At 40.2% G+C, this 205,208-nt stretch overlaps 1 protein-coding gene and 1 pseudogene across 2 annotated transcripts; both read right to left on the reverse strand.

Moving 5' to 3' along the window:
* Positions 1-23,359: 23,359 nt before the first annotated feature.
* LOC133235330 (transformer-2 protein homolog beta-like) lies at positions 23,360-24,295 on the reverse strand (annotated as a pseudogene).
* Positions 24,296-64,866: 40,571 nt separating this feature from the next.
* Positions 64,867-175,983, reverse strand: UGGT1 (UDP-glucose glycoprotein glucosyltransferase 1). Of its 2 annotated transcripts, XM_061431816.1 has the most exons (41): positions 175,744-175,983; positions 170,980-171,115; positions 166,441-166,523; positions 163,599-163,729; positions 159,592-159,704; positions 157,798-157,972; positions 156,359-156,455; positions 155,428-155,506; positions 153,365-153,465; positions 152,592-152,691; positions 151,242-151,302; positions 146,977-147,068; positions 145,636-145,786; positions 142,852-142,971; positions 141,525-141,610; positions 136,991-137,126; positions 134,461-134,592; positions 123,228-123,392; positions 111,165-111,285; positions 107,576-107,674; positions 106,278-106,301; positions 105,690-105,784; positions 103,477-103,683; positions 102,663-102,794; positions 101,747-101,877; positions 98,298-98,393; positions 95,397-95,499; positions 95,076-95,155; positions 94,422-94,611; positions 86,010-86,168; positions 85,396-85,481; positions 83,549-83,633; positions 82,092-82,180; positions 81,532-81,636; positions 80,214-80,298; positions 79,016-79,198; positions 77,440-77,600; positions 76,025-76,139; positions 71,438-71,554; positions 70,848-71,016; positions 64,867-68,966 (listed from the first exon to the last, which is right to left on the reverse strand). In XM_061431816.1, exons 1-41 carry the CDS (start codon positions 175,799-175,801, stop codon positions 68,941-68,943), a joined length of 4,674 nt encoding a protein of 1,557 aa, XP_061287800.1. In that variant the 5' UTR covers positions 175,802-175,983; the 3' UTR covers positions 64,867-68,940. The 2 variants fall into 2 exon arrangements, with proteins under 2 accessions (XP_061287800.1, XP_061287807.1); XM_061431823.1 differs by lacking the exon at positions 106,278-106,301 and having other exon boundaries at positions 175,744-175,969.
* Between the last annotated feature and the right edge of the window lie 29,225 nt (positions 175,984-205,208).

A 205,208-nucleotide genomic window follows, 5' to 3' on the forward strand; every position in this document is an offset into this window, starting at 1 on the left:
TCCTCTTCACACCAGACACCCCAGCGGTAGATCCTCGGCCCCAACCTCGGGGCGAGCTCACAGACTCTCAGCACTCCAAGCGATGCTCCTGCTGGGGAGGCAGTCCTGATTGACCTGACCAGACCCTTTGCATGGGAATGAGAGGGCCCTCCTCCCAGCCCAGAGCCCAGGGCGTCCTTGGGAGCCATCACCAACCCTGAGAGACCCCTCCCAGAGCATGCACCCAGTCTCAGGGACCTCCAAGACCAGAGGCCTTGGGAAGATCACGGGGAGCCTTGGCCAGCACCCCTGACTGGCCAGGCCCCCTACACACAAGCTCCTGCCCTAGCAGGTGTGGCTCAGAGGGCCTGCCCTTGGCATGGGGGCTGGGTCTGGCTCCCCTCCGTGCTGCAGCCACAGACATAGCCTCTGGGAGTACAGCCTGTTGTCAGGTCAGGTTTAGATTCAAGTGGCGGCTGTCGGCCACTCTCTATGACAGGGAGGGTTGCTGAAAGGGCTCACCTGCTTCTGGAAGAGAAGACACCAGAGTGGGGCCACACCGAACCACAAGCCAGCCACTGGGGACTCCTGACCCTCCCCAGGACCAACTCAGTCTCACCCACTGCACTGCCCCTGCAAGGAGTGAAGCCTCGTGGCTGAGGGTCCGCTGCAGAAACATCCAAGGACGGTCCTCTTGCTTTCTTCCCCTCAAAGGACCAAGATGAGTTTCCAGTCCCCTGGCCACAGCATCATCCATCCACACCTCGTCAGGTCCACCTGGTCTCCTGGCCCCACCCCCGCTGGGTGCCCAACTTCCTGCACCTCCAGCCCAGCCCACCCAGCCCCTGGGCTTCTCTACTCAGGCTGCAGGTGGGACCCAGGTTCCTGATAGGCCCAGAGGAGGGGTCTGAATACACAGCATTGCCCAACTTGCTCCCAAACAGGCCCTTTTAAAAGAAATTGTTCATATACTCACTTTAAATTTCCATTCCCTTTGAAGTATGATTGAATTTTTAAAATATGTCCATTCAAGTTAACAGACTCTCCCAGTTAGAAACAGTGTGTAGGGATCCTCTCCTGCTTTCCCGCCCCTCTGGGAAGCGTGTAGGCCCAGGGGACTTTCCTATCCCCCAGTGATGGGTGGCAAGGTGCTCACGCATGCTTCCTGCCGTCCCCCCAACACCTTGTCAAGAAGGCCATCAGGCCCGGCCAGGACCGCCAGCTTCTGTCCTCACCAACCACTGTGAGGTGTCCAGAGCAGCCTAAACTCGGGGTGATCCCCTTAGCTTGGACAAGACACAGAGATTTCCCCCAAGTCTGGCCCTCCAGCCCCTCCCCCTGCCATAGGGACAGGGTTCTTAAACTCCCCCAGACAAGTATCCCCAGTCATAGGAGGCCAGCTCACTGCCCTGGCTATCCCACCAGGCCACCTCAGCTGACCCATCCAGCAAACACACAGCTCCAAGGCCCCAGACAGGTCACACAAGGTCCCCTTTTCTTCTACTCCCTCTCAGCCCAGCCACTCTGTCTCCAGTACCTGGCCCTGGCCAAGGCCATGGGCATGGGGCACTGAGACCCATTGGGCCTCCCCTTTATCTCTACCTAAGAGGACCTCCACCCCAGGCCCCCAGCAGCTTCTCCCTTTGAAGAGCCTGTCCTCACCTACCCACCCCCACCCCACCTTCCACCCCACCCCGCTCTTCAACCCGTCACAGGACCCTGAGATTTCTCTGTGAAAAGAAGAGACTGGAAAACACTTCTTTAGCAAACAAAAAGCCAAGCGTTCAAGGCACAGCCTCTCCAAGACTCGAGGGAGCCAGCCTGGAGCCTTCTGGCCGGGGCTCCGCGGGTTGCTTTGTTCTGTGTGACGTGTGCCCTTCCCCGGAAGCCACAGGCCCAGATTCAGGACTCAGAGGCTCCAGACAATATTGTGTGCTGAAGTGTCCAGCTTGGCACTTTCTCGATGCCATCTCCGGGGGGTGCCTCCAGGGGGCTCTGGCAGAGGGCTTCCCATGCAGCAGCAGCTGGCTTGCACAACTCACACATCGCTCTGTAAGAAGGACTTTAAGGCGCGGTGTGCCCTGGTGCTCCCTACACCTGCCACGGCCTGGACTTTGCCCTTTGTCAGCTGGCACTCCACACAGGAAGCGATCTCCACACCAAAAGATTTTCAGACTCGGTCATCAGAGCCTACTGGTTACCCCTTAATATTTGTGCTCCTCCCCTCCTTCCTCCATGGATCAGTGGGAGCACAACCAGCCAGGGTCAAGACTATACCTCCCAGCCCCTTACAACGACACGTGGCCATACCACATCATGCTGACTGACAGTATGCAAGAGGAGACGACCTGTGCAGTTTTAGGAAGTAATACTGGAGGAAGCAGTGGACCCTTGTTCCTTCCTCCTACAGATTGGCTATGATGAAGATGTGGTGGCTGGAGCTCAAGCAGCCATCTTAGCCCGTGAGGTAGAAGCCTGTGCTGAAGATGACAGAGCAACAGGACTGGTCTCTGATGGTTACGAAACTGCCCTACAAGCTCTGAGCTGTCCACTCCATGTAAGAGAGAATGGACCCGTACCCAACATGGGCAACTGCTGCCCACAACTTCCTTCACCCTCAGCTGAACCTAGTCCTATCTACCATGGGCCATATGGCATGACCCCTGAAGGTGATATTCCTGCAAAGGGAACCCAGCTGAAGGCACCAGCCAAGGGGCAACACAGCCCCTTCACTGGCTGCTGAGGGTGTGCTGCCCCAGGGCTGCCCTGGCTCCACCCATGTGGAGGTGGAGCCTTTTTCCCGTATATACTTTGGTACCTTCTGAATTTTGAAACATGTGAATGAATTACCTATTCAAAATATAGATGGCCGAAATATAAACAAAAGTGAAATGAAAGATAAACACAATTCAAAACTGTGATTTTCTCAGAGTTGACAGAGCAGAGAGCAGGTGGGACTCTGGCTGGAGGAATAAGGGAATTTCAAGTTAGTCTATAACATTTCATGTGTTACAGACAGAAAACAAGGCACATCAAAGAATAACTTGTCACTTCTGGATGGTGGGCACAGGACAGGGAGGTTGTCAAGTTATTCTCTGTATTCTCTGTGTGATTTATGTCTCTCAAAATGAAATCATCATCATGAAAAGCCTGCACTCAGGCAGGCACCAAGCTCAGGTAACTCAGGCTTCAGACTCCCAATGCAGGAAGGAGCCAGGGAGACAGGCAAGGCCGAGGACTCCCAGCTGAGATGCGGGGCTGAGGGATGTGGGCTTTGGAAACTTTGCTTCACATCATTTTGCTGGATGATTCACGGAGCCGTCGCGACAGTCCCTGGTGTGGGCCCAGCCTGCCCACACATCCATTTGTCCCTTTCACTGAAGCTCCAAGTGTTCCCACATTGGCCTGTCTTGACACTTGGAGTCAGGGGGCTCCTCGCTACTGACCCTCGTGAGGGGGCTTATCACCAGCCTATGGGGATTAAAAAAAAGTCCTGGCTCCCTGCTTGGCCTTCCTTTTCTCCTGCCTCCTGGCAGGGACCTTGAGTAAACTAGGATCCCCACTTGGCCTTGGCCAGTGGTGGCGGGGGCAGGGCCACAGGTTCTTCCGTGAGGATTGGCTGGAATGGGGTGGTTATCGCCTGAGGGTTTTCCCTTCTGCTAGGCTGCCCCTTTCCTGGCCTTTTGACTATGACAGCAGGTTTCCTTAGGACTTTGCTTCCTATGCCCACTGGTATTTCTGGGTTCCTGGCTGTTTCTGCTCTAACTCTGAGGCAAAAAGGAAATTCAGGAACTTACTACCATGTCACTCCTTGGGTTTCAAAGTCCTTAGCTGTTGTGTCTTCTTTTCTTTGCCATTTAGAGCCTCGATAGATAGATACACATGAGAGATAGATGGGCTTCCCCAGTGGCTCAGTGGTAAAGAGTCTGCCTGCAAAGCAGCAGCCACAGGAGATGCGGGTTCAGTCCCTGGGTTGGGAAGATCCCCTGGAGAAGGACAAGGCAACCAACTCCAGTATTCTTGCCTGGAGAATTCCATGGACAGAGGAGCCTGGCAGGCTACAGTCCATGGGGGTCACAAAAAGCAGCTTAGCATGCATGCATGATAGCTAGATATAATAGAAGGATATATAGATGATATATGTTATGTATAATATATATTATAGATAGATTTTCTATATAGATACATACATATGGTTTAGAATAGGGGAAAGCGTGTCTACTCCATACTCCCAGAGCAGAAGCTTTCTGTCTGGAAGACTGTTATAACCAAGCTGCCTTTGGGAGTGGTTATGGTCATTCTTAACCCTGGAGAAGGCAACAGCACCCTACTTCAGCACTCTTGCCTGGAAAATCCCACGGATGGAAGAGCCTGGTAGGCTGCAGTCCATGGGGTCACAAAGAGTCGGACACGACTGAGTGACTTCACTTTCACTTTTCATTTTCATGCATTGGAGAAGGAAATGGCAACCCACTCCAGTGTTCTTGCCTGGAGAATCCCAGGGATGGGGGAGCCTGGTGGGCTGCCATCTATGGGGTCGCACAGAGTCGGACACGACTGAAGCGACTTAGCAGCAGCAGCAGCAGCATTCTTAACCCAGAACTTCTGGCCAGTGTTCAGAGGGCCTCCACAAGAAGGGCCTCGGGCCCTGAGAAAGTGGGTATGAGGGCAGAGCAGTGACCACCCAGCACCCTTGCTGCCCTCACTTAGGTCGACGCCAGCAGCAACCTTGGCTCAGGCCCTCCTGAGCTGAGTGTTTTCACTTTCCCAAGCACAAGAGAGACCTGACTCCCTCCCAAGTCAGCTCTGCGGAACCCCTCCAGTTACCTCCTTCCCGCTGGTTTGGCTGCCCTTCCTGACTACGGGAGCTGCACACGCTGGGCCTCCCTGCAGAGACTCCAGCTCCCCCTTCAGGGCTGGGCAGGACCAAGGGACAGGAGAGGGCACTAAGCCAGGACATGGGCATGACAGGCTTGCCCCTCAGCTCCAGCTCAACTCACCCGCTCGTAGGTTGGTAAGAAAGGGGCTCCCCTGAGTGTTCCCCATTCTCCCACCCCCGGCCACTCCTTACACACTCCCCTTCCACGCCTACCCTTGCCCATGACTCTGGTTCTGAACCCACCAGCCTAGGAACCAGTGTGGACATTGGACCCCCAGACCCTCTGCCTGCCAGCTTTGGGGCAGAACGCTGCTCTCACTGGACTTCCCAGGTGGCACTAGTGGTAAAGAACCTGCCTGCCAAAGCAGGAGACATAAAGACCCAGGTTCAATACCTGGGTTGGGAAGATCCCCTGGAGCGGGGCATGGCAACCCACTCCAGTATTCTTGCCTGGAGAATACCATGGACATCGGAGCCTGGTGGGCTACAGTCCATAGGGTTGCAAAGAAGCAGACACGACTGAAGCTCTCACTGTGCCTGTCCTTCTGCTCTAAGATGAGGGCTCAGACTGGCGCTGAGACGCAGGTAGGCAGTGGCTGCCTGGAGCTCCCTGTGAGATGCTGTTTGCAGCTGGAGAACCAGTGGCTCTGGGACAGAGAGGATGGGCCCCGAGGTCCCAGCGGGCCCCGTACCCCATTCTCTGTCCAGGCCACATCCTAATCCACATACTGGACCTTCCTGGAAGCACCCCCTGACCATGCTGCTTGCACTGGAATCCTTGCTTTGGGCCTGCCTATTCATGCCCAGAGACCCTGCTTCCAGGGCCATCCCCCAAAGGCCTCTCTCCGCATTGCTTCTTCCTGGGTGGAACCACAAGGGGACTGGGAGGAGGGGGCCAGCCTGAGGGTGCAGTCTGCAAGGCAGCCAGAGGTCTGGCACTTCTGAGGGTGACCACTTCACACAGCTTCAGGGACTAGGACAGACATGCCTCCCATGCCTCCCATGTTACAGATGCCCCCTTCTTTATCCCAGCTTATTCGGGCCAGGGCAAAATAAAGGGTAGAGGGTGAGCAGTGGGGCAAAACAAGCCTAGTTACCTGCAACAGAAAAGTGACTCTGCCTTAGCCCAGACCCCCAGGGGAGGTACCTCGTGGAGGGCAAGCCACACGGGGGGGCTGTGCTAGGTGCCTTGCACGCCATGTGTGTGCACACGCGGTTTCTGCTATAGGCTGAGTGATTCATGCTACTTATGTTACATGCTGTACGCGGCATATGCTATACACACTAGACGCCCTCTGTTACATGTTAGACATGTACGCACGTGTGTTGTTGCGTGCTGTATGTGTTTGTTGTGTGTCATGTTAGGCATGTTATATACCGTGTGTACTGTGCAGCATGCTCTGTAATATGTCTCACATGCTGTATGTGCTATATACTATGCCATGTGTGCTATATATGTTACATGTTATGAAAAGTAAAAGTGTTAGTCGCTCAGCCATGTCTGACTTTTTTTGACCCCATGGACTGCAGCCCCCAGGCTCCTCTGTCCATGGAATTCTCCAGGCAAGAATACCGGATTAGGTTGCCGTCCCCTTCTCCAGAGGATCTTCCCAACCCAGAGACTGAACCCAGGACTCCTGCACTGCAGGCAGATTCTTTACCAGCTGAGCCACCAGGGAGCCCAACACATGACTGCTGTGTGTGTTTCCTGCTGCATGTTGTTCACTGTGTTACATCCTATATGTTACATGTTACACATTATACTCTGCTGCATGTTTTGTGTTGTGTGCTATACATATACACGCACTGAACTGCATACTATGCATGATTACAGTATGTGTTGCGTGTTACGTATATTTTTTAGTTTTTGTTGGAGTATAGCTGATCTATAACGCTCTGTTAGCTTCAGGTGTACAGCGAAGTGAATCAGTTGTACGTATACATATATCCATTCTCTTTCAGGTTCTTTTCCCAAGCAGGTCATTACATGATATTAAGTAGAGGTCCCTGTGCTCTACAGCCATCTGTTTTACATCATCTATTTGTACAGTACAGTAGGGCATGTTATGTGTTATGGTCGTCTATTTTACATACAGTAGGGCATGTTATGTGTTATGGTCGTCTATTTTACATACAGTAGGGCATGTTATGTGTTATGGTCGTCTATTTTCTGTACAGTAGGCATGTTTGTGTTATGGTCGTCTATTTTACATACAGTAGGGCATGTTATGTGTTATGGTCGTCTATTTTACATACAGTAGGGCATGTATGTGTTATGGTCGTCTATTTTCTGTACAGTAGGGCATGTTTGTGTTATGGTCGTCTATTTTCTGTACAGTAGGCATGTTATGTGTTATGGTCGTCTATTTTACATACAGTAGGGCATGTTATGTGTTATGGTCGTCTATTTTACATACAGTAGGGCATGTATGTGTTATGGTCGTCTATTTTACATACAGTAGGGAATGTTTGTGTTATGGTCATCTATTTTACATACAGTAGGGCATGTTATGTGTTATGGTCATCTATTTTCTGTACAGTAGGGCATGTTTGTGTTATGGTCGTCTATTTTCTGTACAGTAGGCATGTTATGTGTTATGGTCGTCTATTTTCTGTACAGTAGGCATGTTATGTGTTATGGTCATCTATTTTACATACAGTAGGGCATGTTATGTGTTATGGTCGTCTATTTTACATACAGTAGGGAATGTTTGTGTTATGGTCGTCTATTTTACATACAGTAGGGCATGTTATGTGTTATGGTCGTCTATTTTCTGTACAGTAGGCATGTTTGTTTTATGGTCATCTATTTTACATACAGTAGGGCGTGTATGTGTTATGGTCGTCTATTTTACATACAGTAGGGAATGTTTGTGTTATGGTTGTCTATTTTACATACAGTAGGGAATGTTATGTGTTATGGTCGTCTATTTTACATACAGTAGGGCATGTTATGTGTTATGGTTGTCTATTTTCTGTACAGTAGGGCATGTTATGTGTTATGGTCGTCTATTTTCTGTACAGTAGGGCATGTTATGTGTTATGGTCGTCTATTTTACATACAGTAGGCATGTTATGTGTTATGGTCATCTATTTTACATACCGTAGGGCATGTTTGTGTTATGGTCGTCTATTTTCTGTACAGTAGGCATGTTATGTGTTATGGTCATCTACTTTCTGTACAGTAGGGCATGTTTGTGTTATGGTCATCTATTTTCTGTACAGTAGGGCATGTTATGTGTTATGGTCGTCTATTTTCTGTACAGTAGGGCATGTTTGTGTTATGGTCGTCTATTTTCTGTACAGTAGGGCATGTTTGTGTTATGGTCGTCTACTTTCTGTACAGTAGGGCATGTTTGTGTTATGGTCGTCTATTTTCTGTACAGTAGGGCATGTTTGTGTTATGGTCGTCTACTTTCTGTACAGTAGGGCATGTTTGTGTTATGGTTGTCTATTTTCTGTACAGTAGGCATGTTATGTGTTATGGTCATCTATTTTCTGTACAGTAGGGCATGTTTGTGTTATGGTCGTCTATTTTCTGTACAGTAGGCATGTTTGTGTTATGGTCGTCTATTTTCTGTACAGTAGGCATGTTATGTGTTATGGTCGTCTATTTTCTGTACAGTAGGGCATGTTTGTGTTATGGTCGTCTGTTTTCTGTACAGTAGGGCATGTTTGTGTTATGGTCGTCTATTTTCTGTACAGTAGGCATGTTTGTGTTATGGTCGTCTGTTTTCTGTACAGTAGGCATGTTATGTGTTATGGTCATCTATTTTCTGTACAGTAGGCATGTTTGTGTTATGGTCGTCTGTTTTCTGTACAGTAGGCATGTTTGTGTTATGGTCGTCTGTTTTCTGTACAGTAGGGCATGTTTGTGTTATGGTCGTCTATTTTCTGTACAGTAGGCATGTTTGTGTTATGGTCGTCTATTTTCTGTACAGTAGGCATGTTATGTGTTATGGTCATCTATTTTCTGTACAGTAGGCATGTTTGTGTTATGGTCGTCTATTTTCTGTACAGTAGGGCATGTTTGTGTTATGGTCGTCTATTTTCTGTACAGTAGGCATGTTTGTGTTATGGTCGTCTATTTTCTGTACAGTAGGCATGTTTGTGTTATGGTCGTCTGTTTTCTGTACAGTAGGCATGTTTGTGTTATGGTCGTCTATTTTCTGTACAGTAGGGCATGTTTGTGTTATGGTCGTCTGTTTTCTGTACAGTAGGGCATGTTTGTGTTATGGTCGTCTATTTTCTGTACAGTAGGCATGTTTGTGTTATGGTCGTCTGTTTTCTGTACAGTAGGCATGTTATGTGTTATGGTCATCTATTTTCTGTACAGTAGGCATGTTTGTGTTATGGTCGTCTATTTTCTGTACAGTAGGGCATGTTTGTGTTATGGTCGTCTATTTTCTGTACAGTAGGCATGTTTGTGTTATGGTCGTCTATTTTCTGTACAGTAGGCATGTTTGTGTTATGGTCATCTGTTTTCTGTACAGTAGGGCATGTTTGTGTTACACATGTGCATGTGCGGCTATGCACGTTTTGCACTGTGTGTTATATGTGACCTGTGCTGTGTGTTATACACATTATACACCATGTGCTAATATGCAACTCCTCACGGACACTGGCAGTGTCCTCCAGTCTGCCTGGAGGAGGGGCCACAGGCTGCTGCCTTCCGTGCCCTCCCTGACGCTGAGATCCCTTTACTCCCTGCTCTGCCGGCCAAGGTGCGGTCACATGACAGCGAATCAGGCCCACAGGGCCGCCTGCTCCCGGCTGGGCCTGGGGAGAAGCCGGCCCACAGCAAGTCCCCGCCGCGCTTTTGTAGATCAGTGACAAACGAAAGTACATCATTTCTTTATCCATTCTCCTGTTTTAGGACACTGAGTTGTTTCTAAGCTTTAATTATTTATAAATGCACTTGCTGTTAAATTACTTACGTGAAAAATGTTTCTATTTCTCTTGGGTAATACCAAAGAGTGGTATTTCTGAGCCATATAAAAGTGCATTTTAACTTTATAACAAACTTCCAGTTTCTTTTTTTTAAAAAAGCTTTCAGTTTTTCAAAATGTTTGAACTAATTTCCCCCACACATTCCACATCCTGCCAACCTTTGTTGATGTCAATCGTTTCCATTTTCATCATTTTAGCAGCTGAATAGTGATATCTCATGTGGCTTTTAATTTTTATTACCCAGATAAGTAATGATGTGGAGTACCTTTTCATATGCTTGTGGGCAATCTTCTTTTGTAAAATGTCTCTTTTGCTCATTTTTAAAATTTGTGTTGTCTTTTTCTTCTTAATCTGTCAGAATTATTTATGTATTCTTCATAGGAATCCTTTGTCAGATGTATGAATTCTGGATATTTTCTCTAAGCCTTTGGCTTGACTGTTTACTCTTTTGCTGACAACAACATCTCAATTTTAATGAAGTCTAAATCATTAAATTTTTGTTGGTTTTGTGGTTAGTGTTTTTTTGGTCTTTTGGCCAAATAAATGTAAGCGTAAGTGTTATATATGACTTCCAGGAAGCCTTCTTTAAAAGGACAAACCCCTTCATCTTTCTTTCCTCTAAAAAGGTTGTATCTAGAACACAAATGTGATGGCTGGAGCCCCAGCTGCCATCTCAGACAATGAAGTGATTTTGAGAATAGGAGCCACAGAGAGATGAAGCCTGAGACATCATGAAAGCACCATACTGGCCCTAAAACTGTTTACTTCCAGACTTCTATATGAGACAGACAGTGAGTGTCCTGACTGTCTGCTATGAGTGCAAGCCTTGCAGCACCATAGATATGATTTTGTTGTTCAGTTGCTCAGTTGTGTACAACTCTTTGCAACCCCAGGTGCTGCAACATGCCAGGCTTCCCTGTCTTTCACCATCTCCTGGAGTTTGCTCAAACTTATGTCCATTGAGTCAATGATATCATCCAACTATCTCATCCTCTGTCACCCCCTTCTTCTCTTGCCCTCAATCTTTCCCAGCATCAGAGTCTTTTCCAAACAGTTGGCTTTTCACATCAGGTGGCCAAAGTACTGGAACTTAAACTTCAGCTTCAGCATCAGTTATTCCAGTGAATATTCAGGGCTGATTTCCTCTAGGATGGACTGGTTTGATCTCCTTGCTACCTGAGAAACTCTCAAGAGTCTTCTCCAGTGCCACAGTTCGAAAGCATCGATTGTTTGTCACTCAACCTTCTTTATGGTCCAACTCTTACAATACATGACTGCTGGAAAAGATAAGATAGGGGAAGATTCTTGAGACTGTTGAGCCCCTGGAGGAGGTCAGGCCAACTAAGCCCCAAGCTTAACAACATTACAAGTTGTACATAACAAAACAAACATCATTAACATGAAACCAGAGCTGCAATTTGTTCACAGATTGATGATGATATCAGTTTGAGTCCTGGTCCTAGGATTATAAGAGGAACCCTGAACCACAATTTTTGAAGTGTCTTCAAAAGAGACATGCTGAGAGCGGACGTGCCACCTAGGACCTTTCTCCAGTTGTACCAGGACACCAGACTTCCCAGCGCTATTGAAGTCTGGATGTTGGTCAAAAATTTGGTGATGTATCCTCTGCTGTTTCTACTTATCTTTTCTTTTAATGTTAGTATATTGGAAGTAAGTATATTAGTATATTGGAATTAAGTATATTAGTATATTGGAAGTAAGCTAAATAATTCTCTAGTAAATATTGGTATTATTTATTTGTACATAACAAGTGGCTTATTTTGTTAACAAATCCTTTGAGCATGAGATGAAAGTGAAAACTTTCTGCAAAATGCTCCTGTCAAATAACACCTCCCTCATGCCCAAATTGTTGTGAGAGCCAAATAAGACCATGGACTTCAAAGGGACTTGTCCATTGCATCCAGCCACGTTCCTGGCATCTCTGTGGCACAGCATGGAGGTTCTGTCCCACCTCAAGGCCACATGCACAGCCTTGTCCCTCGGAGCCTCACCCTTAGCCCAGATCAAGGCCGAGGCCCCCTCACCACCTGGAGCTTGTATGTTGAAACCGTAACGGCCACACTGACTGTATTTGGAAAAGGGTCTTTAAGGAGGTAACTAAGGTGAAATGAGGTCACACGTGGGGGGCCCTAACGCAATAGAACTGGTGTCCTTGTAAGAAAAGCAGACACACCAGGGCTGTGCACCCGCAGAGCAAAGGCCCACGCAGGAAACGTTGAGAAGACAGCCGTCTGCAAGTCACGGACAGAGGCCTCAGGACAAACCAAACCTGCACACACCTTGATTTTGGACTTTTAACCCCTAGAACTGTGAGAAAGAAGTTTCTACTGCTCAAGTCACAGTCTATAGCATTTTGCTACCAGCCCTCGCAGACTGAGGCAGTGCCTGTGCAGCCTGAGCTCTGAACTGTTAGGGTGGCCGGCATGGCAAGTGAGGTGTCCCCAGAGCACAACGTGGATCACACAGCTCAACTCTCACCCCAGTGGGGCTGCCCCTCCTGCTTGAAGGCCTGGCACCATGGGGTCCCTCGGCACAACCAACCCCAAATCAAGCCCCTCCCCCCAACAACATCTGCTCATCTTCCAGGCCCCTGGGTCCAATTTGGGGACCACCATTTCTTCTCTGGTTTTAAAAGGTAGATTTACCTAATAAATTTCACCCCAAAAGAAATTATAATCCCACTGTGGGAATAAACAAAGACCTTCCAATAAAGAACTGGCAAAGGTCATTTATTCAGAGGAATAAATGCTGTAGCAGGTGAATAAACACACCATGAGGTGCATTTTGGTAAAGACGCAAAGGCTGACAGGGTAAGAAAGGTTTATCGTGGAAAAGACAGCATGTTCAGATATACCCTGATTGGAGCATAGGTGTATGGGTGTTCATCTATTAATAACTATTTTTTAAACTTTGATACATGTTAGAAAAATTTTGGGAGAAGAAGTTGGGGAAAAGTGTTGGATCTGCAGTTTTATTTAAACATAACACTGACCAACAATTGCATAACATGAATCACTCCTTGAATCGAAAAACACACAACTTCATTTTTATTATGTGTTTACATATTCCTTTTCACAGAACAGTGCCCAAGGATCAGGAATCAGCCAGTTGTGGCCCATTCAAGCTGAACAGCCCTGCCACTGCACTTCAGCAGGCCAAGACGGTCAGTCCTTGCAGAAGGGGCCACCCTGATTCCTGGCTGTGTATTTCCATACATTCAACTGGCAGCACAGACAGCCTCCTGGGAGAACAGTGCTTGGCACTCAGGCGTCCTGGCCTTGGCACCCACCACTCCCACACACACCTGGTCTCCCTTTTCGGCAGAGCTGGCCTCCACTCATAAGTGAGGCATCCAATGTGACCTCAGCCACAGCTGCCATGTCATGCTCCAGAGCGGCCAACTCCACCTCGGCCCCCCAAGCTTCCTGGCCAGCAGCCCCAAGCTCAGGATGGCCGCACAGGCCAAGCACTAACGAGGCATCTTGGTTTGTCTTTCTTTCTAAGTAAGTGGATTAATTAATCAACAAAGCACATCCTTCCCTCCCCCATTGCCACCAATCTAGTTCCACTGGTCATGGCAAGAGCCACCTCCCTGGGCTTCTGGCTTTTTTCTGAATTCCCCCATGTGTCCTCCATACAGCAGTACACTGAGCCATGCCGAGTTATTTCTCTGCTCAAGATCCTCCAGTAAACTGTATTATTAATGTTTAAATACAATTCAGAACACAGTCACATACATTCATTCATGTGTGTGAATGAATCTATGGCTGATTTCCTGCTGCAAGGGTTCATCTGGGATCACCCTAAATGTTGTCATGAAGTCACTCAATTAGCCCCATGGAGAAGCACACTTGGAAAGACCAAGACCCCCAGCCAACAGCCAGCCCCACACTTCCAGCCATATGAGGGCACCATGTGCAATGGGGATCCTCCAGCCTGGGTAGCCTGCAGATGACTGTGGCCCCAGCTGTCTGCTGACATCAGGTGGAAACTACCCCGTTGAGCCTTCCCCAGATAACTGATGTACAGAGTCTGTGAGCATGAGATACAGTTGTTTTACACCACTTACATCAGGCCTGTTGATAGTCCCATCTGCCATTCTGCCATGATCATATGGTTAGCACACCTTGAATTACATAAAAAGTATGTGTGTGTGTGTGTATAAATATATATGTGTGTGTGTGTGTGTGTTTAAAACACTTTACAGAAATGCATAAGACAGGGTTTCTTTTAATTTAATCATTTTTCTTCTTTGCTTGACTCCACATATGGCCCTCTTGTCCCATCTCATCTCCCACCTGTCCTATATCATAATTTTATTCCATCTATTCTCCATATCCCCCCCTTATTTGTGTGTAATAATAATCAAGATGGTGACTGCAGGCATGAAATTAAAAGACGTTTACTCCTTGGAAGAAAAGTTATGACCAATCTAGATAGCATATTGAAAAGCAGAGACATTACTTTGCCAACAAAGGTTCGTCTAGTCAAGGCTATGGTTTTTCCAGTGGTCATGTATGGATGTGAGAGTTGGACTGTGAAGAAAGCTGAGCGCCGAAGAATTGATGCTTTTGAACTGTGGTGTTGGAGAAGACTCTTGAGAGTCCCTTGGACTGCAGGGAGATCCAACCAGTCCATTCTGAAGGAGATCAGCCCTGGGATTTCTTTGGAAGGAGTGATGCTAAAGCTGAAACTCCAGTACTTTGGCCACCTCATGCGAAGAGTTGACTCATTGGAAAAGAGTCTGATGCTGGGAGGAATTGGGGGCAGGAGGAGAAGGGGACGACAGAGGATGAGATGGCTGGATGGCATCACTGACTCGATGGACGTGAGTCTGAGTGAACTCTGGGAGTTGGTGATGGACAGGGAGGCCTGGTGTGCTGCGATTCATGGGGTCGCAAAGAGTAGGACACGACTGAGTGACTGAACTGAACTGAACTGAACTGAATAATCAAGCATACTTACACATTTTCATACATATAGACATCTGTATATCTGTACAGTTCAGTTAAGTTCAGTCGCTCAGTCGTGTCCTACTCTCTGGAACCCCATGGACTGCAACATGCCAGGCCTCCCTGTCCATCACCAACTCCCAGAGCTTACTCAGACTCACGTCCATCGAGTCGGTGATGCCATCCAACCGTCTCATCCTCTGTCGTCCCTTTCTCCTCCTGCCTTCAACCTTTCCCAGCATCAAGGTCTCTTCCAATGGTAGAGGATTTTGGTACATTTCTTTTACAAAGAGGGATCCGGTTTCACACTTTTCTGCATCTTGATTTTTCTCACTCACTGATATCTTGTAGAAATCTCTGTGAAATCTTCTGTTAGAGCATTCACTGGATCTTTTCCATGGCTGCTTCATATTTCACATGAGGAAAGCATATCTTCTCTGTGCATAGCTCTCACCTGCTGCACACCAACTATTATGATGGCCCAGAGTGGCTGCTGGGCTTGACGTATTTTACATTTTAACAGATCCAGCTCAACTGTTTTTCAGGAGGCCTGATATCCAGTAAGACCTGTGCTTTTTCTTGCTGTGGACACTGGCACCCAGTGTGCAGGGCTGTCACAACTACACAGGACCAGTCTGCTCCAGCTCCCCACATGCTCCACAGGTCTGCACAAAGCCTTCTGCAAAACCACATCCCATTGTTTCTTCAACTTTCTTCATGCATGCATGCTCAATTGCTCATTCATGTCCAACTCTCTATGACCCCATGGGCTGTAGCCCACAAGGCTCCACTGTCCATGGAATTTTCCAGGCAAGAATACTGGAGTGGGTTGCCATTTCCTACTCCAGGGGATCTTCCCCACCCAGGGATTGAATCCAAGTCTTTGGCATCACCTGCACTGGTGGGTAGAGTCTTTACCACTGCATCACCTGGGAAGCCCCTCAACTCTCCTCAGTTCAGTTCAGTTCAGTGCAGTCGCTCAGTCGTGTCCAACTCTGTGACCCCATGAATCGCAGCACGCCAGGCCTCCCTGTCCATCACCAACTCCCGGAGTTCACCCAGACTCACGTCCATCAAGTCAGTGATGCCATCCAGCCATCTCATCCTCTGTCGTCCCCTTCTCCTCCTGCCCCCAATTCCTCCCAGCATCAGACTCTTTTCCAATAAGTCAACTCTTCACATGAGGTGGCCAAAGGACTGGAGTTTCAGCTTTAGTATCATTCCTTCCAAAGAAATCCCGGGGCTGATCTCCTTCAGAATGGACTGGTTGGATCTCCCTGCAGTCCAAGGGACTCTCAAGAGTCTTCTCCAGCACCACAGTTCAAAAGCATCAATTCTTCGGCGCTCAGCTTTCTTCACAGTCCAACTCTCACATCCATACATGACCACTGGAAAAACCATAGCCTTGACTAGATGGACCTTTGTTGGCAAAGTAATGTCTCTGCTTTTGAATATGCTATCTAGGCTGGTCATAACTTTCCTTCCAAGGAGTAAGCATCTTTTAATTTCATGGCTGCAGTCACCATCTGCAGTGATTTTGGAGCCTCAGGCCCAGCTAAACTTCATCAGCAGATCAACACCACTAGGTGCAGATAAAAATCATACCCAAATTCCTCTGTACAGTTTTACTCTCAGAGAAGAAATGCTGCCTATCAATGGTCTAGGGGACAAGGGCAGCTTGGGCCTCTCCCTCTGCCGGCCCCTTTGATGTCTTGCTTGTCCAGAGGGAGCTGCCAAACCACACTTGTGGCCACCCCTTCTGAGGGCCAGTGTCAATTGTCAGAGGCAGAACCATCTAAACCAGACGTCTTTATACTCTCTCAGATCAGAGAGATCTTGGCTCTCAGAAATACCTAAGCAGTCCATTTATCAAGCAGGTCAAAACACTTAGCAAGTATGTATATACTAATAACTTAGCTGTCTGAAAGCTATATACATAAATTCTAAAGGGGACTATTGTTCTTTCATTTTTACATAACTTCCATTAGTTACTAACGGGGTATGTGGACTTGTTGGACGCTTCATAGGCTCTCAGTCCTCGCAGATTGTTCGCCGTCTGCCCCACGATGACTTCCACGTGGCACTGAAACGCATCTTCAGGATCAAAGGGCCGTGGGGTCACCTGCTGTGGCCACGACCTCGAGCCAGCAGAGGGCGCTGCGCGTCCCCAGAACTGAGCATGCGCGGCCCAGCTCCTCCTCCTGGGGGTTTCGGAGTCCACACCACTCATCCCTCCGCTAGTGCCCACAGAAATGAGGTAGGGTCTGGAAGCAGAGGCGGGTCCTGGGCTGGGACGTCGCCTACCCAGGCGGGAGTCTGGTTCAGCAGTCGTCGCCAGCATAGAGTACAGGCGCCGGGGCCTCTGCACCCGGGACCCCATCTGGGCGCGGCTTGTCCCCAGGCGCTTGCGTCCGGCGGGCACCAGCGCTGGGGCGGGAGCGGGACGCGCACTGGGTTCGGAAGGGTCTTGAGTGAGAGGAATACGACTGTCCTCGGCCACCGCCGAGAGCGGGCCGGAGGGACTTTGGGGACCGCGGGCAGCCCTATTCTGGGCCACGTGGCAACAAATCCAAGACCAGAGTCTCTGACAATGAGCCAGGCATGGTCCACCGTGCGGTCCCCACAAACCAGGACCGGCCCGGGTGTGTCCGCGGCCTCCATCCAGGGCTGGAGCCCGGGCCACGAACACAGCTAGGGACACAGAAGACGCTCTAAAGACGTTTAAAAGAACGGACTACACAGAATGCGTGAGGCCTTTGCTGGTGGCTCAGCCGGTAAAGAGTCTGCCTGCAGTGTGGGAGACCCGCGTTCAATCCTTGAACCTGGAAGATCCTTTGGAGAAGCAAATGGCAACCCACTCCTGTGTTCTTGCTTGGAAAATCCCATGGACAGAGGAGCCTGGCAGGCTACACTCTATGGGGCCGCGAAGAGTAAGGCAGGACTGAGCCAGTAACACACAGGATGAAGACAAAAAATATACAAGCAGTATTCACAGTATTTACTTTGGAAGTGAGAATATAAGCTGTTTTTCTGCACGTCTCTAAACTTTATAAATTACATAGGTATCACCAGAATAAACTTTTTAAAGCAATGGTTTTCTCACAAAGCTGGGCATTCCTCTCCATCTAGAAGGACTAAAGTCTGAAAAAGGGGATCCCAAACTCAGATGTTTTCAGGTGCCTGGTGAGCTGGGTAAACGAGAAGGCAGAACTGAGCACGAGGCAATAGGGCGGTGTGAGGACTGCAGAGAAGCAGCTGCTCTGCAGGAAGCGGCTTCTCCAGCTCAAGCTCACCTTTAATCTTCATGAAAACCCTGAGGGCAGGCCCGCTTAGAAGACAGGGAAAAGGGGAAACAGCCCAGCATGACAAAGCAAGAAGCAGAGCGCTCGTTGGAGGGGGTGGGCAGCGTAGAGGCATGGGCACCATCTGCCAGGCTGTGGTTGCACCTTCACACCCCACACCCGTGGCCCAGACTGGCACAGTGACCCTGGCCCATGAAGGAGTGACGGGGGCTGCTCCCTGGCCTCGTTTCACCCACACAACAAAACCAGTTGTCTGACCACTCAGAGGGAGGTTGTAAGAGGAGTGAGGGGGGCCATGGGTGGAAGCACTTGGAGAGTGTGCACATCTCCAAGTAGCAATATGAAAGACATACCAGTGCAACTTAAAAAGGGCATAGAGAGCAGGATCTCTACAGCCTTGGGTCAAATAAAGATTTCTTAAGACAAAAAAAAGAGCATAAACAAAAAGGAAAAGATTGATATTTAAAACTTGTCTACATTAAAATTAATAAATTCTGATCCTTAAAAGACACTGTAAAGAAAATGAAAAGAAAGCAACAAACCAGAAAAAAGAAAGATATTTGTGATACATATACTTGAAAAATGATTCAAACCCAGAATATACGTAATTTTTTTTAGTCTATGACGCAAGAGGAAAAAGACAACAGCTTAAAACCTAAAACTTCCTACTTCCTCAGAAAGGAACCAGGAGGGCCAGAATATATGTGAGAAATGTCCAACCTATGTTCAAGGAAACATAAAAACAATGATATACAAGTCCACATTCTCTAGATTAGCAAAAATTAAAATCTCTGTCAATATAGAGAAGACTTAGGAAAAAAAAGTTCACACAAAGCTAGTGGAACTGTAAAATGCAGCAATCGCTGTGACACGGCATCTAGTAAAGGTGGACATACAGCACTGTGCCTCCGTATGGCCCAGGATTCCACTCCTCACGTTGTTTTTTTGTTCAGTCGCTCAGTCATGTTGGACTCTGCAACCCCATGGACTGCAGCATGCCAGGCTTCCCTGTCCTTCACCAGATCCTGGAGTTTGCTCAGATTCATGTCCATTGAGTCAGTCCATCTCATCCTCTGCCGTCTCCTTCTGCCCCTGCCCTCAATCTTTCCCAGCATCAGAGTCTTTTCCAATGAGTCAGCTCTTCACATCAGGTGGCCAAAGTACTAGAGCTTCAGCTTCAGCATCCTTCCTTCAAATGAATGTTCAGAACTGATTTCCTTTACAATTGACTGGTTTGATCTCCTTGCTGTCCAAGAGACTTTCAAGAGTGTTCTCCAACACCACGGTTCAAAAGCATCAATTCTTCAGCACTCAGCCTTTTTTATTGTCCAGCTCTCACATCCATACGTGATTACTGGAAAAATCATAGCTTTGACTATATGGACCTTTGTTGGCAAAGTGATATTTCTGCTTTTAAATATATTGTCTAGGTTTGTCATTGCTTTTCTTCCAAGGAGCAAGCATCTTTTAATTTCATGGCTGCAATCACTGTCTGCAGTGATTTTGGAGCCCAAGAAATAAAGTCTGTCACTGTTTCCACTGTTTCCCCATCTATTTCCCATGAAGTGATGGGACCAGATGCCATGATCTTCATTTTCTGAATGTTGAGTTTTAAGCCAGCTTTTTCACTGTCCTCTTTCACCTTCATCAAGAGGCTCTTTAGTTCCTCTTCACTTTCTGCCATAAGTGTGGTGTCATCTGCATATCTGAGGTTATTGATACTTCTCCTGGCAATCTTGATTCCAACTTGTGCATCATCCAGCCCAGCGTTTCTCATGATGTACTCTGCATATAAGTTAAATAAACAGGGTGACAATGTACAGCCTTGATGTACTCCTTTTCCTATTTGGAACCAGTCTGTTGTTCCATGTCCAGTTCTAACTGTTGCTTCCTGACCTGCATACAGATTTCTCAAGAGGCAGGTCAGGTGGTCTGGTATTCCCATCTCTTTCAGAATTTTCCACAGTTTCTTGTGATCCACACAGTCAGTGGCTTTGACATAGTCAATAAAGCAGAAATAAAATGTTTCTCTGGAACTCTCTTGCTTTTTCAATGGTCCATCAGATGTTGGCTATTTGATCTCTGGTTCCTCTGCCTTTTCTAAAACCAGCTTGAACATCTGGAAGTTCATGGTTCACATATTGCTGAAGCCTGGCTTGGAGAATTTTGAGCATTACTTTACTAGCGTGTGAGATGAGTGCAATTGTGTGGTAGTTTGAGCATTCGTTGGCATTGCCTTTCTTTGAGATTGGAATGAAAACTGACCTTTTCCAGTCCTGTGGCCACTGCTGAGTTTTCCAAATTTGCTGGCATATTGAGTGCAGCACTTTCAACAGCATCATCTTTCAGGATTTGAAATAGCTCAACTGGAATTCCATCACCTCCACTAGCTTTGTCGTAGTGATGCTTCCTAAGGCCTACTTGACTTCACATTCCAGGATGTCTGGCTCTAGGTGAGTGATCACACTACCATGATTATCTGGGTCATGAAGATCTTTTTTTGTACAGTTCTTCTGTGTATTCTTGCTACCTCTTCTTAATATCTTCTGCTTCTGTTAGGTCCATACCATTTCTGTCCTTTATTGTGCCCATCTTTGCATGAAATGTTCTCTTGGTATCTCTAATTTTCTTGAAGAAATCTCTAGTCTTTCCCATTCTATTGTTTTCCTCTATTTCTTTGCACTGATCACTGAGGAAGGCTTTCTTATTTCTCTTTGCTATTCTTTGGAACTCTGTGTACCTGGACCCATGTAAAAGAATGTTTGTGGTAGCAATGTTAAAAAAAAAAAATAACTGTAACCAACCCAAATGGCCTTACTGAAGAGGAAGTGGATGGCCTATGTTCAATTTCATGTGGTCTGACCTAATATTTTGTTTTAAATTACATATGCAAGAGGGAAAACTGTTAAGAAAAGTAAGGGAATTGGGGGGCCTTCCCAGGTGGCGCTAGTGATAAAGAACCTGCCTGCAGGCAGGGGACTGAAGAGATAGATGTGCGTTCAGTCCCTGGGTCAGGAAGATCCCCTGCACGAGGGCATGGCAACCCACTCATCTTCTTGCCTGGAGAATCCCATAGACAGAGGAGCCTGGTGGACTACAGTCCATAGAGTTGCAAAGAGTTGGACATGACTGAAGCGATTTAGCACACACACACAAGGGAATAATTAATGCAAATTTTAGAAATATGATAATATCTAGTAGGGGGACAATATCAGAGTGAGGCATGTGGGATGGGGAGAGGAGAGGCGTTGCTTCTAAAGTACCTCGAATGGACTTCCCTGGTGGTCCAGTGGTTAAGAATCCTCCTACCAATGCTGAGGACACAGGTTAAATCCCTGGTCCGGGACAATCCCACACGCTGTGGAGCAACAAGGCCCGTGAGCCACAACTACTGAACCCGTGCACATAGAGCCCTTGCTTCAGGACAGGAGAAGCCACTGCAATGAGAAGCCCGTGCACCTCAGCAAAGAGTAGCCCCCGCTCAACACAAATAGAGAAAGCCCGCACAGCAATGCAGACCCACCATGGCCAGTAAATAAATCTTTAAAAAAGAAAAGAAAATACAGGAAGAAAGCTAAGTGACTGTGGTGGTTTTGTTGCTTTTTTCTCTTTTCTTCATTTGCGTTTATTTAAACACAGTTCTCAAAACATTTGAGTGAAATTGGGTCTCCTTTGGTAAGTAAAGGACCTGAAAATAACATTTTTTTTCCTTTTCTTTTCTTTCTTTTTTTTTTACAATTGTATTTATTTTTGGCTGTGTTGGGTCTTCGTGTGTGGGCTTTTCCCTAGTTCGGGTGAGCGTGGGCCATAACTAGTGGTGTGCAGGCTTCTCACTGCAGTGGCTTCTCTTGTTGTGGGGCACAGGCTCACGGGCTTCAGTGGTTGCAGTATGTGAGCTCGGCATTGTGTCTTCCAGGATCTAGAGCACAGGCTCGGCAGTTATGGCACACGGGCTCCACAGCATGTGGGATCTTCCCATAGCAGGGGTTACACCTGCATCTCCAGCACTGGAAGGCGGATTCTTTACCACTTAGCCACCAGGGAAGCCCAAAAATAACATTTTAAAAATCAACAGGCAAAGTCTTCAGATCATCCACAACACAGATGTAGTGTTCCCTTCTTTTTCTCAAACTCTGAAGTGCCCAGTTTTTCCATATAGTCTTAAAAGCTTCCCAGGGAACAGGACTTCCCTGGTGGTCAAGTGGTTAAGATTACACCCTTCCAATGCAGGGGGCCTGAGTTCAATTCCTGGTCAGGGAACTAGATCCTGCATGCCACAACTAAGCCCCAGCACAGCCAGATAAATAATTAAAAAAAAAAAAAAAAGGCTAGAAGAACAAGAGTATATTTGTGATGGAATGTATTGTCACTTGTTGATAATTGAAAGACCATTATCCCCTCGTAACAGCTTTAAGAAATAGCCTTTTTAAGGCATACATTGTGTAACTCTTATTCCCTGCTATATATAGTACACATGACATAAAGGCTGACAAATTCACATTTATATAAGTATTAAGCATTTGCTGTATTGAAAGTTTTTTAGTTCTAATACTAGCAGTATAGAGTTACAGCACATAATTTTTATCATTTAATTGCAGGTACAGGCTTCCTTGGTGGCTCAGCTGGTAAAGAATTGACCTGTAATGCAGGAGACCTGGGTTCAATCCCTGGGTTGGGAAGATCCCCTGGAGAAGGGGACGATTACCCACTCCAGTATTCTGGCCTGGAGAATTCCATGGACTGTATAGTCCATGGGGTCTCAAAGAGTTAGACACAACTGAGCAACTTTCACTTTCACGTATGTTAAGTATGGTATGTTTCATGGACTGCAGGAAAATGGCCATTTTTGTCTTGAATTTACTACTGACGATCTAATCTAAACAGTTCTGCTAAGCGCTGATATGTTAGAAAGAAAAGTGAAAGCCAAACTTTATTGTTGCTTTTTGCCATTTGGTAGCATTTTACATACCATCTTCGATCTTCAGAATATCCTGGATTCAGTAGAAAACCATTTAAATGAAGTTTTATGCAATAAAAACTTCTCAGCAGTCAAAATTCATACTGTAAAAAAATACATGCAAAACATACTTTTCTGAAAACACTTAACTTTGAACAAAGCAGCGAACTACACAAATGCAAAATGAAAACAGCATTTCAACTGCACCAAAAGTAGTCATCAAATTCATGTCGCTGTATGGCAAAAACCTCCACAATATTGTAATTAACCTCCAAGTAAAATAAAGACATTAATTTAAAAGAAAAAAAGTAGTCATCATAAAAGATGTAAAAGTCACCTAACTCCTCTAAGCACTATTCACTTTTTAAATGGAAGATGATAAAAAATATTGTCCACAAACAATATCCCAACTCTAGGGCAAGTTTTAGAAAGTCTTCAACCTCTTGCTTTAATAGTGACTAAGTGAGTAGGGTGGACATCTGGAACGTGGTCTGTGTCCTCCACGACTACAGTAGGGAGGAGGCGACCATCCTCTGCATATCCGATCCCTGTCTTGAGCAGCTCTCCGCCTCCTCCTCCACCTCCTCCTCTGGACGTTCTGCTATAATAGTCCCGATCATCAGAGCCTCCGTCCTACCCTCTGCCACAGTAATACCAACTGCTAGAGCTGCCTACGGGGAGGTCGCCCCATGTAAATTCCTGGTGTTGAGTATGTGGCCTTTTTGTTATAGAGAAATCAACTGTGATCCTGTGTCCACCGAGCTCCATTCCATTTGCATGCTTTGTTGCTTCCTTGGCATCATCTACTTTTTCAAAGTATACACAGGCAAATCCCTATTGAACGTCTAGACTGCTCGTCACATACAACAAACCCGTCAGGAATTAGGCCATGTTTAGAGAACACTTCTTTAGATCTCTTTCTGTAGTGTACAAGCACAATCCAGCACACCAAGACAACAGATGGGATCAGGACTTGCTGGATTCCCAACATGACCCCTGTGAGTAGACTGGGAGGATGACTGTGGCTATGCCGTCTTCCCTAGTCTCTGCCGTAAACCCGCTAGGGGAGTGTCTGTGGGAGCGGGTGTGAGATCGTGGCCTCGTACGACGCCTTTGAGTGTCTGGATCTAGCCCTGCTCGCCACGGTCATTTATGACCTCTACTGCTGTCACCGCTTGGTGTACTTCAGTGGAAGCTGCCAACCTCTCGCAACTTCCTTGCAGAGGCTCCGCCACAGCCTCGAATCACAAACCATGCACAGGTTCCCAAGGTGCTGAGAGCCCAAACGGCCTGCACAGCCTCTGCTTCGGCCACTGTGGTGGTCCACAGGTGTCCACAGATGAAGAGATGCTCACAGTCTCTGATATTCCTTCTTTCTAGATGGGGAACTTAATTCCACCCCAGCCTTCACCACGAATGTGAGAGTTGGACTTTGAATGTGGTTTCAGACTTAATAAATGGCAAATGGAATTCGGCAGAAGTGATGGGACATCACTTCCAAGATCATGCTGTTAAAACACTGCAGCTTCCATCTTGGTCTGGTACTGTCTCTCCCCCGGCCCCCACCCATTCCTCTCTCTCCCTCCCCTCCTCCTTCCAGACTCCCTCCCTCCCTCCCGCCCCCTCTCATTATTCACTCTGGGGGCAGTCAGCTGCCACCTTATGAGGAGAGGGCCATATGCTGAGGAACAGAAAGCCTGTCATCAATCCCTGGAGTGACCTCTGAAGCAGATACTCATTTCATCAGAGCCTTAAGATGACTGCTGCCCAACTATTAATAATGACTGTCAACTGACTGCAGCCTCAGGAGACACTGAGCCAGAACTACACAGTTAAGCTGCTCCCAAATTCCTGACTCATGTAAAATTAATAAATGTTTGTTTTTTTAAGCTACTAAGTTTGGGGATAATTTATCATGCAGCAATAGATAACTAATACAGTGATCTTCAGTTTGGCAAAAATGCCTTAAAAATGACCCAAAGAACATGAACTATAACGGAAAAAAATTCATAAATCAGATTTTCTAAAAAGCAGAAACTTCTGCTCTTTTAAAGATGCTACAACAGGATTCCAAACAAGATGATGCAGACATCATTTTTGCTGTTCCTTACTCTAAGTACAACTAAAACCCTGGACATAATACAATTAACAACCATAAGAGGACAGTCTTAGCTTAGGCTACTACAATAAAATACCACGGATGGGGTGGCTTAAACAACAGACATTTATTTGTCACAGTTCTGGAGGCTGGGAAGTCCAAGATCAAGGTACTGGCAGATTCAGTGTCTGGTGAGAGTTGGTGGGGAGAGAGACTGAGGGTGAGAGTGAGCTCTGGTATCTCCTCCTGATCTACTAAGGGCACTTCCCACCCCACCATCATGAGCTCCTCTAAACCTAATCACTTCCTCAAAGCCCCACCTTCAGATATTATCATGCTGTAGATTAGGATTTCAACATTTGAATTTGGGGATGACACAGACATTTACTCCAAAGCAAGGACTCTGAAAGATGGAAGGCAGACGGGCTACCAGATGGTGGCAGACAGCTCAGAACAGCCCAGAAATGGCACTTTCCTGCCTCACCAACATGTGGTCAATGTAGAATGAATAGAGAGAATTCCCCCCAGTAGCAGCAGGTGGGCCAGACTGAATTGCCTTGTAGCTGTGGCACCAGCAGAGACCAAGTGGCAATTTCTGACTTTAGTCCCCCACCCAATGGTAGCAGAAAGCCTCAGGGCAGTCCAGCAACAACGGAATGCCCGGGCACACTTTCTTCCCCCACTGCAGTCTGGATACCCACCTACACCCGGCAGCAGCTGAGGCCACAGAGCTCTCCTCCCATTTGGTTAGCATCAGTGGAAAATGAGTAGGAAGTTTGGACTTCCGACTCAGCAGTAGCAGGCAGTACCCCTCACCCTCCAAACTAGAGAACTGTGCGAGGAAGTTGGAGAGAAGAGAACCAGAGAAAGGGTTTCTTTAACCTTTATGGGATATTCTGGGCAGACAGTTCGTTTACCAAATGAGACACTGGCCAGAATGAATTCACCAAAAGGTTTGAGAGTGGGGCTTTCACAGCAACCTTTGAATAGCACACAAACAAAGCAAACCAGAATAGCACTGCAAGAACTCAGAAAGAAACTGACATTGAAATCTCAGTCACAAAAATAGGGCAGGACCAGCATGCATCCTAAACAGGAAGACTGCTTGAAAAGACTATTTAAACAGGATCCAGAGTCTTATAACGTAATATCCACAATGTCCAGGACACAGCAAATTAAAAAAGAAAAATCATTTGTCATACCAAGAACCAGGACCAGGGAAACCACAACTGGCCCAACAATGCCAGCACCGATATGGCTCAGATGTTGGAGTTATCCAGCAAGGATCTTGAGGCAGCCATCAAAAAAATGCTGCAGTGAGCAATTATGAATATTCTTGAAGCATATACAAATAGAAAATCTGAGTAAAGAAATAGAAGATACAAAAAGAACCAAATGAGAATTAAAGAATTTAAAAAATAAATAATCAAGATTAAAACTCACTGGATGGGCTCAGTAATAGATCGGAGGAGAGATATGAAAAAACATTGAAGACAGAGCAATAGAACTTACCCAGTCTGACCAACAAAGAGAAAATAGATGGGAAAAAGATACAAACAGACTTCAGAGACTTGTGGAACAGCAACAGATTTGTGTCACTGAAGTTCCCAGAAAGGGAGGAGAAAGTGTGAAACAGAAAAAAAATTTTTTTTGAAGAAATAATGGCTGAATACTTCTAAATTTGGTGAAAAGCATAAACCTATATTTATTCAAGATGTTGAACAAACCCTAAACAGGGTAAACTGAAAGAAATCCACCCCAAGACATAATCAAGTTTCTGAAAGCTGAAGACAAAGGAAAAAGCTCTGAAAGCACCTAGAAAGAAATAATGTGTCACATATAGAAAAACTATTCAAATGACACCAGATTTCTCATGTGACTCCAAGAGACCAAAAGTAAATGGCACAAGATTTTCAAGTGCTGAAAGAACAGAGCTGTCAATGCTAAACTATATCCAGTGGAAAAAAGCCCTTTAGAAATGGGGAGAAATGAAGTCTTTCTTAGGCAAAAAAACACTAAGAGACTTTGTTACCAGCAAGTCTGCTCCAGAAAACTGGCTAAAGACCTTCTCTACACTGAAAGGAGATAATAACAGAAGGAATCTGGAACAAGAGAGAGTGACAGGAAAGTGACATGAGAAGAAAAAAAGGGGGGTTAAGTATAATTTTATCATTCTCCTTATAAGTTTTAAAAGTGGTGTTTGATGGTTCATGTAAAAATTATAACATGATTCGATGTGATGCTCAATATACAGAGAGGGAATACTTTTTGTTTGTTTTGTGTTTTGTTTTTGTTTATTTATTTTAATTGGAGGCTAACTACTTTACAATATTGTAGTGGTTTTTGCCATACGACATGAATCGACCATGGGTGTACATGTGTTCCCCATCCTGAACCCCCCTCCCACCTCCCTCCCCACCCCATCTCTCAGGGTCATCCCAGTGCACCAGCCCTGAGCACCCTGTCTCATGCATCGAACCTGGACTGGTGATCTGTTTCACATATGATAATATGCATGTTTCAATGGTATTCTCTCAAATCATCCCACCCTTGCCTTCACCCACTGAGTCCAAAAGTCTGTTCTTTACATCTATATCTCTTTTGCTGTCTTGCATATAGGGTCATCATTACCATCTTTCTAAATTCCATATATATGTATTAGTATACTCTATTGGTGTTTTTCTTTCCAGCTTACTTCACTCAGTATAATAGGCTCCAGTTTCATCCACCTCATTAGAACTGATTCAAATGCATTCTTTTTAATAGCTGAGTAATATTCCATTGTCTATATATACCACAGCTTTCTTATCCATTCATCTGCTAATGGACATCTAGGTTGCTTCCATGTCCTGGCTATTATAAACTGTGCTGCGATGAACATTGGGGTACACGTGTCTCTTTCAATTCTCGTTTCCTTGGTGTGTATGCCCAGCAGTGGGATTGCTGGGTCATATGGCAGTTCTATTTCCAGTTTTTTAAGGACTCTCCACACTGTTCTCTATAGTGGCTGTACTAGTTTGCATTCCCACCAACAGTGTAAGAGGGTTCCCTTTTCTCTGAACCCTCTCCAGCATTTATTGTTCGTAGACTTTTTGATAGCAGCCATTCTGACTGGTGTGAGATGGTACTTCATTGTGATTTTGATGCATTTCAGAGAGGGAATACTTAAGACAATTATATTTCTAAAATGAAGAAGGTAAAAGAACCTAAGTGGAAGTAAATTTTCTACAGTTTTATTGCAGCAGTAAAAAAAAAATCAGTACCAGTGGCCTCTGGTAAGTTGTGTATACATATTGCTATACCTAAAGTAACCACCAAATAAAGTATACATGGAGACTTAAATCTATGATGAAATTATATTTTAGCTCCCTCTAAATGTTCAAATAACCCAGAGGAATGTATGAAAAAGGGAACAGAGGACCAAGAAACAGAGAAATATTGGAAATATTGAGATCCCTATATATCTTATTTGAATATGTACATAATAATCACCTCCTTCTAGCAAAGTCTCTTGACTATTAAAGTAAGCTATAAAATCATATTTATATAAACAAATCAAGATGAGATTCTAAAAAAATACCCAAGCAGTCCAGGGGAAGCAAGAAAAGAGAAACCCAGAAACAAACGTAAAACAAATAATGACATGGCAAATTAAAGCCCCAACGTTTTGATAATTATTTTAAATATCACTGATTGAAGTAGACCAGTTGAAATAGGTTGACACAGTGGATTATACAAAACACAGTTCATTCGTCTGTTTGACGTGTAGTTTATTTCCATGCGCGAATATTGTAAATCGTGCTGCAATGAACATTCAAAATTGGATCATTTGTAGAGATGTGGATGGACCTAGAGTCTGTCATACAGAGTGAAATAATTCATAAAGAGAAAAACAAATACTGTATATTAGTGTATAAATATGGAATCTAGAAAAACAGTACAAAAAGTATAAAAAATAGTAAAAAAAAAAAAAAAAGATGAATCTATTTCCAAGGTAGGAATAGAAACACAGATGTAGAGAACATACATGTGGATACCAGGGTGAGGAGTGTGGGATGAATTGACATATATATATTCTCACACGCTAGTAAAGTAATGCTTAAAATTCTCCAAGCCAGGCTTCAGCAATATGTGAACCATGAAATTCCAGATGTTCAAGCTGGTTTTAGAAAAGGCAGAGGAACCAGAGATCAAATTGCCAACATCCGCTGGATCATGGGAAAAGCAAGAGAGTTCCAGAAAAACATCTATGTCTGCTTTATTGACTATGCCAAAGCCTTTGACTGTGTGGATCACAAGAAACTGTGGAAAATTCTGAGAGATGGGAATACCAGACCACCTGACCTGCCTCTTGAGAAGCCTGTATGCAGGTCAGGAAGCAACAGTTAGAACTGGATATGGAACAACAGACTGGTTCCAAATAGGAAAAGGAGTATGTCAAGGCTGTATATTGTCACCCTGTTTATTTAACTTATATGCAGAGTACATCATAAGAAATGCTGGGCTGGAGGAAGCACAAGCTGGAATCAAGATTGCTGGGAGAAATATCAATAACCTCAGATATTCAAATGACACCACTCTTACGGCAGAAAGTGAAGAAGAACTAAAGAGCCTCTTGATGAAAGTGAAAGTGGAGAGTGAAAAAGTTGGCTTAAAGCTCAACATTCAGAAAACTAAGATCATGGCATCTGGTCCCAGCACTTCATGGCAAATAGTGGGGAAACAGTGAAAACAGTGTCAGACTTTATCTTTTTTGGATCCAAAATCACTGCAGATGGTGAAAATCACTGCAGCCATGAAATTAAAAGACGCTTACTCCTTGGAAGGAAAGTTATGACCAACCTAGATAGCATATTCAAAAGCAGAGACATTACTTTGCCAACAAAGGTTCGTCTAGTCAAGGCTATGGTTTTTCCAGTGGTCATGTATGGATGTGAGAATTGGACTGTGAAGAAAGCTGAGTGCCAAAGAATTGATGCTTTTGAACTGTGGTGTTGGAGAAGAGTCTTGAGAGTCCCTTGGACGGCAAGGAGATCCAACCAGTCCATTCTGAAGGAGATCAGCCCTGGGATTTCTTTGGAAGGAATGATGCTAAAGCTGAAACTCCAGTACTTTGGCCACCTCATGCAAAGAGTTGACTCATTGGAAAAGACTCTGATGCTGGGAGGGATTGGGGGCAGGGGGAGAAGGGGACGACAGAGGATGAGATGGCTGGATGGCTTCACTGACTCGATGGACATGAGTCTGAGTGAACTCCGTGAGTTTGTGATGGACAGGGAGGCCTGGTGTGCTGTGATTCATGGGGTTGCAAAGAGTCGGACATGACTGAGCGACTGAACTGAACTGATGGCTAAAACAGTGATAACAGGGAAATATATAGTATTAAATGCTTACATTAGGAAAGAGGAAAGGTTTATATCAATAATCTTAGTTCCTACCTAAAGAAACTAGGAAAAGAAGAGAAAAATAAACCCAAAGCAAGAGGAATAAGGAAAGAATAAAAACAGAAATTGATGAAATTGAAAATGGGGAGAAAAAAGAGAAAAATCAATGAAGCAAAAAGCAAGTCTTCAGAACAATAATAAAATGACAAATCTTGAGTTAAATTGATAAAACTAAAAAGATGCAAGTTACCAATATCAGGATTAGGGAGGGGATACTGTTACAGATCCTGTAGCCATTAAAAGGATAAAAAGGAAGTTATCTTATAAAAGGAAGTTTTATTATAAAACTTATATTATAAAAGGAAGTTTTAAAAAGGAAGTTATATAATAAAAGGAAGTTTTATTATAAAAACTCTACACACATAAGTCCAACAACGTAGATGAACTGCACCAATTCCTAGAGTGTCACAAACTACTTAAACATACCCAAAATGAAATGGATAACTTGAATAAATTCTATTACCTATTAAAGACATTGAATCTATAAATTAAAAGCTTCCCCCCCCCCAAAAAAAAGTCTTCATGCTTCTATAGATTCCCTGGAGAAGTTTATCAAAAATTTAAAGAACTAATTCTACACGTTCTCTTCTAGAAAAAAGAAGAAGGAGGAATACTTTCCAACTCATTTTATGAGGCCCTGAAACCAAAAGCAGACAAAAACCATACTAAAAAAAACTATAGACCAATATCACTCACAGATTTAGATCTAAAACTTTTCAACAAAGTATTATCAAAATGAACAATATCAATAGTATGTGAACCAAGAACTTGCAGATGTTCAACCTGGATTTAGAAAAGGCAGAGAAACCAGAGATCAAATTGCCATTTGCTGGATCATTGAAAAAGCAAGAGAGTTCCAGAAAAATATCTACTTCTGCTTTATTGACTACACCAAAGCCTTTGACTGTGTGGATCACAATAAACTGTGGAAAATTCTTAAACAGATGGGAATACCAGACCACCTTACCTGTCTCCTGAGAAACTTGTATGCAGGTCAAGAAGCAACAGTTAGAACTGGACATGGAACAAAAGACTGGTTTAAAATTAGGGAAGGAGTATGTCAAAATTGTATACTGTCATCCTGCTTATTTAACTTATATGCAGAGTACCTAATGCGAAATGCTGGGGTGGATGAAGCACAAGCTGGAATCAAGATTGTCAGGAAAAATATCAATAACCTCAGATCTGCAGATAACATCACCCTTATGGCAGAAAGCAGAGGAACTAAAGAGCCTCTTGATGGAGGTGAAAGAGGACAGTGAAAAAGCTGGCTTAAAACTCAACATTTAAAAAACTAAAATCATGGCATCAGGTCCCATAGCTTCATGGCAAACAGATGGGGAAACAATGGAAATATTGACAGACTTTATTTTCTTGGGCTCCAAAATCACTGCAGATGGTGACTGCAGCCATGAAATTAAAAGAGGCTTGCTCCTTGGAAGAAAAGCTATTACCAACCTAGACAGCATATTAAAAAGCAGAGACATTACTTTGCTGACAAAGGTCCATCTAGTCAAAACTATGGTTTTTCCAGTAGTCATGTATGGATGTGAGAGTTAGACCATGAAGAAGGCTGAGCACCAAAGAATTGATGCTTTTGAACTGTGGTGTTGGAGAAGACTCTTGAGAGTCCCTTGGACAGCAAGGAGATCAAACCAGTCAATCCTAAAGGAAATCAATCCTGAATATTCATTGCAAGGACTGTTGCTGAAGCTGAAGCTCCAATACTTTGGCCAGCTGATGCAAAGAAGTGACTCACGGAAGAACTGACCCTGATGTTGGGAAAGATTGAAGGCAGGAGAAAGAGACGACAGAGAATGAGTTGGTTGGATGGCATCACAGACTCGATGGACATGAGTTTGAGCAAGCTCCAGGAGTTGATGATGGACAGGGAAGCATGGCATGCTGCAGTCCGTGGGGTCAAAAAGAATTGGACAGGACTGAGCAACTGAACTGAACTGAACCAGTAGGATTTACTCCAGGGATGCCAGGTTGGTTTGATGTTTGAAAATCAATAAATATAATTGATCAATAGGCTAAAAAAGAAAGCTTACCTGATCATATTGATTGATGCAGCAAAAAGAATTTTAAATAATTCAACACCACTTCATGACAAGAAAAAACTCTCAGAAAACTAGAAATAAAGGGGAACATCCTCAACCTGATAAAAAGTATCTAGAAAAAAATCTTAAAGCTAACATCAGATTTAACAATAAGACATCTGCCTTCTTAAATCTTATGCAACATAAGTCTGGAAGTTCTAGCCAGAAAAATAAAGCAAGAAAGAAAATAAAAGGCATACATATTGAAAATGAAAAAATAAAAGGGTCCCAATTTGCAGACAACTTGTTTATCTACATATAAATCCTATGAAAAATAAAATTCCTACAGTAAATGAGTTTAGCAAGGTTACAGAATACCAGATAAACATTCATAAATCAATTGTATTTCCATATACTAGCAACAAACAAACAGGTGAAAACCGGAGTTAAAAACAGAAAACCATTTACAATTTCTTCAAAAAATTAAGTAGGTTATAAATGTAACAAAACTCACATAGGACTTATATGCTGAAGAACACAAAACTGATGACAGAAATCAGAGAGGCTTATAGCAAATAGACAGATATTTATGTTCATGAATTAGACGATTCACATGGTAAAGTTGTCAGTTCTCCCTGATATTTCTAACCAAACAGGATTAACCTAAATGCCAGAAAGATTTTATTTTGGTTGCTGTAAAGAAGATCATTTTAAAATTTACATGGAAAGTTAAAAGAACCAGAATAGCTAAAATCATTTGGAAAAAAAAAAACAGAGAGAGGAACCACCTACTTGATGCTGAAACTGCGCAGCTACAGTAATCCAGACTGAGTGGTGTTGGCAGAGGGGCAGACACAGCAATTCTCCCAAATGACTTTTGACAAAACTGCAAAAGCAATTCAACAGAGGAAGGATACATCTTTCAGCAAATGGTGCTGAACAATTGGACATCCATTGGCAAAAACATGAACATCGACCCAAATCTCACATCTTGTTGTTGTTCGGTCACTCAGTCATATCCGACTCTTTGCGACCCCGTGGTTTGCAGCACGCCAGGCCTCCCTGTCCATCACCAACTCCTGGAGATTCCTCAAACTCAAGTGCCTCGAGTCTGTGATGCCATCCATATCTTCGTCCTCTGTCGTCCCCTTCCCCTCCTGTCTTCAATCTTTCCCAACATCAGGGTCTTTTCTAATGGTCAGTCCTTCACATCAGGTGGCCAAAGTATTGGAGCTTCAGCTTCAGCAACAGTCCTTGCAATGAATATTCAGGATTGATTTCCTTTAGGATTGACTGGTTTGATCTCCTTGCTGTCCAAGGGACTCTCAAGAGTCTTCTCCAACACCACAGTTCAAAAGCATCAATTCTTTGGTGCTCAGCCTTCTTTATGGTCTAACTCTCACATCCATACATGACTGCTGGAAAAACCAGCTGGAGAAGGAAATGGCAACCCACTCCAGTTTTCTTGCCTGAGAAATCCCATAGACAGAGGACTCTGGCAGGTTACAGTCCATGCAGTCTCAAAACAGTTGGACATGACTTAGTGATTTAACAACAAAAAACAAAAAGTACACAAAAACTTGCATGGATGTCAAAGGAATTATGCTTACTAGAAAAGAGTCGATGTCAAAAGGTTATGTACATGTGATTCCACTTTCTATAGGACATTGTATAACATTTTGAAAATAAACTATAGAAATGAAGAACAGATTAATGGTTGCTGAAGAATGGGGCAGGATGAAAATGAGAGCCGGAAATAAGAACAAGGCTTAAAGATAAGACAAGGGCATTTTTTCATAATCTTGATTGTGGTTGTGGTTATATAATCCTGTAAATGATCTAGATTAAACTGCAGAGAACTACACACAAACACACACACACACACACACACCCCACATATATAATGCAGGAGGTGGAGGAAGGGTGAATAGGACTCTTGGTTTCTTTTTTGCAACTTCCTGTCAAGTCTACAGTTCTTTTTTAATTATAAGTTTTTAAATATATTTATTTATTTATGTGGCTGCATTAGGTCTTCATTGTGGCATGTGGGATCTAGTTCGCTGAACAGGGATTGAACCTGGGCTCCCTGCATTGGGAGCAAGGAATTTTAGCCACTGGAACATCAGGGAAGTCCCTAAAAGTTTTTTTTTTTTTTTTAAGCTAAAAACAATTACAAAAATAAAAAGTAAGCCACAAATGGGAATAAAATATTTGCAAAACATATTTGACAAAGGATTTGTGTCTGGAATCCATAAATAATTTTTAGAACTTAATACAAACAGCTCAATTAAAAAAAATGGACTAAATATTTGAACAGATACTTCACCAAAGAACATAAACAGATAGCAAGCAAGCACATGAAAAAACATTCAGCATCACTAGTATTAGAGAAATGAAGATTAAAACCTCAGTGAAACCATTACACACCCACCAGAATAGCTAAAATTATAAAAGGCTGACTTCACACCAGGTATTTGCAATGATACAGTGAAACTGGAAGTTTATACCCTGCTGGTGGAAATAAAACATGGAAAATCATTTTGGAACCAGTTTGACAGTATCTTAAAAAGTTAAACGTACACCTTCCACGTGATCCAGTCTTTCTAGTCCTACGTATGTACCCAAGAGGAACGAATGCCTATTTCACACAAAGGCTCATCTGTGAATGTTCAGAGCAGATTTCTTTTCCATAGCTGCTGCCACAATGCCTGGGCCGGGACATTACAGCCAGTGAGGGGCAGGGGGCAAATTTACACACCGGAATTCCTCCATGTTTGGAGCTCAGTTTAAGTCCCCTACTCTCAAGGGTATTTATACTCCCACTAAAGGACTGTGGGCAGGAAGCTGAGGGGGCTGGGGATGGATCTGGGGGAGGGTGCCTCAGGGTACTTAACCTTTCCCACATTCATGCAAGCCTTGGGCCAACAAAGATGTCAGTCCATCCACTAATCCTAGAGAAACTGCCAACTCTGTCCAACTCATAAGCAGCTCTCTCAGCTCCCACTGTAGGCAAGGGAGTGGAAGGTGACCAGCATCCTGCCTTACGTCTCATGCACTTCCCATCATCAGCCCCACCCTCCCAGGGTCACCAGGGCCAGCCCTCTAAAACATTATGTCCTTATTTCCTTTATCAAAGTAGTAAGCAATTTTTTTAAGTGCTGATATCCAGGACTGCTGACGATGCTCAAAAAACCATGCACACAAATACATACATAAATAACACACATACACTCACTCATATATTGCTGGTCTCACAGGCATTTTGCAACATATATTGTTTTTAAACCTTAAAAAATGTTCAAACTTTTTGACCATTTTAGGGATTTATCCTAGAGAAACAAATTTAGCTGTTTAAAAAAAGTTAGCACTCAGTGGAGTATTTATAATATGAAAAAAGTGGAAACAATTTCAACATGTTCAAAAAAATGCAGAAAAATTACTCCTAGCCTCAAATTTCATATTGAGCCAAATATTATCAAGTGTCAGGGCAAAATTAAAACATCTTCAGGCACATAGTCACTCAAAAATACCTCCCATGAAAAAGAATTTTCTTAGGAAGGATGTCTTTTGGCAGAACAGGGGAGGAATCCAAGAGAGAGGGAGCCCTGGTGTCCAGGACACGGGGCTCCAAGAGCAGAGCCAAAGAGGGGTCTCGTGGGACGGACTGGGGCAGCTCTGCTCTGGAGCCGCCTCAACCGGGCTGGAGGCCAGCCTCCAGGAGGCAGGGATGCGGGGCAAAACTCATATGTCCAGACAATGATAGAAAGGCACTCAACAGAGCTCCTGGACCACTTGGGGCAAAATTAATGCATAGAAAACTAAACAAATGAGAGTGAGAAAGTTATTGCTATTTAAAATAGGTTATTGCAACAATGGAAAAAGTTGTAATACATAGCTTGTTTCTGAAGTAAACTCTTGTTTTATCCAAATATCAATCATTAAGCTACGATGTTCATCTGCTAGGGATATAATAATAAAACACCACGAACAGTGCGGCTTAAACAATAGAAATGTATTTTCTCACAGTTCTGAAGGCTGGAAGTGCAAGATCAAAGTGCTGACATGGTCAGGTTCTGGTGAGACCCTCGTCCTGAGACCCAAAGCTGACTTCCTGAAGTGTCCCCACTCTTAGGACACCTGTAACACAGGATTAGAGCCCACTGTCATGACTCATATAACCTGAATTACCTCTTTAAGGCCCTATTTCTAACTACAGTCACATTGGGATTTCGCTGGCTATCCAGTGGTTAAGACTCTGCTCTTCCCATGCAATCCCTGGTTAGGGAACTAAAATCCCACATGCCACGGGGCATGGCCAAAAAAACAGAAAGAACAATAAATAGATAGAATAACATTGGGGATTAGAGTTTCACCATATGAATTGCGTGGGGGTTGGGGGGGACATAATTTGGTCCACTGCAGCTACTATACCCAGTGATGTGAGAGGGGGTGTGAGCAGGCACAGGGTACTTCTAGGGGGGCCAAATACTCAAGCACAACTATCAAGAAATGCAATATAGAAGGGTATTCTTGAGAAGTTTGGAGGGGAATACTGGAAGAAATAGCTTAAAGAATTAAAAAATATCAATATTTGCTTCTCTGGATGGGTCAGAATGAATCAGCAACTTGCTGGTTTTTCCATGTACACTTGTAAGCACTATGTGGTAGGTACTGTACTAGACTTGCCAAAAGCTACTCCCCAACTCATTGAGCCCCCTGAAAAAGCAGTTGAGGGAAGCTGGGAAAGTTGACCAAAGCTCAAGGACTAGGCTTGACTAATACCCAGTGACTGGCTCCAGAACAGGAAAAGCTTCCCCATTCTTCTGGGAAGGTCCTTCTTGACATGAAAGATGGGGTTACCACTGAGCGATGTCAGTTCCTCCGACCATGTGGGCAAAGAAACAGCACCCAGTGCCATCTTAATCCAAAGCTGACGCTGTGGCTGCCAAAGCAGAGAAACAGGAAGAATCTAGGATCTTTGAACACCTGAATCACTCAGCTGGAAGACTATCCTCACTCTTTCAACATGTAAACTAATACATTTTCTATGTACGCCAGCCCAAGGAGGATTTCCTCTTTCATGTTCCCTAAAGTATCCTAACAGATACAACGCCATTCATATATAAAATTGCTGAAAGTAAAACTGTATTTTAAACTGTAGTACATAGAATATGTTCATATTTTCTATGTATGTATATTTGAATATATATGCAAATATGTGAAAATGTTAACAGTAGTAATCTCTGGTAATAGAATTCTCTTCTTTCTGTAGCCATCAGGTTTTATTCAGTAACAAGTATTACTTCTGCAATTGGATAATTTTACATTCTTCCTTTGCTTTGCTGATTGTCAACCTTCCTTTAAGTTTTATTAAAAATGTGTTTCATGACTATTGAATCTATGACTTGCAATCCTAATTAATACATTAAATAACTGTTTCCTTAACCAACAAAAAATGTATTTCATATTATTTGATGAAGACACTGTAAATGTGGCTTTATTTACTCATAATAAATACTGCTGTCATTCAGTATGAAGCCAATATTACCCTTACAGCAAAACCAAGCAAAGACACTGCAAGAGAAAAAACTACAAGTCAATATCTCTTATGAATATAAATGGAAAAATCCCCAACAAAATACCTGCAAACTGAATTCATAAAAAATATAAAAAGATTCATATTCCATGATTATATGGGATTTATCTCAGGAATGCAAATATGGTTTCAAAAATCAATTAATGTAATACATTCATCCCACCATAGAGCCACCAAGCAGATGATCCACAAACTGCAGAACAATTATACCAAATAAATTCTTGCACTGTTAAGAAATTTCTAGGACCCACAACAGATTTCCCAACCTAAGGATCTGGTAAAGGGACTGAGAATCCCCAGGGAGTTTGACTTTGGAGGCCAGTAGGATTTGATTACAGAACTTACACAGGATGGGGAAACAGACTCTTGGAGGGCACAAACAAAACCTTGGTGCTCCAGGACCCAGGAGAAAGGATCAACCCCACAACTGACTGACCCAGACTTGTCTATGAATGTCCAGAAGTCTCCAGCAGAGGTATGGGCCAACAGTGGCCTGCTGCAGGGTCAGGGGCACTGAATAGAGAAGTGCATGCACAAGACCTTTTGAAGGAGGTCACCGTTATCTTCATTACCCCTACCATAGTTTGGTCTCAGGTGGAACAACAGAGAGGGAACACAGCCCTGCCCATCAACAGAAAATTGGATTAAAGATTTACTGAGCATGGCCCTGCCCATCAGAACAAGACCCAGTTTCCCCCTCAGTCAGTCTCTCCCATCATGAAGCTTCCATAAGCCTCTTATCCTTAACCCTTAGAGGGCAGACAGAATGAAAACCACAAACACAGAAAACTGACCAAACTGATCACATGGAACACAGCCTTGTCTGATTCAATGAAAATATTAGCCATGCCCTGTAGGGCCACCCAAGACAGACAGGTCAGGGTGGAGATTTCTGACAAAACGTGGTCCACTGGAGAAGGTAATGGCAAATCACTGCAGTATTCTTGCCTTGAGAACCCCATGAATGGTATGAAAAGCAAAAAGATATGATACTGAAAGATGAACTCTCCAGGTCAGTAGGTACAAAATATGCTACTGGAGAAGAGTGGAGAAATAACTCCAGAAAGAATGAAGAGCTGGAGTCAAAGAAAAAACAACACCTAGTTGTGGATGTGACTGGGGATGGAAGTAAAGTCCGATGCTATAAAGAACAATACTCTATAGGAACCTGTAATGTTAGGCCCATGAATCAAGGTAAATTGGAAGTAGTCAAACAAGAAATTAATTTCAACTTTTTAGGAATCAGTGAACTAAAATGGACTGGAATGGACGAATTTATTTCAGAAGACCATTATATCTACTACTGTGGGCAAGAATCCCTTAGAAGAAATGGAGTAGCCATCACAGTCAACAAAAGAGTCTGAAATGCAGTACTTGGATGCAATCTCAAAAACGACAGAATGATCTCTGTTCGTTTCCAAGGCAAACCATTCAATATCACAGTAATCCAAGTTTATACTCCAACCAGTAATGCTGAAGAAGCTGAAGTTGAACGGTTATATGAAGACCTACAAGACCTTTTAGAACTAACACCCAAAAAAGATGCCCTTTTCATTATAGAGGACTGGAATGCAAAAGTAGGAAGTCAAGAGATACCTGGAATAACAGGCAAATTTGGCCTTGGAGTATAAAATGAAGCAGGGCAAAGGTTAACAGCGTTTTGCCAAGAGAACGCACTGGTTATAGCAAATACCCTCTTGCAACAACACAAGAGAAGACTCTACACATGGACATCACCAGATGGTCAACACTGAAGTCAGATTGATTATATTTTTTGCAGCCAAAGATGGAGAAGCTCTATACAGTCAGCAAAAACAAGACTGGGAACTGACTGTAGCTCAGATTTGAACTCCTTATTGCAAAATTCAAACTTAAATTGAAGAAAACGGGGAAAACCACTAGACCATTCGGGTAGGACCTGAATCAAATCCCTTGCAATTATACACTGGAAGTGACAAATAGATTCAAGGGATTAGATCTGATAGAGTACTTGAAGAACTCTATGGACAGAGGTTCGTGACATTGTACAGGAGACAGGGATCAAGACCATCCCCAAGAAAAAGAAATGCAAAAAGATATAATGGTTGTCTGAGAAGGCCTTACAAATAACTGAGAAAAGAAGAAAAGCTAAAGGCAAAGGAGAAAAGGAAAGATATACCCATCTGAATACAGAGTTCCAAAGAATAGCAAGGAGAGATAAGAAAGGCTTCCTCAGTGATCAATGCAAAGAAATAGAGGAAAACTAAAGAATGAGAAAGACTAGAGATCTCTTCAAGAAAATTAGAGATACCAAGGGAAATTTTCATGCAAAGATGGGCACAATAAAGGACAGAATTGGTATGGACCTAACAGAAGCAGAAGAGATTAAGAAGAGGTGGCAAGAATACACAAAAGAACTACACAAAAAAAGATCTTCATGACCCAGATAACCACAATGGTGTGATCACTGACCTAGAGCCAGACATCCTGGAATGTGAAGTCAAGTGGGCGTTAGAAAGCATCACTATGAACAAAGCTAGTGGAGGTGATGGAATTCCAGTTGAGCTATTTCAAATCCTGAAAGATGATGCTGTGAAAGTGCTGCACTCAATATGCCAGCAAATTTGGAAAACTCAGCAGTGGCCATAGGACTGGAAAAGGTCAGTTTTCATTCCAATCCCAAAGAAAGGCAATAAAGAATGTTCAAACTACTGAACAATTGCACTCATCTCACATGCTAGCAAAGTAATGCTCAAAATTCTCCAAGCCAGGCTTCAACAGTATGTGAGCCATGAACTTCTAGATGTTCAAGCTGGATTTAGAAAAGGAAGAGGAACCAGAGATCAAACAGCCACCATCAGTTGGATCATAGAAAAAGCAAGAGAGTTCCAGAAAAACATCTACTTCTGCTTTATTGACTATGCCAAAGACTTTGACCATGTGGATCACAACAAACTGTGGAAAATCCTTCAAGAGAGCAGAATACCAGACTGTGTTACCTGCCTCCTGAGAAATCTGTATTCAGGTCAAGAATCAACAGTTAGAACTGGACATGGAACAACAGACTGGTTCCAAATAGGAAAAGGAGTATGTCACGGCTGTATATTGTCACCCTGCTTATTTAATTTATATACAGAGTATATCATGCAAAATGTCAAGCTGGATGAAGCACAAGCTGGAATTAAGATTGCTGGGAGAAATGTCAGTAACCTCAGATACGCAGATGACAGCACCTTTATGGCAGAAGGTAAAGAGGAACTGAAGAGCCTCTTGATGAAGGTGAAAGAGGAGAGTGAAAAAGCTGGCTTAAAATGCAACATTCAAAGAATGAAGATCATGACATCCGGTCACATCATTTCATGGCAAATTGATGGGGAAACAATGGAAACAGTGACAGCCTATTTTTTGGGGCTCCAACATCACTGCAGATTGTGACTGCAGCCAGAAATTAAAGACACTTGCTCCTTGGAAGGAAAGCTAGGACAAACCTAGCAGTATATTAAAGAGCAGAGACATTACTTGCCAACAAAGATCCGTCTAGTAAAAGCTATGGTTTTTCCAGTGGTCATGTATGGATGTGAAGAAAGCTGAGCGCCAAAGAATTGATGCTTTTGAACTGTGGTGTTGGAGAAAACTCTTTAGAGTCCCTTGGACTGCGAAGTGATCAAACCAGTCAATCCTAAAGGGAATCAATCCTGAACATTCATTGGAAGACAGGCTGAAGCTGAAACTCCAATACTTTGGCCACCTAATGTGAAGAAGTGACTCCTTGGAAAAGGCCCTGATGCTGGGAAAGATTGAAGGCAGGAGGAAAAAGGGACAATAGAGGATGAGATGGTTGAATGGCATCACCAACTCGATGGACATGAGTTAGAGCAAGCTCTGGGAGTTGGTGATGGACAGGGAAGCCTGGTGTGCTGCAGTCCATGGGGTCAAAGAGAGTCAGACACGACTGACTCTGACTGAACTGAACTGAATGCAATACTTCATATCAATAGAATAAAAAACAAAAATCATGTGATCATCTCAATAAACATAGAAAAAAATCTGACAAAATTCAACAAACTTCATGATAAAAACTTTTAACAATTGGGAAGGGAATTTCCTCAACTTGATAAAGTGTATCTCTGAAAAAACAGTACGTAATATCATAAAGAATGTTTTCCCTACCAACACCAGGAACATGACAAGGATACCAACTGCCACCAGTTCTATTCAGAGTTGTACTGGAAGTTCTGGTCTGTGAAATTAGGCAAGAAAAATGAATAAAGATATCCAAATTGGAAGACATAAAACTATACCTATTCACAGATGACATGCTCTTGTATATAGAAAATCCACTAAAAACAATTAAACTACTAAACAACTTCAGCAAAGTTGCAGGATACAAGCTCAGTATATAAAATCAATTGTATTTCTAGACATTTGTAATGAACAATCCAAAAATGAAAGAAAATCATTTCATTTATAAAAGTATCCAATAGAATAGAATACTCTCAGGAGTAAATTTAACAAAAGAAGTGAAAAATACACTCTTTAAACTATAAAACATAGTCAAAAGTAATTAAAGATCTAAACAAATGGAAAGACACTCATTGTTCATGGATTTGAAAAACTAATATTATTAAGATAGCAATATCCCACAAATGGGTCTAAAGACTCAACACTATCCTTATCAGAATTCCAACTGGGGTTATTTGTAAAAATTAAGAAGCTTATCCTAAAATCTGTATAGAATTTCATAGGACTCAGAATAGTCAAAACAATTTGAAAAAGTAGAACAAAATAGAAAGACTCACATGCTTATTTTCAAAATTCATGAAGCCATAGTAATCAAAATAGTGTGGTACTGCCATAAAGACAGACATGAAGACCAATTGGATGGCGTGGAGAGTCTAGAAATAAACCCTCCTGTGGTGCTGGGACAATTAGAAAGCCACAAGCAAATTAATGATTCCTAGCCCCACACAGTAGACAAAAATTAGCTCAAAATGGATAAAAGACCTAAATATACGAGCTAAAAGCTATAAAACTCCTAGAAGAAAGCATAGAAGCAAATCTTCAGGTTCTTGAATTTGGCAGTGGATTCCTGGATATGACAAGATGTGTAAGCAACAAAAGAAAAAATAGATAAATTCAGTATCATCAAAATTAAAACGTTTTGCTCCAAAAGGCACCATCACACGTGAAAGGACAGCCCACAGAATGGGAGAAAACAGTTACAAATCATGTATCTGATGAGAGCCTTGTGTCTAAAATATATAAATATCTCTTTCAACTCAATATAATTTTTAGAAGTCACAATTTTAAAAGTAGGCAAAGGTATCTTTTCCAAGAAAGATATTCAAATTGCCAATAAGTATATGAAAAGATACTCAACATTATTGTCATTAGGGAAATACAAACCAAAATCACAATGAGATACCACTTCACATCTAATAGGGTGGTTCTTTCTTAAAAGGAGGACAAGTGTTGGCGGAGATGTGCAAAACCTGTACCTTGCTAGTGGGAATGTAAAATGATGCAACTGCTGTGAAAAATAGTGTGGAAGTTTCTTAAAAATTAACTACAGAATGACAGTATAATCCAGCAATTCTGCTTCTAGATATTCAATGAAAAGAACTGAAGGCAGAGACTCAACCAGCTACTTGTACTCCAATGTTCATAGCATTATTCATAACAGCTGAAAGACAGAAAAAATGCAAAAGTCCATTGATGAATGGATAAATAAAAGGTTGTATGTATATATGAAATGAAATATTATCAGCTTTGAAAAGGAATTAAATTCTGATATGTGCTCTGCTGTGGACTAAGTGTGTCCCCACCCCCAAAGGCCTAACCCCTAGCATGATGGTAGTTGGAGATAGGGCTTTTGAGAGATAATTAGGTTTAGATGAGGTCATAAGGGTGAGAACCTCGTGATGAGATTAGGGCCCTTATAAGAAGAGAAAGACACAGGAGCTCTCTCTCTGTCATATGGGGACACAACAAGAAGGCGGCTGTCTGCCCAGCCAGGGAGCGAACCTGACCATTCAAGCACTCTGATTGCAGACTTTCAGCCCCAAGATTTGTGAAAAATAAACTTCTGTTGCTTAAGCCACCAGTCTGTGGTATTTGGTTATAGCACCTTGAGACAACTAAGTCATGCCATAGCATGGAAGAACATTGAGGCCAGTATGTTAAGTGAAATAAGTGGCACAAAAAAGGATGAGGATTGTGTGGTTCTGCTTGTATGAGCTACCTAAAAGAGTGAAGTTCGTGGAGACAGAAAGTAGAACAGAGGCTACCAGGCGCTGGGAGCTGGGGGGCGGGGAGGTTGTTTAACGGCTATAGTTCCGGTATGAGCTGATAAAAGAAGTTCTGGAGATGGATAGTGGTGCTATCTGCACAACACTGTGAATGTATTATCCCTGATTTACAATGTTGTGTACAGCAAAGTGACTGTCAGATGTATACAAAAATCTAATCTTTTTGCAGATTCTTTTCTCATATAGGTTATTACAGAATATTGAGTTCCCTGAGCTATATAGTAGATTGGTTATCTGATTTATATGTATGTATATGTTAATCCAAAATCCTAATTTATCCCTCCCCACCCTCTTTCCCCTTTGGTAACCATAAATTTGTTTCCTATGTCCGTGGATCTAGTTCTGTTTTGTATATAAGTGCACCTGTATCATTTTGTTGGAGAGTTTTTAATTGAGGTTTTGATTTGCATTTTCTCAAGATTTATTAGGATATTAGGCCATTTTCGGACTTCCCTGGTGGCTCAGACGGTAAAGCGCCTGTCTACAATGAGGGAGACCTGGGTTCAATTCCTGGGTCGGGAAGATCCCCTGGAGAAGGAAATGGCAACCCACTCCAGTACTATTGCCTGGAAAATCCCATGGACAGAGGAGCCTGGTAGGCTACAGTCCATGGGGTCACAAAGAGTCAGACACGACTGACCGACTTCACTCTCGGCTATTTTCACATGCTTACTGGTTATTTGTATATCTTCTTTGGAGAAATGTCTATTCAAGTCATTTCTTCACTTTTAATTAAGTGTGGTTTTTGTTTTTGATGTTTTTGTTGTAGGAGTCTATACATTCTGGATATTAATCTCATCAGATATATTATTCTTGTTCTGTGTCTTGTCTTTTTACTCTGTTGATAGTGTCCTTTGATACAGAAACTTTAAAATTTTTTGAAGTCCAACTTACTTTTTCTTTTGCTATTTGTGCTTTTAGTGTGCACAACTAAGCAACCATTGTTTACTTGGTAGGATGCGACCTCCTTATTTTGCATGTGGCTATATAGTTGTCTTGGAGAGGGCAATGGCACCCCACTCCAGCGCTCTTGCCTGGGGAATCCCATGGATGGAGGAGCCTGGTGGGCTGCAGTCCATGGGGTCGCTAGGAGTCAGACACGACTGAGCGACTTCACTTTCATGCATTGGAGAGGAAAATGGCAACCCACTCCAGTGTTCTTGCCTGGAGAGTCCCAGGGGCAGGAGAGCCTGGTGGGCTGCCATCTATGGGGTCGCACAGAGTCAGACACAACTGACGTGACTTAGCAGCATATAGTTGTCTCAGCACCATTTTTTCAAAGCAATGCCTTTACCTCCAACAAATTGTCTTGTGACTCTTATTGAAAACCAATTAACCATATACATGAGGGTTTATTTTTAGTCTATTCTATCAGTCTATATCTCTATCTTTATGCTAGTGCCACATTCTTGATTACTGAATCTCTGAGGTAAAATTTAAAATTGGGAAGAATCTAACTATATTCTTCTACATCAGGATTGCTTAGGGTCTTCAAATTCCTTTGAAATTCTAATTTTATGATGTGTTTTTCTAATTCTGCAGAAATTGCCAGTGGGATTTTGATAAGAATTGTGTTGAATTTATAGATGCATTTAAGAAGTACTATCATTTTAACCATAATAAGTCTTCCAACCCATGAATGCAGTAGGTCTTTCCATTTATTTAGGTATTCTTTAATTTCTTTCAGCAATGTTTTATAATTAATAGTTTTCAGTGTACACTCTTTCTCCTCCTTTGTTTATTCCTAAGAAACTTACTATTCCTGAAGCTGTGTAAATGAAATTGTTTCTTAATTTCCTTTTTGGATTGCTTATTTCTAGTGTTCAGTTCACTTGAGTTCAGTCGCTCAGTCGTGTCCGACTCTTTGTGACCCCATGAATCCCAGCACAGCAGGCCTCCCTGTCCATCACCAACTCCCAGAGTTCACTCAGACTCACGTCCATCGAGTGGGTGATGCCATCCAGCCATCTCATCCTCTGTCGTCCCCTTCTCCTCCTGCCCCCAATCCCTCCCAGCATCAGGGTCTTTTCCAATGAGTCAGCTCTTCGCATGAGGTGGCCAAAGGACTGGAGTTTCAGCCTCAGTATCAGTCCTTCAAATGAACACTCAGGACTGGTCTCCTTTAGGATGGACTGGTTGGATCTCCTTGCAGTCCAAGGGACTCGCAAGAGTCTTCTCCAGCATCACAGTTCAAAAGCATCAATTCTTTGGCGCTCAGCTTTCTTCACAGTCCAACTCTCACATCCATACACGACCACAGGAAAAACCATAGCCTTGACTAGACGGACCTTTGTTGGCAAAGTAATATCTCTGCTTTTTAATATGCTATCTGTGTTGGTCATAACTTTACTTCCAAAGAGTAAGCGTCTTTTAATTTCATGGCTGCAGTCACCATCTGCAGTGATTTGGGAGCCCCCCAAAATAAAGTCTGACACTGTTTCCACTGTTTCCCATCTATTTCCCATGAAGTGATGGGACCAGATGCCATGATCTTAGTTTTCTGGATGTTGAGTTTTAAGTCAATTTTTTCACTCTCCTCTTTCACTTTCATCAAGATGCTTTTTAGTTCCTCTTCACTTTCTGCCATAAGGGTGGTGTCATCTGCATATCGGAGGTTATTGATATTTCTCCCGGCAATCTTGATTCCAGCTTGTGCTTCTTCCAGCCCAGCGTTTCTCATGATGTACTCTGCATATAAGTTAAATAAGCAGGGTGACAATATACAGCCTTGACATACTCCTTTTCTTATTTGGAACCAGTCTGTTATTCCATGTTCAGTTCTAACTGTTGCTTCCTGACTTGCATATAGGTTTCTCAAGAGGCAGGTCAGGTGGTACAATTGAGTTTTTTATGTGTCAATTTTCTATCCTATAACATTGCTAAATTCAACATTTTTGTAGGTTCATTAGGGTTTTCTACATATCATGTCTTCTATGAACAGAGATAACTATCTTCTTTTCCTATTTGGAAAACTGTTATTCTTTTTCTTGGCCTAATTGCTCTGGCTAGAACTGCAGTACCATATTGAACAGAGACAAAAATAGGCAACCTTATCTTGCTCCTGATCTTAGGGAGAATGCTTTCAATTTTCCACTACCAAGCATGATATTAGCTCAATTGGATTTTTCATATATGGCCTTTATCATGTAGAGAACATTCCCTTCTATTTCTATCTTATTGAGTGGTTTTTTTTTTTTTTTCATGAAGTGTGCTAGATTTTATTTAAACATTTTTGCATTGATTGAGATGATCATGTGGTATTTTTCCTTCATTCTATTAATGCAATATATTACAAAGAAAAATTTTCATATATTGACCCAGATTGCTCTGTTGCTAAATTCCACTTGCTTGTGGTGTATACGCCTTTTAAAATACTGGAATTCCATTTGGTAGTATTTTGTTGAGGGTTTTACATCTGCATTCATTAAGGATATTGGCCCCTAGCTTTCTTGTAGTATCTTTGTCTGGCTTTGATGTCAGATAGCTAGCCTATGGAATGTGTCAGGAAGTGTTCCCTCCTCTTCATTTTTTGGAAAAATTTGAAAAGGATTGGTTTTAATTCATCTTCCATGTTTGGTAGAGTTCTCCTGTCAAACCATCTGGTCTTGGACCTTCCTTCTCTGGGAGGTTTTTGATTACTGGTCTAGTCTGATTTTCTATTCCTTCTTGAGTCAGTCAGCTTTGATAATTTGTGTGATTTAGGAATTTTCCCTTTCAGTCTAGGTTATCTAATTTGTTGGCATATGGTTGTTCATAGTATTCTCTTATAATCCACTTTATTTCTGTACAATCAGAAATAATGGCCCTACTTTCATTTCTGATTTTGATTGAGTCTCTCTCCCTTCTACTCCCCCTCATCAACCTAACAGTTTGTCAGTTTTGTTAATATTTTTGTTAAGCTAGTGAATATTTCATGTCAGTTAGTATACTTTTCAACTCCAGATTTTGTTTGGTTCCTTTTTATAAATCGTTTTAAAAATATTTTCATTTTGTTTATATCATTTTCTGATTCCTATTAGTTCTTACCCATGACTTCCTTTAGCTCTCTGAGCATGTTAAATCAGTCCATTCAATGTCTTTGTCTAATAATTATAATGTCTGGGATTTCTCAGGGATATTTCTGTCAAGTTCTCTTTTTCTTGAAACTGGGCCACACTTTCCTGTGTTCTTGTAAGTTTTATAACTTCTTTTTAAGAAATGGACATGTAATACCCAGAAGGTGTCACATTAGCTTTGGAAATCTGATTCTCCCACTGCTCAGGGATGATGTTTGTTTGTTGAGAGTGGCACCATCTTTTTGTGACCTTTCGAAAAGTCTCAGGTACCTGTGCTGGTTCCTCAAGCATCACTAGACCAGCCCAAATGCATAAATCCAAATATTTGAGGACAAAGTCACTACTGCCCACCCTGGCACCAGCCAGTTGCTCCAACTTGCCCACTGCCAAGATGATGCTGAGGAATTCGGAGTGGTAGCTGGCTTGTGCATGCCACCTATTTGCAAAAGATCAGAAGTCTCACCCTTCAGGAAGTGCTCCCCTGGTTGTTATAAGTGTCCAAACATGTTCCAGAATTCCAAAATAGTCCATCCCAATTGCTCTCTCCGGCTTAACTTTTGACTCAACACACTGCCCCGGGTTTCTTAGGCTGTCGCTTTCATGTAGTCACTCCCACTCTGTATTTCTAAGTAATGTCCTTATGTGCATACATATTCAGGATTGGTAATGTCTCCTTAATTAATTAACTTTTTGAAGGGGAGACTGTACCAAGTCTTAGTTGTGGCACATGGGATCTTTTTAGTTGATGCATGAGAAATCTTAGTTGTAGCATGTGGGATCTAGTTCCCTGACCAGGGATCAAACCCGGGCCCCTTGCATTGGGAGCATGGCATCTTAGCCACTGGACTAGCAGGGAAAACTAAAGTGAAAGTTGCTCAGCCCTGTCAAGCTCTTGTGATCCCATGGACTATACAGTCAGTGGAATTCTCTAGGCCAGAATACTGGAGTGGGTAGTCTTTCCCTTCTCCAGGGGGCCTTCCCAACCCAGGGATTGAACCCAGGTATCCCACATTGCAGACGGATTCTTTACCAGCTGAGCCACAAGGGAAGCCCAGCAGGGAAGTCCCAATTAATTGACTTTTGTCATCATAGAATGTCCTTTTTTTTCCCCCTCTGTAATTTCATTGTCTTGAAGTTCATTCTGTCTGAAATGAATATAGCCACACTAGTTTTCTTATCATTAGTGTTTGTGTGAGATAGTTCTTTACCTATTTCTATTTAATGTGCATCTCTATACATTGCTTTTAAAAATAAAATCTCAGCCTTCTATTTAGAGTGTTTAAGACCATTAACTATAAGTACAATATTGATTTTATTCAGCTTTGAGACTACTATTTAGCCATTCATTTACTATTTATCTCCTCTAATTTTTCCTTTTTTCCTCCTTTCCTGCCTCTTTTGGATTGACTGAATTTAACATGTTTGCTTTTTTTAAAGTGAAAATTAAAATTTTCCTTTCTCCTCTTTTTTGTTTGCATGTTTTGATTTTTGGTATAGCTATTTTTTCATATGGTTGCTTTGGGGAAAACAATATGCTTTCTAGGCTTATCAGTTTATCTTGTATTACTACTGATATCATACCAATTCATAATGTTGACTAAAAAAGATGCACAACTTTATCTGGGACAAAATGAAGACTGCAGCCCGGGAGGCAGCACCTCAAATAGTTCTGAGAGACTGCTCCAAAGAGGCAGTCAGGGAAGGTTAATATATAAGATTTTGTTGAAGCAGAAGTTCAGTGCAATCAAGTGCTTGCATTACAAGAGGTTTTCTGCCAGTCACAAGGAGCTGATGTCATCATGAGTGGATTTAGTGCTATTATAGGTATGAGGAGATGCAAGGATTGGGATCATAAAATCTGTTCCTGAAAATATCCAAACTAACTAAAGACCTGTCCCACCAGATTCCCTGGAGCACAGAGAGCCTCACTCCACCCTGAACTCCCTCAGGGGTATTAAAGGTGAACAGCTGAGCAGCACAGAGTCTCCACAGAGGCAGAAGACAAATGCCCTTGTCATTGGCAACCATTGGCAATGCTCTTGGCAAAGGCCAACTTGTAGGTGACAGTAATAATGTAAGAACATTATAACGCCCATTCTTTACACAATTGTCATTTTAGTTGTGTGTGTTATATACCAAAATATAGGTAACATTTTTGCTTTAAGCAGTCAATCGTCTCTTGAAAAAAATAATTTATTTACCCACATATTTACTATTTCCAGTGCTCTTCATTCCTTCCTGTAGAATTTCTATCTGGCATCATTCTCCTTTTAGACTGAACAGTTTTCACCATGTTAGTCCAGGCCTTGCAGTCCAGTTCTACAAAGCAGTGTATTCTCCCAACATTTAGTTATTCTGAAATGATTTTATTTCGTTTTCATTTTTGAAAAATATTCGCCCCATGTAATGTTAAGATAACTTTCCCCTCAATGCTTCAAAAATGCTGACCCAGGACTTACCCGTTAGTAAAGAGGCTTAGACTCCACACTCGCAATATAGGGGGCCCTGGTTCCATCCCTGGTCAGGGAACTAAGATCCCACATGCCACAACTAAGCCTGGATGCAGATAAATAAATAAATGATAGATTTTTTTTAAAATGTCCCACTGTTATGTTCTTTTTTCCTGGTGAAAAGTCAGCTATCATTCTTACTGTTGTTTCTGTGTATGCTATGTCTTGTTTCTTTTCCTGACTACTTTTTTTCTTTCTTTATTTTTTATTGAAGGATAATTGCTTTACAGAATTTTGTTGTTTTCTGTCAAACCTCAACATGAATCAACCATAGGTATACATACATCCCCTCCCTTGTGAACCTTCCTCCCATCTCCCTCCCCATGCCACCCCTTTAGGTTGGCACAGAGCCCCTGTTTGAGTTCCTGAGTCATACAGCACATTCCCGTTGGCTGTCTATTTTCCATATGGTAATGTAAGTTTCCATGTTACCCTTGCCATACATCTCACCCTCTCCTCCCCTCTCCCCATGTCCATAAGTCTATTCTCTATGTCTGTTTCTCCATTGTTGGTTGCCCTATAAATAAATTCTTCGGTACCATTTTTTCTAGATTCTGTATATAAGCGTTAGAATACGATATTTATCTTTCTTTCTGACTTACTTCACTCTGTATAATAGGTTCTAGGTTCATCTACCTCTTTAGAACTCACTCAAATGTGTTCCTTTTTATGGCTGAGTATTGTTCCATTGTGTATATGAACCACAACTTCTTTATCCATTCATCTGTCAGTGGACATCTAGGTTGCTTCCATGTTCTAGCTATTGTAAATAGTCTTTCAGTGAAAAATATTTTTCAGTGAAAAATACATGAGTCTCTTTCAATTTTGGTTTCCTCAGGGTATATGCCTAGAAGTGGCATTGCCAGGTCATATTTCTAGTTTTTTAAGGAATCTCCATACCATCTTCCATAGTGGCTGTATCAATTTATATTCCCACCAAGAATGCAAGACAGTTTCCTTTTCTCCACTCTCTCTCCAGCATTTATTGTTTGTAGACTTTTTGATGATGGCCATTCTGACTGGTATGAGGAGATATCTCATTGTAGTTTTGATTTGCATTTCTCTAATAATGAGCAATGTTGAGCATCTTTTCATGTGTTTGCTAGCCATCTGTATGTCTTCTTTGAAGAAAAGTCTGTTTAGATCTTTTTCCCACTTTTTGACTGGGTTGTTTGTTTTTCTGGTATTGAGTTGTATGAGCCGCTTGTATATTTTGGAAATTAATCCTTTGTCAGTTGTTTCATTTGCTATTATTTTCTCCCATTCTGAGGGTTGTCTTTTCACCTTGCTTATAGTTTCCTTTGCTGTGTAAAAGCTTTTAAGTTTAATCAGGTCCCACTTGTTTACTTTTGTTTTTATTTCCATTACTCTAGAAGGTGGGTCATACAGGATCTTGCTTTGATTTATCCATCGAATGTTCTGCTTATGTTTTCCTCTAAGAGTTTTATAGTTTCTGGCCTTATATTTGGGTCTTTAATCCATTTTGACTTTACCTTTGTGTATGGTGTTAGGAAGTGTTCTAATTTAATTCATTTACATGTACCTGTCCAGTTTTCCCAGCACCACTTATTGAAGAGGCTGTCTTTGCCCCATTATACAGTCTTGCCTCCTTTGTCAAAAATAAGGTACCCATAGGTGCATGGGTTTATGTTTTATCTTGTTCCATTGGTCTATATTTCTGTGTTTGTGCCAGTACCATACTATCTTGATGACTGTAGCTTTATAGTATAATCTGAAGTCAGGAAGGTTGATTCCTCCAGCCCCATTCTTCTTTCTCAAGATTGCTTTGGTTGGTCAGGGTCTTTTCTGTTTCCATATGAATTGTGAAATTTTTTGTTCTAGTTCTGTGAAAAATGCCATTGGTAATTTGATAGGGATCACATTGAATCTGTAGATTGCATTTGGTACTATAGTCATTTTCACAATATTGATTCTTCCTAAGGAACATGGAATATCTGTCCATCTGTTTATGTCATCTTTTGAACTGATTTCTTTCATTCAGTTCAGTTCAGTCGCTCAGTCATGTGTCTGACTCTTTGCAACCTCATGAATCGCAGCATGCCAGGCCTCCCTGTCCATCACCAACTCCCGAAGTTCACTCAGACTCACGTCCATCGAGTCAGTGATGCCATCCAGCCATCTCATCCTCTGTCGGCCCCTTCTCCTCCTGCCCCCAATCCCTCCCAGCATCAGAGTCTTTTCCAATGAGTCATGAGGTGGCCAAAATACTGGAGTTTCAGCTTTAGCATCATTCCTTCCAAAGAACACCCAGGGCTGATCTCCTTCAGAATGGACTGGTTGGATCTCCTTGCAGTCCAAGGGACTCTCAAGAGTCTTCTCCAACACCACAGTTCAAAAGCATCAATTCTTCGGTGCTCAGCCTTCTTCACAGTCCAACTCCCACATTCATACATGACCACAGGAAAAACCATAGCCTTGACTAGACGGACCTTTGTTTCATTAGTGTGTTATAATTTTCTGTGTACAGTTATTTTGTCTCCTTAGATAAGTTTATTCCTATATATTTAATTCTTTTTGTTGCAATGGTGAATGGGATTGATTCCTTTATTTCTCTTTCTGATTTTTCATTGTTAGTATATGGAACTGCAAGTGATTTCTATGTATTGATTTTGTATCCCACAACTTTGCTAAATTCACTGATTAGCTTTGCTGCTGCTGCTGCTGCTAAGTCTCTTCAGTTATGTCCAACTCTGTGCAACCCCAGAGATGGCAGCACACCAGGCTCCCCCATCCCTGGGTTTCTTATACTATCTTTAGGGTTTTCTATGTACAGTATCACATCATCTGCAAACAGTGAGAGCTTTACTTCTTTTCCAGTCTGGATTCCTTTTATTTCTTTTTATTCTCTGATTGCTGTAGCTTAGACTTCCAGAACTATGTTGAATAATAGTGGTGAAAGTGGACACCCTTGTCTTATTCCTGAGCTTAGGGGGAATGCTTTCAATTTTTCACCACTGAGAATAATGTTTGCTGTAGGCTCATCATATATGGCCTTTACTGTGTTGAGGTAGGTTCCTTTTATTCCCATTTTTTGAAGAGTCTTAATCATAAATAGGTACTGAATTTTGACAAGGCTTTTTCTGAATCTACTGAGATTATCATCTGATTTTTACCTTTCAATTTGTTAATATGGTGTATCACATTGATTAATTTGCATATATTGAAGAATCCTTGCATCCATGGAATAAACCCAACTTGATCATGATGTATGAGATTGCCAATGTGTTGCTGAATTGTTTGCTAAAATTTTGTTGAGGATTTTTGCATCTATGTTCATCAGTGATATTGGCCTGCAGTTTTCTTTTTTGTGTGTTGTCTTTGTCTGGTTTTGGTATCACGGTGATGGTGGCTTTGTAGAATGAGCTTGGAAGTGTTCCTTCCTCTGTAATTTTTTGAAAGAGTTTTAGAAGGATAGGCATTAGCTCTTCTCTAAATGTTTAATAGAATTCTCCTGTGAAGCCATCTGGTCCCAGCCTTTTGTTTTTTGGGAGATTTTTGATCACAGCTTCAATTTCAGTATTTGTAATTGGGTTGTTAATTTCTATTTCTTCCTGGTTCAGTCTTGGAAGATTGAACTTTTCTAAGAATCTCTCCATTTCTTCCAGGTTATCTATTTTATTTCCATATAGTTGTTCATAATAGTCTCTTATAATCCTTTGTATTTCTGCATTGTCTGTTGTAACCTCTCCCTTTTCATTTCTAATTTTGTTGATTTGATTCTTCTTTTTTTTCTTGATGAGTCTGGCCAAAGGTTTGTCAATTTTGTTTATCTTCTCAAAGAACCAGCTTTTCCTTTTTTTAATCTTTAGTATTGTTTCTTTCATTTCTTTTTCAGTTATTTCTGCTGGGATCTTTATGATTTCTTCCCTTCTACTAATTTTGGAATTTTTTTGTTCTTGTTTTTACAGTTGTTTTAGGTGTAAAGTTAGGTTGTCTATTCAATGTTTTTCTTGTTTCTTGAGGTAGGATTGTATTGCTATAAACTTCCATCTTAGAGCTGCTTTTGCTGCATCGCATAGGTTTTGAGTTGTTGTGTTTTCATTGCCATTTGTTTCTAGAAATTTTTTTATTTCCATTTTGATTTCTTGAGTAACCTGTTGGTTACTTGGGAATGTGTTGTTTAATCATCATATGTTTGTGTTTCTTATGGTTTTTTTCTTGTAATTGATATCTAGTCTCATAGCACTGTAGTCAGAGAAGACACTTAAATTTACTGAGGTTTGATTTGTGACCCAAGATGTGGTCTATCCTGGAAAATGTTCCATATGTGCTTGAGAAGATGTATTCTTCTGCATTTGTATGGAATGTCCTGAAGATATCAATGAGATCCTTCTCATCTAATGTATTATTTAAGACTTGTAGTTCCTTATTAATTTCTGTTTTGATGATGTATCCATTGGTGTGAGTGGGGTGTTAAAGTCTCCTACTAATTTAATTTCTCCTTTTATGTCTGTTAGTGTTTGTCTTATGTATTGAGGTACTTCTATGTTGGGTGCAGAGATATTTACAATTGTTATGTCTTCCTCTTGGATTGATCCCCTGATCATTATATAGTGTCCTTTATTATCTCTTGTAATATTGTTTATTTTAAGGTCAATTTTGTCTGATATGAGGATTGGTACTCCAGCTTTCTTTTGCTTCCAATTTGCATGGAATATATTTTTCCAGCCTTTCACATTCAGTCTATATGTGTCTTTAGGTCTGAAGTGGGTTTCTTGTAGACAGCATACATGTGGGTCTTCTTTTTGTATCCATTCAGCCAGTCTGCATCTTTTGGTTGGAGCATTTAATCCATTTACATTTAAAGTAATTATTGATATGTATGTTCCTATTGCCATTTTCTTTATTGTTTGGGGTTGATTTTGTATATCTTTTTCTTCTCTTGTGTTTCTCAACTATATAAGTCCTTTAAACATTTGTTGTAAAGATGGTTTGGTGGTTCTGAATTCTCTTAACTTTTGCTTGTCTGAAAAGCTATTTATTTCCCCATCAATTTTGAATGAGATCTTTGCTGGGTACAGTAATCTTGGTTGTAGATTTTTCCCTTTCAGTACTTTAAATATATCCTGCCATTCCCTTCTGGCCTCAGAGTTTCTGCTGAAACATCAGCTGTTAAGCACATGGGATTTCCCTTGTACATTACTTGTTGCTTCTCCCCTGCTCCTTTTAATATTCTTTCTTTGTGTTTAGTCTTTGTTAGTTTGATTAGTATGTGTCTTGGTGTGTTTCTCCTTGGGTTTATCCTGTATAGGACTATTTGTGCCTCTAGGACTTGACTGGCTATTTCCTTTTCCATGTTGGGGAAATTTTCAACTATAATCTCTTTAAAAATTTTCTCATACCCTCTCTTTTTCTCTTCATCTGGGACCCCTATAATTTAAATATTGGTGCATTTGATATTGTCCCAGAGGTCTGAGATTGTCTTCAGTTCTTTTCATTCTTTTTATTTTATTCTGCTCTTCAGAAGTTATTTCCACCATTTTGTCTTCCAGCTCAATGATTTGTTCTTCTGCTTCAGATATTCTGCTATTGATTCCTTCTAGAGTATTTTTAACTTCAGTAATTGTGTTGTTTGTCTCTATATGCTTATTCTTTAATTCTTCTAGGTCTTTGTTAATTGATTCTTGCATTTTCTCCATTTTGTTTTCAAGGTTTTTGATCATCTTTACTATCATTATTCTGCCTATTTCCTCTTCATTTATTTGGACTTCTGTGTTTCTAGTTTGTTCCTTCATTTGTGTAGTATGTCTCTGCCTTTTCATTTTTTTTAACTTACTGTGTTTGAGGTCTCCTTTTCCCAGGCTTCAAGGAAAGTTGGATTCTTTCCTTGAAGAAGGTTGAGTTCTGTCTTCCTTTTGGTTTCTGCCCTCCTAAGGTTGGTCCATTGGTTTGTGTAAGCTTCAGTATAGGGTGAGATTTGTGTTGAGTTTTTGTTTGTTTGTTTTTCCTCTCATGGGCAAGGCTGAGTGAGGTGGTACTCCTGTCTGCTGATGACTGGGTCTGTATTTCTGTTTTGTTTGTTGTTTAGGTGAGACGTCCTGCACAGGGTGCTACTGGTGGTTGGGTGATGCCTGGTCTTATATTCAGGTGGTTTCCTTTGTGTGAGTTCTCACTGTTTGATACCCCCTAGGGTTAATTCTCCCACTCCAGTGCTCTTGCCTGGAGAATCCCAGGGACTGGAGAGCCTGGTGGGCTATGGGGTTGCACAGAGTCGGACATGACTGAAGCGACTTAGCAACAACAAAGGTTTAATTCTATGGTCTTGGAGTCAGTGCTTCCACGCCAAAGGCTCAGGGCTTGATCTCTGGTCAGGAACAATGATTCCACAAGTAATTTGTCATGGCATTAAGTAAGATTAAAACAAATATCCAAAAATGAGAAACCAAAGATGAAATCCAGACAAATAGCAGTTACACAGTCAGGCAAATAATAATTAAAATAATGGAATATACACATATACATATACACCCATGAGCAAAGTCAAAACAGTCCAACAAAAATAAAGTAGATTGACTCAGAGAACAAAGAAAATGAAAAATTATATTTACCAGTTAAGAATAAAACTAACAAGCACAAACTGGAAAACAAAACTAAAGCAAGGTGGCAAGTGGGGAATAAAGTGAAGAAAACAAAACTAGCAAATATGTTGAGAGGAAAGAAAAGAAAGAAAGAATAGATATGCTAAGTTAAAGAGGTAGATGAAGAAGATTTATATACATTAAAGATTAACTGCAAAGGGAAAAGAACAGTAGGAAAGACAAACAAAGGAATACATGTAGAAAAAATACAATAGGTTTTAAAAAATTAAAATTATAAAAAAAAGAAAAGAAAAAAAAAAGGAAAACTCTACAGAACTGCAAAAGCCCAAAATAGAGGCAGAGGTTTATAACAACAATAAAAATGTGACTGAATATACACACATACATACACACCCATAAGCAAAATCAAAACAATCCAACAAAAATAAAGTAAAATAGATTGACCTGGCAAACAAAGGAAACCAAAAATTATATCTCCCAGAACAAAACTAACTAAAGCACAAACTGGAAAACAACACTAAAGCAAGGTGCCAATTGGGGAATAAAGCAAGGAAAATAAAACTAAGAAATACGCTGAGAGGAAAGGAGAGAAAGTAAAGAAAGAATAGATATGCAAACTTAAATAGAGGTAGATGAAAAAGATTTACATATATTAAAGATTAACTGTAAGGGGGAAAGAAGAGTAAGGAAAGCAAACAAAAGAATAAATGTAGAAAAAATTACAATAGGTTTAAAATATTAAAAGTTAAAATTAAAAAAAATTGAAAAGTAAAAAAAAAGGAAAATTCCACAGAACTGCAAAAGCCCAACACAGAGGCAGAGATTTACAACAGCAATAAAAAATATGACTTAGAAAGAAAAAAAATCTTAAAAAGCTTAATTGGATTTCTTAGTGCCAGTAAAATTGACAACTACAACAGAGGGGGAAAAAGGGAGAAAAAAAAATCCAAAAAATCTACAGAACAAGTCAAAACATAAGAATAATAAATGTTTTTCTTGAGTCACTGCTGCCAGAGTCCTTTCCCTCGCTGGGAGTCACAGTCCACCTCACCTCCCTAGGATGCCCTCAACACTGTGCTGATCTCTGGACCTCCTGTGGGGGCAGCTCGGACTCTAATCTGGTCCTACTCCTGTGTGTTCTTGCCTCCAATGTCCATGGCTATCAGAACTAGTGTGTTTTCTTTTGTGAGCACTCTCAATGGCCTTTTATATATTCCATAGACACAGAGTCTGCCTAGTTGAACGTGTGGATTTAATCTGCAGCTTGTACAGCTGGTGGAAAGGTTTTGGTCTTCTTCCTTAGCCACACTGCCCCTGGGTTTCAACTGTGGTTTTATTTCCACCTCTGCATGTGGGTCATCCACTGGGGTTTGCTCCTGAGGCTGCCGTGGAGGACTTGGGTTTGCCCCTGTGAGGGCCAGGTGTGGAAGTGGTGCGGCTGCTTGGGTTGCAGGGGTTCTGGCAGCACCAGGTACTCAGGGGTGGGTGGCTAGGGCAGCAGGAAATATAGTGCTCTAGAAGGGTATGGCAACCAGTATTGGCCAATATGCTCCAGTGTTCTTGCCTGGAAAACCCCCCTCCCTGACAGAGAAGCCTAGCAGGCCACAGTTTACAGGGTCACAGAGTTGGACACAACCAAAGCAACTCTCCGTGCATAAATGCAAGACATTTTTCCCCATGGCAGCTTTGCCCCAGTGAGAGTTGAGTGTGAAGGTGGCTCAGCTACTTGGCTTGCGGGGACCCTGGCGGCATCAAGTGTGCAGGGACACGGACTGCCTCTGCTTCAGGAGTTATGGCCCTATCAGTCTTTTTTGGAGTCTCTTGTAGCTGGTGATCAGAAGGCCTCCTTGGCCAGTGTTTCTCTGTAGCTCCACCCATTCAGGCACTTGGAGGGCTCCCTTGCCTGGGGTCCTACTCTGTAGTTAAGTGCCTCAGGTGTTTGATGGGCCAGCCCCTCTATTGTTCAGCTGCCGATGCTGGCGTAGGGGGAGAGAGGCTCTGGTGATGGCTCCAACCCATATGGCTCCAGCTCAGCAGTATCACGTTGCTTCCATGGCTCTCTGGCTTTCCTCCACAGGCACTTCCCACCACAATCTCCTTCCTCACATCCCCTCAATCCGTCTCACCGCAGTCAACAGCAGCCCTCGCCCTGGGATTGCTCCATAATCCCTAAACACCAGCTCCCAGCCGCTGCACCTTCCAGGGGACCAGCGTTCCTGCCCGGGTTATATATGGCTGGGGCAAGGACTGTCTGATTCTCATTCCACTTAGCCTGCCACAGAGCAGCTGTTTCACTCTCAGCCTTAAATGTTTCTCCTCTGACTCAGACAGTTGCCCCGATGTGGGGATCGGACCCCTGCCTCAGTTCCCCCACCCGCTGAGGGCAGGTCCAGTCCTACCAACACTCCTGTTTCTCCCCTAGTTCCTTCATCCTCCTGAGTTTTGTGTGGTTCTATATATTCTTTTCCACTGGCTGGGTACTCCTGTCTGCTCTCAGCTGGTGTTCTGCATGCACTTCTGTGTCTGAAGGTGTATTCCAGATGTATCCATGGAGAGAGATGTACTCCCCGTGCACCATCTTGTTCTCTTCCTGACTACCTTTTAAAAATTTTCTTTATCTTTGGTGAAGTTCTTGAGGGTATGGACTAGACTGACTGCTCAAGATAAGTGACTGATCTTTAGCCAGGGCTAAAATTGGGTCAGGACAATATTTTTGAGAAACTACATTTCATGAATTACTAACGCTCTTGGATTCATAAGTTGATATTTTTAATCACACTTTGAAAAAATTTAGCCAATATTTCTCCAAATCTTTTTTCTTCTCCTAAACTCCACTTAACATAGTTGTTAAGCTGCTTGATGCTGCCTCACAGTTTATTCATATATTCTTTTGTTCTCAGCCATTTTTCTCTCTTTGATCTTCAAGCTGGACAATTCCTATTAACTTGTCTTCAAGTTCTCTGATCCTTTCTTTCTGCTGTGTTTAATCTTCATTTAAGCCCACTCATGATATTGATTTTTTAAATTTTTTCTCTCTCTTAAAATTCCCCATGTCTTCATCCTTTGTATATACCTATTCCTATTTCTGTAACATAGTTATTGTATCGTTCAGTCACTCAGTCGTGTCCGACTCTTTGCGATCCCACGGACAGCAGCACATCACGCCTCCCTGTCCTTCACCATCTCCCAAGGCTTACTCAAACTCAAGTCCATTGAGTCATTGATGCCATTCAACCACCTCATCCTCTGTCCTCCCCTTCTCCTGCCTTCAGTCTTTTCCAGCATCAGTGTCTTTTCCAATGAGTTGGTTCTTTACATCACGTGGCTAAAGTATTGGAGCTTCAGCTTCAGCATCAGTCCTTCCGATGACTATTCAGGACTGATTTTTTTTAGGATGGACTGGTTGGATCTCCTTGCAGTACAAGGTGTTCTCAAGAGTCTTCTCCAAGACCACGGTTCAAAACCATCAATTCTTCAGCACTCAGCCTTCCTTATGGTCCAACTCTCACATCCATACATGACTAATGGAAAAACCATAGCTTTGACTAGATGGACCTTTGTCAGCAAAGTAATGTCTCTGTTTTTTAATATGCTCTCTAGTTTAGTCATAGCTTTTCTTCCAAGGAGCAAGTGTCTTTTAATTTCATGGCTGCACTCACCACCTTCATTGATTTTGGAGCCCAAGAAAATAAAGTTTGTCACTGTTTCCATTGTTTCCTGATCTATGAAGTGATGGGACTGGATGCCATGATCTTCATTTTTTTAATGTTGTTTTAAACCAGCTTTGTCACTCTCCTCTTTTACCTTCATCAAGAGGCTCTTTAGTTCCTCTTTGCTTTCTGCCATAAGAGGGATGTTATCTGCATATCTGAGATTGCTGATATTTCTCCTGGCAATCTAGATTCCAGCTTGTGTTTCTTCCAGCCTGGCATTTTGCCTGATGTACTCTGCATATAAGTTAAATAAGCAGGGTGACAATATACGGCCTTGACATACTCCTTTCCCATTTTTGAATAGTTATTTTAAATTCTTATTCAATACTTTCAATATCTTGGTTGCCTATTTGTCTCTTGATTTTTTTTTTTTTTGCTTCATTTATATGTCATGCATTTCTATTTCTTATGTCTGATTTATGACATATAAATCAGACATTAGATACATATTGTATACTGGACATTCTGAATGATGTACAGACTCTGGATTCATTAATTTTCACATGAAAACTATTCATTTTGTTTTAGTAGGGAGTTAAGCTACTAGTGGATCATTTTGATTTTAGACTTTATTAGAGTAGGTCTGAGCTTCCCTGGTGGCTCAGTGGTAAGGAATCCACCTGCAATGCAGTACATGCAGGTTTGATCCCTGAGTCAGGAAGATCCCTTGGAGAAGGAAATGGCAACCCACTCCAGTATTCTTGCCTGGGAAATTTCATGGACAGAGGAGCCTGGCAGGCTATAGTCCATGAGATTGCAAAGAGTCAGACACAGCTTAGCAACTAAAACAACAGAGTGAATCTATTTTAGATTAGCCTTTCATCCTAGGGCCAGGACCTGGATTCAGTGGAAAGCCCTGAATATTTACTGACCTCTAACACCGTTGCTATCATCCAGTCATTCAGTTGTGTCTGACTCTTTACAACCCCATCGACTGCAGCACGCCAGGCTTACCTGCCCTTCACTATCTCCCAAAGTTAATTCAAATTCATATCCATTGAGTCGGTGATGCCATCCAACCATCTCATCCCCTGTCGTCCTCTTCTCTTGCCTTCAATCTTCCCCAGCATACAGGTCTTTTCCAGTGAATCGGCTCTTTGCATCAGGTGGCCAAAGTATTGGAGTTTCAGCTCTAGCATTAGTCCTTTCAATGAATATTGAGGACTTATTTCCTTTAGGATTGTCTGGTTTGATCTCCTTGCAGTCCAAGGGACTCTCAAGAGTCTTCTCCCACACCACAGTTCAAAGGCATCAGTTCTTCGGCTCTCAGCCTTTTTTATGTTCCAGGCCTCACATCCTGGCAGGGATTGGGGGCAGGAGGAGAAGAGGACGACAGAGGATGAGATGGCTGGATGGCATCACTGATTCGATGGACGTGAATCTCAGTGAACTCCGGGAGTTGGTGATGGACAGGGAGGCCTGGCGTGCTGCGATTCATGGGGTCGCAAAGAGTCGGACATGACTGAGCGACTGATCTGATCTGATCTGATCTCAAATCCATACATGACTACTGGAAAAACCATAGCTTTGACCATATGGACCTTTGTAGGCAAAGTAATGTCTCTGCTTTTTAATATGCTATCTAGGTTTGTCATAACTTTTCTTCCAAGGAGCAAACGTTTTTTAATTTCATGGCTGCAGTCACAGGCCACAATGATTTTGGAGCCCAAGAAAATAAAGTCTGTCACTGTTTCCATTGTTTCCCTATCTATTTGCCATGAAGTGATGGAACTGGACACCATGACCTTCGTTTTTTGAATGTTAAATTTTAAGCCAGACTTTTCACTCTCCTCTTTCACTTTCATCAAGAGGCTTTTTCTCTTCACTTTCTGCTATTAGGGTGGTGTCATCTGCATATCTGAGGTTATTAATATTTCTCCTGGCAATCTTGATTCCAGCTTCTGCTTCATCCAGCCTGGCATTTCCCATGATGTACTCTGCATAGAAGTTACATAAGCAAGGTGACTCCTTTCTCAATTTGGAACCAGTCCATTGTTCCATGCCTGGTTTTAACTGTTGCTTCTTGACCTGCATACAGGTTTCTCAGGAGGCAGGTAAGGTGGTCTGGTGTTCCCATCTCTTTATTTTCCACAGTTTGTTGTGATCCACACAAAGCTTTAGTGTAGATGTCTTTCTGGAATTCTCTTGCTTTTTCTATGATCCAACAGATGTTCGCAATCTGATCTCTGGTTACTGCCTTTTCTAAATTCAGCTTGTCCATCTGGAAGGTCTCAGTTCACATACTGTTGAAGCCTAGCTTGAAGAATTTTGAGCATTACCTTGCTAGTAATGTGAAATGAGTGCAATTGTGGGGTAGTTTAAACATTCTTTGGCATTGCCCTTCTTTGGAATTGGAATGAAAACTGACCTCTTCCAGTCCTGTGGCCACTGCTGAGTTTTCCAAATTTGCTGGCATATTGAATGCAGGACTTTCACAGCATCATCTTTTAGGATTTGTGATTCCATGGACTGCAGCACGCCAGGCTTCCATGTCCTTTCCTATTTCCCAGAGTTTGCTGAAATTCACGTCCATTGAGTCGGTGATGCCATCCAACCATCACATCCTCTGTCATTGCCTTTTCCTCCTGCCTTCAATCTTTCCCAACGTCAGGCTCTTTCACCTGGTGGGACACAAATGCAAATGTTTTCCCCCCAGTACCAGACACCTGTAAGGCAAATTCAAATCTCTGTGGCTTCCTCCTTTCTGGGATTTTCCCCCTTTGAAAATCTACCAAGGTATATGTTTGTGTACTTGTACCTTCACATGCTATATACATCAGTGGTAATTTTTTTACAAGAAAAATGTGATTTCGTGTCGGCACCCAGATTTCTGATGGCCCCAGACCAACTCAGATCACCTCTCCAGCACCTCTCTCCTGTCCATGACACCAGCCACAGAGGTTCACACGTGACTCCCTAAATGAAATGACACCAGCTCTCACCCGTCCCTGTATCCCCATCTCCCTCATTCTCTGTGGGTAACGCTACTGTTCCTCAAGCTTCAGTTTAAGCGCCATCTCCTTGTATAGGCTTTTCCTGGCCACCGAACCCCTCCTCCACCTCAGGTGCTCTTCGCTGTTCTCAGTCACAAGGGCCCCTCCCCAGCCTCCACTTATGCAACAGCTCTCGTTACACCAGCCTGCAGTGCCCAGTGAGCACCTGAAAAGCGGGAACTGTATCTTCAACCTTAAATCCAGCCCCAGAGTAGTTCGGAGAATTTCCAAAATGAACAAAGGCCCTGACATCCTTCCTGTTATGGTTAGTGCTTCTGGAGTAGCTTGCCTACCAGATCCTGCCTGAAGCAGTTCCCCGAAGTCTGGGACCTAGAAAAGGCCTAAACGTTCTCCTGAGAACCGAAAGAATCGGCTGCACCTGGACCCAGCTCCTCACTAGACAGGATGTTCAGGTAAAGTTCTTCCTCCTGTCCAGGCCTGCTGCGTGTGTCAGATGAAGGCGTGGAACTCTGAGCTCTAACCATCTACTCTTCCTAGACCGAAGAACTGAATGACAGACCAGGGGGCTTTAAAGAAGAGAAGGAAAAGTTTATTGTGTTGACCTTATTTTCATTACAGTACCAGAAATTCATTCTCAGTTCATTTCCGGCGCAGAGGGCTCTGCAGACACTTAGCGCCCCAGTGCTTGCTCCAAAGCGAGGGGCAGCACCCGAACCTATGGTGCATTTCATAGAACATGATTACAGTAAAACAGAAGAGTTGCAAAGGGTTTTTTTAAAGTACATAGTTTCTTTAAAAATTCTAATATTTTACTTTGTTTTTCCATGTTTACCTTATTATTACCAAAAACAAGTGACTGGAAAACATGGTACTTCATATTCTTGTCTCAAATTGTTGACCTTAGGTTACTGTATTTTGCTATTTTCATTTTAAAGAGGAATTATACCCATTTCTCTGAGGAAATCTAAAAGGTGACAAGTAAGGCGATGCATAAATTACAGGTGGGATGAAGGCCCTGGTTCATACCCTAACTCATGTCCTACTTAAATCTGCCACATTTGGCCTCTGTGCTGTGAGGTAACTGGAAAGGGCTCAGGAGATGGCCTCACTTCTGGACTACCTCGGAAGCTGATTTCCTGATTTGTTTTTTAAAAACTGTCAGCACTCATGACACCCTGACAGGGAGAGATCCTCCAGTCAGTGCACGGACTCATCGCCACCCACAAAAGTCATTTCTGCATTAGGTTGAGAGCTCAAAGACCAAACAATAAAAGAGGAACTGGTATCCTCCAGATACTCTGAAATGACAATGACAACCTGAGTTAATGATGTCTACATTTGGTGAACTCTGTCAGGTTAAAGATCTTTCCTCACTATGTCAAGACTGAGAAAACAGAAATTTAAATTAAAAAGTTTATCCCACCAGACTAGACACTTAACAGCAATATTCAAGTTGATTAACCCACAAAAATGTCCCCATAAAATAAAATATTTAAAAAACTATTAAAATTACACAATGGAATATAAATTTAAATAACTTTGCACACAATGCACCCTCCATTTGTTGTTACCAAGAGAAATCTTCCATTACATAGCTTTACAAAAACTTTAATAGTTCCATGAAATTTGATACTACAGTACTAACATCATTTTATTCAGAAAAACACACTAGATGTTCCCTTGGAACTCTTGCGTTGAATCATTTCTTTTAACCATTCATGACAATTGTAGGGGGGAAAAAACTGCTTTCAAGTACCTAAATTTACTCATGAAGCAGGTGTGGGGGAAGGGGAATCGTACTTGTTTTGAGGGTGGTATCTGGCCAGCTCCAGGTCACAGTGGCAGTATGGTGTAACTCCCAGCCAAAGGGAATGGGTTTTCCTTCCTCCCAGTCTCTTCTGGAAGCTGCACTGCTGTCCCTGGCCATCAGGGACTCTGCAACCAGATAATCATTGTTTACTCCATCAGAATCTTAAGAAGGTTCGTAATAGGAAGTCGTGAGGACAGCAGAGGAAATTAAGCTCCATTCTTGGAACTGCTTCTTAATGTTTATAAAACCTTTGCTCTCTCCAGAGAGCTGAGTTCACAAAATACATGGGCTTACCAGATGCGTGTGCAATCTGAAATGCATTGTGAGAGATTCAACACTTTATCAATTGTATGGAAAACTAACACACCATCATCCTCAATGTGCTACGTACAGAGGACAATTTTAAAACAAAACACAGGCATGTCCCCACAGCCCCAACAGCAGATTGTGTTACATGCATTTTGACCTCAATCAAATATCACTGTTCACAGAACACAAAAAGTCACACTGTTGCATTTCATTCTGACATGTCACGTTATTTCATATCACTCTGGCACTGATTAAGACAAGTTTTCTATTATGGCATGATGAAAGAAAAAGATTCATTACATATACATGATGGTTAAAAACAACACACTGTGAACAGTTTCCAGAAGCTTCAACTTTTCAATGAAATCAATTCATGTTTCTTAGAAAAAAAATCTACCAATCTTTTCAGTCACAATTTGCTTTCACACAGTAGAAACAGCAGACAAAGCTGACCAAGACCAAATTTTTGTGGCAGCATCATTTCCTAGGGTGCTAGAGATTCGTTTTGGAAGATCTTATGCCACATGAACCAAGAATTCCTGGCATGAGGAGGAGGGTCTGAGGCCATCTCAGAAGCAGGCTGGGTCTTGCATATTTAGAGACTTAAATCCAGGGTGGTAAGGGGCAATGAGAATACACACTGAACAGAGAATAGATTTCACACTGCACCTTCCTCATACAGAATACGCATGAGAGACCAGGCATAAAGAGGTGGAAAGGTGCCCTATTCCATGACCCAGGGGAACCAGCATTTAGAAAGCATATCCCAGTGACTTTATAGTTATTTCCTGCTCAATATCCCAGAAAATAAACTGGAAAAAAGCACCACTGTGCCCATGGTTTATAGACACAAGTGGTGGCGACAGCAGCTTCTCGGAAGACTTAATTAAACCTCAGATGAAGCTGAGCAAATGTCTTTCATCCTCATTGATTCTATCCCTTTAGCTGCTCTGACCAGTAGAGGAGCAGTGTTGGGGGGTGGGGGTGGGGGGACAGATCACACTACCGCCTTTGTCAATAGCAATAACTCTAAGGGACCTTTTTAGTCTTGGATCAATTTATCTACAAGTCCCTCCTCCCCAGTTTTTACAAAAGCAAACTCAAAAGCTCCTTCAGACTTACAGACTCCTGAACTAATGCTTGCATATGAATATGGAAAAAAATTAATTATTTGATATTTGTCCTAAGACCCTGGAAGGAGTCTATGGAGTGCTCTGCAGCTGTAGCTTGCAGCCTGGGCAGACGGGGAGCAGGACCTGCAGTTTCACACAACCGGAAGACTCCTCTGGGTGCCTCCCAGCACTGCCCACCCAGCAGGAAAGGCTGCTGCGCAAGGGCTGTTCCGGGTTGCTAATGACACAAAAAGCCATGACTCATGAGTCCTTCTTACTTCAAGAAGCAACTCTGTAGAGTCAGAACGAGGGGAAGGCTGGCAACGTCTGCTGGCTTAAACTGAAAGAACTACAGAACGGTGTATTTATAAAAACATGAGTTACACAATCAAAATCTCTCCTGGTCTCAGATCTGGGAGTCATTTGTAGAGAAAAGACAAAGCCAACTTCCCCTGGGTCTGAGAGACAAAACTTCTGCAGAGAAGCAGCGGGTAAATGATGTGGTGACCTTCCTGAGGGAGTTCTGACCCCCTCAAGGTGGATCACTAGAGAGGCTTACTATGGCTGTATCCAATAAGGAAATAACAGACTTCCTGTAAGAAAGTGGGAAGAGAAAGCAAAGACTTTTGCAAATACAAAAATTGCTTACAAAACAATTACTTAAAAAGTTCACTGGGGCTGGGTGCAGAATAAGAATAATGTCTTCATTTCATATTAGTCACAATGGTTCTGACGGTTTATAAAAGAGAAAGGCCAATTTCTGGTTTTCCTCATGACCCCTCCCCCAACATTCCAGAGCCCTCCTACTGCTGCTATTTTCCCTACCCTCACCCCAACCCACCCCCTCCTCCCCTCGTCCTCTCCCCAAATTAATTTGCCCCGAGCTTAGCCTGAAGACACATGATTGTTCATTGGGTTTCAATTTAACAATGAACCTGATGCTGGGGAAGGGCACAGGGGCCCACTGGCGCAAACCCGGAGAGGCTCGCATGGGCGCCGCCCCACCCACTACCCGCCCGGAAGGGTGGCCCCCGCTGCAAGGAGCTCCGCCGCCCCTCCCCGTGGACTGAGGTACGGAGGACCCGGCGGCTCCGGCTAGTGGCCTCTTAAGACACTGCAGCACATGTGCGCTTGTTTCTCTTCCAGTTGCTTTTGCCATCTTCTCTTCTGGTGAGAGGCCTGCTCTTCATAGAGTCCCCCAAAGATCAGTTTCTTGTCTTCCTTTGAGGTTCGAATCTAGTAGAAAGCCTTAACTCCAGAGATCCAGAGCTGCCAGCGTGCGGGAGTCAGGATGAACAGGGCGGCACGCCCAGTCGGTTCATCAGCAGTTGTATAGACAAATTGGAAAAAACTAGCATTTAATATAAAAAGTGTTTTTCAAATGGTATAATTTCCTATCCTCCGTGGAGATCATAATTCCTCATGTGTCTGAGGTCCTATGGAAAAGGAGAGCAAGTGGAGAAAAAACGGATCACTATCAAGTTATAAAGTACAGACTGGGCATATTCTGCTACTGAAACCTATTATTTGTGCCCCACCTCCACTGTATCTCTCTTTTTAAATTTTTAGGAGCTTTGGTTTAATGTGTTTGTGTCATATTTTGAAAGCAAAAACAAATAATACATTTTCATTTTCAAGAACACTGAAACTAACTGTATACCCCTACTCCCTCTAAATTGTTTTCACAAGTACAATATTTACTTCTAGTAAAAATGCACATATATTTAGTCAGGATTCTTCTTTTTTCACTTAATAACGTATACATTTTCCTCTATAGCAGTGTAATTTACCATTTTCTAGTCTTGGGTGTTTAAACTGTTTTCCAATGCCTTTAAAAAAATAAATGATATTAAATAAATTTCTCCATGTATATATCTTCTTTATTGTATTGAAGTATTTCTTCCAAGGTAAATTCTCAAGAGAGGAATTATTGAGGATATAAAATTTAAATGAATCCTGATGATTGATTTACTGCCTTTTAACAAGGATTTTTCTAATGCACACAGCTTCAACAAGATTCACCCAGTAGAGTTTCACCACCATCTTCCCCAACAAATGGAATAATCACCAAAAGTTAAAGTGTTAGTTGATCCATCATGTCCAACTCTTTATGACCCTACGGTCTGCAGCCTGCCCTGGTCCCTGGCATTCTCCAGGCAAGAACGGTGGAGTGGGCAGCCATTCCCTTCTCCAAGTTATCTTCCTGACCTAGGGATCAAACCTGGGTCTCCTACATTGCAGGTAGATTTTTTACCATCTGAGCCACCAGAGAAACCTGGCATTACCAGCATGTACACTCTTTTAGTAATGCTGCTGCTACGTCACTTCAGTCGTGACCGACTCTGTGCGACCCCATAGACAGCAGCCCACCAGGCTCCCCCGTCCCTGGGATTCTCCAGGCAAGAACACTGGAGTGGGTTGCCATTTCCTTCTCTAATTCATGGAAGTGAAAAGTGAAAGTGAAGTCGCTCAGTTGTGTCCGACTCCTAGGGACTCCATGAACTGCAGCCCACCAGGCTCCTCCGTCCATGGGATTCTCCAGGCAAGAATACTGGAGTGGGGTGCCATTGCCTTCTCTGAATAGTAATGCTAGAGTCCTTTAATTTGATTACTGTTTCTTCAAATTCATTTATTATTTGTGTTTTTTATCTTATTTAAACAGCATGTCTACATTCTTTACACATTTATTTATGAAAATCTTTATGTTTTACTGATGAATTTAATTATTTTTATGGTGAATGTCCAACATTTCAGCTGTGATTTTAATATCATGGCATAGTCTTCAGGATATTTAGGTGAAACACTCAAGATCCATTTCTATAATTGCTTTTTTAGAATGAGTTTTGAGCTGAATAAATTAAAATCCAGAGTAAATCTTATTAAAGGTTTATATAAAGTCACTTTTTGTATTCTAACAATTTTTTAGACTGGCTACCACTCAAAATGTACACAAAGTAGAGAAACCAGTGTATGTCATGTATCACAAAACTCATAAACCTAAACAATAATAATCACAAAGCACTCTTTCTTCAAAAAAAGAAAGAAAACAAAAGAAGGAAGGATGGAAGGGAGGGAGGAAGAGAGGAAGAAGGATGGGAGAAAGAAAAAGAAAAAAAGGAAGAAAGAAAGGCAGCAATTACATTAATAAATACTGTCTAGAAGTCCAACTGAATAAGCAAAGTGAAAAATATAGACTATCAGATGTCACGATGGAAGACTGAATAACTGATTCTTCCTGTTCTTACAAGATTCTGTTTCTGCAACAGAAATCAGACAGGCCAAGAAGCACCTACCTAAAGCCAAAGATCTGTACATACCTTCTCGGCTTGCCTCCTTTGCTGTCTTGTCTCTATACAGTGCTCCCATTTCCTTCTCCTCCTGAAAGCGGTGCTGTAGCTGTTTGATCTCCTGATCATAGTCCTGCCACTCTGGGACAATTCGAACAGCGGCCTCCAGCTTGGGCTCTTTGGTCATTGGATTATTACACTGTGAAAATCAAAATAACGTACTTCAACTGAGTTAAAGGAAGGGTATACTATATAGCATTCAGAGGTGTTTCTATTCTTGGGTTGTCGGTCCTAACTGGACAAAAAGAACAATGATATGAGAAGCAATGTGGTAGGGGCCATACAAAGCTTCTGCAAAGAAGTCGTGGAGCAGTACTGGAAGGCAGAAAGAGAAAGTCCGTTTGGAAAAACAAGGCAGAGTGATCTGGAAGACAAATGGTACCTTCATGGATTCTAAATAGTGAACACAGCCCCATTAGACAATAGAGGAGTTGCCTTCCTGCTGAGGTTACTGTAAGAAGTCCTCCAACCCCTGAACTACACAATTACAGAGAAAGACCAAATTATCTAGCTATACATCAGACTGGACTGAATGCAGAAAAGAGCCACAGACAACTTACCAAATCAATTGTTTTTGCCCTTTTCTTAGAGGCATCATCACACCACGTTTCACACCAAAGCCATTCTTGAGGGAGTGATTTAATTGGCACCTGATGGATCATGTTATTGGGCAAATCCTATTCAGTAGAGAAGACAGAACACAACAATCTGAAGTTCTAGGAGAATAAACAACAAGGTCCTACTATAGAGCACAGGGAAGCATATTCAATATCTTATTATAAAACATAATGGAAAAACATGAATAAGAACATATATTATATCTGAATCACTTTGCTGTATAGCAGAAATTAACACAACATTGTAAATCAACTATGCTTCAATAAAATACAAAACAGAATATTTAGAAATAAAGTGCTAGGGGAAATTTAAATGAACAGCAAATTAGCTGCTCATTACATATCACATGCCAATCACAAAATTTTAAAACAGAGAGAGTCCTTAGCAAAAACTGTAAAGTACCTACAGTATTTATTGATGGTGTTTTTAAAAACCAAAGTTTAGATGATCCATAAAACACCTACCCATAAGAAGCACCTGAAAAACTTTAGGCTAATACTCACAAATAGTCTGCTTTCTCCTTGGAAGGAAAGCTATGAAAAACCTAGACAGCAAATTAAAAAGCAGAGACACAGCTTTGCTGACAAAGAACCATATACATAGTTAAAGCTATGGTTTTTCCAGTAGTCATGTATGGATGTGAGAGTTGGACCATAAGGCTGAGCGTTGAAGAACTGATCCTTTCAAATTGTGGTACTGTAAAAGACTCCTGAGAATCCCCTGGACTGCAAGGAGATCAAACCAGTCAATCCTAAAGTTAAGTCAACCCGGATTATTCATTAGAAAGACTAATGCTGAAGCTGAAGCTCCAATACTTTGGCCACCTGATTCAAAGAGCCAACTCATTAGAAAAGACCCTGATTCTGGGAAAGATTTAAAGGCAAAAGGAGAAGTGGCTGGTGGCAGATGAGATGATTAGATAACACCAACGGACATGAATTAGAGCAAACTCCAGGAGATAGTGAAGGACGGGGGAACCTGGCCTGCTGCAATTGACAGGGTCAGGAGAGTTGGACATGACCTAGCAACTGAACAGCAACAACAGACTTCCCTTCCTGAGGGCATTTCTAAGAAAAACAGCACTGCCTTCTAAAAGCCAATTAAGCACTGAATGTGGCTCTTGTATGTCAAAGTTTTGCTTAAAGGAAGCTCTACATTCACCTTGTCAACTGAGGCTTGATCCCAGGGAGATGAAGCCCACAGGTTTTCTGTAGCCAACTGTACGCTATGCTTTGAAGCTTTTTTCTTAGGAAAACTTTTGAGTTTGACACATTAATAATAAAATGTTCTATTGTCCAAAGACACAAACAACCAATATGATCCAATAATTTCACTTATGGGTATACACACATAAGAACTGAAAGCAGGGACTCAAAGAGATACTTGCACACCAATGTTCATAGAGGCATTATTTACAACAGTCAAAAGATGGAAATAAGCCAAATGTCCACCAGCAGGTGAACAGCCAAACAAAATGTAGTATACACATACAATGAAATATTACTTGATCTGAACAATGGATAAACGGAGTTAATGAGGTCTAAGACAGTGCTACTCAAAATGTAGTATGTGGACTTGGAGCACAGAGTTTGCTCAGAATGTAGATTCTTAGGTCCAACCCAATACCTACTAAATCAGCCTGTGGAGGATTGAGGCCCAAAGATTAGTGCTTTAGTAAGTTCTTCAGGTGATTTTTTTTTTTATTATGCTAAAATTTGAGAAGAACTGTTCTAATGTCTTTGCACTGTCCAGTAGCTGGGTAAAACACTATTTAATATTAGCCTTTGCAAAGTCAGAAATGCATGCTGTTACCTCTAGGCTAATCATTAAAAAATTATTTAAAACTGTATAGAGGGAAACAGAATTATTAAAAACTCTCAATCATTTGGAAAGAAACTAAGGAAAAAAAAGAAACACAGGACATATGGCATAAGCAAGGGGACTGTGGAAAAGCCAAACCTGTTGGTGATTACATTTACTATCAGCGGATTAATGTTCAAATTAAATGATGGTCACACCAAATGAAAAAACAAACCAATATAAGCTCTTTATAGGAAACAGAACTAAAACATAGGATTAAGAACTATTGAAAACAGAAGGATAAAAAAATACACCATGAAACACTAACTAAAAGGAAAACCAGTGTAGCTATACTAATATTAGATGAAGCACGCTTCAAGCCCCTGCCCAAAAAGCGTCAACAGAAATAATACAAAGTTAATTTGTCAGAAATATATAAGACTTCTAAGTTTTTAGGCAATGAACGATATAGTCTCTAAGTACATCAAGCAAAATTTGACAAAACTAAAGACAAGATTTCACATTATGGAAAGAGATTTTAACATAATTGCCTCTAACAGAAAAACAGACAAAACACACAGAATGTAACAGGAAAGAACAAAAGCTGACTCTGTTGGATCTGTTTCTCTACCTTATGCTTTCTGTTGCTTTTGTCATCACTAGAGGATGCTTTCTAAATCACTAAAAGGATGCTTTCTATAGTAACAAGCATACATAATGGCCTGCCTTGGGGAACCCTGTCCCTCGGCCTGAAAGGTAAACTCAAGGGGTTTTGTTCAGCTTAGAGAAACATGTTGATCTTGTCCACCTGTGAATGGCTGCAGGAAAGAAGAAATCAACACATCTCCTCCCAGAGGCTGGCCAAACCAGGAGATATTTTGCAAGACTTCCAGCCTCTTCACTTTACTTCCTTACCTCCAGCCTCTCTCTGTTTTATAAAAGAAACTAGCATCCAGACCCCAATAAGATAGTACTCTAGGACTCCTGTCCACCATCTTCTTGGACACCCAGGTCTCCAAATAAAGTTGCTATTCCTTGATTCAACACTTCATCTCTCAATTTATTGCCTTGTCATGCAGCAAGCAGACTGCGCTTGGACTCAGTAACAACATTATCACTAAACCTCACCTAATGGACATACAAAGAAAAGCATCACATCTAACATCTGCAGGGTATAAAACCAGATGAAATGTCTACCAAAACTGACCATATCTGGATCAAAAAGCAAAGCTCAACAAATTTTAAATGCCTAAAATCATACAGAATACTTTCTCAGACTAGAGCAACAGGGCTAGAACAAACAAACAAAAACCCAGAAAATCTCCACGTATACAGTGAAAGAAACAAGAGGGGAATTCAAACATCTATGAACGAAGGCAGTAATGTAGGAACTGAGAAACACAAAAGATACATAGAAAACAAGAAACTGGCAGATGTAAATCCCACCTCACTAATAATTACATTAAATATAAACAGATGAAACTCTCCAGTTGAAAGCCACATGGGATGCTAGCTCACATCTTATCAATTCGATTAACAATAAGTATTACTCAAAACACAGAGCATCAGGAATCCTTGCACTGCTGATGGGAGTATAAATCAGAACTACTTTGGAAACTGTTTGGAATTATCTAATAAAGATAAAGATCCACCCATCTGATGGTTCAGCAATTCAACTTGTAGTTGCATACACAACTGCAATATGTGTACATGTATTTGCATGTACATCAAATGTCTTGCATCAACCAAGACATGTATAACTGATCACAGCAGCATTATCCATGGAAGACAACAATGGAAAACAATCCAAATTTATAATAAACAAAACAGTACCATTTCATACAGCAACATGGATGAATTTCATTAACATAATGTTAAGCAAAAGAAGTTAGACTCAAAAGAGTACACCTTGTATAATCCCACTGAGACAGGCAGGGGAAAAAACAGGCAAAACTATAGTGTTTAAGGACACATGTGTAAGTAGTTACTCATCACAGAAAAGCCATGGAATGATTACCACAAAAGCTAGGATGCTGTTGCAGAAGAGGGTGGCTTTTGAGTTGGAAGAATGTTGAATTTCCTAAACTGGATGGCAGTACATGGGTGTGTGCTGTGTGGTACTTCATTGATGCATATGAATATGTATTTATATATTTTGTTTTGTACACTCTTATTTATAGGTGCTAAATATCATAATAAAGGTTGAAAAATGTTTAAAGCAGACTTAAGCAAAACAAAGTATGTGAAACTATGTACCAAAAGCACAAACTACAATCTCACCTCTAAAAAATGTTTAGCATTAATAAATAGTGATTCAGCTAAACTTCTTAAAAAAACACCATGGTTTTTGATATAGAAAAAAGAGAAATAATAATACTATATCCTGTGCTGTGATAGTTGGTTCCTAAAGACGAGAAACAAACTGACCCTAGCAGGCAGAGAAACAAATTTATCAGCTTAGCTGGGCACAAAATGAGAAGATATGGCAGTGCCCTCCTTCCATCTCCCTCCCCAAACCGACATCAGGCCTATCATATTTTTTACCACTATGTCCTCTCTTAAGGGCAAATAAAAATCACACACACCCCCAATAAACACAAATTCCTTTCCACAAAAAAACAAAACACTATCTCAACAGAGAGAAATGAGAAGCAAATACTATTTCATTTTCTGACACAACATTGTACACCCATCACCAAAACTGTTAACCAAAAAAAGTGGCCACTTACTTGATCAAGATTTGAAAGGCTGTTAGGATCCTGACTCAGACCTTGGTACTGGCCCCTGAGTCTGTCACCAGCTGCTATTTTCCTAAACTTCTTCAGATCCACAACATACAGTGCACTGGATAGAGAAAATCCACTTGTTATAACCATGGATTATGGCAGAAAGTAACCCCACTGATGAATGGAACAGATCACTAGGCTAACATTCTGGTTTCTCGTGGAAAAGGTAAGCTGAGGCTCTTCAGTAGAGCTCACAGTCAGTATGTACCACTTCAAAGATGCTCAGGAAGTGATTACAAAACCCATATTCTGGTACCACAAGCTCATTCTGTCACTGTTCCAAAGGAAATAATCTCTGACAAAAGAAGGTTTCTAGCAAATGTCAGCAGGTTTGATAATAAAAACTATAGTAATTGATAATCATTAGTCAAAGATATCCTGATGATATCTTAAATGTTACACAGGAAAAAACCAAGTGTTATAGTTCCTTCGGATCAAGGGCATATAGTACAATACTTAATCACCAACATCCCAATATTTCTCTCTATATATGTTGCTTCCCACAGGTTTCCCTACTGTCCAAATCACACTTTTCTCAGAGAAGATAATATACAGAAAATAGTTCCTTCGGATCAAGGGCATATAGTACAATACTTAATCACCAACATCCCAATATTTCTCTCTATATATGTTGCTTCCCACAGGTTTCCCTACTGTCCAAATCACACTTTTCTCAGAGAAGATAATATACAGAAACAATAGATGTACAACAAATACACACACTGTTTCACCTAGGAGTTTTAGGAATCTATTCTATAGGTATATTTGAAATACACGAAATGGTGTGTTTAACCGGTGGCTCAGTGGTAAAGAACCCACCTGCCAACGCAGGAGATGAGTGTTCGATCCCTGGAATGGGAAGATCTGCCAGAGAAGGAAATGGCAACCCACCCCAGTATTCTGGCCTGGGAAATCCCATGGATAGAGGAGCAGGCTACAGTCCATGGGGTCTTAAGAGTCAGACACAACTTAGTGACTAAACAACAACAAATAACGTTGTATGTCATAGCAAGACCACAGTGATACATGTACTGGAATAATATGTTGATACAAAAAGGAAAAAGGTCTCTCTCTACATGTTGATGTAAGGTCTACTAGAAACATCAAGTTAAAAAAGCAAAGCACAAACTGTAAATAAGGTAGGATGTATTTTGTGTAAAAAAAGAAGTCATAGTTTTTTACCTAAAAATTAAAAAACTCTAGGAGACACAGTAAGTAGACAGAACAGGGCAGCTTTTCACTATTTATTTTTTATAGTTCTTATTTTTGAACCACATTAACATGTTACCTACTCACAATTTTAAATACACAAAATTAATTTTAAGGAAGTGAAAATCAAACCATAACATTCTCATTACCTGATATGGTACTTTCGCCCAGCTAAGTGACTGGCCCAGTACCCTGACTTCCAGAACCTGTAGCCATCCATCTCTCTGCGGCTGTCACAGAAAGGAGTGTAACCATAAGGAGCACCATCCAAATTGAAATCTCTTAGCTCTTTCAAATCTGTTCGTACAATCTGAAGAAGAAAGGATCACAGTCACTTGTTTAACACCCATGCAGAGAGCAGTTTCCTAAAAATACTGAGGGCAGCTCAGGGACTGGTCAGTGGCACAGGCAGCAATCCCAGTTCAAGCCTGGCTGCTTCTTGATTAGGCTGACTGTCCTCTCTGGCACGTAAGATGATTAGCCTAGCGCTTGGGACACAGTACTCTAAGTGTTCAAAAAAAGGCAGGAGTAAAACAGATTCACATCGTGTTGCCTCTCTGTGACTCAGTTTCTGGGTCTAAACTGGACATCTCACAGGCTTGGTGGGAGGGTCACGTGAACTCGTGTATGACAGATGGGGAACGATGCCTGGCACACAGTAAGTACTCAGCAAGGATGAAATGTGATCGCAGAACTAGGAAAGCAGGCTTCATGTTGAGCCACCTGTGATATAAATGAGCCAGGTGGGGCAGAATTCCCAAGAAGTGGATGATTTTTGTCCAAATGACTTCTGCACACATTACATCACTTCCACTCAGATGAGGAACTCGGGTTTTAGATAGTTCAGGATAAAGGCAAAGGCTGTAGGGCAGAAGTATATTTACACTTTTTGAGTGTGTATGCTCTAAAATTTGTATGTTCCTTTTAATTAAGTCAGCTGTCTTCCTGATAGCAGGAAGACCATCTGAAGAGTTCCATATGGTCAAGGCCAGGCACCAACCCCCTCTCTTACCCACGTCAATAACTCCTAGCTTTGGGGCAAATGACTGGAGATGACAGCAACCAGTGTTTTGTTAAACCGGCAAATTTTTCAATTTTAGTTTGTATATTAAATGAGTTAAATTTAAGATACAAAACTACATAAATGATGTGATCACAACTACGTAAAAGAGGCACAGGAGGAAAGATGAAAGGAGATACACTGAACGCAAACTTTAAAAGTGACCACATCTGGTGATACCTTTCCATATATTCTTTTTTTTTTCTTTTTAATTGAAGGATAATTGCTTCACAATACTGCATTGGTTTCTACCAAACATCGACATAAATCAGCCATAGGTTTACCCATGTCTCCTCCTACCTGAACATCCCTCCCACCTCCCTCCCCATCCCAACCCTCTAGGTTATTATCAGCCCCAGTATGAGTTCCCTGAGTCAGACAGCAAATTCCCACGGGCTGTCTGTTTTGCATATGGTAATGTATGTTTCCCTTTTAATCTCTCCAATACCCCCCACCCTCTCCTCCCCGCTGCCCAGCCATGTCCATTAAGTCTGTTCTCAGTGTCTGTGTCACCACTGCTATTCTGCAAATAGACTCACATATTCTAAATAATGTAAAATAAGTGTGTATTTTTCCGCAATTGGAAAGATAAAATCATTTAAAAAGGAAAAGGAACTTTAATGCCCTTAATTTGCACTGCTGAAACCCAGCCTTTGAGAGCTCACCTGATCCGCATCCACAAACAGGAACTTGTCCACAACCAGTGGGAAGAGCACATCCAGGAAGAGGATCTTGTAACCCCAGATGATGCGCTGCTTCTCAGTCTGCTGGTGAAGCCACCGGGGCCACTTGTACTGGACAAGCTCATACTGAAAATTGTATTTGTCCGCCATATAAGGTATAAACTCCTATTTGCAGACACAGAGAACAACAAGCATTTACTTTGATTAAGAAAAACAAGTCAGGCAACAAACCACAATTATGGCACAAGTAAAACACATTTACTGTATCAGCAGTCTAATGAAGGAATGTGACCCTGACTAACTTGTGACTACATAAAGAATACATATAAACTTTCTGTCATATCTCCATTTTTTATGATTTCTAATCACACATGAGATGACCAGAAATCTTTAAGTGAAGGCTTTTATATAACTAATTTATGTGTGTGTGTGTTTAAGGGAAATGGACTTTGTCTAAACTTGATTTCAGTAAAACATTTTTTTGAGCTTGATTTTAAGCCTTTCTCACCACTAGGTCTAATCCAGGGAATGACATGGCAAACTCAAATACTCTGAACAAGTTTGCTGCCATCAAGTCTTTCAGATTCTAAATACAAGTACCCTAGGGGACCAGATGTGAATTATTTATCTAGGAGAGATATTACTGAATATATTAAAAGTTGCTTAATAAATTCTACAGAACAACAAAGAAAAAGATGCAAATAAATCAATTTGGATGACAAATACTGGTAAAAACAAAGCAGAAAACTTTCTAAACTTTCCATGTGTGTTTTTGCTTTGCACAGATGATATATTACTTCCACAGATCACTGGGTACAGTTGTTCAAAACAGAACAAACCATCCTTCTCACTGGAACCAGTACTGTGCTTTCTCATTAAATGAGGACATTCATGCTTGAGAAATGTTACTTCATCAAAACATAAGAAACAGACTCTCCTCTTATGTTATCTAAGCTTCAACCAAGTTGTAATTCTGTGCTCAGTTTTTATAACAGCTATTCCCCCCGAACAGAAAGGGGAAAGAATAATCAACATATAATTATGCAGGTGAATTACAGTAACCTAATAAAAGGAAAAAATTTTTAAATACACAGATAAAGTAGAAGTAGTAAACAGTATATTGCACTGTATATATCTCCTTAATAAGAATGTTTTCCTTTTCAAAGCCTAAGGAACAAACCTTAAACGTGGGGGACAAATAATTCTTCAAGAACCAGAATTTCACTGGAGTCTTGGTATTCTTCAGTACTGATAGCATCATTATGCTGTCAAACAAAAGCAAACAATAATAACAATCATTCAAATCTTTTTAATCTCAACAAAATCAATCACTAGACTCAATGTTCTTTATGGCAGAGCTAACTAATGGCTCAGTTAGGCAAAGAGAGACCCTGAATAGTGGAAATTGGAAACTTGCACTTACTCATTTTATAGAGTCATCACTGGATGAGAAAGAAGTACTTATCACCTATAAAAATACACCAGACTAATAAAGGCATGTGTTCTAATTACGTTACACCTTAAAATAAACTCCTTTATGAACTGACACATTAATTATGGTACAAATGAATCACGGAGGTTGTGTTTAATGACTACATCACTCTAAAAAGAAAGTCGGTGAAGCCTTAGCAGCTGTGTAATAGCACTGCCTCTCCCAGCCTACATCGGGGAGCCCAGCCAGGGAGGACAGTAGGCAGAAGGAAGGGGATGGCAAATGATCATAGCTTCAGGATTCCCTACTTGGAAAACAGAAACAAATTTTGAGTCAAGGAATTTAATTAAATTCAGTGGTTGTTAACATCTGACATTACAATTCTAGGTCAGATATATTTCTTGGGAATATGACAGCTAAACATGAGTAAAATGACATCTTGATTATCTGCTATATTAGATTTGTAGTGGAAAATTACAAGTAAAAAAGAGCCTTGGCATTAGGAGAGTCACTGCCAGGCAAAGGTGCATATTCATAGCCAAGCCCCCCTGACCACTGACCACAAGGCGCCCCTGAGGGCTTTCCCCCTGGTGGTGGCTGCATTCACCAGCCAAGCCTGTGCCTCCCCTCCACTCTGGCTATGTGACCTCAGTCGAGTCCCGCTACCCTCCAAGTCTCAGCCTGTCTATAAAACACAACTAAAATCCCTCCTGGCTCTAAATTCCTACAAGTCATCAGAAGGCAGGTCCATGGCCCTGTTCCACCTCTATTCTCTATCCTTGGCAATGTTTGGTGGACAATGAAAAGCCACTCTTTATCATGTGCATACAGTAGTTTTAAAGGTTTATAACCTTATAATAGCTATACAGATTCATTTACTATATATTATATAGTCCATCTCATGAGGTTGGCCAAATCGAAACAATATATAATCATCTATACACAATCCTCAGAGTGCCTCAAATCCAAAGAAGTATAATGGGCAGAATCCCATAAAACGTGTATTCCCTAATGAACAATATGACAAATTCATGCATATACACTGAAATAACCAAACATGACTAACCGAAGAAATCTTTCATAGAGATGACCAGATGCAACGGAGAAAATATTAATTATGTCATCTTTGTCTTGTTTCACTTCCTCGGTCTTCTGTCCTCCTGTAAAGCCCCTACAATAAAGAAGGTAAAAACAAGAATACTTGAAATGCTGGTACAGACATGTTGCCCTTTAAGGGGAGGGGAAGGAGATGGTGCTTCCCACCAGGACAAAGAGAGGGAGGCTGCCCAGAGGGCCTTGTGGAGCTTCAGGAGAAGACTGGACTAGTCCACTAGAATGCAAAACAAACAATGGAAATTTAACTGAGCAGTTACCACTCAACTCTCCAAAGAGCAGGAAAAGTCCAACAGGAGTTAGGAAGTCAGGCACAGAAGGAACTCCACTATGGGGGACACTAACCTCTTTCAGTACTCAGTAGGGAACACTCATCTACTCTACACACAAGCGGATGCAAAGAGCAGAATCTGAAAAGCCCAGACAGGATTACTATATTCAAAAGAAGGGAGGGATGGCATTTACATCTCAGTTTTTCCTTAAAAACATCACTTCTTTCTGATGCCAATTTACCATTTGAAGGAGTCCCAAAATCCAGATTCATTCTCATTAGTCCCATCGCTCAGCAAGTCCTCATTCACCATGTCTGCCTTCTTCTGAACCTGCAATCAGTCACATGTGATGAATCTCACTCTCCCTACTGGGTTGAGGAGGCACTGAACTGATCTTCACGGGATGCTCACTGAATACTGACCACACTAGAGAGTGAATTCTCCTGCGAGCAGATATAACATACTCTGAGTCCAGACACATTCAACAGAACATGAATGCTGAATTCTGTTGAATGAGTCCAGACACATTCAACAGAACTATGCTCATCATACCACATTAAAATCTTGATGAGGGGATAGCAACCTCTTGTAACTAGATAATAACTGTCTCTAGTTTGAAAAACGGGCAAAGAACCTTACAGTTTAAGTAAAAACAGAAATGCATTCACCAAGCTAACTCTAGTTCTAGGCAAAGAGTACAGTGTGCACATGCTCCAGCTGCCAGGAAGGAGTCATCTCACGTGACAGCCTTGTTTTAGGACTGACTAGTGCAAAGAGGGGTTAAAACTTCTCGAGAGCATAGGGATCATTTTTCTGCTCAACCATGTGTGGCCTGCTTTAGATTTTAGAGTATAATGACTGTCTCATAATATCTTTTATTTGAATATAATGCACTAGGAATTTCAAAGTTCTAAGAACAGAAAGCAAAAGTGAGAAGAAATTAAATAAGGCTACCACCATTTATTATTGTTGCTGAAATTCTCATTGGCATTCTTCCCAGTTTTCAAAAAATAATGTGAACTGTGATTGTACAAACAAAGCAGTATCTATGAAAACATTTCATGTAAAATGAGACCTGCACTGCTCAATGAGATAACCCAAAAGGCGCAACCTCTCAGCTGAAGAAAGCCACAAACTTGTATTTACAAAATATGCTTTGCATTTCAAGCCGCATTGCTATAAGGCTACAGTAAAATCCCAAAGGTGAATTAGTCTTAGGTGGGTTTCTTTCCTTTCTCCTCAGCTTTACTGAGATATAACTGACAAGTAACACTGAGTAAATTCAAAGTGCAGGACATGATGGCCTGGTACAGTTCTATACTGTGAAATGATCGGGCTTCCCTAGTGGCTCAGTTGGTAAAAAATCTGCCTGCAATGCTGGATACTTAGGTTCGATCCCTGGGTCGGGAAGATCCCTTGGAGGAAATGGCAACCCACTACAGTACTCTTGCCTGGAGAATTCCATGGACAGAGGAGTGGGACAGGCTGTAGTCCATGGAATCACAAAGAGTAGGACACAGCTGTGCAACTTTTTCACCATAATAACAGCAATTTTTCTGAAGTTAACACATCCCATCACCTCACATAGTTTGGAGCTGGTTTAAAGATACATATTTTTATATAACAGCTACTAAAGACCAAGTTACTGCTGCTTTTATCAACTAAAATAGAGTGGCTGCCTTAATATACCAAACTTACCTTCACTTTAATAATTTTGCTCTTGAAGTTGTTGAGAACAACAACAACTTCATCAGCATCGGGTGGAGAATCTGTACCGTCGTGACTTAGAAAAGAAGAAAGGAAGGCAGGTATCACAAATCATACTTCTCAAGTTGCAGTAAATGGACTTACATCAACCTGATATATTTTTCCACCATCTTTCATCATAAAGGAGTTTTTTCTGAACAAATTATTTTCTCACAACCTGCAGAAAACCCCTTCAAGCAACACAGAGGCACTTGTCAAAATCTCTACCCTTACATGTTGAACATGTGAACTGGTCACAGCCCAAATTTCCTTCTGGAGCCCCTCACTGAATGACCTTCCATACACTGAGAGGCTCCCAGTGCTGGCAAGAGTATGATGGCAACCCACTCCAATATTCTTGCCTAGGAACTCCATGGACACAGGGGCCTGGCAGGCTACAGTCCACTGGGTCGCAAAGAGTCGGACATGACTGAGTGCGCATGCACGCATTACTTTACGCATAGCAAGACACAGCTCTACTTCAGAGTTTGGTAAAGGCTTCAACTCTGTCCTTCCTGGAGGCACACAGCCAAGTCCAGGCCATGTACTCAATCTAGCGTTCATACTCTGCAGGAAGAACTAAAACAAGCTCTGTTTGCAAGCAGACAGAGCAGAGGAGAAAATTTAAAGAGAGTATTTCCTCCCTAATCAACGATAATGTCTAAAATTTCCAGTCACCAATTTTTAAGATGCTAATTATATAAAGCCATGATAAAATATGAATTCACTGAATTCACTTCCATCCAACAGAGAGCAGAGTTCATGGGCAAAGGTGAGATTCTGATAGGGAGCATGGAACATTCCAGAGCCCAGGAAGCACAGAAGGAAGAGAGCCCTCAACTGCTAGGTGGAAAGAGGCCCACACACCCTAGAGGGAAGAGTGGCTAAGAAAAGGGCATACAGATGGCACGGGGTTTAGAAAGACAACAGATAAGCTCTTAATGACAGTACTAAAATTCTTTAAAACCATATTTAGGGAAAACATTTATTGGAGAAAACCCTACCATGTACAATGAAGATATAATTATAATACAAAAATCTTCTATTTTCTTGGTAAGAAATATACAGAAATTCACATTGCTTTCATGTGTGTCAGATCAGATACTATGAAGCTAAGACAAGGACAAAACATGATGTTGTTTTCAAATAACTAATGGAAATCATTCCCAAAATGAACTGGCATGACGTCTTCTCACATAGCTTAAGACTAATTTAAATTGTGTTAAACAGAATTTAGACCACACCTCTTTAGAAGGCAGTATAATTTTTTTAAACTAACAGTCACTTGTAGCAAACCTTAAAGCAAAACAGCAGGCTACTGTCAGACATGCTGGGAGTACTTCCATACTTTCTCAGACCTAAAAAGACAAGTGCTCCCACCAAGGTTCTAAGACCAAAGCCTACCTATGTCTGGTCAATCTGCAACCCACTCAGGGTACACAAATATACTACCCTGGGTTGAAAAGTCTGAACTGTTCTTCATTTCTTTTCTCCTTCCTAAAAATGACTCACTTTCTCATCTGCCTATGGTTTTCATCACAGCTGACAGAATGATTTGGTGCTGGGACAGTTAGCACAAAAGAGGGACTGAAGCCAGACTTGATTACATATATTGCTAATATTTATACTGCTTACTGTTCAATTATACCCCAACAACTCTTCCACATTTCATTTTCTGGAAAAGCACATACAATTACAAAGTAAATTCTAATTGCCTAACTGCCAGTGTACTATTCAATTCAAGCTGATTCATACTGCAGAATATTCTGAAAAAATGCACCTGTATCATTTAATCCTACCTGTAGATTCTGTAAATATCTTCAGAACGTCCCTTTCTTAGTCTGAGAATCCAAGCTCCTGGGTTGGCTTTTAACTGAAAATAGCCCTAGGACCAGAAGACAAGATAAATTTTAGTTCTCTTGGAAACATCAAAATGCTGTTTCTGAGGGACAGCTATTTCTTTTTTGAAATGTCAGTCAACTTTATTTTAAATAAGATACTTAAACCAATGCAATTCTTAAAACCCACATATTAGAAACACTAGCGAAATACAGGCCTATCAAGCCAAGAAGCCTGTCCTTTAGCTGTACTTCAGTGAAGAAGCAGTATGTAATATGTGAATATACTTCAAATTTCCAATAAAATTAAAAAAAGAAAAAGGCTATTGGCTCATAAGCAACACATTTTCAGGAGCCAGTCTGGTTAGAGCAAAATATTCTAGCATGCTTTCTTTTAAGATGCCATGTGATTCCAATCTACAAGTTTAACTAAACTGATGATTTTTAAATTGACCAAATTCAGTCCATCATGAACTTTAATCTCACTCATGTTCAGAATGCTAATCGCTCCGTCATAAAGTGTAGGGCCCAAATTAACGTGACGCAGTATCGCCACCTGATGTACTGTTATTTACCAGGTTAGCCATAACAATGGTATCCACAATGACTGGCTTGGTTGAAGTTCCTAATGTAAACTGCAGTCCCCGGGGGGGCTGGCCGGTGGTGATGTCATAGCAGTGACCTTCTAGTAACAGGTACTCCAGCTCATACTCAGCAGCCACGACGCTATCCACCTGCAATATCAAAATTAAATCACAACCTGGAGACTACTCAGCAATAAAAAGAAACGGTCTAGTGATACATGCAACAACACAGATGAATCTCAAATGCACTATGCAAAGTGAACGAAATCAGACATAAAGCTATATGTCATATAATCATGTTCATAAAAAATTCAAGAAAAGGTAAAACTATAGTGACGAAAAGATCAGCTGCTGCCTGTGGCCTGGGGGGGAAGGAGGGGATTACCCGCAAAGGGGCATGAGAAAACTTTTTGGAGAGATGGAAATGCTCTGGTATCTTGATCGTGCTGGTAGTTAACAAGCATACACAATTTTAGAAACTCAGGTGGGTTGGAAGGAGAGGCAGGAAAAAGGACACAGAAAAACAGTAAGGAGGTTATTCCAAAAGTACAGAGGAGAGGATAAGATGTTAATCTAGGAAGGTAGTATTGGGAAAAAAATCACAAAAAATAAAATTTCAGAAAAACATCCGACAAAAATGAAAATTCATCTTGGCCTTTAGAAGACAGCTGAAAATACTGCTGTTCTAAATGCAAATATCGCAGATATATTTAATGGTTCCATAGTGGCATAAAACTAACTGCCTAAATTATTGCTAATTCCTTGCAGAAAATATGGTATAATTACAAAATCTTAGGGAAGCTTGGCTTTAGCCATTAGGTTGGCACAAAAGTAATTGTAATTTTGCACTGTTGAAATCTGTTGCTTGATATTAGAATATATTCTAAATAAATGTAGTTATATTATACATTGTTTTAATGCATATTTCTCACCTTATTTTTTTGGTAATGACTTATTACTTCCTGTTTATTTTATATTTATTTTAGATCAGGGAAATGATGTTAGACAAAAAGCAAATTCAAGCGATTTTCTTACTTGAGTTCAAACTGGGTTGTAAAGCAGTGGAGACAACTCACAACATCAACAACGCATTTGGCCCAGAACTGCTAAAGAATGTACAGTTCAGTGGTGGTTCAAGAAGTTTTACAAAGGAGACAAGAGACTTGAAGATGAGAGGCCTAGTGGCCAGCTGCTGGAAGTTGACAACGACCAACTGAGAGCCACCATAGAAGCTGATCCTCTTACAAACAATGAGAAGTTGTCAAAGAATTCAGTGTCAACTCTTCTACAGTCATTCAGCGTTTGAAGAAAATTGGAAAGGTGAAAAAGCTTAGTAAGTGGGTACCTCATGACTGCAAATCAAAAAACATCGTTTTGAAGTGTCCTCTTCTCTCACTCTACATAACAACAACAAACCATTTATCAATCGGATTGTGGCATGCAACAAAAAGTGGGCTGTATATGACAACTGGCAATGACTAGCTCAGTGACTGGACCAAGAAGAAGCTCCAAAGTACTTCCCAAAGCCAAACTTGCACCAGAAAAGGTCATGATTACTGTTTGGTGGTCTGCTACTGGGCTGATCCACTACAGCTTCCTGAATCATGGCAAAAACAATATATCTGAGAAGTATGCACAGCAAATCAATGAGATAGACTGAAAACTGGTGTGGATGTGACTGCTGATAGAAGTAAGGTCTGATGCTGTAAAGAGCAATACTGCATAGGAACCTGGAATGTTAGGTCTATGAATCAAGGCAAATTGGAAGCAGTCAAACAGGAGATGACAAGAGTGAACGTTGACATTCTAGGAATCAGCGAACTAAGATGGACTGGAATGGGTGAATTTAACTCACATGACCATTATATCTACTACTGTGGGCAGGAATCCCTCATAAGAAATGGAGTAGCCATCATGGTCAACAAAAGAGTCCGAAATGGATGGAATCTCAAAAACGACAGAATGATCTCTGTTCATTTCCAAGGCAAATCATTCCATATCACGGTAATCCAAGTCTATGCCCTGACCAGTAACACTGAAGAGGCTGAACGGTTCTATGAAGACCTACAACACCTTTTACAACTAACGCCCAAAAAAGATGTCCTTTTCATTATAGGGGACTGGAATGCAAAAGTAGGAAGTCAAGAAACACCTGGAGTAATAGGCAAATCTGGCCTTGGAGTAAAGAATGAAGCAGGAAAAAGGCTAATAGAGTTTTGTCAAGAGAACGCACTGGTCATAGCAAATACCCTCTTTCAACAACACAAGAGAAGACTCTACACATGGACATCACCAGATGGTCTACACCGAAATCAGATTGATCATATTCTTTGCAGCCAAAGATGGAGAAGCTCTATACAGTCAGCAAAAACAAGACTAGGAGCTGACTGTGGCTCAAATCATGAACTCCTATTGCCAAATTCAGACTTAAATTGAATAAAGTGGGGAAAACCACTAGACCATTCAGGTATGACCTAAATCAAATTCCGTTATACAGTGGAAGTGAGAAATAGATTTAAGGGACTAGATTTGAGAGAGTGCCTGATGAACTATGGACAGAGGTTCATGACGTTGTACAGGAGACAGGGATCAAGACCATCCTCAAGAAAAAGAAATGCAGAAAAGCAAAGTGGCTGTCTGAGGAGGACTTACAAATAGCTGAGAAAAGAAGAGAAGCAAAAAGCAAAGGAGAAAAGTAAAGATATACCCAATTGAATGCAGAGTTCCAAAGAATAGCAAGTAGAGATCTTGCTATAATAGCCTTCCTCAGTGATCAATGCAAAGAAATAGAGGAAAACAACAGAATGGGAAAGACTAGAGATCTCTTCAAGAAAATCAGAGATACCAAAGGAACACTTCATGCAAAGATGGGCACAATAAAGGATAGAAATGGTATGGACCTAACAGAAGCAGAAGAGATTAAGAAGAGGTGGCAAGAATACACAGAAGAACTGTACAAAAAAGATCTTCATGACCCAGATAATCATGATGGTGTGATCACTGACCTAGAGCCAGACATCCTGGAGTGTGAAGTCAAGTGGGCCTTAGGAAGCATCACTACAAACAAAGCTAGTGGAGGTGATGGAATTCCAGTTGAGCTATTTCAAATCCTGAAAGATGATGCTGTGAAAGTGCTACACTAAATATGTCAGCAAATTTGGGAAACTCATCAGTGGCCACAGGACTGGAAAAGGTCAGTTTTCATTCCAATCTCAAAGAAAGGCAATGCCAAAGCATGCTCAAACTACTGCACAATTGCACTCATCCCACACGCTAGTAAAAGTAATGCTCAAAATTCTCCAAGCCAGGCTTCAGCAGTATGTGAACCGTGAACTTCCAGATGTTCAAGCTGGTTTTAGGAAAGGCAGAGGAACCAGAGATCAAATTGCCAACATCCGCTGGATCATTGAAAAGCAAGAGAATTCCAGAAAAAACATCTATTTCTGCTTTATTGACTATGCCAAAGCCTTTGACTCTGTGGATCACAATAAACCATGGAAAATTCTGAAAGAGATGGGAATACCAGACCACCTGACCTGCCTCTTGAAAAACCTGTATGCAGGTCAGGAAGCAACAGTTAGAACTGGACATGCAGCAACAGACTGGTTCCAAATAGGAAAAGGAGTACATCAAGGTTGTATATTGTCACCCTGCTTATTTAACTTCTATGCAGAGTACATCATGAGAAACGCTGGGCTGGATGAAGCTCAGGCTGGAATCAAGACTGCCGGGAGAAATATCAATAACCTCAGACATGCAGATGACACCACCCTTATCGCAGAAAGTGAAGAAAAACTAAAGAGTCTCTTGATGAAAGTGAAAGAGGAGAGTTGAAAGAGAAAGAGAGAAAAAGTTGGCTTAAAGCTCAACATTCAGAAAACGAAGATCATGGCATCCAGTCCCATCACTTCATGGTAAACAGATGGGGAAACAGTGGAAACAGTGTCAGACTTTATTTTTTGGGGCTCCAAAATCACTGCAGATGGTGACTACAGCCATGAAATTAAAAGATGCTTACTCCTTGGAAGGAAACTTATGACCAACCTAGACAGCATATTAAAACGCAGAGACATTACTTTGTCAACAAAGGTTCATCTAGTCAAAGCTATGGTTTCTCCAATAGTCATGTATGGATGTGAGAGTTGGACTGTGAAGAAGGCTGAATGCCAAAGAATTGATGCTTTTGAACTGTGGTGTTGGAGAAGACTCTTGAGAGTCCCTTGGACTGCAAGGAGATCCAACCATTCTATCCGAAAGGAGATCAGTCCTGGGTGTTCATTGGAAGGACTGATGTTGAAGCTGAAACTCCAATACTTTGTCCACCTGATGCAAAGAGCTGCCTCATTTGAAAAGACCCTGCCTGATGCTGGGAAAGATTGAGGGCGGGAGGAGAAGGACGACAGAGGATGATATCGTTGGATGGCATCACAGACTCGATGGACATGAGTTTGGGTATACTCCGGCAGTTGGTGATGGACAGGGAGGCATGCTGCAGTTCATGGGGTCGCAAAGAGTTGGACACAACTGAGCGACTGAACTGAACTGAACACTGAAAACTACAATGTCTGCAGCCAGCACCGGTCAACAGAAAGGGCCTAATTCTTCTTTACAACAACACCCAACAATGTTTCAAGAGTTGAACAAATTGGGTTATAAGGTTTTGCCTCATCTATCAAATTCACTAGATCTCTTGCCAACCAACTACCACTTCTGCAAACATACTGACAACTTCATGCCTGGAAAAAGCTTCCACACCAGCAGGAGGCAGAAAACGCTTTTCACGAGTTCATCAAATCTCAAATCATGAATTTGTATGCTACAAGATTAAACAAACTTATTTCTCATTGGCAAAAGCATGTTAATTGTAATGGTTCTTACTCTGATTAATAAAGATGTGTTTGAGCCTCATTATAATGATTTAAAATTCATGGCCCCAAATCATAATTACGCTTGCACCAAACTAACAATTAAAAAGTTTCTATCCCAGGCTAGTTCAGGCTTGGTTTTATAGCCTTATCTAATGCTGATAATGGAACTATTTGGAGCTTAACATGTTACTGCAATACTAAATTCCAAAAGTATAATATTAAGAGCTAAGAGGGAAACCCCCACATGCTCACAAGTCTCAGGCTCTATATTTTCAGTGGAATGTAGAGAAACTGGAGGAAGCCTAAAAAAGAGCAGCAAAAACCCTGGGAAATATGGAAGAAACTTGCTTTGCATTTGATTCTATACTTCTGTGCAATGTTCCTTAGTGCTTTTTTGTGGCCATTCTATAATTTCTTCAACAAAAGTTAGTTCCTCAAGAGCAAGAACTGTATTCTTTATTTTTTAAAAATATGGTGGATAGGATTGGGAAAGGGCAAGTGTGTACCTATGTGTACACACACACACACACACACACACACACACATTCTCTTTCTGCTTCAATCAGCCTAGCACCTAAAGGATTCTTCTTCCAGTTTTAGTGTATGTGCCGCTGAAGTGAGCACAGGGATTCCTCTTTAAGAAACTAGTTATTCAGCCTCACAAAAAGAAGTCTGCAAAGTCCTTTGGTAACTATGCTCAAGTTTCCAGTCTCCCAATTCCCAAGAAGACAGAACCAGAAAATAGGGTTCAACCGTGATAGGAGATATTCAGGGCAGACACAATGACAAATGTTTTAAAAAGGAAGGAGACTCTGAGGCACTGTAAGTTCCCTGGAGGTAAAGACCATGTCTTTCAGTTCCTTTGCTAATACACTCTAAGCTAGGTATAGAGTGAGGGCTGGTAAGAGACATAAGTGAAATGAAATTGAACTATCTTTGAAAATGGGTTAGGGGAAAAGGACCAATTACCTTAGGGACTCCCTACACAGTTATACGGAAAGAAAAGAAAAAAAAAGGCAATGAAACCAAAGGCTTGTTTTTCGCAAATATCAACAAATGTCAAACTTTTAGCTAGACTGACCAAGAGAAAAAGAGAAGAGCCAACTTACTGAAATAAGCAAGGATAAAGGAAACACAGCTGTTAAATTTAAATTTTAGAAAATCCTATGAAAAACTGTATGCCAACAAATTAGATAACCTAGATAGAATGGATACACTCCTAAGATACACAAACTTTGAAAACTGACTCAAGACAAAACAGAAAATCTAAACAGACCTACAGCAAGAGACTGAATCAGTAATTTAAAATTTTTCCAATACATTAAGAAAATTATATAAAAGGCATCACATTGGAAAGAAAGAATTAAAACTCTATTGGCAGATGGCATGGTCTTGTATAGGCTTGTATACTAAGAACTACAAAACACTGTTGAAAGAAATTAAAGACCTATATAATTGGAAAGATATCCCATATTCATGGTTCAGAACACTTAATACTGTTAAGAAGGCAATACTCTCTAAACTGATTTAGTGATTTAATGAAATTCTTATTAAAATCACAGCAGCTTTTTCTAAAGATATTAATAAGCTGATTTCAAAATGCAAAGAACCCAGAATAGCTATAATTACCTTGGGAAAAAAAAACACACAACTGGAAAATTCACACTTCCTAATTTGAAAACCTACTACAAAGCTTCAGTAAAAAAGACAATGTGGTACTAGCCTAAGGACAGACACGCAGATCAATGGACTAGAACTGACAGCCCAAAATTAAGCCTTCACATTAGGGTTTAACTGATTCCTGACAAAGGCACAAAGATCATCTAATGAGGAAAGAATAGGTTTTTAAAACAAATGGTGCTTGGACAACTGTATAGCCACATATGAAGACTAAAGCTGGAACTCTACCTGGCACCATATACAAAGAATTAACTCCAAATGTATCAAGGAAGTAAGAGTTTTCAAAAATGTAAGAGTTTTAAATTGTGAAAGTTCTAAAATCAAACACTGGCGTAAACCCTTGTGATCTGGGACTAAACAATGGTTTATTAGATATAACTCCAGAAGCATAAGTGACAAATGAAAAAATAGGAAAATTAGACTTTATGAAGATTAGAAACTTATATGCTTCAAAGGACACCATCAAAAAAGTGAAAAGACAACATATAAAATGGGAGAAAATGTATGTGAGGCATATATGTGATAAGGGACTTGTATCCAGAATATAAAAAGAACTCCTACAATTCAACAATTATAAGATGAGTCAATTTTTAAAGGATTTGAATAAAGCAAAGGATTTGAATAAACATTTCTCCAAAGGAGATACACAAATGGCCAATAAACACATGAAAAAATGCTCAATGTCATTTGTTATTAGGGCAAATCACTCTGGAAAGCAGTTTGGCAATCCCATAAAAAGTTAAACATAAAATTACCATCTGATCCAGCAATCCCACTCCTATGTATATACCCAAGAGAAGGAAAAGCATATCTACAAAAACTTATGTACAAATGCTCCTAGCAGCATTATTCATAATGGTCTAAAAGCAGAAACAACCCAAATGTCTGTAAGTGATACAGCCACACGGTGGATATAATAAATAATAAATAAAACGTAGTATATCTATACAATGGAATACTATCTGGCAATAAAAATGAATAAAGTACTAATAAATGCCAAAATATGAATGAACCTTGAAAATAATTTAAGTGAAGGAAGCCAGTCACAAAAAAGTGACAGAAAATGGGTTAGTGGTTGTCAGAGGGCAAGGGGAATTGGGGGTGATTACTCATGGGTATGGAGTTAGTCCAGTCAAGGCTATGGTTTTTCCAGTAGTCATGGATGGATGTGAGAGATGGACTATAAAGAAAGCTGAGCACCGAAGAATTGATGCTTTTGAACCGTGGTGCTGGAGAAGAGTCTTGAGAGTTCCCTGGACTGCAAGGAGATCCAACCAGTCCATTCTGAAGGAAATCAGTCCTGAATATTCAATGGAAGGACTGATGCTGAAGCTGAAGCTCCAATACTTCGGCTACCTGATGCAAAGAACTGACTCACTGGAAAAGACCCTGATGCTGGGAAAGATTGAAAGCAAGAGGAGAAGCGGGCAACAGAGGATGAGATGGTTGGATGGCATCATCGACTCGATGGACATGAGTTTGAGTAAAATCCGGGAGTTGGTGATGGACAGGGAGGCCTGGTGTGCTGTGGTTCATGGGGTCGCCGAGTTGGACGCAACTGAGTGACTGAACTGAACTGAACTGAATGGAGTTAGTTTTAGGGGTGTTGAAAATTTTCTGAAGTTAGATAGTGGTGATGGCTGCACAACTCTGTGAACATACTCAAATTACTGAGCTGTATACTTTAAAAGGGTGAATTTTATGGTGTGTGATATAGATCTCAATGAGGCTGTTACTTGAACACTACTGTTTCAGAAGCACTCCTAGACTGTAGGGAGATTATCAGAGACTACCATAACAACATCTTCAACAGAGTTATGTGGGATTAGATACTGGGAAGCAATGATACTCTTACCTCTTCTAAATAAATATTATCAAGGTCATATGGTGTTCTGACAGACTCTACCATCCAACTCTCAGGTGTGTTCAAGTTCAGAGTGAACAGAGGAGACTGTGGCATATCCAAAAATTTTGCTATTGGCCCCTTAGTAAAACTATTGTCTGAAGTAAAAGAAATCTCTGGTTCCAAGACATAACGGTAAAAGCTGAAATGGAAAAGGAAAGATGTTAAACTTCTTTTTTAATGCAACCACAACCTTTGAGCTTATACATATCTACACAGATAAACAACTGACTTAAGACAAACTAGATTTGGAAGACCTTCCTTCCACAGTAAGAAAGTGTTTCCAAAACCATCTTTTGCCCTAACTGTATGCCCTGTGGTTGTTGAAGATGCAAGGAGAGCAGGGGAGGTGGGGTTGGGGGGGACGTCATTCCTTCCTGCATTTTGTGGGGAGGGGAAATGCTTGTGTCCCCAGCTCCCACACTCATACTAAGTTCTTCAAACTCTTGATTAGTTCTTAGAAACTTAGCAAAACTTCAGTAAGTGATTTTTTTTCTAAACATGATGTCCATATATAAATCCCTTTGATCTTTTACATTCACTTTTTAGCTTTCAGACTGAGTGCAATTTTTTCCAAGGGTTGATTTCTTAGCCAGTTGGTTTTACCTTTTTAACGGCATGTCGGAAAGTTTAGATTGGCAGTTCATGAATACTCTTAGATTCATGTTGATCAGCTGAGTTAAAACCTAAAAGAGGAAATCAGATGACAAAACAAAAATTTTTCCTACAAAGTGACTGATACTCGAGACAAAATATTTATATTTTCTCTTCAGAAATGTGTATCTCAAGAAAAAAAACAAAGATAATAAATCCTATAAATTCTGCACTGGGTAAATCCCTAGAAATCACAGCTCTAGTGCACAATCAAAATCACACTTACCTATCATGGGGACAAAACATGGGCATTGCCTCTGCAGTTTTACCTACCAAAAGCAATGGGGCAAGTCTCTGTGCTTCTCTGGTGACAGGGTCAATGACAGCCACGACATCAAAGTATGTCTCCCCTTCCTTGGGTTTCAGTTTAATTGCACTACAGAGATCAAAAAGATAAAACATTACTCTGGGGGAAAATAGGAAACAGTTGATTTCTTGGCGGGGTAGGGGCAGGAAGACAACACATCCAATACAGCTAATCAACTCTCTTAGCATTTTCCAAAAAACAGTAAGTTACATGGTGGTCAACTACATGATTATGTCCACCTCAAAGTTTGCAAAACCCTCTCAAAGTTTCTAATGCTTGTTTTTAACAGTTAAAGAACATTATGCCAATTTTTATTTCTTGGCAAGAAGGTTGTAAGGAGAGAAGAAATTGATGTTTTCAAATAGTAAAAGAAATATAAGAATATTACAAGAAATTTGCAAAAGAGAGAAATAGGAAATAATCATAAAATCTCACCATCCCAACTCAACCACTATATGACATTTCTATACAGTCCTCCTTATATGCCTATATAAAGATCAGATACACCTATAAGATACCAGCAACCTTATAATGACTTCATTCCTTCCCCCAGAAATTGTAAATATTATAAAGATTTTTCCACGTTGTTATACATTAATATCCTGAAAAAGAAATAATCTTCAATTTGCCAAGTGAACATGCTGTAGTTTACTTAAGCTATTCCTTATTGCTAGACTTTTAGATGGCTTTCAAGCTGTAAAGAACTTCTCACAACCACTTTGTATCACTGTTGGAAATTTCTTGAGAATTAACGCACTCCTAGACATGAGAGTCATAATTAAACAAATATTTTTATGGCAAATTGTCTGTTCAAATTTTATCCCCACCAGGACTGACTGTGAGAAAGCACAGATCAATTAAACCAAAGTCCAATCTACTCTAAACTAATTAAATCAAAATCATAGAAGAGTAGCATGCAGGCTTCTACATCTAAAGTCTCTGTGGTGATTCTGAGGTGCAAAAAGATATACACTTGACTGGTAAAGTAAGGGCTACATACATCAACTATAGGAGCTCTTCCTAAAGACAAGTTAATCTTAAATCGAATCATGAGAAAACAACCCAGACTGTGGGACATTCCACAAGACAACTGGCCTGGACTCCTAAGAGTCAATGTTATAAAAGACTGAAAAAACAAACAAAAAAACCCTCAAACTGTTCTACCTCAGAAGAGACTAGAGACACAATAACTAACTTCAATGTGTGAGCTAGACCAAAACGACAAACAGTTGTAAAAGGTCATTACTGGGCTTCGAAGAAATCGGAAAATGGACTGATATTACATAATATTGCTTTATCAAGGTTAAATTGCTGAGGTATGCCAGCGATTTAAATTGCTGGAGATACTGTCAGTACTCAGGAGACAGATGCCAAAGAATATATCCATGATATATAACAATGTCTACAAGCACAAGCTGGAATCAAGATTGCTGGGAGAAATATCAATAACCTCAGATATTCAGATGACACCACCCTTATGGCAGAAAGTGAAGAAAAACTAAAGAGCCTCTTGATGAAAGTGAAAGAGGAGAGTGAAAAAGTTGGCTTAAAGCTCAACATTCAGAAAACTAAAATCATGGTATCCGGTCCCATCACTTTACAGCAAATAGATGGGGAAACAGTGGCAACAGTGGCAGACTTTATTTTGGGGGGCTCCAAAATCACTGCAGATGGTGACTGCAGCCATGAAATTAAAAGACGCTTACTCTTTGGAAGAAAAGTTATGACCAACCTAGACAGCCTATTAAAAAGCAGAGACATTACTTTGCCAGCAAAGGTCCTTCTGGTCAAAGCTATGGTTTTTCCAGTAGTCATGTATGTGAGACTCTCATGGATGTGAGAGTTGGACTATAAAGAAAGCTGAGTGCCGAAGAACTAATGCTTTTGAACTGTGGTGTTGGAGAAGACTCTTGAGAGCCCCTTGGACTGCAAGGAGATCCAACCAGTCTATCCTAAAGGAGATCAGTCCTGAGTATTCATTGGAAGGACTGATGTTGAAGCTGAAACTCCAACACTTTGGCCACCTGATGCGAAGAGCTGACTCATTTGAAAAGACCTTGATGCTGGGGAAGATTGAAGGCGGGAGGAAAAGGGTTCGACAGAGGATGATATCGTTGGATGGCATCACTGACTTAATGGACATAAGTTTGGGTAAACTCTGGGAGTTGATGATGGACAGAGAGGCCTGGCGTGCTGCTGTCCATGGGGTCACAAGAGTTGGGACATGACTGAGTGACTGAACTGAACAACATACTTTCAAATGGTTGCCAAAAATGTGAATGCACGTTACATTTGTATGCAATACAAATTTTGTATGTATACTATATGTATGTATCTGTATTGTATGTATACTATACATACACACACATATGGATAAATGTGGCACAGTGTCAACAGTTGGTGAATCTAGGTTAAAGATATTTGGGTGTTCACTGTAATAGTCTTTCAACTATTCTCCAAGTTTGAAACTTTTCAAAATAAAAAACTGGAAAACAAGAGACAAAAAGACAAAAGACAAAAGAGTTCCTTATAATGCTACACTTATTTTTATTTTATTGAAAACAAGACAGGTTTCAAAAAAAGATGAAGAGACGAGTGGTTTAACAACTGTTTATTCTTTAATATCATAAAATTAAGCTGATCTGCTTTATTAAAAGCTCTGTTTTCTTAAAGGGTGTACTCAGAACTACTTTAAATTGATTTAGAAATAAATGTCAACTTTTATGCAACTGAGCTCTGTTATGAGTTCTACATATGAATATAAACATATATAAAAACCACATCACACTTACAAATACACTTTAAATGGAAGAATAAAGGAGCTGAGGAAAACAAAAATATGCATAAATTCAACACTGATTCTATACCTGTGTCTGTCTTCGAAAAACTGGTATTCGATTCTTGCATCTCCCTTTGGTTGAGCTGACAGGAGAGCATCCACCTTCATTACCAAGTCACTGGCCCTGAAAGATGTGGTTGGTGAAAATTTAGCAATCAACCTAAGTACTGAATGCCAACGACATGGTTTGAAGAAATAAACTTTGTACCAACAGGCATGAGAAAAAAAACAACAATCTGTGTCACTGATTAGTTTTATAGCCCTGCAGTTAGTGTTGATTTTTCCATATGTGAAATGGAGGTAGCAACTACTTGGAGCAGCTCTTATAAAACCAGCACTGGCCTAACATACAAAATAAAGCACCTAGCTCAGAGCCTGGCCCAGAGCAGGCAGCCAGTGTCATTTATGTCTCCCTCACCCTCTTCTAAATAACTTTATTATTTTTTATGATCATTAGAGTAACAATTTACAAAAAAAAAACATTCAGGAAAAAAATACATAAGGAGAAAATGGAGATACACACAATAATAGCATATTTAAGAAATAAGTGTTGAAAACACTTCAGTTCATAATTCTTCTATATTGTAAAATATATATGTATCTATACACACAAAAGTGGTACTACATTATTTGGTAACCTGATTTTTCATTTAATAATATATTACAAACATTATTTTGTTGGGGTACATCAATATTTTCAATAACTGCATAGTATTATATTTATGGATATATCATTATCTATTACACTATTACAATCAACATTACAGTAAACAACTTTGAAAAGCACTTCCACATTCCCCACCCCTCCTAACTTGATTTCTAACCAAGAAAGATTTTACACTAAATCATGAGACTCAAAAAAAATGCTCTAGTCTGCTGAACCAAGGATTGAATTCTAAGAATTCTAAAATATATTTGAGTATATTTGTGAATATATTTGAACTAGAATCAAGCCCATCCATTCTCTCACTGAACCAAACAACTATATTAAATTATATCCCCTGGTACTTCTCAATATAACTCTGAAAACAAAATAAAATAGGTCATCTGTTTCCTGTGATGTGTCAACATTGTCACAAAATATGTCAAGGGACACTAACGGGGCCTGGGATGAGCACCTCGATTAAAGAGGTCACAACTGGGGTTTAGGGAGCTGAGGACGGCCTCTTAGCTGCAGGTCTGGGTCAGGCATGAAAGCTGTGGCTGTCATAAGGGGCCACTCCAAGGTGGAGCAGTCCTGTCACTAAGGAAAACCCTAGGCAAGCAAGGGCACTCTGAGAACCCTAAAAGTTTTAGCATCAATCTTTTGGTAGCCCCATAACTACCTTGAAAGTGAAAAAGAAAGAGAAAGTTGCTCAGTTGTGTCCAACTATTTGCCAACCCATGGACTTATATAGTCCATGGAATTCTCTAGACAAGAATATTGGAGTGGGTACCCTTTCCCTTCTCCAGGTGATCTTCCCAACCCAGGGATCAAACCCAGGTCTCCCACATCGCAGGTGGATTCTTTACCAGCTGAGCCACAAGGCAAGTCCAAGAATATTGGAACAGGTAGCCTATCCCTTCTCCAGTGGATCTTCCGACCCAGGAATCAAATTAGGGTCTCCTGCATCGCAGGTGGATTCTTTACCAACTGAGCTACCAAGGAAGCCCAAAGCTACCTTATATGTCTACATCCACCCAGGACCCACCTAATACATCTCTAGTTGGTTAAAGACAAGTCTTTTGTGCATAGTCTGGCAATTATACAGTCCACAAGGACTCCAAGGGACCCCTCCACAGGCTCCAGAGACAGAGAGGGAGTGGTCCAAGGAACACAGCAAGCCTATGCCTGTGACACATGGCTTCAAGTCATAGGTCAGCTCCTGGCCTGTATCCAGGAGGTGTTTCATAGGCTAAAACAAGGAGCACTAAATGAGGTAGAACAAAACCTCTTTATCTGTGACCCCAGTTTGGCTGAGATAAAAGAAGATTCCTTCTCATATCACATAAAACTTGGCAAAGAGGCTACTCTGGTAGCTATCAAAGCCAACACTAAGACATGCATCTCGAACTCTGCAACATCATGCTATGATGAAACAGATGAAGAAAAGAAGAAAACAGAAAAACCTTAAAATTCTATATCCTCAAACTATGCATCAAAGAACACTATCAAGAGTGTGAAAAGTCAATCCATGGAATGGGGAAAAAACATCCGCATATCACACAGCTATACGGGATTGATATCCAGAATATAAACGAATTCCTACAACTCAACAACAAAATAAATAATTAAAAATGAGCAAAGGACTTGGACAGATGTTTTCCCAGATAGACAAATGGTCTATTAAGCACATGAAAAGATGTTCAAGATCACTAATTATTAGGGGAGTATGACAAACCACAAGGAGATACCAACCCATTTAGAATGGGTATTATAAAAAAAATAAAAAATAACAAACGTTGATGAGGACGTGGAGAAATCAGAACCCTTATGCATTACTGATGGTAAAGTAAAATGCTATAACCTCTGTGGAAAAAGGTATCATGGTTCATCAACATTAAACATAAACATACATCCTCCAATTATACATGCATTTGATATTTAATGTCAAAAACCATGTGAATATGAATATGAGCCTCAGTTACACTGCAGGTACATAGACCAATCAAATAATTACTTTTTTTCCTTTGAGAAATAACTTATTAAAATACATAAGCTAGTAATAACACTGAAAAGGATTAAAATAACAGTAAAGAACCAATAATAATCAACTCGTCATCATTACCTTTGGACTACATAACAAAAAACTCATTATTCAATAATTAGTAAATAAAGAAAAAGAAACACTTAATTTGTCTTTTTTTCCTGAAAATAAAACTGAAGGGTAATTAAAGAGATAATTAGGAAAAGTATGTCTTTCCATAAGTATTCCAAAGAAATAAAATCACCCCTCTACTTTTGCATATGTTTGAAATTTTTACAATCAAAAACTTTTAAAAAATCAAAATGGAGAAAATTCAGTTCTTTAAACAGCTTGCTGCAAAATTAACTCATTTTAGTGGAAGCAAAAATAAGTAAACCTGAAATGAAGACAATTATTATATTTTAAAGCTAGAGATAAAACATCTTGGAATAGATGTTTAACATTTTTTTTTTAAAGAATGCTGCTGCTACTGCTGCTAAGTCACTTCAGTCGTGTCCAACTCTGTGTGATCTCGTAGACGGCAGCCCACCAGGCTCCGCCATCCCTGGGATTCTCCAGGCAAGAACATTGGAGTGGGTTGCCATTTCCTTCTCCAACGCATGAAAGTGAAGTCACTCAGCCGTGTCCGACTCTTAGTGACCCCAAGGACTGCAGCCTACCAGGCTCCTCCATCCATGGGATTTTCCAGGCAAGAGTACTGGAGTGGGGTGCCATTTAAAGAATGAGGAAGGTCCAATTAAGATAGCCCCTATGACTTGAACTGATTAACTTCTTCTATGGCAAAACTTACACGTCTTCTTCTACCCGAAGCTGCTGAATATGAGATTTGATTTTCTGTCCTGAAGTTTTTAAGATGATATTTTCCAGGAGGTGGAAATCGTCTTGATTAAAGAATTCACTGTCCTCAAGTGGCCCAATGATCTGTGAAAGAGAGCAGGGCAGTCAGTGCTGGAATCAGCAGGCTGCAAAGAAGCCCTGGGTTGTCCTCAGGCCACCTTACAAACCAAATCACTTTACAGACCCAAAACATGTTTATATCTAAGTTAAATCAATGAAAAAAGTGAAAATAAAAGCCAAATCAACTCATATGGCTATCCACTTATCAATTCCTCCACACTCAACAGAGTGTAGACTCAAATATTTTACACTATTTTTACAGTAAGCAAACTCTAATATAAAACAGCAATATCATTTTCATTCTCACTGAATATAATAAAAAAGCCAAAATAGAAATGCAGTGGTAGATACCAGAGATTTCACCCTAAGTGCTAAGAGTTTGAAGTTTAGTATGTCTGCCTAGTCTCATTTTCAGGTGTGCAGATATTTATGAAGTATTCTAAGCATAAACCAATTAATTTCATATAAACTGCACAAACCATAAACTTAATCCCCACATGATACAAATACTTTATGTATCAAAGGTCTTAGGAATTTATGTTCTGAGAGCAACCACACTCTCACCATCTTACACAATCACAGGGCAAAACTAAACAGGAGGAAGGTTTCATGTAAGGACATTTGTGTCCAAATGAGCAAACTTCCTTTGAAACAAGGGGGCAGTAATGATCATCAGCACTGCATAAGCCCTAATCACCTTCGGAAAAAGTGGCTCTGTTGAAGAGTTTACTAGCTTCAGAGAAGAATGCTGCCAAGACTGTTCACTCATCTAATTTGAAGGCAACCTTGTCTCAGGACAAAATCCTTACCCTTCCATTGCTGATCACTGCCCTCTGTCCTTTCTTCAGCTTTAGAACATCCCTGCAGTACATGGCATGAGACAAAATGAAATCCATTTTGGAAGACTCAAAGACCTCTTTAAAAAGACTGAAATCCATGCCCTAGGAAAGTAATTGTTATTAAGGAAAAGTAATTGTTATTATGAAAACCACAAAAATTAATAATCACATGAATAAATCATAAAATGCTCTACAGGAAAGTTATGACTAATTTTAATAATTAACATTATGATGTCTCCATTTTCCACATTTCCTCCCGTTTTTTCCCAACCTCTCACTTAACAAGTAATTGCTTATTTCCTTTTCCTGGTCCTTTATGTGATAGTTTAATTGGCAAACTATAATTCATGGTATCTTTATTATGCATTTTTAAATCTTGTTAATTTCAAGAGAGAACCTTTTTTCTAACTGAAACATCAAATACACTCATCATTTTATAAAAAGTTTTAAAATTACACAACAATCAAAAGTACGTAGTATATAAATTAACTTGGACTTTTTAAATTAACTCTGCCTTTTAAAAACTTACAAAACCAATGGCTTTGTGCTTAAAAGCATACATAAACTCATGTATACACATGAAACCTAGTCAGTTTCAAGTGAAGTAAAGGGAAAATCACAGAATTGTTATTTATTGGAAAGGCTCTTCCAACTTAAAAAATATTCTCTGAGCTCAGAACTACAATCACAAATCCTGACATCAACAGGAACAGGACAAATCAGCCCACAGGAATGAACTTCTAAATAACAGAACAAGGCAGCTTCGTGCAATACACAGACTTACCCCAACAGAGAACTCCCTGATGTCAGTTCCTGCGGCCAGGGCCTCTGCAGTCTCCTCCTTGGCCATTTTTGTGATGAAGTTCTTAGCAGAGTTGGAGGTCTGGGTTTGGAGAGCAGCCCAGATTGCTCTGGAGATCTGAGTTTTCTCATAACTTATATCTTCACTAGGATTATTGATCATGCTTACTCTAACATTGTTACTGGATTTCTATTTACAAAATGGGAAATTAAGAGTTATATGGTAGATGTCTTGAACTTAAAAAGCAGCATTAACATCAGTCATATTCCATAAGTAGCAAATAACACTTAAGTCTTCAGTCGTTCTCCTCTGCATACCAAATAAAATTAAAATGCTGTAACTAGGCATTCAAACCCTTATATGAATTGGCCCCCAACCTACCTTTCCAATTCATTTCTTGCCATCTCTGTAAATATGGAATACATTACAGATTGTCAGAGTCCTGTATTTTCCCAACACACTTTGCATTCTTCTTATGCATGTTATGCCTCACTTGGGCATGTGAATCCCAACTACACCCATCTTTACTACCACAAGTCACAACCCTCTTGAAGGGCTCTGCGCAAACCCTTTACAGATTTACAGATTTCTAGCAAAAATTAATCTCTCCTTGGGTAAAAAGTCAAGAATTCATGTGGAAGAAGATATCTAGGACCAAAAAAAACAAAAAAGGGCCACAGCAACAGAAATTCATACTTATGTGTATCATTCATACTGATGTGTATCTAAAAACATGTACCTGAGTATTCACTGCAGCATTCTTCTAGCCCCAAACTAGAAACAAACCAACTGTCCATCAAACAGACTAAACAAACAAAACTCTATGGTACAGCGACTGCACAATGAAAAAGAACTAATTACCACTACTTGTAAAGCCATGGATAAATTTCAAAAATGTTGAGCAAAGAAATCAAGTGCAAACAAACACATGTTAATATTGTAAGAGTCTATTTAAACAAAGTAAGTAACAGGCAAGCCTAGGCTGTGAGGAGAGGGACCGGAGAGGGATAGTGATGAGGCCGCAGGCAGGGCCATACTTTGAGGTGACTACTTCTGTACCTGGGGGGTGGTCACACAGTGACAATGTACATCCTGTTAATGTGTGCTTGTCTTCTGAACCTATGTGTCACCTCAGTTACTCCCTCCCCGTTCTCCCACTTTACCACCACACAAGCTTTATCAATTTAAGAACGCATTATACATATATCATCCTTCCAGGACTGCTCACAAATACAGCTCTGAACTGACCACACCATCTAGTCTGTTCCTTTGGACAATAAAGACACTCAGTACATCAGTATTTCAGTGAGCCTCCTTAGGACACAGGGTGGTAAAGGGACACAGGTCGGAGGGGTGTGAAACCTGGATGAAGATCCAATCTGAAACTACTCAGGAAATGTAACAACTCTCTCTCTGACAATGAGGATCTCTAGAAGAGGTGATATTTTTTCAACTGTTCACCACTGCTATTCAGTCCACTTCTACAGGTGATACCCTGCCTAGCTTTCAGGCCACCTGTATGTGCATCCCTCTGCGTGCCTACACCAACTTCTATTACATAGGCGCTGATGTGCCTGGTTAATATTTTTCCCATATCTGGACCTCTGTCAAGGTAAGGATTCTGTCTCTTCCACACAATATACAAAATGAACTTTGCAGCATCTCTTCAGCAAGGGCATGAACAGTAGTACAATTAAAAACTTGTCTATGATGAAGATCTCGTTATTTTTCCCTCTAAAAGAATCTATTCCCAGACTTCCCTGATGGTCCAGTGGTTAAGATTCTGCCTGCCAGTGCAGCGGACGTGGGTTCGATTCCTGCTCCAGGAAGATCCCACATTGCTGTGGAGCAACTAAGCCAGTTTGCCAAAACTACTGAGCTGCAGCCTAGAGCCCATGATCTGCAACAAGAGAAGCCACTGCAATGAGAAGCCTGTGCACTGCAAGGAAGAGGAGGCCCGAAAGACCCAACAGAGCCATAAATAAACAAATAAATTTTTTAAAGAAAAAAAAGAATGTTGCAGTCTTCTCGGCTTTCTCAATAGTTGCCAGACCTCTGAGAAAACAATGCTTCTTCTCCCCAAGCACTAAAAATGCAGGATTCAGCCTCCCCACCAGAAGATTATCAGCACACAGATGCTCATGAAGATACTGCAGCCTCAAACAAAGACACAGACTGAAGTAGGAGATACTTGCCTGATGTTTAATAGCATCATATAACAACTGCCTTCCAGAAGGGCTATCAAAATCCCCAACAATCCAAAAAGTTACTGGTCTAATAAAAGAATCATCTGTAGAAAAACAAACACAACATACTGAGTGGGAGGAGGGGAGAAAACACATCCTATGTTTCAGTATTGCTATTAAGTCAAGTAATTTCTGCAAACCATGCAAAAAATAAAGATACAAAGCAAAAGCAGCGAAACTTTGATACTAGAATGAAAGCATGATAACCTTCCATGTGGCTTAATTAGAAATTAGAAACATGCATTTATTAATTCTGTTTTGGTTTGGGCATCTGTTAGCATGTAAAATGAAAAAGTCTTTGAGAGTGTGGGTAACATATGATAGTCTCTAATCATATTCATTTGTAACTTTCTAAAATATAACTCTTTACAAACACACAGAACTTATCTGCATTGATAATTTATCTGTTACCCACAGGTTCCAGAAACATTCCAATAAAGTAGCGATAAATTCTGAATTATAACAGTGCCTGAACCACATAAGATAATTAATAAAAAATAAATAAAAGGAATAGAACACTCTGAAGTTTAAAGTTACCATAGATTTCCTTGGAGGACATTCCTGGACAAAAGTAAAGGAAAAAGAGTAGAAAAAAAGAAAATGTCATTTCTCTAATTAATGTCAACTTAAGAGACAAATTTTAAATAATGTCCAACATCCTCTATGCTTTTTTTCTGGTTCTTAGCCCCATTTGTGTTACAGAACTATAGAAGGACTCCTCGGAATCAATTTCTTAGAGGAACCAAATGGAGCAATGGACTGTATTTAAATATACATTTGAAAAGCCAGAACTTCTCTCTTGGAGAAAACTACAATGGTAATAAAAATAGCTACCTTAAATGACAGTTGGTGCTTTAAAAGGGTAATAAATGTAACCAGAGAGGGAAAACATCTGTCTTTCATTAAAAGGGTATCATTTTACATAATTTTGATCTGCATAAAGAACTCTGTATCAAAATCAGCTTAAAAACGGTCACAAGGATTTCTTGAACCAAGTTTCCCTTGCGGCTCAGCTAGTAAAGAATCCACCTGCAATGTGGGAGACAATCCCTGGTTGGGAAGATCCCCTGGAAAAGGGAAAGACCTCCCACTCCAGTATTCTGGCCTAGAGAATTCCATGGACTGTATAGTCCATGGGGTCACAAAGAGTCGGACACAACTGAGTGACTTTGACTTCACTTATCTATAAATCCCAAAAATTTAATCCAATGTTGTCATTGAAGAGGTGAGTCAAACCAATCTGCAATGCATTAAACCATTTTTACATAATTCTTTTTCCATTCTGAACCATGAAAAAATTTTTCTTTTTGCCTTTTATGTCTATTATGGTAGCTCAACCGGTAAAGAATCTTCCTGCAATGCAGGAGACCCTGGTTCAATTCCTAGGTCAGGAAGATCCCCTGGAGAAGGGTTAGGCTACCCACTCCAGTATTCTTGGGCTTCCCTGGTAGCTCAGACAGTAATGAATCCACCTGCAATGCAAGAGACCTGGGTTGGGAAGATCCTCTGGAGGAGGGCATGGCAACCCACTGCAGTATTCTTGCCTGGAGAATCCCATGAACAGAGGAGCCTGATGGGCTACAGTCCATGTGGTCACAAAGAGTTGGACATGACTGAGCGACTAAGCACAGCACACACAGCACATAAAATTTATAGACAACATCTGAATTTTCAAATATATATAAAAATTAAATTTAAATAGGTAATTTCTAGACTCAAATAATTATACAAAAAAATAAAAGAAATTATGGTATCTCTTTCTCAACAGACACTAAATTTTTGTAGATACTAAGAAAAAAAAAAGTTGAATCCAAGGTAAGCGTAAAATGAATTACCTTTCTTAGTCAGATAATTCATACTGTTGGCTATAGCAGCAGTCTTGCCTTGGGAATCCAAGACGGTAAATCTAGCATAATCATCCACAAAAAAGTTATCTGAAAAAAAAAATTAGATTTATAATTAATATGCCTAAATTCAAGCTAATGTTAACATTCAACTGATAATCTGATTTGACCATAACATATGTTTTAACAAAATGCATGAGCAAAATATATTGTTCCAAGTTCATTGAACAAGTTAACAACATGACCCCTACCTCATTAATCATATTTTAAGACACAAAGGGAAAATGTACCCATCTGACATATAACTCTCATATATGTGTTAGTTTGATTATTTAAATTAATTTTATTCCTATTTTTTCACTTTATACCTAGAGGATGATCTTTTAAAGAGACTTTAACTTCATCTCTCCTTTCCATAGTCCATCCCTACAGTAAACACTTCCCTATTCTATTTGGGGATAAGAGGAGATAAATGGGAGAGAAAATATAAGAAAACGCATATTTTAGTTATTTCATCTCTATCATAATAACATTTTTAACCTTAAAAGAAATAAGAGGTCATTTTTAGATATATATTTTTCCTATTAGTACCTATGTGCAATTGCTCTTATTAATCATTTCCCCTCAGATTACTCTTACCAAAATTCCAGCTTCATTAAGTCACTCTCTTGCTCTAAATACTTCATAATTTCTTCCTACCTACAAAGTGGTCTCCAGCCTGGTATCATAAACCCTCTATCTCTAGCAATCATCCCAGGTCTTTGCATTACTCACATCCCAATACAAACGCCCTGCTTTCTGCCCTACCCTCCAAGCACAGCTTGCTTGCCCACCCTCACCCATCTATCTTTTACTTAAAGAAAGCACACCGAAGGCCTACAATCTGCTCAATCAATGTTCTAGTAATGGTAAGCGATTTATGATAGACATAATCCATTCATACTGTTGGCTATATGCAGGGGAGGGGAGGAAGTACCATGGCCTTAAAACTTGGTTGCAGGACAGCAAAGGCCAAGAGCAGTGTAGATGATGGAGCTATAACCACTGGGTTAGGAGGATGCCAGTTACTCCTTCACCAACAGCTTCACAACGCTCACCAAGCGACTACGTCCTTGCCACTGGGGACTGGCATCATGTCACAGGTGAGGGTGTTAACACTCAGTGGAGAAAGATATCCCAAAACACAGAGCTGTTTTTACGTTCCTTATTCATCAGTACTCCAAAGATAACTCTTTACAGCTTAATTTAAAATGATGGAAACAACAAACAGGATGAAGATTCATAACACTGCCTGCCTTGCACTACTAATTCTTCTGGTAAAAAAGCATTTTCTTAACTACCTTTTTTTTCAAATATAAGCATACATATGAATTTTTCCTCTGCCTATATTTAACCATTTTATTCTGCCTGAAAGAAAAGGAATTTAGTTTCAAGTAGAACAGAGATAGCCGCAATCAAGTACCAATCACAAATAGATTTATATATTTATCGTACTCAACTACCACAACGAATACACTTGGTTCTGACTTCACCGTTAACATATCCTTTCTTCCCCGTGAGATTTCCTGAGCAAATAATGATAGCTCCATGTCATTTCCTGCAGTTCGTCACAGTGGCCTCCACAGTCTCCAGCAAAGGCAAAGAACAAGCTGCAGCTGGGGTTAACTTCTAAACAAGGCATTGTTTCAGTTTGTTCATTTTCCAAACTTACTTATTTTTAACTGAAGGAAAACTGCTTCACAATACTGAGCTGGCCTCTGCCATACATCAACACGAGTCAGCCATGGGTGTGCACGTGTCCCCTCCGTCTCTAACCACCCCCCTCTTCCCGCCGTTCCAGGTTGTTCCAGAGCCCCAGTCTGAGCCCCTGAGTCACAGGGCAAATCCCACTGGTTGTCGATTTCACACGTGGTAGCGTGTGTGCGCCCCCATGCCTCTCTCCATGCATCTCACCCTCTCCTTCCCCCATCCATGTCCCCACGTCTGCTCTCTGCATCTGTGCCCTCAGACACTGGTGCCCTCAGACAGGTTCATCAGCACCATTTTTCTAGATTCCAGATATATGCATTAATATGTAATATTTGTGTTTCTCTTTCTGACTTACTTCACTCTGTATAATAGGCTCTAGGTTCACCCACTTCATTAGAACTGACTCAAACGTGACCCTTTATATGGCTGAGTAACATTCCATTTTATATATATATATATATGTACTACAGTTTCTTTATCCATTCATCTGTCGATGGACATCTAGGTTGCTTCCATGCTGTAGCTATTGTAAGCAGTGCTGCAGTGAACATTGGGGTACATGTGCCTTTTTCAATTTTGGTTTCCTCAGGGTATATACCAAGTAGTGAAATGGTGGGGTCATATGGTAGTTCTACTCCCGGTTTTCTGAGGAATCTCCATACGGTCTTCCACAGTGGCTGTATCAATTTACAGTCCCATCAACAGTGCAAAAGGGATGCCTTTTCTCCACACCCTTTCCAGCATTTATTGTTTGTGGATCTTTGATGATGACCATTCTGACTTGTACGAGGTAATATCTCATTGTAGTTTTGATTTGCATTTCTCTAATAATGAGTGATGTTAAGCATCTTTTCATGTGTTTATTAGCCATCTGTATGTCTTCTTTGAAGAAATATCTGTTTATGTATTTTGCCCGCTTTTTGACTAGGTTGTTTGTTTTTCCGGTATTCAGTTTCATGAGCTACAAAAAGGTATTCTTGTGGAAACAACCTAAACATTAATCAACTGAGGAACAGGTAAGCAAAGTATGGCCTGTCTATACAATGGAAAAGGAATCAGTCATAAAAAGGAAGTTCTGAGACAGGCTACAACGTGGATGAACCTTAAAAACCTTTATGCTTAGTGAAAGAAGCCAGTCACAAAAAACTTCCAATTATATAAAATATCCAGAACAGAAAAATCCATAGAAAGAGAAACTAAATTAGGTAGTTGCTGAAGGACAGGAGAAGTGGGAAATGGACTACTACTAGAAGAGGGACTACTAACGGGGTACATCATTTCCTTTGGAGGAGTCTAAAATTAGACAGTGTGATGATCACACAACTTTGAGAATATACTAAAAACAGTACACATTATAACTGTACAATTTGAAAGGTTGACTTTTATGGCAAGTACGGTATTTCTCAATGAAGCTTTATTTGTTAAAAAGGCATTCTTAAGTCCACACAGTAAAGCTCTCTGAGATATTTGTCAACATTATTGCTGAAACTGACACCAGAACTAGGAAGAAAACAGCTGCTTAAGAGCTTTAGGACTGTAAGAAAGCCAATAATCCAGGACCATTCCTACCATCTACTGCCTATGTTTAGCTGGCATTTAAAAGACATTGAATAACTTTCAGAGTTTACAAAGATTTATCCAGGAAGAATTTCTCTCCTCTGGAGGAAACTCTTGTAAATTTAGAGGCTCATATAATGAAATCAAGGTACAAAGAGTTTAAACAAAATCGTGTCACAATCTTGGATTATCTTCTGAACATTACAATCCAATAAATACAGGATTTTGAAAGACAAATCAAAAAAGCCTAAAGTGTTCCTGAAATGTTACTTACTGGTTGCTGTTAGGTCCAGGTATTCTCGCTCAGCTGTCAAAATCCTAGAGTTGATTCGTGGAACAACATTTGGCTGATTCATGATATACTCTACCACATCTTGATCATGGGACAGTTCACCCTACAGGAAAAAAAGAGACAGGATGCAGGCAAGAAGCACATTAAACAAATCTGAGTAGTGCTCAGCCACTCGGTCATGTCAGACTCTTTGTGGTCCCATGGACTACAGCCCACCAGGCTCCTCTGTCCAAGGAATTTTCCAGGCAAGAATACTGGAGTGGGTTGCCATTTCCTTCTCCAGAGGATCTTCCCCACCTAGTGATCAAACCTGTGTCTCCTGCATCTCCTGCATTGCAGGTGGATTCTTTACCCACTGAGCCACTGATCAATAGATTTATTAGGAGCTAAAAAATCATTTTTATATTATCTTCTGACAAACTAGTAACAGCTAAAAATAGAAGTTATCCCAAGTTATAGGGATATATATATATATATATATAACCAAGTTATAGGTTCTTGTCGTTGCCAAGCAGGCTCTTTATGTACGGTATTTCTAATCTGTTCGACAATGTGAGCAAGATGTGGTACAGTAAGGTTAAATAACTTACTCAAAGCCACAAAGCTAATGAGAAGTGCATATGAAATGCAAACCCATGTTTATTCGATCTTGCCACAGAAACAAGCAAGCTTGAGAAACTGGAGTTAACACAAGCAAAAACCCACCTTGAGATCTACTCACAGTAAGCTTCTCTCTAAAGAACAAAGCCAAATGACTTCACTAAAGCAGTTAATATTCTCTGAAAAAAAAAAATTACCCCAAGCCTTTTTCAATCTCAGGCATCCAAATAATCCTGTATTTCTAGGGTCACAATTACATTGGGGAAAAAGAAATCATTTATCATTAACTCTTCCCTTTCATGCTTCTCATCTTATAGAAATACTTGTACTTCATGAAGGTGATCTAGTATATGTGGCTGTGTAAACTTATAAACTTTCACACTGAAAATATTTCACACAAAACCATACTTCAACATGATTTTCAGGGGAAACAGATGTGAATGAAATATACACAGTCAAGTCTTTAAAAAATCCATTCAGGCATCTTCTGTGGCTACTTATCTCAAGAGCAATAACTCACATACAAAATCTCAAACTATAAGCCAATAATGAGCATACAAACCAACTACCAGAGAAGGCAATGGCACCCCACTCCAGTGCTCTTGCCTGGAAAATCCCACGGATGGAGGAGCCTGGTGGGCTGCAGTCCATGGGGTCGCTGGGGGTCGGACACGACTGAGCGACTTCACTTTCCCTTTTCACTTCCATGCATTGGAAAAGGAAATGGCAACCCACTCCAGCGTTCTTGCCTGGAGAATCCCAGGGATAGGGGAGCCTGGTTGGCTTCCATCTATAGGGTCACACAGAGTTGGACACGACTGAAGTGGCTTAGCAGCAGCAGCAGCAAACCAACTACACAATTCAAAAGACTTACAAAGGTACTCAATGACTCAGTATAGATGCAAGCCCATGTATATAACTTTGGTCTCTATGATAAAAGCCTAACTGAAGGAAGGAAATTTGGCAACATCTATGAAAATTATACATACCTTTAAATGGAGTTCACCTACAAACACACACACACAGGGATTGTTTGCAGAAAGAAAAATGAACAGTGAGGAACAGGAATGTTTAAGTGACAATTTTGCTTCATTTATATCTCTATACACACTTTGAATCTCACACATCTGCACATCCCAGAATGCAAAGATTCTTCAATATATGCAAATCAAGCAATGTGATACATCATATTAACAGAGTAAAAATCATATGATCATCTCAAAGGTGTAGAAAAAGCTTTTGACAAAGTTCAACACCCATTTATTAAAAAAAAAAAAAAAACTCTCCAGAAAATGAGCATAGAGACAGCCTACCTCAATACCTCAATATAATGAAGACCAGATATGACAAACCCACAGCAAACACCATTCTCAATGGTGAAAAGCTGAAAGCATTTCCCCTAAGATCAGGAACAAGACAACAATGGCCACTCTCACCACTCTTACTCAACATAGTTTTGGAAGTCCTTGTCATGGCAACCAAAGAAGAAAAATAAAAGGATGACAAATTGGAAAAGAAGTAAAACTGTCACTGTTTGCAGTACTATACACAGAAAATCCTTTAAGATTCCACCAGAAAACCACTGGAACTAATCGGTGAATATGGTGAGGCTGCTGTTGTTGTTCAGTCACTGAGTGATATCCGACTCTGGACTGCAGCTCCATGGACTGCAGCACACCAGGCTTCCCTGTCCTTCACTATCTCCCAGAGTTTGCTCAAACTCATGTCCATTGAGTCAATGATGCTATCCAACCATCTCATCCTCTGTCGCCCCTTTCTCCTTTTGCCCTCAATCTTTCCCACCATGAGGGTATTTTCCAATGAGACAGCTCTTCGCATCAAGAGGCCAAAGTACTGGAGCTTTAGCTTTAGCATCAGTCCTTCCAACAAATATTCAGGACTGGTTTTCTTGAGGATTGACTGGTTTGATCTCCTTGTATCCAAGGGATTCTCAGGAAGTCATCCCCAGCACCACAGTTCAAAAGCATCAATTCTTCAGCACTCAGCATTCTTTATGGTCCAATTCTCACACCCATACATGCTACTACAAAAACCATAGCTTTGACTAGATGGATCTTGTGTCAGCAAAGTGATGCCTCTGCTTTCTAATATGCTGTCTAGGTTTGTCATAGTTTTTCTTCGTATAAGCAGGTATCTTTTAATTTCATGGCTTCAGTCACCATCTGCAGTGATTTTGCAGCTCAAGAAAATAAAGTCTGTCACTATTTCCATTGTTTCCCTATTTCCCATGAAGCGATGGGACTGAATGCCATGATCTTCATTTTTAGAATGCTGAGTTTTAAGCCAGCTTTTTCACTCTCCTCTTTCACTCTCATCAAGAGGCTCTCAAGTTCCTCTTCACTTTCTGTCATTAGTGTGGCATATCTAAGGTTGTTGATATTTCGCCTGGCAATCTTGATTCCAGCTTGTGATTCATCCAGCCCAGTATTTCACATGATGTATTCTGTATATAAGTTAAATAAGCAGAGTGACAATATACAGCCTTGATGTACTCCTCTTCCAATCTGGAATCAGTCTGTTCCATATCCAGTTCCAACTGTTGCTTCTTGACCTGCATATGGGTTTCTTAGGAGGCAGGTAAGGTGGTCTGGCATTCCCATCTCTTTAAGAATTTTCCAGTTTGTTGTGATCCACACAGTCAAAGGCTTTAGCATAGTCAATGAAACAGAAGTAAAGTTGCAAGGTACAAAATTAGTGCACAGAAATTACATGCATAGAAAATGCAATGCACAGAAATTAGATTCCGAACAACAAAAGAATAGAGATTAAGGAAACAATCCCATTTACCATCGCAATAAAAAGAATAAAATACTAAGAAATAAATCTACCTAAAGAAGCAGAAGACCTGAACTCAGAGAACTATAAAACACTGATGAAATAAATCAAAAAAGGACACAAACAGAAGGAAAAATATATGATGTTCTTGGATTGGAAGACTCAATGTAGTGCAAATGAATATACTGCCCAAAGCAATCTACAGATTCAATGCAATTCCTATCAAATTACCAATGGTATTCATCACAGAGTTACAACAAAGAACTCTACAAATTGTGTGGAAACACAAAAGATTCTGGACAGCCAAAGTAATCTTGAGAAAGAAAAATGGAGGAGGAAGAATCAGATTCCTTGACTTCAAATGATACTACAAAGTTACAGTAATCAAAACAATATGGTACTGGCACAAAAACAGAACCATAGACCAATGGTACAGAATAGAAAGTGCAAAGATAAACCCACAAGCCTATGTTACCTAGTCTGTGACAAAAGAGGCAGCAACAGTGCAGAAAAGACAGCCTCTTCGATCAGTGGTGCTGGGAAATCTGGACAGCAATATGTAAAAGAATGAAATTAGAATGCTACCTAACACCATACACAAAAATAAACTCAAAATGGATTAAAGACCTAAATGTATAGACCAGACACTATAGGAAAACACATGAAAAAGACTCTTTGACATAAATGACAGCAAGATCTTTTTTGACCCTAAAATAATGAAAATAAAAACAAAAAACAACTGGGGACCTAATTAAACCTAAAAGCTTTCGATCAGCAGCTACTTAAGGAAGCCCCAGTAAAAAATCTGGACGCCAAAACTTAACTGAACTTCCCTGGATGGCAATACCCCACATGTTCAGTCATTCAGTTGCTCAGTCGTGTCCTACTCTTTGCAACCGTTTGGACTGTAACGCCAGGCTTACTTGTCCATCACGAACTCCCAGAGTTTACCCAAACTCATGTTCATTGAGTCGGTGATGCCATCCAATCACCTCATCCTGTCATCCCCTTACCTTCCTGCCTTCAGTCTTTCCCAGTATCAGGGTCTTTTCCAAGGAGTCAGTTCTTCGTATCAGGTAGTCAAAGTATTGGAGCTTCAGCTTCAGTATCAGTCCTTCTGATTTCCTTTAGGGTTGACTGGTTGGATCTCCTTGCAGTCCAAGGGACTCTCAAGAGTCTTCTCCAACACCACAGTTCAAAAGCATCAATTCTTCAGCACTCAGCTTTCTTTATAGTCCAAATCTCACATCCATACATGACTACTGGAAAAACCATAACTTTGACTAGATGAACCTTTGTCGGCAAAGTAATCTCTCTGCTTTTCAATACGCTGTCTAGGTTGGTCATAACTTTTCTTCCAAAGAGCAAGCATCTTTTAATTTTATGGCAGCAGTCACCATCTGCAATGATTTTGGAGCCCAAAAAAATAGTCTGCCACTGTTTCCTTGTTTCCCCATCTACTTGTGATGAAGTGATGGGACTGGAAGCCATGACCTTCATTTTTTGAATTTTCAGTTTTAAGCCAGCTTTTTAACACTCCTCTTTCACTTTCATCAAGAGGCACTTTAGTTCTTCTTCACTTTCTGCCATAAGGGTGGTGTCATCTGTGTTTCTGAGATTATTGATATTTCTCCCAGCAATCTTGATTCCAGCTTGTGCTTCTTCCAGCCCAGCATTTCACATGATGTATTCTGCATATAAGTTAAATAAGCAGGGTGACAATATACAGTCTTGATGTACTCCTTTCCCATTCTGGAACCAGTCTGTTTTTCCATGTCCGGTTCTAACTATTGCTTCTTGACCTGCATACAGACTTCTCAGGAGGCAGGTCAGGTGGTCTAGTATTCCCATCTCTTTAAGAATTTTCCATAGTTTGTTGTGATCTACACAATCAAAGGCTTTGGCATAGTCAATAAAGCAGAAATAGATGTTTTTCTGGAATTCTCTTGCTTCTTTGATGATCCAATGGATGTTGGCAATTTGATCTCTGGTTCCTCTGCCTTTTCTAAATCCCAGCTTGAACATCTGAAAGTTCATGTACTGTTGAAGCCTGGCTTGGAGAATTTTGAGCATTACTTTGCTAGCATGTGAAATGAGTGCAATTGTGCAGTAGTTTGAGCATTCTTTGGCATTGCCTTTCTTTGGGATTGGAATGAAAAACTGACCTTTTCCAGTCCTGTGGCCACTGCTGAGTTTTCCAAATTTGCTGACATATTTAGTGTAGCACTTTCACAGCATCATCTTTTAGGATATGAAAGAGTTCAACTGGAATTCCATCACCTCCACTAGCTTTGTTCGTAGTGATGCTTCCTAAGGCCCACTTGACTTCACATTCCAGGATGTCTGACTCTAGGTGAGTGATCACACCATCGTGATTATCTGGGTTACGAAGATCATTTTTATACAGTTCTTCTGTGTATTCTTGCCACCTCTTCTTAATCTCTTCTGCTTCTGTTAGGTCCATACCATTTCTGTCCTTTATTGTGCCCATCTTTGCACGAAAAGTTCCCTTGATATCTCTAATTTTCTTGAAGAGATCTCTAGTCTTTCCCTTTCTATTGTTTTCCTCTATTTCTTTGCATTAATTACTAAGGAAGACTTTCTTATCTCTCCTTGCTATTCTTTGGAGCTCTGTATTCAAATGGGTGTATCTTTCCTTTTCTCCTTTGCCTTGAGCTTCTCTTCTTTTCTCAGCTATTTGTAAGGCCTCCTCAGATAACTATTTTGCCTTTTGCCTTTTGCATTTTTTTTTTTTTTTTTTTTTTACAGCTCACTGCTAAACCACCACTGACAGGAGAAATGTTGGATCCCAGCAAAAACAGATAGCCCGTGTCCAGGGGCAAATGAGAAGCCCCAGCAAGGCAGCAGGACAGGTGAAATCACGTTTAGAATCAAACCCCATACCCACCAGAGATGCTTGGAGGGCTCAAACAAAACCTTGTGCATACCAGGACCCAGAGACCCCACAGAGACTGAGCCAGACCTGTGTTTGAGAGTCTCCTGTGAAGGTGCAGGTCAGCAGAGGCCTGTCGCAGAGGCAGGGGCTCTGCGTGTGGCAGATCTGAGTCACACAGCCTGTGGCATAAGCCCTCTTGGAGGAGGTCCCCAGTAACCCCACCGTAGAGCCACCAAGCAGACGACCCACACACTGCAGAACAATCGTATCCCACATCAAAGAGCTGGAAGGATAATATAACCTGGCGTCACAGGGAAAAGACATAGAAGGTTTACATTTGGAACCTTCCGAAGCTTTGCTGTGTGCTCCTCAGTCTTCGGCTGGTTCTGATACATATTCTATTACTTTAATAATGCTAACTGTAAAAACCGCACTATCCTGAGTTCTGTAAGCCATTCTAGCAAATTATCATAACTGAGGGGATACCTGCATTTGTAGCTATTTGATCATAAGTAAGGGTGGCCTGAGGATCTCTGGACTTGTGTCTAGTGTCTAAAATAAAGACAATCTTGTGAAGAACTATGTCCTTAATTTGTTAGGACTATGTCCTAACTCTGGGCCGTGTTGTGTCAGAAGTCATCACAAACCAAAAGACTAATAGAAGAAATAAAGGGTAAAAAGTTCCCAGTTTTGATGGAAAATGTTAATTTATATATCTGAGAAATGCAGTGAGGGTATATCCACAAAATGGTTTTTCAATCTCAGCACTATTGACATTTTGGACTAGATAACTCTTTGGAAAGGGAGGTGATGTCCTGCTGTTTTGGAAGGGAAGGGACGTCCTGAGCACTGCACGAGGTTTAGCAGCATGCCTGATTCACTCCCACTAGAAGCCAGCAGCACCTCTTTCCTCCCCAAACTATGACAACAAAAAATATCTCTATATATTGCCAAATGTGCTGCCAAGTGGGGCAAAGTTGCTTACTAATGAAACACTACATGGCTATCTTAAAAAAACTGAGAATACTCTATACACCAAATTAGAAAGACTTATGTATTTTGTTAAGTGAAAAAAACCAAGGTGTAGTATAGTTATGCATTAATAATTTGTTACCACTTTGAATAAAGGTTAGGAAGGAGTAAATTTTCATTGTTAGCATATAGATACAAAAATGTTTTGGAACAACTCAGAAGAAACTTAAAACAGCAATTACCTATTATTGGAAGGTGGGTAGATGGATGACTAGATACAGAGGGAGATTTTTTTTTTACTCTTATGACAATAACCAGGGGAATTTGTAGTAAATAATTAAATACACAGTTCAAAACTGACAAATCATTTGAGTCTTTCCATTTGATCAGTCTTAATAATCATCATTTATAAGAATGCCAGACCTTGATTTCCCTCTCAAGCTACTGAGAATCCCTAAGTATACTGAGATTTTTTTTCTGTCTATACATTGCTTTGGGGTCCTGAAATATCTGTACAGTAAGTCATACTTTGATGTCTTGAAAAGCAGAAAACTAAGAGAGTAGAAATACTGTAATTTGTTGCAAAAAAAAAAAAAAAACAAAATGTAACATATTATAAGTAGGAAAAACTCAAGAGTTTCACTCTAGGCATGCTGTTGTCATTTGAAAGATGACAATGATTTCTGTACAGAAAATGTTAAGAAATCTACACGCACCCACACAAAAGACTAACAGAGCTAATAAACAAGTTCAAGTTCACAAATAAACTACCCCCAAATTAAAGAAACAATGCATTTACAACAGCACCAAAAAGAGTAAAATACAAAATACTAAGGAATAAGTTTAACAAAAGCCTAAGACTTCTTCACTGAAAACTATGAAACATCATTAAAAGACAGTAAATGGAAATACGTCCTACATTCATGGGTTGGAAGATTCACTACAGTTAAGACATCAATAGTCCCCAAATTGAACTACAGATTCAACACAATTACTATTAAAATCCCAATGGCCTCTCTTTGGTAGAAACTGACAAGCTTATTTTAAGATTCATAGGGAATTAAAGGGACACAGAAAAGCCAAACCTTCTTTTTTTTTTAAGGAATACTAACAGTCCAATCCAAAGTTTGATTTACATAAAAATCATTTCCCCGACAGATTAAGGGCACAGTCAGGCTAAAGAATAGCCTTGTTCCCATTAGTAGCCACATCACAGTATACAACAACAGTTATATTTATGGTGACCTTGACATTTTCTCTCGGTATATGAGCCAAGTCCTTTATATTTGGGAACTAAACAGCCCAGACTGGGACTTTTTCTAGAAACATTAGAAGTCTACTCCAAAGGAGAAATGATGCCTCCATCTCCAGAAACTTAAAATTGTCGGTACATTTCAAATATTAATACTCCAGGTACAAACTTTCAGGAGGAAGCGACCACCCCCAGCCATCATCTTCCTCCCAGATATATGAGTATATATACACATGGGCATGCATCTATTTTGTGTATGCATTAAAGACTGGTAACATGGTGGCTAAATCAGAGATTTGGGGCTATGTTAATTTTCTTTCAGCTGCTTTTTCGGGTTTCTTTGTGTTTGGAATTTTAAGATTCATCTGAACATGGAACAAGCACAAAGCATACGTGTAAAGCTGAGTTTCAGGGGCTTTTTGTCGGCTTTAAGTCTCTAATATTTTATTTCCTCTTTCTTTGATCTTTCTCCTAAAAAACAAAGACCTACATGACTGATTAATTAAGGTTTTAGTTAATCAAATTTCACTAGGGATTTTACAAATTTTATAGACAACTGTCTTGTAAGCTGGCCTGATGCAAAATGGCAGATGGGGCATGTCTGACCATAGACAGGAGCCCAGTGAAAAGAGTAGATTGAAAACCAAAGGTGTTCATGTAAATCAATGTGATTAGGAAAAGTTCCTTTCTAAAAATATTCATTTTAGCAAATAGTGAGCTGAAATTTGTAATGTTTACTCAAAACCACACAATGAGTTTTAAAACCACAAGTATAGCAAAGCCGCTCAGTCGCGTCTGACTCTTTGCCACCCCATGAACTGTAGCCTACCAGGCTCCTCTGTCCATGGGATTTTCGAGGCAAGAGTACAGAAGTGGGTTGTCATTTCTTTCTCCAGGGGATCTTCCTGACACAGGGATCGAATCCAGGTCTCCTGCATTGTACCTAGACGCTTTTACCGTCTGAGCCACCAGGGAAGTGGGCACATGATTATCTTGTCTGAAGCTCACTTTGAACTCAAATCTGATTTTTTTTAATATAATTTCAATCTTAAAACTATAAAGCAATTGGTTTTCTCTGTGCTTGAGTAGTTTTCCTGTCAGGCGGTAAACAGGCTAAGGCTTTTTAAAAAACTTCTTTACTTCAAATTAGCACCATAGTACATATTCATTGATGAAAATATAATAAATACAGAAGAGTTCAAAGAAAAACAATCATCTGTGATCTCACCATGCTGTCCATGAAAAAGCTGCTCATCTGAGTTATTTATTTCCAGCCTGGGCTTCCCTGGTGGCTCAGATGGTAAAGAATCTGCCTGCAATGTGGGAGACCTGGGTTCAGTCCCTGGGTTGGGAAGATCCCTGGAGGAGAGCACTACAACCCACTCCAGTATGCTTGCCTGGAGAATCCCCATGGACAGAGGAGCCTGGCAGGCCACAGTCCACAGGGTCACAAAGAGTTGGACATGACTGGGTGACTAAGCACATTTCCAGCCTAACACACACACACACACATATACTTATGTCACCTACTCAGACACATTCACATATACACAGTAATAAGATCAGCCTAGCCACACTACCTTATATAATCCATTTGCTGGTCCGTGGCAACATGTTGTAGACATGTCTTTAGATGGTCTTAGTTAATGTCTTTCTAATGGCTGCATTGTGTTCCACCATATTGTTGGATATTTAAATCATTTCTCATTCTTTGCTATTATAGAGACTGCTTCAGTATACATTTATATATTTCACATTCATATATTTATACATTTAATACTCACAAAAGAGCCAAACATTCTTAAAAACAGAAAAACACTAAGTTGGAAAATTCAAACTTGATTATGATTATAATCAAGGCTGTGAGGTACTTACATAGGAAAAGTAGGTTAACTGAAACAACAGACGGTCTAAAAATAGACCTATACATTAGTGGGCAATTTATTTTTGACAAGGGTACCATGACAATTTAACAGTGAAAGGCTATTCTTTTCAAAAATGGTACTGGGGCAGCTAACTGAATAGTTCAAAGATATCCAGCTGCATGTCTCAAATTGGACATGGAAAAAGAGATAGACTCCTACCTCACTCCACATACAAAAATTAACTGAGGATGGATCAAAGAACTAAACATTAAGAGAAATAACTATAAAATACTCAGAAGAAAACAGAAATCTTCATTACCTAGGATTAAGTAAAGATTTCTTACGTATGATACAAATAGTACAAGCAACAACAAAAAAAGTAAACGGACACTACCAAGAAAGTAAAAAGACAAATCAGAAAATGAGAGAAAATATTTGACGATTATATACATATAATAAGTAATTCATATCCAGAATACATAAATAACTCTTATAACTCAACAGTAATAAAACAACCCAATTAAAAACAGGCAAATAATCTGAATAGACATTTCTCCAAAGAGGAAATAAATGGTGAATAAGCACAGGAAACAACACTCAACATCATTCATGTTTGAATAATGCAGATCAAAACCACCATGAGATACCACTTCACACCCACTAGCCTATAACCAAAGAGACAGAGAATACCAAGTATAAAAAATGGAACCTGTATACATGTTTAAGTGTGCAGCTGCTTTGGAAAACAGTCTGGCAGCTCTCTTAAAAACAGAATTACTGTTAAAAATAGAACTAAACTGACACACAATTCCACTCCGAGGTATATATCCAAGACAACTGAGAACATGTCTACAGTAAAAGTTTTACATGATCGCTTATAGCAAGCAGCAGCATTATTCACAGTAGCCTCAAAGTGGCAATAACCCAAATATGCATCAACTGATAAATGCACAAAACGCGGCCTGTCCATTGGAGGAACTATTATTTGGTGATAAAAGGAATGAAGTATTGACATATGCTCCAACAAGGATAAATCTTGAAAACATTATGCTAAGTAAAAGAAATCAATCACAAAAGACCAGATATTACCTGAATCCCTTTATATAAACTATCCAAACAGGAAATCCACACAGACTGAAAACAGACTGATGGTTGTCAGGGGGTAGGGTAGGGGATAATGGGAAGCAATTGCTACTGGGTGTCAGGTTTATTCTAGGGGTAATAATGCTCTGAAATTAGACAAAGGTGACAGCTGCATAATTCTGTGTATATACTAAAACCTACCGCATGTCCACCTTAAAAGGCTGACTTTTATGGCATGTGAGTTAGATGTCAATAATAACTACACACACACACATATGGCATATTTGAATTTCTCTATGTCAAAATTCCTTAGAAGTAGAATAAATGTTTCTAAGAATGGCTAAGTTCTTAGGAATTTTTAGTATAAAATTTAATCTTAAAGCCAATAAAATTAGTTATTTCAAAAACAATGTACAGAAGTCTCATGAATATTTCCACTCCCAGAATTTGCTGGGAGTCTCCAATCAGTTGAGAGTGGTACAGAAAACAGTGATACTTCAAGAACTTTAATGCCTAATACAGAGACTACAAAAATGTAAGCAAACCATTCTCTTTCAAAATCTACCTGAAACACTACTTACCAAGTACACTGCTCTTTGAAAGAAAGTTGTGGTCTCTAGGATTTTGTGCATTGTAATGGTTTCCAATTCATCAGGGTCTAGCTGCTCCCTTTCCAAGGGCACTCCATTGAACAGGACAACTGGCAGTGGGCCAACTCCAGTCTGCTCATAGTAACTTCTTGCTTCCTGAAACACATGGGACCACAAACAGGAGATTTTTGTCATTCCTGAGAAAAATGGAACAAAGCATATTTTTGACATATACATGTTCTAACAAGAAAAAACAATCAACAGAAATATAGAATGCAAGAGATAACTGTAGAAAACTTATTTTCAAAATATATAAAAAACTAACAACATTATAAATCACCTATACTCCAATAAAAATTAATTTAAATATATATATAAAGAACATCATAGTTAATATCCTACTAGGTAAATTTGAGTTTAAACTACTGAGGTTTAATAAAACCACAAAACCTTATAAATCAAGAAGTAGTTGAAGGTGGGGATGAGGGTAATTTTAAGCAGCCCAGGCTAACAGATCTGAATTATATATATTACAGCCCAAACTACACAACAGACCTTTCTGCAATGATGGAGATATTCTATCTTCACTGTTCAAAGCAGTAGCCACTAGCCACATGTAGCTATTGAGCACAGGAAACTAATTAATTTCCATTTTAAAAGCCCACGTGACCAGAGACTACCATAATGGGTGGCACTACTATAGACTGTCATAAATTATTAGTGCTCCTGGGCAGATAACCTGAGATGAAATATTTACATCCAATTCTCAATTTAAAAGGGTCCCTATCACCAAAAAAGAAATTACACCTGCAGAAACCAAAACAAGGCTGGTGAAAAGACAGTGCTCAAAAAATCACTCTATAATGTACTAAGCTCAATCTTTCTTTTCTTCTCAAGGACAGAAGAAGTTCCTTGGCAGGGAAATACCAGGTGAAAAAATACATCTGAGACTTTTCCAAAAATCTATAAAGTACATTCCTCCAGATACCAACCACAGACTCAAGACTAAGTTTTTAGAGTAAAAACTATGTCATTACTCAAGACATAAAAAGTTTATAAGACATCCTTGTTAAACACCTTATAACTGATATTTTCTGAAAATAGCAGAAATTTAAAGTATATGACTTTTTGAGATAGCACGAATAGAAAAATGTGGTAACTGATACTAGTCATAAGCTTAGTTTCAGATCTAGCCACAGTGGTAAATGATACTACAGACTTCGATGATGGACTATAACAGGGCACGGCGAGAAAGACTGTGAGCTCACCATTTCTCTATACCATTCTAGGTTGATCTCTGCCACGTCTCTATGCCAGTGTTAGAACCTTTCAAAGGTACACGCCCAAAACTTATATTAATTCTGTTCTTTGACATCTCACCTATTTCAAAGAAGTTCCTAGACACCCAATTTTAATATACTTTGAGCTCTGAAAATTTACTGATGGATTCCCCAAGAAAACAAAACAAAACCCACACTATAACTCTCAGTAACAATAGGAAGTAAGTAACATTGGCTTTCTCTGAAAGTGGTAATTGAGTAAAAGTCAAGAGTGGGAGGGAGATGTTTTGACTTTCCATTTTCACAACCTGCAAAAAGATTATCAGACTAAACAATAGAATGCAGGCCAATAATCCGAGTCACACTTAAAACTTTTATGTGAGAATTTCTAGAAACCGATCACTAAAAATGCTAATTATACACAATTTTGAAACACTGATTACAAAGTCACAAATGAGTCATTCATAAAAAGATAACTGAGATTAATAAAGACTCAGAGATAATATGCCAGTGGTAAAATGTTGGCATGAATAATTTAGAACTTTTCTTACTTTGGCTTTAAAAGATACAAATATGCACCTATCAGACTATATGCTCTTCAGTTCAAAAGATCTACTTTAATTGTACTCCTTAGTTATAGAAACAATTACTTCTTTCAGATATCAAACACAGAAGATAACAACGTTTCAGATTTATAACAAAAGACTCAGATATCTGTAAATATAATCACATTTGCCAATTGTACTCATTTCTCCTTTAAAAAAACATGCACTTATTCTTTCTTTTCAAAAAAATCTATTTTCCTTGGGCTTTTTCATATGAAGGGTACATGTCCTGCAAAAATCTTAAAAAATTAAAGAATCTTATTGATCATTAGATTCTTAGAACTTCTGAGAATCTCACAATAATCTTCTCTGGAAAGTATGCGATTACTTAGCTAGGAAATTATGACCTGTTTATATGAGAAGGCCCACTAACCAGTACAGATGAGGCAAATGGCCAAATGGGAGAAACGACTGAGGAGCTGGGTTTGTGATACTCTCACTTGATTCTTCAGCAAAATCAAGATTTCAGTGCATAAAAGACAACACGTGAAAAATACCACTTTCTGTGAACCTTATTTAGGGAAAGTTAGATACAGATTGGGCTTCCCTGGTGGCTCAGACAGTAAAGAATCTGCTGTAATGCAGGAAACCTAGGTTTGATCCCTGGGTCAGGAAGAATCCCTGGAGAAGGGAATGGCTATCCACTCCAGTATTCTTGTCTGGAGAATCCTATGGACAGAGGAGCCTGGCAGGCTATAGTCCAAAAAGAGCTGGACACAACTGAAGCAACTTAGCACCCACACATGCAGATACAGATTATACAACTTATTTAGATGAAACTATTTTATAAATGTAAAGAGCTAAATATTAAATTCTTAACAATATCTATCTCTTTCATTGATCAATTTCTATATCAATAGACATAAAAGAATGATCACCTCAAATTTATTGCAGTGGAGACTGCTTCTTGAAACATTTTTCACACATACACACAAACCCAATATTGGTTGTGAGAGAGTTTCTTCATTTTTCAATCAAATGTATAATCTGCTAAATGAAATCAGAACTTTAGATTTAATATATTTTTCTTCAGAAGTAGGTATTTCTTTAACAGTGCTTGCTAATTATGCACTATATGAAAGAAACATGACAGCAAAATAGTATGCTATTTTCTTATCACTTTTGTATCTATGTATTTATATAAGCTATCACTGAAAGCCTGTATTTCAAGAGTGAATTATTCATTTGGATATATATGAAAATTCAAGAAGATGTAATAACTGATTCTCTGTTGCACAAGATAAATTGACCATAAGAGGTAAATTTTAGAATGTTATCATTTCTTTTAACGTAACAATTATGTTTCCAGCATTGTTTTAGCAGTCTATTAACATAAGCCTTTTCAAGTTTAAAAAGGCAAGTTGGGAGGCTTTACCATACAGGACAAGTATTAAGGTATTAAGGTAATCCATGCCCTAGAAGCTTAATACTCCTTCTCACATTATTATGCTTTAAAACCATTACTATTATAGAATATGTCCTTCATCTCTAATACATCCAACTCTGCATATGTATCATTAAAGAATGTTATTAATAAAATATACTATAAATATTAAAACACACCCTTTCCTCCAATTTGTCCATTGTATTCAATGTTTTCAAGCAATTCCTTTTGATATAGCAATCACCCACAATTAAAAAGGCAACACATACTTTTTCTTCAACAGAATGATAGAAAATCAAAGTTAAACATTTTCCAAATGTGAAATACGAGAAAATTCCATTAATTTCCTCAAATATTCTCAAGTGGCCCTCCTTTCCTTTTATTTCACTTTTCCTTTTTCTACAGAGTACACCTCATGTTGGTTGTGAAAAAAATCACCAGCACGTGCCCATATCAATATTATTTTATTAAAAAAATAAAAGGAAAGTGACTGAACAAAAGGTTGCAATACAATAACGGAAACATGTTCACTCTAAACTGCGTAGACCTCATGACCAGCTTCGACTTCAAACCCAACTGGATATTTCTGAAAACAAGGAGATTTAACACTGAGGCAGGAGTGATTTGGGGGTTTCCCAGGTGGCTCAGCTGTAAAGAATCCACCTGCCAATACAGGAGATGCAGGAGATGTGGGCTCAATCCCTAGGTCAGGAAGATCCCATGGAAGAGGAAATGGAAACTCCAGTATTCTTGCCAGGATAACCCCATGGACAGAGGAGCCTGGCGGGCTACAGTCCATGGGGTGGCAAAGAGTTGGACACAAGCAAGTGACTGAGCATGCACGCAAAGGAGTGATATCAGTTTCATGGCTAAATAAGACATCCCTCATTAGTGCCTCCCTCACACAAAAGCAATGATTTGGTATCCATCCACAGGCAAAAGTGTCTCTGTGGGAGCTCTGGAATCCAGCACCAAACGCCAAGTGGCCCAGGAGAAGTGTTGCCCACCCATGCAGCAGGGAACAGGCAGACAGACTTTGACAATGGCTGTGGCCTCTGCACTGGCCTTTGAGCTGGCTCCAGGGAACTCCTGGGAACAACTATCTTAAGCAATCACCCATGGATATGATGCCAAAGAAGGTCTAGGTTTCCAGCAGAGAAGTTCCAGGACTTTGTCCGCTGGACACATTGGCGAGACTAAGAGAAACAGTCTGACTTTATTCATATCACTCTCCTCCCAAGTCAGCACAGCTCAGGGACACAAGAGACATTCTGAGCCTATGATTTCTTCCACAGGGGAAGTAAGAGCAAGGGAATGAGCACTCAGCTTCCCCAGCTATGTGAGAGGCTGGCAAAGAGGCTCATTTCTGTTCTGCCCCATCCAGAATACAGAACTGTGAGCAGCTTCACCAAGTGGGAAGGCTGGGAGAGCAGCAGACAGTGCTCTTCAGGCATTTAAGGAAGGCAGATCCTACTTACTGCATCAAGAAGCCCACCTAAGAGCTACCCAGGACATCTCATTCACAGATCTCCCCCAGATGGCTCATGGGCACCCTACAGTGCTCTATACACCTTAACCCACATAAACCTGCACACAGAGGCTGGCTCCCAGTGTACAATCCTGATAACGGCAGCAAGAGTGAACTTTGCCAATGGCTAATGAGGACATACAGAAAGCCAGTCCAAACCCGTGGGCCAGAAACAGACAAAATTTGAACTGTAGTGCCACTTTGGGAAAAACAAAAAACGGGCCTGTCAGCACCCAGCCTGGGGCACTGTAGAATCAAGAGGAGTTAAACAAGCTTCAGAAATCTGCACAAGAGGGAACAACAGCATGGAGTACATGTACCCACAGATGTTCTGAGAAAGCCTCAGAATTCCTAACAAGGCTGGAATGAAAGGTATTTTTCTCCGAAAGCAGAGAGCAAAGACTGGGAGAAGTGACTGCTACCAGTCACTTCTGGTAACAACATAAAAATGCAACGAATACGCAAAAAATTCAAGAAACTATAACATTACCTAAGGATCACAGTAATCTTCCAGTAATCAATCTTGAAGACATGGAAATCTGCAATTTACACAATAAGGAATTCAAAATAGCTGTCATAGGGAAACTCAGTGAGCTACAAGACACAGAAAGACATTCAGTAAGATCAAGAAAACAATACACAAACAAAATTGGAATTCTGACAGAGAGAGAGAGCATAAAAAAGAACCAAACAGAAATTCTGGAGCTGAAGAATATAATGAATGAAATGAAAAACAATATAACATTACCATCAGAGTGAAATCAAGTAAAAGAAAAAAATCTACAAGTTAAAAGACAGAAACTTTGCAATTATCCAGTCAGAAGGCATCAAAGAAAAAAGAAATTAAAGAAACTTAACTCTACAAATGACAAGAGTATTAAGATGAAGCATGAGAGAGCCCTCAACCACAAACTTTGTAGCAATGACCTCCACGCTCAAAGAGAACATAGAGTCACTTGAATTCCCCTCTAAAGATGATGCAGTTCACACATGAAACTCCATCTGTTTTTCAATATAAAGAATATGCTAATGAAAAGCAAAAAAAAAAAAAAATAGAGTTTTAAAAGTAACTAAGGCTATAATAATTTGCTATTAAATATATATGGTAAAGAATCTGCATGCAATGCAGCAGACCGGGTTTGATCTCTGGGTTGGGAAGATCCCTGGAGGAGGGCAGGGCAACCCACTCCAGTATTCTTGCCTGGAGAACCCCCATGGACAGAGGAGCCTGGCGGGTCCATGGAGTCGCAAAGAGTCAAATACAACTGAACGCCTAAGCACAGCACAGCACAGCACATACAATACAGAATTAAATTGTGATGTCCAAAATAAAAAGGAGGAGGGAATAAAAGAGTAGTTTTTATAAGTGATCAAAGTTAGAGCATCAACATAAAAGAGACCATTAATATCTACAAAATATTTTATGTAAGACTCATAGTAACCACAAAACAAAAATCTACAGTAGGTTCACAAATGATAAAGAGAAAGTAACCAAAGCATACCATTATGGAAAATCATCAGTTCACAAAGGGAGGCAGCAAGAGAGGAAGAAAAAAACAAGAAATACAAATCAGCCTCAAATAACTAATGAAATGGTATTATATGTCCCTTACCTATCAATAATCACTGTTACTGTATTAAATTCTCCAATCAAAAGGTATAGAATGGCTGGATAGATTAAAAAATAAGACCCAACTACATAAGCCTACAATTCATTGCTGCTTTAAGAACACAAAAAGACTCAAAAGTGAAAGAAAGGATAAAAAAGATACACTATTCAAGTGGAAACCAGAAGAGAGCAGAGGTAGCTATAGTAGTGTTCAGTTGTCTTAACTTTCTTTGAAACAATTTTAATAGACCATATTGTGACAGCTGTCCCATCAGCAAGGATTTTTTTTAAAAACTTATTAATATTGGTGAATTTTTGCATAGCCACTTTAATACTGAAGATGGGAGGAAAAAAGCAACCTTTCTGACATAATTATGCTTTATTCAGAAAGGTAAAAACACAACTGAAATTCAAAAGAAGATTTGCGCAGCGTAAGGAGAATGTGGAATGTGCTATGACTCTGTCAAAAGTGGTTTGCAAAATTTTGTGCTGGAGATTTCTCACCAGACAATTCTCCATAGTTGGGTAGACCAGTTGAAGCTGACAGCAATCAAATCAGGACATGAATTGAGAAAGGGAAATAGCTGACATACTAAAAATATCCAAATCAAGCATTGAAAATTATTTTGCACCAGCTTGGTTACATTAATTGCTTTGATGTTTGGGTTCCACACAAGTGAATAAAACCTTCTTGACTATATTTCTGCATGTGATTCTCTACTTGTAATGAAAACATTCCGCTCTTAAAACAAATTGTGACAGGTGATGAAAAGTGGATACTATACAATAATGTGGAATGGAACAGATCATGGAACCACCACCAACTACACCAAAGGCCAGTCTCCATCCAAAAAAAGGTGATATTGTATATATGGTGGGATTAGAAGGGAGTCCTGTACTATGAGCTCCTTCCACCAAACCAAACGATTAATTCCAACAAGTACTATTCCCAATTAGACCAACTGAAGGCAGCACTCAACAAAAAGCACCCAAAATTAGTCAAGAGAAAATGCATAATCTTCCACTAGGATAATGCAAGGCCACAAGTTTCTTTAATGACCAGGCAAAAACTATTATAGTTTGACTGGGAAGTTCTGGTTCATCTGCTGTATTCTCCAGACATTGCACCTTCGGATTTCCATTTATTTCAGTCTTTACAAAATTCTCTTAATGAAAAAAGTTTCCATTTCCTGAAAGGCTATAAAAGGCACCTGGAACAGTTCTTTACTCAAAATGATAAAAAGTTTTGGGAAGATGGAATTATGAAGTTGCCTCGAAAATGGCAGAAGGTAGTGGAACAAAATGGTGAATATGCTGTTCAATAAAGTTCTAGGGAAAAATGAAAACATGCCTTTTATTTTTACTTAAAAACCCTGGCCAGCCCAATAACAATTACAATTTGCAAATGACATGATTTTATGTGTAAAAAACTATAAAGATTGCACTAAAAATTATTAGAAATAATAAACAAATGCAGTAAAACTATAAGATACAAAATCAACATATAAAATATGTTGCATTTCTATATACTAAGCACAAAGAGAAATTAATGTTTATAATCACAACAAAAACAACAGAACACCTAGGAACAAATTTAACCAGGTGGGTGAAAGACCTGAAACACACTGAAAACTGTAAGACTGCTGAAAAAACTGAACACACAAATAAATGGAAAAATATTTCATGCTCACAGATTGGAAAAATTAACACTGTTAAAACATTTGTATTACCTAAGGCAATTTATATTACAGATGCAATGCAGTCCCTATTGAAATCTCAAGAACATTTTTCATAGAAATAGAACAAAAATTCTGAATTTATACAAAAATATAAAAGACCTAAATAGCCAAAACAATCCTGAGAAAAACAACAAAGCTGGAGGTTTCATAGTTCCTGACTTTCTTATATTACAAAGCCATGGTAACCCAAACAACATGGCACTGGCAGGAAAATAGATACATAGATCAATGGAACAAGAAATAACAGCCCAAAAACAAAACCAAATATATAGGGACAATTTATGGCAAAGGGGCAAAGAACGTACAACGGAGCAATGATAGTTTATTCAACAAATGGTGTTGGGAAAAATGGACAGCCACATGCAAAAAAACAAAAAAGAAAGAAAGAAACTAGACCACTGTCTCACACCATATACAAAAATTAACTCAAAATGAATCAAAAACTTTAATGTAAAACCTGAAACCACAAAGCTCCAAGAAAAAAGAAAGGCAATATGCTCATTAACATTGGTCTTAGCAATATTTTTCTAGATATGCCTTCTCAGGCAAGGAAAACAGAAGTAAAAATAAACAAATGGAATTATATCAAATGAAAAAAGCTTCTGCATAGCAAAAGAAAAATCACTAAAATGAAAAAAAAAAACTACAAAATGAGAGATATTTGCAAATAATATCCAATAAGAGATTAATATACAAAATACATATAAAGATCTCAAACAACTCAAAACACCACCACCAACAACAAAAACAACCTGATTAAAAAATAAGCAGAGACCTGAATAGACATTTTCCAAAGACATACAGATGGCCAACAGGCGCATGAAAAGATGTTCAATATCACTAATCATTATGGAATACAAATCAAAAGCACAGTGAGCTATCACTTCACACTTGCCAAAATGACTACTGTAAAAAAGACAGACAACAAAAAATGCTGGTAAGTATGTGAGATGGTTGGATGGCATCACTGACTCAATGGAGATGAGTTTGGGTAAACTCCAGGAGTTGGTGATGGACAGGGATGCCTGGTGTGCTACAGTCCATGGGGTGGCAAAGAGTCAGACACGACTGAGCAACTGAACTGAACTGAACTGATGTGGAGGAAAGGGAATCCTCCTGCACTGTCGGAATGTAAATTGGGGCAGCCACTATGAAAAACAGTATGGAGATTCCTCAGAAAAGTTAAGAATAGAACTACCATATGATTCAATAATTCTACTCCTAGTAATTTATCCAAAGAAAATGAAAATACTAATGTAAAACAATATATGCACTTCTATGTTCATCATGACACTGTTTACAACGGCCAAGATACAGAAACAACCCAAGTGTCCACCAACAGATGAATGGATAAAGATATGAGATATATACACACATACTATAGACTGCTGCTGCTGCTGCTACGTCGCTTCAGTCGTGTCCGACTCTGTGTGACCCCATAGACGGCAGCCCACCAGGCTCCCCCGTCCCTGGGATTCTCCAGGCAAGAACACTGGAGCAGGCTGCCATTTCCTTCTCCAACGCATGAAAGTGAAAGTGAAGTCGCTCAGTCTGCTACTCAACCATACAAAGATGAAATCTTGCCATCTGTGACAACATGGATGGACCCTGAAGTTAATAAGCTAAGTGAAATAAATCAGATGGAAAAGGACAAATACCACAGGATTTCACTTATATGTGAAATATAAAAAGCTAATAAACAAGCAAAACAAAATAAATGAACAAACCAAACAAAACAAACATGTAACAAAGTAGTGGATACTGGAGAGGAAGAAATGACTAAATAGGATCAACTAACTGTATAGTGATGGACAGAACCTAGATTTTTGGTGAGCAAGTTGTAGGGGATACAAAAGTAGAAATAAAATGTTGTACACAAGAAACTTCTATAATGTTATAAATCAATGTTAAGTTAAATGAGAGGAAGGGAGGAAATGAAAATAAACCGAATGATGAGAAAAACAAAAAAGCGAAAGGCTAAAAACAACTGGTGCTGAATTTGGTGTGCATAAGACTTGAGAGGGAAATTATAGAATCTAGGATTCTGTACTCAGACAAAACACCAATTATAAACAATGCATTCAGTATCAGTATGGTTTCTAATGAAATGATAGCTCAGATCTCAAGCAGATGAATCAAATGTCTTGTCTTTCATTCAAAGAAATGAAAAAAGTTGGTAAATAAATATACTCTTACTGTTTTAAATTGTTTCAGAAATGTATTTCAATTCCTTGCCTCAACACTTATTTTCAATAAACTAACCACCATGTTACTGTTTGCAATAAAGGTCCTTCACTGTATTTACTTGTCTCATTATTATCTTTAAATAAAGATTTTAAAATATTTCCCTACATCTTTATTATCAGACTTTGCCATTCTGTTGATTACATTTCTTACTGCATTTCCACCTTTAGCCTAAACAATTAATACATGACGCATTAGGCTATACATCATACCCTCACAAGCATACATCATATACTTCCAACAGCTTTTATCTGGAACACACATCACGTAAGTACTACCACTGCATAATAAAGATAAATTATTTTTCAATTTAATAGCTAATAGACCAGTTAAAAATCAGTGATACCTTCACAAAATTGACAAATAAACTATACTTGCTAAGATAAAAGAGTGATCTAGTTTCTAAATTTTTTAAATGCTAAGTATCTAAATATTTCACCACCACCACCTAAATTAATAGAAATCCTGATAGCTCAATTGGTAAACAATCCGCCTGCAATGCAGGAGATCCTGGTTCAATGCCTGGGTCGGGAAGATCCACTGGAGAAGGGATAGGCTACCCACTCCAGTATTCTTGGGCTTCCCTGGTGGCTCAGCTGGTAAAGAATCCACCTGCAATGCAGGAGACCTGGGTTCGATCCCTGGGTTGGGAAGACACCCTGGAGAAGGGAAAGGCTACCCACTCCAGTATTCTGGCCTAGAGAATTCCATGGACTGTGTACTCCATGGGGTCGCAAAGAGTCAGAGAGATTGAGTGACTTTCACTTTCAATAATAAGGGGAGGTAAGGAAAGCATAGTGTTGCAGTCAGATGAGAAACACCAGAGAATGTTTACCTTTCGATTCTGATCATATGCAGAGTCAATTCCCAAAATGCTATTCACTTCCACATATGGATATTTCTTCTCCAGGACAGTGACCACGTGTTCAACTTTCACTCTTTCTCCAGTCCTTACTTTGTTATACATCTAAAGAAAGAAAAACCAAGTAACCAACTACACTTTCAAATCCAAATTTCAGAGTACTTATTAAAAAAGATTTCAGAATGCAGAGGAAAAAAAGGCCTCTCTGTGGAGGCATCCCCCAATAGATCGTAAGGTGTCAGAGGATAGGGGAAAGCTTACTCATCTTTGTAAAGGGTGCATCTTTAATAAAGGCTGGCCAAATAAATAAAGGAACACTCAATTAATTAAAAAAAAAAAGCCTCTGACTGAATCTCTAAACTATAAACAAAACAAGCATAATAAACAGCAGGCTGCCACCATGATTACAGGTAAAACAGAAGTGGTGAAAACCAACTGCTTTAAAGTAGCTATTTCTCTGTATAGGGCAAATGGGACATATTAGCAATTCTCCCTTTTCTGTATTACTTCCTTATGCCTTCTTATGTTAGAAACTATATATTCGCAAAATAGTCAGTTCATACTCACACATTAAAAGTCCAAAACACAAAAATCTGTTAATTTTTTTTAAATCTGAATACTTATAAGTAATCCTTGAAATAAGAATTCATGTCCATGATGTTTAAGGGGAAAAGAGTTTCAAAATATGTACGGCATAATCCCTGTTTGTAAAAGGCAGACACAAAACAAACAACAAAACTGTGTCTGTGCGTACACAGGTAAGCACAGGAAGGATATACTAAGCAAGCTTTTAACAGTGGCTGCCTTTAGGGAGCAGAATTAAGGAGAGGGGAGAAGAGATTTTTAACTGACACATCAATACTGTTTTTAAAAAATTTTAATAACAAACATAATTTTTTTCCTTTTGCGACTAAAAAGAAAAAGAAAACTCACTATCCTTTCCCTCATACACATAGCTATGAGAGGAAAAAACTTTAAAAAGCAGACTTTAAAGCCCTCATCCTCAGTAACTTCACATGAACCTGTTTCACTCTCCACAGCCTGCTGCTAATCCTGAGTCCACCCTTGTTTCTTACAGAGGTCACAGCAACAGCTCATCAACTAGGACCCCTGCCACTTTCTCAGCCTTCATCAGATCCACCTCCATAGACGCATCACAATGCGGTTTTTCAGGTGGACTGGGGTTTAACTCTAGAAGGCAGTGGCGCCCCACTCCAGTGCTCTTGCCTGGAAAATCCCATGGGTGGAGGAGCCTGGTAGGCTGCAGTCCATGGGGTCGCGAAGAGTCGGACACGACTGAGTGACTTCACTTTCACTTTTCACTTTCATGCACTGGAGAGGGCCATGGCAACCCACTCCAGTGTTCTTGCCTGGAGAATCCCAGGGACAGCAGAGCCTGGTGGGCTGCCGTCCATGGGGTCACACAGAGTCGGACACCACTGAAGCGACTTAGCAGATACCTGTTACGCAGCCCAGGCTCATTGACCAGGTTCCCCGCTCCACTCTGTGCTCACAATATTCTGTTCAAGTCACACTAACAACTTGGAGTCACTACCTCTGATCTGCAGTCACTGTTCACTGACTCCTGTTTGTTCACCTATGCAGAGCTGAGACAACTCGACACTCCACAAGAACACCCTCACTCCGCGTAGAGTGAGGTCCTCATGCTGCTGTAGCCAGTGGTGCTACACAGAACCACATCATCTCTGTGGAGGTGTCCCCCAGTAGATGGTAAGGAGTCGGAGGATGGGGAAAAGCTTACACTTCTTTGTAAAGGGTGCATCTTTAATAAAGGCTGGCCAAATAAATAAAGGAACACTCAATTAATAAAAAAAAAAGCCTCTGACTGAATCTCTAAACAATAAACAAGACAAGGATAATAAACAGCAGGCTGCCACCATGATTACATGTAAAACAGAAGTTTTTTAAATAATTAACACTAATTTGTAAACAAAACAACTACTACTTATAAGCTTTTAATACTCAAAAATAGAAAAAAAAAAAACAAGGAGAGTTCTCTGTTTGAACTTGAGCAAGTATCTCAAAATACATATATATAATTCAGAACATTTGAGAGTTTCCAGTTAAAAATAGAGAAAACAGATAATAAGAATTTTATGACTTGAATATTAAATGTATCCCTAATGAAAATATCATGATGGTCTTAAAAAAGAGTAAAGTTTTTTAAACAAGTAGAGAACATCACAGTTACCAAAAGGCATTAATCAGTGATTTCAAATTGTCAAAAGGCAGAAGACTAAGATATATTAATGTATTTAGTATCTAAGGAATTAGTATCTAAGGAATCTTAGCTGAAATCTCAACAATCTATTATTAACATTAGTGTATCAATAAAGGCAATTCCTAACATATAAAATGCATAAAGTTTGTGAATACTTTACCTGGTTCTCTTTCAAGAAATATAGAATCCCCTTACCACATACTGTTTCTGACAGTAACTTAGATTTTTAGAAATTATTCACCATTTTGAACAAAAACATACATGTGTCAGAATTTGGAAGGCATGATAATCATCCACTTCTTGTGCAACATAGTTATACGCTCTCAGAATAGCCACTCCAGCATCTTGCATCCCATCAACATCTTCAGAGTCGTTAACCACAAAGATTAAACCAAGTCTGGGGGGAGAAAGGGGTGAGCAAAAAGAAGCAAATGAAACATCTCAAAGAATGCAACCAGTCAAAAAAGGAAAGGCTTTGTCTTACAAAACACAGTTCACGTCATTCTCTAACATGGTTGGCAAAGGTATTCATCACTTAAGAATAAAAAAAGCAAGTTCCCAAAGGTGGCTTAGACTATAACTATTGAAGCAAGTTTCATTTCAAGATCTCATTTCAAGATCATGAAATGAGACCATCACTGACATATAAGGTATTGCTATAGTTTTAGATAGAGATTTCGTTCTGTTTTTAAATCAAAATTAGGAGAAGTGAAAATTCTCAGAACGTGAAAATATACACAGGTGTGGTGGATTTCGAGATTTCACCCCAGCGATATGAGTATCATAGGCAAATGGAAAGCATTAAAATTTTTACTACTGTCCTTAAGTAAAAAGCTATACCCAAAGTTAATTACATTTTAAAACTTAAAGGAACAAACCACAAAGAAACACCATCACACATTACAGACTGGCCAAAAAAATTTGCACTGGCGATAGGCCGCTAGACTCCATCTCAGAGCAAAAGCAATGAAGAACAGCCAGTCTTTAACTAAAATGGATTACAGACATAGTAAAACACAAAAAATTGTAAAACTCGTGGAAAATAACACAGGATAAAATGAGGTGATCCTGGGTTTGGCAATAACTTCTTGGGTCTAACCCCAAAAGCATGACCCACAACAAAAAGAACTGGGTATGCTGGACTTCATTTAAATTAAAATTTTCTGTTCTGCAAAAGAAACTGCTAGGAGACCGAAGACAAGCCACAGACTAGCTGAAAATCTGTGCGGAACACATATCTGATAAAGGACTGATATGCAGAATATGCTAAGAGCTCTTAAAACTAATAATTTTTAAAAAGTTAAACTGGGCAAAAGATCTGAACAAGCACCTCACCAAACAAGACATACAGTCAGCAAAAAAGCATATTACAAGACATTCAAGGATTTCCGTGGTGGCCCAGCAGTTAAGAATTCACCTGTCAATGCAGGGGACAGAGGTTTGATCCCTGGGGAGGGAAGATCCCATGTGCCACAGGACAACTAAGCCCTTGCACCATAGCTACTGAGCCCATGCACTAGAGCCAGTGTTCCACAGCAAGACAGCCCACCGCACGGAGAAACCCACGCACCACAGCTACAAAGTGGCCCCCGCTTGCCACAGCTAAAGAAAGACAGGAAAAAAAAATAAAGAAAGAAAGAGAGACAGGGTGCAGCAACAAAGACCCAGTGCGGGCAACAATAAACAATTTATTTAAGAATTGTTTTTTTAAAAAAAAAGATGCTCAAAATCACCGTCATTAGGGAATTTCACATTGAAACCATAATGAAATACCACCACACACCTATGAGAAAGGGTACAACCCAAAACACAAAATTTTGGAAAGGATGTGGAGCAATAGGAACCCTCATCTGTTGCTGGTGAGAATGTGAAATGATACGACCACTTCAAACATAATGTGGCAGTTTCTCAAAACACTAAACACACTTTTACCGTAAGATAAAGCAATCACACTTAGTATTTACTAAAATGCAATGAAAACTTATATCCATACAAAAACCTGCACACAAATACTTGTAGCAGTTTTATTCATAACTGCCCTAACCTGGAAACAACAAAGATGTTTGTTAACATGCAAATGGACCGAAAAACTATAAGACATCCATATAATGGAATATTACTCAGTGATAAAAAGAAATGAGGTATCAAGTCACAAAAAGGCGTGGATAAAACTTAAAAGCAAACCGCACTGCTAAGTGAAAGAAGCCAATCTGAAAATGTTACACACATTATGATTCGGGAAAAGACAAAAACTACAGAGACAGTAACAAGACCGTGTGTGTGGGCAGGGGCTGGGAGAGAGGTAGGGAGGAACGAACAGGTGACACACAAGAGATTTTTAGGGCAGTGAAACTAATCTATGATACTGCTGCAAAATAATGGCAGAAAATGTCATTATACATTTGTCAAAATTCCCAACATGCACAACACAAACAGTGAACCCAGATGTAAACTATGGACTTCTGTTAATAAGAATGCAGCAGCATCAGTTCAATAATCAACACTGCTCTAAAAAATACAAAGTCTATTCATTTTTTTTAAGTATAGCTTAAACGAAGAAAATATGAACATATTTCAAACATCAAACTCTCAGAATATACATGGAAAATTTGTGTATCCAAAGATAAAGTGGTTGAGAGGGTTTGTTTTCAGATTAAAAATTGTCTTTGTTTTTTTTTTTAAATCTCTTTTATGACAGAAATCACATGAGTGAGCTCCAGGCAGAAATGACCTAAATATTATTTTTATGAAAATAAAAACAAGGGAGAGAACCTAATTATCTCCTCACAAAGTATCAATACTTCCCTTTCCCAGGTATTCAATTTCTAAAAAGGGCATCAGAGTCGTTCTGTTAACTAACTTCCAAAATTCAGACTTCAGGTTCTTCCAGGCCCGGTCCCTCATCAAGGACCAGCAAGAAGGCTCTCAGATTCGTTCTCTCCTCTCCTCATTAAACTGCCAACAACCCAGCCACCACATCAAAGCAACAAAGGAAAACAACTGCTGGTCTGCCTTTCCCCCAGTTGTTCACAACATGCCTATGAGGCCAGTGTCTTCTTCTTATCTACCCTTGCAATCCGAAGGCCACATTTCTTGCTCCTATCTCTCAAAACAATTCAGTAAATGTTTAACTAGTGCCTACTCATTGGAAAAGACTGATGCTGGGAGGTATTGGGGGCAGGAGGAGAAGGGGACGACAGAGGATGAGATGGCTGGATGGCATCACCGACTCGATGGACGTGAGTCTGAGTGAACTCCAAGAGTTGGTGATGGACAGGGAGGTCTGGCATGCTGCAATTCATGGGGTCTCAAAGAGTTGGATACAACTGAGCGACTGAACTGAACTGTGTGCCATGAGCCAACTTCTTTTTGCTCTTATCAGTCAGTTCAGTCACTCAGCTGTGTCCAACTCTGCAACCCGATGACTGCAGCACACCAGGCCTCCCTGTCCATCACCAACTCCCAGAGTTTACTCAAACTCATGTCCATTGAGTCAGTGATGCCATCCAACCATCTCATCCTCTGATGTTCCCTTCTCCTCCCACCCTCAATCTTTCCTAGCATCAGGGTCTTTAATGAGTCAGTTCTTCACATCAGGTGGCCAAAGTATTGGAGTTTCAGATTTAGCATCAGTCCTTCCAATGAATATTCAGGATTGATTTCTTTTAGGATGGACTGGTTGGATCTCCCTGCTATCCAAGGGACTCTCAAGAGTCTTCTCCAACACCACAGTTCAAAAGCATCAATTCTTTGGTGCTCAGCTTTCTTTATACTCCAACTCTCACATCCATACATGACTACTCTTATATTTCCCTTTTAATCAAACATAGCTCTGGCTGTAATCTGCCCCTGAGGCAGATAGTATTCATGTTTACATTAAAAATTGCATTAAACTCAAAACCTCTGCTTTTCCATCAATGAAAACCCACCTTTTTCTTCAAAGTCTACTTAAATCCAACTTTGCCATGAAACCTTTGTCCTTCCCAAATATCCATCTATAGTCTTTTGTTTCCCTGAAATTCCAAAGAACTTATAACTAGTAAGGATATCACTCAGCACTTAACCAAGTATCTTACAGGAAGTAGGCGCTGTACTTTTTCCAAGAGGGTAGAAATGTGCCTTATATACCACTCACAGCACTTAGCTCAGTGCTAAGTATGGAATACACAATAACATTTGTTAACTGAAAAGCTCTTTTCTTCTTAATTTTCTTGTTTTCTAAGAATTCAAATTTTATCAACTCATAAAACTATCAGATATTATCTAGAATGTGAGTGAAAATACCTTAACCTTTATATGTAAAGTCTTAAAACATTGTTCTTAAAAGGCATAGTGGAAACTCAGCCATTGAAATACTCTGTTGGTAGATTTGGTAAAATCTATTTAGTGAAATAAATGTGTCTGTTTGCATCTACAAAAAGCTATGTATACATTTAGTTCTGAGTCTAACAAAAGTTCTTGGCAAAGCTTCTTATCTCTGCCAAAAGTGGAAGTAGGCTTTGTGATGTGGACCCTTGTGTAGGAAAATTCCCTTCAATTGGAAAATAAACTGAGATCACATGCTAATTTTACATGGGCTATTTACTAATAACTCAATGACAGTAAGATTCTATTCATTAAGAATCAAGTTCTCTACCCCAAAATACACTGGCTTCATACTGAGCTAAAGATAAAACTGTAATTAATGATCCCCACAATTAATTATCCTAAAGTTCAGTAGTACCAGATTTGCATTTAAGAATGACAAACAAAACCTCAACTAAATGTTATATTATCAAATCAACAATGATGTTACCTTAGTGGGATATGATTACTGAGGAACATCTCAGCTGTGTTAATCAACTCTGCAGTGCTTTCGTGAGCAGGATCAACTATGAAAACCTATAGGAAGAGGGAAAGGAAAACATGAAATGACATTCATTCAAATGCCACTGGGTCAGTAAAAATGCCTTACGTCTTTTTATTGGGTTGGCCATTTTCCTCCAGCTACTTTTGAACCTTATAAAAAAGAAATTATACAAATAGCAGTTACCCTCCCTCTGTATTCAAAGAACATGGTACTCAAAGACTAAATGATTTTGTCATGATCTTATGCTAACATGAAAACTACATCCAGATACCTTATTCCTATCCTTCACTACTTAACAATACATATTTTATTAATTCTTCCACTTTAGAAAACAGAGATTAGCTTCTTGGGTATTCATTTCAAAGGATAGAACCCAATTTTTAGACCACAATAATAGGTATCATGTATTAAGCTCTCATGGTGTGCTTTATGGGGAGGGAGGAGGGAGGAGGGTTCAGGATGGGGAACACAGGTATACCTGTGGTGGATTCATTTTGATATTTGGCAAAACGAATACAATATTGTAAAGTTTAAAAATAAAATAAAATTTAAAAAAATAATAAAATAAAATAAAATTGAATAAAAAAAAATAATAGCCATCTCATTGAATCAAATAAAGTTCTCATTTAATAAATTATTTCATATGCCAAGAAAAAAAAAAAAAGACTGAAATTTTGACTAGGAAGGGAAAAGGGGGGGTTTCAAAAGAGTGACAGAAGTATAAAAGATCGTTTCCCTGAAAAGCTCTCAGGAAGCCAACTTCAGCCCTCACCTGCCCCATCTCTGCAGGAGCTACATGAGGGAAGAGAAAGACATGAGATGGGGAAAGAGGGCCAACTAAGAACCTCTGTCTTTCTAAAGCAGTGGAATAAGGATAAAAAGTAGGAGCTGGCAAAGATTTATTTAAGAGAATAAACTGAACTATCAAATTTTAGAGATTAAGCTATTCAAGAAAAACAGAAGATATATTTATCTTCTGAGTCAAAAAGGAAAAGTATCTTAAAACTCAAGACAATCTAAACCTTCAGGTTAAAGATGAGGAGCATCCCTTATACACAGACATTTCACAGCCCTACAATGAATACATTTCCAAACCCTTTCAATTTGAACACAGAGCTAAAAAAAAAAATATTTAGTGGTATTAGTGCAGGGTGGAAACGAGGCAGAGAAGCAACTAGTAAAGGAGAGACTCGAACACTATAGATACGAGAGAAAAGGAAGAATGCAAGGAAGAAATAGAGATCATGGTCCAGCAACAAGGAGCTTCACTTACCATGTTGTGCAAGTTCTTCCTGATCTGTCGGATTACACCAGGAAAGGTGGGGCGAAGCAATTCTTGTAGGCTAGAAGGCCACGAATTGTATCTGCTATCAACTTCCAGGTTGTTGATCCACTACAAAAAAAAGAACACAACATGGTGTATATACTTTAGTTACCACCAGTGAAATTTGCAAAAATAACAGTAAGACTTTATTTCAAGAATAATCACGTCGTGAAAAGACCATTTTCAAAGTAGACAAATGAGTAACTAGGACTTCCCTGTGGTCCAGCGGTAATGTCCCCAGTGCAGAGAGCACAGGTTCGATCTCTGGTCCAGGAAGATCCCACATGCTGTGAGCCAACTAAGCCTATGTGCCACAACTGCTGAAGCCCACAAGCGTACAGCCTGTGCCCCGCAACAAGAGAAGCCGCTGCAAGGAGACGCCCACACACGGCAACTAGGAGGCAGCCCTGCTCTCGGCAGAAAGACCACATGCAGCAATGAAGACTCAGCACAGCCAAAAATATATCAATGAATATTTTTTTTTTAAAAAGTGACTAAAACACAAGCCACAAAATATAAGAAGGTATTTGCAACTTACAAAATGAATAAAGGACTAGTGTCAAGAATATCTACAGAAATCTAACATATCAATTTAAAAAGGCAAGGAACATATGAGAAATAGAAATGAGTCAAAAATATGAATAAGGAATTTATAGAGGAATTTTAAATGGGCAATTAACACAAGCAAAGATACACACCTTCACTAGTAATCCAAGAAATATAAACTAAGCACAATGTAATTTCACTCATATTGTCAATATCCAAGAATAGGCAAAAATATAGAACAGTGGGCATTTTCATCCAATTCTGAAGTCTGGAACAGTCACTTTGGAGAAAATGACCTACTAAAGATGAAACTTTTGTTACTATTCTACCACGAAGTACTGCAGCTCCAGGTATTTACCCCACAAGGCTACCCACTCCAGTATTCTGGCTTGGAGAGAGTCCATGGGGTCGCAAGAAGTTGGACATGACTGAGCAACTTTCACCTCACTCCACTTCAAAGATGAAACTTTTGCTACTATCCTACCACTAAGTACTGCAGCTCTAGGTATCGATCCCGAATATTAAATTCTCAAATGTACAAAGAGAGGTACAAAAGGGCCATAACAATACTGCCCAAAACAGCAAAGAATTAGAAACAACTAAATATTCATAAAAAATGAATGAATTAAATGGTACATAATATCTGAACAAATAGCAAGGTGGGAAAGTATGTGAATAATACTTTGTTCATGTACATAAAGAGTATTTCTGGAAGGATATACAATGAACTGATAAAGCCTGTTGCTTCTAGGCCCACTCCAGTACTCTTGCCTGGAAAATCCCATGGATGGAGGAGCCTGGTGGGCTGCAGTCCATGGGGTCGCTAAGAGTCGGATACGACTGAGCGACTTCACTTTCACTTTTCACTTTGATGCATTGGAGAAGGAAATGGCAACCCACTCCAGTGTTCTTGCCTGGAGAATCCCAGGGACGGGGAAGCCTGGTGGGCTGCCGTCTATGGGGTCACACAGAGTCGGACACGACTGAAGCAACTTAGCAGCAGCAGCAGCAGCAGCAGCAGTTGCTTCTAGGAAGAAAAACTGGACAGCTCGGTTAAGAGTTTTTTCAATACACAATCTTTTGTATGTCTTAAATTCCACATTGTGAATTTATAAAAGGTATTTTTTAAAAATTAGAAGAATATAAAACATGATATGATAAACTAGACCTTTATGTATCAAGTAGGTAAGTCTTGAAAAAATTGTTGAGTAACTCATTTTTTAAAAATTTGATGAAGGATACTGAGATATGGCATTTTTAAAAATTTTAAAAACATATGACAGGGAAGAAAATGATCAAATAAGTGACAGAAGGGATACATGCCCACTTCAAAAGATGAATTACCTGCAGGGAGGAGAGGGGTGGAACTAGGAAGAGATATAAAGAGGGCTTTCACCGAAACATTTTTTTCTTCCAAGAAAACATGAAATGATTAAACTAACATTTAGCAAGTATGGCAATGGGTCCCATGATTGTTAATTATGTCAAAGCTTTACTCTGTAATGAAAAAAATTCTACAGAAAAACAAATCACATAACAGTATTCATCCACATAACAGCTGTAACACCAAGTGAGAATTCAAGTAGGAAACATCTACATTCTGTATTACTCCCCTTTCCAAAAAATTTCCCTAAAATAAATGCAGGACAGACACCGAGAGAAAGGGCCTGGAGAGCGAAAGGTGCAGGTGCATCTCACCACCTGTGTCACTGTCACCACAACTACCCACGCAGCTCCGACCCCTCTAGTCTCTCATATCTGAGGAGACAAAGGCCCAGAGACATCATATAGCAGGTATTAATCTCTATAAGTCATTCAGTATAAAATATCAGTCTTTTCTTAAAGAGGCTTGGTAGCTAAAATAATATTTTTAAACAAAATCACACAAGAGTATCACACAACTAAAAAAACTAAACACTTTCCAAAGAGGTGCTCAGCTGATTCCTAAGGAGATATAAAATTCGAAAAATCCCTGTCTTAACCACATTAAACCAAATGACTCAACTTTCTGGAGCATTTAAGAGCCTACTTTATTATATACACATATGCCATATAAGCAATTGTTGAAAATCTTTGATGCCAATGAAAGAGATGACAGGAATAACTTATCTTTCATAGAAGACAAATGCAAATTCCATAATAAAATAATTGGCCAGATCACCCCCTGGACACTCACGGAATACCTACCGAAATAGCAGGGCTCCTGATGTCTACTCCATAGTCGGCCTCAGAGGGCTGTATATTCAGTTTCAAGACATTATGCAGAGAAAGGCCTTCTATTCCCAGTCTATGTAGACCCTCCATCACCCGAGCTTCATTCCTCAATATATCAAACAGACTGGGGGAAAAAAACAGTATTTAGGAAAAAGGGCCCTAAAAAAAATTTCTCACCATGAAAAAATTCATCAGTTCAAACTCTATGCCCCTTCACAGTAGTTGAGAAGTCAAAAGAGGAGGTTCTTCCCTTGGTTCATTTTGTCCAAATATGCAGAACAGAGTGGGTAAGACTTGCTTCTTGGTTGATATTTATTTATACTTACCAATGTATACACTGTGTAGAGATTAACTACACACAAACACAATTTGAGGATGAAATAATCCTAAATCTGGATTTTACACTGTATGTTTTTAAAAACACTAAAGTAATCTTCCTGTGATATTTCTTATAATTGCACATGAATCTATAACTATCTGAAAATAATTTAGTAACACCAAAAAATACACTAAATAATATGTGTTTCAATATCAGTATCAATTCCCAAAAGGCCCACACACATATGATCATAGAAAAAGGTGTGGAGGAATTCACATCCAACTTAAAAGGTTTGCAGGGTAAGGAAGATTAAATAAGATGAAACACAATGAGACTTCACTGTTTAGTTCCTTTATCTCTGCATTATTGAAAACTGTTTACAAAAAGCTAGTACACAGTTTGTAATAGTATGGAAAATTGAAGGTTTTTTTAATATGAAGTAAAAATGAGGGCAGTTTTTAATGTGTTCTTTACCAATTTTTTACTAGGTCTGAAAGCAGTGTGTGGACATAAAAGCTAAATTAAATTAATGTGAAAAGTATCTTACTGTGGAAGCTGTTTCTTCTGAAGCATTAACCAACCATAGCTTTTGTTTTCACTATTATAAAGCCTTAGTGTCAACTATGTCACTTTTAATTTCAAAGAAAAAATCAGAATTCCACTTGTCTTCCACATCCACCTACCCCAAAATTCATGGGGACAATTTAGAGAAATTTAATCCTAAACCACATTTTAACAAAAAGATAGCTATTCAAATAATAGACACTTGGACCTTAAATGTCCAAGGTATCAGATGTACATTATGATAAAAAATGGCCAAGTATCATTCTGCCCATCCCAGCCAGAATATGGACTACCTAAACACACTCACTGGGCTGATGAGTCATCAGGTTTTGCAGCATGTCACATCAAGGAGGAACAACAGTCTGGACATATCACAATTATGGAGCCACACATTATGAAAACTTATCAGAGTGAAAAATATTTATCCATACCTGAATATATCTTGTGTCTCTAAATCAATATGAAGTCCATTGATGAATAGTGCTGAATCTCCAGGCTGTAACCCTAAAGTTCCCTTGAAATACTGAAATATGAAAAATTGATTAAGGAGTAGGAAGAGAATGTTTAACAAAAATTTCCACGTTTCTGGCTTTATGTACAAATATTGACAATGATCATTACAGTGTTTCCTACAATGTTGGGGTAGGGAGGGTATTCAATAAGCCAAGTGCTGAGATTTACCTTTCTGATACCCTTGCCTGTCTGTGATGCTAGTCAAGGTTGAGCCAGCAGTCACTAACAGCTGGCCTTCTGGATGAAGTCCAGGGATCTGATTCAAAAGGGTTTCAAAACCCTATACCTCCCTTAAACCTCCAAACTAAGGCATATCAAGAAACTGAGTCGCTGAGCTAAGGGTGGCACCTATATGCACCCACGCTCTCTAAGGCCTGGCCTTTAAGGGGCCCTCCAACTGATGCTCACAGTCATGGTGGAACACACACGACCCCACAGCCCCTGCAGCCTTCAGAACTGCCTAACCCACCGGAAACACTGCTTTGATGCCGTATCATAGCTTCTATTGACTTCTATCTTTTCCATTCAATTCTTTCTCTCCAAGGAAACCAGCACTGTTAATCGTATATTAGACACCACACAACAGAGAAGGAAAGAAACAAATCAGATGCTAGGGACAGAGCTTGGATCCCTAAGCTCTCCCAGGGCTGGGAGTGAGCAGCAGGGACCACTGAGCTCCCTTCATGACCCCGCAGTCAGTGGACCAAGAGAAATGAACTCTAAGATCTAGCACTGTGTGGGAAAAACATAAAACAAAACAATGCAGAAGCCACAGCTTTTGCTTCTTTGCCCTCAGAAGATAAATAATAAGCAAGAGAAGGGTAGATAATAGAAAACTCCATCAACGAGAATCAGAAATTTTTACATGGGAAAGGAAAACTCCACATCTGCTCACTCCAAGGCTGTGAACACAGCACCCTGTGGGAAAGACTGACTGGGATCTATGAGAAATGAAACACAACTGAGGGCGGGGATCCCATGCTGAAAACAGGAGACCAAGTGGAAGCTATCAAATGCTCTGCTCTACTGGGCTTCAACAACCCTGCCAGGCAGAAGATGAGAAGATCCTTTTCTGGAGACTACCCAGCTTAAGACGAAAAGTTTAACGATCTGTCACGGGAGTGCCCTAAGAAATGGCCATATCAGCTTAGCCTACAGTCACAGAGCTGCATTCTCAGGGCTTTCAATCAGTTTTTTATTGCCTTGCTCTCCAATACAAGCAGTTAGTGAGAGATCACCAGGTATCTCAGGAAAGCCTCCAACATTTAAGACAAGAGGCTAAGACAAACAGAAAGGCAACTTAAAAGGAAACAGACTATGAAAAGAAAACACACACATGAACCACGGATATCTTCAGAAAAGTAACACCATAAAAAGAAGAATCCAATAACCCTTGTAAATTAAAAATTTGTCAACTAAAGAAAAGAATCTCAACAAATGGTCTGAAAATCCATCCCAGAAAGTTTAAAAATAAAAGCAAATGAACTAGAAAACAAGAAATAAAAGATTTTTAATTAGGTCAAACAAGTCAAGAAGGTATAACATATTAAGAGTAAACAGGAGTTCTAGAAAAACAGAAAAGAGAAACCAAAAAGACCAAATGCAAAGAAATAAGTCCAGAAAATTTCCCAAAACTAAAGGAAATGATTTTCCAGATTTAAAGGGTTCACCAACCACTAAAAAGTACAGACTTTTTAAAAAGGCATTGTTGTTGTCGTTCAGTTGCTAATTCATGTCCAACTCTTTGCACCTCCATGGACTGCAGCACATTAGGCTCCTCCATCCTCTACTATTTCAGAGTTTGCTCAGAATAATGTTCATTGAGTCAATGATGTCATCTAACCATCTCATCCTCTGCCACCCTCTTCTCCTTTTGCCTTCAATCTTTCCCAGCATCAGGGTCTTTTCCAATGTCCTTTGCGTTAGGGGGCCAAAGTACTGGAGCTTCAGCTTTACCATCAGTCCTTCCAATGACTATTCAAGGTTAATTTCCTTTAGGATGGACTGGTTTGATCTCCTTTCTGTCCAAGGGACTCTCAAGAGGCTTCTCTAGCACCACAGTTCCAAAGCATCAATTCTTCAGCACTCAGCCTTCTTTATGGTCCAACTCTCACATCTGTACATGACTACTGGAAAAACCATAGCTTTGACTATACGGACCCTTGTTGGCAAAGTGATGTTTCTGCTTTTGAATATGCTGTCTACGTTTGTTATAGCTTTCCTTCCAAGGAATAAGCATCTTTTAATTCCATGCCTGCAATCACCATCCACAGTGACTTTGGAGTCCAAGAAAATAAAATCTGTCACTGTTCCAGTTTTCCCCCTTCTATTTGCCATGAAGTGATGGGACTTGACGCCATGACCTTAGATTTTTGAATGTTGAGTTTCAAGCCAGCTTTTTCCCTCTCCTCTTTCACCCTTTGCATGGGGCTCTTTAGTTTCTCTTCACTTTCTTCCATCAGACTGGTACCATCTGCCTATCTAAGGACCCTGATATTTCTCCCAGAAATCTTAACTCCCAGCTTGGGATTCATCCAGCCCAGCGTTTCCCATGGTGTACTCTGCATACAACTTAAATAAGCCGGGTGACAATATGTACTCCTTTCCCAATTTTTAACCAGTCAGTTGTTGCACATCTGGTTCTGCTGCTTATTGACCTGCATACAGGTTTCTCAGGAGACAGGTCAGGTGACCTGGTATTCTCATCTAAGAACTTTGCAGTTTTTTTGTGACCTACACAGTCAAAGGCTTTAATGCAGCCAATAAAGCAGATGTTTTTCTGGAATTCCCCTGCTTTCTCCATGATTAAACAATGTTAGCAAATTGATCTCTTGTTCCTCTGCCTTTTCTAAACCCAGCATGTACATCTGAAAGTTATCAATTCATGTACTGCTGAAGCCTAGCTTGAAGGATTTTGATCATAACCTTGCTAGCATGTGAAATGAGTGCAGTTTTACGGTAGTTTAAACATTCTTTGGCATTGCCCTTCTTGGCATTATCACTGTGAAATTTCAGATTACTAGGGTCAAAGAAAAGATCCTATGATTCAAAAAAAACAAAAACACAACAGCATATAAAGGCTTCAGACTTCTCAAAAGCCATAATGGAAACCAAAATTCCAAAGAGCAGTGCCTTCAAACTTCTAAATAATTTCCAACCTAGAATTCTATACCCAGCCAAGCTCCTGATAAAAACAGAAACAGAAGGGACTTCCCTGATGGTCCAGTGGTTAAGACTCTGCCCTTTCATTGCAGGAGGTGCAGGTTCGATCCCTTGTCAGGGTGCTGAGATCCATGCAACACAGCACGGTCAAGAAAAAAAAAAAAAAGGAAAACCGATTTCTTAGAATTTACCTCACACACAACCCTTCTCATGAAGAATGATTTGCTGCACCGAAATAAGGGAGTAAACCAAAATCAAAGAAGACATGGATAGATATCTAAGAGATAGGAGATCCAACAAAAGAGGTTAAAGGAAGGTCCCAGGATAATTGATATGTACTAGACATAAAGAGAGGAGGGCATGGCAACCCACTCCAGTATTCTTGCTTGAAGAATCCCCATGGAGAGAGAAGCCTGGTGGGCTACAAGCAATGGGGTCGCAAAGAGTCGAGCATTACTGAGCGACTAAGCACAGCACAACACTAGACACAAAGAACCACCAGTCCACAGTGAAGCGGATCAAAACCGATATAATCATGACAAAACTAAAGGGACAGTAGAGAGACGGGGACAGTGCCAGTATGAAGTACTGGTAGACAGTGGGAGGAGAGGCAGCGCAGTGAAAGAAAGTTAAACCTCACGGTTATAACAGAAGCCAATACATGAGACTGGAAAATGAGAAAGTACCAATTTAAGCTTGCTAGAATCTGGAGATAAATATCAAAACAAATCAGGATTTGAAAGCAGATGCTTCTGGGAAGGGGGATACACAGGGAGTGGGACATGTTAGGGGGGATGTTATTTTTCTAAAGAAACTGATAACATTATTTGATGCTTTGAGTTATATTCATATTTAACTGTGATTAAAAACGGAAAGTATAAAAAAGATTCTACAAATGAATCAAAATATCATCTTTAATAAAACAGTAAAACCATTAAACGTCACTGATTTAACTCACATTTGTGCATCTTTAAAGATATAATACAAAATAGAAAGGCTACTATTTCCCATTGGTTAGTACCTTCTGATTCTCTTCCACTTCAGCTCTAAGTTCTGAAGTCACAGCTGTTTTTGTTATTGCTCTAAGGAAAGAAAAACATTATCAGTGATTGGTTTAGTATTTGATATACATGACTTCAATTTCCCTATATGAAACAATACACTGTTCAATAAATTACAAAAAAAACTAAATGGAAAAAACTCTAAACCTTTACAACTGATAAAATAAATTTCTCCTCTCAGACGTGTATATTTGTTCATTATCATAAGATAGAAAACCAAGGGAAAGTAATAGTAATAGCTGATTTTAATGGAAGTGCAGTTATTTCCAGGAACTTAGTTAAATATATGCAACTCTATTCCTATACATCATCTCTACAGCTCATAGAATAAAAGGATAATGTTAAATAAGTTAAGGCTACAGACTCCTCAACCTTTTTAAGCATATGTATGTCTTCAACAGGGCTTCCCGGGTGCCGCTAGTAGTAAAGAACCCACCTCCTAATACAGGATACATAAGAGATCAGGTTCAATCCCTTGGAGGAGGGCATGGCAACCCACTCCAGTATTCTTGCCTGGAAAATCCCCATGGACAGAGAAGCCTGGTGGGCTACAGTCCACAAGGTCACAAAGAATCAGACACAACTGAAGCGACTTCGCACACACATGTCAACAGCACACACGACTAAATAAGGATTATTTAAATACATGATTTTTAAGTCCTGTCTAAGTGTTTTCCAAGACTAAACAAGTAAACAAATTTATTTACAAAAGCATTTCAGTTAAAACACCTCATTCAATTACTCAAGTAAAGGACTGACAATCATTTAAGTTTCTGAAAATGTGGCTTTTAAAACAAGTTTGCCTCATATTTATGAGAAGTAGAGGACCTTTATACAACTGAAAGCAATGCAGAAAAGCTGCATTCAAAACCTTAATCAGTCACTATATCAGTGACTGACAAACCTTTATCAGTCAGCCTCTATAATTCATTTCCTTCATCAAGACTGATTAAAATGATATATATGAAACTGTTTAGGAAGAAAAGCACTAGAGTCCACACCAGACCCTAGATTAGTTACGTCTGCATACGTTAAATTTTGTTAACTCATCTAATCCTGAAAGGCAGGTACTGTTACTTCTGTTTTATTGCTGAGGAACGTGATTATTTGCAGTTACTCTCCTCAACCACACAATGCAAGGGTGCCTTCCTGAAAAGATGGTACCATTAGTAGTACAGCACTAGTAGCAACAGAACTTTAATTTTCTAAGCATTTTCATAATTTAGTGGCTTCAACATGGCGTAAGCATGGACATAATTAGACATGTGTTAAAAAGAAGACTGCCTCAAAACTGTATTACTCTGTGTTACCTGGCTTTGGTGGGAAAGTTTTGACTGAGATCCTTCATAATCACGAGAGCTAACTCAACAGGTGCAGCCAAGATCCGTGCAGCAGTCTGAAAACTTAGATCTGCAACAACGTCAAACAGAAGTTGAAGTGTATTAATCTAACACAATGAGAAATAGGAAAAAACATTGATTTCCCATTATTTTCCTGGTAATTAAGAATGCCTTAGAATGCCACCATTTCAGAGCGTGTCCAGGTTTTACTCAATTCACAGGCCCCTAGAGTGTTTACTGTAGCCGTTCCTCAATCTGCCGGCATAAACACTAGGGTACATACAAACACATTCAGCACAGGATTAATCCATCCCAAATCCTTTTCCTTCTTCTGAATTTACAACATATCACAAAGTATAGCAAAAGATTTTAGTAAATTATCTTGCGAAAAAAACTTTGACATACAGTTCTTTGGACCAAGAGCACATCCTGCCATACTGAGATGCCTTCAGCATCCAACTGTTTAATAAATGTGTACATATAGAAACACAAAGATTCTGACAAGCTTGTTTCTAGTTTTACAAACTAACACATCTGGGCAAAGACAGAAAGATCTGGTACTCTTCCATACATATATATTATTCTGCTAAGTGTTATCTGTCTACAAAAGGACTTCCTTCCATTTCTGATAAATCATAATAAATCACACAACCCTTAAAATCTGTGAATAAATATGAACAAATACAAATTCTAACTTTTTTAACACCGTAAAATTTAGAACGATTCTTCTACATTTTTATTACCTTGCAACTGCCAGACTTTTAAAGGTGCCATTTCATTGGTGCTCTCAACGAGATGCTTTCTGAGTTCTTTCAACTGTCCCTTCAGGTCAGGGTGCAGGTCTCTGAAAGAAACACAAAATCAATTCCTTTCATGTGTCTTTTCTTTCCCAAAGCATTTAGAAGTTGACCTCAAATTTATCTTCACGACTTTTCCCTCTACGTAATAGAAAAAATCCTACAATACAGGAAAAATATTAAAGTATAACTACTTTTCTTAAAAAAAATCAGTAAGTTCATTTAAAAACTAACACAGTTTTAAAAATGCATCCCTACAATAGTGCTTCTCTCTCTGAGGGGATGGAGAGGAGTGGGACTGAGAGTATGGAAGAGAGAGGACCTCAACGCTATTCACTGTGTTTTACTCAACTTGTTTCTTCTTTTCTTTCTTTAAGGAAAAGAAGGCATTATGTTGAAGGGAAAAAAACTCAATTCACAGTTTTTTCATACAGAAAAGCAAGTATGATAGCAACAATCAATTTTGAGTGGTGAGTACGTGGGTATATTATTCTCCTTTCCTGAATCTTTTTAATTTCTCAAAATAAAACTGGAAATACCTTGCTGCTGGTCCCAAAATGAATTTCTTTCAATACCTGCCCGTAAATCCTTTACTTACGTGAATATAATTCAAGCTTTCCAAAATAATTGGATTTTTCTTAGTTCTATCTCAAAATATAGTGCATTCTATTTAAAGTTAGTAAAACAAATTTTCAAAGTCAGACATACATCATTTAGATTAGAAACACAGATGGAATAGACTAATTGTTTTTAAATAACTCAAAATTTCTTAAATACAACATGCCAAAAGTAAAACATTTACTCAGATCACTCACCATCCAACCAATACATTCGAGTTATTACAAACTTTTCTTCATGACAGAAGTGTCTTAAAATGGGTCAATTACTTTAAATAGCTAAATAACTATTCTGAATGTCCATAAAGGAAAATGTCTTCAATATTGTGTAGAACACAATACTGTGCTGTAAATACATGAAATCATAATGCTATCCAAAAAACAAACATAAAACGTGACTATGAAAAGGAATTATGGAAATCTGGATGCAATAAAAATGGACCCTGACTGCATACTAATGAGGCCATAATTGGCGTTCAGCACAAAGAAACGTACATACGCACAGGATGAACTCAGTCTGTGCAGTCACTCAACACGAAATCATCTCTGCTAAACTTTAGTTACACCATTTTACTCAACCAAATGTTAAAGTTAAAGTGTATGAAACTACATCTACATATACTATTTCTATTTTTTTAAAAAGCACACCATAGATGTCCTAATTAAGATTTCCCTGAGCCCTGAGCAGAATTCAGGGCTCAGAACAATGAGAAGTCATATCAGAAATAGCTACAACATTTAAAATAAGAGCTAAGAAGATTTTTCAGGTAAAAAATTCTAAGATGCTTTCATAAAATGGTTAATGAAAAAAAAAAAGTTAATGAAATTTTCTTCAAAAAGCCATTTCCTATCTTCTTTCATATAAATCAAACTGCAATAAAATGTATTTCAACTGAACATATAAAATCCTCCATACCTATTATAACTCTTTTGCAATTTTTCAAGCTATGCTGAGCATAAGTAAATAGCTATAAACACAACATTGTAAATCAACTATACTTCAATAATTTTTTTTAAAGAGACAAAAAACAAGCAAAAAAAAATAGCTATAACCTCTTTAAGTTAAAATACACTTGATTTTCTCAGGAAAAGATTACATAAAATTATTAGATTTCTCCTACTATGTGAATCAAAAAGTGGAATGTAACTTTAATACCGTCAACTACAAGGTCCAAAAAGGGAAATCAACTTAAGCCATAGGAGGCAGTCATAGTATCATGTAAGAATAATGTGCTTCAGAATTACTAAAAATCATAAACATACTAGAAACTAAATGGTCATCTTCTCATATCAGAATACATATGTAAAGTACTCTTGAGAAACAGGAGATATAGTAATGAGAAAGATGATACTTACAATGTTAAGCCTAAAGAGTTAAAAGAATATACATACCTTAACTTTCCAAAGAGAAACCCTTGAACTTCATCAATAGGATCACTTTCACCAATCACTGTGGTGTTAACTTCAGTTCCTACAAAAGCACAGCAATTACATGTCTAATCATTCAGAATATAAAAATAATAACTTCATAAAATTTGAAAAATATAAGAAAACATTTTAAAATACCTGAAACTAAAATAGCATTTATAAATGTGTTTTTGATATATCCTGTGTTCCTGGATAAAGTACGAATGTATTTTTCTTTGAACTTTGAAAATTTTTACATTTAAATACCTCAAAATTAAGAATAACAGGTATTTCAATATCAAAATTCTGAGGAATTTGTAACTAGGCAACTTAATCCTAGATATAATTATTGAGAACAAAATGATGAAGTACTAGGCTACCTTCCATGTACCAAAATCAATCATTTTTACCTTTAAAATAAAGCAAAAGACATAAAAAGAGTACACATAAACCTTGCTGAAATTCAAAACCCTAGCATATTACAACAAGAAGTAGCCATAATAAACTGTTTCAAGTCAGAAAATAACAACAACAAAAAATTAAACTGTTAATTACATAATAGTTTAAGATTTCATATTGGATCACAAGTTAATTACTATTTGTGAGCTACTTATTATCAATAACAGTAGCTACTACTTACTGAACTTTATTTTATCAAAAACTTTGTAAAATTTTTTTACCTATACATCTTATTTTCTCCTTACAAATACTTAAAAAGGCATATATCATTAACCACGCTCTACAGAGTAAAAAATTAGGACCTACAGAATTTGTCACCCAACTCGAATATAACAGAACCAAGATTTAAACACAGCTTCATCATTCTCCTAAATGTATTCTTTTTCATTAAAGAAAAAATTCCCCTTTAACTTGTCGTATCTAAAGAAAACGCGTTGGTCTTAATTTACAAATTCACCTTTCACCTGAGTATCATCCTTGGCCTTGTACTCGGTGCTCTTAATGGCCAACTCCACACCGTAGCCAGAGAGGTAAACAGGCTCCTTCCTGGGGTTCTGCAGACAGAGCAAGCATTCCATCACCACCGAGCTCCCACGCCATCATGACCACCTAGCTCTTAATGCACCATGGCATACAGAGTGCAACCACATTAATGTCATGCAGTCATCACCTAGGATTAGGCACTCATGATACGCTTTAACTTCTATGGGAATCCTTAGATTGTGGATCCCGCCACAAGTGTGAGAACCGAAATTCCAAGGGAGAAACAAAACTGGATGAAGGCATAGTGGAAAGCGTAATGGTCACCAAACCATACGAAGAAATGGAGAAAATAACAAAGAAGTTCTGTACCTACATAGGGTTGAAAACTGGTAAGGTTTCAACCTTGAAGTGCTTTCTTGAGACCATGTGTGTAAATGTGTGTGTACATTTTTTAATGAATTTAAATGTCTTCAGGTAGGGTTTGGGCTGACCAAATGTCACAGGCTTACCATCATCCTAAATGAGGATGGCCTTTTAATACCAGCAATAGAGCATAGTGGGACAGGGTCAAAAACTGGATACTGACAAATCTGCTTCTGCTCATGTAAGTTTTCCTTTAAAATTTTTATTCCACATGTACTTAACAGTATTTACTGAGCTCAATATGACAAAGAGACTTTAAAGGCTAATGATCTTTACATATAAATATTTTAAATGCTAAAAGCTACACAAAGTTTGAAAACCTTAATTTCAAACCCATTCAGCTAGATTTTATCTCTTTAGACATTCTCCTCCTTCTATCAAATGAAAAATTCCAAAAAGGAGGGGAAAAAAAAAAGGGTTTAGAAAGGAGCTGAATTCAAGAATCAGTTTCATGATATGATGCCCATATTAAATCTGGATGAAATTAAATATAATTTGCATGGTTCATTTTGAAATAGAATGTAAATTTTATACTGGTGTTGTTTAATTGCTAAGTTGTGTCTGACTCTTTGTGACCCCGTGGACTGTAGCCCACCAGGCTTCTCTGCCCATAGGATTTTCCAGGCAAGAATACTGGAGTGGGTTGCCATTTGCTTCTCCGGGGGATCTTCCTGATCCAGGGATCAAACCTGCATCTCCTGCTTGGCAAACGGATTCTTTAGCACTGAACCACCTGGGAAGCTATTTTTAAAGCATAATTTTATTTTAAAATTTTAAAGCATAACTTTATATAGTCATTTTTAAAGCATAATTATTTATACTTCTTCAGTAAGGCAAGCAAAGTATAAATAACAGATCTGATGAAAGTACCACAGTTTCCAAAGAAGTAGTTCAAGTCATTTTATAAAGGGGAAAATTATTAGCTTAAGGGCTAAGGTTTTCATGGGCAAATTAACATTTAAAACAGTTATAAAACAAGTCAATACTTACTGATACATAATGTCTGAATATGTAATTTATTTTGCCTGCATTGCTTTTTGAAATAAGTTGTCGGTGGAAAGTATAAAACTCCTCAGAGCCAATCTCAGAGTAGAAAATAACCACTGAGCTTTCAGGATTAGATGAGGGGTATCTGTGATCTCCTTTGAACAATAAAGGTTTTGGTCTGAAAATAAATATTAAAAACTTAAGACTGTTAACTTTAAAAAAGTTTTTAAACGTTAAAAACAGTACAAAATGAAGCTACAGCAAGGATAATTTAAGTAAAGATTATACGCATCTTAATAGAAAATTGAGTATCACAATCTTAAATAGCTTTTAGTTAGTAAGAATACTGTCAGGTGTAAGTCTTATTGGTCCATAATTAAAAATAACAAATGTAAATTATATAAATTATAAAATGTAGACTTTGACTAGAAATTGTTATCAATTCCTACAGGAGGGGGGAGCCAGGAAACAAATACATATCCAGACCTCATAGTACTAAAACTTTAGTAAATTATTCTACTATATAAATAGCATATAATTATCTTTTTATCTGAAAACCTAAGTGTGAGTAATGCAAAAGAGCGGGGATTATTTTAAGCATATAACTGCCCCATCACAGCATCTCCCTTCTCTATCATTTTTACCATTATGATCATCCTACTACTGGATCTAACATTTATTTAGGTTTTCGTCATAAATTTTGAAACTCTGCCCTCAAGAAAACTCCTTTAAGAATGGCATCAAGGTATTAACAGATCATAATGCACAGACGTTATGACCGACCAACCCCTCTAAAGGAGGTACACTTACATGTACTAAGTGGAAGATGCCTCTTATAAAAATAAACCCACCTACCTGCATAAATGTATAACCACAGGAAAAAAGTATAAGAGGATATATGCCAATCCATTAAAAAGTTACCACATCTCAGAAGAGGAAACATTATCACTCTTTTCTTTATAAAGGTGTGCATTACTCTAACAAATGAAACACAGAATTTTTCAAGTCAGTCAACTTGCTTTCCCCAGTGAACAGCACTGTGCCATGCAGCCAATTTCAAAAGTGCACACCTCCCCACTGAGATGGCTGAATGCTGCTCACTGTTTCTGGTTATCACCCTGAGGAAAAGCACTCATGTCATCTGGTGGGCACAGGACAGATGCTGAGTAGGTAATTTCACTAAAGAAGAATTTCCTCACCTAAAACACCCTTGGCACTTCTGGCACAGAGCAACATCAAAGAGAGAGATCACTATTATCCTATTTACAAAAGTATGAGAGGATATACAGAGGGGTTACTGCCCTAGCCAGATAGCAAGAAGGACCTATTATTTGTCCATCACAGGAAACCTACCTTTAAGTAAAAAAGTCAGCCATTACCAACTTAATATTCAAACTAAGCTTGCAATTATCTTAAATAATCTCCTTTGTCTGAAAGTAATATTATCCCTAGAGATCATTACCATTAATATCATTACTCCAGGTACTGGTTTAAATAGACAGAATATTCTTTACTAAGCTGATGAAAAAGCCTATGTAAGCTCTTTGATATAGTCATTACTAAATAACAGTAAGTTCTCTTATTATCTCTATTTCAAAACAAGATGAGGAAAGAAAGATTACATAATTTGCTTAAGTAGGCAAAACTATCTTAAGTGATGGAGTTGGGATTTAAATCTAGTCAGTCTGGTTCCAGAATCCATATTCTAAACCACTATATTTACGAACTACAAAACCCAGAAGAAAAATCAGAAGAAAGCACAATGAATGCATGACACTTAAATAAACACAGATGTACCTTTCAGAGGCTGTTAGTAGAAGAGTCTCAAGGGTATCAAAATCACAAGTCTTCTTTCCATGCACTGAAAAAAATGAATTACATCCTTCTGGTGGCGGTTCATCAGCTGCTATCTGTCATTTAAGATACAAGACATTTTTAAAAATAATTTCTAACCAAAGACAAGAGAAAAAATAAATATTCTAAATAGGTAATAAAATGATAATAAGACATCAGTGAAAACAAAGGCAACACCTACTGCACATTCATTATGTGACAGGAGTAAGAGCTCTCTGCTTCACTACCTTCCTTATTTCACCAGTTCACCTAGCTCCTCCCAGTATCACTCCAAGAAGTAGATGTTATTATTATTCCGAAAACAGAACTCTAAAAATCTATCTTAGAAGACATCAAAAGCTATCCAGGGAATAGAATATGTACCTTGCAGAAAACTAAGCTTACAAATGGCAGCCGTAGGTGTCAAAGTGCAACAATGCAGTCTTGAGTGTAATATGCAGATTAATGCAAAGCCCCTCCCTGAAACAGGAAGAATGACACTGCATCTAAAAAACCAACAGGACCGAAAAGAAGAGTATATATGGAAAGGCAAAATCACCCAAGGAGCGCAGTAAGATATTTAAAAGAAAGGCTGAATGAGTTATGGGGTATGTTCAGAGGAAAATGTACTAACGCCCAGGCATGACAACGCAAGTCCACCCGCAACCTTAATGAGAGGCTCACCGACATGCACGAGTGTGAAGAAAGGAAAAAGAAAGGACATGATGACAAGCACTGCTATACGCACTGATGTCATTTATGTAATATATTCATACTAAATGTTCTTTTCTATGGCTGGAATACAAATAATTAAGAAAAGAGGGGAAGAAATGGAAAGCTTGCTATGAAAAATTAACATTAAAACTTTTCATTACATTCTTTGTCTCTTTTTTAAGTTACTACAAAACTTCCAAACTTCTATTTATAAAAAGAAAGAATAGTACAATAAAATCCTATGTACCCATGATGAGTATTTCGGTAATTATCAATTTATGGCCAAATCTTATTTCCTCCATTTTCCTACCACACTTTATTGGATCATTTTGATATGCACTCCAAATAACATTTCATGCATGTTTCAGTATCTTCCAATAAAACATAAAAATTACTCATTTAGTTTTTTTGGCCACACCACGTGGCTTGCAGAATCTCAGTTCACTTAACAGAGATTAAACCTGGGCCATGGCAGTGAAAGCCCAAAGACCTAACCTCTAGACCATCAAGGAACTCCCAAAACACAGAGATTTCTTTTAAAAACATACCACCATTATCACTTTTAACAAGTAATCCAGGGTTTCTCTAGTGGTCCAGTGGTTAAGAATCTGCCTTGCAATGCAAGGGACACCAGTTCAATCCCTGGTCCAGGACAATCCCACATGCCACGGAGCAACTAAGCCCAGGCACCACAACTACTCATCCAGTGCTCTAGAGCCCGTGAGCCGCAACTACTTTAGCCCACGCACCCTAGAGGCCGTGCTCCATAAAAGAGGCCACCGTAGTGAGAAGCCCAGGCTCCGCAGCTAACAGCAGCCCCTGCTTGCCACAACTAGAGAAAGCTGTCATGCAGCAAGGAAGACCCACCACAGCCAAAACTAAAAATAAATAAACAAATAAAATCTCAAGCTTTAAAATAAACAACTAAAAAAAAAAGTCACACAGTTCCATGTTGATGGCCATTGGCAGCATAGTTTTTCTGTCTTCTCAAATGCCCTCATTAGAGCAAAAATAAAAACAGAAACCAATGGACCACAACTATGACAAAACCAGGGGGAAGGAAATCTCCATGATATAAAATGCAAAAAGATCTGCAGTTATCAGAGGTCATGGAAGCAGAGGGAAACTGCAGAGATTCTAATGATTCTGAGAATAAGAAAACCCCAGAATCTGAGATGATGTATGGCCAAGTATGATGGACCAACTGGTTTTGTTCAGCCTAATATTAGGTAAGCACACGGCAGTCTGACCTCTGAGAATGTGGAACTCACAAGCTAGGACTCCCTTCCAGGGAAGGGCCCCACGCAAAGGAGAAACTTTTGAGGGCAGAATAATACTTGAGTAGGACAGAAATAGACAATAAAAGAAAAAGTCCAAATAAAATCTGAAGAAGGGAACAGAGTCAGGAAATTTCAAAAAGCAAGCTACCTTTTTTTTTAAGTCACCATATTTTAACAAAACATAAAATCAACAGGATAGGGAACCAGGGAAGTTAAAGAAAACAAATTTCACATCAAATTGAGCAGAGAAAGTCTCAGTGTCAAATGCCATACAGAGCTGCTTTAAGAAAAGAGGAGGGGAAAGAACAGAATAACACTCTTAGCCTTACAAGAAAATTTCTGCAGTGATAACGATATACTGGGAATTCCATGGGAGTCCAGTGGTTAGGACTCAACACTTTCACTGCTAGGGCCCAGGTACAATCCCTGGTTGGGGAACAAAGATCCCCTGTAAGCCACCTGGTGTGGCCAGAAAGAAATGTACAGGGCAAACTGCGTAAGTTACTCAACAGAAAAGAAAGGGACGGAGGGAGACCTATAAACTAAGAGAACACACTCCCACCAAAAATTAATAAATTTGTGAAAAAAACGAGAAAACTAAACTATTGTATGGAGAGGCACTCTTGGGCAATGAAATGGTTTTTTTTAAAAGAAAACAGCAAATTATTCCAAAAGAAGAAAGAGACTCCTTTTGAAGGGCAAAAGTCAGCTGTGGTGGGCACACAGCACATGCAGGGCTTCCATGGTGCCAAGCCAAGTTCAATTTCTTGACCTGGGTGAAAATCACAAAAGTGTTCCCTTCATCATAATGCATCACACTATACATTTCTTGTGAGTTGCTGTCTATACCAGTTTCACTTCAGAATTAAAAAATGGTTTTGAAATTAGCATTTCTTTTATATCAAACATACAACCAGTGTACAAACAGCTTTGATTCTCTTGCTCTCTATTTTTTTTACAAGTTTGTTCAACTCAAAATCCAGTAAGATCCACACATTACATTAAGGTGACACATTTTTAAGTTTCTCTTGAAATTCCTCCTTCCCTCTTTTCTTTTCTTTTTAATGTATTTGTTGATAAAACCAGATCATTTTGCCATAAAGTCTTTCACATTCTAGCTTTTCCTGACTATAGCCCGGTAATATTTCTTCACATTTCCTATCTGCTGTTCTCCTGTGATCTACAGACTGTGATCACCCTCGGGGTTAACTGGTTTAGCAAAACTGTATCTCTCTCTTCAGTTGTGCTATATAAATGAAGTCTGTAGTTTCAGGGTTTTTGCACAGGCATTTTTTTTTCCTTAAATGACAATAAGTGCACATTCAGTTCAGTTCAGTTCAGTCGCTCAGTCGTGTCCGACTCTTTGCGACCCCATGAACCGCAGCACGCCAGGCCTCCCTGTCCATCACCAACTCCTGGAATCCACCCAAACTCATATCCATCAAGTTGGTGATGCCATCCAACCATCTCATCCTCTGTCGTCCCCTTCTCCTCCTGCCCTCAATCTTTCCCAGCGTCAGGGTCGTTTCAAATGAATTAGCTCTTTACATCAGGTGGCCAAAGTATTGGAGTTTCAGCTTCAACATCAGTCCTTCCAATGAACACCCAGGACTGATCTCCTTTAGGATAGACTGGTTGGATCTCCGTGCTGACCAAGGAACTCTCGAGTCTTCTCCAACCCCACAGTTCAAAAGCATCAATTCCTCGGCGCTCAGCTTTCTTTATAGTCCAACTCTCACATCCATACATGACCACTGGGAAAACCATAGCCTTGACTAGATGGACCTTTTTTATATGTTATTTGAAGGTTGAACATAATCAGTTTTGCTCATTATTTACAAACAAATCATAAATTCTAGAAAATTTCAGGTAGAAAAGGTACAGTGCTGTAACACAATGACAGGACAGCTGCAATACATCCAATCATGTTATACAACCCCTAAAAAAAGTACTGTCACAGGGAAGCACTGAACTCACCTGCTGGAAGGCTTGTATTGTAGCTGAGTAGGAGCGAAGAGACAGACAAAATTTCAACAGATTCTGCTGTAGTGGTGACAGAAACTGAAATGCAGCTTTCAATATTGCATGATAATAGGAGTAATCAGTACCTGTCAGGAAGAATATCAACCAAAATAGTTCTATATAACTACAGGTATCCAAATAAGGTAGCTCATAAAGTATAAAGCTATGTGTTACAAAAGCAAATGTTTGCAAAATGTTTACAAAAGCAAATAACTGCAAAATGTTACCACTATACTGTCTTGCAAAGTGAAAGTGTTAGTTGCTCAGTCCTGTCTGACTCTTTTGCAACCCCATGGACTGCAGTCCTTGAGGTTCCTCTATCCATGGAATTCTCCAGGCAAGAATACTGGAGTGGGTAACCATCCCCTTCTCCAGGGAATCTTTCCGACCCAGGGATCAAACTCGGGTCTACTACACTGCAGGGGAACTCTTTAACCTCCTGAGCCACCAGGGAAGCAAAGCATACTGTCTTGAGCTGTTGTCAAATGCTTAGAATTATTTAGAGTATGCTGTGCAATTGGACTCTTCCTCTCTTCAATCTTCAATCCTTTCTTCACTATTTCCTCTCCCTGGACTGAGATTTTCCCACTTACCTGGATGACTAACTCCCACCTTCTTCCTCAGGAAGAACTCAGTTTATGAGAGCACCTATCCCACGGAGGCATTCCCAGCCCCTACTCCCACACCTCAATCAATCATGTTCCTCTCTTCTTTGCTCACCTCTCTCACTTAGCATATTGTTCACTCGTTTACTTAATCACTAACTACCCCCCCGCAATAGTCTTTGAGCCCCTGCACACAGAAACTATGATGTGCCTTTGTGTCCCCTGGCACATGTTATCTATTCAAATAACCCAACAAGACTGAGCAATGTAATGAGGAAGTACAAGATATTAAAAGATGCTAATGAAACTATGGTTTGGGGAGAGGCATTGAAACAAATTATCTGGGGGAAAAATACATGTAGCAGTATAAAAAAATCCCAAGGATATATTAAATGAAAATCACAAGGTACAAAACAATATATTTAGTACACTATTTTTTCTTACTGTTAGAAAGAATAAGAAATAAGAATACATACTTATGTATTGGATTGGCCAAAAAGTTTATTCAGGTTTTTCTGTAAAATAGAATGGAAAAACCTGAACAAATTTTTGGTCAACTCAATAGTTGTAAAAAAAAAAAAAAAAAAGAAGAAGAATGAAAAAAATACTGAAGGCTAAACAAATTAATTTTAAATAGTTATTAAAAAGCCAAGAGAAACAGAAGGAACAAGATTTTTCTGTGTACAGCCTTTTATATAGCTTTGGTTTTTCTTCTAAAATTTTACTTTATAATGAAGTATAGTTGATTAACAATATTATGATAGTTTCAGGTATGTGAAGCTTTGACTTTTAAACTATTATATATTTTTGAAAAATTCAAGAAAAATATTTAACATTTTAAAAAGCAAAATGTAAAAGGTTCTGTATGACATTAGCACCTTCAAAGTAGAAAAAGAGATCAGAAAGAAATGGCTTAAAATGTTTTGTGAAGTCACTCAGTCGTGTCTGACTCTTTGTGACCCCATAGACTGTAGCCTACCAGGCTCCTCCGTCCATGGGATTTTCCAAGCAAGAATACTGGAGTGGATTGCCATTTCCTTCTCCAGGAGATCTTCCCAACCCAGGGATTGAACCCAGGTCTTCTGCATTGTAGGCAGATGCTTTATCATCTGAGCCACAAGGGAATGTTGCCAGAGTGTTAAAAGTGACTATCTTTGGGTAGTAGGAGTATGAATATTTCAAATAAAGTGTTTAATATACTTTTATGGTCACTTTCAAGAATTCATACTCTCCTAACTTCAACCAAAAACACACTAGCATTTATACTGAAGAAATTTCATTTTAAATGTCAGAGTTAAAATTTCACTATAAAAACCACTTTGATAAGTTTGTTTTATGAAACTGTAAACTAAAATGATTTTTTTGGTTACCTGAACAATTCTAGTTGACTCTAAATTACTTAACTAAAACTTACAGAAGCTTGTTCAAAACTTTTACATATTTAAACTGCAAAAAAGATTTAGACTTCACTTTTTAAATATGCTCTAATTTTTTAAACCATAAAGTTAAAAATCAATTCAAACATTAACAGCAGTCACATATTTATAATTTTTACACACTTTCACTTCCACAAGGACTTATGCCTGTCAATGCAATATTCAAGGTTTTAACTACTCATGTATCAGCATCTTTGACTATTAATGTCCATATTCTATATAGTTTACATTGAATTAGAAAACGTTTGTGAAAGCTCATCAAAAACTAAACAAGTATACAGTTTACATTAATTTGACACCTGACACTCTAGTTGTCAGTGGTTGGCATGCGTAATGGAAAACATTTTGGATGGCACTCAGTGAGAAGAAACTCAACAGATAACAGATCAGTTGAGTAATAAGTTCATAACAAAAGAAAGCGAATCAAATCTGATGGTTATTATGTCGATGCTAAATGATTCTAAATGAATTTGACTTCTGCAAAATATTCACATAGCACTTTCAATAAAAGAACATAAAAGAACAAAACACAAAGCGGGGGGGTGGGAATCAAAGGCAATTCTTATTGCCAAAGTTGTAAACTTTTTCAAAAATAATTACTAGTTTGTGTTGGCTCTGCTGGCTGCCATGACAATTCTACTCACTAAAGATAAAAATGTTTTTCATTAATTGCCATGCCACCATACTCTGAAAGAGACCAAATTTCTAATACATTCCCAGACACCAAAGTCAAAGAAGCATCTGCTTCTATTTTACCGTGATGATCTGATGATCCGATATTTTGACTGGCTTCTACAAAATCCCAAAATTTCTCTTGACTGTCTTCTGCTAAAAACTCACTGAGAGAAAAGGGGGAAATATCAGAAATAAAACAACTTAATAAAAATCTTCCAATATAAGTTATATTACTAAGGAGAGTAAAAATAAGCTTTAAGTTTCCAAATGTCCAAAGCTTAGTTGTGATAATATATATTATATATGAATATATGTAATATATTTCAATAAAATATTTTCTAATTTAGGCACATCTTACTAATTAGCTATTAATAATTAGCTTCATAGTTTATTCACTTAATAACTTCATAGGTATTCCTTAAGAAGCCTAGAATAATAGAAATGTAACAACAGAGAAGTCCCAATATAAAGAATGGTTATGAAATCTCATTTGTGAAAATGCTGTCAGTAGTGGAAGCAGAATTAGGAATTTCTAATTCTAGTACTAGTTCTGCTCACTCATTTTCTGAAAGACTTACAAAGAACAAAACAACATGTTTCGCCTAAGGTTCTTCTGAGGAAAACATGAATCCTAGAAACATCTCTAGGAGACTGAAGGCAGCATGCTGTAATCTTTTTACATCCATAAATCCAAACTTTAAAGGCCATCAAATTTTAAAGTTAGCACTGATTTAATAAAATCAGGTCTCAGAACTTAATGCCATCTTAATTTTTTCCTTGACTTTACTGTACCGACCTAAAATAAAATAAAGGCTATTCTACACTTCCCTTCATTCAGGGCCTTTAAAATCCCGAGAAGAAGAAGCAGGTACTCATTGAATGATTCATGTAAATCGGTTATCTTCTCCTCCAAGCCATACCAATGTAGTGGTGGTCTTTCCCTGTCTTAGAGCAAACTACAGATCTGGATCTCAGCTTACCTAGCCAAAGAAGACTTTCCCATTACTTGTCAACACTGGGGTGTACAACTCTCACTCTACTCCACAGCTAGACACAGAAATATGGGAAAAATAAGAAACATTTCCTGGTAATGCACAGCTTCTCTAAAAATAGGTTTCTGAAAATACCCATTATAATAATGTATTAAATTATTTAGTGCCTCCTTGAGTGTGGCATTTTTCTAGGCTTTCGAGCAACTGACACAGACATCACACACATCTTATAATAGCTTACAGTCTATTAATGTCTTACAGGTATTAAGACAGATTATGATGTGTAAATAAATGCTAAATTCATGAATTAAAGCACCATTCACAAGATAAGTGAGCAGAAGGGGGAAAAGTAATACACATTAGTTCTGAGACAAGGGTTCACTTAAGTTAAGACCCTCCTTCAAAGGCCATATGCACATAAATATATAATTTTCATATAATTACAGGAAAACATAAACATCCATTCTTTCTCACCCCAATGCATAAATAAGTCTTCCAATGTCTAAGTGTCAAACAGTCTCAAGAAAATTAATTACCAGATCCACTGAACTAAGCCATGGAAGATAAGAACAGTACAAGACACTATTAAAAGGAATGCTGCCATTTGCTTCCAGTGTGCTTCAATTTGTTTGCTTTTTGCTCTAAATTGTTTTTTAGCTTCTGATATCTATTCCACTGAGTAAAAAATCAAGTTTTACAGATGAAATTCTACGGTGTCTGGGACTTGCTTTACAATGTCTTAGTGGGAGAAGGCAGGAGGGTGGTGACAGTGACGGTTATTGGACTTGAGCTGACAATTGCTAAAACTGGGCGACAGGCAGAGAGAGAGCATATCATATAGAACATTTTTTCCATTTATAAATATATTAACTTTCTTAAGGACATAGAGGTAGTAAAAGAAAAATCTGGAATTTACATTCCAGTCTCTATCACTCAAATCTTTCAAGCTGCATTCTCAGGCCATTGTAATATTTATGCATTCAATAAATGATTGCTTCAATTTTAGTAACAGAACTTTATTTATACAACGTTTTTGTTAGTAACTATAGCTGCGCAAAACATATTCAGGGCTCTACTTCAATTAAGTATTGATGGACAAACAGAAGCTACAAACCCTTCATTAGCATCAGTTCCAATCTAAGAATACACATGGGAATATTTTCAGTCCCTAAGGGCCAGAAGCAAAGAAAGCAAAATGTCTGTGTTAACTGCATGCCTCGATGTGTGGAGAAGTATCTGACCCTTCAGCCTCCCACCACAGACGTGCTGTGACCCACCATCAGTGTCTGCCATGGATGCGGGAGGGAAGGATGGTGGCCTCAGCCAGCTCTGAGGTGAATATGGAGTGGTTTCAAACAAGCATAGCATGTTTTTGAGTTGTCAACCCAACCCTTTACCCTAGCAAACTATCTGTAAATAGCCACAAAGGAAAACTAAAATAGTGAACCCAAATGGCAAATGGCCAGGATATCATGAAAAGGGGCTATGTTTGTTATGGGTAAACTGGGGTGAAAGAAATAGTTTATAATACTCACTTCACTGAGATCAAAGAACTGAAAAAAATTGATCAATTAAGGCTGACAACTTGAGCATACTTTCTCAAAAGTCCATAAGTATATGCCATAAGACTCTTCTAAGAAAATATCCAAACGCCAGTAAGTTTGTTAGTATAAGTGAGAGTAATGGGATGTAACCTAGTTATGAATATTAAGCAGAATATCTTAAAACATCTATTACAGACAGCTGCACAAACTTATTTGTAAAGTAGTAGTAAATCTCAGTGACTTAAACTGACACCAGGCAAATCATCCAAAATAAGATGAGCAGAAAGGAAGAAAAAAACATTCAGTTAGTTGTAAGAGTGCTAGCCCAGGCAGTCGCGGACCTCACATGCCTGCACACTTCACTGCTACAAACACCCAAGATCTAACAAGGGGCTTGGCCTATTTATCTAACTAGTTATTGTAACATCACCATGACATATAAGCAGTGGGGTCTGGTGGGGCGGGCAGGGGTTTGTCAGGGCCTGGGGTTTGTTTCTGCTGCCCTTTAATTGCTGAGGAGAGGGAGGCACGGAGAAGTGACGGCAGAAAGCCTGTTCGGCAGAAAGTTGGAAGGCTCCTCAGCAAGTCAAGACCAGCTCCCGCATGTCCCATGTTCCTACCGGCCTCTCCTCAATACAAAGGAGGCTCTTCCTTAGGAGGTACACCATCAACACAACAAACACTTTGCTCCCATCTTTCTAGAGATTAAGGAAAGATGTGAGAAGATGAAATTCTAAGTTGAAGGTCACAAAGATAGACCACAAAGTTAACTGATGAACAGTTCAAACTTCCAGCTCTATCAAATTCTGAAATTACTAAATGTTTATCGTTCATCTGCCTAAGTGTATGCTTTAGAAAGATTCGCTATAGGTCCTAGCTATATGTTATTTGAGATACAATAAAAATAAGCTTCCCTCTATAAACAAAAAAACTGACTAAAAGACAGGGATCTGATTATACTTATATAACAACCATTTACTAAAAAGTATATTTGGTTTATAAAATCTTCCAAGAAATCATTGACTATATTTTACTTTATCAATTTTAAGACTTTTTTTTTTCCCCCAAGTTTGGGCAATCTTCTTTACTGAGAAATTGAGATGCATGTTTTCTTTTTTCCCCTAAAAACACACGTCTGGTTTCTACAATCTGTCTACTAACTCCTTCTTGCGGTTCATTGAAGGGTTGTCAAGTTTCCTTCAACTTTCATTTTCTTCCATACTCCCCAGACCAGAGAATCTCTTCTCGTTTGAGAGGTAACAGTGGGAAACTTGGTGTGACTTACTGCATATTCACTACACTCTAAATCCCTTCGAAGCCTAGGCCTTTGAAACTCATTTTCTGCACCAAGACCCCGGAACACAGCAGAAGTAGAAATGGCTGCATGGGGCAGAAGGCAAACAGGCAAGAACCAGTCTTGCAGTTTCTTGAAGCCCCAGATGGTACTGAGGTAGATGGGGTAGGAGACTAGGGTCCAGTATGTTTCAGGAAATGCTGCCCAAAGACAACTGTCGATTTTAAGACATATCATTGTTTTAGAAAATGCTAAGAGTGAAAGATGCTACCAATTTTAATTGTGAGATAACAACTTGGCTGCATTCGGATTTTGGAGAAGCTAACATCAGATAAGATGTGGACACTTTCTCAGCTTCCCCCTGCACTCTTTTATCTGGGGTCTGTCTCCTTCCGAGTTCTCAGGAGGGGTATGTCCTCCACCTGCATCTCAACAAGATCTCTTCTCTTTCTTGTATTAAACACCCCTTAGCACCCTGTTCAAATAAACAGAAATTTTCCTTTAAGTACAACACTCTCTTCCCTTATTAGCATATTTATACTCTTCCTGGAAGACACCATAATAACTTAACCAATTCAGTATACCTGTCTAAAGAAGTCCCTCAGGATCTGCCATCAGTGCAGTCCTAGCCTGCAGCATAATCTGTGAAGGGACTCAGCATGGTGCACGGTGAGTGGGGCTCCTACTAAATGCATAATGAGAATCCCACTCCCTAAAAGCTCCCAAATATTCACTGGCAGAGCCCACATTTTCAATTAAACACGTGAAAGGAAAAAACATGTCTTCTTACCTGGCTTCTAATAACAACGGAGTGGAAAACCATTTTGTTGTAAGAGAGGTCGTAATGGCTTTTGAATCTGCCTTAACTGAGGAAAACAGCCATAGTCCAGTAAGCATAGTCAGAAGGCCCATTTTACAGCAAAGTCCTAGAAAGGGAAAAAAAAAGATTTTTCTACAAGGCGATGTTTAAACCTGAATCTTAATACTTAGAGACACAAAAGAACATGATTGTGACAGAAATAAAAATGTTTCCAAAATATAACAGCACATACTATCTATAGATAGTCGATAGGTGTTAGTTGATTACTGACACACAATTAAAGGTGTGTCGTTCATTACACTCTTTTCTACAAAGGCTGCACTTCATCTCCTGGGTGCCTATACCATACAGAGATGTTAGCCTCTCATTTCATAGGCTTCTCTTGCTGTGGAACAAGGGCTCGAGGGTGTGTGGGCCTCAGCAGTTGCAGCATGGGGGCTCTGTGGCTGTGGTTCCCAGGCTCTAAAGCACAGACTCAACAGCTGTGGTGCGCCAGCTAAGTTGCTCCATGGCATGTGGGATCCTCCAGACCAGGGATCAAACCCATGTCTTCTACATTGGCAGGTGAATTCTTCACCACTGAGCAACCAGGGAAGCCCAAAAAGTTGCTTTTAAAAGAGTGTGAAGTTCAGGTACTGTTGGTTTCTTGGGAAACAAAAAAATTAATATGAACGTTCCATTTATAAATGTGTAGTTGTTCAGTCGCTAAGTTGTGTCTGTCTCTTGCGACCCCGTGGAGTCCGCCAGGCTCTCTATCCATAGTATTTCCCAGGCAAGAATATTGAAGTGGGTTGCTATGTCCTTCTCCAGAGAATCTTCCTGACCCACAGATCAAACCCCCGTCTTCTGCATTATAGGTGGATTCTTTACCCTCAGCCACTAGGGAAGCCTCATTTATAAACAGATATTTTTTTAAAAATCAACATTAATAAAGACTAGGACTAACCAAACCAGACCTCTGACAATGAAACCTGCTAGCAGGTAAGTCCTAGCTTGGGAGGGTGTGGGGGATGGGGGGGTGGGGGGCACGGACAGGAAACTGGAAATGATGTAGGCTCCTCTCCCGAAGTAGCAAAAGTTATTGACATTTCCTGCAGAGGGGCAAGCAAGGACCCAAACTGTTACATACAATTTAAGACCACTCAAGAACTCTCTCAGACACCCTCCCCTGGAGGTTCATGGACTGCAGCCTCAGAAACCTGCTCCTCATGATAGAACATCAGTTAGTAATAGAGACCTATGATCAATTCCTGAGTTTGCTAGTTACCAACAGTTTAACCCCAAGTATGTTACCTAATAACTCCTCCGCCCTTACCTTTAGTCTCCCACTCTCTAAAATAACAGTAACTGCCATGGGGGAGAATGAGAAGGCAACATGAAATCACTTTGTAACAAAAGTCACTTTGCAGCGAAAGTTACTTTTTGTACTGTGCCAAGCATGTGCCAAGTACTACACAAAAACTAAACTGCTCTAGCAAAATATGTCATAAGGAAGAGAAGCTAGAAACTATGTTCTAAACTATAGAATAACAGCTCATCACTATCACAAGGCCCCAAAAACATTCCTTGGAAACGTATCCTCTGTGGCTGGGGGGGAAAAAACACTTTGCTGTACAGCAACGACTACCACAACATTGTAGATCAGCCATAGTGCCTGCCTGCTCAGTTGCGTCCATCTCCGTGACCCCATGGACTGTAGCCCACCAGGCTCCTCTGTCCATGGAATTTTCCAGGCAAGAATACTGGAGCAGGTTGCCATTTCCTCCTCAAGGGGATCTTCACAACCCAGGGACTGAACCCGTGTCTCCTGCATGTGCAAGCAGGTTCTTTACCACTGCGCCAACAAAAATTTTTTAAAATCCTACCCCAAAATCAGTAAGTTTCTAAACCAGAGGCAGCGCATATGAACTATGTTCAAGCAGTAATAATGCTCCAGCTGTGTTCACAATTTTTCCTGCAGGGACCTAGACATGTTACCCCCAGCAGTGATGATTCCAGATGAGAAACTGGATGCCACTTAACAGTACTCCCAGATGGACCGCATGCAGAGAGTGAGGAGGAGGCTCCTCCCCACTCACCCGAGCAGACACCCACATTTACTGAGCAATTACTAGAGGCGGGATCACTCTGACTGCGCCACTGCCAAGAGCTCTGCAAACAGCACGTTCCCCAGCTCACCTCAGTAAACAGCAGTGCCTGGCAAATGGCAGAGAGTCCATAAATACGCTGCATGATGGGTGAAACACTATCACCCCCACTTTAAAAATAAGAAAATGGGAATTCAGAGAGGCTAAGTAACTTGAATAAATAGCAATACTTAGAACCTACACATGCCTGTTTTTAAAAGTTCTACAATACCATGCTCTCTGCCCTGGCTTTAAGAAGGGGTTCTTAACGTCCAGACCTAGACTGAGCATACGGCTTTATTACGAGACCCAAGACAAGTTCAAGGATTTCTAGGGCAGAGTCTTTGGGTCCCAAATGGCCAAGAGAGGTATAGTTTCACCTTGAAACCAAGGAACCAAGGGTGCAATCAAGCAACCAGCCTGACAGGTCCATACTGGGACTGACTTTGGGGACAGAATGTGAGCTCCTCAAGAGCAGGGAGTTTTGTTTGTCACAATCACATGCCTAGCATAATGCCTGCAACACAGGAGGCCCTCAACATAAACAAACAGACTCTGTTCATTAACAGATGAATGAAAAGAACTGGGAGAAAAAGGGATGTGGCACCAAACGCAAAGGCGCTCAGAAAGCCTAGGACTTAAGAAGGGTGAAAATGAAAACTACGCATCATGACTCACCCCGAGATCCCCTAGACCTGTTTTAAAGACACAGAGAGAGTTCTTGGGGTGCCGCAGAGCATCATTAGAGATGGAAAAGGGAGGAAAGCCATACATTAATGAACAGCTTTCCCATACCCAAACCCCACATCCTTGATACCACAGGTAACACCAGAGGAAAAGACTGTTCACAGAAGTCAAAATAAGAACCTTTCTGAGTGGTCATTTATTTGAGGATACCTTCATTTGCCGAGATCCCATATCACTCTGACCCTAGTAGTCCTTCAGGGTTGCTTATTAAGAGGAATAGTCTGCAAACTAACAGTTGGCAGAATCTTCAGTGTGGCACTGCATGATTACAGGCATCACGATTATGGCATGATGCATAAATTAAAAAGTCTTTAGTAAGTTCCAGGCCCAAATGATTCATCTATAAGATCTAACGTGTGGCCTGGCTTCTTTAAATTAAAGACACTATCTCTTGCTCATTTATTTAAAGTATTCATCAGTTATATTCTGGCAAGTGTTTATCACTTTTGAAAAATAGAAAAGGCATAAAGTTCTAAGTCATCACCAACTTTTTCCATTTTTAAACTGAAGAAAATAGCTAATGAACTCAAAAAAACACTTAAAGGGTTCAGGTTAATAGATGAGTTTCAACATATATGACAATAGCAAGGAAAAATACTAGGAAGTTACCCTTCTTGAGAAATAAATTTACTTCTAAAATAATTAAATTAATATACATTTATACCTAGAATTTTCTCCATAGTTCAATCTAGTCCCCTCAAGTTGAACACACACTGTGAAGGGAGTTATAGTACTGTAGAAAGCAATGTTTATTTCCCTTATTAAAAATAATTTCCAGCTAAGTACATCAAAAGCAAGTCAAACGGCAAGGCTACAATCAACCCAACTTTTATGCTGCTGCTGCTGCTAAGGAACTTCAGTCGTGTCCGACTCTGCGACCCCATAGAGGGCAGCCCACCAGACTCCCCGGTCCCTGGGATTCTCCAGGCAAGAACACTGGAGTGGGTTGCCATTTCCTTCTCCAATGCATGAAAGTGAAAAGTGAAAGGGAGGTCGCTCAGTCATGCCCCACTCTCAGCGACCCCATGGACTACAGCCTACCAGGCTCCTCCATCCACCGGATTTTCCAGGTAAGAGTACTGGAGTGGGGTGCCATTGCCTTTTCCTTTATGTTGCTATCATATAGCTATTTAAAACGTCTTCAAATATCACACTAAAATTGTCTGGCCAAGTGTATGATGAATGTTTTCAAAATAGTTAGCACACAGTAAGGCATAAGACCCCAAGACTTCAAATGAACAAACTATGCTAGTTTTCAAATCTGGCAAAAAATGCAAAACAATCTAGATTCTGGCCAAGGAACACTGAAGAGCTCACGCCCATAACTCATTGGCGATGTACGCGGATCTTATTCTTCTGGCAGGTCCCAGGCTAAAAGTGAAACCGGATCATCCAATTTCCAGTCAACAGATCCTTGAAACAAACGAAAACGGTAAACAAAATTCACCACCCGAATTCATTTTAGGGAAAACAGAACTCTATAAAAAGATCCATCTTTTTCCCACCGGAGTCCTGCAAACCGCTGGCTCTCAACCTCCTTGGGGTCAAGCTTGGTCTGAATTCGTGTTAGGACACGTCCCCCACCTCCGTCTGCACTTGGGCACACGGGTTTCAAAGCTCTCCAATGAAGGCGCAAAACCGATGAAGAGAGTCCGCGGCCAACCTCGCAGAAACCGGATTTGCCCAGAAAACACTGAAGGACTTCTAAAGGGACTCGAACAGAGAGGAAGGGCTGAGACACAGGAGGGGAAACTGAGTCAGGAAAGAATTGGAAGATCAAGGTGACCGAGACACACGGTGGCCTCGCTCCCCAGACCCTCTCTCCGCCGGCGAGACCTCCCCACTCCAACCCCAGGGGTACCTGTCACTGGTCTTGCAGCTGCAGCACACGCGCCGCTCTCATCCCCTTGCCAGCCCATTGCCAGGGGCCGCGCTCTGTCCGCGACGGCACCTGCGACAACGCCGGGGCGGGGCAGGACAGCGGCGCAGGCGGCAGCAGCTGCGCCAGTGAGCGGCCGACACGCGCCTTTCCCGCGGCTCTGCTCACAAGCCGGCCTCGCAAAGGAGAGACCAGCTGCCGACCGCCCTTTACTTCCGCTTCCTACTGGCTAGCGCCGGAGGACTTCCGGCTACAGAGTCGTGGCCAGGGCCGCCCAGAGCGCCACGCTACTGCCATCTTACTTCCGAAGAGGTTCCGCCTCTCTCCTTGCTTCCGGAGGTTCCGTTTGGTTTGGGAGGCGCTGTTCTTTGAGGTTGTGTGAACGTGTAAGGGAACTGGGAGAAGGCAATGGCAACCCACTCCAGTGCTCTTGCCTGGAAAATCCCATGGACCGAGGAGCCTGGTAGGCTGCGGTCCATGGGGTCACTAAGAGTCGGACACGACTGAGCGACTTCACTTGCAGTTTTCACTTTCATGCATTGGAGATGGAAATGGCAGCCCACTCCAGTGTTCTTGCCTGGAGAATCCCAGGGACGGGGGAGCCTGGTGGGCTGCCGTCTATGGGGTCGCACCGAGTCGGACACGACTGAAGCGACTTAGCGGCAGCAGCAGCAAGGGGACAACTGAGACACAAAAGCTTTACCACATGAAGAGACTGGATAGAATCCACTTCCTTAAACTCGTCCGTTAAAAGCACTGTTGCACCGTAAAGGACCAAACGACTTAATGTTTCTGAGTTTCTTAGACTTTATCTCAAACTCTTGGATAGCTTCCGTTCCAGGCAGCACAGAAAAGAATTTTTTTTTTTAATTTCATGAGACGTTTTTGCTTATTTTGTATAGGAAGTGGCAGTTTAATCTGCAAGGGTTACTTTGTCCTTTGAATTACTTTTTGGCAAATATAAATTACTATGTAAAATACTTTTAGAATTATGACACTGGGCAGGTCATTTTAGCCACCCAGAAATAAGTAAGTCTTTGGGCGATATATTGTAACTAATAAAGTGAGCTAAAAAGCCAAACATATTTTTGTAAGTACCTAAATAAAAAGTGTAAAATATTAACTGACTTATGGTTATATGGTGCAAACAGTCCGTCCCTTGAGAGTGGCAGAACAAGTAGTAAAAAACACTTGTCTTAGTCTGATACCTATATGTCTGTACTGTGCTTAAGAACTGTAGCTGACTGTTGGGTTTTCTGTTCCTTGCTAGACTAAATTTCAAAAAAATTTAAGGAATGAAAATGATTGTTTCAAAATATATTTCTTCAGAGAGATTTTGTGTTAGAAGTTTTCCATTGTGTATTTTGTATGCCTTTTAAAGTCACTTCAAGTGATAATTTCATTAAAAATGAATTGTTTAACCACAATACAGAGTTAGTTTTTCACTCTGTTTTAACTTGGTTGTCTGCTATTGATGCATGAATAACACCAATACTTGCTTAGTTATAGCATAGAACTAACTGATTGTTAGTATTATTTGTGGAAATAATACAAATACATTATTACTAAAGTACATAGTTTACATCACAGTTCACTCTTGTTGTACTATCTTATGTGTTTTCACAAATGTGCACATAATCATCATTACAGTTTCACACAGAATAGTTTCATCCCTCTAATAATCCCCTGTGCTTCACCTATTCACCTCTCCCCTGAAATCCTGGCAAACACTGATCTTATCAGCATCTACTATAACTGAACAGTATGAAAAGGCAAAAAGATAGGACACTGAAAGATGAACTCCCCAAGTCGGTAGGTGCCCTATATGCTACTAGAGATCAGTGGAGAACTAACTCCAGAAAGAATGAAGAGATGGAGCCAAAGCAAAAACAACACCCAGTTGTGGATGTGACTGCTGATGGAGGTAAAGTCTGATGCTGTAAAGAGGAATATTGCATAGGAACCTGAAATGTTAGGTCCACGAATCAAGCCAAAGTGGAAGTGGTCAAACAGGAGATGGCAAGAGTGAACATCGACATTTTAGGAATCAGCAACTAAAATGAACTAGAATGGGGGAATTTAGCTCAGATGACCATTATATCTACTACTGTGGGCAAGAATTCCTTAGAAGAAATGGAGGAGCCATCATAGTCAACAAAAGAGTCCAAAATGCAGTACATGGATGCAATCTCAAAAATGACAGAATGATCTCTGTTTGTTTCCAATGCAAACCATTCAATATCACAGTAATCCAAGTCTATGCCCCGATCAATAATACTGAAGAAGCTGAAGTAAAACGGTTCTATGAGCACCTACAATACCTTCTAGAACTTAAACCAAAAAAAGATGTCCTTTTCATTATAGGGGACTGGAATACAAAAGTAGGAAGTCAAGGCATACCTGGAGTAACAGGCAAATTTGGCCTTGGAGTAAAGAATGAAGCAGGGCAAAGGCTAACAGAGTTTTGCCAAGAGAATGCACTGGTCATAGCAAACACCCTCTTCCAACAACACAAGAGACAACTCTACACATGGAGATCACCAGATGGTCAATATCAAAATCAGATTAATTATATTCTTTGTAACCAAAGATGGAGAAGCTCTATACAGTCAGCAAAAACAAGACCGGGAGCTGACTGTGGCTCAGATCATGAAATTCTATTGCCAAATTCAGACTTACATTGAAGAAAGTAGGGACAATCACTAGACCATTCAGGTATGACCTAACTCAAATCCCTTAAGACTATACAGTGGGAGTGACAAATAGATCCAAGGGATTAGATCTGAAAAACAGAGTGCCTGAAGAACTACGAATGGAGGTTTGTGACATTGTACAGGAGTCAGTGATCAAGACCATCCCTAAGAAAAAGAAATGCAAAAAGACAAAATAATTGTCTGAGAAGTCCTAACAAATAGCTGAGAAAAGAAGAGAAGTGAAAGGCAAGGGAGAAAAGGAAAGAGATACCTATTTGAATGCAGAGTTCCAAAGAATAGCAAGTTGAGAAAACAAAGCCTTCCTCAGTGACCAATGCAAAGAAATAAAGGAAAACAATAGAATGGGAAAGACTAGAGATCTCTTCAAGAAAATTAGAGATACCAAGGGAACATTTCATGCAAAGATGGGCACAATAAAGGACAGAAATAGTATGGACCTAACAGAAGCAGACGAGATTAAGAAGAGGTAGTGGGAATACACAGAAGAACTATACAAAAAAGATCTTCATGACCCAGATAATCACGATGGTGTGATAACTCACCTAGAGCCAGACATCCTGGAATGTGAAGTCAAGTGGGCCTTAGGAAGCATCACTACAAACAAAGCTAGTGGAGGTGATGAAATTCCAGTTGAGCTCTTTCAAATCCTGAAAGATGATGCCGTGAAAGTGCTGGATTCAGTATGCCAGCAAATTTGGGAAACTCAGCAGTGGCCACAGGACTGGAAAAGGTCAGTTTTCATTCCAATCCCAAAGAAAGGCAATGAAGAACGTTCAAACTACCGCACAATTGCATTCATCTCACACGCTAGTAAAGTAATACTCAAGATTCTCCAAGCCAGGCTTCAGCAATACGTGAAGTGCGAACTTCCAGATGTTCAAGCTGGATTTAGAAAAGGCAAAAGAACCAGAGATCAAATTGCCAACATCCATTGGATCATGGAAAAAGCAAGAGAGTTCCAGAAAAACATCTACTTCTGCTTTACTGACTACACCAAAGCCTTTGACTGTGTGGATCACAAGAAACTGGAAAATTCTTCAAGAGATGGGAATACCAGACCACCTGACCTGCCTCCTGAGAAATCTGTATGCTGGTCAAGAAGCAACAGTTGTAACTGGACATGGAACAACAGACTGGTTCTAAACCAGGATGGAGTGTGTCAAGGCTGTATATTGTCACCCTACTGATTTAACTTATATGCAGAGTATATAATGAGGAATGATGGACTGGGTGAAGCACAAGATTGCCAGGAGAAATAACAATAACCTCAGATATGCAGATGACACCACCCTTATGGCAGAAAGCAAAGAACTAAAGAGCCACTTGATGAAAGTAAAAGAAGAGAGTGAAAAAGTTGGCTTCAAGCTCAACATTCAGAAAAATAAGATCATGGCATCCGGTCCCATCACTTCATGGCAAATAGATGGGGAAACATTGGAAACAATGACAGACTTTATTTTGGAGGGCTCCAAAATCACTGCAGATGGTGACTGCAGCCATGAAATTAAAAGACGCTTGCTCCTTGGAAGAAAAGTTATGACCAACCTAGATAGCTTATTAAAAAGCAGAGACTTTAATTTGCCAACAAAAGTCTGTCTAGTTAAGGCTATGGTTTTTCCAGTGGTCATGTATGGATGTGAGAGTTGGATTGTAAAGAAAGCTGAGTGCTAAAGAATTGATGCCTTTGAACTGTGATGTTGGAGAAGACTCTTGAGAGTCCCTTGGACACCAAGGAGATCCAACCAGTCTATCCTAAAGGAACTCAGTCCTGAATATTCATTGGAGGACTGATGCTGAAGCTGAAACTCCAATACTTTTGCCACCTGATGGGAGGAACTGACTTATTTGAAAAGAATGATGCAGCAAAAGACTGAAGGCAGGAGCAGAAGGGGTGACAGAGAATGAGATAGTTGAATAGCATCACCAACTCAATGGACATGAGTTTGAGTAAACTCTGGGAGTTGGTGATGGACAGGGAGTCTTGGCATGCTGCAGTCCATGGTGTCACAAAGAGTCAGACACGACTGAGTGACTGAGAACTATAACTGAATGTCTGTGTCACACCCCTAAATTCTCATAGCTCAGTTGGTAAAGAATCTGCCTGCAATGCAGGAGACTCAGATTCGATTCCTGGGTTGGGAAGATCCCCTGGAAAAGGAACTGGCAACCCAATCCAGTATCCTTGCCTGGAAAATCCTATGGAACCTGGCAAGCTACAGTTTATGGGGGCGCAAGAGCCAGACAAGACTTCGCGACCAAACCACCACCACCACCTAAATTCATATGTTGAAACCTTACGTGGTAATATTTGTAGACAGGGTCTTTGGAAGGGGCTAGATCATGAGGGTGGAACCCTCATGTATGGGGTTAGTTCCCTTAAAAAAAAAAGGCTCCCTTGCCTTTTTGTCATCTGAAGACACAATGAGAAATTCTTGCATGTTGCCCACATTTTTCACTTAAGCTTTTAGCATGTTACACAAAGTTACTCAAATTCTAGTCTGATAATTCCAAAATCTCTCCGTATCAGAGCCTGATCTGATGCTTTATCTTGTCAGGCTATATTTTTTGTTGACTTTAAGGATGCCTGTAATTTTTGCTTGAAGCCCAGACATGATGTACTAGGTAAGAGGAACTGAGATAAATAGACCTTGGTGTGAGCCTTTATATTTTTCCGTCTAGGAGTTGGGCTGTGTTTACTGTTGCTGAAGCTGTATATATCAGAGACCTACATTTACTCTGTTGTCCTCTTGTTTTTCTTTCCTTTCTTATATTTGGGTTTCCCTAGAAACGACTTCTTAAGTAGAGCCTGGGCACTGTTAGTCCTTTCAGCTGTATACCCCACCTTATCACAAGAGTCCTGTTGATGTGGTGGTAAGGTTGATGGGAGGGAAAACTGAGCAATTCTATGACTAGGTCTTAGTTTCTGTAGGCCTGTCTCCCAGGGCTGTGACCTCCACAAGTGCTTTTTACATTGTTTGAGACAGGATATTCAGAAGGGGCTGGACTTCAGGGATTTCCTTCCCTCCAAGTCAGAAAGCTGCTGTAATGGCTTTCTCCTCACTGGGTAAGCCTTTGTTCTGGGAATTCTCCGGGCTTGTTTCAAAATCATTGCGTTTCCCTTCCACCAGGCCAAACATGAACGGATTTTTCTAAGGTACTCACTGTGTATCTGGGAAGGCTCCTGAAGACAGACCCCACAAAACTGTAAGACCCATCTCACCTTACTCTGGGCCCTCAGGGGTATCTCTCAAACTAGTGTAGACTCAGCCTCTAGAAAATTGTCCAAATTACCTGTTCAGCGTTCCTATCACTTAGTAGTTCCAGCAGCTTCTACTTCAGGTAGGATGATCTTTATTCTCTGTGTTTACCCATCTCTCCAGTTTTGGGGTTGGCAGTTTGTCTTCCGACTCAATTCTCTGTTGACTTTCAGTTCACTCAGTTTTTTCTTGTTGTGAGGATAGGAAAGATGACTTCCAAACACTACTCATAGAGTAGAAACCAGAAGTTCAGACACCCTGCCTAAGAGAAGCTGTTGACAGAGCCCAGATCTCTAGATCAATGGTGTCTGATAGAAATAAAATGTGAACCACATATGTAATTTTAAATTTTCTAGTAGCCACATTAAAAAAGTACAAAGACACAGGGAACTATATTCAATATTCTGAGATAAAGCATAAAGGAAGACAATATTAAAAAGAATATATACATATATATGCATAGCTGAGTGACTTTTCTGTGCAGCAGAAATTAAACACAACATTGCACATCAACTATACTTCAATAAAAAGTGTTTAAAAAGTACAGAGAATAAGTGAGATTAGTTTAACAACATATTCTACTTAACCAGTATATTTAATACATTGTCATTTAAATGTGCAGTTATTTTAAGAGTTATTAAGACACTTTACTCTTTTTCTGTAATAGTGTTTGAAATCTAGTATACATTTTGCATTTACAACATATCTCAGTTCAGTCACGTTAAGGGCTCAATAGCCATAGACTCTGCTAACCACCCTATCTGTCATTAAAAAAATTCTTAAGAGTAAACTGAATGCACTCCTCACCAGGACTGCTCCTTGAACGCACAGACACCCTGCTGTGTTGTCCCCTCTGCCTGAATTGTCTTCCTCTTTCTCCACAAGGTCTGCTCATACTCTTGACTTAGGTCACTGTCAACATCAACTCTTCAGAGGGATTTCCCTCACTTCCCCACCTAAAATAGATCCCCCAAACTGTTACCTTCTCTCTCATTTACCCATTTTATTTTTTCCATTCTATATTTGTTTATGGTCTACTATACCCTATTAGATGTCACCACACAAGCACAGGGTTTGTTACCAAATCCATACTCAGTCTGCTCTCTGCACCACAGACCAATAATTGAGAGACGCAGCATTGAGGCAAGGAATAATGACTTTATTCAGAAAGCCGGGTGTCAGAGAAGGTGACAGACTAGAGTCCTAGAGTACCATTTTATCATGATCTGGATACCAGTTTCTTTTATAGAAGAGAGAGAGGGAAGGAGAGGAGGAAGTAAAATAAAACCACCGAAAGTCTTGCAAAATATCTCCTGGTGTGGTCAGCCTGTGGAGAGGGCATGTTAGTTTCTTCTTTTCTGCAGCCATTCACAGGTGGGCAGGGTCAGCGTGTCTCCCTGTGAGCTGAACAAAGGTACTTCAACATCAAGGCAGAAGGACAGGGTTCCACAAGGCAGGCCACTGTGTATGCTTGTAGCATACGCATAGAATCCATGGCATTCTTCCAGTGATTATAGTAGCAAAAGCAAGGGAAAGCAAAGGCTAAAGTAAAAGAAACAGACCCAGCACAGAGTCAGATTTTGTTCTTCCCTGTTACAGGACATTACTTAGTTCCATGCAATGTCCTCACCCCAGGACTGAATTGTCTTCTTCCCCTTTCTCCACAAGGTCTGCTCATACTCTTAGGTCACAGTCAACATCAACTCTTCAGAGGGACTTTCCTCACTTCCCCACCTAAAGTAGATCCCCCAATCTTTACCTTCTCTCTCATTTACCCACTTTATTTACCCCCAGAACAGTACCACGCAACATCTGATGATGAACTCCAGCCACATCACCCTCCTCTGTCTATGTGAACATACTCAACCAAGGAGATGTTCTGCCCTTGCTACTGCTCTTACCCTGTCAGCTTGTGGGCAAAGGACCTGCCATGAGATCAGTGAGTCTCCTTGAACTATTTAAGAGACAGAGCATAGACTCTACCAACTTTTAAGCTCTGTTTGTAATTCCAGAAACGAAAGCCCACTGTTGACTCTGTGTGCTTTTTCTCTTAACACAGGACTCAAGAGTAGGCAGACCCAATGGGAGAGTTATGTCCTCAGGGGTGCTGGCCCTGCAGACCCAGGCCACCTGGTCCTTGTAAGGCAACAAGGGCCTTTAAATGTGCAGTTATTTTTAATGTCATTAAGATATTTTACTATTTTTGTACTGTTTGAACTAGTATATATTTTGCATTTACAGAGTTGTTTTACTAGAGTTCCCAACAAAGAACGACCTGTCGTGGTGCGTACACAGGTTGGAAATGAATTTCCAAACATGAGGCAGAACGAGAGGAGAATAAAGTTTATTAAAGTGGGAGATACTGTTAGAATAGTGGGCTAACTCAAGGGAGAACTGAGCCCTTTCACAGCCTTGCACCCAGTTTTTATAGCCTCAAGACAGAGAAAATTCCTACTGAAATGGTGGCATTAGGTGATTGGTGAGGATGCTATAGGGTGGACAGTAGGGTGGAGAGTTTACCTAATATGGGATCAGGGAACTGGCTGGTTTAGATCCCAGAGGCACATGGCAACGGTTGCTATGCTATCGGGGTTGGTCAATTCCAGACATTTTTATCCTGTGACCTTGGTATAGGGCTCCACACCATCTGGCAAAAGAAATTGCCCAAAAGTAAGTTAATAAACACAATAAAGACAGAATATCTAAAAATAGTCATATATAGCGAAAGTGAAGTCATTCAGTCGTGTCCAACTCTTTGCGACCCCATGGACTGTAGCCTATCAGGACGGAGGAGTCATATATAAGTTAACTGTAAATGCCTACCTTTTAAGTATTTTTACACTGATGCTAAAGCTGAAACTCCAGTACTTTGGCCACCTCATGCGAAGAGTTGACTCATTGGAAAAGACTCTGATGCTGGGAGGGATTGGGGGCAGGAGGAGAAGGGGACGACAGAGGATGAGATGGCTGGATGGCGTCACTGACTCGATGGACTTGAGTCTGAGTGAACTCCGGGAGTTGGTGATGGACAGGGAGGCCTGGCGTGCTGTGATTCATGGAGTCGCAGAGTCGGACACGACTGAGCGACTGAACTGAACTGACACTGCTTTATCTTTGATTACATTTACATCTTTCTTCTACTTGTATTTCTGTCAAATCAGTTCTTATTTTGCATCTTTGATCCAGCATCTTATTCTCTCTTTATTGACTGGCCCCACAATGGCATCCCTAATTTATAAAAAGGAACTGAAGCTCCTGGGGGACTTTTCAGTTGTTAATTTTATCACTTCAGAGAACTTGATGGGCAGTGTCTGGTCTGCATCACTGGTCCCCACTCTGCTTCACGAAAGGCCTTTTTGGGCCCTTGTGTCTCCCCATTTCCTAACCTGTGATTCCTTGTCTGAATGTATGTGTCCACTTATGTAATGTTCACATGCTCCTGCATTGAAGTGCCTATTTAGTGTAAGGAAATCTGATCCACATTTGTCCTTGGAACTCTTAACACTTAAAGTCTCTGCCACTTATTTAGCTACTTGTATACAGTGTCACATATCTGTTTGAGCTTCCCTAGTAGATCAGCTGGTAAACAATCTGCCTGCAAAGCAGGAGACCCTGGTTTGATTCCTGGGTTGGGAAGATCTGGAGGGCATGGCAACACACTGAGTCCCTTGGACTTCAGGGAGATCAAACCAGTCATCCTAAAGGAAATCAGTCCTGAATATTCATTGGAAGGCCTGATACTGAAGCTGAAGCTCCAGTACTTTGGCCACCTGATGTGAAGAACTGACTTCTTAGAAAAGACCCTGATGCTGGGATTGAAGGCAGGAGGAGAAGGCGATGACAAAGGATGAGATGGTTGGATGGCCATGACTTTTAGCAAGCTCCAGGAGTTGATGATGGACAGGGAAGCCTGATGTGCTATAGTTCATGGGGTTGCAAAGAGTCAGACATGACTGAGTGACTGAACCTGATACAGTGTCATATAGCTCCTCTGTCTTACTAAGTTGTTGGAGGAGGATGCAAGACTAGATTAAAAAGAGGAAGGAATTAAACTTTGAATTGCCCAACGAAAAGGGAGGTGTCTGGGGGCAGGAGGATATACTCAGAGAGAGTGAGGGGAACAACATTCAGAGAATATCTTATGGCCAGAAACCAGGTTCTAAAATTTGTGGTTGCCAAATGGCTGGGGGAAGGGGGGAAGGGAGGAGGAGGAAGCTTGAGAATTTGGGATTAGCAGATGCAAACAATTACATAGACTAGATAAACAAGGTCTTACTGTGTAGTCCTGAGAACTACATTCAATATCCTGGGATAAACCATAACGGAGGGACTTCCCTGCTGGTCCAGTGGTTAAGACTTCACCAATGTGCAGGGCATGGGTTTGATCCCTGGTTGGGGAGCCAAGATCCCATATGCCTTGAGGCCAGAAAACCAAAACATAAAACAGAAACAATATTATAATAAATTCAATAAAGACTTTTAAAAAAATCATGGAAAACAATATGAATATATATGTAGATAACTGTATCACTTTGTTGTACAGTAGAAATTAACACTGTGAAAATTAACATTGTAACTCAAGTACATGTCAATAAAATAAATGTGAAAAAATCAGTTCCAATCTATACCAATTAGAGACAGCTTTTATAAAGTTGGCAGTGGGAGTTACACAGAACCCACAATGCAAATCTGCAGGAAACTGAAATCACTGTTAAGGGGGCTCTATGTATACCTTTGGCTAAATTTAAATGTATCATACAAAACTGGCTAGGAACTTTAAGAATCTAAGGTCAACAAAGAAACTGGTTGCAGAAAACAAATTCAGTTTTTTCACAAATTTAGGAGTCTATATTTTTTCAAACCAAAAATCTTGGCATGCATGCACAATCTCCTTGTTGTTGTTTAGTCAATAAGTGGTGTCGAACTCTTTTGCAACACCCTGGACCACAGCCCACCAGATTATTCTGTCCATGGGATTTCCCAGGCAAGAATACTGGAATGTGTTGCCATTTCCTTCTCCAGGGGATCTTCCCGACCCAGGGATCAAACCTGTGTCTCCTGAATTGGCAGTCAGATTCTTTATTGCTGAGCCATCCTTATATGGTCAGATCAGATCAGATCAGTCACTCAGTCATGTCTGAATCTTTGCGACCCCATGAATCGCAGCACGCCAGGCCTCCCTGTCCATCACCAACTCCCGGAGTTCACTCAGACTCACATCCATCGAGTCAGTGATGCCATCCAACCATCTCATCCTCTGTCGTCCCCTTCTCCTCCTGCCCCCAATCCCTCCCAGCATCAGAGTCTTTTCCAATGAGTCAACTCTTCGCATGAGGTGGCCAAAGGACTGGAGTTTCAGCTTTAGTATCATTCCTTCCAAAGAAATCCCAGGGCTGATCTCCTTCAGAATGGACTGGTTGGATCTCCTTGCAGTCCAAGGGACTCTCAAGAGTCTTCTCCAACACCACAGTTCAAAAGCATAAGGCTGAGAAGCACTCAGCCTTCTTCACAGTCCAACTTTCACATCCATACACGACCACAGGAAAAACCATAGCCTTGACTAGACAGACCTTTGTTGGCAAAGTAATGTCTCTGCTTTTGAACATGCTATCTAGGTTGGTCATAACTTTCCTTCCAAGGAGTAAGCATCTTTTAATTTCATGGCTGCAGTCACCATCTGCAGTGATTTTGGAGCCCAGAAAAATAAAGTCTGACACTGTTTCCACTGTTTCCACATCTATTTTTCCATGAAGTGGTGGGACTGGATGCCATGATCTTCGTTTTCTGAATGTTGAGCTTTAAGCCAACTTTTTCACTCTCCTCTTTCACTTTCATCAAGAGGCTTTTTAGTTCCTCTTCACTTTCTGCCATAAGGGTGGTGTCATCTGCATATCTGAGGTTATTGATATTTCTCCTGGCAATCTTAATTCCAGCTTGTGTTTCTTCCAGTCCAGTGTTTCTCATGATGTACTCTGCATATAAGTTAAATAAACAGGGTGACAATATACAGCCTTGACGTTCTCCTTTTCCTATTTGGAACCAGTCTGTTGTTCCATGTCCACTTCTAACTGTTGCTTCCTGACCTGCATACAGATTTCTCAAGAGGCAGGTCAGGTGGTCTGGTATTCCCATCTTTTTCAGAATTTTCCACGGTTTATTGTGATCCACACAGTCAAAGGCTTTGGCATAGTCAATAAAGCAGAAATAGATGTTTTTCTGGAACTCTCTTCTTTTTCCTATGATCCAGCAGATGTTGGCAATTTGATCTCTGGTTCCTCTGCCTTTTCTAAAACCAGCTTGAACATCTGGAACTTCATGGTTCATGAATTGCTGAAGCGTGGCTTGGAGAATTTTGAGCATTACTTCACTAGCGTGTGAGATGAGTGCAATTGTGGGGTAGTTTGAGCATTCTTTGGCATTGCCTTTCTTTGGGATTGGAATGAAAACTGACCTTTTCCAGTCCTGTAGCCACTGCTGAATTTTCCAAATTTGCTGGCATATTGAAGCTCTAGTCATGTACATAAGCGAGTGCTCAACTGGTTATTCCCACTATGGGTCTAGTTACCTGTTCAGAAATTCAGTTAGTCTCACTTGTGTACTTTGTGATGTATCCAGACACAGGCTTTCCATATTCCGAGTTCATGTGTCCTTGAAGCCAAGAACTTTGTCTCACCTCCTGCTCATCTCCCAGGACTCTGATGAGGAGCCAAAGTCTACATTTAGCATCAGTCCTTCAGACAGGACCTGATGGGCCTCTAGCCTTTCTTGTCCAACTTTCACATACACGACCACAGGAAAAACCATAGCCTTGACTAGACAGACCTTTGTTGGCAAAGTAATGTCTCTGCTTTTGAACATGCTATCTAGGTTGGTCATAACTTTCCTTCCAAGGAGTAAGCATCTTTTAATTTCATGGCTGCAGTCACCATCTGCAGTGATTTTGGAGCCCAGAAAAATAAAGTCTGACACTGTTTCCACTGTTTCCACATCTATTTTTCCATGAAGTGGTGGGACTGGATGCCATGATCTTCGTTTTCTGAATGTTGAGCTTTAAGCCAACTTTTTCACTCTCCTCTTTCACTTTCATCAAGAGGCTTTTTAGTTCCTCTTCACTTTCTGCCATAAGGGTGGTGTCATCTGCATATCTGAGGTTATTGATATTTCTCCTGGCAATCTTAATTCCAGCTTGTGTTTCTTCCAGTCCAGTGTTTCTCATGATGTACTCTGCATATAAGTTAAATAAACAGGGTGACAATATACAGCCTTGACGTTCTCCTTTTCCTATTTGGAACCAGTCTGTTGTTCCATGTCCACTTCTAACTGTTGCTTCCTGACCTGCATACAGATTTCTCAAGAGGCAGGTCAGGTGGTCTGGTATTCCCATCTTTTTCAGAATTTTCCACGGTTTATTGTGATCCACACAGTCAAAGGCTTTGGCATAGTCAATAAAGCAGAAATAGATGTTTTTCTGGAACTCTCTTCTTTTTCCTATGATCCAGCAGATGTTGGCAATTTGATCTCTGGTTCCTCTGCCTTTTCTAAAACCAGCTTGAACATCTGGAACTTCATGGTTCATGAATTGCTGAAGCGTGGCTTGGAGAATTTTGAGCATTACTTCACTAGCGTGTGAGATGAGTGCAATTGTGGGGTAGTTTGAGCATTCTTTGGCATTGCCTTTCTTTGGGATTGGAATGAAAACTGACCTTTTCCAGTCCTGTAGCCACTGCTGAATTTTCCAAATTTGCTGGCATATTGAGTGCAGCACTTTCACAGCATCATCTTTCAGGATTTGAAACAGCTCAACTGGAATTCCATCACCTCCACTAGCTTTCTTCATAGTGATGCTTTCTAAGGCCCACTTGACTTCACATTCCAGGATGTCTGGCTCTAGGTCAGTGATCACACCATCGTGATTATCTGGGTCATGAAGATCTTTTTTGTACAGTTCTTCTGTGTATTCCCACCACCTCTTCTTAATATCTTCTGCTTCTGTTAGGTCCATATGAAGAGATCTCTAGGTTGTTTTCCTCTATTTCTTTGCACTGATCACTGAGGAAGGAAGGCTTTCTTATCTCTTCTTGCTATTCTTTGGAACTCTGCATTCAGATGCTACAGCCATTTTGCTTTTTGCATTTCTTTTTCCTGGGGATGGTTTTGATCCCTATCTCCTGTACAATGTCGTGAACCTCCATCCATAGTTCATCAGGCACTCTGTCTATCAGATCTAGTCCCTTAAATCTATTTTTCACTTCTACTGTATAATCATAAGGGATTTGATTTAGGTCATACCTGAGTGGTCTAGTGGTTACCTGACCAGGGATCAAATCCAGGCCCTGCTGCATAGGGAGCGTGAAGTGTTAGCCACTGGCTACAATGTTTGGCTCAAATCAGGTCTGTGGAGGCCACAACTAAAACATTTTTGCTTCTTCATAGCAACTACAACTTTAGTGGAGTTTTCATATATTTTATTTCGTATTATATCACGTTCTGTAACACATCAGCAAGGATTTCTTGAGTGAAACCGTTCTGGTTGCTGCTCCGTCCATGCACACTGTGCTGCAATTCTATTTATAATGGTCTTTGGCCTGTGCTTGACCTCTGCCCCTTGGAAACTAGCAACAGGGAGAACCACAGTCACCATTAAAAAAAGTAATTTGGGGGAATTCTTTGGCAGCCCAGTGGTCAGGACTTCAAGCTTTCACTGTTGTAAGATGTGAGGCCAAAAAAAAGTAATTTTGGCTTGTGAGCACAGATAGTTATGAGAAACGGAGTAGTTGCAAGCCACATGGCCCCCTCATCTTTCCGCGTGAGGCGTGGGTCTCCGAGCTCTACCAACTTCTCTTTTGTTCTTTCTGTCTAGCCCAGGATTCTGGGTCATATGTGATTGAGCCTCAGCCAACTTACAGAGGCTAATTCAGGCTTGGCTGAAGTTTTTCTCACTTGTGTTCTTCTCACTTCAACTGTGAAGCAGTGTAGTCTAGACAGAGCACTGTAGGCTGCACCGCTTCCCATGTCCGCCTGATTCCTCTGAGACTCCTCCCCAAAGGCAGTTGTCCCAGCAAACGGCATGGAATGAAGGACACAGGAGGCTGCGGGAACTGAGAATTGTCCCCTCACTGCTTTTAATCCTGCTCATATAGTACTATTCATTGGGCCACTTTATCTCTATGAAAGGAATTTCTGATATGCCTTCTATAATAGACAGGCAAGCTTGGAGGAAATTACTGATTGACTAGGACATAAGCCAAGAGCCTAATTTGGTACTACATAGTTAGACAATCAATGGGGGGTTGCAAAATCTTCAAAATAAGACAGTCATAACTCTGTGAATATGTCCTGATGTCTTAATGCCTTTCTGGAGAGGGGAGTGATGCCTAACATCTCCAAAAATAAGAGAAGTACCCAGTTCACTCCAGGTTTATCAACAGAGCAGGAGAGCAGACCAATCATGAGCTGAAGGGAAATGGAAAGTCAATTTCTTGTCATTTAGTGAGGTTTCAATAAAGGCTCAGCCTTCTTTAAGGTCCAACTCTCACATTTGTACATGACTATTGGAAAAACTATAGCTTTGACTAAACAGAAATTTATCAGCAAAGTGATGTCTTTGCTTTTTAATACACTAAGTTTGTTATAGCTTTCCTTCCAAGGAAGCTTCTTTTCTTCCAAGAGCAGCGTCTTTTAATTTCATGGCTGCAGTCACCATCCACAGTGATTTTGGAGCCCAAGAAATAAAAAATCTGTCATTGCTTCTGCTTGTTCCCCTCTTTTTTTGCCACGAAGTGATGGAAATGGATGCCATGATCTTCATTTTTCTGAATGTTGAGTTTTAAGCCAGCTTTTTTCACTCTCCTCTTTCACCCTCATCAAGAGGCTCTTTAGCGCCTCTTCACTTTCTGCCATTACAGTGGTGTCATCTGCATATCTGAGGTTGTTAATATTTCTCCCAGTGATCTTGATTCCAGGTTGTGATTCATCCAGCCTGGCATTTCACATGATGTACTCTCTGCATGGAAGTTAAATAAGCAGGGTGACAGTATACAGCCTTCACAGACTCCTTTCCCAATTTTGAACCAGTTCATTGTTCCTTGTTTGGTTCTAACTGTTGCTTCTGGATCTGCATACAGTTTCTCAGGAGACAGGTAAAGTGGCCTGGTATTCCCATCTCTTTAAGAATTTTCCAGTGTGTTGTGATCCACACAGTCAAAGGCTTTCACGTAGTCAATGAAGCAGATTTTTTTTTTTTAACTCCCCTGCTTTTTCTATGATCCAACAGATGTTGGCAATTTGATCTCTGGTTCCTCTGCCTTTTCTGAATCTCATTTGTACATCTAGAATTTCTCGGTTCACGTACCATTGAAGCCTAACTTGAAGAATTTTTAAAATATATTTATTTATTTATTTGGCTGTGACATGTCTTAATTGCAGCATGTGGCATCTTTGTTGACTTATGCAGGATCTTCAGCTGTGACATGGGCTTAGTTGTTCCATGGCATGTGGGATCTTAGTTCCCTGACCAGGGACTGAGCCTGTGTCCCCTGCATTGCAAGGCAGATTCTTAACCACTGGACCACCAGGGAAGTCCCTAACTTGAAGGATTTTGAGAGTTATCTTGCTAACATGTGAATGAGTTCAATTGTATGGTAGTTTGAACATTCTTTGGCATTGCCTTTCTTTGGAATTGGAATGAAAACTGACTTTTTCCAGTCCTGTGGCCACTGCTGAATTTCCCAAATCTGCTTGCATATTGAGTGCACACTTCAACAGCATAATCTTTTAGGATTTGAAATAGTTCAGCTGAAGTTCCATCACCTCCACTAGCTTTGTTCATAGTGATGCTTCCTAAGACCCACTTCAGCTTGGTTAAGTCCCACTTAACTCTGGGACGCCCAGCAATTTTCCCCCATCTGCATGTCCTCCATCCCTTCACCCACTGACACCCCTGTACCTCACAGGTATTGAACTCATATGTATGCTCCCTTTTTGGTGGCACCTGTGAGAGCTTTTTAGGATCCAGATCCAGACAGTCAGGGAAGAATTTGTGCAAAATGTAACCCAGCCCTAATTAACGCATAAATAGCTTTGCTTCTGTAACCTGGCTGCCCTCCCATGACCCTGTCATCACCTGCCTCCAGCTGATGAAGCCCCTTCTCCTTTGACAGTCCCCACTGGTGGGAGCATTAATAAAGTTTTATCTTTCATGCTTGTTGTTGGCTATCATTAGCACAGCCATCCAGGAAGCTCCTAGATGGTGGATTTCCTAGGGGAGCCCTTTTGGGAGGTCAACACATATGGGAAATAGGAGCAATATATTGAGACAGACAGTTCTCCATGTGTCTCTCATTTCTTGCTGGGTATGCCAAAAACACTGGAGAAGGAAATGGCAAACCACTCCAGTATCCTTGCCTGGAAAATCCCATGGACAGAGGAGCCTGGCGGGCTGCAGTCTGTGAGGTCGCAAAGAGTCTAGCACAACTGAGTCACTAACACTATAACACTATGCCAAGAACACAAGTCCCTGACTACCCTGACTAATCCCAGGCCATTTCTTAGGATTGTGTTTGCAGCAAGCAGCCCTAAGAGATGTGGGACTGTTTCTCTCTGGGGCAGAGAGCAAGCTTGCATACTGCTTGCTACAAAATAGTGAGTTCTCCAAGCTCCGTGTTTCTCAGCTGTCATGAAAACTCACCGTGTGCACAAAAGCTATCAGGCCCACACTGCGTCATCCCCGTGGGACTTGTGGAGGCGGTGGTGAGAAAAAAAAATCATGCACATATAATGCTGATGCTGCTTGCTATGCTGTCTGCATAAATCCATGCAATGATGCTTGATCCAAGAGTCTGGTAATTTCTGCCAGCACCCATGAAATAGGAACAGGCTAGCATATTAGCTTAGAGAGAGAATGAAATGAAATCTCAGAGCCAAGAAATTGGAAAAAGGCAACACAGAACCACGGAAAAAAGCCCAGAAGAATGTAGTCAAGGGCAAAGCTATTGGTGTTTAGGCCTCTTTCTCTTTCTTTCAGAAGTATAGCCTTTTTACAGATAAATACCTGCCTGAAAAATCCTAGACTCTTTGAAAGGGGCCTAAGAATCACTACTATACTTGCTTCATAAAAAGAATGAGCACCAACATCACAGAGTGAGGGCAAATCCTGAAAAACAAAAAGATAAAGAAAAACAGGCAACCTAGATCACAAGTGCAAAGAGGTACAGCAAGTTTCCTGGAAGAACTCTGCAGCAAATATAGAGAAATTCAAGGACATTCTAACAGCCAATATTCCTGTCTTAGGCTTTCCTTCTCCAGAACTTCCTTCTCCTGTACCTCTCAGAAGACGGTTTAAATTTTTTTTATCATTTTATTTATTTATTTGGTTTTGGCTGTGTTGGTTCTTTGTTTCTGAGCAGGCTTTTCTCTTGCCGTGCGGTGTGGGCTTCTCATGGTGGTGGCTTCTCTTGTCGCAGACCATGGGCCCCAGAGCATGCGTGCTTCTGTAGTTGCACACGGGCTCAGTAGCTTCAGTTCTGGGCTCTGGAACACAGGCTCAGTGGTTGTGGCACGTGGGCTTAGTGGTCCTGCAGCATGCGGGATCCTCCCAGATCAGGATCAAACCTGTGTCTCCAGCACTGGTAGGCAGATTCTTTACCACTGCGCCACGAGGGAAGCCCAGAAGATGGTTTAAATTTAACATAGACACCTATAATAATGAGAGCAAGACAATTAATACAGACAAAAATGGGAAAACACCAGAGGAAGTAAACCTGCCTAGTATTCTAAGTGAAGAGGCCCGCCTGGGGCGTGGGAGATGGTACCTGGGTTTTGGTTGCCTTTGTGCTGTACTGAGCTGTGCTGATGGATTTACACTAGGCAGCTCTACAAAGTTCAGTTTTGCAGAATAAAAACTAAATGGCCACTGTGGATAACTTTCTACAAGCAACTTTTTTTTGCAGGTTTTTTTTTAACTATAATAGATTTTTTAAAAATTTAACTGATGTATAGTTGATTTACAATGTGTTAATTACTGCTATGGAGAAGGCAATGGCACCCCACTCCAGTACTCTTGCCTGGAAAATTCCATTGATGGAGGACCCTGGTAGGCTGCAGTCCATGGGGTCACTAAGAGTCGGACGCGACTGAGCGATTTCACTTTAACTTTTCACTTTCATGAATTGGAGAAGGAAATGGCAACCCACTCCAGTGTTCTTACCTGGAGAATCCCAGGGACGGGGAAGCCTGGTGGGCTGCCATCTATGGGGTTGCACAGAGTCAGACACAACTGAAGCGATTTAGCAGCAGTAGCAATTAGTGCTATACAGCAAAGTGACTCAGTTATACACAAATATACATTCTTTTTCATATTCTTTTCCATTATGGTTTATCACAGGATATTGAGTATAGCTCCCTGGGCTGTACAGAAAGACCTTGCCTACCCATTTTATATATACCAGTTTGCATCTGCTGATCCCAAACTCCCAGTCCGTCTCACTCCCATGCCGCATCCCCTTGGCAACCACAGTCTGCTCTCTGTCTGTGAGTGTGTTTCTGTTTCATGGACAGGTTCATATGTCTCATATTTTAGATTACACATGTAAGTAACAATATCATATACTATTTGTCTTTCTCTTTCTGACTTATTTCACTTATTATGATAATCTCCCAAGCAACTATTACTATTTTCCTAACTACAAGATAATAAAGTAAAATAGTATGTTATATGTAATAACCTATTATGTCTAAAATATAATGGGAAATAATACAGAAACTTAAAGGCTACCTTGAATTTGAAGTATTCTTTCTATCATGAAATGGAAATGGTTCGCTTTGGTGTGAATATATCTTTCATGCATCTAAGATAAGTAAGCTACACACTTTTAAAATAGCTTTGCTGTTTTGTTAAGAAGCTAAGTCGTGTCCAACTCTGTGACCCCACGAAATGCAGCATGCCAGGCTTCCCTGTCCTCTGCTATCTCCCAGAGTTTACTCAGGCTCATGTTCATTGTGTCAGTGATCCCACCCAACCATCTCATCCTCTGTCGTCCCCTTCTACTCCTGCCCTCAATCTTTCCCAGCATCAGCGTTTTTTCCAGTGAGTCAGTCCTTCGAATCAGGTGGCCAGAGTATTGGAGCTTCTGCTTCAGCATCAGTCCTTCCAATGAATATTCAGGATTGATTTCCTTTAGGATTGGCTGGGGAGAAGACAGTTGGGATTTTGATACAGATTACATTGAACCTGTAAGTGACATGCATTTCTGAATGGAACTAGCTGCCATATTCTGTACTGGTCTTAACAGAAAGAAAATCTGTTAAGATTTAACTGTTAAATTTCCTTTTATGAGTAAAAAAATCAAATGATTAGCTCTGTTTTTTATCTTTTAAATGATCGGTTTACCTGAGAAATCCACATGTTATATTCATTGACTTCGAATCTCAGTTTGCCATTTGGTCTTGAGAGGAATTTAACTGAATTCATCTAGTATTGGATAACCCATTGCAATTCTCCCTAAATTCACTTACACAGATGTGCAACTTCTAGGTTTAACTTCATCCGCAGTGTTACCATGTTGCTGCTCAGTCACTAAGTCAGGTCTGACTCTCTTTGACCCCATGGACTACAGCATGCCAGGCTCCTCTGCCCTCCACTATCTCCCGGAGTTTGCTCAAATACATATTCATATATGCTACCATGCTGCTGCTGCTGTTAAGTTGCTTCAGTCGTGTCTGACTCTCTGCATTCCAATGGACTGTAGCCTGCCAGGCGCCTCTGTCCATGGAATTCTCCAGGCAAGAATACTGGAGTGGGTTGCCATGCCCTCCTCCAGTGAATCTCCCCAACCCAGGAATTGAACCCGGGTCTCCTGCATTGCAGACAGATTCTTTACCACTGAGTCACCAGGGGAGGACTTATGTTACCATCAGTTCAGTTCAGTCGCTCAGTCATGTCCGACTCTTTGCGACCCCATGAATCGCAGCACACCAGGCCTCCCTGTCCATCACCAACTCTCAGAGTTCACTCAGACTCACGTCCATCGAGTCAGTGATGCCATCCAGCCATCTCATCCTCTGTCGTCCCCTTCTCCTCCTGCCCTCAATCTTTCCCAGCATCAGGGTCTTTTCAAATGAATCAGCTCTTCACATGAGGTGGCCAAAGTACTGGAGTTTCAGCTTCAGCATCATTCCTTCCAAAGAAATCCCAGGGCTGATCTCCTTCAGAATGGACTGGTTGGATCTCCTTGCAGTCCAAGGGACTCTCAAGAGTCTTCTCCAACACCACAGTTCAAAAGCATCAATTCTTCGGCACTCAGCCTTCTTCACAGTCCAACTCTCACATCCATACATGACCTCAGGAAAAACCATAGCCTTGACTAGACGAACCTTTGTTGGCAAAGTAATGTCTCTGCTTTTGAATATGCTATCTAGGTTGGTCATAACTTTTCTTCCAAGGAGTAAGCGTCTTTTAATTTCATGGCTGCAGTCACCATCTGCAGTGATTTTGGAGCCCAGAAAAATAAAGTCTGACACTGTTTCCACATCTATTTCCCATGAAGTGATGGGACCGGATGCCATGATCTTCGTTTTCTGAATGTTGAGCTTTAAGCCAACTTTTTCACTCTCCTCTTTCACTTTCATCAAGAGGCTTTTGAGTTCCTCTTCACTTTCTGCCATAAGGGTGGTATCATCTGCATATCTGAGGTTATTGATACTTCTCCCGGCAACCTTGATTCCAGCTTGTGTTTCTTCCAGCCCAGCATTTCTGATGATGTACTCTGCATATAGGTTAAATAAACAGGGTGACAATATACAGCCTTGACGTACTCCTTTTCCTATTTTAAACCAGTCTGTTGTTCCATGTCCAGTTCTAATTGTTGCTTCCTGACCTGCATATAGGTTTCTCAAGAGGCAGATCAGGTGGTCTGGTATTCCCATCTCTTTCAGAATTTTGCACAGTTTATTGTGATCCACACAGTCAAAGGCTTTGGCATAGTCAATAAAGCAGAAATAGATGTTTTTCTGGAACTCTCTTGCTTTTTCCATGATCCAGCGAATGTTGGCAATTTGATCTTTGGTTCTTCTACCTTTTCTAAAACCAGCTTGAACATCAGGAAGCTCATGGTTCACGTATTGCTGAAGCCTGGCTTGGAGAATTTTGAGCATTACTTTACTAGCGTGTGAGATGAGTGCGATTGTGCAGTAGTTTGAGCATTCTTTGGCATTGCCTTTCTTTGGGATTGGAATACTGACCTTTTCCAGTCCTGTGGCCACTGCTGAGTTTTCCAAATTTGCTGGCATATTGAGTGCAGCACTTTCACAGCATCATCTTTCAGGATTTGAAACAGCTCAACTGGAATTCCATCACCTCCACTAGCTTTGTTCATAGTGATGCTTTCTAAGGCCCACTTGACTTCACATTCCAGGATGTCTGGCTCTAGGTCAGTGATCACACCATCGTGATTATCTGGATCGTGAAGGTCTTTGTTGTACAGTTCTTCTGTGTATTCTTGCTGTACCTCTTCTTGATAGCTTCTGCTTCTGTTAGGTCCATACCATTTCTGTCCTTTATCGAGCCCATTTTTACATGAAATGTTCCCTTGGTATCTCTACTTTTCTTGAAGAGATCTCTAGTCTTTCCCATTCTGTTGTTTTTCTCTATTTCTTTGCATTGATCGCTGAGGAAGTCTTTCTTATCTCTTCTTGCTATTCTTTGAAACTCTGCATTCAGATGCTTATATCTTTCCTTTTCTCCTTTGCTTTTCACTTCTCTTCTTTTCACAGCTATTTGTAAGGCCTCCCCAGACAGCCATTTTGCTTTTTTGCATTTCTTTTCCATGGGGATGGTCTTAATCCCTGTCCCCTGTACAATGTCATGAACCTCATTCCATAGTTCATCAGACACTCTATCTATCAGATCTAGGCCCTTAAATCTATTTCTCACTTCCACTGTATAGTCATAAGGGATTTGATATAGGTCGTAACTGAATGATCTAGTGGTTTTCCCTACTTTCTTCAATTTAAGTCTGAATTTGGTAATAAAGAGTTCATGATCTGAGCCACAGTTAGCTCCTGGTCTTGTTTTTGTTGTTACCATACCTTTCCTCAATTATAACTGCAAAATTGTTTTCAAATGTAGGTTTAAATATCACTCAGGTATGGTGAAACCAACAGGTCAGGAAATAGTTGCTACTGAAGAGATGGTCTCTCACAGTTCCCAGGTGAGAGGACATGCTGCAGCAAGCGGGGCCACATGGGAAGCCCCAGGGTCAGCCAGGAGGCAGAGAGAGCAAGGGGAAACGTGAGCAGAGCTCTTACTGCCGTTCCCAGGGGAAGGAATTGGTGAAGCAGCATCAGCAGACTAAGCACATTTAGGATTGCACGTGTACATAATTTCAGCAGGCTCTGTGGGATAGAGGCTGTTTCAGTTTAGTTCAGTTCAGTCGCTCAGTCGTGTCTGACTCCTTGTGACCCCAGGGACTGCAGCACGCCAGGCCTCCCTGTCCATCGCCAACTCCCGGAGTCCACACAAACCCATGTCCATTTAGTCAGTGATGCCATCCAACCATCTTATCCTCTGTCGTCCCCTTCTCCTCCTGCCCTCAATCTTTCCCAGCATCAGGGTCTTTTCAAATGAATCAGCTCTTCACATCAGGTGGGCAAAGTACTGGAGTTTCAAATTCAACATCAATCCTTCCAATGAACACCCAGGACTGATTTCCTTTAGGATGGAATTGTTGGATCTCCTTGCAGTCCAAGGGAATCTCAAGAGTCTTCTCTGACACCACATTTCAAAGGCATCAATTCTTCGGCACTCAGCTTTCTTTATAGTCCAGCTCTCACATCCATACATGACCACAGGAAAAACCATAGCCTTAACTAGACAGACCAGTGTTGGCAAAGTAATGTCTCTGCTTTTGAATATGCTGTCTAGGTTGGTCATAACTTTTCTTCCTTGGAGTAAGCATCTTTTAATTTCATAGCTGCAGTAACCACCTGCAGTGATGTTGGAGCCCAAAAAATAAAGTCTGCCACTATTTCCACTGTTTACCCATCTATTTGCCATGAAGCGATGGGACTGGATGCCATGATCTTAGTTTTCTGAATGTTGAGCTTTAAGCCAACTTTTTCACTCTCCTCTTTCACTTTCATCAAGAGGCTCTTTAGTTCTTCTTCACTTTCTGCCATAAAGGTGGTGTCATCTGCATATCAGAGGTTATTGATTTTCTCCCAGAGATCTTGCTTCCAGCTTGTGTTTCATCCAGCCCAGCGTTTCTGATGATGTACTCTGCATATAAGTTAAATAAACAGGGTGACAATATACAGCCTTGACGTACTCCTTTTTCTATTTGGAGCCAGTCTGTTGTTCCATGTTCAGTTCTAAGTGTTGCGTCCTGACCTGCATACAAATTTCTCAAAAGGCAGGTCAGGTGGTCTGGTATTCCCATCTCTTTCAGAATTTTCCAGAGTTTATTGTGATCCACACAGTCAAAGGCTTTGGAATAGTTAATAAAGCAGAAGTAGATGTTTTTCTGGAACTGTCTTGCTTTTTCGATAATTCAGTGGACTTTGGCAATTTGATCTCTGGTTCCTCTGCCCTTTCGAAAACCAGCTTGAACATCTGGAACTTCACAGTTCACGTATTGCTGAAGCATGGCTTGGAGAATTTTGAGCATTGCTTTACTAGTGTGTGAGATGAGTGCATTTGTGCGGTAGTTTGAGCATTCTTTGGCATTGCCTTTCTTTGGGATTGGAATGAAAACGGACCTTTTCCAGTCCTGTGGCCACTGCTGAGTTTTCCAAATTTGCTGACATACTGAGTGCAGCACTTTCACAGCACCATCTTTTAGGATTTGGAATAGCTCAACTGGAATTCCATCACCTCCACTAGCTTTGTTCGTAGTGATGCTTCCTAAGGCCCACTTGACTTCACATTCCAGGATGTCTGGCTCTAGGTGAGTGATCACACCACTGTGGTTATCTTGGTCATGAAGAGCTTTTTTGTATAGTTCTTCTGTGTATTCCCACCACCTCTTCTTAATCTCGTCTGCTTCTGTTAGGTCCATACTATTTCTATCCTTTATTGGGCCCATCTTTACATGAAATGTTCCCTTGGTATCTTTAATTTTCTTGAAGAGATCTCTAGTCTTTCCCATTCTATTGTTTTCCTCTATTTCTTTGCACTGGTCACTGAGGAAGGCTTTCTTACCTCTCTTTGCTATTCTTTGGAACTCTGCATTCAAATGAGTATATCTTTCTTTTTCTCCTTTGCCTTTAGCTTCTCTTCTTTTCTTAGCTATTTGTAAGGCCTTCTCAGACAGTCATTTTGCTTTTTTGAATTTATTTTTCTTGGGGATGGTCTTGATCCCTGTCTCCTGTACAATGTCATGAACCTCCATCCATAGTTCATCAGGCACTCTTGTCTATCAGATCTAGTGTCTTAAATCTATTTCTCACTTCTGCTGAATAACTGTTAGGGATTTAATTTAGTTCATACCTGAATGGTCTAGTGGTTTTCCCTTCTTTCTTCAATTAAAATCTGAATTTGGCAATAAGGAGTTCATGATCTGAGCCACAAGTCAGCTCCCAGTCTTGTTTATGCTGACTGTATAGAGCTTCTCCATCTTTGGCTGCAAAGAATATAATCAATCTGTTTTCAGTGTCGACCATCTGGTGATGTCCATGTGTAGAGTCTTCTCTCGTGTTGTTGGATGAGGGTGTTTGCTGTGACCAGTGCGTCCTCTTGGCAAAATTCTATTAGCCTTTGCCCTGTGCTGTTTACTACTTCTAAGTGAAGTCGCTCAGTTGTGTCCGACTCCTTGTGACCCATGGACTGTAGCCTATGAGGCTTCTCTGTCCATGGGATTTTTCCAGGCAAGAGTACTGGAGTGGGTTGACATTTCCTTCTCCAGAGGATCTTCCCGACCCAGGGATTGAACCCAGGTCTCCCACATTGTAGGCAGCAGGGGTGGCAGGGGGATCCTGCTGGGGTTTTGACCAGGATGGTAGTCAGTCTGTATCACTTTGGGCAGAATAGATATTTTCACCCAGCATCTTCCAGTCCATGGAGATGGCATGTACCTCCTTTAAGTCTGCCTTAATTTCTCTCAACATTGTATTATAATGCTGCTGCTGCTGCTGATTCACTTCAGTCGTATCCAACTCTGTGCAACCCCATAGACGGCAGTCCACCAGGCTCCCCAGTCCCTGGGATTCTCTAGGCAAGAACACTGGCATGGGTTGCCATTTCCTTCTCCAATGCATGAAAGTGAAAAGTGAAAGTGAAGTCGTTCAGTCATGTCTGACTCTTCACAACCCCATGGACTGTAGCCCACCAGGCTCCTCCATCAATGGGATTCTCCAGGCAAGAGTACTGGAGTGGGTTGTCATTGCCTTCTCCATGTATTTGGTGTATAATTATACTATTTGGTGTATAAACCTTGCCATCTAATCATATCTGATTTTAAAATGTTGTAAAACGTGATACCTTCCTATTTCATTTTCTTCATTTATTTTATTTTGTATTTTTTTACAGTAGGTCCTTGTTGGTTATCTATTTTAAATAGAGCAGTGTGTACATGTCGATCCCAAACTCCCAGTCTATCCTTCCTCCCCACCCTTCCCCCATTCCTAGTAACGATAAGTTCATCCTCTAAGTCTGTAAGTCTGTTTCTGTTTTATAAACAAGTTCATCTGTATCTTTTTTTTTATTCTGCATATAAGGGCTATCAGATGATATTTGATATTTCTCTGAATTTCTTCACTTAGTATGATAATCTCCAGGCCCATCCATGTTGCTACAAATGGCATTTCATTCTTTTTAATGATTCAGTAATACTCCATTATATATAGATGAAAATGAAATGAAAGTCACTCAGTCATATCCAACTCTTTGTGACCCCATGGACTGTAGTCCACCAGGCTCCTCTTCCATGGGATTTTCCAGGTGAGAATACTGGAGTGGGTTGCCGTCCCCTTCTCCAGGGGATCTTCCTGACCCAGGGATCGAACCCAGGTCTCCTGTGTTGCAGGCAGACTCTCCACCCTCTGAGCCACCAGGGAAGCCATATATAGATTTAGATATAGATATAGATACCACATAGAACAACAGACTGGTCCCAAATTGGGAAAGGAGTACGTCAAGGCTGTATATTATCACCCTGCTTATTTAACTTATATGCAGAGTCCATCATGTGAAATGCTGGGCTGGATGAAGCACAAGCTGGAATCAAGATAGCTGGGAGAGATATCAATAACCTCAGATAAGCAGATGACACCACCCTTATGGCAGAAAGTGAAGAAGAACTAAAGAGCCTCTTGATGAAAGTGAAAGAGGAGAGTGAAAAAGTTGGCCTAAAGCTCAATATTCAAAAAACTAAGACTGTGGCATTTGGTCCCATGGCAAATAGATGGAGAAACAATGGAAACAGTGACAGACTTTATTTTCTTGGGCTCCAAAATGACTGCAGATGGTGAGTGCAGCCATGAACTTAAAAGGCGCTTGCTCCTTGGAAGAAAAGCTATGACCAACCTAGAGAGCATATTAAAAAGCAGAAACATTACTTTGCCAACAAAGGTCCGTCTAGTCAAGGCTATGGTTTTTCCAGTGGTCATGTATGGATTTGAGAGTTGCACTAAAGAGAAAGCTGAGCACCAAAGAACTGATGCTTTTGAACTGTGGTGTTGGAAAAGTGAAAATTGCACAGTCGTGTCCGACTCTGTGATCTCATGGACTATAGCCTGCCCAGCTCCTCTGTTCAAGGAATTTTCCAGGCCAAAGTGCTGGAGTGTGTTGCGATTTCCTTCTCCAGGAGATCTTTCCAATCTGGGAATCAAACCCAGGTCTCCTGCATTGCAGGCAGATTCTTTACCAACTGAGCCACTAGAGAAGACCTAGTACTTGGAATGCAAGATCCAACCAGTCCATCCTAAAGGAAGTCAGTCCTGAATATTCACTGGAAGGACTGAAGGATGAGTTGGTTTGATGGCATCATTGACTCGATGGACAGGAGTTTGAGCAAGCTCCAGAAGTTGGTGATGGACAGGGAAGCCTGGCGTGCTGCAGTCCATGGGGGTCACAAAGAGTCAGACACGACTCAGCGACTGAACTGACAGATACCACATGTTTATCCAGTCCTCTGTCAACAGACATTTAGTTTAGATTGCTTCTGTATCCTGGCTACTGCAATGAACATCAAGGTGCAAGCACCCTTTCACATTATGGTTTTCTCCAGATGTATGCCTATGAGTGAGATTGCTGGGTCATATGGTTGCTCTGTTTTTGGCTTTTTAAGAAACTTCCAAACTGTTCTCCATAGTGGCTGTACCAATTTACATTCCCACCTACAGTGTAGGATGATTCTCTTTTCTCCACACTCTCTCCGCATTTATTGTTTGTAGATACCTTCCTATTTTAGTTCCTAATTGTTTACTAGTGGTAAATAAAAATAAAAGGGATTTTAAAAAACCGATCTGGATCACGATCTCCACATAGATAAACATTGGGCTGTGGGCAGGGACTGGTGGGAAGCCAGACCAGACAGAGTAAAATAAATCGGGTATTCCTGCCCAAAGGACACTAAAGGATATCCATGAACTTAGGGTATGTGGCCCAGATGAGCCCCATTCCCCAGGACAGGTGGAATTCAAGGTTTCCATCCCCCCATTCCCTAAATGCTCAGAGCTGTGGCTCCTCTTCCTCATCGTTCATGGGGCTCCCTCTAGAGGCCAGCCTGTGCTACTGACACAATGGCCTAGCAGGGACCAACTGCTCATGATGATCCATCCCTCTCAAGAAGAGGGAGAGAGGAGGAGATTTAGCGTGGTCCTTGCTCACCCCTGGAGGACGTCATTCTGTTCCCTGTGGGAGTATGGAATGCCCCCAGTGTTGGCCAGGTGGGTGAGCCCAGATAAGAGTGTTGTGTGCTTGGGGAATCCACAGGGAGTGAAAGCCCCAATTACTGTGAACTGACAGATTCCACACGGTGGGGAGTGAAGCTTCATGTGGCCATGGATGGTGGGCACTGGCATTGTGGACCTCCTGGGTCTGGATGGCCTTTGGAGCTACAAATTCAGGTCATGAGCTGGAAGTCTTCATAGGGAATGAAGTGATGAAGGAAGCCACAAATGTAAGCCAGACACCCTCAGGGGGTTGGAACAGGTCTACAGTGCCTGGATTGAAGGGTTCCCATTCTGTGCTGCTTATGTTATTACCTGGTTTTCTAGAGGTCGTAAACTCTTTGGGTGGCCTTGTGACCTTGGGTGGAGAAGACACCTTCTCCCTGGTCCTCAGCAATCTGGAAATCATTGCCATGTAGGTCAGTTTCCTGGGCCAGGTATCAGGACAGAGCCAATGCCCTTGAGCTGCAGAGCAGTAAGCGAAGAGGCAGCCTTTGGGAAGATGTCAGGTCAAAGTTAGAATCAAAGAAGTCCTCAGTTAAAAGAAACTAGTCACAATGAGAGTCTGGGTCATAACCAAAAGGATGGAAGTGGA

Source organism: Bos javanicus, chromosome 2 (assembly GCF_032452875.1).
Source record: "Bos javanicus breed banteng chromosome 2, ARS-OSU_banteng_1.0, whole genome shotgun sequence".
Taxonomy (NCBI): domain Eukaryota; kingdom Metazoa; phylum Chordata; class Mammalia; order Artiodactyla; family Bovidae; genus Bos; species Bos javanicus.

Bases quoted from the DNA above. Each gene is read 5' to 3' on its own strand.
- UGGT1 (XM_061431816.1), bottom strand. From the start codon at position 175,801: ATGGGCTGGCAAGGGGATGAGAGCGGCGCGTGTGCTGCAGCTGCAAGA. The intron at 166,524-170,979 runs GTAAGAAGACAT...CTTTTCTCTCAG, and splicing joins CCGTTGTTATTAGAAGCCAG to TGAGTTTTTAGCAGAAGACA. The intron at 111,286-123,227 runs GTAAGTAGTGTT...TTTTTCCTGTAG, and splicing joins TTCAAAGAGCAGTGTACTTG to GGTGAACTGTCCCATGATCA.